Source organism: Equus quagga, chromosome 14 (assembly GCF_021613505.1).
Source record: "Equus quagga isolate Etosha38 chromosome 14, UCLA_HA_Equagga_1.0, whole genome shotgun sequence".
In the NCBI taxonomy this organism is placed as follows: domain Eukaryota; kingdom Metazoa; phylum Chordata; class Mammalia; order Perissodactyla; family Equidae; genus Equus; species Equus quagga.
The window spans coordinates 26,539,845-26,761,089 of record NC_060280.1 but is presented as its reverse complement, the minus strand read 5'-3'; the positions used below and the strand labels follow the sequence as shown (position 1 = coordinate 26,761,089).

General features: G+C 42.0%; 2 protein-coding genes and 1 non-coding gene across 6 annotated transcripts; 2 read left to right on the top strand and 1 right to left on the bottom strand.

Moving 5' to 3' along the window:
• The first annotated feature begins 8,142 nt into the window (after window positions 1-8,142).
• STIM1 (stromal interaction molecule 1) lies at window positions 8,143-180,660 on the top strand. 4 transcript variants are annotated; one of them, XM_046685360.1, is made up of 13 exons: window positions 8,150-9,074; window positions 98,223-98,353; window positions 122,070-122,184; window positions 143,022-143,133; window positions 146,444-146,559; window positions 157,809-157,986; window positions 162,353-162,530; window positions 169,461-169,628; window positions 170,152-170,252; window positions 170,536-170,771; window positions 171,993-172,085; window positions 174,302-174,368; window positions 178,730-180,660. In XM_046685360.1, exons 1-13 carry the CDS (start codon window positions 8,936-8,938, stop codon window positions 179,244-179,246), a joined length of 2,151 nt encoding a protein of 716 aa, XP_046541316.1. In that variant the 5' UTR covers window positions 8,150-8,935; the 3' UTR covers window positions 179,247-180,660. The 4 variants fall into 4 exon arrangements, with proteins under 4 accessions (XP_046541314.1, XP_046541316.1, XP_046541317.1 ...); XM_046685358.1 differs by lacking the exon at window positions 171,993-172,085 and having other exon boundaries at window positions 8,143-9,074; window positions 174,302-174,683; XM_046685361.1 differs by lacking the exon at window positions 171,993-172,085 and having other exon boundaries at window positions 8,222-9,074.
• Window positions 45,824-45,930, bottom strand: LOC124225901 (U6 spliceosomal RNA). Its single transcript, XR_006885124.1, has one exon. It is a non-coding gene; the product is annotated as a U6 spliceosomal RNA (small nuclear RNA).
• A 1,151-nt stretch (window positions 180,661-181,811) lies between the features above and the next one.
• RRM1 (ribonucleotide reductase catalytic subunit M1) lies at window positions 181,812-216,225 on the top strand. Its single transcript, XM_046637551.1, has 19 exons — window positions 181,812-182,067; window positions 188,088-188,176; window positions 190,401-190,578; window positions 192,020-192,120; window positions 194,144-194,203; window positions 195,043-195,082; window positions 195,323-195,485; window positions 199,832-199,973; window positions 201,369-201,452; window positions 202,471-202,632; window positions 203,004-203,083; window positions 204,023-204,224; window positions 206,936-207,085; window positions 207,293-207,514; window positions 209,341-209,417; window positions 212,200-212,335; window positions 213,164-213,259; window positions 214,379-214,567; window positions 215,599-216,225. The coding sequence occupies exons 1-19, from the start codon at window positions 182,049-182,051 to the stop codon at window positions 215,785-215,787; spliced, it is 2,379 nt and encodes a 792-aa protein (XP_046493507.1). The 5' UTR covers window positions 181,812-182,048; the 3' UTR covers window positions 215,788-216,225.
• Window positions 216,226-221,245: the final 5,020 nt, after the last annotated feature.

Genomic DNA, 221,245 nt, shown 5'->3' with positions numbered 1-221,245 from the left:
GGTGGGATATGGGACTGCTGCACGTGGAGCTACCAGAGGAGGAAGCAGCCTTGGGCTGGGCTTCAGAAGACCTGAAGTTTAGTCTTGGCTCAGCCAGACTGGCTAGTGAGACCTCATTCTAGGCCTGCCCTGACTCTGGTCTCAGACTCCTCTACTGGAAAACAAGGAGTTGAACCAGATGATACCTTTGAGCCCTGACCTTCTATGATACCTTCCTCAGAATAATAATTAAGTAATTAAGGTTTATGCATGTAGCATACTGCTCATTCTTTCATACCATTTAGGTCATCTTGATTTGTGTTCTAGTTAATTGTATCTGTGCCTAATGTCTGTCTCCCCCACTGACTGTAAGTCTTTTGAGGTTGTGTCTGATTCATCTTTGTGTCCACCCACTGGCCCTGGCACAGGCAGGCCAGAGCACACAGTTGCCTTCAGTATACATCTGTGGAATTAAATTGCCTTAATAAAGCACTAATATGTGTAGAACCATCAGAGGCCAGGTGACTTGGAGCCACTTCTGTGTCATGTGGGAAGAGCCAATAAGGCCAGAGGAGAAGGAGATAGGAAGATAGGTAGGTCTGTCTGCAAAGGCTTCTTGGAGGAGGAGGATGCTAAGCTGAAGAGGGTAGGAGTGGGGTGGGCACAACCCCAGATGGGCTGTTTCTTCTTCCTATTCTCTTACTTGCTTTCCCTGCATAGGTGAATTCTTTGTATGTGGTATATGTTTGTCCTCACAAGCAACTGAGAGACAAGGACACCGAGCCAGGACATTGAGAAGTGGGACAACATATGAAATCACTTGGTGGGGGTAGAATAGAGAGATCACAGCTTCTGGAACAGTCCAAGATTCAAATTCTGGCTATACCACCTACACTGTGGTCTTTAACAAGTTACATGACTTCTCTCATTCATTCTATGAACACATACTTAGTGTAAGCCTTCTCTGGGCCCGGTATAGTGTCACATGTCAATGATGCAGTAGTGAAAACATAGACAAGTCCCTTTCCTCATGTAACTAGCAAGGAAGATAAATCTTAAACAGGTAATCATACAAAAGTACAGAGTGCTATAAGAGCATATATAGCCATTTAGTTTCATTTTAAAATGGGAATGACAATGATCTGTGCTGTGTGGGATTGTGAGGATTAAATGGGGTAATGCAAGTGGAGCGGCTAGCAGGTTGCCCAGGGTACAGTCTCTCCATACACCCATGATGTCCTCAGGTTTTTCCCCCTGACCAATTCTTCCCTCTTTCTCAAGGTCAAAATGCTAAAGCTGACTCGGTTCCCCTAAAAGATCAGGGTGGAGACAGAGAGGAGGAGGAAAAAGGCCCTGAACTGATCTCATCTCTGCCCCGGTGTCTTCCAAACGGGTCTTCCCAGCCTAGTCCTCACTGAGTTCCAGCTCCTGGAGCTCACCAGCAACCCACAAGGGTCTTTTGCTCAATCCCAGCCCCAACCTCTTCAGAGTTCCCCTACATCTGAGTTCCCCTTTGTCTCTGATGTGGCTCCAAGGACTCAGCCTTCTTGGGGCTCCTCTTGATTCCCTGGTCTTTCTTCTCTTAGCCTGCCTGAAGAGCAGGAGTCTCTCCTTTATTGCTGCCCCCAAAGATGAGCGCTATGTCCCATTTTGTGACATGAGAAGGTGATGGGCAAAACAGGAGATAGCAGAAGGAACAAACAAGGGAAGTGACAAATGAAACAAAGCTCTAGAGTGGTGTCCTCTGATCCATTGTTCCTCATTCACTCTGAGGAACTAACTGGATAGGGTCAGGCAGACCAAGGGCATGCTCTATCCTCCAGGAGGGTCCCTCCACCCAGGCAGGAAGAACAATAGTTGTCCTGTTTGCTTCCAGGACACCTCTGTATCTCTGAGGGTCTCCAAATCGCATGGTACTCAGGTCATCTGGCATCAACCCCCCGGGAAATTTATCCTTCTTCAGCCCTGGTGTGTTTCAGGAGCAACTCGGCTTGTCCAGAGTCATACAGCAGAGCCAGAATGTGAATTTAGGCAGTCTAATTCCAGAACCCCTCCCTCTCACCCCATCTGATCTGTATGCCTCTCCGCAGCCTCTCTGCTTGAGGCACTTACTTGTCCCTCCTCTGTGCTCCCTCACCTGCCCCTGTACCAATTCCTCTCCAGACACTGTCAACAAGTACCAATTACTCTTCATATATATATATATTTCCCCTAAAAACTAAGCTCTTTGAGGATAGGAACTGGGTTGTTAAGAACAGGTGCTCAGTAGATCTTAAATGAATGAACACTGGCAGTAAGATTCTAGAACTGATTCCGGAAGGGGAGATGATTCTCTTTGTGAAACTAGCCTGGGAAGAGTTGTTAGATGCCAAGATCTCTCTCCTCATTCCCTACCTTCTCAGTGATGGCTGTACTTGCCATCTTGGGACACCAGGGAGCGCCACTGATAACACAGCCCAACTCAGGGATTCCTAAATTTTTCTGAGCAGATTTAGGACTCTTCATTACACTTCTACTGAAGATTCTCACACTTTCCAAATGAAAGCCGTTGGTAAACAGAAACCCTGCGGCATAGAGGAAGGACAGCTATGCTGCTGTATGGAACACACATCATTCATTGATTCACTGTTATTGAGTACCAGCTACGTACTAGGTAAAGTCCTAGCCTGGGAGAGTATAAAGATGAATAAAGTGCAGTCCTTGATGAGCAAAAAGGCTAATGGGGAAGATACTTATTAGATAATTATAATCCAGTTATATACGTCCTCTAAGGTACAGCAGAAGACTGTAGAGACAGGGCAAGTCAGGGAAGCTACCAAAGAAAGGAAGGGGCAACTTTTTTTTTTTGAGGTATTTTAATGAGGTCATATTGATTTACAATATTGTGTGAATTTTAGGTGTACATTATTATATCTCAGTTTCTATATAGACTGCATCGTGCTCACCACCACTAGTCAAGTTTTTAATCGTCACAATATATATATGCCCCTTTACCTCTTTCTCCCTCCGCCCACCCTCTTCCCCTCTGGTAACCACCAATCTGTTTTCCTCATCTATGTGCTTTTTTGTCTGTTTATCTTCCACATATGAGTGAAATCATGTGGTACTTGTCTTTCTCTGTCTGACGTATTTCACTTACCTTAATACCCTCAAGGTCCATCCATGTTGTCACAAATGGCAAGATTTTGTGATTTCTTTATATGGCTCAGTAGTATTCCACTATATATATATGTGTGCATATATATATATATACACATGGCGTATATATATATACACCATATCTTCTTTATCCATTGATGGGCACTTGAGTTGCTTCCAAGTCTTGGCTATTGTGAATAATACCGTGATGAACATAGGGGTGCATATACGTTTTTGAATTAGTGTTTTCATGTTCTTTGGATAAATACCAGAGGTGGAATAGCTGGATCATATGGTATTTCTATTTTTAATTTTTTGAGAAGTCTCCATATTGTTTTCCACAGTGGCTGCACCAGTTTGCATTCCCACAAGCAGTGTGTGAGGGTTCAGGAAGGGGCAACTTTTGAGCTGAGTCTCTTTTTTTCTTTTGACTAATCATAACTCTTGCTTTATGGTATGCTGTCATCATTGGTCAAGGCATGGACACTTTTATTTCACCTGCACTGAGATTTGACGGATGGGGAGGAAATCCCAAAGGAGAAAGAGAGCTTGATGTGGTTGCCACTTCATTGCTGCAGCCTCAGTTTCCTCACCTGTAAAATGAGTATACGTTCTGTCTCATCTAGCAGAGCTCTTGTGAGGCAGAGATGAGGTAATAGATGTGAAAGCTCTTGCAAATAGTGGAATAGAACCATAAGAATTGTTAATCCAATTTTATTTAACTGACATCTGCAGAATATCTATTAGGAGGAAGGCCCTAAGAGCGATTCAAGGGAGATACACCTGGCACATGGTAAAGATTGGGTATATAGGTTTAAAAAAAGAGAGATGAAAAAAAAAGCTCTCTGTTTCCTCCTGAGACTGACAAGGTGGTAGGCGGTTCTTGCAAAGGCTACACACACGTAAGGACCCAACATAGGGGCTATTGAAGTGAGAGTCATAGCTTCTGATCCATGAAGTCTCAGGATTTTCCTATCTTTTAGGATATTAAAGCTGAACTAGATTGATAATCTGGTGCCTACACATTCTATAGTTGGGGAGACTGAGATTCGGAGGGCAACTGGCTTTTCTGATGTCACATCATGATCTTGGAGGCAGAGAGGAGACCACAATGTTCCTACCGTTGTCCAGGCCATGGCTTTAGCTCCAAGACATCATTTATTTTTATTTTTAATTGTGGTAAAATACACATATAAAATTTACCATCTTAATCATTTTTAAGGGTACAGTTCAGTCATGTTAGGTACATTTACATTGTTTTACAACCAATCTCCAGAACGCTTTTCATTTTGCAAAATTGAAACTATATCCATTAAACAATTCCCTATCCTTCTCTCTCCCCGGCCCTTGGCAACCATCAGTCTACTTTCTATCTCTATGAATTTAGGTACTCCAGGTTCCTTAGATAAGTGGAATCATATAGTATTTGTCTTTTGCGACGGGCTTATTTCACTTAGCATAAAGTCCTTAAGGTTCAACCATGTTGTAGCATGTAGAATTTCTTCCTTTTAAGACTAAATAATATTCCATGGGTGTATATACCACCTTTTGCTATCCATTCATCCATCCATAGTCACTTGGGTTGCTTCCACCTTTTGGCTATTGTGAATAGTGCTGCTGTGAACATGAGTGTACATGCATTTCTTTGAGACCCTGCTTTCAATTTTATTTTGATGTATACCCAGAAATGAATTGCTGGATCATATGGTAATTCTATTTTTAGTTTCCAAATACCATTTTAGCCTCACAGGAAATGCAGCAGCCTCTGAGAGGTTCAAAGTCTTGGTGTGAATTGTTAACGGACCCTCACTTCCTGCCTCCAAGACCCAGGCTCTTTGTACCAAGTGGGTTATGCAACCATACCCCCAAGAAATCATGTGGCGGCTAAGAGAAATGATGCAGTCAAATTTAAAGGAAGTTGTGTTAAGCATTCTCTACTTTCCTTTTTCCTTGTGCATTCTCTTAGACATATGAGTGAACAGGCAGGTGGGTTGGCTTAGGCAGAAATGACAAACCAGCAGTCTGAGTGATTAATTTAGGCTGCAGATGTGGTTTGTGTGACCTATACAGGGTTTTATACTTTTAAAAATTAGTTGCTAGTACTAAAAAAAAAGGGGGTATGTCAAATAATAGTCCAGTTTTCTATCTTCTCTTAAAAAGGATACAGCAGGGGGCTGGCCCAGTGGCATAGCGGTTAGGTTCTCATGTTCTGCTTTGGTGGTCTGGGGTTTGCCAGTTCCGATCCCAGGCGCAGACCGACACACCACTTATCAAGCCATGCTGTGGCAGGTGTCCCACATATAAAATAGAGGAAGATGGGCACAGATGCTAGCTAAGAGCCAATCTTCCTCAGCAAAAAAAGGAGGATTGGTGGTGGATGTTAGTTCAGGGGTAATCTTCCTCAAAATAATAATACAATATGGGGCCGGCCTGGTGGCTCAGCAGTTAAATTTGCACGTTCCACTTCCGCTGCCCGCGGTTTGCCGCTTCAGATTCCGGGTGTGGACATGGCACCGCTTGGCAAGCCATGCTGTGGCAGGTGTCCCACATATAAAGTAGAGGAAGATGGGCATGAATGTTAGCTCAGGGCCAGTCTTCCCCAGCAAAAAGAAGAGGATTGGTAGATGTTAGCTCAGGGCTGAACTTACTCAAAAATAAATAAATAAATAAATAAAATAAAAATTTAAAAAATGATACAGCAATACTGAATCCACTTTCCTGCCTGCTCTCAAGTGTGCCACAGTCTCCACCATTCCCTGTTACTCCTACTCACTTCTCTTAATTTAATTACCTATCTGCCCAGTTTGTCATTTGAGTTTAAGACCTCTGGCTCAGAGCATAGGTCTAGTAGAACCTAGGCCAGGGGCTCATTTTCTGTTCCGCTGATTTCCCAGCACGTAGTTGTTACTCAATAAATATCTGAGTGATCAAATGAATCAGCTCATGTCAACCAGCTTTTACTCAGTACTTACTATGTACAGGGCCCATCGCTAGATTCTTCTTTCCTGGAGATGAATAAGGCACAGCCCCTGACCTCTGAAACCTTACAATCCTATGGGATGGGGGTTAGCAGACATGTGTATGGTCCAATGCTGGACCAGAGGGGGTGGTCAGAGTAGGAGTTTCTGAGGAGGAGATTTTGAACTGTGTCTGCAAGAGTGAGAGGCCAGCTATATGAGGAGCATGGGAAAGAGTGTTTCAGGCAGAAGCAACAGCACATACAAAGGCTAAGGTCTGATGTGTTTGAGGAACTTAAGGACAGCCAGTGTGACTGAAGCTTAATAAGAGAGTGGGGAGAGTGGTAGCAGATGATGTTATATGCCATCAAGTCGGCTCTGACCCTACAAATGAATGATGTCCAGCGTCCTGTCCTCAACAGCCTTACTCAGATTCTGTAGACTCATGACTATGGCTTCCTTAATGGAGTCAATTCATCTCTTATTTGGTCTTCTTTTCCTGCTGCCGTCTACTTTTCCCAGCATAATTGTCTTTTCCAAAGAATCCTGCCTTCTCATGATGTGCCCAAAGTGGGATAACCTCAGTTGTATCTTTTTTTTTTTTTTTTGAGGAAGATTAGCCCTGAGCTAACTGCTGCCAATCCTCTTTTTCCTAAGGAAGACTGGCCCTGAGCTAACATTTGTGCCTATCTTCCTCTACTTGACATGTGGGACGCCTGCCACAGCATGGCTTGCCAAGCAGTGCCTTGTCCGCACCCAGGATCCAAACTGGCCAGCCCCCGGCCGCTGAAGCGGAACGTGCACACTTAACCGCTGTGCCACCAGGCTGGCCCCTAGTTTTATTACTTTCTGCCTCCAGCAATAGTTCAGGCTTAATTTGGGTCCTAGAGCAAATTAAGATGACGTTAGACGTGTATTTTTATATCAACAGCCTACCCCTTAAGCCAGGCAGCTGTTGGGCAAATCTATGTTCCCTATCTTCAGAGGGCTTGCTTAGAACAGGTAGCTGGCTTAGCACTGTCAGTCAGAGGAGGGACTGGGCCTAATCCCTTCCCCTGCCTCGGGTGCCAAGGACAGGCAGGGTAGGGCATAGAGCAGGTTTCAGTAAAGATTTGCTGACAGCATGCTTGAGAAGAGAACAGGAAGTGCAGGCTCTGTTGAAGGAGGCCCAGGCGTGGCTCTCTCTTCATTAGGGCACTCATTCTCAAGTCGCTAACATCTCCTCCAAGCGACACAGAGCTGGGAGAGCGAGATGCAGGGAGGAACCAGCCACAGGCCCTACCCGCAGAAACCTCAAAGGGGAGGGGAATTGAGGGGCAGTTAGGAAAACGGGCTGTGACAGTTGAGAGGGCATCCGACTTAGCTTGGACGAGGCCGGGAGGAGGGGTCAGGAAGGCAGATGGTGCCCTTTAGCCGAGACTTAAGGGATATGTAGGGCAATTTTCCCTATAGTAGTTTGGATGTTTCATTTTGCTTTCTGGCATCATTTCCTCTGAAAACACTCGCAGGCCCTATTGGGCCTCCCCCAGGGCGGGTCCTCGCTGCGCTCCCCAACCCTCTGCAAAGGGGCAGGGCCTCCCAGGAGCTTGACTGCAGTACCAAGACTTGGCCGCCAGGGGGCGCTGCACACGGGTGACGAAGCACGCGGGTTCCTAAGCTGCAGAGAGGCGGAAGCCGATTGGCTGCGAGACGCGGCGGGAGGGCGGGGCCTGGAAAGCCGGCCCGGAGCTGGGGGCTGGGAGGGCGTCCCCGGCCGAACCGGGCCTGGCAGTTGTCGCCTCAGGCAGCCCGGGGCGGCAGTGGTTGTGCCGGAGGCCTCTGTCCAGCCCAGCTTTAGAGCTGAGGCGAGTGGAGCAGCACCGAAGCCCGGAGAGCCGGGCAGCAGCTCCTGCCGCCGCCGCAGGCCAGGGTTACCTGAACAACTGCGTGTCAGGGGCCCGCCCGCCGGTTCGCGGGCGGTTAGCGCGGGAGAGACTCTCGTGGGGGAAAGGGAGGCCGGAGCCCGACCCTTGGCGCTGGAGCGGGGTCCTGGCGGAGCCCAGCGCGGGCCGGGGACAGGGAGAGCCCGCCGGGGGCTGGGGGCGCCGGGCGGCCGCCTCCCACAGGTTATTCCGGGATAAGCCGGGCGCTGGGGCTGGCCCGGCCTTGGCGGGGGGCCGGGCGGCGCGGGGCGGGCCTGCGGGAGAGCACGCCCCCGCCCGCCCCGGGCCCGCCCCTCGCCGCCCGCCCGCCAGCCGGGGAGCCGCTGTCCCGGGCCTGGCCCGTGCGCGTCCGCCTGCTGAACCTGGGCACCGCCGGCCGTCTGGGCACGGGACCGGGCGGGGGCGCTGACCTCGGCCTAGGAGGCCTGGGATCCCGGAGCCGCCTGCGCCCGCCGGGGCCTGCGAGTCGCACGCCCTCCCCGAGCCTGTGCTGCTCGCCGCTCCTCGGCGGGGCGAGGCCAGGTGCCCCCCTCTTCCCCTGCCTTCTCTCCCTCCCCCACTCCCGTGCCCGCCGGAGATCCCGGCCGCCCGCCCCCTCCCGCAGGGGTGTAGCCGGCTGCGGAGCTGACAGCCGCCCCGCAGCCGCCCTGTCCAAACTCCCCGGAAGCGGCCCGAGCAGACGGGGCGCTCAGGCCGCCAGAGCTCCGGCGGACCCACTGTTGGCCCAGAGGCGACGTCCCTCCTCCCGCGCCCAAACTTGGAGCACTTGACCTTTGGCTGTCGGAGGAGGCAGGCCTGCGGGTGGCTGGACAGCTGCGGCGCCTCGAGGGCATCTTGCCTGCGGTTCCGGGACCGCCGGCTGCGCTCTCGGGCTCCCGACTTTGCCTCTGGGATCCCGAGGTGTCCACATCAGGCGCATGTTGACTGAGACCTGGAGTCATGGATGTGTGCGCCCGTCTTGCCCTGTGGCTCCTCTGGGGGCTCCTCCTGCATCACGGCCAGAGCCTCAGCCCTAGCCACAACGAGAAGGTGCCAGGAGCCGGCTCGGGGGCCACTTCTGAGGAGTCTACTGCAGCAGGTAAGGCCTTGCCACGGGCTGGACCGGGCTGGGGTCTTTGACTCAGAACTGAAGTGCCCGAGTGGGCAAGTTGAACCCCAGGTTTCTACCTGTGCCATTGATGGAGGACCCACACATGGCCCTGCCTGTTCCCAGTAGTCCAATGAGTTCTTTCTGTTCAGGAGCCGTGGCTAACGTCTCTGTCTCTCCTGAACAACTTTCTTCATGCCTCCTCAGGATATCTTTTGTTGGCAGTGGGAAGAGGTCTGCCTTCAGGGCCCCTTGGCTTTTCAGATCAGCAAGCCAAGACCCCTTCTCAGGACTACTTGTCTGAAAGAATGGCCTGGGCGGGTGATAAGTCTGTTCCTCTTGGCCAGTTGCAGCACTTGGCAGCATAGGGAAGCCTACTTGGGTTGGGCAGGGAAAGGCAGGGCTGGGCCAACTCTGTTGCTCTATGGCTTGGTGTTCAGGTGTGCCTTTGTGTTCCAAAAAGTGTGGGAACCCTAGTGCCTCCCTTCCCTTGGGTAGTCTGGTGTCTTTTAGCTGTGCCCATTTGAAATATCAAGGCAGTTCCTTAGATGGAATCCTATTTACCACTAGGGAGTTAAATGGCCTTTTCTTGACATAGGTTTAATATAATTTTGGGGACTACTTGTTGACTTATTCCGTTTCTTCTGACTGATGAGGGTTGGAATTCTATGATATTTTTGATCTGTCCTGGTTTTTCGTATGCACTTATGGAGACTTGACAGACACCAGGAACCCTGGTATTCTGTTGCAGAAGAAAAGAACACTTCTAAAATTCAGTGGTTTTACACAAGGCTCAGAAGGAATTCAGTTTTCTTTCCCCGTTTCTCTCACCCTGTCTCTATGATCTGCCCAAAGCTATGGGCTGCAGAGTGGGAGAGTTTATAGCTGGGTTCTTTCTGAGGGTAGGCAAGCTCAAGTGAGGGGACTGCTCAGTGGATACCCTTTGATACAAGAAGGAGATGGAAACAGGTCATGGTGGCTGGGAAGTTTCATGGATGGATCCAGAGGCTGGCTTTGGTGGTAGACCCTTTCTTGGGAAACTCCCTTTTAACTTCCTTGACTGGGCTGGGTGTGATTCCAGGTACTCCAAGGGGTGGGTTCCACATGAGGCCAGGGTGGCCCTATGCACAATCATGGCACCCAGGCTGTTACTTTGAAGATAGTTCCTTCTTGTATATTAGTCGTGTTTCTCCGTTCGGTGTCTCCTAAGCCCCTGAAGCATAGCTCAAAGCTTGGTTCTTATTGGGCTGTGAAGGGAAAGACTAGTACACAGATGTAGGTCAAATGGGGAAGTACGACCTGAGGAGCATCTCTGCTGTCCCAATGGCGTCCCTGTTTGTCACTGAAAATAGTCCTTTTTTTGCACCCTAAAATATGAGCGTCTGACATAAAATGACTATTTTTTGGGAGGAGGAGCTGTTCTATATTTTAGACACAAGCTAAAGGGATGAAGTTTTGAATTTTAGGCATTAGCTAGCTATCAAGAAGATGTGTGTGTGCACGTGTGCCCGCGCCTCAGGTAAGAGGCATTCCAGCATCCCTCAGCACCACCCCATGACGTGATCTTAGGGAGACAGGCCTCCACACGACGTATTTCAGAGGCCTGGCTGTGCTGATTATACCACTTAGGCCTCTCTTTTGGTCTTTGATTCCTCTCATTTCAGAAATTAGTTTCTGGTGTCACAGTAATATTGAATCCCAACGAGGGAAGTCCCAGACAGAGACCCTAGGTACTGGGAATGGCTATGGTTTTTGGGAAACAGGGGGCCCCAGCACTTTTGTTCTGGTAAGTTGTCCCCTTGGGCCTGTCTGGGACTTTGTCTCTGACTAAGACAGGGACTCATTTTTTGCAAAGAGGTGGCTTGTGGACTGGGCTCTGCTAAACGATTTGGGGAGAAGCTTTCTATGCAGCCAGGAACTCCTATCGCCTTTCCAGTCCCTCTGTAGCCTCAGAATACAGGAGTTTTAATTGCCCTTAAAAGTGCCACTTTTCAGGGCTGGCCCAGTGGTGCAGCGGTTAAGTGGGCATGTTTTGTTTCAGTGGCCTGAGGTTTGCTGGTGCAGACATGGCACTGCTCGGCATGCCCTGCTGTGGTAGGCGTCCCACATATAAAGTAGAGGAAGATGGGCACAATGTTAGCTCAGGGCCAGTCTTCCTCAGCAAAAAGAGGAGGATTGGCAGCAGTTAGCTCAGGGCTAGTCTTCCTCAAAAAAACCCCACAAAAACCTGCCACTTTTCTAAATCAGATTCAACATACCCAGTCAATTTGTATGTTCTCTACAGTTTAAATTTTATAATTACACAGCTTTTTTTTCCTGCAGAAGTCTCACAATAGCCCTATTAGAATGCGGGTCAGGTTGTGTTATCCCCCTTTTTATGGGTGAAGAAACTGGGTCCTGTGCTCAGTCTTACAGGCAGGTCTTCTGATACTTAAGTCAGACTTCCATCTTCTCCGGCTCTGCCCTGGTAAAGGAGCGCTAGGCAGGGCTGAGAGAATGTGACTTTCCTCCTGCTGAGTGAGTTAGGCAGGCCCTGCTGACTCTGTGGCTGACATCCAAGAAAAGGCCTATCTTTTTCTCTTCTGGAGAGTCTTCTGCAGGGGCCAATTGGATTTTTTCTCTTGTTGGATGTATATGCCTATCTTAAAGGGCTGCTTCTGCAGTGAAGGCAGGTGTTCTGCTAGGAGGCCCTCTCGTTGGGCAGTGGAGAGGCTGTTCCTGTCACCTCTGGCTCTTTGAGGCCTGCACACCCATCTGTGCTAGGTCACTTTCTCAGCAGAGGTCTGTACCTGACTCTACTTCCCTGGGGCCTGCATTTCTGAAGCTAGCCTGGAACTGATGCTTGGGACCTCCCATAGACTCTGGGCTCATTGCTTCCAGAAACTCGAAATATTTTCTGCAGAAGGTGTCTAAGGGGTCCCAGGTGAGTCTGGAGTTGTGACTGCTGGTTTTGGAGGTATTGAGGGCCTCTGATCTGGAACTGTAGTTTGACTCAAGATAGCCAGAACAGGGCCGTGGAGGATAGGCATCGAGATTGTTGGTGGGCTGCAGGCTGGCTTCTCAATCAACTCCTGATGGGAGTGGGAGGCCAGAGCCCTGCCTGCCTACCCAGCTAGTTGCTGCTGCCTCCAAGGCTATAAATGGCCTGGCCATCTTGGTGGCTATGCTAATTTTAGCTGAGGGTGGCTCCCGGAACCAGCCTGGGGTTAAGGGCAGGTGGGTGGGGCTTGGCTGAGGCTGATTTTGAGGACTGAGGAGAGGGTCACACTAATCCTGGGGCAGCTAAAGACATCATCTGCGTCTGCACCTCAGCTTTGATGATGACCCTTAACTAGGTTAATTTATTCAGCAAACATGAAACAGTGCCAGTTCATGTGCTATTTATTCAACAAATATTTGAGTGTCTGCTCTGGGCCAGGCACCATGTTTGGTGGTGAGAATTTAAGGATGAACAAAACAGACATGTTCTCTGCCCTCATGGAGTTTACAGTCTAGTGGGGAGATAGGAAATAAATGCATAAATAAATACAGTATCTTGTGGTAAGTGCCATGGAAGAAAACAAAACAGTGTTGTGATGGAGAATGGGAGGAGGACAGAAATCCGGCTAAAATAGGAACCCACTGCCTAGTAAGACATTAACAACATCAGTAACATCAACAATAATAACAACTGACATTTTTTAGTACTTGCTCTGTGACAGGCACTATTCCAAACATTTTCTTCCATTTAATTCTTACATCCTACGTGCTAGGTATTAGCCCCATTTTATAGGTGAGGAAATGGAATCATAGACAGGTTAAGTAACTTGCCAAAGTTTATACAGATAGTAGGGAGCAGAGCCAGAATTTGAACCCACACGGTCTGACTCTTCTCCCTACCTCCACCTCAGCTACTAGGTTATACACTCTTTCAAAACTCTGTGATAAACGCCGTAGTAGATGTATTGTACATACAAACAAAAGGCTGTGGGAAGCCCAGAGGAGCAAGTGACTAACCCTGCCTGGGAGAGCTGGGGGAGGCTTTTCAGTTTCCCCCATAATTTTTCTCAGATCTTAGGGAGATAAAAAGTGGTTGCCTAATTCAAAAGTTAGGAGGTGGAAACATCAGTTAGTTCAACCCATTTATTTTTACATATGAGGAAACGTGTCCAGAGAGGCATCGAATAGAAGTTCCACAGTGGGTTATTGGTAGGACTAGACTGAGACATTTGAGTCAGGGACCCTGACTTAATTGGTTATTCAATCCACAAGTCCATAATGAGTGCTTACTGCTTGCTTTGCGCTATGGAAGGAACACAGGGCTACCAAAGAAGTCTAAGTCTGAGAGTGGGGTGGGGATATATATTTAGAGAATGTTAAATACAGTATACACAGGCTTAATGAAGCACAAAACCAGGCAGTGTCGACAGTATAGGCTAAGGATTAAGAGGGCTCTGTGTGGATTAGGCTAGGCTGAAGTGGCTGGGGAGGGCTTCCTGGAAGGAGGGGTTGGGTGGAGGCAGAAGAGAACTAGAGAGTGGTCTGACTTGGGAAAGGATGGAGTAAAGGGGGTGTTATGGATGTCTGGGTCACCAGTGTGAGCATATGGGGTCTCACTGTTTGGCATGAACAATAACTGGCAGAGTTGCTTCATAGTTGGCCAGCTGCCTCGCATGAGGGCCGACAGATAGGAAGATTGTAGTCACATGTGATCTAGCAGCAGGTCTAATAACCCCTATAATTTCGAAGTGATGTTGAATGTAAATAATATTTTGAGATATCTGCAACAATGTAATGTGACATGAAAATGTCTGTAATTTCTATTGGTGGCAAAATCATAGGTACTGATAATAATATTGTGGTTGGTTGCCTACGGTATATAATTGAAGGAAATGCTAAATTTCAGTAAGAGAATGTTGAAAATAAAGACGTAATTTCTTTGCCATCTAAATTCACGGCCCCTTCTCTCTCCCCTCTGATTTCTACCCCTGGGCCCCTTAGGAATGTGGGGTCTTCATGTTAAGAATTCCTGTTCTCTGGCAAGGAAGGGATGGGGTCTTGTTGTGGGGAGTGGTTTCCTAGGTCTCCACAGGACTTGGGTTTGAACCCCAAGGGGCCCCTCGTTTCCTACTGGGTAGCTTTGAGATACATTGCTGAGTGACTTCACGGGTGTGCTGTGGTACGTTTCCCTTTGTGGGAAACGATTCTCCAGGAAACCCAGCAGCTCTGGCTGTCAGAGTTTTAGGGAGAGAGAAAGATACCAAACTTGGCGTCCAAAAGAGCTTTCTTTTTGTTTGTTACTGCTGATAAAGAAATATGAAATATTTCAGATATACAACAAAGTATAAAAATAATACACAGAATACCCATGTACCCACAGTACGGTTTAAGAAATAAAATAATAACAATACAGAGCTTTCTTTATTACCCTCAGGACACTTTGTATAAATTTGTAATGTAACACGTAGCACGTTGTATATATGTTTGCTAAGCTCTTTGTGGAAGAAAGGAGGAGGAATTGTACTTTATTTATCTCTGTTTTTATTGTGCCCAGCCTAAAACCTCTGTTAAAGTTTGTTGGAAAAGCTGGAATCAGATTCTGTTTGAATGGATTGTGTTTTCTTTCTTCCTTTCAAACCATCTCATATGTCTTGGTACATATTCTGGACTTTTCCTCAATGCTTGGAAATGTTGCTCACCCAGGGTACTTTGTATTTTCATCCAAGCTCAGATCCATTTATCCCCTTTCAATCTATTGTTTTATTTTATCCTCAACTTTGAAAGTAGATAGGGCTGTTTTTATTATTATGACCATTTTAAAGATGAAGAATTTGTACCTGAGAAATTTGTGGGTTTGGTCACATAGCTAAAAAGTGGCAGAATCAGAACTATACTTCTTGGGATCTGTGTACCAAGCCCTTGCTGTTTTTATCAAACATGTTACCTATTGGCGTGTCCTCTCTGCTCCTGCACTCAGAGCCTCAGTGGTGTGGCGATAGCTGTGTTAACAAAGGTTGAATAGTCTGGTCACTCATCACAAAGTGCTGCTCTGGAGGATGGTGGAGTCTATAATCTTACCAACCATGCTCTGCTGTGGGAGTTATCTGTGTATGTGCCTGCCGTCCTTGATATCCCACAAGCTCCTCAAGGGTTAGGATAGCAAGCTCCTAGCTCAAGGCTGGGCAAGGAGGATGCTTTATATACTCTCAAGTTTGTAGAACTGAACTGAAGGAGATTTATTGTCTGGTTCTGATTCTATTGTAGTTTACTAGGCACTTGGTTAGAAGTTGACAAATTTTCCTTGGAAAGGGTTAAGTTGAAGAAATAAGCTTTACTTACTTAGAAAGTTCACTGTTGTAGAATTTTTCATTCTTTGTCTTTATTAAACAAAACATCATCCAGATCAGTTTGGGTCCTGCAGTCTCTCTACATTTGGAAGAAGTTTGTCTTAAGATTTTTTTTTTTGAGGAAGATTAGCCCTGAGCTAACTACTACCAATCCTCCTCTTTTTGCTGAGGAAGACTGGCCCTGAGCTAACATCGTGCCCATCTTCCTCTACTTTATATGTGGGACACCTACCACAGCATGGCTTGCCAAGCGGTGCCATGTCTGCACCCAGGATCCGAACTGGCCAAACCCCAGCCGCCGAAGCGGAACGTGCGCACTTAACCGCTGTGCTACCGGGCCGGCCCCTAAACTAGCTTTTTATCCTAGGTTCTAGTCCTGCCTCCCAACTCCTTCTTTGGTACCTTTAGGTTCTGGAGCCCATTGTGCATCCACTGACCTTGGAGCCTTTACTGTCCCAGCTTGGCTTCTGAGAGTTAGACTTATAGGTGGCATTGAATTGGGACTTACACATTGACAAATGAAAGACTTGCTCTGACCTTTGAGGCCATTGGTGTTAGGTGCCAGGACTTAACGTCCTAGTATGTCAGAGCTGGAAGGGCTTTTAAGGACCATCTCTCCCAAACTCCTCATTTTACATATGAGAGGAACAAACTTGCCCAAGGTCTTAGCCAGGGCTGGAATTTAATTTTGTCTGATTCTCATTCATATGCTGTTCCCATTCTGTTGTGGAGCCTTTCTACTCTAATGCAGCCAGTTTGGGTTGTTAGTGCGTCTGAGACCTAGACAGAGGAGAACGAGAAAGCAGTTCATAGTATTGTATTGTGTTCACAGAAATTGGGCTGGGCAGAATTGGAGGTATACAAAGTCAGTGTCAAACGCTGCTTCTGAGGAGTTTCCCGCCTAGCTAGAGAGCTTTTATATAAGACACAGAAAAAGAAGCCCCGTAATATTTGTGGCATATGGTGACTAATATCTGCGTTTGGAACCACTCCCTTGGCAACCTCAGTTCAGAGCAAGGAGAAATCTCTGTTCGTTAGGATGTACATAGTAGGTTTCCTAAAGGAAGTGGGTCAGAGCCTTGTACTGCATGTCTTATCATAGTTTGGCTCAGCTGATTGCATTACATATGGATTTGGGGCCTCCACAGGCTGGGTAAGTGTATCTAAAGCCTTGTGGGGTTACTTGTGGCCACCTGGAAAGTGCCAAGGGGACGCTTTCTGGGCACTGAGAATTTGACAGAGCCTTGCCTGTGTTGGCACAACTTGCTAGGGCAGGCAAGACTTGAGTAGGGATGGCTATGGCCCTGTCATGTTTATCAGAGTGGAGCAGATTTATTTCATGTGAGAGACTGTGCAAAGAAAAACCTGAAGTGAGCCAACAGCACTGTACTTTTGTTTTCTGCTGAGGAGTTTGGACTGGAGATGGTGCGGGCTCTAAAATCCCTCTATGGGTGATAGTTTCCTTCCTGACCCTAGGGTTCTGGCCCCAGACTACTTTTCCTGCTTCATCTTACCCTGTTCCGCTCTCCACATCTTGGCCCAGCCAGGCTTTGTCCTAATCTGTAAAACACACCTTATACTGCTTCTCTTTTGCCTTTACTCATGTCAGTTTACTCTCCTCCCAGAATGTCCTCCCCTTGCCTCCTTTTTTCCTTCCTAACTTCTCAGTCCTCTGTGAAATGTTCCCTGACATTAATGCTGGCCGTGAGTTCCCTCTCATCTCTGGTCAAACTCTGGTAGCACTTGCTATCTGCAAAACTCTCTGTGCACTTCACACCCTGCTTATGCCTCTTAAAGCAAGAGACAGCCTGATATGCAAGAGCACTGGGCACTGGCTTGGGTCCTTACTGACAGTGTGACCCAAACTACAGTTCCCTCACTTCAAAAATATGGTTAAAAGAGAGTTAATTTATGGGGCTGGCCCCGTGGCCGAGTGGTTAAGTTCGCGCACTCCGCAGCAGGCGGCCCAGTGTTTCGTTAGTTAGAATCCTGGGCGCGGACATGGCACTGCTCATCAGACCACGCTGAGGCAGCGTCCCACATGCCACAACTAGAAGAACCCACAACGAAGAATACACAACTATGTACCGGGGGGCTTTGGGGAGAAAAAGGAAAAAATAAAATCTTTAAAAAAAAAAAAAAAAAAGAGAGTTAATTTATATAGAAGGGTTGCGTAGATTTTAAAGCCTTTTTTTTGTTTTAGTTTTGTTTTGCATATTTTTCTCTCTCTTGAGGGCAAGAGCCATGTCTGTTTTCTTGACCATAGGACCTATCCTTAGTATCGATCACAGTACTGGTCAGAGAGGAGGTGCCCAGTAGATACTTGTTGAATAAACGAATGAATAACAGTGAGTTGATCCTTGCATTGAGTAGGCTTGGAGAGAGAGTACCAAGTAAATTGACATCAGTTCCTATGAAAAGTTTAGACGAGAGTGCTCTGAGATGAGGGGAAGAATTCACATGGTGGGTTTCTGAGGACTTCTGTGGGCACTGTGACTAGTACTTCATCCCTATTTATTGAGCACCTGCTGAACCTGTGCGGGGTGACAGTTATCAGTCACACTGGGGGGTCGTTTGGCCCTTGACCCTGGCTGGCAGTTTTTGTTTGCCACAGCAGTGGCTACGCTGAGCAGGTGGCTGCTGTAGGAGTGGAGCAAGGCTGTGCTCATGAAGGGCCAACAGGAGACCTGTGGGCAAGGCTTCCTCAGGTCCTTCCTGCTGCTCCCTGTCTTTGGTTCCAAGGCCCACATGGGTTTACCTCAGGTCAAACTTGAGGGAGCCAAGTGGACAGAATGAACTTTAACTGCTTTTCTTAGCCTGGCTTCTGGGATGGAGGAAGGAGCCTTCTTTCATGCTGGGCTTGTTGTGCAGGAGGGAGGTAGGATAGTTCAGAGAAGATCACTGGCTTTGTAAGTGTTATCTCTGATGCTGAGAACTCCCTGGGCCTCAGAGAAATCCAGCCTGAGCAGATATCAGACCAGCCTTCCTTCAAGGCATTGGGGAGGGCCTGGAGGGAGACTTAGCAGAGGCGGGGCAGGTGTGAGAGAGTCAGCTGTGCTGTCAGCATGGCTCAGCTAGGACACACCTGTCCCCTTCCTCTGTTAGCCACATTTACAGAGCTCCCGGCTGCCTTGTGTTGCGTTCTAACCTGGGAAATGACCAGAAATCTCACTGGCAGGCAGGCAGGCAGCCTTCCGAATCTCATATACCCCTAATTTTCTCCAGTGTGGTTCAGCAGCTCTGCTCCTGTTTGGCCTCTCTGTGTTATCTCAGGCCTCTCAGGAAGCTCTTAGAACTCTCATCACTACAGTGTATGTTAAAACAAATGTGTCCATGTTTGCCAAGTTCCTAGAGCCAGCATCTGAAATGTAGTGGTGGGGTGGCGGGGAGGGGGGAGATGGGTGCCCTTCAGGTATAGCACATACACAGGTTAGAAAGCAGTTTGTGTCTGTGTGTTTGTGCGTGTGTTGCTGGGTAGTCAAATTTGTGGAGGTTTTGAACTTTTGCCGACAAGAGCAAAGGTCACTGGAACTCACACTTCGTATCTCTGAAAAGGTAAGTATGTAATTAAGACAACTCAAATAACTCCAACGATAAGAATGATGATGGTAGCTACTACTTATTGAGCTCCTGTTATGTTCTAGGCACTGGGCTAGTGCTTTATATCTGTGTAACAGCCCTTAAAGATGGAGATTTTTCTCGTTTTTTAGATGGGGAAACTGTAACTGTCAGAATTTAAGTAATTTTTCCAAGGTGACTAAGCCAGGATTTGAATTTAGGTTTATGTAACACAAAGGCCAATGCTGTTTCTATTTTTGTTTAATAACTTGTAGGGAGGGAAAGAAACAGCTATATGAATTTAGGTAGAGATGTGCGTTTGGATTAAAAAGTGTACAGTTTATCAGATTGTTAGTGGCATTTGTTTGTTCTATCATTTTAAGTGGCCTGGAATTAGGGATTAGGATTTTGGGGAATTGGGGCGGGGATGAGAGGGTGTGTTCACTTATAAATTATGAATAGGAATATCACATTGATGAAGTGTATAGCTACAGAGTGGTGTGTATTCAGTTTGTATCTTCCAAAAATAGCATTATGGTTGAGTTCTTCTGGATATAAGCTTTGGTATAGGGTCTATATCTATGTAGTGTTCTTTGCCTCTTCAGTTAACATTTAACATGTATATTGTGTGTTGTATGACAGTCCCTGCCCAGTAGAAGGACTGAGTATAATAGACATATGCACCTATATTTTTCTTTCTCATAATAAGGGCTCCTGTTTATTGAGCATCTACTCTATACCAGGACTGGGTAGATACTTTCCCATATATGATCTTGTTTAATCCTCATAACAGATCTCCCATTTTAAGGCTTATTGTGCAAGTTAATCTAGATTCAGTGCCCTATGAATGATATCGGTGGTCCTATTGGAAAATGGGATCACCTTTGCCTGGAGAGATCAAGGAAGCTTTGTGGAGGAGGTAGCAGCTTAGTGGGTCTTCAGGTGCTTTAGGCAGAAATATAAAGTAGGTTGAGGGAAGCATTGCAGTCAGGAAATGTCATAAGTAGTGGCATGGAGTGGGAAAAAGTGGAGAGTCTTTAGGGGACGTTAGTTAGTCCAGGTGGCTGGGGAGTGGCATCTATGAAGGAGAGGACTATAAAATAAGGCAAAAAAGATTAATTGAGGAAAGATCATGGAGGGCCTCAAAGTCAGGCTAAAGAGTTTAGACTGTACTTTGTAGGCAATAAGTGGTCCTTACAGGTTTTGAGCAGGGAAGAGACATGACCTGAGGTTTACTTTAGGAAGATTAATCTCACAGCAGGCACAGTGCCTCGGCAGAGGTGAAGTTGGAGGCAGGGAGCCTAGATTGGAGACTACAATTGTTCATGAGCAGAGATCAGGGTCTACATTGTGGAGGCAGAATCAATAGGACTTAGAGTTTAAGTGTAGGGAGAGAAGGAAAGAGAAGAGTCAAAGGTACGCCTATGTTTTGAGTGTGAGTAATGATGAACCTGGTGGTGCCATTAACAGAAAATATATGGCAGTCAGAAGGAGGGTCAGTGTTAGGGGGTGATGAGTGGAGGGGTAGTTGACTTTATCTGAAGTGCTGGGCAGGGGGCTACACTTCACAGTACTCCAGGAACCGAGGAATTCTCTTCTCTCTACACTTGTTTCACATCACTTCATTTTACAGATGAGTTTTCTGGTGCCCAAAGAAGTGAAACTATTCGCCCAAGGTCATACAGTAACTCCCAGGTGGAGTTCACGTCTGAGAATCCAAGTCTCTTGTTTGTTAGCTTTTAAGCTTCCTAACAAAGCTGGACCTTCATTGTACGAAAATCAGTCTTGCAGATAGAAAAACCTGGACTCAGCTCTAGGTTTTGCCATTTTCTATTTGTGAGGTCTTGAACAGGTTGCTTTTTCTGAGACTTAGTTTTCAAATTTGCAAAAACGGGAACATTAATCTCTCCCTTATGGAGGCAATGGAAGATAAGGGACTTTGTAAAACTCCTCAGTGCCATGTGAGGGTATTAGTCCAGGATCATGGCTGGATTGGAGCCAATATGTATAGTGAGTATTTTGGCCAAATAAGAGCAGACTTAAAACTCACAGTTTTTCATGGAAGGTCTTCTTTCACTTTAGGCTGTCCTAGGCTACTCACGCACCTGCAGTTGGGCATTTGTGGTCTGGGAACATGCCAAGTTGTCCATAGTCACACATCTCCGAGTTTCTAGTGGGAAATGGAGTTGCTGAAGGAACACCAAGTGATCATACCCTATGAGCTGTTCTTGGCCTGAGAGAAGACGATTACTATCCCTTTCCCTCAAGGTCTTCTGCCAACTTTCAGCTGGCTCAAAGTCTGGGGGCAGAGTGATAGCTGAATTTAGGTATGCTTTGGAGGGAACCTCCTGCTAGACTAGGGTAAGCCCTGGCTTGGGACAGAGGTACTAGGGTGCAACTGCTGGCCAAAGCTAGTGCATGGAGGCCTCTTGTGGTCATCTCTTTGGTTTAGTACACATGTTCCTGAGTCCTTTTGAGAGGAGAAGTAGGCTGCTTGTATATTGTCAGGCTGCAGGTCTGTGGTTGTGTCAGCTTTCTGTCTTGGGAGTAGGCTTGAAACTGGCCATCTTGTCTGGTGTTTTGTCATACACCTTCTGAGATTGTGGAAGGGCATTGCAAGAATATTTTCTGATTAATAAAATAGCTAGTTACTGTTTTGTAGCTTCTGTCTGAAAACATTTTCTTTCCACTATTTCCCTTGAACCTTTTTTTCTTTTTCTTCCCTCTTCCGAGCTTGGCTGTCTTGAGTCTTCACAGTTTTCTTTCTTAAATATCTAGTTTATTAGTAAAGAACATGAGACTAGGAATTAGCTTGGGTTGTGATACCTCTTGACCTTTCTGGGCCTCACTTTCCCCATGCCACGTATTTTGGAAATAGCAGAACCTATCTCACAAGGTCGATGCCTGTAGATCTTATGAGAGAATATGACAAGTGTTTAATCTTATACAAATGTGTGTAGTTTATTATTATTAGTTTTCCTCCTCTGAATTGTCTGATCATCTATGCAGTTCCCTGGTTCATCCCCTCTCTTTACTACCCTGTGTCTCCTAGGTTCTCATTTTTCCTTATAACCTTGCTTTTTAACTCTTACTGACAACAGGAAAAGTGTGGTTACGCCTGGTATAGTTCCAAGGGAGAGGGACTGAGCTTTTGGGAAATGTAAACTTCGTTGGCTTTTGAGTGTCATATCTTGTCATTACCCCCTTGTGCTTCAATTTTCACATTTGCCTCCTGGTTTACCATGTAGCTCTATTCTTTTGAGTCTTGAGGTTATTTCTACTTTGGAGAATCCTCCTTTAAAGTACAGGCATTACTGGGTTGAGGTTACCCCTGAAGTGAGAATCAAAACTAGCCTTTGCTAGCTTTTCAGTGTGGATAAGGTTAGGGTACAGCCACTGGATATAGCCATTCAGGCCACAGTAGGATACTGGGGTGGGGGATGGAGCCTGGCAAGAGGGCGATTCTTAGTTTACTGATGCAGGAAGGGTATCTGGGCCTCAGGGCATACTTGATGCTGCCTCTCTGTAGCCCACACCCAGCTGCTCTTCCTGACCTGAGTGTGTGCCTCTGCTCTCAGCCAGAAGTTAGAGCTTGGTGAGGCCTGATTCCCCTAAGAATTCCGTGATGAAAATTAGGGCACTTGAGCAGATCTAATTGGCTGAATTGTGTGAAGGGCAGAGGCTTTCCCTGGGGGCTCCTTTTAGTCTCCTGTGGTTATAGACTTTTAAGGTTGGACTAATTAAAATGTCGGTAGCTGGACTCAGTACTTTCCCTGCATTGGGTCCTGTTCTGGCCTCCCAGAGTACCAGAAGTTGGCACAGGGCTATCTTTCCTGAGGAGCTGAGCAGTGGGTTTCCACTTCCTCATCTAAGTAGATGCACGATGATGTGATATTTCTCCAGAATGGGCTGCTGCACATCTCATGATGGAGAGAGATGTAGGCTGAGACCTGGATCCTGATATGCCTAGATTTGCTACTCTTCAGGCTTCTGAGGTTCCCTTTCAGGTCGATTCTCTGTTCTATTAGCCGCCAAAAGGCTTTGCTCTGTTAGCTGGCAAGTAATTTCCATTGCCCCAAGATATCTTCCCTCATGTGTATTCCTGTTCTAACCAGAAAAAGGAGAAGGAAAAGATATTTATTAAGTCCCACCATGTGCCAGATCGGGGCTAGTGTTTTACTAAGCTGTCTTTTGAGGTATGCCCATATCTTTTCATGGGTGCCCATTTTACAGATGAGGAAATACTCATAGAAGGAAAATAATTTGCCTGATTGTCAATACAGCCTGTAAGCAACTGAGCCAGAATTCAAATCCAGGTCTCTCCCAAAGGCTCTGGTTACCTTCCTAAGGTAGCACAAATGATTTCATAGCCTTCCATTATTCTAAGCTGAGCTAATTTCCTATCTCCAGAAAGTCTTCTCCAAGTCCTACAGCCAGAATTATTTTTTGACCTGCCTTTCCAGAGCGCTGTGCCCCTCTCTCTAATCTGGCTGGTATTCGGTGAGGCATGGATCTGCCTCCCTCATTTGGCTACTCCCACTTGAGAGTGTGGTACTCAGGATGTGTTTGAATGAAGTTGTAGTGTTGGAATTTCAGGTGTCATGACAGACCGGTAAAGGGGAGGGTTTGGGACAGAATCTTGGCTAGCTTGGGTAGCCAGGCCCGGGTCTTCTTGATTTGCCCAGAGTGTGCTGTGTTATACTGGAGGCAGTAGGGCCTTCTAGGCAAGATGCTCTTTGGGTTCCCGACGAGCAGACATCTCTTCTTTTGGGTCATTTTCCTTGGCCTCTGGCTTTAGAGTTTGTTTCTGTCTTGTAGTCTCTTTGTGATTGATAGAGTTAGATGAATGCCACCTGGAGTAGAGCGGTGTGACAAAGCCCTCAGCCTGGCCTTGGTTGCTGGAATATACCTGTTGACTGCAGCTGCTTGGGTTATTTTTGCAAAGAGCATACTGAGTTATTAACGCTGCACTTGGGGCTTAAACTTTCTGCAACCTCTGCCTACTTGTGTGTGTCTCTTCACAGGATAAAGGCTTTCCTGAAGAAGGCAAGCATGTAAAAGCATTTTTATAAGTTATTTTTCTCACTGACTTGAGAAAAATTATAAAAATGTTTTCAGGGCCTGGCCCCATGGCTGAGTGGTTAAGTTTGCATGCTCTGCTTTGGCGGCCCAGGGTTTTGCTGGTTCAGACCCTGGGCGCCGACATGGCACCGCTCATCAAGCCATGCTGAGGTGGCATCCCACATGCCACAACTAGAAGGACTCACAACTAAAAATATACATCTGTGTCCTGGGGGGCTTTGAGGAGAAAAAGAAAAAAAAAACATTAAAAAAAAAATTCAGGCCTTTTTCTATGCGTATACTGTGTATGTTTAGTGTTGAACATCAAAAGTTTGTTCCTTTGGGAATAAATCACGGTCCCAAATTAGAACATAGCAGTACAGTTAAAACATATTTAATAGGACAAGTAAAAAAATATTAATAATAATCAAAATAAATTCCACAATAGGATGAAACACAATGGTTTTTGTTTATTCCTTTTTTTTTTAAAGGTTGGCACCTGAGCTAACATCTGTCGCCAATCTTCTTTTTTTTTTTTACCCTTCTTCTTCTCCCCAAAGCCCCCCAGTATATGATTGTATATTCTAGTTGCAGGTCTTTCTGGTTGTGCTATGTGGGATGCCACCTCAGCATGGCCTGATGAGCAGTGCCATGTCCGCACCCAGGATCCGAACCGGCGAAACCCTGGGCCGCCGAAGCGGTGTGCGTGAACTTAACCACTCGGCCACGGGCTGGCCCCTGTTTATTCTGTTTTGAAACAATGGGAAATCTGAAATAGCTTAATGGGACAAAATGAACTAGATAGTGACACAATACCCTTTTGTTTTCTCTAGTATCGAGAATGGGTTATGAGATCTTAGGAGAAGGGGAGAAGAATGTGTCCTGGGACTAGGGAGAAGTGTGCTTTAGCTTGCTTTCACCACTCAATTGTGTCTAAGGATACAAGTAACTAGTAACTAAGGTTTCTGGGTGTCTGTTTCCCTGTTAGATGGGAATAATACCTACCTGGTTTAATTTTATGAGGATTAAATAGGATAATATATGTAAAGTGTTTTTTAAGCTCTGAAGTACTGTCATTGTCACACTCATTGGGTGACTGGAGCTAATTTGCTAGCACTGTAAGGAAGCTTTTGGTTTAAGATATAGCTTGACCTAGGTGGAAAGAAGGATGCAGAAGGATGAATTCACAGTAGAATGCTGTTTCGGCAGCACTGAGAGGAATTCCTCCGAGGTGAGAGAAAGGACCACATTCATTCCTTCAGTACGTGTTTGTTGAGTTCTATGTGGTGGAGGAGAAAGAGATACAGATATCTCCCTATTAAATGTGTGGTGTGTAAGTATGGAGGTGGCTTTGTTTAGGAACGAAGACTCCGTAAAGACGGGGGGTTTTGTCTGTCTTATATACTGCTGTATGTGCACCCAAGAGTAGTGCCTGGCACATAGTAGGCTCTTAAGAAATATTTGTTGAAAGCGAGGTTAAGTTTTGGAATCAGACAGACTAGGTTCCTATTTGGGCTCTGCCCTGTGGCCAGCCCCTTTCTTGAGCAAGTTCTTAATCTTTCTGATGCTCAGTTTCTTCGTTTATGAAATGAGACTAGGAGTAGCTATCATACAGGATTATTGGGAGGATTAAAAAAAATTAAAAGTTTGAAAACCTTTGTACAAGTCCTCAGAAGTGCTCAGTGAAAGATAGTTCCTTTTGTTTTCTCTTTCTGATCTGCTTTGGGGAGCCTAGCCACTGGCTTCACAGGTTTGATCTGACGATGTCTTCCTAATGTGTAAGATTAGAATTATTGGCATTATTTCCTCACAAAACGAACGCCGTGGGATTAAGCCAGGCTGTTGGAATGAATATGCTTTGCTTCTGTGCATTTCCATGGTCTTGGTGGGAACCTGGCTTTTGTCTTTCCAGGCAAGGTAATGTTTGCGCTGCAGGTTTGTCAGAGCTTGTCCCCAGAAAAAGCAGCTTCCACTGGCGAGTCTGGGCTCACCTGATTTGGATTAGGCTTTTATAGCCAGCCATCACCCTCCCCCCACCTCAATAATTGTTAATTATAGCTTTGAAAACGTGTACTCAGCTTGACTTCTGTTCCGGATCAGTTGTAAATTCCCACAGGACATGGAGCCGAGTGTGTTCGCTTGGGTTAATCAGGTATTTATGAGTTGACCTTTGCTAGTGAAAACCTAATTTTTCCCTCATGCCTGAGTGACTCTGGCAGGCTGAGGGCCTTGCTCTGGGAAATTCCCAGAACTGTTGGAAGTCGTGGCAGGTTTGCCTGCCCTTGTCCTGTGTGCAGAATGCCAGTGGGATCTATCTGCCCCTCAGCAAGGGTGCTCAGTGCCTCTCCCTGTTATCCTACAGTTGTAAGACACTGGAAATACCATTCTGCTTTCTTTTTAAAAAAATTTTTTTGGAGAAAGATTAGCCCTGAGCTAACATCTGCTGCCCATCCTCTTTTTGCTGAGAAAGACTGGCCCTGAGCTAACATCGGTGCCCATCTTCCTCTACTTTTTATATGTGGGACGCCTACCACAGCATGGCTTGCCAAGTGATGCCATGTCCTCATCCAGGATCCGAACCGGCGAACGCTGGGCTGCGGAAGCGGAACGTGTGCACTTAACCATTGCGCCACTGGGCTGGTCCTGTTCTCTTTCTTTTGTCAACATTTTAGACTTTGAAGCTTTCTCTTTTGGTTTAGTTTCTTGGGAGGATGAGTAAGCAGGGAGGAATTGTCTGGCTAACAGGTAGAAAGGCCTTCTTGCTTGCAAATTGAAGCTGTTTGGCAAGAAGTGGGTAAAGAACATGTTCCTGGATGGGGGTGGTCAGTCATTGGGTAAGTTCGAGGTAGTTTAGGGGTTAAATGAACCTGGTGCCTTCTGGAAGTAGAGTCAGTAAGTGTCCTGGCGATGTCCTCAGTGGCCTGCTTTGGGAGCTGAGCATTGCCACAAGGGAGATCTCAGAGATGGGCCCAGGAGACAGGAAAGGCAGGAGGGTTAAGGAAAGGAGACAGAGGGAAGAAAAGGGAACTTTGCTGAGCTGTAGCTTTATGTGAGGTGCTTTAGACCAATTATTTCTTTGAAGTTTATAGATGGTGAAGGTGAAGACCAGACAAGTTAAGTGACTTTCCCTAAGTCACAAAGCTAGTGAATGATAATGATAATAGTTATCATTTATTTATTGTATGTCGAGAAGGCACATACCAAGTTTTTTTTTAATGTGCTTAATCTAATTTAGTAATCACCACTATCCTATGAAAGATTATTTCTTCTGCATTGTAAATGAGGAAACTGGGAATTAGAGAGCTTTGGTTACTTGATGAAGGTCACTCATCTAGCAATGGCAGCACAGGGATTTGCATCCAGAATCCTGTGATTATAAAGCTTGTTCCTTGATGTCCATGTCAATGAAGATAGAAGAGCCAGGATTCAAACACAGATTGATGAGAGCAAGGTTCATGTCTTTATCCATCTCTCTACGCCTGCAACCTACGATAGTGCCTTCCACATTATTACTACTTAATAAATGTTTCCTGTGAAAGCCAACTCTGTGCTCCCCCATGGCTCCCTGTTGCCACCTGCATCCTCCCCAGCTCCTTGGTCTGACTGTCTTCTCTTCACACACTGGGCATACCCTACCTCCCCATTGTGGCCTCCCTGACTTCCCGACACCCAGCATCTGATCCAGCACTGTTACTCCCCTGCTTTTTTACCCCTCTTTTCCTGGCTGCATGCTTTTTGCTGCTGCTGTTGCTCTCCATCACCCTTCAATCCTGTCCGTTGTTTTCTGTGCAGTTTCTCTGACTAATTCCAGAGATTTCCCCTTTCCAGACTATAATCTTCTTAGTCTGTACCATATAATTTGGCACCTAATTATCTACTGTTTCACTTTCTAATTGTTTCGCGGACATTAATCTTTTCTCCAGCCAGCTGGTGGTAGTCATATCAAAATGACCCTCAGAGTAGTTTGTGCTTCCCGCTTTACAAGCACTCTCCTATTCAAGACCTATCTTTTTGCTCATCATACCCATAGCAAACCTGTGAGATCTGATGCGAGGGGATTGTTATTTCCATATTATAGCAGAGAAAACAAAGGCAAAGAACGCAGGCGACTTCCCAGGGTCGTATAACTAATTAGGGGTAGAACCGAGACTAGGTCTCAAGTCTGCTGATTTCTGGCTTAGTGTTTTGTCCGCCTTGCCTTCCACATTTGTGTTTCTCCCTGGCATTTCCCTTCCTGCCTTCAAGGGCCATCCAAGGCAGAACATCTACATTTGGGTTTTCAGGAGACTTTGGTGGTGACCCAGGGAATGGTGGAGTGGCCCAGATAGTGATCTCAGGTACTTCTCAGTGGTGTCAAGTGCTCTGGGTTGCTACTGTCTGAGAGAGATTCTGTCCCTGTGGTTACTAGGATTAATGTTAAACTGAGAAGCATTGGTTTATTTTAAGTGGCCAGAGTGTTCTCTCATGGATATCCAGGAAATAGGGCAGAATGTGTGGCGCGGGACAGTTTTGTGTTGTGGCAATGGCATGAACTTTGGAAGCTGGCAGACCAGAGTTTAAAATCTAGCTTTGCCATTGTTTATTAGCTTTATGACCTTGGGTAAATCATTAATCTATAATGAGTCTTAGGGCTATTGTGAATATGTATTTAAGAGCTACATAATTGCCCTTAAAAAAAGGAGTAGTTTTTATTGTCAGTATTACTATAAGGCATGAGGAGCCTGAGGAGGGATGTGCCTTTGATCCTGCAGGTTACTCCTTGTGGCTTGAGTTCCAGGCATCAGTGATGATATGCTATATTGGAGCCTTTTGGCTGATACGGGCTGAGTTTGGATGCTGTGCCCAGTGTCTCTAGTCTCCAGGTCTCCAGTGCCTCCTGAAGGCAAGGAAAAGAGCTTGTAGATAGCTGGGGAATGGCTTCAGTGTCAAACTTTGGGGGTCAAATCCTTGCTTTTCTGAAAGACTTTGGCATTAGTATTTTTCCTTCTGAAAAGTCAAGAACCCAGTTGCTGAGAGATTTCAGTTATTTCTGAAACCAGATATTGCTCCAAAGCTGTTGTTAAATACTTCTCTATTCTTCTTGAACCCCTGCCCTTCCCCAAAAGAATATAGGCCAGATCAGACCATTGCGTGATGACTGTGTCTTTGGTTTCCTTGGTCACCCAGCCTCCAGCTCCCTTCTCAGAGATAGCACCATTGCAAACTGCTGCTTCAAGAGAGGTCATTCAGCTCCCTTCCCCCTATTCTGCATTCATGACCTGGTCTGTGCTGTAGAGGAAACAGAACAAATACACATGGACCCTATTCAAAAGGGAGCTTGCTTTCTCATTTGGGACCTTAGACTGCCTGACACAGGAAATGACTAAAGAATGAGAGCAAGGGAACATAACTCATTGCTAAAATGGCAGGTTTGGATGGCTGTGGGATGGGAGGGCAGGCTTCCTGGAAGGGCAAGAAGGAGCAGTTGGATGGGGAAACATTAGTGGCTTTTGAATTTTTCCTTCTAGAATATGGTGCCATGGGCCATTCATCTTTTTTTTTAATTGAGGTAAAATTCACATAACATAAAATTAACTGTTCACATGAAGAATTGAGTGGCACTTAGTACATTCATAGTGTTGTACAACCACCATCTCTGTCTAGTTCCAAACCATTTTTATTACCTCAAAGGAAATCCATTCCTGTTAAGCAGTTGCTGCCATTTCCCCCTCTCCCTTTCCCCTTGCAGCCACCAATGTGCATTTTGTCTGTGTGGATTTACCTATTCTGGATATTTCATATGAACGGAATAAAAAAAATGTGACCTTTTGTGTCTGACTTCTTTCACTTAGTGTAATATTTTGGAGGTTTGTCCATGTTGTAGCATGTAGCACGTAGAATGAAGCAGTATTTGATTCCTTTTTATGGGTAGCTAATATCCCATTGTATGTATATACCACAGTGTGTTTATCTACTCCTCCGTTGATGGACATTTGGACTATTTTCATCTTTTGGCTATTGTCAGTTGTGCTGCTGTGAACATGTCTGTATATGTACTTGTTTGAGTACCTGTTTTCAATTCTTTTGGGTATATACTAGGAGTAGAATTGCTGGGTCATATGGTAATTCTATGTTTAAGTTTCTGAGGAACTGCAAAACTGTTTTCCATTGTGGCTGAACCATTTTATACTCCCATCAGCAGTGTACAGGGGGTCCAATTTCTCCACATTTTCACCAACATTTGTTATTTTCTGGTTTTTTGATTATAGCCATCCTAGTGGGTATCAAGTAGTATCTCATTATGGTTTTGATTTGCATTTCCCTGATGACTAATGATGTTGAGGATCTTTTCCTGTGCTTGTTGGCCATTTGTATATCATCTGTGGAGAAATGTCTATATAAGTCCTTTGTCCATTTTTAAATTGGGATTTGTCCTTTTGTTGTTGAATTGTGTGATGGTTAATTTTATGTGTCAACTTGACTAGGCTAAGGGATGCCTAGATAGCTCCTAAAACATTATTTCTAGGTGTGTCTGTGAGGGTGTCTTTGGAAGAGATGAGCATTTGAATCAGTAGACTGAGTAGAGAAGACTGCCCTCGCCCATGCTGGCGGGCATCATCCGATCGTCTGAGGGCCTCAAAAGAACAAAAAGGGGAGGAAGGGCAAATCGTTCTTACTACTTGAGCTGAGACATCCATCTTCTCCTGCTCTCTTACTTTGGAGCTCCTGGTTCTTGGGCATTTGGACTCAAACTGGGACTTAACACCATCGCAGCCCCCGCATGCTCAGGCCTTTGGACTTGGTCTGAATTAGACCACCAGCTTTCCTGGTTCTTGAGCTCGCAGATGGCAGATCATGGGACTTTTTTGCCTCTGTAACTACATTAGCCAATTCCTATAATAAATCTCCTCTTGTATATTTACATCTACATTTATATATATATCCTATTGGTTCTGTTTCTCTGGAGAACCCTGACTAATACAAATTGTAAGAGTTCTTTATATGCTGCATTCTGGATACTAGACATTCATCTTTTTTAAAAACATAATTTTGAGACACACTTGCCTTGACTTAAAAATCACTCACTAGTCTTTAAATACACTTACATCTTTCATGTCTTTCAGCCTATCCTCATGTTTTTTCTTTGTCTAGAATATCCTTCTCTTCCTCTCTTATGGCTGAAATTATAATTGTTCTCCTATGTTCAGGTCAAATGTCATTTCCTCTGCGAAGCTCTCTTAATCTCTTTTTCCTCCTTTTTCCACTACTTAAGTGCTCCTTTCTATGAACATCTATAATGGTACACTTTTTTACTGTTTGCCTCAAAACACTAGTTTGTATTTCTAGAGTCAGGGATTATATTTTGATTCATTTCTGTCCTCATCATCTAGCATATTGCCTGGCATATAGTGGATGTTAATAAATGCTGAATGAAATGAACATAGACTGGAATTTTGAACGTAGACTGGAGGCTTACTTGGCAGAAGTGGTGTAGAGGGGATCAGTTGGGAGCTGCATTAGATTTATTTATTCATATAATAAACATTAAGGCCATACTGTGTGCCAGGAACTCTTCCAGGCCCTTGATGTGCAATAAACAGTAAGAATAATAGTCCCTATTGTCTTATATTCAAGTAGCAAGATAGGCAATAAACAAGTAGACGTAATATAATTTCAGGTAATAATAAATTCTAGAAAACAAAATAAAGCAAGACAAAGCCTTAAAGAGTGATGGGAGTATTGTTTTAGGCAGAGTGGTCAGGGAAAGCCTCTCATTGGATGGCTCTTTAAGTCAACTCACAAGGGTCTGGACCAAGAATCAGAAGACATGGGTTCTTGTTCTGTCTCTGTACCTTTGTGACTTAGCAAAATTTCTTAAATTTCAAGGTTAGAGTTTCTTTGTGTATAAAATGTGGGCAGGGATTCCTGCCCTGGGATTATGGGGAGTGTGGTAAAGATTCAGTGAGTTAACAGACATTGAAAGTGATTTGCTTTTTTTTTTTTTGGTGAGGAAGATTGGCCCTGAGCGAACATGCTTGCCAGTCTTCCTCTATTTTGCATGTGGGACACCACCACAGCATGGCATGATGAGTGGTGTGTAGGTCCACGCCTGGGATCTGAACCCATAAACTCCAGGCCACTGAAGTGGAGCCTGTGAACCCAACCACTATGCCCCTGGGCCTGCCCCTGAAAGTGTTTTCTTAAATGATGAGCAGCATGATGCTTGACTCTCTCTTTCCTACGTCAAGAGGATGAGTGAGCAGTGTGGGAGCCAGCCAGATGTTTTCACCACCTTGAAGGCCAAAGGAACTGGCTTATACATACTGGAAACTGTCATGCCACCTTGCCTGGAGCAATGATTGATGCAGCCTGATTCAGGGGTTCAGAGTGAAACCCATGCTCCAAGTGGGCTGCATGTAAACTGGCAAAAGAGAATAGCCTAGGGAACTTGGAGTGTGTTTTGCTCAGCCCTCAGGAGGAAGAATGTGGAGATCATTCTCCTGCACTCTCTCTCACAGTTTGACCTTATTTCTTGCTATATCTGAATCTAATATAAGGGAATAAGAATAATCAGCAGTCCTCTGGAGACATTTAGATTGAACCAGCTTGCTTTGAGTTCTGCTTTTTGCTGCACTGTGGGCCATAGAAAAGACTAAAGCATGGTCTCTGTTCTTGTCTTTTGGGAACTTACAAATCAAATAATTCCTTAACTAGTTAGAGAGCAGCTAAATATAAAATATAAAAGGAGAGAATAGTATGGACTGGAGTAATCCAAGAAGACTTTCTGAAGGAGATGGTGCATAAGTCCGCCCTGAGTACAGAATGAATGGATTTAGATTAGTGGTTCTTTTTCATACTTCCTTTACGAAGTCTTTTCTCTTTTGCAGCATCCTATTGTGACTTCTACTCTTTTGAAATCCCTTAGCTCTTTATCTTGACCTCATTTGTGGCCATTAGCACATTTTGCTTTTGTTACAATCATTTGTGTGTAGGTTAGTGGTTAAGAAGACAAATTTTGGAGTCAGACTTTGTGGGTTTAAATCATCGTTCTATTTTCTAGCTGTGTGACCTTAGGCAAGTTATTTGACTCCTAAAAGCCTTGATTTTCCCATCCGTAAAATGAGAATGGTACTTACATAGAATTGTTATGATAATTAAAAGAGATAATCCCTATAAAGGTCTTGGTGCAGTGTCTGGCCCCTTGTAAAGACCCATTAATGTTAGCTATAATTGTTCTAATCATCTTATCCTTTTACACCAGCACTGCCCTGTAGAACTTTGGGATGATGGGAATTTTCTATCTGTGCTGTCCAATATAGTAGCCACTAGCTAAGATGGTAGCCACTGGGCTTCTGCAGCTGTGTTGGACACTGGGGCTGATCACGGAAGGTCTTGACAGTAAGGAAGGCAGAGGAGTGAGTTAAAGTGTTTTAAAAGGTAATTTGGCCTCAAAAGTTAAATATGGTGTTGCCATATGACCCATCAATTCCACTTATAGGTATACTATAGGCTCATGAGAATTGAAAACATGTTCGCACAAAAACTGGTACACGAAAAATTGTCCATCAACTGATGAATAAATAAACAAAATGTCATATAATCACATAATGGAATATTATTCAGCCATAAAATGGAATGAAGTACTGATACATGCTATAACATGGTACCTTGAGAGCATTATGCTAAGTGAAAAGGCCACATATTATATGATTCCATTTATATGAAATGTCCATGATAGGCAAATCTGTAGAAACAGAAAGTAGATTGGTGGTTGCCAGGGGCTAGAGGGTGGGTCTAATGGGGGGTGACTGCTATGGATATGGAGTTTCTTTTTTGGGGTGATAAAAATGTTCTGAAATTAGAATGTGGTAATAGTTGTACAACTTTGTGAGTGCACTGAAAACCACTGAATTGTGCACTTTAAAATGGTGAAGTGTATGGTATGTGAATTATATCTGAATAAAAACAAAGAGAGTTTGGGTTTGCTGAAAACTATTGATTTTAACACAGTTATAGAAAGTTATAATTTATTTTCTTTTCTGATTGGAAGTCTTCCCCTAGGACTTCAGCTCACAAAGGTGAGGACTTATGGGCCCATTCCCAGTTTTAGATGTGAACCTGAACATGATCTTAGGCGTGGGCCCACCAGTGGGTAGGTGGACGGTGCAGTATTGTCCTGCTTTGGTTCAAGGGGACTTTTCTTCCTTTTGGCTGGGATTAGCATGGATGAGTCACTCTCTGTAGTCTGAAGGATGTGGGATGTGAAGAATGAGCTGTTTTCTCTATTCTGATGACATCTTGAGTATCACACAGTTGTAGGCCAAATATAGGTGCGGAACCATTTGGCCTGAATTCTTTATGGAGAATTACCTGGGAACCAGCTGAGGATGTGGAGAAGGAGAGAATCTAAGCCTGTGGGAACAACCAGGTGAAACTAGGTGAGAGATGCCAATGACAGATATTCTTTTTACCTTTTCACAGATAAGCAATTGAAAGCTCAAGGGGAGTTGATTTTTTTTTTCACTCTGTAAACAGTAATTGGTGGACTACCTTGTGGCTGCACCATGGGCCATGTCCTCACGGAGTTCCCAAACACACCCGGACAGACATGTAGAATGCCAAGGGTCCACGGATTGGTTCAGATAGGATTGTGCACAGTCAGGGGAGGAAGAGATGACTGTGAGCTTGGTGATAAGAGAGGAAGCCTAGGAAACTCAGGCTGAGCCCAGGGCCAGAGGGCAGCATGCGCTGGGTGGAGGACTCCAGGGAGAGTAAGGCAGGATACATTCTTGTCCTTACACTTCCTGCCCTCTTTCTGTACCTGCTCACTTCTACTCTATAACAACAGGCCTTTGAGTACCTGCTCGTAGCCTGCTTCTGCACTGAGCAAAACTGGAGACACAGGCATTCTGAGGCCTGGCCCCTGTCCCTAGAAGTGCTTAATGTGTTTGGAGAGATGGACCTGGAATTGATTCTCATGGCATGGATCAGGGTGTGTAATAGACAGGGATGGACTTGGTGTGTAAGACTGCAGACTGACTGACTCTGACTTGGGATTAGGTAAGGCTACCCTTAAATAGGCATTGAGACAGGGCCTCAATAGAGGAACTTCTTAAGGTCATTGCCAGAAGATGAAGCAGTGGTAGAGAATGCTGCTTTTTTGGGTGTGGGCTGCTTTGGGGCCTTTCATTTTGCCCTCACATTTGATGAGGGAATAGAGGGTCTGTGTCCAGGAATAGCTCTCTTCCTGCCACCCCTTCGAGCAGTGCTGGGCTGACTGCTGAAGGCTCTTCCCTATTCTACACTTGTTCCATTGCTGTTTTGGAAAGATGAAGCCTGAGAGGTGCCAGAGCTATGCCAGTTGCTATGGGACCGGAAACAGGTGAGGCTTCTAGCTCTGCTTGATTTAGGGAGTAAGAGGTTTGTCCTCTTCAGGCAGCTTAAGGCCTGCCTTTGCTGTGAAACTGGATAAGTAGTCCACACAGCTTGTTTTTCATTTGGGGCTATTTTCAGCCTTGGAGCCCAGCAAGGTGGAATGATTGAGATGCTTTTGTGGGGTTCAGGCTTTTGCCAGATCCTTTTTGCCAGGATATGGGCCCAGCCATTTCCCAGGAGATCAGCTTTTCCAAACAAGCCGTGCTAAAAGGAAGGAGCACTTTTCTTCCCTCTCAATGGGGAGTGTAGGAAATGTGAGGATGGGTGTTCGGTTTAATATTACAACCCAGGTCCTAAGTGGAGATGTGGTCTAGTTTCGAACATTGCCATATGGTCTCTAAAGCAGTTTTGAGGAACTCATCTGGATCCTTCTTGTATTTTTCTGCTCATCTCATTGGCCAGGCTCTACTATTTATGGAGCGTAAATGTGTAGACCTGCTGCTGGCCAGGGACTTGATCTCTTCTGTGCCTGCATGTCTCTAGGGCTACCAGAGCAGATGGCTTGGCCTTGCTGTACTGGCAACTGACCCACCAGTGGTCTGTGTCCAGTAGTCTTCTTGGGAGTTCCTATTTAGTGAGTGCTACTGTGTGCCAGGCAGCTATGGTGGGCACCGTACTGGATGCTGAGGTTCTATCGGAAACCTCGATCATCATCTAGGGCTTAACACAGTGCCCAAAAGATAAATAAATACTTGTGGTTTAATAAAGTGTTGATCCAAGGAATAAAATTTTTCTTTTACAAGAACTCAGACAGAGAGGGTGTCACTGAGTGCCTACTATGTTCCAGGTCCTGTGTTAAGTGCTTTCACAGACATTTAATTTTTAATACAGCCTTCTAAGGTGATTATTGCTATCAACATCTTACAGATGAACAAATAAGAGGTTACATGACTTGGCCAAAGCCACTTTCTAATAGCCTTATCTAGACTCTTTCTTGAGTTTCTGGCCTCTTGGCCTGGCAGATGCCTAATAGGGTATATGTGCCGTGTTTTTAGTATTGTGGGAGTGAGTGGAGCTAGTCTGAGTCCTTTCAAAGTCAGCAGGAGATGCAGCTATGCCTAGGCTGGGTGTTGATAACATAGACAAGGATAATAAAATGTGTACAACCTTGAGGAACTACCATCTAATGGGGGAGGTAGGTAAACAGATATTACTGTAGGAATTAAAGGAGCCATAAAAGCAAGGAGGGGCCCTTTGATTTTGTGAGGGGTACGGTGGGCAGCGACTTTTACTCTGAGGCCTTCTGTATCCCAGCTCTTGTTCTTCCTTTCCATACCTGCAGCTCCTCATAGGATTCTCCCTTACCACCTGACTGTATGTTTTGACAGGTTTGTCATCAAGATTGTTACTCCTTGAGACTAGATGCTTTTTTGTTCTTACTGCCTCTTAGATATCTGACCTGGACCATGTCGCTTACCCTCTCTGGACCTCAGTTGCATTATCTGTATAATGAGACTAATAGTAGATAGGTATATTACAATCTGAAAACAGGGGCCAGTCCAGGTGGTGATCTCTGGAGATCCACCTAATTCTCCCACTTCTATGATTTCTGTGATCATATCCTTCTGGTCCTAAAATAGGACTGGGCATCCAGGAAGCTTTGAATTAAGTTTGTCCCAGAGACTGCTGAGGGTATTTTATGGCACTGCAAAAGTCTGAAACTTTTCTCCATCACCCTTGTTAGACCTAGCAGCACTGACGGATACTCTTAGCTTCTCTTGGCCAATCTCTTGGACTGAATCAGCTTTTCTAGTCTGGCAGTAAGGATTTGACTGAGGTTTTAAGCTCAAGAGGATATTGATTTAAATGTGTTTTCTAGTGTGGTTTCCTTCATTATCAACTAGGTCAATTGGAGGTAGTTGTTTCTTGATTTTGCTTCTGGAAGGTATAGTTTAAGCCATGGGATTGGGACTCCCCCCCCTCGCCCTTAGGACTTTTACCTCTCTAGACATTGGGCTAGAAGTCTAAAGCTCCGGGAAACACTCTATTTATGTACAATACTCACTTAAGCTCTAAACTTGTAAAATAGTCAACTTTGGTAGGACTTGGGGTATCCCAAGGGACCTAGAAGGAAGTCATAGGAACTCTGAGCTACAGCTAAAGCTACCACTAATCAGACAGTTAACAATAATAAAAATAACAGTTAGTTGTTATGATAAAAAACAAATGTATATTAATTATGTGTTAGGTACAATTATGTATTTACCTATTTAATCCTCACAACAGCCAATGAGATAGATATTGTTATTCTCATTTTTTAAATGGGGAATCTAAGGTCACATATCTAGTAACTGGTGTAAGTGGGACTCAACCTAATTGAGAAATTTCATGTTCTAATTCCAAAGCCTATGCTTTTAACCATTGCACTATGCTGCCTGCCCAGTGATATGGATATATGCTTATATTTCTATGGACCAGGCTACCTCTTTGGGAGGAAGGAGATGTGGTTACAGGCTGTCTCTTCCTTAGCACCTGAGTCGTTTATTTTTGGAATGCCTTGTCAGGCACTGTTTTATTTATTCAATAAAAAATGGTAGTATAGCATAAAGTTAAGACCATTGAGCTAGATCCAGGATTCTGGCTCCACTTCCTACTAGCTTTGTGACCTTGAACAAGTTATTCAACTTCTTTTAAATCAATTAACATGTTCAAAGCTCTTAGGACAGTGTCTGGCACAGAGTAAGTGCTCAGTAAATGTTGGCTATTATTAATATTAATTCTAAATCGAGGGCTAATAAATGTATCAGGCTGTGGGAATACAGAGGTAAACAAGATAATTTCACCCCTGTCCTTGCAGAATTTATAATCTAGTGAAGAATATAGCCTTTTAAACAAATGATTAGAAATATGATGAGAGCTATGAAGAAGTGCAGAATGCTGTGGGTACCTGCACAGAGGGACCTAACACTGCCTGAGGGCTCAGGATTCTCTGTGTAACTGTCAAAAGTGGGTCCCACGGTGGAATAGGAACAGCACAAACTCTAGGGCTTGACTGCCTGTGTTCAAATGTCGGCTCTGCCATTTATTAGCTGTGCCACTTTGGGCAAGTTACTTAATTGGCCTGTGCCTTTTATCTGAATAATGAGGATATTAATAGTATCTATCTCACAGAGTAGTTATGAGGATTAATAAGTAATATGTGTAAAGTCCTTTGAGCAATGCCTGGCATATAATAAAGATCCTGTGTATATGTTAAATAAAATAATTAGATGAAGTATACTCTTTTTAAGCATAAATCTTGGTATTCCTCATTTTAAAACCTTTTATTAACTTGGCCTGTCTTGTAGGTTAAAGTCCAGTTTCTTTAATATGGCAAATAATAGGATGATCTTATTTTCCTGGGATAGTCCTTATTTACAGCTATTCTTCTGGGTGTATTTTACCATCAGAAGTGATCCTGTTCAGACCATAAATTACATGATCACTCTTGTATGGTGACCTTCCATATGAGGCCTTCCGTGGTTTGACCCCTTCCTATTTCTCCAGTCTCATCTTTTGACATTGCTCCACTAGCACGTTACCTAAGTGTTTCTGTGAACTACTTGTCATTTCCCAAAGCCGTGTCATGTTTTTTTTTTGCATTTCTGAGCCTTTGCATATGCTATTCCCTCTGCCTGGAATGACCTCTCTCTTTCACCTCCATCTTTCTTGCCTACCATTGCCCTCCTGGCATATATCTACTCATTTTTCAAGATATACCTCAAGTATCTTCTCTATGAAGACTTGTCCTTGTATGCCTAGCCAGGTTGTTCATTTTCTCTTTTGTCCCATTACTGTAATTAGTATTGCTTTTTGTTGTGATTCTTATCACCATTGTACTACAATTGTTTATTTTTATGTTCCCCTGCAGGATTTTGAGTTGTTAGAGGGCAAGGACTGAGTACTCTTTATTTCGTTAAAAAAAAGGGTGTTGAGTTATGGCATAAATATAATAAAATGAATGAAATACTTGATGAGTTTTTACATGTGTATATACTCATGTAACCACCACCCAGATCAAGATGCAAATAACATTTCTGCATCTTCAGAGTCTAGCGTAGAGCCTGGCAAACATTTTCTGTAAAGGACCAGATAGTAAATATTTTAGGCGTGATGGGCCATTCAGTTTTTGTTGAAGCGGCAAGTTTTTACAGGAAAGCAGCCATAGACAGTATGTAAATGAACATGCATGGCTGTGTTGCAGTAAAACTTTATTTGTGAAAACAGGTGTTAGGCTGGATTTGGCCTAACACCCTTCTCTAGGAGAGTGCCCAAGGACAAAAGAGAAATTCGGTAAATGTCTGTTGAATTGTAGATAAAGACCTTGATCTCAGAAACCTTTTTCTTGGTTTTCTAGTAGAAGAGCGGCTTGTATCTCCTGAGTAGGGCTGTGCTTTTGAAAGGTACTTCTTGAAGCAGGTTGCCTTTCGCAAGTTGTTTGTGTTCATAAAGGAATAAAAATGTCATCCCTTCCAGCACAATTTTGGTGGCCTGTGGTCTCTGAAAACTTAGGGATACCTGAAAGCAGTCAAGGGGTGTATTTGTGTGAATCCTTTGAGACCACGGACTATGTCATTCATTGTGTCCTTAGTGCCTACCTAGCATAGGGTGTTGGACAGGGGTGCTTAGTAAATGTTTGTTTTTGAAAGAATAAGTGAATTTAATTTGCTTTCAGTATTTCAACAAGCCTAATGGAAATTGTACATTTACCTACACTAAGTGTCTTTGCTTTTGATTTCAGATATGCCAGAGCTGTGTGGTAACACTAGTTTGCTCTTGCTTTAACTGGCAGTTGATGGCATCGTAGGACATAAACTTGTCCAGTGAGTGAATGACCTTGGACACCAGAGTAGAGCCAAAGTAAGCAACTGGTAGCAGGGCCCCGTGCTTGAATGTCTACGTGTTTACTTTCACTTTCTTGCTCATTAGGATCAAAGCCCCGATGGTGAGGTGTGTGATTTCATCATAGTTTGAAGTTTTGATAATTGTATATGATTGATTAAAATCTGGATCAGCATTTTGAAAAGAAAAAGGAGTGATAATTAACATAGCTGAAACTGTTGAATTATTTCTTAATAAGTGCATTTTGTTTACAGACAAAATTGTTCAAAACTTGCGAGGCTATGAAAGGAAAATAATCTAAGTGTTGATAAAAAAGATAGGTCTCATTATTTCTGAGTCAGGAATAGGCAGTTAAACTCTGTCATTAACACTAAACTTTTTTCCCTTAATGGTTGGCCTTCATCACAAGTGCCTTTTACTTATTTTTCTGTCATTTGGGCCTCCTAGTTTAGAGACCTAGATCCTAGGCTGAGGGAAAATTTTCAGTAATCTCTAGGGCACCTTCCCATTATCTACCCACCTTTGCCCCCCACCCCACTGTAGCCGGCCAGGTACACATGGGTTGCCCATTGAGTTCAATCTTAATTCCTGCTACCTCTCGTGTCTTCATAGAATTTATGTGTGTTTCCTGAAGGTTGGAAGGGGTTGGCATGGGGGTCGCGGGGGCGGTGTTGAGTAACTTAACTATCAGGAATAAAAGGCAAATTGTCTCCTGAGTGGTCCTAATAATTATCATACATACTTTAGAATATAAAGGATTTCAATCCTTTATTTAATTCTCATTGCTATCCTGGGAGGTAGCCCTATTTGCAAAAGAGTAACATGCAGCTCAGAGGGTAACTTCTTTAAGGTGTCATACTGCTATTAAGGCAGCAGAGCCAGGATTTGAGTCCAAGTTCTCTTACTCAGGTATCTGTGTTCCTTATAATGTAGCAGTGGTTTTCCAACTGTTTCTAGGTGTCCTAGGGCTTGCCAGAGGTGCCTCAAGAATCCCTGTGGGAGAGGTGAGTTATTGGGAAGAGCTCTAAGCTTTTCTTATGTGTCTCAGCTGCAGCCCCTCCACACTCAGCTTTTTTTTTTTTTAACTTAAAAAAAACCCTTTTTTATTTTGGAATACTTTACACATATTTAAAACTAGAGAGGGCAGTATAATGAACCACCATATGCTCATTACTCCTCATCTACAATTATTTACTCATGGCCAATCTTATTAATCTTGTTTCATCTTTACCTTCCCACCCCCTTGGATTATTTTGAAGCAAATTCTAGATAAATTGTTTCATTCACAAACATTTTAGTATATATTTCTAAAAGAACTATATATGAAAACATAACCAAAATGTCATTATCACACCTAAAAACATAGCAGTAATCTCTTAATATCATCAACTAGTCAGCACTTAAATTTCCCATAATGACTCAGAAAGTTTCTTTAAGTTGATTTGTTCATATCAAAGAAGGTGTGCACAATGGTTGATCTAAATCTTGAGTCTCTTCTAATCCATAGCTTCCCTCCTCCTTTTTTCTTTTCCTTGCAATTTTATATTGAAGAAACTGGGTTGTCTGTCCTGAAGAGTTTCCCAATTTCTGGATTTTGCTGATTATCTCTTTATGGTGGCATTTAACATGTTCCTACGTCCTCTGTATTTTCTATAAATTATAATTGGATCTTGAGGCTTTATGAAATTCAGGTTCATTTATTTTTTCTTTTTCTTTTTTTTTGGAAAGGATGTCCAATCGTATCTGATTTTCTCTCTTTTTGTAATGTTAAGATTGATGAGCAGGTTCAGATGTCATCTTGATCTGTTAAAATATTTCCCATTAGCTTTTTGTCTAATGATTTTAGGAGCCGTTGATGTTTGCTACCTAGATCTATTATTTCATTAGAGACCTAATTAGATATTGAGACTCCTAATTAGATTTAATTTGAACTGCATTTGAAAAAGAAGGTTACATTGTTTAAAAATAAAGTTTGAAAATTGGTGGATTGTAGCTGTTCTCTAAGAGCACCGATTACGACAGGAACCAGGAACTGTGAAGTGGGGACAGTAACTGTAACTAACTTGTAAGACTTTGTAAACCTTCTTTACTTCCTCATGTGTGTTGTTTTTGGCCTACTTTTTTCCCCAGCCCCCAACAGTTAAATCCTTACAACAAAAAGGGCCCATGTGTTTTGACTTTCGAAGGTGAGATGGATGGACTACCATGGAGCCAGGCTTTGGGGAGGGAGCCCTCGGGGGAGGACTGAGAGTTCTACTTTAATGAGCAAAGGAAGTGGTTAAGTCCCTGGGGCATATGCAGTCTGAAGAAGAGTCTAAAAATTGGCCTTGGGAGCGTCCAAGATTAGGCGCTCCCAGCTGAGAATGGAAGGACCAGTCCCTTATGCTTACCCCTTACTCCACAGCATAAGAGGACTCCCTAGTCTGTTTAAAGGGCGTGACTGGTCGGGCTTCAGTTGTGTCACATCTGACGTGTTCCAGGCCCAGAGTCCTGGTAGCTGTGTTTAGGAATTAGGAATTCTAGACTGATAACCTCAGGACAGCCTGAGGGCTCCTTGTTTTTGGCCCTGTTCTAAGGAAGGCCAAGGGCAGGAACCTCTTAGCAATACTTTGGGTGATCCTTGGCCGGCAATACCTTGTTACTCTGGCCAAGAAAAGAGCTGGTGTGGAGCACTTGGTGTTCTCTAGCCTTTGCAGAGGTCACAGGCAGATAGGGCAGGGGAGCAGGGCCTTAATTAGCTAGGGACTGCTGGAGCAAAGCCACTTGGCAGTGTCTTTACCTCAGCTCCTCAGTAGGACTGGCTCCTTCTCCTAGTGACAGTGCAAATACTCCCTCCTTTTATGGCTTCTAGGTCTCTGAGAGATCACTCTTCTGTGAGGTCAAGACACTTCTATGCAGTGTAGTTCAAGGCTGATTTTAAAAGCCAGTTAGGTGGAATGACCAAAATCCTTCTTTCTGTGTAGTACTTTTTAACTACTGAAGCACGTTTTATTTCATTTGTTCTGAACCAACAGTTCTGTGAGTTGTAGATGAAGAAATTAAAGTCCATAAAGGAGAAGTACTTAACTAAGATTATAGCCAATTAGGCTCTGCATTCTCAGACTAGTGCTCTTTCTACCAATATATGTATGGCAAGGGGGAAGGGGAAGGATGGTGAATAAAATTGAGTAACTTTTATGTGCCAGGTGCCATATAGGTGCTTAGCTTAGTTTCCTCATAATGTTACATATAAAATTTTTATCACTCTGCCCCAGAGTGGTTAAGTGACTTAACCAAGATTATATAGCTAAGAAGTGGCTGTGCCTGGATTCAGATCTAAGTCTGTTTGACTTTAAAGGCTGTGTCTTTCTATTATATACGTTCTTTGATAGTTGTTTATTCTAAAAAATCTTTATTGAGCTGCAGATGAAATGCGAGGCATAAGAGATGCAAGGAAGTGTAAGATTTAGTAATCTCTGCCTTCATGGAACCCATTATTTGGTGATGCTCATTGCTATGATAGAAGGAATGGGGACAAAAGGATGGAGAGAGGGATGGGGGCAAAGGGAGCTCAGGGGGCTCCCTAATCTTTGATGATAGGAGGAGTTGTCAGGGGCTGCTTCCTAGAGAAGTTGGTACCTCAGCTAGTCTAGCGATGAAGAATACAGGCCCTGGGGTCAGTCTGCCTGGGTCCCATCACTTGCTAGTAATTCGTTGGGCAAATTAGTTAACCTCTCAGCGCCTGCTTCCTTATCTGTAACGTGGAGATAATCATATCTATCTTATAGGGCTGTTGTGAAGATCAAGATGAGATAATCCATGTTTAACATTTAGCAGATTGCCTGACATATAATAAACTCTCATTAATTGTTAACCATTATAATTATCATTGTCTAACTGTGTTTCTCTCATATACAGCTCAAGTGGGGACAAAGGAAGCCAGGCTGTCTTAGGACCTCTTATCATCAATAAAGTGGGGGTTTATTTAAGTGGTTTCAAAATATTCCTTCCGGCCTAAGATTCTGTCAGAGTAAAAACTGCCAAGTTACTTTTTTTCAGGAGGGCAGCTGTCAAGTAATTTTGTATCTAGTGGCAGCCCACCCTGGCTTATGTTCCCTAAAGCTATCTCTTGTCACCCCTTGGAAATGCTGTTTCTGAGAAAGACTTCTCTTTCTTCTGCTATCTCTTCATTGGATAGGCTGGAAGATGACCTCCTGTAGAAACTGGTCTGTTCTCCCAGGGCCCATATTCTTCATCACTAGTCTAGCTGAGGTACCAACTTCTCTGGGAAGCCTCCCTACAACTTCTCCTACCCCCAAGGATAAGGGAGCCCCCTGAGCTCCCTTTGCCCCCATCCCCCTCTCCATCCTTTTGTCCCCATTCCCTCTATTATAATAGTGAACATCACCAAATTATGAATTCCATGGAATTCATAGGAATTCATTCATTCAAGGAATATAATGTAATGATAGAAAGACACAGGCTTTAAAGGCAACAGACTTAAATCTTAATCCAGGCTAACCTTCACCAAGCTTATTGTGATGGGGAAAGTAATGTAATTTTAGTGGTCCAAGTAGTCCAGGCAGTCTTTCCTACTTTAGAGTCCTGTCCATTTTTTTTTTTTGAGGAAGATTAGCCCTGAGCTAACTACTACCAATCCTCCTCTTTTTTTTTTTTTTATTAATGTTATGATAGATTACAACCTTGTGAGATTTCAGTTGTACATTTTTGTTAGTCATGTTGTGGGTACACCACTTCCCCCTTTATGCCCTCCCCCCACCCCCCCTTTTCCCTGGTAACCACCGATCAGATCTGCTTATCAATATACTAACTTCCACCTATGAGTGGAGTCATATAGAGTTCGCCTTTCTCTGACTGGCTTATTTCGCTTAACATAATACCCTCGAGGTCCATCCACGTTGCTGTGAATGGGCCAATTTTGTCTTTTTTTATGGCTGAGTAGTATTCCATTGTGTATATATACCACATCTTCTTTATCCAATCATCAGTTTCTGGGCATGTAGGTTGGTTCCACATCTTGGCTATTGTAAATAATGCTGCGATGAACATAGGGGTGCAAGGGACTCTTGAGATTTCTGATTTCAGGTTCTTAGGATAGATACCCAGTAATGGGATGGCTGGGTCATAGGGTATTTCTATTTTTAACTTTTTGAGAAATCTCCACACTGTTTTCCATAGTGGCTGTACCAGTTTGCATTCCCACCAACAGTGTATGAGGGTTCCTTTTTCTCCACAACCTCTCCAACATTTGTTGCTCTTGGTTTTGGATGTTTTTGCCAATCTAACGAGTGTAAGGTGATATCTTAGTGTAGTTTTGATTTGCATTTCCCTGATGATTAGCGATGATGAACATCTTTTCATGTGTCTATTGGCCATATTTATATCTTCTTTTGAGAAATGTCTGTTCATGTCCTCTGCCCATTTTTTGATCGGGTTGTTTGTTTTTTTGTTGTTAAGCAGTGTGAGTTCTTTGTATATTATGGAGATTAACCCTTTGTCAGATAAGTGGCTTGTAAATATTTTTTCCCAATTAGTGAGCTGTTTTTTTGTTTCAATCCTAAAAATATGGAACGCTTCACGAATTTGCGTGTCATCCTTGCGCAGGGGCCATGCTAATCTTCTCTGTATCGTTCCAATTTTAGTATATGTGCTGCCGAAGCAAGCACCAATCCTCCTCTTTTTGCTGAGGAAGACTGGCCCTGAGCTAATATCCGTGCCCATCTTCCTCTACTCTGTATATGTGGGATGCCTGCCACAGCATGGCTTGCCAAGCGGTGCCGTGTCTGCACCTGGGATCCGAACTGGCCAACCCCCGGCCACCAAAGCAGAACGTGTGCACTTAACCACTGCGCCACCGGGCCAGCCCCGAGTCCTGTCCATTTTGAGTAACTGTGGAATAACAGTACCTTTATACATTTGTACAGTGCATTCTTTTAAAATGTGTTCTTCAGAACATCACTATCATATGAAAAGACAATAAATATTACTTTTTAAAGGACTTTTCAGGGACTGGCCCAGTGGTGTAGTGGTTAAGTTTGGTATGCTCTGCTTTGGCGGCCCGGGGTTTGCAGGTTTGGATCCAAGGCGCGGACCTACACACCGCTCATCAAGCCATGGTGTGGTGGCGTCCCACATACAAAATGGAGGAAGAGGGGCACAGATAGTAGCTCAGGACAATCTTTCTCACACATACAAAACAAGACCTTTGAGATCAAGTTTGGAAAACCTGGGGGGCCTTTAATATGATAAGGAAAGGTGTTCAAGGTTTCCTACATATTTTTGATCATGGAATCTGCACCCCCCCCCACCCAAACCCCCACCTATTGACATTTCATAAGACTCCAGTGTTCCCTGGAACACAGTTAGGTAAATGAGCATAATGTGGCTCCCTGCTTTTCTATTAGTAGGGCTTGGAGAAGTAGAATGGCCAACTGTCCTTTGGCTGGCAGGGTACCTCCAGGGCTCCCCTTCTTTTCACAGACTGGGATGCTCTTGCAGAAGTCTCTAGATCTTGGTTAATCCACCAGTTCCTGGTTGTGTCTCAGACTCGATGGTGGGAGATATAGCTAATTCAGCCTTTATATTTGGCCTGGTCTTCTGCTTCTGGAGGGAGAGGGAAATGCCCTGCTTTGAGGGAACAACACTGGGGTCAATGAGTGAACTATCTGTCTGCTCTCTTGTTAACTGCAGCTGGCCCAGAAAAGGGATGGGGAATGGGTTGCATTCAATATTTCAGTCTTAAGGAGTTCTGGGTTTCACTCCTCACTCTGCTTTGAGTGAGATACTTCTATTTTATCAACGTTTGTTTTCCCATTTAAAAATGAAGTAGTTGGGTTAGATTGCATTCCATAAATATGTATTAAACATTTACTATGATGCAGTCACTGTTCTAGGGTAATGGTGATGTAGTGATGGAAAACCAGACACTGCCTCATGGAACTTAATCTAGTAGAGATGATTAGATGATATGAGTATGGAAGTGTATGTTACAGATTAAGACTTTAGTAGTTGAGAGAAGGCAGACATTTGTGTGAGTCACTGTAGTCTAGCAGGCTTCCTGGAGATGATGTGACTTAATTAGTCTCTAAAAGTCTGTTTAAGGTTTATATCCTGCAGAAGCTCAGGGAGACATTTGGATTGTGAAAATGACCTGAGTGCAGGTAGGAGTGAATATAGAGAATAGAATGCTCAGGAGAAGGTGAGTATCTTGTACTGCATGCTCTTAGGCATGGCACCACCAATGGACACTCTGCTAAGGGGGCTATTTCTGGGGCAGCTGAAGGTAGCACTGCCAGAGAGAATTTGCAGCCAATGACAGTGGGAGGGGTTAGGCAGATGGGGATTGGTACTGTGGGTAGAGGCAAAGAATCATAAGTGATGAAGTCAGAAGTTAAAAGGATTGGGAACTGGTGAGTTGTAGAATGTGAAATGGGTCAGGGCAACAGTTGATGTTTCAGGCTATAAATGACAGAGGTACTTTAAACCTGAATATGTTTATATATCATTTACTAAGTTCTTACCATATGCCAGGCACTGTTGTTGGCATTTTTAATGCTAAGCTTATTTAATTTTTAAAAATTATTTAATTCTTAGTATTAGTGTATTTAATCTTTAATAACCCTAAGAGGATAGGTGCTATTATTTTCCTATTTTGCAGTTGAGAAAATTGAGGCCCAGAGCTTAAATAACTTGTTCAAATTCACATGGTTAATAATTGGCGAAGTTAGGATTCAGGCCTGGGTGATATGTTTCCAGTGTCCTTGCTGTTAATCACCATGTTATACATTTTTAGGCAGTGAGAAGCCATCATGGATTTCTGGCTAGTGAAGCAACTTGTTGCAAGTGGTGTGGTCCAGGGCAGTTTCCCGGGAGGAGGAACTGAAGGCAGGAAGATTAGCCACAGGTTGTAGTAATCATCCCAGTTACTTTTTTTTTTTTTAAGATTTTATTTTTCCTTTTTCTCCCCAAAGCCCCCTGCTACATAGTTGTGTATTTTTAGTTGTGGGTCCTTCTAGTTGAGGGACACCACCTCAGCATGGCTTGATGGGCAGTGTCATGTGCGCACCTAGGATTCGAACTGGTGAAACCCTGGGCCGCCCAAGCAGAGCACGTGAACTTAACCACTCGGCCACGGGGCCGGCCCCCATCCCAGTTACTTTTGAAGGTGTGTAAAGGTCTTGAAATTATTTTGCAAATTACTTCCTGAGATGGACCTGGCAACTGCCAGTCCTACCTGTAATCTCAGCTCATTTTAGAAATCATTTTGCAAAGGAGTTTAATCTACAGGAAGCTCTTCTTTCTCTGTTGAACAGGCTATGCCAGGCAGAGGGGCCCCAGTAATCAGGTCAGGAAAACCTCCTCTGGGGTCAGAGTCCAAGCAGCATCTGGAGGCATTTGCAAGAGGGGAAGTTGAACCTATTAAGATTTCCTGTAGCCGTTAGAGTTTGCTCTCCTGATATGGGGGGAGTATCCTCTATGACCATTGATACTCATAGTCCACAGATTACTGAGTAGTCCACAGATTACTGAGAAGATAAGCACACAAGCAGGTACACTCAGTGTAGTATCACAGGTGCTACATTAGAAGAACAGAGAAAATGTACAAGGAGAGAAAGGAAGGAGAGTCAAAATGCTTAGCAAGAGAGAGTCGGAGAAGGCTTCAGAGATGTTTAAGCTGGATTTTTAAGGATGACCAGAGTGTGCTAGGCTGGGAAGGTCCCGGAATGCATTCTAGGCAGGGTGAGTGTGAAAGTGCATGGCATCTTCAGGGAGTGGTGAATTCTTCCTGTGCTGGACTGTTGGACTGCTTGGGAGGGATTCTGAATGGTAAAGAGCTTAAATCCTGTTGGAGTTGAGCTTCACTGTAGATATTTAAGATGGAGAGTGGCACGGTCAGAGTGGTGTTTTAGAAAGGTCTCTTTGATGCCTGTGCTTAGGAGGCTTAGAATGGGTAGATTAAACTAGAGGCAGAGAAGCCAGCCTGAAGACTGTAGCAGTAGCAAATGTTGGGGCTGGAACAAGGGCTGTGGTCATGGGGGTTGATTTAAATTGTGTGACTGAGGGTGAGGGAGGAAGTGTTAGGTGACTGGGTATTACTGTGATGCTGTTAATACATGGAATACAGTCTGGAGAGCTGGTTTGGGGAAGTTATTGTTGGTTTTGAGATGCCTGTGGTGACATCCAGGAGAAGCTGTCCGGTACTTGGGGAAGAAGTTTTGGAGCTCCTGAGAGAGGTAGGCACGTAGATATGAGAATGATGAGTTTTAAGTGAGAGTGGAAACATAAAAGTAGATGAAATCACCTGAGTGAAATCCATAAAATGAAGAAAGGAAGGAGGTTGAGGACAGAGCCCAGAGGAACTCTCATGTCTATAGACAGAAAAGTTAGGGAAGGAATCTGTGCAGGAGCAATCAGAGAGGTAGGAGAAAGTACTGTCTGGGAAGCCAGGAATGAGAAAAGTTTCTAAAAGAAGGTAGATGTTTGTTGCAGCAGAGAACAGGTGGGATGAGCCCTGAAGTGAGGCTACTGAGTCATTGGTGACCTGGTGATGACAGTTTCAGTGGAGGGGTGGGGTCGGAAGCTAGACCGCTGTGGCTTAGGGAGTGAGCATGAGGTGAAGACATAGAGGCAATAAGTATAGACTTCTCTTTTGAGAAATATAGTGGTAAGGGAAGGAAGGAAAGAGGGTGACATTTTGAAGAGGAACCAGGGGAGGCAGCTTCAAAGATTTTGTTTTTTCAAAGTTGGGGGAGTAGAGACCTGAGCTGGTATAGATTGAGAGGGGAGGGTTAGAGAAATGTAACCAGTGAAGGTACCATGCCTCTCTGTGTACTCCGTGTTATTGTGGGAGCCCTAAACTGTGGTGCTGTGCTGAAGCTTGTAATCACCAGAGAAAGTGTGGGGCAGACGAGAGAGACCTTGACATTAATAATAAATTAATGATAGCACCGTATATTCATTAACCTCTGCATGCCAGGCATTTATCTAGATACATCTAAACACATTAGACACAATTCTAATACTCACCACAACTCCCGGAAGAAGGTACAGTGACCATTTTCCAGATGCAGAAATAGACAACTTAAGAAGCATACAGCTAGTTAGTGGTGGAGCCAAAGTTTCAGCCGAGGTCTGCGAAACTACAAGCTGTGCTCTTTCTACTCCACAGTGCTGTCTTTTCCATTAGGAACTCAAGGTTGAGACTCGACGGAGGGAAGAGGTAGGGATAGATGACCCCAGAGGGACAAAGGTACATTTCTGGAACTGGTCCTAGCCTGGAGGGAGCATGACTTAATCTCTGGGATAAAGGAGAAAGGTCTTGGTCTGTCTTTGCTCTGCCTTCTCTCTGCTTAGCCAGTGACTTTGCTGACTGCAGTCTTTTACTTTATTTTTCAACATCTTCCTGTAACTTCCTACCAGGGCCTCTGAGGTCCCAGCTGCTGCCTGTTATTGACTGTTTACAGAGAAAAAAGAATCAACCTCTAAGCCCGAAGAGGCGTATACTTTCTGACAAGTTACCTATGAGGAATGCTGAGCTGTAAGATGGCACTCTCTTTGGCATAGGGCACATGGTAGGCTTCTTCCTGATAAGTACTTTTATTTGTATTGAATAATTTTAGATCAGTGGAAAGAACAAAACACTGAAAATTAGAAGACGATTTCCAGTCTTAGTGATCAACTAGGTTACTCCAACAAGTCACCTCCCCTTTTCGTATTTACCTAGCATAAGGTAGGGACTGTGTTTTACTCATCTCTGTATCCCATGTACCTGGCACACAGCCTGGCTGAATAGGTGTCCTGAATAAATTTATTATGGAGTAAGTTAATCTGCTCCTCTGTTAAATGAGGGAATTGGACGTTTTGATTTCCAAAAGCCACTTCAATTCTGAAAGTGTATTGTTCTGTGAGGATTTATATGCTTTAATTATAAAATAAGTACTGTCATTTATTTAGCACCTACTATTTGCCAGGAACTGTGTGAGGCTCTTTACATATTTATTTAGATGATTTTTAAAATTTTTAAAGGTTGTGTGGGTCCTTTAGAAATATTATGGTGCCTTGGGCTATAATAATGCCCACAGGGTAGTACCTGTGCCTACCATCTTAACTATTTTTAAATCTAAAGTTTAGTGGTCTTAAATACATTCATAATGTGAAACCATCACCGCCCTCTATCTCCATAACTGATTTCATCTTGTAAAACTGAAACTGTATACCTATTTAAATAATAACCCCTTATTTCGCCTCCCCCCAGGCCCTAGCAATCACCATTCTACCTTCTGTTTCCATGATTTTGACTACTCTAAAACCCAGATACCACCAACTTTGGCGTGAGAGATCTGGTGAAGCCCTGGGCTTATAAGAGACCCAAACAAAGAGTGGAAGCAGATGTATTCAGGGTAAAGCTGTTCTGAGTAACATGACAGAAGTAGAGGAGGAGGTGGAAAAAGTCATCCTGTGGTATATGATGTGGTCAATGACGTATCTAGAGATTAGTGAATAGTGAAGTGTGGATCAAAGTGGTGCCCAGGGTGAAATGAGACTGGGATCAGAGCTGTTCCCAGGAAATAATGAAAATAGGATGAGAACTTTCCCCAGGGTAATGTAAGTCTGGGGGAAAGTGTATGGAGGCAACAACACCATTCCCAGACTGACAGCAAGAAAATAGCATGTTTGAGTAGCCACAAGTAGCAAGGGAAACATAATGAGAGGAAAGACTTTTAGGGCAACGTGTTCAGGAGATGAGGGACTCTGGGCAGATGTTTGCTCAAAGCACAGGGATCTGGCATATCAGTCGGAGCACAGAGGCCTGAGGAGCGGGTGGAGCCTGACCTCACTGAAATCACAGAGGCTTTCCAGACCTTGTCAAAAACTAAGACCATTGTGGTTGCATAGCATTGTGAATGTACTAAATGCCACTGAATTATTCACTTTGAAATGGTTAATTTTATGTTATGTGAATTTTACCTCAATAAAACAAGCTTAAAAACAAAACCGAACAAAACTGAGAACTGTGTCCTGCCTCAGTCTTTGTAGGACTTGGCTTGGGGTTCTGTTACTGCCTTTCTTCTGCAAGAGCTTGGCTTATCAGTGGTGGCACTGGGGAGTCAAGGATGAGACTAGGCATAGCAGCAGAGATGTGAGCCAAAAGCATCTCCTTTTTTTTTTTTTTAAGATTTTATTTTTCCTTTTTCTCCCAAAGCCCCCCAGTACATAGCTGTGTATCTTTAGTTGTGAGTCCTTCCAGTTGTGGCATGTGGGATGCCGCCTCAGCATGGCCTGACAAGCGGTGCCATGCGCACCCCCAGGATTCCAATTGGCAAAACCCTGGGCAACCAAAGTGGAGCACGCGAACTTAACCAATTGGCCACGGGGCCGGCCCCTTCCTGCATTTTCTATCTGGTAAACTCCTCATCTTTCAATACTCAACTCAAGTGTCATCACTTTTTTGAAGCCTCTCCAGTCTCCCTGCCCATAGGCAAGCAGCCCATTCCATTATTATTCTTCTATTATACTTTGTATGTCTCTCTCTTAATTATCTCACGGTATTGTAATTGCTTTGTGTGATTGGGAGTTTTTTAAAGACAGGGGCCCGGGCCCCACTTTGTTTTTTTTTCACCCCTGGCCCAATATTGACAGAGACAACTCTCACTGTTTTTTTTTTTGAGAAGCTTTCATTTCTACACCATGGATACCCAATCATAAACGGCAAATAAGAGGCTATGTTTGTATTAGTCAGTGTAGTGACGCTAACTCAAGAACACTTGAGTTTTAGCAGGGCACATACCGCCCAGCCTTCTTTGCAACTAAGTGTGGCCACATGTCTAAGACCAAACCAGTGGGATCTGAGTGGAAGTGGTGCGTCTACCACTTCTGGCTCATGAGCTTAAGCAGAATGGAAGAGTGCTTCTTTTGCCCTTTTCTCCTTCCTGCTAGCTGGGAGATGGTGAGAGCTACAGCACTCTTTTTGGTCCCAGAGGTGGAAGCATCACGTTGAATGAGGATGACAGAGTGCCACTCTTGGCCCCAGACTGCTCACTGCTAAACTATTATATGAGAGAGAAACTACTTCTCTTTGGTTTAATCTACTCTGAATGAGGGTCTCTTTGTTACAGCCGCTTGACCTGTACTCTCACCAATGCAGGGAGGCATCGGGTTGCTGCAGCATCAAGTTGTTTCTTCCTGCTGTTCCTGGATGTCTCTTAGTCAGACTATTCACTGGGTTCCTGACTATTTCTTGCCTTGCCTTGCCTCATAGCCCTAATTGCTGCTGCCCAGATGATTCCCTGAATTCTCTCATGTACTTTAAAAAAATTCATTGAGGTGAAAGTCACATAACATAAAATTAACCACTTTAAATGGAAGAATTCAGTGGCATTAGTACATTCGCAATGCTGTCCAACAGCCAGTTCTGTCTAGTTCCAAAACATTTCCATCACTCCAAAGCAAAGTACTTTATCTGTTAAGCAGATTCTCCCCCTTTCCCCCTCCTTCTGGCAGCCATCAATCTCTATGGATTTACCTATTCTGGATATTTTATATAAATGGAACCATACAATATGTGACCTTTGGTATCTGGCTTCTTTAATTTAGCATAATATTTTAGATGTTAATCCACATTGTAGTATGTGTCAGTACATCATTCTTTAAAAAAATTTTTTTTATTGTGGTAAAACATTTAACATAAAATTTGCCACTTTAACCATTTTAAGTGTGCAATTCAGTGGCAATAATTACATTCACAGTGTTGTGCAAACTCACCACTGTCTATTTCCAAAACTTTTTCAACACCCCAAACAGAAACTCTGTACCCATTAAGCAATAACTCCCTATTCTCCTCTGCCGCTAGCTCCTGTTAAACTCTAATCTACTTTCTGTCATCATGAATTTGCCTATTCTAGATATTTCATATAAGTGCAATCACATAATATTTGTCCTTTTCTGTCTGGCTTATTTCACTAAGCATAATATTCATAAAGTTTATACATGTTGTAGTATGTTTCATGCTATATATATATATATCATACTGTGTATGTATAGTGTATATATATATATATATATGAATATGTACATATCACAATTTGTCTGTGCATCTGGTGATGGACACTTGGGCTGTTTCTACCTTTTGACTATTGTGAATAGTGCTACTATGGACAGGCGTATACATGTGGCCAGTTGTCAGTTCCTTTGGCTGTATCCCTAGGAGTGGAATTGTGGGGTTATATGGTAATTCTATGTTTAACTTTTTGAGGAACCTCCAACTGTTTTCCACAGCAGCTGCACTATTTTACATTCCCGCCAGCAATGTATAAGCATTCCGTTTCTCCACATCTTTCCTAAAACTTGTTATTTTTCAGTTTGTTTGTTTGTATTATTTACAGCCATCCTAGTGGGTGTGAAGTGGTATCTTGTCGTGGTTTTGATTTGCATTTCCCTAATGACTAATGATGTTGAACATCTTTTCATGTACTTTTTGGCCATTTGTATATCTTCTTTGGAGAAATGTCTCTTCAGTCCTTAGTCTATTTAAAATTAGATTGTTTGTCTTTTTGTTGTTGAGTTGGTAGAATTCTTATGTATTCTGGATACTAGACCCTTATCAGATATATGATTTGCAAATATTCTCTCCCATTCTGTAGATTGACTTTTCACTTTTTTGATAATGTCTTTTGATGCACGGTAGTTTTTTTTTAATAGAGTCCCATTTATCCATTTTTTTCTTTTGTTGCTCATGCTTTTCACGTCATATCTAAGAATCCATTGCCAAATCCAAGGTAATGATTACCCATATGTTTTCTTCTAATAGTTTTATAATTTTAGCTCTTGTATTTAGGTCATTGATCCATTTTGAGTTAATTTTTGTATATGATGTGAGTCTAATATACTTTTAAATCCTTGATTGCATGCTTTTGGTGTTTTTCCAGTCAGTGATGATTTTTACATCTTCAGATCCCAGTAGGTAGAGAAGTTGTGTTAGCTGCTGTTGGCTGAAGTGCAGCTTCTCCCCATAAGTACATCTTAGGATACGTTTCTTCATTCTCAGAACCTATCCACTGATGTGCATTTCAGAGGTCTAGGACTACTTTGAAAGTAAGGCCACTGACTTTCAGGGCTGCTGGTCAGTTGAGTGACACACTTTTACGTGTGTGCAGTGAGATGTTGTGCCATGGGCTTGTCTGTATCTCAATCTGTGAGGAAAAGGAGCAGGGAGAGGGCTGATTGAAACAAGACAAAGCTGCCTGGGGTCAAGTAGCAATGCTGTCAGGTAGCAAGTCCATACTGAGCCCAGTCAGGTTCCCAACCCTGTGTATGGCTTGCTGAGAACTGTATGAAGCAGTAATGAGTAGTGAAAAGATATAATTTAGAGACAGAAGCCTTGATTTCAAATTGGATGACTTCAGGTTAGTCACTTCTCTCTGAGCCTCAATGTCTTCAAATATACAATGTGAACGTTGACTTCAGAGTTGTTTTGTTTTTGAAGATCAGATGAGATTATCAATGATAAGGTGATCTGGAAACTGTAAAATGCTGTGCACATTTAGGAATAAAATAGGGAGTCAAGGAGAAGACAAAGTCTCCCGGGAGTTTTTTTTTTAGGATTCCCCCCTAACTGTGATTTGTAGTAAAGGTCTGAGGTTTATTGACCAGTTGGGTGTTTTTCAGTTTATTTTTTCAAATAATTTTACGTTTGGGGCTGGCACAGTGGCGCAGCGTTTAAGTTCGCATGTTCCACTTCTTGGCGGCCCGGGGTTCGCCGGTTCGGATCCTGGGTGCAGACATGGCACTGCTTGGCAGGCCATGCTATGGTAGGCATCCCACATATAAAGTAGAGGAAGATGGGTACGGATGTTAGCTCAGGGCCAGTCTTCCTCAGCAAAAAGAGGAGGACTGGCAGTAGTTACCTCAGGGCTAATCTTCCTCAAGAAAAAAAAAAGTTTTACATTTGTTGTGACTCTTTTGCAAGTGAAAGAAATACAACTCAGCGTGACTTAAGCAAGAGAGCGACTTATTGACTGAAGTAACAAAAAAGCCTAGAAGTAGATCTACCTTTAGACACAGCAAGATCTGGGGACTTGAATGATGGATGTTATTTGGACCTAATCTCTCTCCTCTTGGCTCTGCTTTTCTTTGTTTTGGTGTGTTCTTAGGTAGGCTCAACCCATGCAGTGGCAAAGATAGATATCAGCTTTGGGTGTGCATTCTATCAGCTAAGCAACCACTATTGAAAGATAATACCTCTTTTCTGATGGTCCTGGCAGTCCTGGGTATGATTTTGGCTTGGCTCATGTACCCAACTTAAAGTAATCTCTGTGGCCAGAATAATGCTGGACTTTGATTGGCCAACAGAGTTACATTCTGCTTTGGAGTCAGAGTCAACTGCCCTGGTACCATGTGGACTGAAACCAGGGAAGAAGATCAGGGTGCATTACTCAGAGAAGGGTTTGGGAGGTGGGGAGATAATTTAGGTCAGCAAAATTCATAGATATCTGCTACATAATTGAGCCATATTAATTTTTTTTTTAAAAAAGGAAGATCCCGGTGCCGGCCCCTGGCCAAGTGGTTAAGTTTGCGCGCTCCGCTTCGATGGCCCAGGGTTTCACTGGTTTGGATCCTGGGCGCAGACATGATACCGCTCATCAGGCCATGTTGAGGTGATGTCCCACATGCCACAGCCAGAAGGACCCACAACTAAAATATGCAACTATGTACTGGGGGGATTTGGGGAGAAAAAGCAGAAAAAAAAAGATTGGCAACAGTTGTTAGCTCAGGTGCCAGTCTTAAGGGGGGGAAAAAAAAGGAAGATTCGTTATTTCTAATATTTAAAACTCAACAAAAGTAGAACTGCTCTGCTTGAAGAAGTAGATCTTGCCAAAGAAACTGGGTGGGAAGTTGGGGCGAGAAGAGGGGTCTGCAGAGCATAATTTGAAAACTGCTTGACAGTTTACCCAATAGATATTTGTTTGAGGTGTGATAGTCCCTGAATCCTTTCTGCCTATCTTTCTGGCTTTTTGTAGAAGAGATTGTATTTTTCTTCCAATCAGGGAGAGTGAAGTAAGTAGCAGAGCCAGTTATTGCCTGGGGTAGACGATGCCAAGGACCTTGCTTCCTGGACACCGAACTGTGCTGCTGCTTCTTTTTTTTCTTTTTTTAGAAACCATGAGCCTTTCAAATTTAAATAGGGACTCATAGAGAACGGGAAGAAGTCACTTTACAGTGCAATGGTTAATGTGAGTGATGAAATATATTTGTATCCTACGCATTTTGCAAGGGCTCAATATGCTGGAGTGTAGAGAGCCGTGTTCTAGATTCTGTAGTGTAGACTGGGTGTGAGTGAAAGCTGCCCTCACACAGCAGCCAGTTTATCAGGCAGCCAACAGCCATTGTTTTTTGAGATAAAATTCACATAACATAAAATTTGCCATTTTAAAGTGTACAGTTGGGCGTCTTTTTAAAAACAAGTTCGTGCAACCATCCCCACTATCTAATTCCAGAACATTTTCATCATCCCACAAAGAAACCCCATTACCCATTAAGCAGTCAGTCACTCCCCATTCTCTACCTCCTGGCAACCACTAATCTACTTTCTGTCTCTGTGGATTTGCCTGTTCTGAACATTTCGTATAAGTGGAATCATGTCTGGCTTCTTTCACTTAGTGTAATGTTAATATATATTTATCTTATTACTTTCTTAGGATACTTTATAGAAGTAGAATTGTCCCACAGACCTAGCAAGTGGTTATTTCTCCTATCCTCATAGGTATAATTGAGATGGACGTAGTCAACTGTTGGCGTAGCACCCACATCACATAAGAGCTATCATTTGGGGAAGGCCAAGTGGAAGCCTTTGAAACTGCTCTCTGCTCCCCTGGCCAAGATAGTGAATCAAAACCAATATCACATTCTGTGAGGGATGGTGGAGATTAGTGTTGCCCTTAAGTATCTTAAGAATGCAGGGATGGTGGTCCCTATCACTTCTACATTTAATTCATTAGTCTACCCACTGCCCCCTACAAAACTGGATGAATTCTGGAGTATGTGGAATTCAGAAGGTTTACCTTACTAGCCCCAAGTGCAGCTGCTGTGATGGATATGGTGTCTTTGCTAGAGCAGGTTAATATGGTATGTGGCCATTGATTTGGTAAATGCATTCTTTTCTATCTCAATCAGAAAAAAGGAGCAAAAACAGTTTGCATTCTTATGGAACAGGTATAAATATACCTTTATAGTTTTGCCCAGGGCTGTGTAAACAATTCCATTCTTTTACTCTTTGTCATAATATAGTCAGAAGAGTCCTGGACCATCTGGCTGTCTCATAGAACATCACTTTGATCTATTATCTTGATAACATCATGCTAATCAGACAGCATGAGCAAGAGGAGGTTAGCACACGGAGGCCTTGGTAAGATACCTGTGCTCTGCAGTGGGTACTGCCACATTCTTTGCCAAAGTGAATGTGTTTGGTTTTAAAATATGTTCTCAAATTGTTTATATGCCTCCCATCAAGAGGTGGAGCCTAATTCCTCACCCTTTGACTACACTGCACCCTAGTAGTTCGATTCTAACAAATAGAATAAAGTGAAAGCGATGATGTATGACTTCAGAGGCTAGGTCGTAAAAGGTACTACAGTTTCTCTGTCTCTCTGATCACTTACGCTGGGGGAAGCCCACCAATACAGTCGTGTGTCACTAAACGACGGGATACCTTCTGAGAAATGCATTGTTAGGTGATTTTTGTCATTATGTGAATATCACAGAGTGTACTTAGAGAAATCTAGATGGCATAGCCTACTATGTACACAGGCTGTATGGTACTAATCTTATGGGACCACCACCATAGATGTGGTCAGTCATTGACCAAACTGTCCTTATGTGACTCATGATTGTATATTTTGAGGTCACTCTAGCAGCCTATGGCAAAGCCCACGTGGAGAAGAGCTGAGGCTTCTTGACAACACCCCACAGTGACTTGCCAGGAGTGTGAGTGAGCCACTTTGGAAGCATATCCTCCAGCCCCCGTCAAGTCTTCAGTGCCTATAGCCTTTTACAAACCCTTATGAGAGACCTGAGCCAGAGCACACAGTTAAGCCACTCTGATCCCTGACCCTCGGACACTGTGTGAGATAATGAATATTTATTGTTTCAAGCAACTTAGTTTTGGGGTAATTTGTTATGCAACAGTAGATACTAATACACAGTCCCACAGCTGTGTATGAGAATTCCAGTTGTTTGACATCCTCTTCAACACCTAGTATCTCCCTGTTTTTTTCATTTTAGCCACTCTGGTGAGTGTATAGTGTTATCGCATTGTGGTTTTAATTTGTGTTTCCTGGGTGAGTAATGAATCAGAGCATCTTTTCATATATATATATATATAGACACATATACACACACACACATATATACACACATATACATCTTTCAAATATGTATATATAATGCTGTCTGGGTTTATTATTTTGTGAAGTGTTCAAGGTTTTTGCCTATTTTTCTACTGGTTACTTGTCATTTTCTTATTGGTTTGTGGAGTTCTTTATGTATTCTGGATACAAGTCTTTTGTCTTATATATGTATTGTGAATATCTTTTCCCAGTTTATTAACTTTTTCCTTCATGTTTAGTCCTTTTTGTGTCCTGTTCAAGAAAGCTTTGGCTACTCCAAAATCATGAAGGTGTTCTCCTAATTTCTCGTTTAAAAACTTTATTGTTTCACCTTTCACGTTAGATTTGCATTCCCCCCGAAACTGAGTTTTTTGTGTATGGTGTGTGGTAGTGAGTTAAGGTACATTTCCTCCCTGTATGGATATCCAGTTGATCTAACACTGTTTATTGAAAAGATCATTCTTTCTCTTCTGTACTTTAGTGTTGCTTTTGTTATAAGTCAGGTACTGTTACATGTGGGTCTGTTTCTGGACTCTATCCCATTCCACTTATCATTTTTATATCCTTGCACCAATATCACACTATCTTAATTATTATTATAATAGGTCTTGATATTTGGTAGTGTAAGTCTATCAGCTTGTTCTTCAGGACTGCCTTGGCTGTTCTTGGTCCTTTGTATTGCTAATGAATTTTAGAATCAGTTTGTCAATTTCTGCAAAGGAAAAAATCTTTTTGGGATTTTGATTGGGTTTGCATTGAAGCTATAGATTAATTTAGGAGAACTGACATATTAACTATATGTAACTTCCAGTTCATGAGCATGGTATGTCTTTCCATTTATTTAGCTCTTTAAAATTATTTTTTCTATAATAATTTGTAGGTTGCCTTGTAGTGGTCTCATATATTTTCCATTAGTTTTTTACCCCCTAGATATTTGATGTGTGTTTGATGTTATAGTAAATGGTACTACTATATTTTAAAGGTTTTATTTTTAGAAAACCATTTCAATGAAATTTTTCAGCACTCCACACTTCCATCTTCAATTTCTTTGCTATAATAGCTTGCTTATGAATGATTCAGAAAAGAATGTCATGTGTACTGCTGTTTCTTTTTTTTTTGAGGAAGATTAGCCCTGAGCTAACATCTGCTGCCAATCCTCCTCTTTTTGCTGAGGAAGCCTGGCCCTGAGCTAACATCCGTGCCCATCTTCCTCTACTTTATACATGGAACGCCTACCACAGCATGGCTTGCCAAGTGGTGCCATGTCTGCACCTGGGATCCAAACCTGTGAACCCCTGGCCGCTGAAGTGGAACATGTGCACTTAACCACTGTGCCACTGGGCCGACCCTTGTAGTGCTGTTTCTTTAATCTTACCCAGAGTCCTTTTAAAATTCCAGTTAAAGCAGCTGCTTTATCAGTGATTATACTTGAGTAGTTTTCCAAAAAACTTTATTTTTTATTTATTATTTTTAAAATAAAGCTTTATTTTAATAAAGAAGTCTTACACTGTAGAGGATATTTCTTCTCTTGTACGTTTTTCCTTTAGTAACTCTTAAAAGGCAATTCCTTTTGTAGTTCAATATTTAACAGAATGTAACAAATACCTTTAACTGGCACATGAAAGAAAACATATATTCTACTGTATAGCAAATCTCCCATGCTCCATAATTTGTAATATTCGTTTTTTTAAATCTTAAGAAATATTTTGTGTATATTATTCAAACAGTGTTTTCTGAGAAATGAATGCAGTTTAAAAAACATTGCTTTTCATGTACTATTTAATCCCATTTTTTAATTGCAGCAAGAAGGAAATAGTGTTTCATCAATGACGTGTGCCTTTTGTTTCTCACTATTAAGCAGGAAACTTATAAAGAGACTTCTTAACTGGATTGAGTATTTCCAGACTTTAAATATCACAGATAATTTATAGAGGTTTACCTTTAGGTTGAATTTTTAGATTTTTTAAAATCTTGATGGCTTTATTTCATCATTATTTAATACAAGGATCAGCAAACTACTCCTGCTTCTATAAATAAGTTTTGTTGGAACACAGCCACATTCATCTGCATATTATCTATGGCTACTTTTACACTATAATGGCAGATATTTTGTTGTAATAGAGAATGAATGGTCTGTGAGCCTAAAATATTTATTATTTGGCTCTTTACAGAAAATGTTTGCTGACCCCTGATTTAATATATCAAGGCACAGTATACACTAAGGATGCGATTCATTGTTAGTAATAAATGTAAATCCATATTTTAAATAGTCTTTTGATAATTTTTAATTTTTTTGGCCAACTTATTGTTTGGACTAATTAGATTCTTTTTACCCTGTTATGTAGCTGATAGAGAGCCCATACTACGAATAGAAGCATCAGCTCTGTCACTTTCTTATTTATTTTTGTTAGTAATTTTTTTGTGTTTGTGTGAGGAAGATTGGTCCTGAGCTAATATCTTTTGCCAATCTTCCTCTTTTTGCTTGAGGAAGATGGTCCCTGAGCTAACATCTGTACCAATCTTCCTCTACTTTGTATATGAGACACTGCCACAGCATGGCTTGATGAGTGGCGTGTAGGTCCGTGTCCAGGATCTGAACCTGTGAACCCCAGGCTGTTGAAGCAGACTGTGTGAACTTAACCACTATGCCACCCGGCGGCCCTGTAATTTTAATGTTATCTTCAGTCCATGGAGGTTGTTTTTTATTTTTGTTTACTTATTTGCAAGAATCCTTTAAAGTTGTTTATGTATGTGGTGAGGGTTGGTGTAGCTGGGAAAAAAATAGAAAGCATAATTCATAAGTTTTAATCAGACATGTATTAACTTCAGTACGTCATAGTATTCAGAAAGCAAATGAGTGACTGCAGGCACCCGTGTTCTCCCTCCAACCCTGTGGAGCTCCCTGTCCTGTTCTCAGGGTACCTCGAATATGGTAAATAACATGGAAACGTCTGACATATGGACTCAGAGAGGGCATCATTGTTAGTCTGTGCAGTTAACCTTGGTAAAGCATAATTCCTATATTTTAAGATTAAAAACAAGTATAAAATAAGAGTTTTAATTTTTTTAATGTACTTTCATTGGAAAGTCTTTGGAGATGACTATCGTAATATATATTGTTTGTGTAAATTCTTTCTGAGTCTAGGCATAATTCCTGAAGATAAATAAAAGTTTGTAGCATAATAAGAGTTGAGCTCTAAGTCCAGCAAAGACAACCTTGTGTGGATAGAACTTTCAGCTGCTGCAGTTAGAGAATCTGGAAGCCAAGCAAAGCCTCACTTAGATGCTTCATCTGTTCTTGTCCTGTGTGGACAGGCGTCTCTCTTCCAACAAGATTTTGTATCTGCAGCTAATTAGATCAAGAATTTAACCTTAGAATGGAGGATATAGGCCTGTGTCTTCCTGCCAGTCCCTACGCCACCAGAGACACTGCAGTGAGCAAGACCACCACCTAACAGGCCTCATTACATGCAGATTTACTTTGGGGAGTTGACAGAAGTTTAAGTATGGAGTCACACTACCTGGGTTCAAACTCTGGGCTACTCGTTTTATTAGCTGTGTATTCTTAGGCAAGTTTACCTTAACCTCTCTGTGTCTCACTTTCCTCTTATGTTAAATGGGGAGAATGGTACCCAATTTATAAGGTTGTTATGAAAAGTTAGCTAATCCGTGTAAAGTGCTTAGAATAGTATCTGGCACATATGAAGTGCTCAGTGAATGAGAGTATTTCAGTTTTTGACGGTTCAGATTTTATCAGTACACTGAGAATATTTATCTCTTCAAGCAGACTCTCTTAACCAGGTTCACAAGGCTGATGTATAAAACTAGAATGCCAATTTTTAAGTTTACCTCAAGAAATAGAACTGTCACATATACTAGAATGCCTGTGTTGGTATGACCAGTGCATTTTCTACCTTTGGGGTGACACCATAGAACACCAAGTCCTAATCATAAAGATTATGGTGAACATAGAATCTGAATTAGGAGCATTACTTAGATGAATCCAGTGTTTTGAGTATAATGCCAAAGTGGCTAAAATGAATATTTATTACTCTTTCCTGTGTTTAAGAATTTCTTCCCTTAAAATGCGAGACATTCACTTTCACCCTCTTTTGCAGCTTGCTGTGGGTTCTTTTGGTCTGGTCCACTTACCATGGACTTTGACTCTGAAGAGCTGCTGATGTAGAGCAGCAGACTGCAGTGGTGGTGGTGTATGTAGCAAGATGGAGTTGGTGGGGCAGCAGTGGTAGTGGTATTATTGGTAGTGGCTAGGGATAGTGGAGCTTGGCAGTGGAAGCAGAGGTGTCCTGACCAGACTAGTTCTGCTGCCTGATTTTAGGCGTTGTTCTTGGCATCCATCCTTGGCTTTCCACTTCTCCAGGTGAGTCTGAGCTTCTCTTTTAATAAGTTCTTTTTTTGCTTAGACTAGCCAGAATCAGTTTCGTTTGTTGAACTTGCAAACTACGTTGTCTTGCAACTAAGAATGTTGGCTGTCACAGCAGCTCCAATGCCTGATGCATTCATTTCCAGTAGAGATGGAAAGGTCATGGGAAAACAACTGGGATGTTTGAACTTCGTTGGCTGCCTCTGTCTTTCAGGGTGTTAGGATCACTGTATTCCCAGGGCCTAGAATTGTGCTTGGCATATATCAGGTGCTCAGTAAACCCTTGTGGAATGAATGAATGATGGATTTGTTCTGCCAATGAACCCAATTGTGTGTCTGCCAGTATGTGTGTCTGTGACTCTGCTTTTTCTCAGCTTCTGTGGCTGACCAACCTCCCTGATGAGGGACACGTTTTATTTTTTAGATATGTTAATACAGATGTAATCCTGTAAACAGTTCAATTTTACAGGCTTGGGAACTATTCTGTCTTTTAAACTCATTTGGCTTATCTGTGCTCTGTGGATTTTTTAGTTTAGCCCTGGTGTGTGTGATTGTATGTGACTGTGTGTGTGTGTGTGTGTGTGTGTGTGTGTGTGTAGAGGGGCACCACACTTAGCTCCAAAGTGCTGACAAGAACTTGAATCCCTTCCTGGTATCACAGGTTTCCTGGCATTCTGGAAGCCATCACATCTTGAGTCTTCCTCATGAGGCTTGTTGGTGAAATAAAGAAAAGAACATATACCCACAGCCAGGTCCATACACACACAACACACACACACACACATACACACTCACACACACACAAAGAACTGCATTTAAATCTCAGATTGGCCACCTAATAACTTTATGACTCTTCGTGAGTTTCCTGCACATGTCCTGCTTTGCTTTTTCTCTGATGGGGGCACTGAGACTGGGAAAGACTGGAAATAGAGGATTTTTTTTCCTCTTTTCCTTTCTTTTTTATTTTAAAGCAGTCAGATCTCTGCTCCAGGTCTGCCCTTTAAGGAACTCTATGGGAACTGACAGCACCCACATTCTGATCCTCTGAGGTCATTTGCTTATCTTTACTGAACCCCTTCCTGGGTGCTGTAAGATGATGGCCCTCTGAGGCTGGGATTTTGAGAGATTATGATGGTTTGTTCCCAGTTCATTATGTTTCTTGCCTTTCTTCCCGGTAGAGTGGTTGAGGCTGGTGACAGAGGGTAGTATACCTGAGGTCCCCCTCAATCTCTAGAACATAGTGTTTTAGACTTTGGGTTCTTATAAGTCAGGGCTGGGCTTTTGGATGAAGATCTGTGGGCAAGCTCATCAAGACTTAGGGATCATCTGACCTACCCTTCTTGAGTATCAGATGTAGAAACAAGTCTAGAGAGCAGTGTTTTGTCCAAGGTGACACTGTCAGTCAGGGGTAGAGTGAGTATCTGAAGATATTTCCAAGGGCAAACTGAAATCCCTACAAAGGCTAAGCCCCATCTGAGGCCTACTGTAATATAAAGCTAGCAGGGTTGGGGAGGCTGAGGGGTTTATTCTGCAGTTTCCTTCCCTGAGTCTTGTGAAGAGCCACTATCATTATTTAGAGTGGACCCCAGTCTGCAATCTGTGGTCTGAAACACACCCCAGTCCTAAATTGTCTGTCTTGGGCCATAGGTTACCAAGTTTACAGACAACAATCCTGTGTTTCTATAGACACGTGATCAGGCTATTAATAGAGCTGAAGTTCTGGGAGAGCCTCAGCTCTTGCCCCACCTCCCCACTCCCTGCAGCCTGCCTACTGGTAATTTCCTCAGTCCTCAGACAGATAGACAGAGAATGGAAACAGGGCAATCTGCCCATTCCCTTTTAGAAGGCAATGCAGGCCCAAGTCTATATGAGTAGTCTGTAGCCTCATGGGTCTCTGTGCTGAATCAGGTCAGGCGAAAGTGCTTAGCATTTAGGAGGAAATAATACCCCTGTGCCCCGGGTGTGATTTTCTTTTTTAAATAAAGCTGTGTTGGACCCTCACTATATGAAAGGCACTGTCTGAGGCCCTTTGCATGTGTTATCTCAGTCTTTCCTACAACATTGTGAGATAAGTAGTCTTTTTACTTCACGGAGGAGATGACTAAAACTCAGAAAGATTGACTAAGTAACCTACCATCACACAGTTAACAAGACTTGAATCCAGGCCTTCTGATCTTGTTATTCTCAAATGACAGGTTTCGTGTTTGCAATTTCCTTTCATAAAATTGGGCTAGGATAATTTGGACAGACTGTCCTTGGGGGCACATGCGTTATTAAGTGATCCCATGTAGCTCAGAGAAATGGGGGTGAACCTGAAGGGAGAGGAGGAAGGCCTGTCAGTCTGTGGGCAAAAAGAGAACTCAGTGGATGGCTATAGCAGGATGGTACCTACCATAGGCTCATGTGACCTTAGTGACCCCAGGTCAGACACTGGCTGCTCTGTAGGCTGATAAACCATATTCCTTAGCATGGCATTCAAGGCACTCAGAGGTGGGGTAGAGGCTTCACAATCCCTACTTTATGTCTCCTTACTTCCTATCATACAAACTGTTCTTTTTTTTTTTTTTTTGAGGAAGATTAGCCCTGAGGTAACTACTGCCAGTCCTCCTCTTTTTTTGCTGAGGAAGCCTGGCCCTGAGCTAACATCTGTGCCCATCTTCCTCTACTTTCTATGTGGGATGCCTACCACAGCATGGCTTGCCAAGCGGTACCATGTCCGCACCCGGGATTCGAACTGGCGAACCCCGGGCTGCTGAGAAGGGGAACGTGCGAACTTAACCGCTGCGCCACCAGGCCAGCCCCTGTTCTTTGTTCTATTGCTCATCAAATCTGCTGTCATCTTCCATGCATGGGCATTTGTAGGCTCTATTATGATTTTAGTCAAAAAGTAACTATTGACAGCTTAAAGCTGAGCAGACAGTTTTGAATTCCCAGTTACCCCAGAGTCTTTTTGGACTGGAGCTGCCTCATTCATTCATTTCTTCATTCCTGTATTCAATTATTCTAACATATTGGGCATTCTCTCTGTTCCAAGTACTGTACTAAGCCCCAGGAATTAGTATAATAAACAAGATAGCTTGGTTCCTGCTCTCCTGGAGCTCACATTGTAGCAGGGAAGGCAAAAATGAAACAGATAATCACAATGATGTCTGATAAATGTCATGAAGTGGAAATAAGGGGTGTGACCAGAGGGTACATGTTGCAGGGGAGCCTAATATTGTTTAGGGTGTCAGGGAAGATACATTACCTGAGGAGACGACATTTAAGTTGAGACCTGAGAAAAATTAGCTAAGTAAATGGGCTTAAGAAAGGTAATTTTAGAGGGCTGGCCTGGTGGCGTAGTGGTTAAGTTCATGTGCTCTGCTTCCGTGGCCTGGGATTCACAGGTTTGGATCCTGGGCGCGGGCCTAGACATCGCTCATTAAGCCATGCTGTGGCAGCATCCCACATACAAATAGAGGAAGATTGGCACAGATGTTAGCTCAGGGACAATCTTCCTCCGCCCCCCCCCCAAAAAAAAACCGAGAGAGAGAGGTAATTTTAGGTAGCAGGTAGATTATATTGAAAGACCTAGAGGCCGGGTAATAGGGATAAAGCCATGTCCATGTTGGCTCATTTATTAAACAACTATTTCAGCTGATAGATTATATTATGCACTGTGCTAGGGTCTGGGGACATAAAAAACAATCAGACATGGTCCCTACCTGTCCCAGAGAAACTCAGTCAGGTTACCCTTGGTAACCAGGGTGCTAAGGTCACCCTAGATCTTGGACTCAGTCTCCTGGGTCCCATGTGACAGTACTTAACACGTTTAGAGAAACTGCCTGCCCTTGAGTGTTTGGCCCACCTGTCAAGCAGAGAGGACATGGACATCAGCTGGAAACCTGCAGCGTTTACTCTCATCCCTGGTTTCACACTCTCCAGATCCTTGGTTAATGGGGCTCATTTACAGACTTGAGGTTGATGGAGGTCCAGAAATTGGCTTTTACCCTAGTGGGAACATAGAACAGACTTTCTGGCTGGGATGAAGTTGCCTTGGTTTTCAGAGCTCTGTGTCCCTGGTGTCTTGTATTTGTTATTGGATTGGTTGCGTGGTCTCAGACTCATGCATGGTCTTGAATACACCTACATTGATATTTTAGCTCTGTTTTGCTGAGTTCTGGCACTGCTTATAGACAGAAGTCTTAGTGGCTGACTGGCCTGGACTGTGTACTGCATAACTCCAGAGTGCTTTGTTTACATAGACTGTGTTGTGAATGGGGCCATCCCTCCCTAATTGTGCAACAGTACATCATTGTGGCTCTGGTTAAAGGGAAGGGAAGTTATTTAAACACTGACTGTGTGCCTCAGGCTAGGTGGTTTATATTCTTTACTTCATTTCATAATCCCAATAATGCTCTGAGGTAAATACTATTATTGTTCTCATTCGCAGATGAGAAGACTGGAAGGTTCAGTGAAGCTAGTAAGTGAGGTCTTGGAGTTAGAGCTCAGGTCTAACTGCAGTCCATGCTTCTCTTCCACCCCATGTGTGTCATCTTGTTTCCTTGGCTTCCTTGGCCTTGTCTACCTTCATTTATCTGCCTGGCCTCCCTGTGTCGGTAACCTAAGGATTCTCAGCATGGCTGAGTCTCAGGAATGTCTCCTGCTTAGGAGATACTCTAGAGTCATTTTTTTTTTCTATCTAAAATTTATTTTTGTCTTTAGCATGAGGCAGCAATATAACTGTAGCTAAAGTAATTTTTAAAGGGTAAGTCAGCTCTGAATTTGTTGGACTGCCTTTCTTCAGCTCCTACAGCATTCTCAGTAGGATAGAAGCTGGGGATGGCTCACTAGAAATGAGTTTCAGTTAAAAAGGCATTGGATCTGGGCTTGGGCGATGGGATGAGATTCCTTCAGCTTTTCTAAGTTCCATGGCTGCCAGGGTTGGTTGGATCTTTATAAATTAGTACTTAATGTCCCTTTTCCAGGGACCTGTGATTCTCATTTCTCTCTTTTAGTAGAGGACCTGCCTCTGGGATTCTGGAGCTACTTGCTTTAGAGTGGGGAGAGGTTTTTCTTCCCAGAGTTTCCAGGAGTGTTTGTGGTGTGGCAGAGGGATGTGTGTAAGGTAGAGTCTGGGGAAAGGTGAGAGGAAGTGGGATGTATACTGGCTGCCTCACTTGCTTTTCAGCACTCTCTTCTCTTGGAGGCTTTGCAGTCCCATTTGAGAAGTAGGGTCCAAAACAACACAAGGCTGCCGTACTCACCTATCTTGTGTTCCAGCTCCACAAGACTACTTGTAGTTCCTGAAGCATGACAGGCTCTTTCATGTCGCCAGTCTTTGTACCTTCTGTTCCCTCTGTCAGGAATGCCCTTCCCATCTTCTCTACCCGATGTGTACCTGCTCATCCTTCAAGACCTGGTTTAGATGTCACCTGGTCAGCCACACTGCCTTTGGTCTCTTCTCTCGTGGACGCAGGCACACCCACTTTTGTTCCTTCACAGCACTTTGTACAGGGGTCTGTTGTACCATGATTATTCACTTAACTGTCTGCCGCCTTCTCCACATCTTGAGCCTCTTAAGAGCAAGACACTGAGTCAGTTTCATCTCTCTTTTTAGGCACAGGGTCTGAGGGACACTAGAGCATCAATAATTGTTGAATTGAACTACACTAATGTGTGAACTAGAAGTAGATAGTTGTGTACAACTATCTTGTGTACCTCTATAAACTAAAACAGGATTTTAACTCCATAAGTCACTGTGTCTGTGTCTTCTAGGCCCCATAGCCCTTCAACCATGCACTGCAGTAGCTGACTTCCGGAGAGAACAGTGTCATACTCCACAGATGTTATCTTTGCCTGCCTTACCTTACCTTGCCCTTCACCTCACAGTGCTCTTGTCAGTCCCGTAGCCTGACCCAGGAAGGAAATGCCAGAACCATTCTTGGCATCCTGAATCCTTGATTCGCTGGTTTGACCCTGTGGGGCTGTGCAAGGTGAGAAAATGGAAATGAACCGGTTCCCTGTAATAGCAGCTGAATGGGATCTCCTCCAGATTATGACTGCTAGCACTGTTGCTGCAGCAGTGTAGCAATGAGGCACTTCCCTTATTGCATTTGTATCTAAGATAATCAATTCTTCTTTTAAATTAGCTCCCGTAGCTCACCCTGAGGTTTCTCACAGCACTGAGAGCCTGAAAAAAGTCCTGTTACACTTGTTTTTCTACCATTGTCAGGCCACAGACTATGAGATTGTTTATTCTTATCCTTTCATTTTATAGAGGAGGAAACTGAGGTCCATAGTGGGCATGGGACTAGCTCAAGGTCATGTGACTAGTGTCAGCTGAGGCTAGACGCTGATCTTCCAACTCCCTGCAGAGTGCTCTCTTCACTATATCTTGCTGCCTCTGATATCAGTTTCCTCTTTCTATTTGTAATTCCTGTAGATTGTGAACTTGGTGAGGGTGGGGCAGCCAGGAAACTTGATATCTTTTCCGTTGTTACTGCCTAGCTCCTGCACAGGCTGGGCACAGGAGACATTCAGGGAAGACTTGGTGAAGGACTGAATAGAAACCTAAGAGGGCCCAGGAGGACCTCATGGTCTAAGCCAGAAGATGACTAAAGCAAGCAGATCCCTCCCAGTTTCACTGGAATATCTTTGGTTTTGATGATGAGTCCTGTGGTTTGGCTTTCCCAGTGTTAAACACAACTGTGGCTGGAGCATGGAAGAGATGTGGTTTGTAACAGTGGTCTTTTCTCTGGTGAAAGCCAGGACCCTACTGAAGCTTCTGGGCTAGCTGAGGACCCCTTTGGATCTTCAGACTCTTCCCCTGCTACCCAGCAGCAATCACAGGACACAGAGATTGCATGTAGCATTGCAAACTCCAGTATAGACAGATAACATACAGATAGATAACATTTGTTGAGTGCTTATTATGATTTCTCGAACTATTTTAGGTATCTTATAACTCTTTTAATCCTCACAATCCTCCATGAGTGGTTATAATAATTTTTTTTTTTTTTTACTTTTTAAATTGACTTTGTTGAAATATAATTTACGTATAGTAGAATGCACTCATTTTAAGTTTTCAGTTTCAGGTTTGACAAATATATGCACCTGTGTATCCTCTCCCCTGCAGTCAAGGTATAGAACATTTCTATCAATAGGTACTGTTATTATCCTCATTCTACAGAGGGGAAAACTGAGGTACAGAGGAGTTAAGTGATTTGTCCAAGGTCTCATGGCTAGTAAGTGATAGAACCAGGATTTGAACTCAGGCTATCTGACTCCAGAGCCCATATTCTTAACTACTGTGCTATGTTGCCTTCCATCTCTTCATTTGTGGTCCAACCATTGCCCCTTTTGCCCTAGTGGACAAGTGCATTAAGGAGTAGGATGACATAGACTTAAAGTCTAAGCACTAAAGGCATCTTGGAGAGCAAGAGACCCAGAAGCAGGCAGTGGGGAGGGATGAAACAGGCATCTCAGTGCCCATAGAATCCCAGGATCAAAGCAGGCAGAGTTACTTGCTTTTTGCCCAGCCTTTGCCTCTCCAGGCCTGCGAAGAATAGAGTGGATAGGGAGCCTCCTAAGAAGGTATAATTTAGTGTCTGAAAAAGAGACTGGCTTCTAGGCTCACATAACTGAGGTATAGAAATATAGAAGATGAGAAGACACAATAGTCTCGTATTCTCAGAGACTATCTGTGGTAGGCTGCAGCTGGTCTGGGCTAGGCACTATAAGGGCAGCAGGGACAGGCCAGAGCACACGTAAAGGAGGCAAGATGGAGAGGGGTCTTGAGATCTAGACATTGGAGAGGGACCTTGAGATCTAGTCATTGAAGAGGGGTTGAGGAGCCAGGTTTGGAAGCCCTGAAGAGAAAATGTAATCATTGTCTTCATATCTTTGAAAGGCTGTTCTTTAGAAGAGAAAATCAACTTGTTTTTCTGTGTGGCTTCAGAAGGCGTAATTAGAGCTCTAAGGGTGGGACAGTTCAGCGTACTTTGAAAAAATTAAAGTATAATGGTTATGACATACTCCATCAGTTTTTCATCAGTTTGGAGTACAAATAAGGTCAGATCTCTTTTCAATATTAAAATTAATTTCATTGAATAAGTACGAAATTATCTGAAAATTTAGTATGTCTCTCTTGGTGCCTTTCCTCTTCCCTCTTTCTCTTTCTGAAGTATTCAAGAACTCTAAGGGCTTATTTAGTCCAAAGGGGTCAGGCTTAGTGCCAAATAGAGAACTAGAAAATCTTATTGGTCTGTTAGTGGGCCCCATTTTTTAGCTTCTGTTAATGATACACAGTGAGGCTTTTAAAAATGTGTCCCTCACGTTATGCTGTTTCCTTATTTATTGCAGCCATGAGGCCATGGTTTTGCGTAAGTTACAGAGGTTCTTTGAGGGAGGATGATAGCGCTGCTTCCGTGTCACACTTGGCCTAGGCTCCACTATGCTTGAGCTCTCAAAGTGAATGCTCTTAAGCTCATATATATATAAGCTCATCCATTGGAAATGGAAACCCCTACAATCTCCAATTGGCTGGGTCTAGAAGTGTTTCTAGATTTAGCCACCTTCTAGTTCCAGAACCATCCTTCTTCCATGATCATTTTGATTTTAGTATTGAGCTTGGAATATCCATTTAGACTTTCTCTTTCCTCAGTGTGAGCGTTTGCTGTAGGCTCTTAGTGTCCCTTCCTACCTTTAACTTGACTTAGGATCTCAGTCTATCAGATAAATTCTTTTTTTTTTTTCTGTTTTTTCTCCCCAAATCCCTCCAGTACCTAGTTGTATATTTTTTTCAGTTGTGGGTCCTTCTAGTTGTGGCATGTGGGATGTCGCCTCAGCATGGCTTGACAAGTGGTGCCATGCCTGCGCCTAGGATCCGGACCGGTGAAACCCTGGGCTGCCGCAGTGGAGTGTGTGAACTTAACCACTCGGCCACTGGCTGGCCCCATATCAGATAAATTCTAATAGCAGTGAACCTCAAGAGAAAGGGGGTCAAAGTTTCAGTCTCTGATCCTGGAAGGGCTTTGGACCCTGTGCACTTTGTATTCATTTTCCCCGGCTTTGCATACCAAGGGACATTGGGAACAGTCTCTGCCAACTCATAAAAGATCAAGTTGTATCCTCTTCCTCAAGGGTAATGTGTGCCTGCTTTATATTTATATTGTTAAAAGGGAGCCCCTCAAAAACAAGTGTCTTTCCCAAGATTACTTGATGTTTCTAAGACAGAGAGGGACTGACAACTTTAAAATTGCAGTTTCTCTAACTAAAGTAGCTTGAATTGTTGTTTAATCTGGTCCCCTGATAAACAAGGAAGATTTTTCGAACTACTAGAACTCCCTGTCATTGCAGTGGGCCACCCAGAGATATGAGTGCTTTGACATTACAACTGTTAAACAGAGATTAGCTGCTTGGGCCACTGTGAGGAAATGCTGAATTTCTTAATCAGACCACCATCTAGCATGAGTAAGGTTACCATTAGAAGATGTGAGAAGGGACAACTGGACTATGTAGTCTGTACCTAGATCTTGAAACTCTTTCCTCCATGGAGGGACTCTTACTGAATATCTGCACTACCACCATACTAGCTTCAGCAGGATTCTGCTCTCCTTTTATATTTGGGTCCAAGTTGGGCACAGGAACTTTTCTGTATGGCCGTGTAACTGAGCCCTACATAGAATGTATAGATGAGAATTTTCTAAAGACTAAGGGAAAACAAAAGGAAAATAAAGTTATTGAAAGTAGATAATCTGGCTTATAAAATATTGCTTGATCTCTGGAGCTCTCAGAGGATATACACATAGGCAGTGCCATCATGATTATCTGGTGGTGGACTGGAAGAAGGATGAGAGATGGGTGCAGGTGAAGATTAGTTGGCCCCTTAAAGCCCCTCCAACTCTCAGAGTTTATGAATCTTCTAGGCCTTTCCAATCTGAAAATTCTAGAACTGGCTTTGTGTTGTGATTCCTAGAAATCTTACAGGCCCAACACAGAGTCAGGAAAACAGGTGCCTATGACTCAGTTGAGCTTACCAGTGATCTCATTTCCACATTTCTCCCAACCACTGCTCTCCCCTTAGGCCAGAGAAATACAGGTATAAGATACAGCCTCTTATATTATATATGCTTTACCACAATTTAAAAAATACAGCCTTATACTTTGCCCATGATGCTGATCTGTCTTTTTCTCATTTACCCTCTCAACACCTTGTGATATGGACAAGAAATTGCTTATTAAGCTCTTTTTAGAGGTGAAGAAATTGAGGTCCAGAGAAGTTAAGTAATTTACCTGTCTGGATTACGCACTAGATTGACTGGTATCCTTAGTACTCTCAATAAATATTTGTTGAATAAATCAATGAGCCAGAACTGGAGCCCAGATTCTCTGTTTCCTTGTCCAGTGTTTTGCTACCATATTCTTCTGAGCCCTCTGGGGGCTTTCTGTGAGCAACTTTAGGATTGGCTGGTTTTTGCTGACCTTCCCTTTGGGATTCCCTCATTCTTCAGCTAAAGCTGTGTGCACTTTTTGGAGGGCATCGTCCCAATTGTGTTCCCTACAGAGTGGGAAGGAAAAAAACACTCCACCCACTGTAATTCTTTTTTGGTTACTTGTTTTCTGGGATTTTCATATCATTGCTGACAAGAGTGACTCATAGACTTCACTATGTGATTTTCTTTGTTAAGAGAACTTTTTTCTTTAGCTCTAGAAGAAATTAATTAATAGTTATGTATGGTTAGGGCACAGGTGTTTAGCAGCTTTACCCATAACACAACAGTTGTCTCTTGTAGCTGAGCCAGACCTATTACTTTGGTTTGGTAAAACTCTGCAGCCACTGTGTGCCTAACTATGTGTTAGGTGCTGTAGGGGTAGCCCTTAGGGTAAGAGGCTCCAAGTCCAGTTGGAGAGATAAGGCACATACATAAACAGGAAAATAGTTTGAGACAGTTTTTAATAAAATGCAAAATCAAATAGTATACATGTAGGTATTTAAATGTGGAGAATAGGTCATAAGGAGCTTAGAAGGTTGTAGTGGAAAGAGTGTGTGCTTTGGGCAATGTCTGTGGGCTGCTGGCAAGTTAACTCTCTAAACTACTTTTTCCTTACCTGTAAAATGGGCATAGTAATAGCAGCTTCACACGGTTGTGAGGATTAAATGAGGTAACATGTCTACCGCACCAGCATAGTGACTAATGCATGGTAGGCATTAAACCAGTGGTAATTCCCTCCCTCTCCTTTTCCAGGAGCCTTCCTGGAGGAGCTAAGCCTGAAAGGTTGACTAGGATTTGGGAGAGGGTAAGCAGGGAAGGAGGTTGATGGGAAGAGGGGGGATGGGAAGGGGCAGGTTGCATGACTTTGTCAGTCTCATGGGATTGGAGGGTACATGGAAGAAGCAGTGAGAAGTAAAGCTAAAGAGACAGAAGTTTGGAGTTTATTTTGAAAAGATGTTATTATGGGAAGCATTTTTAAGCCCTGTATATAGGTGTGCATGTATGTATATAAAAGCCCTTCTTGTACTCTGCAGTGTAGTGCAGTGCTAAGGGCTTGGACTCTAGAGCCAGACTGCCTGTCTCTAAATGCCATCACTTAGTTTACTTCTCTGTGCCCTAGTTTCTTGATATGAAAAATGGAAATGATAATAATGATACCTTGTAGGGTTGTCGTGATGATGAATAGGATAACAAGTAGAAAGTGCTTAGTGCTGGATACATAGTGCTACATAAATGTTAGCTGCTATTATTATTATTATTATTTTAATGAAACAAAACTTTTATAAAACAGTGTATGCCCTTACTGAACTCTGACAATTAAAAAAAAAAGTTGATCTATTAACTGAGGGATTGACATCTGCACTTTGAAGACCTTTGCTATAGGTAATGAAAAGTCATGAAGGTGATGAGCAAGATGAGGCCTGCATAGAGTAGTGGTAAACATGATCTGGTCCAGAGGTCAGAATGAATTAGAGTGGAGAAATGGCAGTGGGCTCTTGAGATAGGTGTGTCCATGTTAAATCATCTAGTATAATACATTTGTTGCATTTAGAGGTAATTCCTGGTAGGCTTAGGCAGTAAAAGTGTAGGTCTTGGGCAGGCTTATCAAAGAACTTGAGTTCCAGTTAGGGAAATTCAGCAATACCACAGCAAACAGCGCTGCCACAGAAAAAGCATTGCTATATATTTTTTGAATGGATAAATGTTGTTCATATAAAATAGGGTTGTCACTGAGGACTGTAGGAGGTTGGAAGCTCCCCTCAAAGGAGGCAATATGTGGATTGGGCTTGATGGTAGGATAGGATGTGATCACTGAGGGGACTGTGTGGAGGCAAGAACGGGTATATTGTATGATCAAGTTAGTAGCCAAGCTTCAACCCAGTCTCTCTATTCTAGTGAGTTCTGCAGAGTAACGCTCCTTTAAATGGCCGTATAATATCTAGACTACATAAGTAGTCCCCATTTCCTGGGAAGAGTGATCTGTGGTGCTCGGGTGGCACATTGCTGGCTTCTTGGCAGATTTCCAAGTATCACAAGGACCAGGGTGAGCTGGCATTTTGTGGGGTTGGGGTGGGGAATGGGAAGGGTGCCATAGGCAGCTTCTCTCTTCCATTTGGGTAGTGCTCCAGGGAAGGGCCCAAGGACCTGCTTCCCTACCCTTCTTTCTGGTTGCTGCTGTGCTGTGTGCCTAGGCTGGGCCTAGCTGGAACTGGGTTTGGTGATGGGTGAGTAGGGTGGCAGGGACTACTGGATTTTGGGCTTCCACTGACTGGACTGTAGTTTGTTTTGAGCTGTTTGCTTTGCTCTGTTTGTGCAGCCTTGAAGTACTTTTGTCTTCATCTTTGGCCAGCTCCAGGTTAAACCACTAAAGGCTGCGTTTGAACTGGACCATTTCTCATTTTGGTTGGCTTTAAGTTTTAAGTCATAAGACTGTTAATGGTGGTATCCACTAGCAGGCTCTTTGTGAGATAAGGTGGCTCTTGCTGCTGTGGGAGCCAGTTTGCAAGGCAGGAAGCAGAAGTGTGTGAGAGGAAGATAGAGAAGTCTCTTGTAGAGTCTCCAGCTTATGCTCAGAGCTTTGAGTGCAGGGTAGAGCTGGGTTCATTGCAGAGTATGATGGACTTTACCTGGTGCAGACACCCCAGAGGAATAATATCATTTTTGAAGCAACCAGGGCTGTAGCGTGTTTCTTTTATCTCAAGGCAACTCTTCTGCTAGGAACCCAGGACTCTTTAGTCTGCCCTTAGGGACCTCTCCAGCGCTGTCTATGCAGGCTTAGCATTCTAGCATCCAGATGTTCCATATTCCCTCAGGCCAAGCCAATGGCATCTTCTCTGGGAAGCTTTTTCCTGACCCTTAAGGGGCAATTAGTCATTTTGCTTCCACAGAACTTGGTATATCCCTTGATTGTATCTCCTTCCTTGTATCCTGATCACCTGTTTTCTCCAGTAGACAGTAAGGGTTTTTTCCCCCTGGTAAAACTCTTGTGCTTTGATAAAAAAGAGATTGTTTACTGCTAAACATAACTTTTTCCAAAAGAGCCACAGGCCAATTCAGGATTCTAAAAAAAAAAAGAGAAAATCTTCTGGAATAGATGGAAAAATATACCAAAGAACATATACACCTTTCCTTTCATTCCTCCTTTCCATGTATCTCCCACAGTCATGTTACTAAGACTTGAAGAAAACAAATTATCGCTTATATATATAAGGTTCACATAAGTGATAGAAGCAAATAGATTATCAAAAAATAGCTTCACCTATAACAATGAAGTGCAAGCTAAAAGGTAAGCTTTTTGGAAGCAGAGGTGTTTTTTTTTCAAATTGTGTGGCAATAGCACCTAACGTAAGTTGTGTACAGAATAAACATCAGTAATGAAGAATGAGTGAACAAATAAATAAATGAATGAGTTAATGGTGGATCTTCAGTACTTTTCCTTCTTATTAGGACCTCAAGGCCCCCAGCTGAGTTGATTTGGTGGGTGGATCTTAGGCTGGGGCCAAATTCCATGTCTTCCGTGCAGACTTAAGAGCATATGAGATGTTTTCCCCTCCTAGGGTTCCCCCGCCCCCTGCCTTTCCATTTTAAGCATTCCTCCCTATTCTTTAATTGCCATTTGAAGATCTGTGTGTGGAGGATGAGCTGGTAGAGGGGAATGTTTCCCTGAGGACATGATGTCTAATGGCAGCCAAGGCTTTGTGATTGATTGAATCACTGACTTTGAGGCACCAATGGACGGAGCATGGGTATATGTCAGCAGAGTTTGAGAACTCTGTGTGTGTAGGGTGATGGAATAGAGGGGGGAGTGGGGATGGGAGTGGTTGTAAGATGAAAAAAGAATAGTTAGAGAAATCTAGAGTTTTTAACTCTTCCTTAATACTACATTTTGGATTTTCCTTTTTGTGATCTAGAGTTAGAGTGGTCTAGTAGAAAGAGCAGAACTCAAGAGACTTGACTTTCTTCTGCTATCGACTCACTGGGCCACCTCGGACAAACCTTTGCTGCTCTATTGGTCTTGTTTTCCTCACTTGTCAAGTGGGATCACAAATTTCTACCTTGCCTGACTGCCTTGACGGTAGTAAGGATTGGTGAGATGTCAGATGAGAAAGCTATGCAAAACAGAGGTGATGATGCCTTGATCAGAGCAGGAGAAGAGTGTAGTGACTCTGGTCATCATCCCATCTTTTCTCACCAGGGTCTTCCTGTCTCTGGAGGAATTAACTATTGTAGCCCAGTTCTTGATACTCAGGTTCCTCTGACCTTTCTGTTCTTTCCAGCCTCTAGATAGTCATTCTTGATTATATAATGTAGGTGACCCTGTAAGGCCAGCAAGGCCCTCCATTGCCTCTGACTTTCCTCCATCAGAACACTCACCAGGCTGTCTTGCCATTGTCTGTTTGGAGGTTGCCAATAAGAGACTAGACTCCAGAGTCAAACTGTCTGGGTTTGAATCCTTACTTTTACAACTTACTGACTGTGTGCTCTTGAAGAAGTTACTTAATCTCTCTGTGCCTAGTTTCCTATCCGTAAAATGAGGAGAATAATAGTAAGTGCCTCACTGAGTTACTGTGAGAATTAAATGAGGCAGTATATGTGCAGAGGTTAGAACAGTGCCTGGCATATAGTAAGCATTCAATGTTATGTATTATTATAATATTATTATTACTTCACTCTCTCTTCCCTGATTGGAACTCCTCTAGGCCAGGGACCATGTCTGTTTCCTCATTGTATCCCTAGCCCGTAGCACAGGGTTTGAACAGCAGGCATTTGCTAGGAATTTCTTGAATGAGACTTTAAGTTTGAATACTGGATCTGCCATATACAGTACTAATTTTGTGACTGTGACCAAGAGACTTGTCTTCTCTAAGCCCTAGTTTCCATATCTGCTAATTGGGAATCATAATCCTTGTCTTGAAGGGCTGATGTGAGAATTGAATATATGTGAAATGCCAGGCATTGTGTAAATGTAGTTCTGTTCCATACTGGGCAGCTGTGTAGCAGGTGGGGCCCAGTAATCTGCTAATCACTGTAGTACCCCCATAGTGGCCTGCTGAGCCCAGAGTTGCTTCTGACGTGATGCTGTCTGGATATTTGGGCCTAGAACAGAAGAAGCTGTACCTTGGGATGTCCCTTAGCATTTCTGACCTTTTCTAGCTGTCTTTCCTGCTTGTTCTTCCTTGGATTATAAGTTCCTAGAATAGACAGAATATTTTTGTGCCTCTTAGTTTTCCAAAGTGTCTTAAGCAGCCAGGGCACTTTGGTTTTGGCTCCTTAAGCTTGCTCTGTTTGGTCCTTGTCATTCTTTGTTAACTCTTAGTATATCCTGCTTATTTTTGGTTTCCTGACCTGTTGTACTTTTTCCAAGGCCAAAACAGCACCCACATCATCTGAGGTAAATCACTTTGTCTGGTTCAGTCTAACCAGTGGCCTGTGAGGTAGAAGACCTGAGTTCCAGTGCTGCCTCTGCTGTGTGACCTTGGGCAAGGCTCTTTCCCTCTCTAGGTCTCAGTCTTCTCATCATTAAAATGAAGGATTTGGAACAAGTAAGTGGTTTCTAAGGGTCCTTAAATTCTTAGCATGAGTTTGGACAAGTCATTTTTCTTTTTTGGGGGGAGGGGTCTTAGCTTCCTCATTTGTAAAACTAGGTAGATTGGCCTGAATGATTTATAAAGTCATTTCTAGGCCTGAATATTTTCTTCTTTTTTTTTTTTCTGCCTCGTATTGCTGTCTGGAGCAATGCGGTGACAGTTAACAGCTGTGGACAGGAAACCCTTGAACACTTCTAACTTGGCAAAGGTTGCTGCTCCCTCTGAGCCTCATCCCAGCCCATTTCCTGTGTTTACAGCGTTTGGGTTTTTCACTTAGTGACAGGCCTGACAGGTTGTACTTCAGTTTTCTCTCCATGGCCTGGTGCAGGGTAGACCAAAAATTTGGGAGTTGGGAGACAGAGTTTCAGTCTCGATGCAGTTATATGATTGTAGGCAAGTGACCTCCTCTCTCAGGGGTCAATGTCCTCATCTGTAAAACCAGAGAGTTTAACTAGTGAGTCTTTCTGGCTCTGATATTATGAGATATGAATATTTGCCTCCTTTTATTCTCCCTGAAGGGACCTCTGTTTAGCGTATTTCTTCCACATACTCCACCCTGGAAGGGACCAGGGGAGCTCCCTTTGCATTTCCTATATGGGACAAAATAAAAGGAAGAGAAACAGCTATCTCAGGCCCAGATTGGCAGCAGAGAGGAGTTGAGGTGGGGAGCTGGGGTGACCAAATTGCCCAACAGATCAGCTGTATAGTTGGTTAACCAGGCGGACACCAGTGTGCATTTGTTCTTATCAAGACTCTGGAGACAAACGGCATTCCAGTTCCAGCCCTGCTTTCACAGTTTGTGTGACTTGAACAAGTCATTTAGTGATTCAGTTTCCTCGTCTTATATTGGGGGTAATAAAAGTACCAACTTCATGAAGCTGTAAAAGAGAGGACATATGTAGAAGTGCTAACATAGTTGTTGACATGTTCCTTCTCCCTTTCTCCCTTAGACAGTTACAGCGTTCTTAATTCCGTTCTCGTGGAGATAGCAGGAGCATGCACGAGTCCCACTGCAGAGGAGCAAACAGGCCCCCTGGGGATGAAATTAAATTATGGTGAGAAGAAACCTTATGAGGTAGTGCCTGGACCAGACTGGGCTCAGTGCTCTGACCTCAGAGGGGAGACTCATACGGCCTGGAGTCTTAAAGAAGCTTTCCTGGTGGAATTAGGGCTCTCCCTGGGCCTTGAAGGGCCAGCAAGTCTTAAATATGAGGAGCTGGAGGGAGAGTAATTCTAGGTGCCCGTCTACCCTTCGTCAAGCTTTGGTGCTTTGTATAGGTCAGTTTCACATACATCTCCTTCCTGTCTCTTCATCTAGGCAGTTATTATCCAAGGGATTCATCCTTTTTCTTTTAAAATTTTTAAGAGAAAAAAAATTTTGAGGCAAGAGGGAAATATAACATTTATTCACAACAAACTAGTTTTACTTCAATCACTGGGCTAGGTAGTTTGCTTGCGTAATCTTTAATACTTAGAAAATTTACTATCATTCTGCATTTTACAGATGAAGGAACAGTGCCTCCAAATGGTTAAGCAACTTTTTCAGCTCAATATTAACAAGTTATAATGACAAACCAAAGGAGGCCCACATAGTAATTGAGTATGGCCTAAGTCAGTTTAGAAGATAGGTCTAATTTAGCAGTTCCCAGTTGTGTTTATTCACCCAAATTCTCAGTAATCTGTAATAGAATCTTTTTGTGCTTATCTCCCAGAGATGGCTTATTCCTGGCTTTTACCTGTACTTACCTCTTGCTTTTAGCAGTAATACTCAATTCTCTAGATCCCCAGTTCAGCCTTTGATTTAGATTCTGCCTGCCTACCACAACCTTAGATTCCTTAACTTTTCCCAAATATTTACCAAGTGCCTACAATATGCCAGACCAGGGATGGATGCAAATAGCAATTCCTGCTTGGACCTTTCAGTGCAGTGATTAGACAATTACAACAAAAACAACTTGGTAGTAACTGAACACTTACTATGTGCCTTGCTCTATTTGAAGTATTTTATGTGTACTAACTCATTTCATTCTCACAACTTGATGAGGTAGGTACTGTTTTCTCCTTATTTTATGGATAAACAGAGCCGAAGAGAGTTTAAGTAATTGCTCTGAGTTGTGATAGAGAGAAGCACAGGCACTGTGAGAGCACAGAAGAGGGCCTCCTAAGACTTTCTAGAGGAATTAGAAAAAGCCTGAGTAGAATCTTGAAACTTGAGAGGAATTAGTCAGGTGTAGAATGGGGAAAGGATGTTGCAGGCAGAGGGAACATGGTGTACAAAGCCACAAAGTGAGTCTTGCATATTTATGAAACTGAAAGTAGTTTAGTGTGGTGGCAGTGTCAGGTGTATGTGGGGGGAGTGGTGTGAGATAAGGCTAGAGAACTTGGTAGGGGCCACCTCTTGAAAAGCCTTGTATGCTTTGCTACATTGTATTCATTATACAAACCAATGGTTCCCAATCTTTTGAGGATTTGAAGCTCTGAAAGGGATCCTTGAGGGGTATCTCATGAATCCATATTATTTCCTCAATCATTTTTCAATTGGTGAATACTAAAAGTACAACTATTATCATGTGGAGCTTTTTTGAATTCCTCATTGAAAAAAGTTAGGAATTACTGTTGTAGGAGTTTGGGAGCCCTGCAAAGAATTTTTTTCAAATTAAAATTTTTATTGAGATAATTGTAGTTTTTTTTTTTTTTTGAGGAAGATGAGCCCTGAGCTAATGTCTGCTGCCAATCCTCCTCTTTTTGCTGAGGAAGACTGGCCCTGAGCTAACATCTGTGCCCATCTTCCTCTACTTTATATGTGGGACGCCTGCCACAGCATGGCTTGCCAAGCAGTGCGTAGATCCGTACCCGGGATCCAAACCGGCGAACCCCAGGCTGCTGAAGTGGAATATGTGAACTTAACCACTGTGCTACCGGGTCAGGCCCGAGATAATTGTAGTTTTACATGCAGTTTTAAGAACTAATATAGAGAGATCACTAGGAAACTTTGCAGTTTCCCCCACAGTAACATTTTGAAAAGCTGTAGTATAATATTAAAACCAGGGTATTGACATTGACACAATCTGCCTGTCTTGTTCAGATTTCTCTACTTTTACTTGTACTCGTGTGCATGTGTGTGCAAGTTCTGTTCCAGCACCATAAGTATCCTTCATGTTGTCCTTTTATAACCACACCCTTCCTTCCTGCCCCCTTCCCTGTTCCTAATCCCTCTGTCTTCCATTTCTAAAATGTTTTCCTTTCAAAAATGTTATACAAATGGAGTCATAGAGTTTGTAACTTTTTGGAAGTGGCTTTTTTTGCTCAGCATAATTCCCTGGAAATTCATCCAAGTAGTTGTAAGTATAATTACTTCGTTACTTTTTATTGCTGAGTAGTATTCCATTGTATGTAAGTACCAGAGTTTAACCATTCACCTGTTGAAGGACACAGATGTCCTTCAACATGGCCTGATTCCATGTTTTTGGTTATTATGCATAAAGCTTCTATGAACCTTTGTGTACAGGTTTTTTTGTGAATCTGTGAAGGATTTTATTCAGGAGAGTGGTCTAGTCAGATGTGAATTTCAGGAAAATTATACTGACTGTTTTGTTAGAGGATAAGTTTGAGAGAAACTAGAGCAAAGACTGGGAGATCAGTGAGGAAACTGTTGTAGTAACCCAGGCGAGATATATTGAGACCTGAACTAAGTTCTGTGTGAACTGGAATATGCTTTGCCATAGAGTGTTCCTCAGAAAACACATCAGGCTTGTGTGGATGAGGGAGCAGGGTTGGGGAACATGGGCAGTTAGGAGGCTCAGGCACACTTCCTTCTGAATAGTCAGTCCCCATTCAAGGGAGATGCTCTGCTACCATAGCTGAGAACTACATTGAGTGAGGAAGGGCTGCTAACCTACGTCCTAGAATGATCATCCTGACTACAAGGTTTTTCAGTGGATGTTCTTGGTTATCTTCCCTCCAGAAAAGAGGAGGGACCAGTTGTCTTCCTTGTATTGTTTGAGTGGAGGCTTACGTGGGGCAGAAAGATGGTGAGAAGCTCTCTCCTAGTTCGGATCTCTTTTGGAGCCCAGGAATTTATTCTCTGGTAAACCAGCCAACAATGGGCCTGGGAGGCTTGAGGATGACCTCTTGTTGCTATGGAAGCTGGAATCCACATTGTTTTTACCCCATGCAGTGGTGTGCCTGGCTCCTCAGTGTTTATGTGTTCAAGGCATTTATCACTGTGCTCTTGGGGCTGTTGTGATCAGGACTAATTGTTGGGGGCCAGCCCTACTTCTGAACCCGTAATCCTAGAGGGTCCACTAGTGGGTTGGACACCTCCTCTGGGCACTGTGCAAAGTTCCTATCTGGGCAAGTCCTTGGGTGCTCACCCCAACACTTGTAGAAAACTTTTCCTGCAGAAAGCTGTTCTGAGTTGTTTGTCATTATTTTTTTGGCCATCTTAGACCCTGACAAGTGCTGGCCAGGACACAGGAATGTTTGGGTCAGGCACCAGGTCAGAGAATTTGGGGTAGCTTTTGAACAAGTATGTGTTGATTTAATTTCCCTAGGGCTGTCGCACTTTTTGGCACAGACGCCTTTAAAATGTAAAGAACTGTGGTGTGTGGGACTCCAAAGCTGAGAAAGCAAATCTTTAAAATCTATTAGCAGCTTTCACTTGTCCTTAGAGCAGATATTGTGTTGCCCAGCACTGGGCCAGACACAGGGAACCGGAAAAATCAGACTCTTCTGCTGTCGTTGGGAAGATGAGACTCACAGGTAAAGCGAAGAATAGAGAATTGATGAGTGACTACCATTTTTAATAAGGCTTTACTGTTTTCAAAGGACTTTACTGAGTTTTCAGATAAGAAAATTAATCCTTGGGAGCAGTCAGGGTTTGGGAAAGTTGGAATTTAAAGACCCACATCTACCACTTCTCCAATTCAGTATATGTTTTAATAATTGGAGGGTAGAGGTGGAGGAGACACTGGAGGCCAGAGAAGTGTGTCTTACTTCTCTGCATTCTCAGTGACTTTGGCTATTTCAACTAGTTGGTTCAGTGTTTAGCAAATAGCTGTTTGAAAGTCATAAATGAGTGTTGAAATGACAGCATGTGAACACTAAACTAGGGGTCAGACACTTTTAATTCAGTCAGAAAGGTTATAGAAATAAAAGGGCAGGCAAAGAGGCTGTTAAGCACATAGACAAGAGTCCAAAGCCCTGCAGGAGACCCCGGAGCGGGCCCAGGGAGTCAGAACAGCTAGAAGTTCCCTGCACCAGAAGACTGAGTCACTGAGGTCATGGCCCGCTGGGTGGGGACTAACTTTAGGGATTAGCCGTCTTCTGGAAGGAGGCTCCTTGTGAGATCAAAGTTTGAAGAAAAGAATACTGAGAGGAGGAAGAAGTAGAAATGGGACATAAGAGGGGTGGCTGAGTGCCCCTCTGAGGAGAGAGGGCTGAAGATTTCTTCAGTTCTTCTAGCAGATGTTTAGGTTTCATATGCTTAACAGAAGCATATTCCTTTGCTCTTTTCTCTCCTCCCATGGGAGACTCAGTATTTCTTCTCTACTATCTTTTTAACTTTGTTTCTAAGTCCTAATGAGGAAGGGGACTTTGGCTAGTGCTGGACACTGAAGAAGACAAAACCAGGAAGTTCTGTTTTACCCTGTTTGGAGAATAGCATAAGCTTAGTTAGGACTTCTGTGTTTGCCCTTAATAACAGAAAGAACTTGAAGGAAACTGCCCCCCACCACCGCCATCTGTTGGTCTTGGAGAGTAAGAGTTAGTAGTTCTAGGGAGCCACTCTTGGACAGGATCATCTGGATCTCCCAGCCATAGCCTTGCCACAGGACATGGCATAGGAAGTTAGCGAGGCTTTTATTCTGGTTCTGCCACCACTTTGCCCGCCGACATGGGGCAAAACAACCCCATTTTATGGCCTCAGTTTCCTTTTCCACATGTAAAGTGAGCAATGACCCTTGATGTTCTCCAAATCCCCTCCAACTATGCCATTTAGAGTCTGAGTGCAGTGAGGGATCCCAACATTCAGTACCCCCATTCTATGCCAGGAGCTTTTGCAAGATTCGTAAAAAGAACCCTTTGACTTAGGGTCCTTCAATAAATCAAATTGTGTGAGATGCTGTGCTCCTTGCTCTTGGGCTTGCTTTTCTTGGGTTGCCTTTCCTTCTGCCCCCACTGTCTTCTACCTGTTGTTCAGACTGTGGTATCTCCTACAGCTCTGTTCTCTTGCCCCTGACCATATTTTACTTTGTGTCTTTGTAATTCATGTATTCTGCTCATTCTAGTACTTTTTGTGGGCGAGGACTGTATTGTTCATCTCTGTTTGAATTTGGGTCTTCATGAAACAAGTTCTTCTGGGCATTCCTTTGTTCATTCAGCAAATGTTTATTGAAGCCCAACATTGTGCCTAGGGACTTTGCTAGGTGCTAAGTGTTGGCTAGAAGCCAAGATTCAGCCAGAAAGAAGACACACGTGGTTCCTGCCACTATGGAGCTTACAGTTTAGTGGAGAAGACAGACATTAAACAAATGATCACACAAATAATTACAGTTGTGAAAAGTATTATAAATGAAAAATATAGGGTGCTTTGGAAAGTGTATAATGCAGGCCTAAACCAGTTTGGGAGGGAAGATGAGTCGAGGGACATTCTTTGAAGAAGTATTTAAGCTGAGACCAGCAGCGTGAGTCAGAGTTTGCAGGTCAAGAAAGAATGAAGAGCCTTTCATATAAAAGGAATTCTAGGTGGTTCTCAACCCAGGCTGCACATTAACATCACCAAGTATAGGAGAGTATATGAGGCAATTGGACTGGTGCTTCATACTGGTACTTACTGGTGGGAGTATAAAGTGATACAACTACTTTGGAAAACAGTTTGGCAGTTTTCCTGTTGTATAACTGAGCAGTTCTACTCCTAGTGGAACTCAAGGATAAAACACTCACTCAAGAAAAATGAAAACATATGTCCATGCAGAGACTTGTACACAAATGTTTGTAGCACTTTATTTGTAATAACTAAAAACTGGTGAATGGATAAACAAATTGTAGTATATCCATTCAATAGAATAGTATTCAGTGATAAAATGGAGTAAACTACTGACTCATGTGACAATATGGTTGAATCTCAAATCATGCTGACCGAGAGAAGCCAGACACAAAAGAGTACTGATGATTACTTTTATTTGAAGTTCTAGAACAGGAAAAACTAATTTTTAATGATAGAAATCAGATCAGTGGTTGTGTGGGGAGGGTGATGAGGGTTGGCGGTGAAGGGCCAAATGGGAACATTTTGGAGTGATGGAAATGTTCCATATCTTGATTGGGGTGGTAGTTATATAAGTGCATATGTTTGTCAAAAATGTTGAACTGTACACTTAAAATGGGGGTATTTTATTGTGTGCAACTGTACCTTAAATATCCATGCTCCATTTTTTTCTTTTAAAGATTTTATTTTTTTCTTTTTCTCCCCAAAGCCCCCCGGTACATAGGCGTATATTCTTCGTTGTGGGTTCTTCTAGTTGTGGCATGTGGGACGCTGCCTCAGCGTGATTTGATGAGCAGTGTCATGTCCGCGCCCAGGATTCGAACCAATGAAACACTGGGCCACCTGCAGCGGAGCGGGCGAATTTAACCACTCGGCCACGGGGCCAGCCCCCATGCTCCATTTTTATAAATGTCAACAAAAGGCAAAACTTACCTCTGGTGATAAAAATCCGAGTAGTGGTTACCACTACGGGAGAGTGGGGACTGGTCACAGGAGTATTGATTGGAAAGGGGCAGGAGGGAGGGAGCCTTCCTGGAGTGTTGGGAATGTTCTCTATCTTGATTTTGGTAGTAGTTACATGGATATATACATATGTAAAAGTTAATTGATCCATATGTTTACTTATGCATTTGTGTATGTTATATCTCAATTAAAGAAAAAAACAAAAAAACAAAACCCCCAAATACCAAACCCATATCTAGGTCTCACCTATAGAGATATGATTTAACTGGTCTCGGATGGGACCTGGGCTTCAGCAATTTAAGACCTCCCTAGGTGATTCCACTATGCAACCAGATCTGAGAACCACTGTGCTGTGTGGAAAGGAGAGAAGAAAGTTGGCACATCAAAAAAGGATCACATGAAGCAGAAGGAGTTGCTGGACATGAGATCAGAAACATGGCAGATGGCAGATCATTCTGGACCTTGCAGGCCACATTAAGAAATTTGAACTTTATCCTAAGACTAATGAGAAGCTTTTGAAGGGTTTTAAGGAGGGAGATGCCTTGGACAGATATTCAGCTGGTAGGTACTGGCACTGCCCTTAGCTAGCATTCTTGCTGACTGGTCAGTAATATTTGGAATATCTCCCCTTAGAGTGACATACCGTGTGGAAAAGAAGATTTGGAATAGTTGAGGAGTCTTGAACTAGGGTTGGTAATTGATTAGATGTGAAGAGTGAGGGAGAGTGAAATGTCAAGGTTTCTGACATGAGCAACTGGAGAAGTAGGAGCAACTGGGGGAAAGATGATGAGTTTAGATTTAGACGTTATGAGTTGAGGTGCCTGTCAAACATCCATGTGGAGATGTTTAGTAGGTAGTTGGCTTCTGTGGGGTTTTGTAGGTCAGAAGTGAAACTTGAACCAGAAACATTATTTTGTTTTTTGGGATTTGGTAATAGCTAGTAATTTCTTTAAATGGTAATTGAAGCTATGAGAAGATGTAAAATCACCTTAGGAGAGAGTGTAGTATGAGAACAGAAAGAACCTAGGACTGAACTCAAATTCTTTAAAACCCGAAGTTTAAAAGTCAGGTCGAGAGGAGAAATCTGCTTTGCACATTAGGGAAGACAAAGATTTATTCATTCATTCAGCAAGTCTATAGTGAATACCTACTATGTGCTAGGCACTGCATGAGTCCTGGGGATTACTGCAGTGAACAAAATGGTCCCTGCTTTTGTGAACCTTACTTGTTTTAGAGGGAAACAGACAATAAACACATCAATGAATAAATATATCATGTACGAGGTGGTAGTAAGTGCTATGAAAAAAGCAAAAAGACATGAGCTCTGCCCTCAGATATCCTTGAATAACCACAGTTGTGGGCTGACTGAGGGCGGGCCATAGAGGTACGAAGTCAGAAATGCTGTGGAACTCAGAGGTGTATCTCATTATGTTGATACTGGGGCTTTATATGTAGTTGATGCTTGGATTATTTTTTCTTTTTCATTGAGAACTTTCTTTAATTGTATGTCATATAAATTAGAAAAATTGTTACTGGAGTATTCAGATTACAAGTTAGAGTGAGAATATAATTATCTCACATTATAATCAACATAAATAGTACTTTTAAAAGCATGCTTATAAGAATTGAAAAAACCTCTAGTGACCATACACATATTATAGGCTATGATTTTTTTAAAGACTTTATTTAATTAATTTATTTATTTTGAGGAAGATTAGCGCTGAGCTAACATCTGCCACCAATCCTCCTCTTTTTGCTGAGGAAGGCTGGGCCTGAGCTAACATCCATGTCCATCTTCCTCTACTTTATATGTGGGATGCCTGCCACAGCATGGCTGGACAAGAAGTGCATAGGTCTGCACCCTCAATCTGAACCGGTGAACCTCGGGCTGCCGAAGTGGAACGTGTAAACTTAACCGCTGCGCCACTGGGCCGGCCCCAAGACTTTATTTTTTTTACAGCAGTTTTAGGTTTACAACAAAACTGAGAGGGAGGTACAGAGATTCCCATACATCCTCTGCCTCCACTTGTACATAGCCAACCTCGTTATCAACATTACTCACCAGAATGACACTTTTTTTTTTTTTTTTTTACCAAGGATGAACCTATACTGACACATCATAATGACCCAAAGTCCATAGTTTAACTTACGGTTCACTCTTGATGTTGTATGGGTTATTTTTTGAGGTCTTCTCCCTGGGGGAGAAGTGAGCATGGTCAGAAGTCTTTTGTGTCAGTGCTGCTTGGGTTGCTGAAACCAGTGCCAGCTTTGTCTAGAAGGAAAGCTCTTCTGAATTCCTGTCCCCTGGTGAGAAGAGCTGGGCCTCTTCTTGCATGTGAGGACATGATGTTTTACCAGGGCCAGGAACATCCGTCAGGTAGGCTGGGTTTTGCTCAGCCCAGAGATCTGACTCCTCTTTACTCTGTGGCTAGGCCTGCTATATGCTGTATCCCAGGGGGGACCTTTCTTGCTGGTTCCAGGTCCTAAACCAGTTCCCCTTCTCAGCCTTTACATTTTTGTCTAGAGGATCCCTTGCCTACTTCAGCCCCATCCTCATTCTAGGTTCCATGCCACTTTATCTCTGGAACCTCATGGTCCTTAGTTGAATCTGAAAGTCTTCCCAGGGCTAGTGCTCTCAGTCTTACAGTCTTTTGCGCCCTTATCTAAGGGTAAGGATGGATTCTGATCCCATCTAGAGTCACTACAGAGTTTGCTAATGTTACCCTGGGGGTGAGAGGTGAAGCAGGAGAAATTATTCTCATTGATGGGGCCCCTGCTGGTAAAATTTAGCAATTTCCAGATTCCCCTCAGGTTCCAGCCAAGCGCTGAGGAGCAGTCTTATCAGTGCCCTCTCTACTCCTTATCTTTACCTTCTTCCTTGATTGCTGTTTCTCTCATTTCTTTCCCTTTGGGCTTGTGTCTCACATCAGACAATCCATTTTCAGGCTCAATTGTGGTGGCTCTGCTTTGCATGCTTACAGATATGTGTTCTCTGGGGGATGAATTACTGTTCAGTGATAAGAAATGAAAGTGGCTGGGAGAGAAGTGGCATTAGGTAGATGGTGGATATTGGTGGTGGGTTTGGGGTTGTACTCAAGAATTCTCTTGCCTTGTGGGGAGATATAGTTTGTTATGAATCCCTTCATGTATGCATTCGTTCCTTCAGCCAGCGTATACTGATTTCGTACTTCAGGGTACATGTTAGTTGTGGTATCATGTTGGGCCCTAGGGGATAGAGTGAGTCAAGCTTAGTCCTTTCCCTTTTCTGGATGTGGCATGTGAACAACTCAGAGCATGAGAATTAATGCAACAGAATTGTGTACAGAGTGCTTTGGAGCGGAGAATAGTAAATGATTAGTTCTTCCTGGAGACGGGAGAGGAGATCTGAACGTGAGGGAAAGGACTTTGTGGTTTTTTCTGCCAGTGGTTGACAAAGCGTGGTCTGTAGACCATTGAGGATCACCAGGATCTTTTCAGAGGTCAAGAAGCTCAAAGCCATTTTAATAATAATGCTGAGATGTTATTTGTTTTTTTCATTGTGTGTACGTTTGCACTGGTGGTGCAAAAGTGAGTAAAACTCCTGGTACCTTAACAAGAATCAAAGCAGTGGCACAAAGCTGTGCTAGTCATCATTGTATTCATCACTTCCACACATTCTCAGTTTTTTGAAGAAAGCTTTTAATAAAGAAGTTAAAATTTATTAATTTTATTAAATTGTAACCCATGAATGAATATATATCTCTTTAGTATTCTGTGTGATGAAACAGGAAGTATGCATAAAGCACTCCTGCTGCATGTAGAAGTTTGATGTTTATCTCAAGGAAGAGCATTCGTGCGATTGAGTTGCAAGCTGAACTACCTTCTTTTTTGAGGGAACACTATTTTTACTTGAAAAAATAACTAACAGACAAACTGCAGTTACTCAGACTTATGTATTTGGCAGATTTTCTTGAAAATGAATGATGTGAGTCTGCTGCTTTGAGGAAAACAACTGGTAGTATTTGTTGCTAATGATAAAATTCCAGCTTTTAACTGAAAATTAGAATTTTGGAAAACTTATGTGTGCTGCTGTGAGCTTGACAGCTTCCCCAGATTTAAAACTTTTCTGATGAAATTGATGCGGGGTTGGTGAGCCGAGGAGTCGAAAGAAAGATTTCTTAGACTCTTAAGATCTGGCAGTAGTTCTTTTATTTAGAGAATAGAATAGCATGGGGACAGGACCCATGGGCAGTCAGGCTGCTGCGTGGGGACAGGACCCACGGGCAGTCAGAGATGCTGCTGGCATGGGGAGCTGCTGCTGCCACCGCTGGCATGGGGACAGGACCCATGGGCAGGCAGAGCTGCTGCCGGCATGTTGCTGCTGCCGCTTCTGCTGCCTCTGCTGCTGCTGCCCCCGCTGGCATGGGGACAGGACCCACGGGCAGGCAGAGCTGGTGCGTGGGGACAGGACCCACGGGCAGTCAGAGCTCCTGCTGCTGCCCCGAGTTGAGGGTTAGGGCTAAATTTAAGGCATAGGTATGTGAGTCATCTCTTTACGAAGACAAAGGAAAGAACATGAAAAAAAGTTAAAATGGTATCAGTGCAGGTGGGGTCTGGTCGTTGGGTGATCCCATGACTTTTAGACAAGAATCAAATCGGATTAAGTAAAGGTCAGAAGCCACCACGCTAAATCAGTTACATGAGATTGCCAGACAGCAACCAACTTAAGTTCTTGCCTTCCCCATTAAGAGTTTCTAGGGATAAGGTCACCTCTCTTCTTCTTCCTGGTACAGAGAGGGAGGCATCTTTACAGATAGAGGTTTCCCTTAGAAATGTAAATCTTTCCCAACAAAGGGACAAGCAAGCAAATTCCACTCCTTGGAGCCTGCTTCTCATCTGTAGTTTTAAAAGTAACCAGCCTAAAGTCCTCATCATAAACCGTTTTAAAATTAAGCAACCTAAAAATCCTCATCAAAATCAGTGGTGATATTAATAATTGTGATTATTTTAATATCGATAAATGAAATATGGTAAATTTGGAAGCTCTGCCTAGCTCATGGAATCTGTAGTTTCTAAATGACCAGTGCATTATGTTACAAAATCACACGTGGATAAAAGATCCATTCAAAGTGAAAGATAGACCAATGGATTTTAATGTAATAGAGCACAAAAAGTTCATCCATGTAGTTTCAGATTTCACGTTGCAACTAACCTTTAATAAACCTACTAGTTGAGTTTTGGTGTAGTATCAGAGAGGAATGTCCACAGTTATCTGAAAGGCCATTAACATACTCTTGCCTTTTCCATCTGCATATCTATGTTTTGATCTTCAATCAAAATAACACGTTGAATGCAGAAACAGTTATAAGACCACAGCTGTCTTCTGTTAAGCCAGACATTAAAGAGATTTCAAAAATGTAGAACAATCCCACCCTTCTCATGAATTTTTTTTCAGAAAACAATTATTTTTCATAAAACATGTTATTTATATTAACACAGGAGATTTGTTTTAAAATGAATTAATTGCTAAATATTAGGATTTGTCTTTTAATTTCTAATGTGTAACTATCAGTTTTGAGCTTTTCAATTTTTAAGTGTGTAAAGGGGTCCTGAGACAAAAACATTTAAAAACCTGGTCCTGTGCTACTCTCTCTACCTAGAATTCTTCTCTTTTCTGCCTAGAGAAATCCTACATGTAATTGTGGAGTTGGTATTTTGTTATTCATTCAGAAAACATTACTGAGCATCCACCAAGAATCTGGCTTTTGCTTGCTACTGGGGGCATGGTCCCAAGGCCTTATGGAAGTTGTAGTCTGATGGGGAAGACAAATTAAACAACTGCCGCATGGGGTCCTGAGTGTTACTGGTGATGGACACATACATGTGGGAGTCCAGGCTATTGTCACAGTCACCTGCCAGCTCACCTAGAACATATGACTAATCAATTTGATTGGACCATACCTCTTGTATTTTATTCTTCATAATCTGAAAGGGAAAATGGCTGAAGTAGAAGATGGGAACTGTTCACTTGCTGCTCTGACAGGAAAGAAGGAAACTACAAATGTATTGAATGTCAGCTTTATGCAGGCACTATGCAAGGTATTTTAACAAATGCAGTCTTATTTAATTCTCACTAAAGCCCTATGCGCCAGAGACAGTTGTCTTCATTATGCAGGTGAGATACTGGAGGCTCAGAGAGGTTAAACAACTTGTCCAATATCATATGGTTGCAACTGATGAAGCTGGAATTTTGACATATGGGTTCTGACTCAAAGTCCAGGGCTCTCTCATTGCAGTAATAATGTATTGCTAAATGGGTGGATCTTCTAAGGTATTCCAAGATGGTTCTGGGAAACCTTGCCAGATTGGACTCTATAAGAGAAAGTAGAAAAGGTCTCAGGAAGGAGAGAGAGACAACGTAAGAAATGGTTGGTTGAAGGAGTTATTTGTGAATTTTGGCTGATATGGTTTTTCTGGACAGGATTCTATGGCCATATGGAACATTAAGATTTTGTACTCCTTTATCCTCATCCCTTTAATCCTTTTCCATGCCTGATGATGCCAGAAGCAAAGGCCACCTGTCTGATCAGCTTACAAACCAGAGCCTGGTGTTTAAACCCCAAACTTCTTGGATCTGCTTGTAGGCCTTTGGGAAAGGGGCTGGCTGACCTTGGGCCAGTGGTGCCCAGCCTGGAGGCTACCAGTCCCTAGAGCTTGGTAAACTATTTCCATTATTTTTAAAAGCCCATTAGAAGTTGTACTTCAGTTAGGATCAACTGTGTGTGGATACGGGCTTATGAAAAGATTGAATTCTTTGCTTTGGGTCAGAAATCTGTCAGTCCAATGTGGTTCATGTGTGCTACCTGTGGTCTTCTATAACATGAGTCAGCAAACTACGCCCCAGGGGCCAAATCCAACCCATTGCCTATTTTTGTAAATAAAGGTTTTTTTCTTTCTTTCTTTCTTTTTTTTTTTGCTGAGGAAGATTAGCCCTGAGCTAACATCTGTGCCAATCTTCTTCCATTTTATATGTGGGTCGCCACCAGAGCATGGCTGATGAGTGGTGTAGGTCTGTGTCCAGGATCTGAACCTGCAAACCTGGGCCACTAAAGTGTGCTGAACTCAACTACCAGGCCACAGGGCCTGCCCCCTGTAAATAAAGTTTTGTTGGAACACAGCTAAGCTCATTCACTTACGTTTTGTCTATGGCTGCTTTTATACTCAATGACAGAGTTAAGTAGTTGCGACAGAGATTATATGGCCCATAAATCCTAAATTGTTTACTATCTGACCTTTTATGGAAAGTTTGCTGACCTGTAGAGTAATTTTGATTCTTTCTATCATGGCAGTTAGCACATAGTGTTTTAATTGCCTATCTCCCCCACTTTCGTAATTGAATTCCTTGAGAGAAAAGAAGATATGATTCATCTTTTTATGCCCTGTGCTGAATACAATGCCAGACATATGAAGGGAAGGAAAGCCTTATGTTGGTTGTGTTGCAGTGCTGTGTGCTTTTTCTATGAACTAGTCATTACTTACTGTGATTTTATTTTGATAGGTAGTTCATGGATGGGAGTCCATGAATGAAACAATGGTGCCAAGAGCTCTTGTTGTTCAGGAGTTTGAGAAACAATGCCTTAATCTTTGGCTACATTCGACTCTTTCCCTCAGTACCCACCACCCCTCCACCCCACCCTCCACTCCCTAGTCCAACTTGGTAGGACAAATATAGAGGAACATAAGGTTACATGGAGTTATGTCTTTTGTATGTGTACTATTTGTCTTACTTTTTTTCTTTTATAAAGCCACTTCTTCAGTGTGCTTCTTACCAGTATTACCATCTGTGGCTTCCAGAAGATGAAGCCAACCTAAAGCTATCTGATCACCTTGGCATAAGGACAATCAGGTGAAGTGCGGGCTTGGGAATCAGCAGACCTGGACTCTTGCTGTGGCTTTTCAGCTGCTTTTGACTGTTAACATCAAAGTTAACATCTGTGAACTTCAATATTGAACATATTTTTATTGAGACACATCTGAGACACTTAAAAAGTTTAATATATTTATAGCCTTCCCTCATTTTGTAAAGGATTTGAGCAATTAGCAAGTGATAGAGAGGTAACCTGTCTTGTCTTATCACTGTCTGAGTAGCAGACAAGTAAATGATTAAATGGATTAGAGTGTTTCGGGTCTTTGATCAATGCTTTCTAGAAGCCTTCATGACCACAGTCTCTTTACCCTGTCTTTGCTTTCTTTCCTGTGACAGTTTCTTCTGTTATCTGGGAAATAGGGTCTTTCTTGTATCTTCTTTGGGGGTGATCTGAAGAGTATTTTTTTTTTAATTAATGTTATGATAGATTACAACCTTGTGAGATTTCAGTTGTACATTATTGTTAGTCATGTTGTGGGTACACCACTTCCCCCTTTGTGCCCTCTCCCCACCCCCACTTTTCCCAGGTAACCACCGATCAGATCTCCTTGTCAATATGTTAACTTCCACCTATGAGTGGAGTCATATAGAATTCGTCTTTGTCTGACTGGCTTATTTAGCTTAACATAATACCCTCGAGGTCCATCTACATTGCTGTGAATGGGCCAATTTTGTCTTTTTTTATGGCTGAGTAGTATTCCATTGTGTATATATACCATATCTTCTTTATCCAATCATCAGTTTCTTGGCATGTAGGTTGGTTCCACGTCTTGGCTATTGTAAATAATGCTGCGATGAACATAGGGGTGCAAGGGACTCTTGAGATTTCTGATTTCAGGTTCTTAGGATAGATACCCAGTAATGGGATGGCTGGGTCATAGGGTATTTCTACTTTTAACTTTTTGAGAAATCTCCACACTGTTTTCCATAGTGGCTGTACCAGTTTGCATTCCCACCAACAGTGTATGAGGGTTCCTTTTTCTCCACAACCTCTCCAACATTTGTCGCTCTTGGTTTTGGATGTTTTTGCCAATCTAACGGGTGTAAGGTGATATCTTAGTGTAGTTTTGATTTGCATTTCCCTGATGATTAGCGATGATGAACATCTTTTCATGTGTCTATTGGCCATATTTATATCTTCTTTTGAGAAATGTCTGTTCATGTCCTCTGCCCATTTTTTGATCGGGTTGTTTGTTTTTTTGTTGTTAAGCAGTGTGAGTTCTTTGTATATTATGGAGATTAACCCTTTGTCGGATAAATGGCTTGTAAATATTTTTTCCCAATTAGTGAGCTGTTTTTTTGTTTCAATCCTGTTTTCCCTTGCCTTGAAGAAGCTCTTTAGTCTGATTTGTTTATTCTTTCTATTGTTTCCCTCAACTGAGGAGTTATAGTGTCCGAAAAGATTCTTTTGAAACTGATGTCAAAGAGTGTACTGCCTATATTCTCTTCTAGAAGACTTATTGTTTCAGGCCTAATCTTTAGGTCGATCCGAAGAGTATTTTACCTAGAAAGTAGTTATCAAGATCTGGGTCAAAAGGAAAGAGGAATTTTAGAATCTAGGAATTGGAAGAAATACTAGAAACTTTAGTTAAAATGCCTTTTTCAAAATACTAGTGAACTTGAGGCCTGGAGAAGGGAAGTGACCTCCCTAGAGTCACATGGTAGAGATAAGACTAGACTCCAGACTCTTTCTGCTGTGCGCATCAATGGAGCTAGGTGCTTTCCAGGTTTGTAAGAGAGGATTAAGTATCATGAAAGAGCTCGGGTGTGGCCTAGGATCCTGTGCTGGTCTTACTGCCGCATGAGTGACTGTGTGATGGTAGACAGAGGAAGCTGCACGCCAGACCTCCTAAGCTGTTGTATCAGATGAGCTCAGGACCATAGACCTCTAGTAGATATTTGCTGAATGTAACTGTCTTTGGGAGGGCATCAGATGTGAAGAGTTTCCCCAGTTAGCTTGTGGCTGGCATTATTTGTACCAACAGTGACAAAGTGAACAGAAAAGGAAAACTACATATTATTCTGGCATTGGAATGAATGGACTATTTTTCTGTTTCTAGAAAAGATTGTATTAATTTAGATTTGTTTATTGACTGATTAAAAGTTATATTTCATTTGAATATGTATTTCTATGATTACTAGTAAGGCTAAACTTTCTTGTTCACTGGTTATTTGTATTTTCTCTCTTTTGTATTTTTTTCCTTTGAGTTACCAATTCGTGTTCTTTGTCTAGATCTCAGCGTATTCCCAGTCCTATGCTTGACTTCTCCGCCAGGGAACTATATTAGGATGATAAAGCATTGTCCCTAAATGAGGGATCTCAGCACATTGTTGGGGAGACAGTTAAAGACTAGATGAAACACTTTTCTCACTGTACAAATATCCGGTTAAGTGGCTACATGAGGAGTCAGGTGCTAGAAACTAAGGATGCTGAGACAGGTGGGTAATAGAGGCTGGGTGGCAGCTCCTAGTAATATTGTCTCTTGCTTTTCCTGTACAGAGTTTTGCCGGATTGACAAGCCCCTGTGCCACAGTGAGGATGAGAAGCTCAGCTTTGATGCAGTCCGCAGCATCCACAAGCTGATGGATGATGATGCCAATGGTGATGTGGATGTGGAAGAAAGTGATGAGGTGAGCTCTCTCACCTTGCCATGGCTCTCTGCTCTTCCTGTGTGAACCGTTCCTGAAAGCTGTCTAGACAGACTGTTGCCCATGCAGCGACGTTCTTGATGTTGGCTTGTTCTCTAGGAACTCGTCTCTATCAGGAGAGGTGATTCTCAACAGAACAGCCCTCCAGGAGCCAGCCTGTCAGAGTGCAGGCCTTATGTCTATGTCAGTGCCTGGGCTGGCTCCTGTCTGTTTACCAGCTAGAAGCACACCACTGAGAGAGCTGTGCTGTTTGAGAGGGAGAGGGAGCCCTGAGGTTGGTCTCTACAGTTTCCCTGAATCCTCATTGTAATCTTGCAGTAGATGGAGGGCATCAGTCTATGCTTACTCTGTGTTCAGCCCTGTGTCACATGTGGGAGAGAAGGTAAGACAGTCAGATCTTGCCCTCTGGGAGCTTATACTCCATTTGGGAGGAAGAAACAAATGTTCCTAGAAAGATCATTCTGAATTCCTGGCTGCAGTTGCTGGGAGCCAATTGAGTGGTCCAGATAGTAAGAGTGAGAGGAATCTCTAGATGGAAAAAACTCTGTTATTGTTTCACCTTTTGGCATTACTACAGCTCCAGTTCCACAGAGTCCAGCGTACAGAGTCATCCAGTGTGACAAAATTTAAAGGTTTCAGTTGATTTCAAGCTCAACATGAGCCAACAGTTTGGTGAAGCTACCAAGTTATGCCAAATGTATAATAATGATTTAGTGTATATTATGAGGGAGGAGGTAATCCTAATCTCTCCTCCCTGCAGCTTAGCCCACCTTTAAGTTTTGAGTTCAGTTTTGGATCTCACGCTGTCAGAAGCATTTGGAACAGGGAGAGCCTATACAGAGAGGAGTGATGTGAATGATGAAGAGTATGGAAACTATGAAACGGGGAACATTCAATGCAGTTCAATATTTGTAAGTGTCTATTATGTATGTGCCAGACACTATTCTAGACATGGGGATGTGGCAGTAAATAGGACAGATAATTTACAGTTGAGTGAAGAAAGTTTCACCTGGAAAAGAAAAGACTCAGTTAATGTAATTTCTACCTTCGAATACATTAGAACTGAAGAAATCAGACACATAATGATAATGATAACAATGAAAACCGCAGCACTAACTATCATTTATTGAATTCTCACCCTATGCCAGGCATAGTGTTAAGCCCTTTCATAGTTACTCTTTTAACTTTCTTAACAGCTTATGAAGTTGGTATTATTACCAAGGACTAGAGCCTTGGAAAGGTTAAGCATTTTGTTCAAGGGCACACTGGATATGAACACAGATCTGATTGCAAAGCCCATGCTGTTAAGTATAGCTACATTGTTTCTCTTATTCTGAGGGCAGAACCAGGACCAGTATGGGGAGAGTAAAATATAGGCATATTTTTCTAGAATAAAGAATTGCCTAACACGCTATCTCGTCATAGAAGAGGCTTCTTTGGTAGGTGAGTAGTGAACTCCCTATCACTGAAGATAGGCAGGTAGAATACAGCACTCCACCAGTCGGTCAGCGGAGGGGATCCTTGTAGTAGATTGAACTAGATAATGCCTAAGGAATTTATAAGAGGAGAAAAATAGACTTTCTGGAGGAAAAGTAGAATTTGGATAGAGCAGAGGGGGTGAGGGAACCTGAATAACAGGGAACCAGTGTGAGCAAAGACGTGGAAGTAGAAAGAAGCATGGTGGGTAGGTTTGCTTAGACAGAGTGACTGTGGTAGAAAACTGCAGGACAAAAACCTGCAAAGGAAAGTGGGTCCCAGCCAGTCAGGCTGAGATGTGTATACTTGTTGAACCTGGCAATTTTAGGTTCTTTTGCAAGAACAACAAACATGATGAAAGTGTCTGAACTTTTGGTCACATCTAGAAGTGTCACTGACCCTCAAAGGACCAAGTTTTATTTGTCTATGCTGAGAATAAAGCCATGTTCCTAGTGGTGAATGAGGCCTAGGGGTGTCCTGATCTCTCTCCGAGGGCCTGGCCACAGGACTGGGAGACGGACAGACAGCACAACAGTCTAGAAGGTGATATCATCCAAGATCCACAAATTCCTCGATATCTTTGTCATCCGCCCCTCCTCCTTTTTGACTTTCTGCTGAATTGCTTTGTCAATGAGGGGAGGAAGAAAATGTTCTTTTCAGAGGAATGTTACCACAACAAAAAGCTCATCAGCACAAACTGTTCTAAAATAACACAAAAGCTGTCACCCTGCTCTTCTGTGTGCCAGTGGTGAGCTGTTCTTTTTCAGGATAGCTTCTGCCTTGCCTTGGCTTCCGCTGCTCTCTCTGCCATCTCAGGCCTCTGGTGGTTAGAGGGACCTGCTAGTCTGAGTTTTCATGATCAGTCACAAGTTACTGTCCTTGAAAGAGAAAGTAATGGTAGCAAAGTGTGTATGCTTACATCAGTCTAGACATATCCTAGACAACTTTGGAGTTCGGGGTCTAACTAGAAAGTTGGATGGATAGCTCAGAGCTTAGGATATTGGATAATGGACGCTGAGGCAGAGAGATGAAACCTGGTTGTGCTGGCCATCAAGGACTGAGATTTTTATGACCCATTTAAAAGCATTGCTAATTACCCAAGGATCTTAGTAGAAGTTTGAAAGGATGCTCTGTGAAGGCCTCATGTATTCAGCCTCAGATCAGTAAGATTTTCAGATAACTGAGTTAATAACCTCAGTTCTAGATCTTTTAAAATTTTAGCCGTTTTTGAAGTAAGTCTTTCTTCTTACAGATTATTGTGAGCCAAGTGTAAACTTTCTTTGGATAATTCAAAACATGTCTTCAGGGCCTCTTGCACTATTACCCCAGTGCCTAGATTCCTATATGCATTATTGTGTTTTCTTCTTATAGTTTTCCCATCTCTTCTTTGATTCATTCTCATTTCTAATTTCTGTATCTACTCTGCTATGAGCTATGAAATTAGACTTATGGTAAATAGACTCGGTAGTCATCTTACAGAAAATATAATATTATTTGTGTGTGGGGCAGCTACTTTGGCTGCTCAAGTGCCATCTCTGCTTGCTTCTGTCCTAGATAGCAGAGGCTATGGATTGTGGGCCCTTCAGATGAGCAAGATGACACTGTTGGTGATGGTGCTCTTGCAAAGTTGGCAGAGAGTTCTATGAGCCTGGCAGTGCGGGAATTCATGACCTGTGTTCTATTCAGACTCTGATGGGGACACTGCCCATGGACAAAGGATTTGCTGCAGTGGGATGGTGCCATCAGGTTGTCCTGACGGTCTGAGGTAGGCTTCTCTGGAGCCTAGGTGGAAAATTAGGGCATTTATTCAGCCATTAAACAAATTCTTATTGAATACTTAGGATGTACCAGGCACTGTTGTAGGGCTTTAGATTCCATCATTAAAAAACAGATAAGATCTCTGCTTTTATAGAGCTTGTGTTCTAGTGGTCTGTGTCATAGATGACTAAGTGATAAGTAAACTTTGAAATTAGGCATAAATGTGATCAGATTTTTGTAGGTTAGTGACTTCCCCTTTGGTTTTCTCAGGGTAAAATGTTGGTTAATGATTCCTACCCTTGCAGGGTTGTTGTCAAGAGTGAGAAAAGTGCTGTTAAAAGTTCCCAGCACAAATAAAGAACTCTCAAAACTCGACAGTAGAAAACAAGCAACTGAATAAAAAATGGGAAAAGATTTGAACAGACACTTTATCAAAGAAGATATATGAATGGAAAATTAAACAGATGAAACTATGCTCAGTGCCATTAGCCATTAGGGAAGTGCAAATTAAAACCACAATGAGATACCACTACACACCGATTAGAATGGCTAAAATTAAAAAATGGTCAATACCAAGTACCAGACGAGAAAGAAGAGCCACTAGAACTCTTGCTTCTTATAAAGTTTCTTATAAAGTTAAATATAACTTAGTTCATTTCCCAGAAGTTCTGCTTCCAGATGTTTACTGCTATAGATAAATGACAGTTTAGGGGCTGGCCCTGTGGCCAAATGGTTAAGGTTGTGCACTCCGCTTTGGCAGCCCAGGGTTTTGCCGGTTTGGATCCGGGGACCAGGTGCGGACCTAGCACCACTTGTCAAGCCATGCTGAGGTGGCATCCCACGTAGCAGAAGTAGAAGGACCTACAACTAGAATATACAACTGTGTACTGGGGGGCTTTGGAGAGAAGAAGAAGAAAAGAAAAGATTGGCAACAGATGTTAGCTCAGGGCCAGTCTTAAAAAAAAAAAGAAAATTTATATTCATGCTGAAACCTGTACACAGATATTTATAGCAGCTTTATTCATAATCGTCAAAAACTGGACAGAAATCACTTGTCCTTCATTGTGTGAATGGATGAAAAACTATGGAAAACTACTCAGCAATAAAAAGGAATAAACTATTGAGGCACACAACACAGATGAATCTCAAAGGCATTATGCTGAGTGAAAGAAACCAGTCTCCAAAAGTTACATACTGTATGATTCCATTTCTGTGACATTCTGAGAAAGGAGTGTGGGGAGGGTTTGACTACAAAGGGGCAGCATGAGGAAATTTTGGGGAGTAATAGAACTCTCCCATGTCTGGATTGTGGGGGCAGTTATAAGAATCTAAATATATATGAAAACTCATAGAACTATATACCCTCCCCCAAAAAGTTAATTTCATCATATGTTATTTAAAAAAACAAAATTCCCAACATAGTACCTGACACACAGTTCAAGCTCAGTGAGTACTAGTTATTTTCCCCTTTCTCTTTCTTCTGTATTTCTAGGAAGGCTACCTGTATCTGACAGTTGTATTTTAATGTTTGTTCGGCTGATGTGTTTCTCTCACCAAATTGTGAGCCTCTTCAGGGCAGGGACTGACCTTGTCTGGTTTGTTTTTTGTTTCCCCAATGCCCAGCAGGACCGGGTACAGAATATATACTTAATCACTGTGTGAAATGACTGACCGATATCACTGTAGCAGCATGGTGTCAGGCTGAGATGGAAGTCTTGAGCAAGGGTGTGATCACACATTTCGGGGGGTAGGGATGGGTAGGGAGCACTGTGAGTCTAGGGAGCTGCAAAATCTACTCATGCTTCTGTTGGTGTCTGTGGTGTCTGGTGGAGAAGTATGGCACAGGGTTAAGAGTGTGTGCTCTGGAGTCTCACAGACCTGGGTTTCAATCTGGCTCTGCCTTTACCAGCTGTGGAAACTTGGAGATGTTAATTAATCTCTTTCAGCCTCAATCTCTTTGTTAGAAGTGGAGTAATAATAGTAGGCACCTCATGAAATTGTTGTGAAGATTAAATGAAATAATGCGTGTAAAGCGCTCAGTACAATGCCTGGTATATAGAAGAGGCTCAATTTTTTGGGTTATTGCAGCTCAGATCTGCATCAGGCTGATGAAAATGTTCTAAACTTGTGGTGGTTGCACACCTGTGAATATGCTAAAAACCCTTGAGTTGTACACTAAATTGGTACGTGGATTATATATCAATAAAGATGTTAAGAATATTAAAGTGTCACTACATTGGTTGGAGTAGTGGTCACCTCCTACTTGCCTTTCTGTAGCCTAGCCCATAAGAATCCCTAGGGCTGTGTGGAAAACACTTTGAAAACCATGTTGATTTCTCTCTCCATTTCCCCCACTCCTAACTTGGATAGATATGTAGAGGTGCTTCTAAGTCTCAAGGTTTCTGGAGACAGAAGTCCCTGGTTAGCTAACTAAAAGCTTGGTTGCCTCTGTTTCTGGGCAGGTATAGATGGCTTTTGAGGACACCAGACTGAAAAGCCCTGGGGCATTCTCTTTGGGAGAATTCCTTCTTTCCTTCCTCCCTCCCTTCCTTCCTTCCTTGCTTCCTTTTTCTTTTTTGTAGCTGTCACTTCTGGGGAAGCTAAGATGGCAAGAAAGTAATTCCCTTTCACCCACATACCTGGGACCTGAATCAAGTTCTTGGCACTTACCATATGGAGCTCCATGAGGGGAGATGGCAAAGGCACCTGGCTAAGTAGCCCTGGTTTTGTTTTTCCTGGATTCACCTTGTCTCAGGGCCTCCCTCTGATTACCACAGCTGTTACCATGCTGGCCTCTGGGAAGCAAAGCTCTCCCTTTAGTCCCTGGACCCAATCCTAAACATGGATTTTCCTTGCCTTCTCTTTGCACAGCTTTGAGGACCTGAAGCTTTTGATTTTTTTTTTTAAGTTTACTATATGCAATGTAGGGCAGAAAAGAAATAATTGCAAACAATTCTTCAAATAACCTCAGTATAATTTTCTGATGCATGCATTTCTATTGCTGCAGTAATCCTTCTTTGACTTAAAGGACTGTTACAGTTTGGAGGCACATCTCTGGTTTTTTGCCTTCCAGCTCCTTGCCTGTCTCCTGGTGCAATTTACCATCTTCTCTCTTGCCTTGTGGAACATTCTGACCCCCTGCCCTTCATCCAGGCAAAGCACGGATTGAAGTCTACTCAGGCCCTTTGGACAGAACAGAGATAACTGATAGCATGAATGACATTATTCTTTAGGTGAAACCTGCTCCTTAGGCTAAGGAAATGACCTGCTCCCATTTTTTTCTTGTAAATACTTGATCATAGGGTGGCTGTAGCATTCACATACCATCAGTGACTCGTGGACAGTTTACAGGCTGCATTCCCACTGAGTCCAAGTTCTGTGACCTTGCTTATGCATTCGGCCCTAACATTTGTGAATTTCTTAGAATTAAGTGTTTAGACATTGACTTTTTAAATGTCTAGGCATAAGCTTTGGTGTCTGACCTGAGTTCAAATCCAAGCCTTGCAATGTACTAGCTGTAAGGCCAAGTAATTTGGAGCCCCACTTTCCTCATCGGTAAAGTAGGGATGAAAATAAAATACTGTTTGCCACTGACAAGCCCTCAGCCTAGTGAGAGAGGCAGATGTGTAAACAGGCAATGACAGTAGCACATTTTAAGGGCTCTAATGGTGGTGTGCACAGGAGACTGTGGGAGTTTCAACAGGAATAAGGGTGAGGTAATCTAACATGTGCTGGTGTGGCAGAAGACACGTTGTCAGCCAGCACTCAGGGAAGCTAGACAAGCTGAGCTACACATCAGAGGCATAGTTTGCAATCTGTCCCAGGGCCTTAGCCAGATACAGGATGAAGCAGCAGCTCCCCCAGATGGTACCTCTCAGGTTTCCAGGAAAACCCAGATGGTGGTTTGCTTTGACAGACAGGGAAGTTCTTTCTCACTAAGCAGACTGTTGTTTTCCTTCCTCCCCATTTGTTGGTGAGTCTGCTTTGTTTATTCTGGATGGCAATCCTATTGATGACAGGCATTAGTTGTACTTGTAAGGCTTCTGTATGTATATATGTCTACAAGTGCCTTTGTGTTTGTTTCCTTGTATGTGCATATACATCATTTTGTGCCTTTCTGTATTTGTATGTGTCTTTCTGTATTTAGACGTGTCTGTGTATATGAGAAGAAGTGGAGGGAGGAGAGGAACACTGCACTAGGGAAGTAGGAGCTGAGAGAAAGCCCATAAGCCAGATTGAGGATCACGGAGAAGGTTAGGAGCAAAAGGTTAAGCTACAGTATAGTTTGCAGGACCTGGAGGTAAGGGTGGAGCTAGAAGTGTAATTAGGAATCCGAAGATGCTGTTAGTCTAGGCAGGATCTAGGCCTTACAAAGTGGTATGCAGAATGCAAGGGTCATCTCGCAGCCAGAAATGGTCAAGCCAGCAGAGAAAAACCCTGCATCAGGTATCAAGCTTCTGACTCTTCCTAAGGAGGAACCGACGGCTGGCTCCTGAGACTCTGCTTTCCTTCAGACCTAACTGGTGTTAGTGTTTGGTTGTCTGTATGTGTAGTTACACAAGTCTGTTTGTGCACGTCTGTATCTGCAGGTGCACCACATTTAGTGTACTTCGTGGCATAAGAAACAACTGGTTTCCAATGCAATGCCTGATTCACTTGAGGATCAGTGACCCTCCCATTGTGTTCTCCTCCACTTCTTTCTCTCTCTCTTCCTTCTCCAAACATAGTGTCTGTTCTGTGCTGGATGCTGGATATGCAAACACTATTAAGGAAGACAAATTTTCTGCCTACAAAGAATTCACATATTGGTGAGGCAGAAAGACATACATATTCAATCCCAATGAGTATTGTGACGAGAGATGAGCACTACATGCTCTGGAAGTGCAGAAGAGGGAATTTAACCTAGGACATCAGGAAAGACTGCCTAGGTGAGGTGATGCCTGAGATGAATCTTGGGAGATGAATAAGAGGGGGACCAGATGAGAAGAGTATACTGAGTAGAGGAATGAGAGTGATGTCCTTAGAGATCTGTGAGTCACTGGTTCCTGTAACTTGAGCATAGAATGTAATAGTGGGACAGGGAGGGAGATGTTGGAGCTGAGGTTGCAAAGGCAGGCATTAGCCAGATTCTTGCCATACTGAGGAACTTGGATTTTATCCCAAAGATATGAGCTAGAAGGATTGTAAACAGAGATGGCTCTAATTCTGATTGAAGGTATGTCAGGGGCAGGCTTTGCAGAGCAGGTGAAACTGGAACTTGGTTTTTAAAGATGAGCAGGATTTACCAAGGAAGAAAGAAGCAGGAGCATTCCAGGAAAGAGGAACTTTATGAGTAAAGGCAGGAGGCAAAAAATGTGGCAAGTTTGGGAGACATCAAGATGTCTAAAGAACAGTGTCTTCATCTATAAGATAGGGACACTGGTAATACATACCTTCAATGACTGGTGTGAGGCTCAAATAAAATAATGGGTGTGAAGAAGCCTTTGACAACCATAATGCTGTGTCACATTTCAACAGCAGTTGTTGTTATCCAGCTTCTTCTCTTTCCTGTCAGTGCCCAGCAGCATCAGGCCCCCCAAGTGTAGGTCAGGTAGGCGTGCACCTCAGCAGTGTGGCACTGACTGGGTGAGAACCATGCCTCTTTTATCTAGCCACCTGGCATCTTGAGGAGGAGGAGCTAAGATTAGAAGTTGCTGGGCGGTGGCCGGCCTGGTGGTGTAGCGGTTAAGTTTGTGCGCTTGGCTTCAGTGGTCCAGGGTTCCCGGGTTTGGATCCTAGGTGCGGACCTAGCACTGCTTGTCAAGCCATGCTGTGGTGGCATCCCACATAAAATAGAGGAAGACTGGCACAGATGTTAGCTCAGCGGCAATCTTCCTCAAGCAAGAAGAGGAAGATTGGCAACAGATGTTAGCTCAGGGCCAATCTTCCTCACAAAAAACAAAGTTGTTGCTGGGACTCAGAGGCTGAGTGCTGGTTCATTCAGGATACACCATTCTCCACAATGTGAGCCCTCTTGCAAAGGGACCGAGGTTCAGAATAGTCAAACATTTATGAAGCACCTTCTACATATGGGCACTGTGAGGGACTGTGCCTTAAATGATCTCAGTTTCTTCGTGTTGTAACTGAGGTAGTCTGCATTTTACAGGCTCAAGGTGACATAGTGAGTAAGTGGCAGAGATGGGATTCGAGTCCATATCTATGAGATTCTTTTTCTTATATGTCACTTCACAAGCTTTCTATTATCTCTAGTTGATGAGCAACTCCCTGACTAGTTGAGAGTGGGAAACTCTGTGAGGTCTCAGGCAGTGTGGGGTTGGGAGGAGAGAGAGTATCTGGGCTTTCTTTGGGAGTGAGCCACAGCACTTCCTCCACATTGACCTGTGGTTCTTGCTTTCAAAGACTGGCCCTCCTCTATATATCTGTCTCACCTAGATGCTTTTAGTATATCTGGTCGATCTCTGTGTCCCTGGATCCCAGCACAGGACATGTCACATACTAACTGCTCAGTAAATGCTGGTTGGGCAAATGAATGAATAAATACTTCTTAATAAAGAACCCCTAATATCTTCACTACTTCCTTTTGCCTTGTCTTGTGGTACTATCATACTCTGATAGGAGATTTTGTTCTTAAGGACATTTTTTTTGATGTTGCTCATTGACACATAAGCCTAATTCTCCCTCTTAGAGTTGGTTAGAAGCCAGAAGGTTCTTAAAGAGGGGCATGAGTTTGTCTTACTGTCTTACATTCTCTCTTTCCAAGCTTTTTCCCTCACCTCCTCACTGCCCAAAGGTGAGTGGCATTCATAAGGAGCAAATGGTGAGCCCTCAACTCTTTTACCAAGTTGATTGAAGTTAGTATTCTCTTTTGAAAATGGAGTCCAGGTGGTTTTCCTACTGTTGAGTGCTTGGTTGGTTTGTGTTTCCCAGGGTCTTGGAAAGCCATCATAGGGATGGTAGTGTAGGGGAACAACTGGGAGGAAATCAAAGTTGACTCTTATTCGTGGGAATTGTAAGAGAGAGAGATTTCGTAAGTACTTGAAGCCATAATGGAGAGAGGATTAGGTGCATTTAGTCCAGGGGTCAGCAAACTGTGACCCCATTCCTGTTTTTTGAACAGTCTGTAAACTAAGAATGGCTTTTACATTTTTAAATAGTTGGGGAAAAAATCCAAAGAAGAATTTTGTGACATGTGAAATTTATATGAAATTCAAATTTCAGTGTCCATAAATAAAGTTTTATTGGCACAGAGCCACTCTTACTCATTTACATATTGTCTATAGCTGCTTCCACACAAAAACAGCAGAGTTGAGTAGTTGTAACAGGGACGATATGGCCCACCAAGCCTAGAACATTTACTGTCTGGCCCTTTACAGAAAAAATTTGGCTGGTCCCTGGTCTAACCCATCAATTTTTTTAAACAACTTTTTTGAGATATAATTCATGTATCATACAATTTGCCCATTTAAAGTGTACAATTCAGTGGTCATTAGTATATTCACAGATATGTGTAACCATCACCACAGTCAATTTTAGAATATTTTTGTCATCTCAAAGAGAAACCCCATACACATTAGCTATTGTCTCCCTCTCCTATTCCCTTCAGCCCTAAGCAACTACTAATCTACTTTCTGTCTCTATAGATTTGCCTATTCTGGACATTTCACATAAATGGGATCATATGATATGTGGTCCTTTGTGACTGGCTTATTTCACTTAGCGTGTTTTCAAGGTTCATCCATGTTGTAGCATGTATCAGAACTTTGCTGCTTTTTATGGCTGAGTAATATTCTCTTGTATGGATGCACTACATTTTATTTATTCTCTCATCAGCTGATGGACTTTTGGTTGTTTCTCTTCTTTTTGGTGAGGAACATTGGCCCCGAGCTGACATCTGTTGCCGGTCTCGCTTGAGGAAGATTGTCCCTGAGCTACCATCTGTGCCAGTCTTCCTCTATTTTATTTGTCGGATGTCACCACAGCATGGCCTGATGAGCGGCGTGTAAGTCCGCGCCTGGGATCCTAACCTGCAAACCCCAGGCCGCCAAAGCGGAGTGTGTGAACCTATCCACTATGCCACTGGGCCAGCCCTGGATTGTTTCTGTTTTCACCTTTGGGGTGTTATGAATAATGCTGCTATAGACATGTGCAAGTTTTTGTGTGGGCATATGTTTTTATTTCTCTTGGGTATATATACCTAGGAGTGGAATTGTTGAGTCATATGGTAAGTATGTGTTTACCTGTTTGAGGTGCTGCCAGACTGTTTCCAAAGTGGCTGAACCATTTTATATTCATACCAACAGTCTATGAGGGTTTTGATTTCTTCACATCCTCAACTCTTGTTTTTATCTGGTTTTTTGATTACAGCCATCCTTGTGGGTGAGAAGTAATATCTCGTGATGGTTTTGATTTGTATTTCCCTGATGACTGATGATGTCAAACATATTTTCATGTGCTTATTGACCATTTGTATATCTCCTTTGGAGATATGTTTTATTCATATCCTTTGCCCAGTTTTTAATTGGGCTGTTTGTCTTTTTACTTGTTAAAGTTGTTAAAGTTCTTTATATATTCTAGATATAAGTTCCTTATCAGATATATCATTTGAAAATATTTTCTCTCATTCTGTAGGTTGGCTTTTCACTTTCTTATAGTGTCCTTTGAAGCACAAAAGTTTTCAGTTTTGACGAAGTCCAGTTTATTTTTTCTTAGTATGCAGTTTGATGTCATATCTAAGAATCCATTGCCAAACCCAAGATCATGACAGTTTACCCTTGTGTTTTTTCCTAAGAATGTTCAAGGCATCTGAAGCTTAACATGCCCCAAACTGGATTCTAAATGTCACCTCATCCAAAACCTGCTCTACCCTGGTGTCCCTCATCTCAGCTGAAGGCAACTTCATTGTTTTAGTTGCCTGGGCCAAAAAATACTCTGAATCATCCATAATTCCTCTCACATTCCACATCTATTGGTAAATCTGGTGGGTTCTACCTTCAAAATATGTCCACAGTTTAATCATTTCCCACCACTACTCCACTGCAGGCACTGAGGTTCAGTAGCCTCCTAACAAATCACCATGTCTGCAGTCTGTTCTCAGCGTAGCAGCCAGAAGCTTTAAAAAGAAAAAAATAGGATCATTTCACTCGTGTGCTCTAAACCCTGTGATAGCTCCATTTTTCACTTAGGGTGAAAGCCAAAGTCAACACAAGAGTCATCAAGGCCCTATGTAATCTGGCCCCGCTGATCATTATGATCTCCTCTCCTTCATTGTCTCCCTTGGTCACTCACCTCAACTACCCTCCTTGCTGTTCCTCAAACAGTCCTTGTTGTTTCCATCTTAGGGCCTTGTTCTAGCTCTTACCTCTGCCTGGAATATTCTCCCAGATACTCACTTTGATAACTCCCTGATATTCCCAAATACTTTGTCTTTTCTCATACCTTTACCTTATCAGTGAGACTATTCCCAGATTACCTTATTTAATAATGAAATCTGCAACTCTCCTCTACGCCTGGCATCCATAACCTCTTTACACATTACTTCTTTTTATTTGTTTGTTTATTTTTAAGGACTTATCACCTTCTGGATTCTATCATTTGATCATTTATTATTTTCTTGTTTATTGTCTAGAATATAAGGTCCATAAAGGCAAGGGATCTGTTTTGTTCACTGCTAAATCCCTGGCACCTAGAAAAGTGCCTGGCTGAGTATTCAATAAAAACAATATTCAATAAATATTGTTGAGTGAATGAATGAATCTATTTAATAAAAGAACAGATTTAGTTTTTCATGTGACTTCAAATTACTTTCTGGGGTCACAATAGCCTTAAGAACTTCCTTTGGTATTTTTGTTAAGTTGTGTTGGCTGTCAAAGAGTTTTCTTGACGTTTTTTATTTGGAAATGTCTTTATTTTGCCTTTGCTTTAAAAAGATAGTTTTGCTGGATATAAGATTCTTAGTTGACAATTTTTTCTCTCAACACTTTGAACATGTTATCTCACTGCCTTCTCTTTTGATGAGAAGTTAGCTGTGAATTTTATTGGGCTTCCCTTGTATGTGATGAATCATTTTCATCTTGCTGCTTTCAAGATTTTCTCTTTGCCTTTGGCTTTCAGCATTTTACTATGGTGTGTCTATCTGTGGTTCTCTTTGCATTTTTCCTTCTTGCAGTTTGTTGAGCTTTCTGGATGGGTAGTTTAATGTTTTTCTGTAAAGTTGGGAATTTTCCAGTCATTATTTCTTTGAATATTTTTCTCTTTTCTTTATCTTTATCCTCTCCTTGTGATACTCCCATTATGCATATATAGTTGAGCTTAATGGTGTTCCACATTTCTCTGAGACTGTTCTCTTTTTTTTCTTCTGCTTTTTGGATTGTGTAATCTTTATTGATCTCTCTTCAAATTTGCTAATTCTTTCTTTTGCTGGTTCACATCTACTGTTGAGCTCCTCTCCTGAAATTTGCACAACATCCATTTGGTTCTTTTTTTTTATAATTTCTATCTATTGATATTCTTTATTTGATGTGATATTATCATCACATATTCCTTTACTTCTTTAATCATGGTTTCTTTTAGTCTTTTTTTTTTAGATTATTTTATTTTATTTTATTTTTATTTTATTTTTTGAGGAAGATTTGCCCTGAGCTAACATCTGCGGCCAATCCTCTTTTTTGTTGAGGAAGATGGCCCTGAGCTAATATCTGTGCCCGTCTTCCTCTACTTTATATGTGGGACACCTACCACAGCATGGCTTGACAAGCCTTGTGTAGGTCTGCACCTGGGATCTGAACAAGCAAACCTTGGGCCACTGAAGCAGGATGTGTGAACTTAACAGCTGCACCACCGGGCTGGCCCCCTTTAGTTGTTGAACATATTTAAAATGGCTACTTTGAAGTCTTTTTCTGTTAAATCTGAAATTTGGTTGCTCTCATAGATGGTTTCTATTGCCTGCCTTTTTTCTGGCATATGGGCCTTGTTTTTCTGTTAATTTGCGTGTCTCATTTTTTTGTTGGAAACTGGACTTTTTGATAATATATTGTAGCAACTCTGGGTACTGGTCCACTCCCTCTAGGGCTTGTTATGATTTACTTGTTTATTTGGTGACTGGCTAGGTTATTTTAGTGGTCTTTTTCTACCATGTCTACATAGTGTGAAGCCTCTCATATTGCTTCTCAGAGGTGCAGCCTTGGATACGGCCACAGTCACCTTTGGATGACAGTGATTTTGGCAGGGCTCTCTTTGATTGACTCTCTCTTTCCCTGACTACACCCAGCTTTTAAGCTCCATTAGTTGTCATCTGATTATTCTCTGTTTTCAGCAATGCCCTGGGGCATAAATTTGCTCTACAGACCTATCCAATCACATTAGGATTCCTTTGAAAGGATGGTTCCTGGGATCAGTAGTTGAGATTTGTTATTACCCCAGGAGGGCTCCTCCCAGCTATCTCTTTCCCCAGTTCTCACAGCAAATTCTCCAGCCTACAGTTTAGCCTGTATCTCCAATGAATCTACCAATCTTCTCCAAAATCCCTTTTATCACACCTTCCACTGTTTTTGGGAGCACCCTTAATCTTGAACTTCTTCACACTCTATTACAAATAAAATCATTTCCTTTGGGAAGAGATTCAAAGCTCTCTGTTTTACAGCCTGCTTCTCTTCCCAGGCAAAATCCCTGAGCCATAATTCTGGAGCTAGAAGTGGGAACAGTGATGTGGGAGTGACAGTTTAGGAGCTGAGCACTTGGTGGAGAGGTGGCAGTAGCCTCAGGTCTTCTTAGCCTGCTTTTCCCAGAGTATAATCACTGTTTTACTAGCCAAGGCACTGGCAATCAAGGCCCCAGCATCCTCTGTGGTGCTGAGTCCAAGGTGAAGCCCCTGTCCCATGAGTAGGGGCTGGGTGGAAGAAGGGAGGCCCACTTCTTGGCTGGACTCACCCAGAGCTTAGCCTTAGCAACTGGTAACTGGAGGCAGGATGAGAATGCTGATGTCCTTCCCCTTTCAGGCAGATAGCCCTCCAGCTGGGAGCTTGGGGGAGAAGGAGCCTTGTGTTCTTGGCTGTACCAGTCTGGTGTGGAGTTTCTGTCTTACACATTTGGAAGAGGGGAGGGAGAGAGGGAGCAGGTGTTAGTTCAAATACTACAGACTCCCACTGTTCTTACTGAGTTTTAGCAGATGTTTCTTCGTTTGCTGTATGCTCTTAGGACTATTTCCAGAGACTTTAATTGTTGCTTTTAAAAAATAATTTAAATTAAAAAAATTTCACCAAACAGTAGGTCCGTGGAGCTTCTCATACTGTCTAGCCAGAAGTCCCCCTCTAATTCTTCAATTTTTAAATGTTCTTACCCATAATGCATTCTGTCTATAGTGCTGTGTATTCATCCCATGTAAATGTGGCAATATTGACCCCAATTAAGAAGGTAATCCCTTTTCTCTCTGAAAATATTTTTAAATTAGTGATCTATTTCTATCCTCCTTTCGTAAGACAAAGACTCCCCAGCCAGTAGTCCTTGGCTAGCTTGGATACTTTGGTCCTGACAGTTTGCAAGCCTGGAGATTTCAGAGTTTCCCAGTCTTTGCCGTACTGGCCAAGTACCTAGTAAGGCTACAACTTTAGATGCTGTCTCTAGGATTTGACCTGTGTCATGTGTTCAGTGTCATAGTCTGAGGACAGTAAGGATGAATCCATGGCAAGGACTGAGCTTTGTCACTGACCTCAGGGATTCTCTGTACCTGCATATGTGCTGGATGCTTGGATATATAGGAGTAAAAGGAAAGATGAAGTTGCTGCCCTGGAAGAAGTTCTTCTAGTGGTGGAAATAGCCAGGTAAATGGATGAAGATAGTAGAGTAGGATAAGTGAATACTGTGATGGAGTCACAGAAGAGGAAGATATAAGTTAGTTTTACACATATGCAGAGCTGCTGACATGTAATCTGGGTCTGAAGAAATGACTAGGAGTGATCAGAAGGAGGAGAGTGTTTTAGGTGAGGGGATAGCATGTGCAAAGACATTGGACTGGTGAAGAGCCTGGTACTTTCAGGGGATTTCAAGTAATTCATCATCATTGCAGATGAGAGGAAGTGGCAGTTGATATGGCAAAGAAGGCAGGTAGGGGCCAGCCCATACAGGGTCTTGCATAAGGTTGTAAAATTTCAACTTTAAACGGAGTTAAAGCTTTCAAAGTAAGAATCAGAGAGTAGAAAAGAAACACCTTAAAGGTCTGTAGATTACAGTGCCTTATCTTAGTTATCTCTAATGCTGATCTTGTCACATGGCCTTTATATAGCAAGGAAATATCTACCTTCTATCTCCTCTATAGATCTCCTTTACATATGAGAGATCAGTATCACTGTAATAGTGGGCTCCAGGACTGCACATTCTTAGTATCTTTATATTACAATATACTAATATTTAGGAGAGCTTAATTCACACATAGGGGAGCTTATTTTGTGCCAGGCACTATTCTAAGTTCTTTATATGAATTAACTCATTTATAATACTCTCAACATGGAGGGTATTCTGAAGTTTTATGCTACTCTTATCTCCATTTTACAAATGATGTGCATGATACACTGAAAGCAAGTGGTAGAACCAGGATTCAAACCTAGGCAGCCTGGCTCTAGAATTAGCTCTAAATCATCATGCTACACTGAATCCAAGCCAGTGTAACCCTGTGGCCCCTAGGTGAATATCTTTATTTTAGATTGGCTGACAATTTGGGGACTTTTTCTTTCTTCTGTATAGTAGACATAATATGTATTGACTAGCTGTTGTAAAATAACCACTCTGCTGGGTGTTGTAGGGCAAACTCAAGCGAGAGACACTCATTCAGTTATTTAATAACCACATACCCTGCTTTGTGCCAGGCCCTATGGTTGGGGGTGGGCTTAGGGAGCTAAATTAATTATTCATTTAGGTGTTCCAGAGAATTCACAAGATGTTGGGGAAAGAGATAAATGACAAATAAAATACAGTTTCTATATTTGAGTTGCTTAGGGAGAGAAAGAGAGGGGTAATTAAATAGTAATTATGGTATAATGGGCTAAGTTCTGTCATAGATGAATACCCTGAGAACTGAGAGAACAAATAGGATAGGGCAATTAACTTGTCTGAGAGAAGTCTGGAAAACTTCAGAAAGGCAGTGACTTTTTCTTTAGCAGATAAAGAGTGGGAGAAAACATTTTATTTATTTATTTAGTTTATTTTATTTTTAAAGATTGGCACCTGAGCTAACAACTGTTGCCAATCATTTTTTTTTTTTCTGCTTTTCTCCCCAAATCCCCCCAGTACATAGTTGTATATTTTAGTTGTGGATCCTTCTAGTTGTGGCATGTGGGATGCTGCCTCAGCGTGGCCTGATGAGCCATGCCATGTCTGCGCCCAGGATCTGAACCAGTGAAACCCCGGGCTGCTGAAGCAGAGCGTGCAAACGTAACCACTCGGCCACAGGGCCAGCCCCTGGAGAAAACGTTTTAAATGGAGCATCTTGTGTAAAGGCTTAGAGGTATAAAAGAGCATGGTTTGTTCAAGGAGCCTGAAGGAGCTAGAGCAAACATTGGCAAACTTTTTCTATAAAGGGCCAGAGAGTTGATACTTTAGGCTTTACTGGCCATACAGTCTCTGTCACAACAACTCAGCTCTGTTTTTGTAGCATGAAAGCGTCTATAGAGAGTACATAAATGAGTGAGTCTGGCTATGTTCCAATAAAACTTTATTTACAAAAAGAAACAGCAAGCTGGATGTGGCCCATGGCCATTATTTCCTGACTCCTGGTCTGGAGTCTAGGTGCCTAGTAGGGAGGGAGAGTGGCCAGGAAGCTGATTGGGAAGTTAGTCTATGGGCCAGATTGTAAAAGGCCTTGAATGTAAGACCAAGAAGCTAAGGCTTTATCCTGTAGGTAGCGGGGAGCCATGAGAATTTAAGTAGGAGTGTTGGTATAGTTAGGCTTGTACTTTACCAAGGTCATTCTGGTGACTAGTGTGGACTGGCAGGAGTGAGACTAGATGTACAAAGGTGAGTGAGAAATGACTGTTCTCTCCCTGCCCTTGAGAAACAGCTTCTGATCTCAATGGGGACAGATACTTCACCACTGAGACATCCGTGTCCTAGCTCTCTGTATAAATGGCATTCAGAGCTGTTGTAGCTAAAATGCGGGTCCTTGCTAGATGTTCAAGAAGTGAACAAGACTTGGGAAGCTGCTCAGATCTGGGCATGAGTCTTATGGGTTCTAAATATTATGTGTCGGAGGAAGTAGTAGTGGAGGTGGTGTGGTTTGGTTTGGGAGACATGGAAGATGGGCTTATTTTCTTGGGAATTCTAGAGAGATGTCTCTCCTCCTGTCTGCTTTCACCCACATCCCTTCTCTACAGCTTCACTTGGGATGGATTGCATGCTTTGTTCCAATGCCAGGGAGATCACTTTTCTGAGCTCATAGAGCTAAATATACCTAGTGACAGCTGGTCCCTTGGCTCTTCAGAGAGCTGTTGAGCTGCAACTCTAGCTAGTGTTGTATTCTCTGTCATAAGGCAAGACTTTTAGGGAGCCCCCTTAGACCTTCCTAAGAGAAGAGCTGCTTGTTTGGAGTCTGAAATAGTAAATCTTTGTTGTGAGAGCCAACAGTCGCCTCTTTGGTTTTGTTTTGTTTTTGCTTTTTGTTCCTTTTAAACTTTGCCTTAAATCAGATTTTAGCTATTAGCCAGATGTGGGACAGTGTTTAGAGTAATATGGGGTGATGCCTACCTCAAGTATATTGGACATGAGGATTCTCGTTCAGTACAACATTCTTGTATGCTGTGTTTATAGCTGGGTAACTGGGACCTTCCATCAGAGGGTATATGGTTTGGTAGGGAGATAGGCAGATAACAAGACCGATAAAGGTTACACAGGGGCTGTGGGAGCACAGAAGAGTCTCCTTTGATCAAGTAGCTTTTTCTCTCATTTTCATATCCTTACCTCACGCTCATTCTAGTTACAATCTCAGCTAACATTCGATTTGTGCTTTAAAACTTAGAGTGCTTTTGTGTACCTCAAGAATCACAAGCTCTGTGCCTCTGAGGGGCTGGGGGCATCATAACTGAGAAATGTGGGCTGTAGAAATGCATATGTGTAAATTTGTGAGTGGTGGGAGCTGTGGCAAACTAGAGAGCACATGCCTCTTCAGAAGGAGGCAGCTGCTGCTCAGCTCTGGCAGATTGTTGCCAGGTAGACATGAACCCAGGAGTGGTGCCAGGAGGTGGGGGCTTCAGGCCCTCATTATCTCCCCTAGCACCAGCTCCCCTACCTCCAAACTGCCCCAAATATATACACATAGATATATATTTATTATATATATAATATTCTTTGATGTGGACAATTTTTTTCTTAATTTTAAGTAAAATGTGAATAAACACATCTTTGTGAGTGTTGCATTTTAAAATTAATTTGTAATGTACAATCTACATAAAAATAATGTGCTTGCTATGCAAACACAACCTCGTGACAAGTCCCTTAGCCATCACCCTCGCTTCCAATGAAATTGCAACCCGTAAGCCTCTCCTAAATGGAATTCTAAAGTTGTCACTGGGGTTCAGTGTCCTAGATCTTTAGTTTTTTTTTTTTTTTAAGGTAGCCTGAAAAGCTGGGGTTTTTTTGAGATTTGATTTTTAATTATAGGTTCAGTTTATAAAATGCTCTGAGGACTGTTAAAAGACAGGGAAAGGCAGTTTATGACTTCTGCAAACATGTCTCTTTAAATCTTTATCACACTCAAATGGGAGGGATAATTAACCCTCATTTTGAGAGGAAAACAGGCTCAGAGAGGCTAAGTAGCTTGCCCAAAGGTCACACAGGAAGTAAGGGTCTGTTTCTGTGGGTTCTGAACTCTTTGTAGTACACCGCCTCTCCTACTCATAAGGCCTGATTGTTGCAGTCCCACTGCTTTGTTCTCTAGAGAGGTTCCGCTCAGCATCAGGCCCTTCCTTCAGGTAGAGCTTCTGTCAGGCCACGTTCTTCAGTTGGCACCATCTTCTTGCGGGCCTTGCTTTCTGACCCCACTCCTTCTTTGCATGCTTTGTGGCACCAGCAGTGCCTGTATGCAAGCCCCTGTGCAGAGCCTCCTTGCACTTTCTTCCCATGAGCTTCTCTGCTCTCCATATACCTCAGTGATCAGATTTGGCTGTAAAAAGCAGTCTGTGTCTGTTGGTTCCCTATAAGCAGCTGGTATGTCTCATCAGATGGTTTCCTGGAGCTAGCTGGTAATGGCAGAAAATCACCTTCCTTGGAGAATTTGGCGTTTCTGCTCCTAAGGCTTGTGTATGATAACGTGTTTCTCTAGTCGTAGATTAAGAGGGCCTGGATTTTAGCCTAGGAAAGCCAAAGTAGGGTATACCTTAAAGGACCTGATGAATCAAAACTAAAAAATTATGAGAGTTACTGATTTGATGTCTTTAAAGTGTAGCCAAAACCTGACAACTTCTCGTTACCCCCATACTCCTAGCTTGTTTCAAGCCACTGTTAGCTCATGCATAGATTATTGCTATGGCCACCTGACTGGGTTCGCTGCATCTGCCCGTGCCCTCCTGTAGTCTGCTTCTCAACACAGCATGCAGAGAAATCCTTTAAAAGAGGTCAATGTGAGTGTGTCACATCTGTGTTCAAATTCCTCCAGTAGCTTCCATCTCAGAGTAAAAGTCAAAGTCCATATATGGCTTACCAGGGCCCTTATGATCTGAACCCCTGCTGCTTCCCTGAGTTTATCTCCTGCTAGTCACCACCTCACTCATTTCTCTTCAGCCACACTGTCCTCCTTGCTATTCCTTGAACATACCGAGTATGTTCTTGCCTCAGGTCCTTTGCATTTGCTATTCCCTATTCTTAGGATACTCTTCTTTCAGTTATTCTGCTTGCCTTTCTCCAGCATCTCCTTCAGACATTTGTTTAAAAGTCACCTTCTTAATGAGACCTCCCTTGACTCCTGTAATTAAACTGACAAACCACTGATACCACTACCCTTGGCATTCCCTATTCCTCTTCCCTGCTTTAAAGAAATTATTGTCTCTCTCACCCAAATAAGGTGTTAGCTCAATGAGGACAAAGATTAGTATCTGTTTTGTTTACTATTTACTGCATTTCTAATGCCTGGAACTATACCTGGTACATGGAAATCTTATATTTGTTGAATAAATGAAATGAATGAATTTCTGCCCCCAGAAGTTGTGGCCAGAGGGCACAAAGAACTGTTAAACCTATGCCCTTGGGCACTGCTCTCCACTTCTCATCTCGCCTGAGGTCTTCCATATACCATTCTAGCCTCCGTGGAAGTGTGGCTGGGCCATACCTATACTCCACGTAGTAGAATTATTAGAGCTGCACTCCAAATATGTTGCCATTAGCCACATGTGGCCATTTAAATGTAAATGTAAATTAATTTAAAAAGAGTTTTAGTCATACTAGTCACATTATGAGTGCTCAATAGCCACATGTGCCTAGTGGTGACTGCTTGGACCAGACAGATACTGAACATTTCCACCATTGCAGAAAGTTGTATCGGACAGCACTGTGTTATATTTGTGGACATTGTCAAGTTCCTTGTGCTCGGCAGCCTATACTCTCTCTAGGGTGAGAGTCCTCCAGTGTGGACTCTCTTCAGACTTCTCTCCTGAGTCATCCAGCCCAGTGTCTTAATGTCTGCAAAACCCTGGGGAAGAAATCACCCCTTGATAATGGGTGTAGGGAATTTGGGACCATTCTGTCAACTATCTGTTCATTTAGTCACAACATTTACCGACATTACTCTGCGTCAGACCCTTTTCTGGACCCTGGGGATAATGAAAGATGGATAAAAAGTATTTCCTGAAAATCCTACTAAAATGTGTTCTTGTGAGAGTAGTGATCAGAATTCCATACTACTTTGATGTTTGATCTGTGGAAACCAGTGATCAGTGTTCAGTCTTGTACATACTAATGAGGTTAAGGATCAGACTGAATGGGAGTATCTGTGAAGTTAGTCACCAGTTAAATTTCTAAAAGCTTTGATATCTTTTGTTTTTCTTTTTTGTTGTTGTTTTTGTTTTTTTTTGAGGAAGACTGGCCCTGAGCTAACATCTGCCAATCCTCCTCTTTTTGCTGAGGAAGACTGGCCCTGAGCTAACATCCGTGCCCATCTTCCTCTACTTTCTATGTGGGACGCCTACCACAGCATGGCGTGCCAAGCGGTGCCTTGTCTGCACCCGGGATTCAAACTGGTAAACCCTGGGCCGCTGAAGCGGAACGTGCGCACTTAACTTCTGCGCCACCAGGCTGGCCCCATGTTTTTGTTTTTTCTTATAAAATTATAGTATGAAAAAAAATCCATATAACTAAAGGACAGCATATGCAGAGCAGGGGGAAACTTTGGACTATAAAGTCAGATATCTTGGGTTAGAATGCTAACTCCATCACTTATTAGCTGTACATTGAGCAGATGTTTTACCTATCTAATGCTGCATAACCAACTTCCCCAAAACTTGGTGGCTTAAAACAGCAACATTTATTTTGACATGTATCTACAATCTGGGCATGGCTCAGCAGGGACAGCTCATCTGTGTCCACTTGGCATCACATGAAGAACCAAAAGCTGGGGGCTGGAATCACCTGAAGTCTCAGTCACTCACATGTCTGACTTCCGGGCCGGAAGACTTAAACAGCTGGGGCTGCTCAGTCATCTCTCTCGGTCTCCACATAGTCTTTCCATGTGATCTCTCTCGCATGGTAGCTTCAAGGTGGCCAGGCTTCTTGCGTGTTGGCTCAGGGCTCCCAAGGCATGTGTCCCAAAAGGGAGAGAGCCAGGTGGAATCTGTATCGCTTTTTCTAATCTAGCCTTGGAAGTCCTTTGACATCACTGCTGCCACATTGTTTGTTAGAAGATGAGTCACTAATGTCAGTCTATATTCAAAGGGAGGAGAATTCACCTTTTGTGGGAGGATTGTCAAAGAATTGTGGACATATTTTAAAATTATCACAGCAAGTAATTTAACTTCTCTAAACTTAATGTGATTTCGGGGAAATTGCATAATCTTTGTGAGTGTTACTGTTCTCATTTGTAAAATGAGTGTGATAATTCATTGGATTAGATGGGAAAATATTGTGGAAGTTCTTGGAATGTTGCTTACTGTATAGATAAGTGCTCAAAAGTTGTTAGTTCTTCCTCCCTTTCCTTCTTCCCTCTTCCAGCTTACTGAATTCCAGTTAACTGTCATATATTATCTTCCCATAATTAAAAAAAATATGAGGAAGGACTTTCTTATTCATGTTTATATTTTCAAGTGAAACATATAACAAGAAAAAGCAGTCTGCTTGGCAACTAGGATATATGCACATGGAAGGATACGTGAATGATGTGGTATACTCGTGCACTGGGTAGATAGGAAGTGCTGTGGATAGCTACACGATCTGCGTGGAGATCTTGGTGGACTGGCTCCCAGGTATTTCTTGTGACTTGTGTACTTTTCCCTTGCAGTTCCTGAGGGAAGACCTCAATTACCATGACCCAACGGTGAAACACAGCACCTTCCATGGTGAGGATAAACTCATCAGCGTGGAGGACCTGTGGAAGGCATGGAAGTCTTCAGAAGGTAATAGGCAGCCTGGTTGTCAATCCTAGTTGCTGGAAGGTTTAGAGAAGAGAGAAGGGCCGGCCTGGGGTGCAATGGTTAAGTTTGCACATTCCACTTTGGCAGCCCGGGGTTTGTTGGTTTGCATCTGGGGTGTGGACATGGCACCGCTTGGCAAGCCATGCTGTGGCAGGCATCCCATCCCATGTATAAAGTGGAGGAAGATGGGCATGGATGTTAGCTCAGGGCCAGTCTTCCTCAACAAAAAAAAAAAAAGGAGAGGGGGAAGAATTGGCAGCAGATGTTAGCTCAGGGTTAATCTTCCTCAAAAAAAAAAAAAAAAAAAGAAGAGAGAAGATGGGCGGCAACTTGGCCTTAAAAGGACATGAGTATAATAAAATGCTTAATGAAGAGCAAATTATTGAAATGGTTCTACATACAGTCACTGAATAAGACTGATAAAGTCACTGTGCTGGGGATGGGGGGAAGATGCTCTAGACAGAGTTGGAGTTGTTCTTCATTGGAAGTCTTATTGAATTCCATCCTATCCCTACCCCTCTCTTCACCAGCTCTCCCCACCTCCATCCCCATAGGAATCTCCCAGCTTTGGCTGCTTCATCTCCAGAGATAGGGAGCTTGCTGGCCTTTTAAGGCAGCCCCTTTCTTCTGTGGCTCCCCATTTGGTCCTCACTCCTCTGAGTCCTAGATGATTCAAAGATTAGGTAGAAGTACAGATGGACTCTCTTCTGAGTCTTCTCTTTTCCAGGTTCAATAGTGCTAGTTCTTTGAAGAAAACATTCTTTTTCAGCCTCCATCTCATCTTGGTTTCCTACCTGTGGACTCTTTTGTTAACGTCTTTCTTAGATCATGGCTCCTAGAGTTGGATGCAGACCCCTGGGGTGTGGTTTGATCAGCATAGAATTTAGCAGGACCATCAGCTTCTCAGTTCGGGACCTGTGCATCTTTTAATGCAACCTGATTAGATACTGGTGCCTCCAGCAGGCACATAACTCTGCTGACTCATGTTGAACTTATTAAATTAAAACTTTAGATCTTTTTCACTTGTAAAACTGCTAAACCATGACTACAGCTTTTTTCTGGAGCTTTCGCTTCAGAGTTCTGAGTGAAAGAGCATGTCTAATTGTGTGAGACTTGACAGAGAAGGGAAAAACAGTGCTTTAGTCCCCTCTCCTTTTGAATCTGTGGCTAAAACTTCCTTTGATACTAACATGATTGGAAGCAGTCTCTTCCCAGGATCTCTTAGGGTAGGTCTTGATGCTAAGAAGGGTTAAACATAGGTGACCATCAGGGTCCCTGGTTTTGCAGATGAGGAATCTTAGGCCTAGATTTATAAAGATATTTGTTCATTGTCATGCTTTTAGGAAATAGCAGAGCCAGGACTTAGACCTGGGCCTTCTTCTTTCTTCTTTCTGCTTTTCTGTAACATCTTGGTTGAAAGCACTGGTCTGGTGATAGAGAAGACCAGTTTTTGTAGGAATGAGGCATTTTCTATTTTTGTTTAAATTACTACCTAGGATTATAGAATTTTAGATCTGGAAGGGATCACCTATAATGTAGATGGAGAACATTAGATTTGAAACAGAAAGACCTGGATTCTAATCCTGGTTCTAGGATGGACAGGCTGCTACTTCTTGTTAACTCTTATGTTTTATCAATTTAGAGGAAGCATAGGTTAGCTATATGATCAGCTTTCTGGAAATCTTTAGAAGCTGAGTTCCTTGTGGGTGCTTTTGTTTAGCAGCTCCTGAGCAACTCAGGCTGTCTACTAATGAGAGATGAAGCACTGAAACGATCTTTGGAATTATACCAACACTGCCAGGAAAATTTTTTATCTGTACTGTTTAATTTTAGTTTTCTTCTTTTTGTGTAATAACATGAGGACATGGTGCCAGGGTTTTAAGAGTGTGTTTCATAAGTAGGAACTTAGAATGAAAGATGGCAGGGAGAGCATTCCTAGCCTTCTCTGAAAGCTCACATAGAAGTAGCTGGGAAGGGAAAGTGACCATGAGAGGGCAGAACAGAGGGTCTGAATCATAATACTAGAAAACAGCCCAAGACAATTTTCTGGTAAGAACTTTATTTCTGTACTCAGCAGCTATTTGGAACACTTCCAAGTGTGTTCTAAATGACAGGAAGATGGAAGACAAAGGAGTGAGTTTTGAGGAGTTGGTAGCCATTACTGATGAGCAGAGAAAAACATTTCAGTGCCCAGTGATGTATCTTATAGCTAAGCTGAGAAGTGATAAAATGTACCATGTTAGGATTTGTTCATCGTGTGCCAGGCCTGGTGGTTTGACAAACTGAAAGTAAGAATCATCTTATACTATTTCTCCCAACCATTTGCTTCATTATTCAGAACAAGGACCCTAATCTCCCTGGAGTGATGATTTCCAGAGTTACAAAAAGCATGTAATATTCTGGCACTTGCTTAAACTGGCTGGTCTGAGTTTTGCTAGATGATGTAGATATCGGCAGTAGTCATTTGTGTTCAGAACATTAGCTGGCTAACGTCAGTACCATCTATGCGATTAATGTTGTTAACATTTTCTGACTAATGTTGGGAGCCAGTCTTTTCTCTGTGTTTTTTAGATTTTAGTAGAAAAGCCTGATAATTTATACATTAGCCAGCTCTGGACTTTAATAATAGAAACAACAACAACAACTGAGAAACTATTCTAATATTTATATAATGCTTAATATGGTCTAGGCACTGTTTTGAGTGCTTTACATATATCAACTCCTTTATTCTCATAAAACCTTATGAAGTATAAATACTATGAGTGTCTGCATTTACAGATGAGGAAAATGAAGCATAGGGAGTGATTAAGTGAAATAATGCAATACAATTCTGTCACTAACTACCTAGAGTTAGTGCAGACTTTATAAGTTAAGGGCACAGTCCCCAACAAGACTACCTTCACTTTAGACACCAAACTAGCCATAAGCTCTGGATGTTCCCAGAACACTTGTGGTCTGACCAACTGAGCACAAAATCAGAGGCTCCCACTATCTGCTCAGGTTTGGTAATCTGCTAAATGACTCATAGAACTCAGGAAAGTGCTGTAATTATGATTACAATTTTATTTTAAAGGATAAAAATTAGGACCAGCCTAAAGAAAAGACCCATAGGGTGAGCTCTGGTAGGGTCCTGAATGTGGAGCTCCTGTGACCTGTCCCCATGAATCAGGACATAGCACCCTCCCAGCACATCAGTCATCAGTGTGTTTGCCAACCAGAAAGCTCAACATAGCTTTAGTGTCCAGAGTTTTTACTGGGGTCCAACTACACAGGCATGATTGATTGAATCATTGGGCACATGGTTGAACTTAATCACGAGTCCTCTTTTCCTCCGCAAAGGTTGGGCTGATATCACTTGGCTCAAAGCCCCAATCCTCTTGTCACATGGTTGGTTTTTCTGGTGAGCAGCCCCCATCCAGAGTCATCTCATTAGCATGAACTCAAGTGTAATCCAAGGAGCCCACTATGAATAACAAAGATACTTCTATTAACAGGGAAATTGACCTGAAGGCAAAGACCAGCCACTTTTTTGTGTGTGTGTGTGAGGAAGATCAGCCCTGAGCTAACATCTGTGTCCATCTTCCTCTATTTTATGTACGATGCCGCCACAGTGTGGCTTGACTAGCAGTGCTAGGTCTGTGCCCGAGAGCTGAACCTGTGAACCCTGGGCTACCAAAGAGGAGCATGCAAACTTAACCACTACACCACCAGGCCAGCCCGCCTGAGCCAAATTCTTTATTACAGTAATTCCCCCTTATCCGTAAGAGATACGTTCCAAGACCCCCAGTGGATGCCTGAAATTGTAGATAGTAATGAACCCCATATGTACTATGTTTTTTCCTATACATACATTCCTATGATAAAGTTTAATTTGTAAATTAGGCACTGGGGCTGGCCCCGTGGCCGAGTGGTTAAGTTTGCTTGCTCCACTTGTGCAGCCCAGGGTCTCGCCGGTTCGGATCCTGGGCGCGGACATGGCACCTCTCCTGAAGCCATGCTGAGACGGCATGCCACAACTGGAAGGACCCACAACTGAAAAAATATACAGCTATGTACTGGGGGGCTTTGGGGAGAAAAAGGAAAAAAAAATCTTTTTAAATTAGGCGCAGTAACAGATTAACAGCAGTAACTAATAATAAAATGGAAAATGATAACAATATACTATCATCATAGTGATGTGAATGTGGTCTCTCTGTTTCTCAGAATATCTTATTGTACTATACTTACCCTTCTTCTTGTGATAATGTGCGATGATAGAATGCTTACATGGTGAGATGAAGTGAGGTGAATGACTACTAATGGTAGTGTTTGGCTTCTATTGACCTTCGGACAGTATGTCAGAGGGAGGATCATCGAGCCATTATGTTGTTGATGGTTGGTTGTTAGGGGCAGATGATGTCTGCAATTGACCATGGGTAACTGAGACCACAGATAAGGGGGGGCTACTGTATGCAGAATTAAATAAGTAAGGTAGAGCTGAACAAGTAGGGAGAGGAAGAATCAAGATCAAGGGCAACTCCAGAGATCCCAGTGGCAAGGACTAGGGGATTGGTCTTTTCTAATTGGCTAGTCTCAGATGTCTCAGCTTCATTCATTTTTCATCCCTAGGTGTCTTTGCTCAAGAATCAGAAACCGTGGAGGGAGAATTAGATTGGTATAGTTTGGATCACAGACTGCTGTAGGGTAGTGATAGTCAGAGGGTATGTGTGGGGGTTAGGGGTGCTGCAATTTCCCATCCCCCTAAGACCCTGTGAGGTAGAGGAGTGGCAGTTATTTAAAGGAAGAGATGCCAGGTGAACTTTGTAGAATTTTTGAGAAATAGAATTGTTGTTTGTGTATTTGATCCAGCAGTAACAGTAACAGTGCCCTTTGTAGTGAGGGGTGGTGGGAGGCACTGACCCAAGGGGATTCTCTTAAAGAGCACGGCTTCCATTCTTCTAAACAAAGTGCATCATTACTGTTTCCTCTCCCTTTTCCTGGACACAAGATTTTAAAAGATGCTCTTTGCCAAACAAAGCATATTTCTTAAGTAATAATTTCTTTCCCCATTTTTATGGATCAAAGAGATTCCAGCTAAAAGCAAAAGAACCTGGTATTCTAGTGTCGCTCTGAACTTTGTCTTGGGAAAATGTTTATTTTATACTGCGCTTTTGGAAATAATGAAGTAAGCTCACACATCTCCAATTCTGTCTCTATTCTTCGTACGACAGGATTTTTCATAGGAGCAGTGGAGCAGTAACTGGAGAACCAGGAGGCTTTTAGAGAGAGAACCAGTGGGAACTGGCCTCTCTCTGTTGACATAACACTGGGTTGCGTTGGACTTCTGTCTAAACCATTTCAAAAGTCAGATCAATATAAAGGAGTTGGCATTCCCTTTTTGCTTTTATATAAACCCAATGAGAGAAATGTTTATTCTGTTCTTTTAACTATTTACTTTGCCAAGTGAATCTTCAAGTCATTTAGTTAAATACCTCAGCCATTAGTTGTTGCTACGTTTTCTGGGAGAGAGATACAATTGGCTTTTTCTTTCTCTTACATTCTTTCATATATAAATACAGAATGACTGTGCTAAGTGTTAAATCACTGCATCCATGTTAGTTTTTTATCGGAAGAAAATTAATGCTTATCACAGTCATTTTCTATTTGTATTAAATAGCTACTTGAGGGTAAAATGTCTTACTTATATCCCCATTTAATAAAGGAAATTGAGCATCTCTCACCTATATCTGTTACCAAGTCCTGAGAATTCTGCCTCTTAAATAGATTTTATGTGCATCTCCTATGATAACTGCCTTAGCTTAACTTCCTCCTTTGAAAGAAATTTATTGAATTGTAGTTGACAATACAGTAAGGTGTAAATATTTAAAGTGTACAAGTGTTGAAGTTTTTTTTTTTTAAAGATTGGCACCTGGGCTAACAACTGTTGCCAATCTTTTTTTTTTTCCTGCTTTATCTCCCCAAACCCCCCCTGTACATAGTTGTATATCTTAGTTGCAGGTCCTTCTAGTTGTGGGATGTGGGATGCCACCTCAACGTGGCCTGACGAGCGGTGCCATGTCCGTGCCCAGGATCTGAACCCTGGGCCGCCGCAGTGGAGCGCGCGAACTTAACCACTCGGCCACAGAGCCGGCCCCAAGTTTTGAAGTTTTGACACATGTGTACAACTGTGAAACTGTCACTGCAATCAAGATAGTGAATATATTCATCACCCCTAAAAGTTTTGTCACAGCCCTTTGTGATTTCTTCCCCTCTCCCTCCAGACAACTTCTGATCTGCTTTTAGCCACTATAAGTTAGCTTGTATTTTATAGACTTTTATATAAATAGAATCATATAATATGTACTTAAAAGAAGCTGGCTTTGGGGCCTGTGCGGTGGCGTAGTGGTTAAGTTTGCATGCTTCACTTTGGTGGCCCTGGGTTTGTGGGTTCAGATACTGGGCACAGACCTATGCAGTGCTCATCAAGCCATGCTGTGGTGGTGCACCACATACAAAGTAGAGGAAGATTGACACAGATGTTAGCTCAGGGGCAATGTTCCTCAGACACGCACACAAAATATCTGGCTTCTTTCACTCAGCATAATTATTTTGAGATTCATTCATGTTGTTGCATATATACAAATAGTTCATTTATTTTTATTGCTGAGTAATATTCCATTGTATAGATATACCACAATTTATTTATCCATTCATCTGCTTATAGATATTTGAGTTTCCAGGTTTTGGCTATTACAAATAAAGCTTCTATAAACATTCATGTACAAGTCTTTGTATGGGCATATATTTTTTTTCTCTTAGGTAAATGCCTAGGAGTGGAAGGTCTAGATTGTATGGTAGGTGTATATTTTTAAGAAACTGTCAAACTGTTTTGCCAAGTAGTTGTATCATTTTACATTCCCACCAACAGTGTATGAGACTTTCAGTTGCTCCACATCCTCGTCAGCACTTGGTGTGCTCAGTCTTTTTAATTTTAGCCATTCTCATAGTGTAGTGGTATCTCATAGTGGTTTTATTTTGCATTTACGTGATGACTAATGATGTTGGGCATTTTTTTATGTGTTTATGTTGCCATTCATATATCTGCTCTGGTAGATTATCTGTCCAAATCTTTTTAATTGGGTTTGTTTTCTTATTATTGAGTTTTGGGAGTTCTTTATATATTCTGGATATAAATCCTTTATGAGAGATGTGCTTTGCAAAGATTTTCTCCCAGTCTGTGGCTTGTCTTATTCTCTTAGCAGTGTCTTTTGTAGAACAGAAAGTTTTAAATTTTTCTGAAGTCTTTTATCAATTTGTTTTCTTACGGATCATGTTTTTGGTGTCATATGTAAGAAATCTTTGCCTGACCAAGGCTTACACAAACATTTTCTCCTATGTTTCCCTTTAGAAGTTTTACATTTTATACTTTTAGATTTTACATTTAGGCCTATGATCTGTTTTATATTAATTTTTGTATATGGTGTTAAGTATGGATCCCCATTTTTTTGTGTGCTTACAGATATCCCAATTGTTCTAGAATGATTTGTTGAAAGTTTTGTTCTTTCTCCACTGTGTTGCCTTGGACCTTTTCTCAGAAATCAATTGTCTGTATAAATATGCATTTATTTCTGGACATTCTATTCTAATCCACTGATCTGTTTGTCTGCCTTTATGCCAATACCATGCTATTTTGATTACAATAGTCATATACAGTTCTTTCAGTTGGGTAGTGTTAGCCCTCCAACTTTATGGTTTTTTTTCAAAGTTGTTTTGGCTGTCTGTCCTTGAATTAGCTCTTGTGGAAGTCCTTAATTTCTACAAGACAGCCTGCTGGGATTTGATTTGGATTGCATTAAATCTGTATATTAGTTTGAGAGAACTGACATGTTAACAACATCGAGTTTCTGACCCATGAATAAGGTACATCTCTCCATTTGTTTGGGAGATAGGCTTTCTTTCAGTAATACATTTGTTTGGGAGATAGGCTTTCTTTCAGTAATATTTTGTAGTTTTTGTGTAGAGGTCTTTCATATCTTTTGTCAGATTTATCTCTAAGTATTTCATAGGTTTTGATTTACTATTATCTATTTACTATGGTAAATAGTACTTTTTAAAATGGTGGTGAAATATGCATAACATAAAATTTACCATGTAAAAGGTATTTAAAAAATGTAATTCCTGATTTTTGCAATATATAGAAATATAATTGATTTTTATATATTGATCTTGTACTCTGCAACCTTGCTAAACTTACTTATTAGTAGGATGCCATCAGATTTTCAACTTAGACAGTCATGTCTACTAGTAAATAAAGTTTAACTTTTTTCTTCTCCAATTTGAATGCCCTTTAAAAATCTTTTTCTTGTCAGATTGCCCTGGTTAGTTTCTCCAGGACAGTGTTGAAGGGAACTGGAAGAACAGACATCTTTGTCTTATTTCTGATCTTAGAGGGAAAGTGTTCAGTCTTTCACCATTAAATATAACATTAACTGTGGGTTTTTTGTAAAAGCCGTTTATCAGATCGAGGAAACTTCTTTATTTTCCTAGTTTGCTGAGAGCTTTGATGAGGAATGGATGTTGGGTTTTATCAAATGAGTTTTCTGTGTATATTGAGATGATTGCCTGTTTTTCTAGTTTTGTTTGCTAATACAGTGAATTATATTGACTGATTTTTGAATGTTAAACCAACCCTTCATTCTTGGGGTAAACTTTACTTGGTCATGATGGATTCTCCTTTTATTATGTGGTTGAATTCTATTTGAAATTTGGTTTCAATTTTTGAATCTTTGTTAATGAGGGATATTGGTTTGTAGTTTTCTTGTCTTGTAGTATTTTTGTTTTTGTTATCAGGATAATGCTGGCCTCATTGAATGATTGGGAAGTATTCTTTAATTTTTCAGAAGAGTTTATGTAGAATTTTTATTATTTTTTCTTACATATTTGGTAGAATTTGCCAGTAGAGCCATTTGAGCCTGAAGTTTTCTTTGTGGTAAGGTTTTAAACTAAAGTGTCAATTTCTTTAATTGGTATTGCACTATTTATGTTATTTACTTCTTCTTGAGTGAATTTTGTGGTTTGTTTCTTCAAGGAATTCGTTCATTTAATTAAGTTGTCAAATTTACTTGCATACATTTGTTCATAACCTTCCCTTATTATTCTTTTAATATATCTTAAATCCGTAATGATGTTTCATTCCTGGTATTGGTAATTTGTGTCTTCTCTTTCTTTTAACTGATCAGTCTTGTTAGATGTTTATTAATTTTATTGATCTTCTCAAAGAACCAGTGTTTGCTTTCAAGAATTTTCTTTATTTTTGTCTATTTCATTGACTCTTACTTTGGTATTTATTTTTTTTCTTCTGCTTACTTTGAGTTTAATTTCCTCTTCCTTTCTAGTCTGTTAAAGTGGAAGCTAAGGATATTGATTTGAGACCTTTCTTTTTCTTCTAATATAGGCATTTAGTGCTATAAATTTACACTAAAGTACTGCTTTAGCAGGATTTCAGAAATTCTGGTATGCTGTGGTTTTTTGCTTTTTTCCATCTGACTTATTGGTGGCATAGACAGAGTAAAAATACCTAATATGGAAACACAACTGATGGTAAATGCTTATTCTCACTTTTTTTGTCTCATATAGTCTTCACTAACTTAGTATCCTTTAATAATGTGTTCCAGTTTAAGGGATTATTCTTGCACTGGAAATACATACCTCTGACATCTGTCATATATTACATTCATCTAGTATTGGTTATTCACTATGACGTGTTTTGTTTTTACATTCATTCACCTCAGAATGCTTTCTTATTCTTTTCTGATATCTTCTTTGATTCATGAGCTATTGAGAAGCATATTATTTAGTTTCCAGATATTGGGGGATTTTCCAGAAATTTTTGTGTTACTGATTTCCAGTTTAATTCCGTGTGGTCTGAGAACATTCTTTGTATGGCTTGAATCCTTTAAAATATTTTAAGATTTTTTTTTATCCTCAAACATGTTCTATCTTGGTAAATGTTCCATGTACACTTGGCTGTTGTTGGGTGGAATGTTATATAAAATGTCAGTCAGGCCAGGGCAGTTGATGCTGTTGTTCAAGTCTACTATATCTTTGCTGATTTTCTGCCTACTTGTTCTATCAATTATTGAGAGAGGAGTATTTAAATTTCCAACTATAATTGTGGATTTGCCTATTTCTCCTTGCAATTAATTCTGTGAGTTTTTGCTTTGTGTATTTTAAAGGTTTGCTACTAGGTGCATATAGATTTAAGATTGTTATGTTTTCTTAACTGACGTCTTTATTATTATGAAATGACCTTCTTTATCCCTGTTAATATTCTTTGCTCTAAAATCTACTCTGATGTTAATATAGCTTTCTTTTGAGTATTGTTCATTTCTTTTTCCATTGATTTATTTTTAAACTATTTGTGTTATATTTAAAATGCATTTTTCCCCTGCTTTTTCTCCCCAAATCCCCCCAGTACATAGTTGTTTATTTTAGTTGTGGGTCCTTCCAGTTGTGGCATGTGGTACGCTGCCTCAACGTGGCCCAACAAGTGGTGCCATGTCTGCACCCAGGATCCAAACCGGCGAAACCCTGAGCTGCCAAAGTGGAGTGTGGGAACTTAACCACTTGGCCACAGGGCCGGCCCCTAAAATGCGTTTGTTATAGACAGCATATGGTTGAGTCTTATTTATTTACTTTTTTGCAATCTGACAGTCTCTGTCTTTTAATTGGGGGTGTTAAGACCATTTACATGTAATGTGTTTATTAATATGGTTAGATTTGACGCCATTATCTTACTGTTTCTGTTTTTCCCATCTGTTTTTTGTTCCCTTATCCTCTTTTTCTGCCTTCTTTTGGATTAAGAGTATTTTTTATGATTCCATTTTATCTTCTTTATTGGCTTAACTCTTTGTTTTGTTATTTTGGTAGTAGCTTTAGGAGATAAAATATGCATCTTTAACTTATCACAGTCTACTTTCAAGAGATTTTATTATACCTTGTCATATATGGTATAAGAACCTTATAATAGTGTATTTCCGTTTCTGCCATTTCAACCTTAATTCTACTCTCTGCACTGTGGCCTGGAAATTCTCTCAAGCCATAAGCTGGGATGGTTGTATGACTTGCCTCATTTGTTTACCATCTCTCAAAGATCACTGTCCGTTGTAGGGTGATGTACAGTATCTTGAAAACCATTGTTTCATATACTTCGTCTTTTTTTTTCTGTTGTTTCAGGAGGCAGGGTAAATTCTATCCCTGTACCTTCATCTTGGCCTGAAGTAGAAGTCTCAGCTTAATCATCTTTTGCTTGGACGCTTTCATACTGTTCTTCTTGGCCCAGTCTAGCTCTACTGCAGTCTGTCCTTCATTTGGTTCCAGGTAGATCTTTCTAAAATAAACCTCTGACCAGGTCTCTGCTTACATTTTTCAGTGTCTTCCCCACTTTAAAAAAAAAAAAAAATGAATCAGACATGCTAGGACATCAAATTTCTGGATGGAAGAAATATTCTTAAATGGAACCTGGACAAATAAAGATATTGCTAAAAATGTTACAAATAAGTTCCTGTGTAATCATATTTAGTAATCATGTGTTATTTTGAGAAGATAAATATTGGCTTTTCTATTGGTCAGGTAACACTTGAGTTTGTGTAGAACTAGTAGTAAGCTTAAATCACAACTGCTATCTTATTTGGGACTCAACAAAATAAGGTACTGAGGGCTCAGTAGTTGCTGACGAAAGAAATTATTATAGAAAATGGCACTGATTCTTTTTATCTTTATCTGTGAGGTGTTAGTCAGATGGATCAAAATTAAATGTCCATTTGTAATCTCAAATGAGTTACGTCAGTTAAGAAGGAAAGATCAATATGTACATGTAAATAAAAATCTGGTTATTTTCTTTTACATCCTGAGTTTCTTTATATTTTAATGCTGTGCTTCTCTGTCATTCCTTATTTACCTCTGTGGTATTGGCCCGAAAAGGTACTTTTTCTCTTCTACAATCTGTGCAAACATGGCTGCATTAAAAAAATAAATTAACTGAGTACCTTTTCTGTACCACCAGACATTGTGCTTGATTAGTTTAGTATACCAGGCACATGCTTATTTCTGGGATCCACCTATTTTTAAATTTTCTACTGCTCTTCATCACATCTCCTTGTCTGTAGCTCTACTGATTTACCTGAAGTTACTAGAATATGTCACTCTGTTTTATCGATGCTTTCATATATGCTGTTCTGTCTTTCCTTTTTCTTGATCTGGTTAAATCCTACTTGACAATCAAGACTCAACTTAACTATCCTCTGTTTTAGGAAATCTTCCCTGGAAACCACAGGCTAGGTTGGGTGCCTTCTGCTGAGTTCCCACAGCCTCTTAGGCTTATCTCATCACAGCACTTAGCACACTAATTGCAATGATCTGTTCCCCATCTGTTTTCCCACCAGACTGCTTGAGGGCATTATTTTATATGATTCTATATCTTAGCACTTAACACAGGACTTGGCCCAGAGAAGGCATGAGGAAGACAAAAGTGTGCCCTTGGATCTGCCAGTGTATGATCTTATGCAAGTTGTTTGGCTCATTCAACATTCCAATCTAGGTTCTCTTACTACTTTGCAGCCATGTTGCTGGTCTTTCTCTACCGGGCTCTCTGCTAGCCATGTAGTTGCTCTAGAGGTGATCTTCAATAGTAGGTCCTGTTGGGCCCTGGGACACCTGGCTTTTGCCAGGTAGCCTAGTGGGTTTGTCACATGAGGCCTAAGCAAATGGGTCAGATTCTTTTTGCAATGATGGTTTAGGGCTTGATATTAACATCATATTAGAAAACTAAGACCTCTGCCTGGCTCTAGGTGCAGATGAAAAACTGCTAGTGAGAGCAGAAGGAAACCACTCAGAGAGAGGCTACAGGTCTAGGCTACAGATTATCCTTAGAGAAGGCCTCTTTGGTAAGATTCTGTAGCTATATTGGAGTGCTCTCTATCCTGAGTAACTGGATAAGAGGCTAGGCTTTGTGATGCCTTTTCTGACTCACTGGCAATGAGTCACTCCTTTCTCTGTGTCCCCACATCACCCCAAATATTCCTCTGACCTAGCACTGTCACACTATATTTTACTCATTTATTTTCTTGTATGTCTCCCTCTCTACAAGAGAGCCTTTATGATGAATATCATGCAGATTGATCTCTGTATTTAGTACCTCACCCAGGACCTACTAGAGTAGAAGCCAATGAAGGCTTGGCAAATGAATGAATAAATGAATGGTGATAATAATAATAGCTAATATTTGTTTAGCACTTACTGTATACTAGGGGCTTCCCATATCTTCACTACACACTTATGATGTGAGAACTCTGATTCTCACCATTTTACAGGTGAGAAAATGAGGCACAGAAAGGTTAAGTAATTTGCCCATGGTTTTATATCTAGTAAGAGGCACATCCTGGATTAAAACCAAGGCACTTGGTTCCAAAACCTAGATTCCTACCCACTGTGCTACATGTGACTGGCTGACCAAAAGGCTGACTGAAGGCTGACCGAGTGACCAACGAACTGACTAATAGCTGTGTAAAGGAGAGGCAAAGAAGGTACTGGCAACCTTCCTGCCAGACATTATTCTTTTGGGATGTGGGTGGGAAACCACAGAAGTAAGTGAGGGCTTCATCTGGAGGCACCACGGCTCCATTAGAAGAAAGAGATAACTGACTCAAAAGCTCATTTCTTACTATTTATTCTTTGTCTGGCAAGAGAAAAGATTGGCCAAGGCCAAGCATCTGTCTGGGTATATCCCTGGAGGTATTGCTATAGCTCAAGTGCTGGGGAATAATCCTTACTGTTCCATCTGCCTGGAATGACTTTCACCCAAATATTCACTTGGCTCACACCTTCATTTCATTTTCTGCTCAGATGTCACCTCATCACAGAAGCCTTCCCTGCTCTGATCTAACACTACTCTTTATCCTCTTACCCTGCTTTATTTTTCTTCATTGTAGTTATCAGTACCCAACATATCATTATGTGTTTGTAGTCTTTTTCTTTGTCTCTCTCCAGGAGAATGTAAGCATCAGGGATCTGTGACTCTATTTTGTGTACTCTTGTGTCCCTAGCTCCTAGAGCAGTGCCTGGCAAGTAGTAGGTGCTCAATAAATGTTTTTTTCCCCTCTAGTGAATAAATGATTTTGGAGTTTGAGACCACCTTTCAAGGACTTTTATCACTTGGCCTCAGCAATGCCTCACTCTCCTTGTCCCTGTATGTAACCCTTGGACTCCAGACAAACTGGAGTCAGTGTTCTCTGAACAGGCCCCACACTTTCTAGTTCTGTGTCTTTGCTCATATTTCTTTCCTCTGGTGGGCCTGCATCTCTGTCCACCCAGATTCTGGCCAGTCCCCAACACTATTCATTTTTAAATGAATATACATATATATATGAAGAAACAATTACTGTTGTGTTTGTATTAAATCCTAGGCATTTTCAAACATGAACTCATTCAATTCAGCGAGTCTGGGAGACAGGGATCACTAGACTGTGGCTACATGGGTGTAGGGATCTCTGTCTCAGTCACTGCTTTGTTCCCAGTGTCTGGCACAAAGTCGGACAAAAGAAATGTTTTGAATGACTGAGTGAATATTTTATAGAAGGGAAAATGAAGTTCAGAATGGTTAAGTGATTTCCCCAAGTTGGTCCATGGCAGATAGGATAGAAATCAAGGTCTTGCAGCTTCAAATCTAGTGCTTTTTCTAATATATTCTACAATAAAAATCCAGTGTTCTAAAATGCCCAGGGCAATCCTGAGTAACTTAGTTTTTTATGGTTATCTCAGAATAAAACAGGAAGTTTTATTCATTTTAAATAAAAATCTTTCTCAAATGGGAAAGTCCCCTTCTTATCTATGAAACATAGTATGGAGGCCAGGATGTATCTTTACTATCTGAGAAGCTAAATAAACATCAATTTCTGGGATTCTCTGCTGATATGCATAAGATAAGTGCTTTTTTTAAAAAAAAAATTCCCCCCTTTCTCTAAGAAATTGGTGGAGGAGGGGCCGGCCCAGTGGCGCAGTGGTTAAGTGCACATGTTCTGCTTCGGCGGCCCAGGGTTCACCAGTTGGGATCCCAGGTGAGGACATGGCACAGCTTGGCAAGCCATGCTGTGGTAGGTGTCCCACATATAAAAAGTAGAGGAAGATGGGCATGCATGTTAGCTCAGGGCCAGTCTTCCTCAATAAAAAGAGGAGGATTGGCAGCAGTTAGCTCAGGGCTAATCTTCCTCAAAAAAAAAAAAAAAAGAAATTGGTGGAGGAGAGTGATGCTGTTAGTGAGAAAGCATAATGTAAATACTGATGGGATGTACAAGTGATCCAGGAGCTACAGATTGCTATCATTTATTCATTCATTCATTTATATTGATTCTTTTGTGCATTCCAGTAAATTTTATAGAAGACTTAGAATGATCCAGCCCTGTGTTAGACACTGGGCAATAAATAAATGTTCCCTAACACCAAATTGCTTCTAGTATAATGGAGAAGAGAGATATGTGACTAAATAATAACAATATAACATACATGTTAAACAAGAAGTCTGTATAAGGTGCTGAGTAAGCAGAGAAAGGAGAGCTAGTACTTATTTTGAAGGTTTTAGAAGAGGGGATTTTGAAGTGGGCTCCAAAGAGTGTTAGTAAGCAATGAGGTAGAGCTGGGTTTTAAGGATTAGTTGGTGTTTAGCAGGCCAAGAAGAGGGAAAAGAGCTTTTCTGGAAATATCAAATACCTGGAAATCTGATAGCAGTGTTCAAGGATGAATAAATATAGCGTGCGAGATACTGATTCTAAATGAAGACGGCGAAGTTAAGGGCTACAGCAGAGGCAGCCTCCAGGGCAAAGCTGTGAAGCTTAGGTCATCTGTGTTGGGATGTTAGCCTCTTAGTCCAGTGATTTCCAACTGCACAAGACAATCAACTGGATGCCACAAGAAAATGCTAGAGCTTGTATTTATATTGCATTTATTTTTGTCTCATTAATTTTTATGTATGTTTTACAATATATTTGATGCCAGTACATGAATCTAACTTATAAATGGATATTCATGTATTGGCAATACGTGCTTAAAATTTTTTTACAGGTAGGTTATGTCATTAAAAAGGTTGGAGACTACAAAGTTAGTCACCTTGTTCATTTCTTTTATGAAGGACTACTTGTTGAGGAAAACTCCGGGGGTTGGTCTTCTCTGATTCTGTGTAGTATTGTCTGTCATTTTGCCCAGAGATGTCGTCTTTGATTTCTCTAGGGGCTGCAGGGACAGGCTCGGGGGATGAGGCACTCATAAATTTAGAGGACTGTCTCTTGCTTGTATGTCCTCCTGGGATTTGGCCACGTGAGTCATTTGGAGCCTGTGTCTATGCTAAGCTCTCATTGCCACATTTTGTAGCCTTTCACTGACAGCCACAGCCCTCTATACTTGCTGTTACTTTCTTCCTCTCTTTGGCCCAGGGAGTCTTCCCATTTTCTCTTTTGGAATGAGAAAGCAGAACAAAACATTTAACTTTTAGGTACTTGAACCTTAGAGACGAGATGCCCTGATATCTCACCATGGTTGTTGAGTGAGATATTCACCCTGGGACACAGAATTGCTGTCTGACAAGGATGCAGCTCATTCTGGCTTATTCTATTCAGACTGCAGTTCCACTGGGTGGGCAACACGATGCTGCCAAGCCCTACCTACGTAGGGCATCCGTCTAGGTAACAGAATGATATGTAGAGCACAAAAAACAAAAAAAACAGCCTTGAGGTTTGTCCTGACATGCTGAAGCCATTACCCTTTTTCCCACAGCTTAGCTGTGTAGGGAGGGACTGAATGTGTTCAGAGTCCATCCTTACTGGGATGCGGTGGCCCCCTTATAGACCCTCTGCCTCACTTAATGTAGTGTTTAGAGCAGTGGTTCTCAGCCAGGGGCAGTTTTGTCCCCAGGGGACACTTGACAGTATCTGGAGACATTTTTGATTGTCAAGACTGGCAGCATGCTACTGGCATCCAGTGAGTAGATGCCAGGGATATTGTTAAACATTCTACAATGCACAAGACAGCCCCCGACAACAAAAAAATTATCCTGTCCAAAATGTCAATGGTGCAGAAACTGAGAAAGCCTAGTCTAGAGTGACTCCTGCCTGCCTCCACTGCAGTGTAGGGTGCAGATAGAGAAGTTCCTATGTGCCAAGGGTCTATGCTCAGGCTTGTATCAAGGTATCCTCCCAGTAGACAAAAGGCCCTTGTAGCACCACTAGCCTCAGGCCTTTCCAGGATCAAAAAAGTAACCTTCTTTCCACTCCACAGGTGAAACAGAAAGGCCCCTTTGTGCTGGATGAGGCAGAGCTCCCTTGGCAGCAGGGGCAGGAGTGCATTGTTCTCCACTTTACGGGTTAGAACTTGTCTGTCTGCCTCATATCTGTGTGTCACTCTAGAACACCTTCATTACCTGACACTCCAGACCACGGTAAATGATCACATTTGTAATGTATGTGATTACATATTCATTTTCAGGATAAAAGGCCAATGCATTCTACTTTCCTCGACGCTTCTTTAACCCCAGCTCTGTCATCCCCCCTTTCCCAAATCCTAGGATTTGATTATATCTCTTAGAAATTAATTTCTCTCTTCCCTCCAATGTATTCTAGTCTGGGAATTAGAAATTTAGCCAATCAGGACTAAGCGTCCTTCACCCAAGCCGCCAGGATCTCGTCTTCTAGGATAAAGTCTGAGTGCACTAGACCGTTCCCCTCTCACCTGCTGGCGTCTGCAAGTAGTTTAATCTACCTCCAGAGTCTCTTAGCTTCAGAACTTTCCTCCATAGCTTCTTGAGGACATCGAGAGATTGGAGCATTTTTGCCTTCAACTTTGTTTCATTCAGGATGTCTTTCTGAGAGTCTGCTTTGCACCGTGTGCTGGGCTCCACTGTGTGGGCAGTAGGAGAATGAAGGGACAAGGCCCAGCCTTCCAACTTCTCTAGCTTATGTGAGAGTGACAGAAGCAACCTAAGATCTGAGGTGTGCCTACCAGAGGCATGCCTGTTTTTTGAGAAGCATTTCAAAAGTTAACCGTCTGCATAAGTTGTATGTTTGTCTAAGGAGATTGTTGTTGTTTGGAGGACCACAATCAGAACATTTCTGAACTCCTCATTTAGGGTAGTTACTCTTTGAGTAAATTCTTATTGATGCCACTGTATATGAGGCTCTATTCTAGAGACACTGGAGCAAGCAAAAATGAATAGGCCATCGTCCATACCTTCAATGTTTCCTGACTATTAAAGGAAAATTATACAGTATTCTGATGAAAGACAGCTTTTGGGAAGGATATAGATCTTAAAAGATGAGGGTGATAAATCTTACCATTTCATTCTGCTTCAGAACTTTTTTGGCTTCTTGCTGTTTGCAGCAGTAGTTTTCAAACTTGAGGAATGTACAATTTCCTTTTAAGGGAAATAATTTATCTTGGACGTGCAATGCTAACAAATTATTTTTATTATAATATTATTTAAATGTGTACAAACATAAAATGAGCTTTAAGTTACTGTATAAAATTTGTATACAAATATAAATAAAAGCAGATTTATACATTAAATAAAAGCAATCTTTAGATCCAATAAAATGATACAGCAGTCCCTCCTTATCTGCAGTTTCACTTTCCACAGTTTCAGTTACCCGCAGTCAACCACAATCTGAAAATATTAAATGGAAAATTCCAGGAATAAACAATTTATAAGTTTTAAATTGCACTTCTGATGAAATCTTGTGCCTTCTCGCTTAGTCCCACCCAGGACATGAATCATCCCTTTGTCTGGCGTATCCACTCTGTATAAACTACCTGCCTGTTAGTCACTTAGTAGGTATCTTGGTCATCAGATCTTAGTGCTTGTGTTCAAGTAACCCTTATTTTACTTAAAAATGACTCCGAAGCACAGGAATAGTGATGCTGGCAATTTGGATATGCCAAAGAGAAGCTGTAAAGTGCTTCCTTTAAGTGAAAAGGTAAAAGTTCTCATATAAAGTAGAGGAAGATGGGCACGGATGTTAGCTCAGGGCCAATCTTCCTCAGCAAAAAGAGGAGGATTGGCAGCGGATGTTAGCTTAGGGCTAATCTTCCTCAAAAAAAAAACCAGTTTTCAACTTAATAATGAAAGAAAAAAAACATATGCTGATGTTGCTAAGATCTATGGTAACTTTTATTACAACATATTGTTATAATTGTTCTATTTTATTATTATTTTTATTATTATTTTTTTTGAGCAAGATTAGCCCTGAGCTAACTGCTGCCAATCCTCCTCTTTTTGCTGAGGAAGACTGGCCCTGAGCTAACATCGTGCCCATCTTCCTCTACTTTATATGTGGACACCTACCACAGCATGGCTTGCCAAGTGGTGCCATGTCTGCACTGGGATCCGAACCGGCGATCCCTGGGCTGCCGAAGCGGAATGTGCATGCTTAACTACTGCGCCACCGGGCTGGCGCTGTTCTATTTTATTATTAATCATTCTTGTTAATCTCTTACTGTGCCTAATTTATGAATTAAACTTTATCATAGGTATGTATGTATAGAAAAATCATAGTATATATAGGGTTTGGTGCTAACTGTGGTTTCAGGAATCCACTGAGGGTCTTGGAACGTATCCTCTGCAGATGAGGGGGGACTATTGTACCTTTTTGCTGAAAGTCAATTTCTCTCAAGCTCTTTAAGTTCAGCATGCCTGTATTACTGGGTGCCATTTGATGACTCAGTCCTCCTAACATTTTTTCTCTATTCAAGATACTATGAAACTTTGGTTTATATAATACATCAAGATGTCATTTGACCTTCACTTGGCTCAAACATATTCCTTGTGTATTAAGTCCACTCCTATTCCTTTATTGTTGACTCTTGACAAAGTATGGAGATAAATTTATCAAACACCACACAAATATTAAAATTGTTTTAAAAGAATTATTTTTATGATTATTTATTTCAAGAAAAATCACACCACTGTAATATTGAGGAACACATAGCTACACTGGTCCACATATGGTGATGATGTGATTTGCTTTGTTGTGAATGATCACTCAGTAGTCGTTTCCATTAGAATTGGCTCTTGTGACAGAAAACCTTTTCAATCTGATATAAGCAGAAAGGGAAATCTACTTGTTGCACAAAACTGTAAAATCTATGAACAGAGCTGTCTACAGGTGTGATTTGACTCAGGGCTTAATTGGTGTCAGCTGGATCCATCTCTTGGCTCAAATTTGCCTCTGTATGAAAGCTTCTAGCAACTTCAGGTAGCAAATTTAGATCTGTCTCTGTATCTAAAACATAATGGCTTAGAGCAAGGGTTGTGGAGCCAGACTGCTTGAGTCCAAATGTTGGCTTTACCAGTGCCTAGCTGGGTAACTTTGGAAAGTTATATAACCTTGCTGTGCCTCAGTTTCTTCATCTGTAAAATAGGGATAAAATAAGATATATCCTTCACATAGTAGTTGTGAAGATTAGTGATTTAATATATGTCAGGTACTTAAAATTAAAACAATGCCTCTCATATAGTAAGTGCTATGTAAATGATGACTTCTGTTAGTAGTAGTAATGTTATTATTAATGTTATAATTCAGGATTATTTCATTCTGGAATCCAGCATAGTAGAAGAGCAAGTCCATTCCCTATAGGTCAAACAAAAAGTACAATATACACTCCATTCGTACTTAGGATTTTATTGGAGAGAGAGATGCTAAACATACAGACGTGATAAATATTAAGGTCAGTGTGACTGTGACAGTAAGTGCAAGCAGTGCTTGGCATTCTGGAGTCATGGTTTTGCTTGTCTCTTCCCACAGTATACAACTGGACCGTGGATGAGGTGGTGCAGTGGCTGATCACATATGTGGAGCTGCCTCAATATGAGGAGACCTTCCGGAAACTGCAGCTCAGTGGCCATGCTATGCCAAGGTCAGGAGAAGACTGGGTTCTCTCATGTGGAGGTGCAGGGAATAGGCTGGGGTCGGCCTGCCTTCAGGTTGCTCTGGCCAGTTAGGTGAGATTCCACTCTGTCCTGGGCAGAGTCCATAGACCTCTCCTCTTCTTACATCTGTTGTGCACTTGCTATGAAGTATGATGGGCACTTCACATCCATTCTCTTATTTAATAATTCTATCAATCCTGGGAATGGTACAAATAGCTGCCATTTATCGAGTGCTTACTACATGCCAGGCACTCTACTCAACGCTTTATATGCAGTGTCTCATTAATTCTTACATCAATCCTGTAAGGTAGGTATTATTGTATATAGATGATGAAACTGGCTAAGTAACTTATCCAAGGTCACATGGTTAGTTAGAGACAAAACTATAATTTGAACCTAGATCTGGGTAGACTTCAAAGCTTGTGGTGTTTCTCTTTTCTTTTGCTGTCCCTTCAGCAGCTGCCTCTTTTATTGCCCAGGAGCCTCAGGGCTCTTTTAGTCTCCCCTGAATTATCCATATACAGTTTATCTACTTTAAAGAAATGGTGCAGAGGTAGGGGCTGACTGCAGTGGGCCCCAACCTTCTCCCTGGAATGACTCTTCCCAATGCTGTTGTATCCTAACTCTGCCTTCTTTACAGGCACAATATACTAGGGCTTGGGGTGGAAGTGGGGAGGGGATGGAGTAGGCTTGGACTTCTTCTTATGTCAAACTAGTGCCGTATGTCATTCAGTCATTAATCCATTTACTTATTCATTTAACAAATATTTACTGGGTACTCACTCTGTGCCAAGCACTTGTGCTGGGTGCTGAGGATAAAGATGACAACAACCCGCCCTTGCCTTCAAAGGGCTTACTCTCTGGTAAGTGCTGATTATGTATAATCTGTCATCTTATTATGTAGGTGCATCTGGTTATGAGCTTCAGCAAAGGGGAAAGGGGAAGGTGAAGCTGTTGGAATGCTCACACATTGCAGTCTCCAGCCACAAAGCTACCAGGCACTGCTGTCCAGGCCTAGCTGAGCTGGCTGTTCCCTCCTCTGCTGCCTGCAGCCTCCTCTTCACAGCTTCTCCCTACTCTGGAAAGAGTAATAATCTTAATGTTTGTACATCCCTTTGTAGAGTGCTTTCCTATTATTTCAGTTGATTCTCACATTTCTGGGAGGAAGAAATTACTATCCCAACTTTTGAGTGTGCAAACTCAATTTCAAATATTTTATGATTTATCCAAGCTGGGAAGTGGCAGAGCTTGGATTTGAACCCAGGTCTGCCTGGTTCTAAGTGCCCTGCTTTTTTCACTGCCCCTTCCTCTTACCCTACATAGTTAAAGATAGGGTTCCTGGAAATACTCAGTTTAGTTCTATTTAACAAAACTTTACCAAGCACCTACCATGTGCTATGCTCTGTCCTGGGCCCTGAGAACAAAGAGATGCATTAGACCTCACATCTGTTTTGAGGAACTCCATGTTTAATGGAAGAGACAGGCAATTGAAAAGATGGTTGATCATGAAGCTCAAGGATTTAGGTTTCTTTCTCATTACCCATAGAAATAGCAGTATTGCCTTGTGGATCCCTGGACCATTCCATCTTGAGGATGGCCATGGCTTGGATTAAAACTGTAAAGTGATGAATATGAAGTCAGTTCTCAGGTCATGGGCTCACTTAGCCCTCGTGTGGCTAGGATTAGATCCAAGACCAGACCCAGCCAAGCTGGGTTCAGGAATAGAGGAAGCCAACCTGTGGCAGCTTAGTGACAGCAGGAAGCATGAGCCTTCAGTGCATGGGTGTAGGATGGAGTGAAGATGGTTCTAGGCCATCACTAAGCAGCATGGTATAACGAGGAGAATCTAGCAGATTTGGGTTCATTTCCTGGCTTTGCCACTCACTTGCTATGTGACTTTGGGCAAGTTACTCTTAACTATTAGTCTCAGTTTTCTTATCTGTAAAGTGGAGCTAATAACAGAATTGGGTTTGTAAAGTGGTGAGGACTAAATGAGGTATTGTATGTAAAGTGTCAGAACAGTACGAGATCCACAGTAGTTGCTTAGTCAATGTTAGCTCCTCTCTCATTTCTCTCATTGCTTAGAAGTACATAACATTCCAGTTCATAGGTTTCTTTGACAAATAGGCTATAGAAAAGATAACACTTATTTTGATCAGTTAGATGAAGGCTAGTACACCTGGAAGAAGTGTTCTAAAGAGGAGCCCTAAGAACTCCCAGGCTTGTAGGGAGCATTTGGTCATACATAAGTTTATACAGAAGGAAACTGAGGCCCCAGGGGAGGGACCAAGCAACTTATGATGGAACAAGTGAGTCACTGATAGAGCTGGGATCAGAAACTAGATCTCGTGACCCCCCCAACCCCAACACAGTGTCTCACTGCCTCTCTTGTAGGTGGTCTGGATTGCTTTCCAGGGCTAGAGAAGGAAGTACCTGCTCCTGCATGCCCAGGCAGAATATAAATTACACACTGTGATGTCAGACGCTTCTTTTCTACCTAGGGAAACAAAGCTACACATCAGAAAAGAGCACTAACCTTACGGAGTAGTATAGTAGTAAATACTCGCTTGTGGGACCCAGAACGGTGGTTTTTCAACCTTTCATATCTTATACCCCTCTTCTCTTATATCCACTGTGTTCCAGCAGGAGAAACAAAGTCCAATTTTTCCTAGGTCATTTTCTTGTTTACAGGTCCTCTCTTATTAGAGTTATCATTAACAGTATAGTTGAAGGTCATAAAAAATTACAGTAATTTGATCGAGAGTAAACTACAGTGACTCAATACAAGCTAACAAGACTAATGCAATGTTTGTCATCAGCAGGTTTATATTTAATGGATATTAAATTTGTTTATTTGGGATAGGATTAAGAAAATTCAGAGGTTCCCAGTATCGCTGGGTCCTGTGGTGGGACATTTTGACCTGGGCTGGACAGGAGAATGCATTTACAAATAGTGGGACTGTAGGTACAGATGTATAGTGGATAATCCCTTGAAAGAGAAGCACAATAGAAAATTGGGTTGAGTGTGAGAATGGTCACAGATGGATAATCCTTAGAGAGTAGGATGCTCAGGAGATGGTGGACATGGGGAGAAGGGTGAACAAATTCTTGGTAAATACTATGTGTCCCTGTATACTTTGAGATCCACTGGCATAGACTGTGTTCTAGAGTGCAGAGGGGAGCAATCACCAAGAGCTAGAAGTCATGGACGTGTTCCTGGAGGAGGTGGGTAATCCTACCAGGATCCTTCCTGGCTTTGTTGGCAGGGAACTGACCCCTTCTTCTTTGCCTCAACAGGCTTGCAGTAACCAACACCACCATGACAGGGACTGTGTTGAAGATGACAGACCGGAGCCATCGGCAGAAGCTTCAGTTGAAGGCCCTGGACACAGTACTCTTCGGGCCTCCTCTCTGTGAGTCCTGTGGAGAGAAGAGCTGCTGTTGTACCATGGAAGCCAAGGCTGTTGGAGTGGCTAGACTGAGGTCCTAGGTCTTCTAGGCACACCTGCAAGGCAGTGCCTCTAATTTTTCCACTGGTGTTGAGATATGAAATGGTCTTGCATTTTAGTCCAGCTAGATATCAGCATCTTTTCATTAAACACATTAAGGAAATATCTGCTTTGTGCAAGTTGCTATGCTAGATGCTTTAGGAAGACCTGGGTGAATCATATTCTGCCCTAAAGGGATAAAATGAACGTTCTAGAGAGGTACACAGTGCTTGTAAGATCCAGAGGAGAGATAGGGAAGGCAACCGATAGATGAGGTGGCATGTGACCTCTGCCTTTGAGTGTGAGTAGAGCTTTAGTCCATGGAGGTGGCAGGAGAGGGCATTCTAGGTGGAGGAAACAACCTGAGCAGGAATACAAAAGCTAAAATGTAAAAGGTGTGCTCAGGGATAACAGGTAACCCATAAGGGGCTGAAAGCTATTTAGCTGTTCCCTGCTGAAGCTGTGGATATGCAGAGCATATGAACTGATTGCTGAACATCTTGTGTCCTTGGACAACTAAAAAGGACTAAGTGGGCTTTCACTGAAGGCATAGAAAGACACTCAGGCCTGAGGACGGGTGATCTCTCAGCCAGGGGTTAGTTAAGAGAACTAGGTGCTTCAGTTCCTGAAGATCTGCAAGGTGGAGACAGCCAACCCTGACATCCTTTTTCTTATCCTAAGTGAATTTACAAAAGTAGTAAGATTTCTGGGGCTGGCCTGGTGGTATAGTGGTTAAATTCGCACATTCCACTTTGGCGGCCCAAAGTTCGTGGGTTCGGATCCCAGGCTCAGACCTACACCCTGGTCATCAAGGCATGTTGTGGTGGTGTCCCACATACACAAGAGAGGAAGATTGGCAGAGATGTTAGCTCAGGGACAATGTTCCTCAAGCAAAAAGAGGAAGATTGGCAACACATGTTGGCTCTGTGCCAATGTTCCTTACTGTCCTCCCCACCCCCCAATGTAGTAAAATTTCTTGGAAAATTAGCCTTAACCAAATAGCTCTTAGCATCCACTCCTGGCCCTTTGGGAGCTATTGGCATCAGTTGAGGATGCCAGCAGCAGAATGCTATAGAGCCAAGAACCAGTCCAGAGAAGCAGCTGGCAGGCAGGGTCAGAGGCAGTATAACATTTCCCCATCTGTGCATTTGGCTTGACAAGTGCCCAAGCTGATGTCTCAATACAAGTGTGTCTATGACTTTTTAGTTTTTAAAATTTTTAATAGACTTTATATTTTAGAGTAGTTTTAGGTTCACATCAAAATTGAGTGGAAGGTGCAGAGATTTCCCATATACTTCCTGCCCACATACATCCATAGCCTCCCCCATTATTAACATCCCCAACCAGGGTGTCACATTTGTTACAATTGATGAACCTACGTTGGCACATCATCATCACCCAGGGTCCATAGTTTATTAGGGTTTACTTTGGTGTTGTGTAGTGTATGGGTTTGGACAAATGTGCAATGAGATGTATACACCACCATTATAGCACATTATTCATACAGAATAAATAGTTCACTGCCCTAGAGATCTTCTGTGCTCCACCTATTTATCCCTCCCTCTCCCCCAGTCCCTGGCAATCACTGATATTTTTTACTGTCTCTATAGTTTTGCCTTTTCCAGAAGGTCTATGCCTTTTGAAAGTGTAAAACAGAACAACATGGGAGAAGACTGTTCCCACCTCCTTTGCTGCCTTTTTTTTTTTAGTGCTAGGACACACTTTTCTTAGCATTCATTTGTAAATTTTAAATAAAGGACACAATGAATGCCTTACTCTTTGTGTGAGGCCCACTCTCTGTACTAAACAATGGCCTTTTATTCATTCATTAACATTTATTGAGCATCTACTGTGTACCAGTATAAATGACAGGGTCCCTGCTCTCAAGAAGTTCCATCTAAATGGAGATGGGCATGTCAACAAATAGAGTAAATGGGCAACAGTATTATAGCTATCATGCAAGTCTTCCCAGAGTTTAGTTGGGAGCACAGAGAAGGGAGGAGTTTTCATTTGGAGTTCAAGAAGCTGTATGGAGAAGATAATTCTTGAGATAAGTCTTGAAAGATGGAAAGTGGCCTTATTAAATTCTCCTCATTAGCAACTTACATCCCTTTCTTTGTATACACCAGCAAGAACGTTTATACCAGAAGAATAAAACCCAGCAGTAAAAGCTAGGCTACTTTTGTAAAGGCTGTCCTCTGTCATCCCTCCAGGAAGGTGAGGCCTTCAGCAGCCTGAAAGTCTTCCTTAGTCTTCTGAGATGTCTTACCAGACTGTTATGTGTTCTGTATCAAAATAGGACTTATACACATATCTGAAAGGCCACATGAGAAACTGCCAGTTAAAATAGACAAGGATTCTATCTGGAAAAATCAACTAGGACTGGAGAGCCTGTGAACCATAATCCGGGGTATATGATACTGGGTCCAGGAGGTCAGAGCCAGCAGGGGCGTGAAGCAGGTTTTAGTGATACCAGGACATGGGTATTTTCTCCTAGGCTCATTTCATATAGCTTATAGGATGCATGTGACCTAACTTGAGGGAGATCAGAGGTCAGCAGAAAACTCTGTTTCTGAGATGGGCAGAACAGAGGTACTAGAGCTAAGAAGACACTTCATACCCACTAGGATAGCTACAATAAAAACAAACAAAAAAAGGAAAATAACAAGTGTTGGCGAGAGTGTAGAGAAATTAGAACCCTTGTACATTTCTAGTGATAATGTAAAACAGTTCAGCTACTGCGGAAGACAGTCTGGTCGTTCCTCAAAAAATTATACGTAGAATTACCCTATGACCCAGCAATTCCATGCCTAGGAATGTACCCAAAGAATTGAAAACCAGGTACTCAAACAAGTACATGTACACGTGTTCTTTGCAGTGTTATTCACAGTAGCCAAAAGGTGGAAACAACCCAAATGTCCATCAATGTGTGACTGGATAAATAAGTTGTGGTATATAAATATAATGGGATATTATTCAGCCATAAAAAAGAGTGAAGTTCTGATATATGCTGCAACATGGATAAACCTTGAAGATATTATGCTAAGTAGAAAGAAGCCAGACATAAATGGTCACATACTGTATGATCTCATTTATATGAAATATCTAGAATAGATAATCCATAGAGACAGAATGCAGATGCACAGTTGGCAGGGGCTGGAGGGAGTGGGAACTGGGAAGTGATTGCTAATGGATATGGGATTTCTTTTTGGGGTAATGTTCTAAAATTAATTGTGCTAATAGTTGTACAACCTTGTATATGCTAAAACCACTTAACTGTACCTTTAAAAGAGAGAATTTTAGGATATGTGAATTATATCTCAATCATCATCATCATCATCTACAGCTTGATTTTTTGTATCCCTGGATTTCCATTTAGACTGCTTCTTATAAAGTTTAGGAAATCACACCTCAGTCTCTTCTCACAGTGGCCACTCGCCATGTGACTTTGTGTAGGTTACTTTCTCAGGGTGTGTTTTCTGGTTTGTATCATGAAACAGTTGAGCTGAAGGATTCTTATGATTCCTTTCAGCCACAACATTCCATGATTTTTTGGGGAACGTCTCCGGTTGATAAGGGTCCTGTGTTAAAGACAGGAGGTCTGTTCCTTCCTACTACTGTCTGTATCCTGTACTTTTAGGAAAGTAAACTCAGAAGTTTGGCCTTTGCCTTCTCACGTGACCTTTGGCAATTCAATTCTCCTGCCTAGGTTTAGGTTTTCTCATCTGTAAAATGGGCTTTGGTTATTAAGGCTCCTGCTGGCTTTCTCATTCAAAGACTCAGATGGAGCTGGGTGTACTCCTGGGAGCTAAGATTTTGGAATCCAACAGCTGTCCTGATGGTAAATATTGTTTTTATACTTTCCTACTGATGCTTGTTAAAGAAAAATTTTGAAAATTGCCAGCTGGAATCTGAGGAAAATACTAGGAAGCTCTTTGCCAGGAGACTTTTGCAAGAGTGGGGCTGTGCCTGGTGGGTGCCTGCAAGGAATCCCTTAATCTGTGTCCCTCTAGGCTCTATTTCCCCATCTGAGCATGGACTAGTATCTCTAGCTCAGTGCTGTTCCCTGCCCAACATCCAAGCAGGACTTAGAGTGATGGCCTGTGCTGGTTCTGACCCGTGTTCTGCACCCAGAATGAGTTCTTAAGGCTGTCGTTCTCAGGCCTTATAAGCCATGTAGCAGATAAACACCCCAGAGAAGCTGGGCTAGTTACAGCTGCCAGCTGTGGCTACCTTGCCCAGCCTTAATGAAAATCCTGCCATTGGTCTGATGCTTGAGAAACCTCAAATCAAAGGTTTGTTTGCAGTAGCCAGGAGTGTCTGCTGAGTGAGCTGGATCCATCTGCCCACAGCAGCCTCAGAGCTTGGGAAGAGGGAAGAGGGATCAGACTGGCTCAGCGCAGGGCCACCTCAGGGTCCATTTTCTGACAGTCGAAGACTTCTCAGCCCTCCCCATGTGGCCACAGAGTAGCACATGGCCCTTTACAGTCCTTTCCACCTGTAGAGTTGCCTCTAGCCTTGCAGGCCCATCTGGGGCTCTCCTAACAGTGCCAGTAGTCAGGTGTTGGGTATGCTCTGAGAGACGAAGGCCCAAAGGCAGAGTTTAGCTTGAGGCCTAAGCTGATGTCTCACTACAGCAGCAGATCATTCATTGAGGGAGATTTTTCTCCTCTGCACATAATTTCTCAAAGAAATTGAGGCTCCGAGAGATGAGGTGAGTTTTTAGAGGTCATTCAGCTTTTAAGTGGCTGAGCCATGACTCAAACCTGGGTCTGTACCTTCTATCTCAGTGCTTTTTTCTGCTATATTATCCCACCCTCTACTTCTGCTAGAGGAAACAAGATTAAAGAGTTCCAGCGTTGAAATCAAGCAAACAGGTTCTGTCCCTCAGTAGCTTTGTGACCTTGGGCACACTCCTAAGGTTCTCTCTGCCCCAATTTCCCCTAAATAAAAGTGGCTTCTATTCGAGTGTATGCCTGCCGTGGTTAGTCCTGGGCTAGGGCTGGGGTGCCCTTTGTGCTTTCAGCAGAAGTACTGAGAAGGGTGCAGAGAGAGGCCTGCAGAGTAATTGCTGGGGTTGGGGGGAGTTGTGGAGAGGAAAAGACAAGACTACTCCTGTCTTCCTTCTTCAGTGGCTCGGATAATGGAGAAAAATCCCTGGGAAGCAGGAGTGGCTGCCTGTCTGGCAAAGCTTGCTGTGATCTCTGTCAGCTCTATCCTTACCCTCTTTCTCCTTTCTTTTATGTTCCACCTCTCCCCTCACACCTTCTCCAGAATGCCTGTCTAGCCTCTTCCCAGGCATGCTGAACCCTTTCCTCTTACTCTCCTCTGGGAATACACAGCCCTTTGTACCTGCTTTCTTTATAACAGTCTGTTTCCCTGTCTGTTACCCTTTAAACTGGGAACTCTTTAGGGTAGAAACAGCTTTGTTTATCTGTCATCAGCAGTTAGCATAAGGCCCAGTGAGGAGTAGGTGCCAGGAAATGTATGCTAGAAGTTATACAGAAGGAGGGTTGGCTTCTCCAGAGCTACAGGACTGGACTGCGGGGAGATGGGAGAAGAATCTGGCCCAGCTTGGTTGTGGGGAGAACTGCTCCCTGTGGAGTGTCTGTGGAAAGCTGAGGCAGCTAAAGCACTTTCTGGGCTATAACCAGAAGGGAGGAGGGCCCAGGAATGGCTCTTACAGGTTAAACAGACACCTCAGCACAGAAGGCTATGTAAATAACAAAAGAAATTCCTAGCACATATTTTGGCAGTAACGGTTGAATATCTGTATCTGCCAGGGGGAGGGTATTGTGGGCATTAAAGAGGCTGGAGAGAATAGCCTGGGAGAGGGGATTCCAGAAAGTGATAATGATTAGAGGCTCACTTTCTCAGTGCTAACTGGTACCGTGAATTCTCTCCATTATCCCTGACTCTGTTAACATGTCAGCATCTCTTTTGTTTATACCCTCCTCCCTTGCCTCAGGCCTGATTGCATTGACCTCGTTTTGCTAAAATCTGTGTGCAATACTCAGGCTGGGAATTCTGCCACCCTCTGGCTCCCCAGGTCCTAGCCAGCTTCTCTGGGTTATCTCTGTTCACCTAGCCAGCCACATCTGCTCTCATGAAACCTCCATGGTCTCTCTGCCCTAGCTGTGTTCACTGAGTGCAAGGTGGATTCTGAGAGCTGAGCTTGTGCAGGCGCTGTGCAAGATAGCTGGCTGTACTCTTCTTGTCCCCAGAAGCTGGTGTTTGCCTTCCACATGCTCTTTATATCCTTTCTGGCTAAAATCTCCCTTCGTTCTTCCTTTTTTCTCTCCTTTCCACCTTTGCTGAGTACCTGCTCTGGTCAGGCCGTATACTAAGTTTGGGGTTACAGAGATAAATCAGTCTTATGCCCTGGCCCTGAGGAACTCACAGACTACCAGAAAGTGACTGGCATGAAAGCCGAAAAACACACAAGGCAGTCCCTGAGATATAGCAACAGATAACCCATGTTTACCTGTCCAAAGAGTGGATTGACCAGGGAATCCTAGATCAGGGGAGGAGGAATGGAAGGATCTCTATGGACTGTAATGAGCCTGGAAGATGCTAGGAATTGAAGAATGGGAATAGAGAGCACCCCTGACCAGACGCGACTCTGCAACCCCTGGAGCTGGCATGTCTGATCACCCCTGAAGAGTGGTGCCCGCCTTGCTGGGGAGGCAGTGCTGTGTGTCCCTGGGCGCATGTGAGCAGGGGCCATAGGAAGGGCAGCGTGCTCCCCAATGTGGGCACAGCTTCTGTTAGAAACTAGGCACCTTTCTTTTACCAACTTCCCTTCCTTCTCTTCCTCCCCTATCCAGGTATAAAGGTAGATAGGAAAAACCAAAACCAAAACCAAATACAGAGTTCTCCAGCCCCCTCCCCAGTAGGGGCAGTAAGGGGATATGGCCCAGCTTTTCTTTACTGGCTTCCTGGAAAAGTATTTCCCAGTCTCAGAATTTGGGGAGCAGGCAGTTAGGGCAGGCAATAATGGGAGTGGGCAAGGATAAGAAATTTGTTTCGAAGCTGAGTTTACATAACATGACTTGGTTTTTGTTTCCATTGTGTGTTTATTTCGGGTGGGGATGCTCTTGGGGTGCAAGGTCTTGGGTGGTACTGCTTTGGTGGAGCAAACTGACTTGTTTTTCTTAGATTGTATGGCACAAATCAGTAAAATAACGACATGTTCTAAGAAAAAAAAAGAGTGGGAATGGGCTTATGATGGGAAGAAATACATCATTAGTAAGGCATAGAGTAAACTTTTAATTTTTTTTGTGAGAAAGATTGGCCCCGGGCTAACATCTGTTGCCAATCCTCCTCTTTTTTTGCTTGAGGAAGATTGGTGCTGAGCTAACATCTGTGCCAATCTTGCTCTATTTTTTGTATATAGTTCGCCACCATAGCATGGCTTGATGACTAGTGTATGTCTGCACCCAGGACCTGAACCCGTGAACCCTGGGCCGCTGAAGCGGAGTGTGCTAACTTAACCACTGTACCACCGGGCCAGCCCCTAGAGTAGACTCTTGGTTTCCCTGTTTTCCTCTCTTTTTCTGATACAGTGGTTTACAGATTCTGTATTATTCAGGGTTCTCCAGAGAAACAGAACCAAAAGGAGATGTGTGTGTGTGTGTGTGTGTGTGTGTGTGTGTGTGTGTGTGTGTGTATGAGGAGATTTATTATAGGAATTGACTCACATGATGAGGGAGGCCAAGAAGTCCCATGATATGCCATCTGCAAGCCAGAGAACCAGGAAAGCTGGTGGTGTAGTTCATTCTGAGTCCAAAGGCCAGAGAATCAGAGGGTCAATGGTGTAAGTCCCTGTCTGAGTTTGAAGACCCAAGAACAAGGAGCACTGATGTGAGAGAGCAGGAGAAGATGGGTGCCTCAACTTAAGCTTAGAGAGCAAATCCGCCCTTCCTCTGCCTTTTGGTTCTGTTCTGGCCCTCAGTGGCCTGAGGATGTTTGGGTGATGCCCACTCACATTAATGAAGATGATCTTCTTTACTCAGTCTACTGGTTCAAATACCAATCTCTTATGAAGACAACCTCACAGACATACCCAGAAATAATGTTTTACCAACTGTTTGAGCATCCCTTTGCCCAGTCAAGTTAACACATAAAATTAACCATCACGGATTCCCTTAGGACTGTGGGGTTCAGCCAGAGCTCCACTGAAGGGACGTGACAATTCTCACCTCTACTTCTCCAGCTTCTGCCTCTTCCTCCAACTCTACATCTACATGCTTCATTACCTACTGGATATGTCCGTCTGAATATTTCCAAAACACTTCAAAGCACTTTCATCTACAACTACACATTTGATCTCTTTAGTAATTCTGTGATAACGCATTCTACAGCTGAGGATGCTGAGATCCAGATGGGGGAAGACAATTTCTTAACAAACTGGGGCATAGAATCCAAACTTCCTGATACTCAGTGCAGGATACTTCCTTTGATGGAACAAGAATTTCTTTATATGAGGCCTTATGTTTAACCTTAAAGGCCTGGCCTTTTGACCTTTGGGTCTTCACTGTCCTGATGGCAGTGCCACAGTCAGCTCCCAGGATGTTGCCTGGGAGGAAAACTTAGGCCGCTGAATTCTTAGAGTCGCATTCAGGCTAGATCAGGAGACATAGGCATCTCCATGGTGAGAGAAGTTTGCAACAAAGCAGAAACAATGCCTGCTGCATGAATGTGAAAGCTGTAGTAAGAAGGTGGGCTGTAGCAGAAAGACCATGCAGTCAGGCACATCTGGATTTGAATCCCAGCTCTGTCACTTTTTATGAACTCTGGCAAGTCAGTGTCGCTAGGAAGCCTCGGTTTTCTGGTCTATAGAATGGGAATACTAATACCTACCTTATAGAGTAGTTGTGAGAATTAGAGATAATGAATATAAATGCCTGATATATAGTATATTTTCTCTATTTCCCTTCCTTTCTTATGTGGATTAAGGAGAGGGACATATCTTACTTGAGGTTTACCAGTAAAGATTCAACCTCACAAATATTTATTGAGTGCCTCCTGTGTGCTGGTCTGTGCTGTGCTGAGAACTAGCATATAGACAATGATAATCACTAGGGGCCACAGAGTAAATCATCCAGATTAGACTCACTTTCTCCCCACCAAGCTTGGTAGCTCATGGGATGTGGTAGGCAATATATCTGAACTTCAGCTATGCATTTGACAAGGCAGAGGGATGTATGAGGGGATGCTTATATATTTAAGTGGAATCAAAACTGGTTGAAGAGATCCAGAGGGTACTGATAGGTAGGACAGTATTACCTTAGAGGAAGGGGTGACTATTAGATCCTATCCTTGGCCCTGGTCACTCAGTATTTTTATTCATGACTTGGATGAGAATATGAAGTTAGAAAAAAAGTAGAGTCTTGTTACAAATCCATCTGGACAAGGTAGAATAAGGGACTGAATAGAACAGATAGATGCTCTATCTGCATGCCCACCTTAAGAACTTTGAAGTGTTGGAGATAAGGGGGAGAGTGCTGGTTGCATGGAGTCTTGTTTGAACTAGAGTCTTGTTTGACTTTTGGTAGGAATATAAAGGGGATGTTGGAATTGAGAAACCCTGGGAAGCCAAGATTAAAAGTCCTTAACAAACAGGAGAGAGAAAGAGTACCCCAGCCTCTGGTAGAGGCTGTGTTAGAGGCAGGTGTATTCCAGAAAGAAAGGCAGCTCCCTATGCTACAGAGATCTCTCTTCTTGGCACCTGAAGGATAGGAGAGTGAGGACTTGAAGGCGGCTGGAAGTGTAGGCCTACCTGGATGCTGGAGGATGGCCGCTAAAGGACCCTCAGTTTTCTCTATGAGAGTCTGGCATAAATGTGTAAAGGACGTGGCTACCATCCCAGACCTAGTAACTCCTCTCCCTTAGATGGAAAGAGAACTTGCTAATCTGTCTTTGATCCCACACCATCCCCATGTCCTGCTGCTCAGCCTTTCGATAAGAAGCTATGCATATAACCCTTCTTGTCAAACTGGGCCTCAGCTTCTTGTGTCTTTTCCTGCTGTCTAGACTCTGCCTCAACTTGGTGGCTCCACCTGGGTCCTTTTGGATTTCCATCAGCCCCTTGTCCTTATTAGGCACTGGAATCCTATCAGTCTTGCCTCCTGCTCCCCAAGCTGAGGGTAACCTTCTGAGCACAGGCGGTCATTCGCTCTTTTCTTCCTTCCCTGACTCCCACATCTGGGGCTCCTCTGAGAGCCCAAGTTTAATAAAGCCAGGCAGAGGCTACAGTGGCAGCCCTCTTCTCCTCGCTCAGGTCTCCTGTGCTGTGGCTCAGCACCCAGATCTGGTATACTAGGAATAATGTCAGGCTCCAGGAGTGGCCCTCTTCTGGTTGACTCAGTTCTTAGGACATGGCTTTTGCTCATATCTTGTGGTGGTGTTCCTTGTTTAGCTTTTCAGTTTTGCTCTGGAGACTGAGCATTGCTTTGAACCCCAGCTGGCGACTGGGGCACTTCACCAAATTGCTACCAGGCATTCTCTGGAGGTGGATCTGCCCCTCTATTCCTGCATGTGTAATGTCTCATATATACCAATCTCTTGATGCTACTCCTGTTCTACCTGGTCTCTGGATTGAGCCACAGCCTAGAAATGCCCTCCATACATGAGACTTGCAGACCTTTACCTGATCTGGGCTTTGTACCTTGAACCTAGCATAGCCTACCAGTCCAGGAGACCCAGCTCCTGCAGTAACCTCAGTCCCACTGCCAGACCTGAAGCTCTAGCGACACTGCTTTATCCCATTTACAGCCATCCCCTACTACCTACTCTAGCTCCCTAGCTTGGCTTACCCTGGAGGACGGAAGCCACTGCATCTGGGCCCATGGGCTTCTCGCAGTCCAGAGATGGCTGGGATCTCTTGAGAAGGTCCTGGTTCTCCCCACTGCACATTAGGGAAGCATGATTTAATAAGCTCCCTGTATTGCTCTAAGGCCTCTCATCTTTTCCAAACTAGGCCTTGACTTAGCAGAGAAATACGCACAGAACTTACTATAAGTAACACTATAAGTATGTGGCAAGTGTGTGTCTAAGAAGAGAAACTTATTCCTCTGAGTGGGAAGGCTTCATGGTGGAGGGGATGCAGTGGAGTCTGCAAGGCTAAGTGTGCAGTGGGCAACCTGAGTCACCATGCCCTTCCTCTCTGGCAGTGACCCGCCATAATCACCTCAAGGACTTCATGCTGGTGGTGTCTATCGTTATTGGTGTGGGCGGCTGCTGGTTTGCCTATATCCAGAACCGTTACTCCAAGGAGCACATGAAGAAGATGATGAAGGATTTGGAGGGGTTACACCGAGCTGAGCAGAGTCTGCATGACCTTCAGGAAAGGTAAGGCCCTGCCCCTTCCCCACAGCCCTGGTGCAGCCAGCTCTTGGGACCCTCTTGTTTCCACCTGGGATGTGGGCCATTTAGCTTCAGAGACCATGCTGACGTGGCTGACCAGCACGGTCATCCTTCCAAAACTGCATTGGGAACCTAGGTTCCTGCCATTCCAGTTGCATGGGCAAGTATTCCTCCCCAGGACAGAAGCTTATTTCTATCTTTTCTCCCTCTGAGCTTCAAAGGGAGACAAGTGTAGCTTATCTTTTTTTAAAATTTTTAAACTTTTTTTAATTTTAATTTTAATTAATTAATTAATTTATTTAGAAGAAGATTAGCCCTGAGCTAACATCTGCTGCCAATCCTCCTCCTTTTGCTGAGGAAGACTGGCCCTGAGCTAACATCCGTGCCCATCTTCCTCTACTTTATATGTGGGACACCTACCACAGCATGGCTTGACAAGTGGTACCACGTCCGCACCCGGGATCCGAACTGGCAAACCCAGGGCCACCAAAGCGGAATGTGTGCACTTAACTGCTGCACCACTGGGCTGGCCCCCAAGTGTAGCTTATCTTGAGCTTTCCCAGTTGGATGGCTCATTAGCGGTCATCCTACATCCTACATTCTGTCCTTCCTCCTACCTCTGGATAGCTTCCCTTCCTTTAGAAACAGACATAATTAGCTGTTCTTCACTGTTTAAAAGAAAACTCACAAATCTGTCTTCTTAATTCCGTTAGTTCTTTCTTGTATGGAATCTAAATCTCATAAGTACTTACTTGTTATATGACTTTGGGTAAATCCCTTTCCCTTCTAGGACTTATTTCCTCATCAGCAAAATGAAGGGGATGAGCTAAAGGCCTTCCAGCTCTGATAGTCTGGGATTCTGTTTAGATAAAGCATGGCTTAAAAATTATTGTAGAAAATCTAGCAGTGAAAAGAAGGTGCCAGGCAGTCAATCAGTCAGTTGATCTAAGTACTTCCTGACATCTAGGAACCAGGTCTGTGCTGGGAACTGTAAGGGATTCACCGCTCCTGGGGCTGCACAGCTCACACATTAGAAGGAGCAGTGAGCACACACTCAGTTCAGTGCCGCGGTGCCAGCTGATGGGATGAGAACTCTGAGGACTAGAGGGTCACAGAAGCAGGAGATGAGTGGATGTGGACTCTGAGGAGGTGGCCTTGAAAGATGAGTAGCGAGGTCCTGGTAGTTAAGTTTGAATGTATAGAGTGGGGCCAGATTCCTAGTTCCTTAAGACTCACATGGAGAAGTCTAGTAACATGCAGAAGGCCGTAGAGTCAGTACAGGTATTTGGTTTTTTCTTTGTTTCGTTTTTGAGAAGAGGAGAGGCCTACTTCAGGACTGTCTTTTAGAAAATTATTCTGACAGCCCAGGGACTCCAGTTGGGAAGTCTTTTCAGGAATCTATTTAAAAGGAAATGAAGTCTGGCTCTTTTCTGTTATTTTTTAATGATAGATACTACTTTGTTTGGAGGGATGGGGAAAACATTTCTTATGAGCTAGATATTGTTCAGTACTTAAATGCAGTGTTGTTTTTAATCACCACAACCCTATTAGGTAGGTACTATTCTTCCTATGTTAGAGTTGAAGAAATGAAGGCTCAGAGAGAGTGAGTGCTTTGGTTGGGGTCACACATCAGTAAGTGGCGAGCTAGGAATTTTTAAAACCGACAGGGTGCTGCCTCAGGAAAGGCAGCTTTATCAGATTCGTTTCCATGGGCTGGGCTTCTAGTGGGCAAGAGAAGTTTCATCTCTGAGCCGATAGCTGGCTACTTTGCTGGGCCCCTTGTTCCTGGGCCCTTTGCCAACTGGGGGCTAGATGCTGCTGTCTGAGCAGTGCTCATGCTTCATTTGTTTGAAAAACATGTACTGTTTTCGTTCCAAAGGCAAAGAATCTGGGCAGGAGACATTCCAAGTTTGGGGATAAAACTAAGCTCCCAGCTATCCCTGCTTCCCAAGGCGTGCAGAGCTAAATGACCACTGTGGCACTTAGAGAAACAAATGCACGCACATACCCAGAGACAGGCTTACGCAAGTGCACACACACATATCCTCCTCTGACAGTGTTCAGAGCCTGCGTGCCCCCTTGTCCCTCCTTACTTTAACAGGCCTCACTGCCAGCCACCATAGAGCTTTTTTATAGTTCCTAATGTTTTGGGTGAATAAATGTAATGCTTACATGCACATTCCAGTCAGGATTTCTTTGGGTTTCAAGGTAATTCTTTGAGGCAGGCAGGAATTTTGATTCACATTTAAAAATGAATAGGCCTCGTACAGGGAACAGACTTGTCCATAGTCACACAGGACTTAGAGCCAGGGCTTGCAGTCAGGCTGACTAATTTTCTTACTTGTGAGACTAATTGATTGCTGTCTTCAAGATGCTCAGTCTTCTGTAGAGGAGATGGAGTGGGGCCAGGCTTCATTGTACATATATTTGCTCATTTCTGCACCGAACAGTAGTTATTGATCTTCATCTCTACTAGATCCTGTTAGGACTATAAAAGTGGGTGAGTTTTGATTCTACTTTAAAGGAGCTCCCTATATACCGTAGGCTTTTCTAAAGAGGCTGTTTTCAGAGAGGATAATATTTCATTGAAGAATTGAATCCCTAATGGTGTAATTTCATGCTGTTGGGTCATGGAAGAATACTAGAAAGGAGGGTAATCAGCAAGGGACGGAGATGGGGGCAGGAAATGGCGCCTCTGATTTGTTTTTAGCTATGCATGTGGCGCCACCTGGTGTGTACCTTAAGGAGGTTCAACTCCCTTTCCAGGGACAAAGTGGGCAGAAGACTATGATTTGTCAGCAGGGAGCTTACAGCCTAGACATTTTTCCCTCTTCACTCCTTGCTCATCCTGCCACATCTTCTGAGGCTGCAGCCAAGGACAGATCTGGACTTGGGACTTTTCAGAGGTTGCATCCTGTTTCTGCCTCTTCTATTTCAGCTACTTAATTAACTCAGTTGTCAGTGCTTTTCTCTGTGGGCGCTTCTTTTCTGTAGCCTACCCTTTCTCTTCTGTATCTCAAATCTAAGCCATATATTGCTTGTCTTCTTCATCTTCCTTTTCCCTTCCTGGTCCCCTGGTAACTTGGGGGTCCTACTAAGGTAGGAAGACCTGACAGTGGCTAAGTCCTTTCCCTCTTCCAGAGGGATTAGCACACTCTTACTGTTTCTTCTGGATCTAGCCCAGGCCTCACCTTCCCTGACTCCTTTCAGGCAGAGCTGATCACTCCATCCTTAGGTCTCATCCAACACCTTGTATATCTCTCTGTTATGGAACTTATCACACTGTGTGCAGTTATCTGTTTACTTGTCTATGTCAGACTAGACCACGAGCTCCTCAGTGGCAGAGACAGTTTTCTCATTCATCTCCATACATCTAGGACTTAGCACAGGCCTTTGCATTTAGTAGACACCTGAAAGTACCTGGTGAATAAATGGATGAATGAATGAATGAATGGATTAACATAGATATGTGGAGGAAAGAAGGGAGGAAGGAAGGAGGCTTGCTTGGCTAGATGGAAGCTTTTGTCAGTGAACAGAAGGAATGTTTGGGTAGGTACAGGGTATATTTTCATTATAACTGAAGCCCTTGAGATCTTACCTACCATGGAAGATACTTAGGAAAGGGACTCAGGCCCGGAGGCAGCAAGGGACTCTCCCAAGTCTTGCTCAACCCTTTTGGCATGAATTTCATTTTTCTGTGCTTCTGGGAGCAGGTACTCAGGAATCCAAGAAGTACAGCTCAATAGTTCCTTTCTCATCTTCCTTAAATCTCACCCCCACCCATACCCCCTGGCACCCCAGTCATATCTCAGCCATCAGCCTTTCTCTGGATCTTTGGTCTAGCTTGCAGGGTAGTCTACATTTATCAAACCTTCCAGATACCCTGGTATCAGGGAAATAACTATGGCATTTGAAGTCATACAGATTGGAATTCTAGTCTTAGGTGTACCTACTGTTACTTCCCCTCTCTAAACTTTCATAATCACACCTGTCCTATGCTGATATTGATGCAATGTATCATTATCTGCAGAGAGGACAAATGTGACATACCTTGTAAACTAGCAGTTGTGATTTTAGTATGTGAGACACCTTAGAGGAAGGATTCAGATACACAGAAACCTAGCTTCACATCCCTGATTACTGGTAGCAAAATGATGGCCAAAGTAAGAATTATGGTAACAGCTATGGTTTCTGTTGACCCTGAACTAACTCAGAACCACATAGTCAGCAGAGTAGAGAGAATATGTGCTGAGTGCTGGAGCCTTCATTTTCCTCTTTGATGCCATGACTCATGGTGTCTTGGCTGGCCCCCATTGCCTGGCCTCCTCCAGCTCCCTGCATTGCCCCGCAGGTTGCACAAGGCCCAGGAGGAGCACCGCACAGTGGAAGTGGAGAAGGTACATCTGGAGAAGAAGCTGCGTGATGAGATCAACCTTGCCAAGCAGGAAGCCCAGCGGCTGAAGGAGCTGCGGGAGGGTACCGAGAATGAGCGGAGCCGCCAAAAATACGCTGAGGAGGAGTTGGAGCAGGTAGGAGAGTCTGCAAATTCCTTGACACCCTGAAGCAGGAGTGGGTTAAAGGGCAGGGGCCAAAGGTCTGTCTGGAAAGTTTCATGTGTGAGGACTTTGAAATATGGCTCAAAAAATATCTCCAAGAGTCACTTGACTCTTACCAGTAAATAAGAGTAGTGGAAAAATTGCAAAAAATGGTCACTGTGATTTTCAAAGAAGAGCAAATAACAGATGATAATAGTTTTTCCTTTTTTACTGAGGTATTTACATAGAGTAAAGTGTGCAAATCATAAGTATACAGCTGGCAAGCTTTTACACATGCAAGTACTGGGTAACCACCATCCAGATCAAGTAATAGAACCTTTTAAGCACCCAGAAGGCTCAATTTTGCCTCCCCCGCCCCTGTCAATTTTCCATCCAAAAGGTAACTGTAATCATAATCTCTAAACCAGATTAGTTTCACCTGATTTTAACTTTCTGTAAATGGTCTTATACAGTACGTGTTCTTTTTTATTTTGTTTCTTTCACTCAACATTATGTCTGTGAGAGTCATCCATGTTATTGCATGTAGTGAGAGTTGGTTTATCTCCATTGCTGAGTAGTAACCCATTGTATACTATAAATTATTTATCCATTCTCCTGTTGATAGATGTTTGGGTTTGTTTGCAGTTTTTTTTGCCTTTTAGGAATAACACCTGTGAACCTTCTTGCACGTGTCTCTTGATGGGCATAAGCACTTATTTCTGTGGGATAGATAATAAGGCATTTGTATATTTAGCTTTCTTACAAACTTCCAAACAGTTTTCCAAAATGGTTATACCAATCTGTACTACCATCTGCAATGTGTGAGAGTTCTAGTTGAGCTACAACCTTGGTATTTGTAGGCGTTTTAATTTTACACATTCTGGTAGGGATGTAGTTGTATCTCATTCTGATTTTAATTTTCATTTTCCTAATGACTAATAATATTGTACATCTTTTCATAAATTTATTGACCTTTTCATTTGGGAATCTCTTCTCATTTTTAAAATTGGGGTGTCTGTCTTTTTCTTAATTGATTTGTAAGGGTTATTTATATATTCTGGAAGTAAGTCTTTTTCTCAATATATGTGCATACATATTGCAAATATTTTCTCCCAGCCTGTGGCTTGCTTTTTTACTGTCTTAATGTTGTCTTTTAATGAACAGAGTTCTTGATTTTAATCAAGTCCAATTTAATCAATTTTTTATTTTTTTAAAAAAATGGTGTTTTTTGTGTCCAGTTTAAGACATCTTATCCTACCCCCAAGATATTTTCCTAAATTTTCTTCTAGGAGCTTTATTGTTTTACTTTCCACATTTAGGGATATGGTTTATTTCAAGTTAATCTTTGCGTATGATATGAAGTAGAAGGTCAGGGTTCTTTTTTCCCCAGGTAGATACTCTGTTCTGTTCTGTAGTCTGTTGTCTATCCTTACAGCACATTGTCTTATAATTAGTCTTGATATCTGGTAGTGTTAAGTTCTCCAGCTTTATTCTTCTTCAAGATGGCCTTGCCTGTTCTGGGTTCTTTGCCTTTCCATTAGCTTGTCATTCTGCTGCCCCCTCCCTGCAAAAAAGCCTTGCTAGGATTTTTATTGTTTTTCAGTGAATCTATAGATTAATGTGGAGAAAAATTGACATTTTAACCAAATTATTCTTCCAATCCATGAGCATTGTTTATCCTGTCACCTATTTGGGTCTTTTAAATTTCTCTCAGCGATGTTTTGTAGTTTTCAGTGTAGAAGTCCTGCACTTTTTAAAAAAAATTTTAACTTGTACTTATTTTTCTATCTCCTTGAGGTGGAAGATTAAGTTATTGATTTTAAACCTTTAATCCTTTCTAATATATGCCTTTAGAGCTATAAATTTCCATCTTTGTACTGCCTTAGCTATATTTATTAAGTTTTGATATTTCATATTTTCATTATCATTTAGTTCAAAAGATTTTCTAATTCTATTACTGTTTCTTTTTTGGCCCGTGGTTATTTAGAAGTGTTTTGCTTGATTTTCAAACACTTGGGGACTTTTCCAGTTATTTTTCTCATTGATTTCTTCTTCTTCTGTTTTTTTTTTTTTTTTGAGGAAGATTAGCCCTGAGCTAACATCTGCCGCCAATCCTCCTCTTTTTGCTGAGGAAGACTGGCCCTGAGCTAACATCCGTGCCCATCTTCCTCTACTTTCTGTGTGGGATGCCTACCACAGCATGGCTTGCCAAGCAGTGCCATGTCCGCACCCGGGATCCGAACTGGCGAACCCCGGGCTACCAAAGTGGAACGTGCGAACTTAACTGCTGCGCCACAGGGCCGGCATCCCTCTCATTGATTTCTAGTTTAATTTTACTGTGGTCAGAGAACATATACTGTATGGTTTCATTCCTTTCAAATGTGTTGAGACTTGGTTTATGTAGACAGACTAAACAATACAATTGAAAGGCAAAGAGTGTTGGACTGGATAGAAAAACAAAACCCAACTATATGTTGTTTACAAGAAACACACTTTAAATATAAGGATACAAAAAGGTTAAAAGTAAAAGGATGAGAGAAGATGTATGACACAAACCCTAAGCAAAATAAAGCAGGGGTAGCTATATTAATATCAAAGTAGACTTAGAGCAAGTAGAATTATTAGAGACAAAAATGGACATTTCATAATGATAAATGTGTGAATTCAACAGTAATATATAACAACTCTTAATTTTGATATACCTAATGATATAGGTTAAAAATGTATAAAGCATGGGGCTGGCATGGTGGCTAATCTTCCTCAAAAAAAAAAAAAAGGATAAAGCAAAAGTTGAAAAGGCTAAATGGATACTAGATAAATTTATAATGAAAGTTAGAAATTTTAACACAGCTCTCTCAATAATAAGCAGCCAAAAACATCAGTAAGGATATAAAAAATTTAAAAATAATTAATCAATTTGACCTCATTTACACATATAGAGCATTTTGTCTAACGACTGCAGAAGATTCATTCTCTTTAGTGTCACATATTGCTTCTGCTCTATTCTCCCCTCTCTTTCTGGCTATCCAATATTTATGTTAGACCTTTTAACTGTATCCCATGCATCTCTTACGCTTTATTCTGTCCTTTTTTTCTCTCTGTGCTTTGGTTTGGTTATTTTCTATTGATCTGTCTTTGATTTCCCCAATCCTATATTCTGCTGTGATTGTTGCGCTGTTTAACTTGTTCAGTGGAATCCTACTCTCAGATAATGTGTTTTTTCAGTTCTGGAATGCCCGTTTTACTCTTTCATAGGTTCTAATTTTCTGTCTAAAACTTCCATGTTTTCATCTATTGTGTCCATCTTTTCCTGTATTTTCCTTAACATTTCAATCAGAGTTATTTTAAAGTCCTTGTCTAGTAACTCTAACATCTGGATCATTGATGGGACTGCTTATTTTTCCTCTTGATTATCGGTTATATTTTCATGTCTCTTCTCATGTCTAGTAATTTATTTTTGTTTAATGCTAGACAGTGTGTATAAAAAATAATAGAGGCTCCAGATGAGTTTATCTTCCATCAGATATAGGGTTCCCCCTTTCTTCTGTTAGGTATGTAAGGCGAGGAGCTGGTCACCTCAAGCCGAACAGAGACTGAGCTATGTTGGAACTGGGTTGTAGTTTTACAACTACAGAGGTCCCCTTCTTCTTTCAATATCTTATCTCCTAAGCATTATGAAATTATGGGAGATTTTATTCCACTCTTTGGCCTAGCTACCTATTTTCCTGCACAGCCCCAGGGCTCAGTAAATGCCCAAAAAAGAAAACTGGATGTGGGGCTGACCCGGTGGTGCAGCGGTTAAGTGCACACGTTTTGCTTCGGCGGCCTGGGGTTCGCCGGTTTGGATCCCAGGTGCGGACATGGCACTACTTGGCATGCCATGCTGTGGTAGGCATCCCACATATAGAGTAGAGGAAGATGGGCACAGATGTTAGCTTAGGGCTGATCTTCCTCAGAAACAAAAACAAAAACAAAAACAAAAACTGGATGTATGTTGGGGACCCCTCAATTTCCAGTCTGTTATACCAACGAAAGCTAGATTGGTTTCTCTGTGCCCCAGTGGAGTCCTCCTGCCTGGGCCAGGCCCAATTCTCAGCCCTCATCTAGAGTCATCAAATGCCTCCAGGGAAGAAAATGGATGACAATTATCAGCTCACCTTAGAAAAGCTTTTCCCTCTCTGGGTTTTTCATTCATCTAGTCCAGTGGTTCTCAAACTTTTTGGTCTCAAGACCCTTTTACTATTAAAAATTTTTAGGACCTCAAAGAACATTTTTATGGGGGCAATATGTTGCTATTTACCCTATTAGAAATTAAAACTGAGAAAAATTTAGAAATATTTATTAATTTATTTAAAATAAGTATATTAGGGGCCGGCCCCATGGCCGAGTGGTTAAGTTCGCGTGCTCCGCTTCAGCGGCCCAGGGTTTTGCCAGTTCGAATCCTGGACATGGACATGGCCCCGCTCATCAGGCCATGCTGAGGCGGCGTCCCACATGCCACAACTAGAAGGACCCACAACTAAAAATACACAACTCTGTACCAGGGGACTTTGTGAGAAAAAGGAAAAATAAAATCTTAAATAAATAAATAAATAAATAAATAAAATAAGTATATTAAATTCCTTACATGTTAACCCCAAAAATGTGTTTTTATGAAAAATGACTACATTTTCCAAAATAAAAATAATTTAATGAGAAGAGTGGTTTTTTTTTTTAATAATTTTGCACATATTTTTAATGTCCGGCTTAGTACACTGCGAGATTCTTATGTTAGTGACTGTACTCAGTCTGTTGTGATATCACTCATCATGTCACCTCTGGAGAACTCCACAGTTCAGTTGTCAGAGAAAGGGAGTTAAAAAGATAAATAATGTCTTAGTATTATAGTGGAAATAGTTTGACCTCATAGATGCTCTCAAAGGGTTTTGGGGTTGTTGGAGGATCCCCGGATCACATTTTGAGAACTGCAGACCTAGTCTTTATTGTTTCTACAACTCTCTGATGTTTTTGAAAATTTTCACAATTTTTATAACTTATACAGCTTTTTCTGGATGTTGTGTTGGATCAGAATAGTTCTTCTGCCATGACCTACTGTATCTTATGGGGAAGTGGAAGTCAGGCGATAACACTTTCAAGCACACAGATCAGTGGTTATTAACTTTGCTACATATTAGAATCACTTGGAGAGCCTTAAAAACTTTTTGATGCTTTGATGCTTTTTGACCCCAGATCAGTGAAATCAGAATCTCTGGGTGAGGGCCTTGATATTAGTATTTTGGAAGTTTCCAGATGATTCTAGTGTCTGACAAGGTTGAGAACCACACCATAGAATAAAAGAATAGGATCAGTGAACTTTGACTTGTCCCAGCTTCTAGCTATTGTCTTCTTCTCCTTCAGGCATTTATTATTTGTGTGTGACAAGATGTGCCTGTCTCTGTCTTTTTGCGTCCCATCTACCCCGTTCCCCATTTTGTCCTTGTTTCTCTCATTAAACAACCAGTTTTCGAGCCTGTTAGGCCAGCCTCTTCCCACCTCCCCGACTATCACACTTCCCTCTATGTGCTCTTTTTTTTCTTTTCTCTCTCCATTCTCCCCTTCTCAGCTTATCCCATTCCCTTACCTGCTTTTAATATAGCACTTGATCATACATTTTCAGACTTAGTGTATTAGATTCTAAAGTATCTGTTCTTCACTGTAAATCTACAAAACCAGGAGTGGGCCAGTTTATAGTTTCCTTTTTAAGGAACAAAAACCAAATGAAGATTGGTCTTCTCGTTAGCTTTCAAAGGAATAAAGGTGTTCTGTCCTTAGATAAGGCCCTCCCGGTCCACTGTAGGCTGTGGAGAGGACCTCAGGCCTGCTATGAGATGCTTGCCTCACTAGATGAAGTTGGGCATAATGAGACCGCTCTGGGATTCTGACCAGCCAAAGGTCAGATGGGGAAGTTAGGGCATCACTTCTACTGGTAGCCTGGGTGAGATGTACTGGGTCTGATGTACTTTTAGACCTTTCATACTTGAGTGCTTTGTGACTGTCTGCTTCACTGTATGCTCCTTGCTGAGAAGTCAGTGAGGACTTTTCTGCTTACACGTTGGTCCTTTCATGTCTTGATCTCTGTTGGCAGTGCCTGCGTTAGTGTTGGCATGCTTGTTGTCTTCTCACTTTGTAAGGAGTGCCCTTCAAAGCCTCCCTGCCCTGCTCAACAGGAGATAGTGGACCAAGCCTCTGGGCTAGAGGAGACTTCAGAGAGCATTCAGGCCAATCGCCTTCTGGAATAGTAATCATTTTTAAGGTCTCTCTGACATGAGCTCTTCACATACCTCCCTGATGGAGAGCTCACTCTCTCCTGAGATCACCCCTTCACTTATGGTTTGGGTTTGCATGGGGAAAGTCCTTCCTCACACTGATTTGAGATCTGCTATAGGAAGCACAGGGTCACACAGCCAGTTGAGTGACAGACTAGGAACCAGAACCAGATTTTAGATTCCCCAGTCAAGTGCTTTTTCTGCCACATTTTGATGTCTTGAGTTTCAAGCATGGACCCCAACTCTAAGAAAGATGTTTCACTGAGCTTACCTATGCCTTAAGAGAGCAGGGAAGACTGTTGACATTGGCTGCATGACCAGGAGAGGCATCTTGTGTGGATGTGTGGGGAAAGAGTGCTCTAGCCTGGCAACAAAAAAGTCTCAATATGAGTTCTGGTTGATGCTACTGATTATGTGACCTTGAGTAGGTTATTTTCCTTCTCTGAGCTTGCTTCCTACTATATAAAAGAGAATAATCCTTGCCCTTTCTCCCTCTTGGGAGAGTTGTAAAGCTCACATGAGATAGCAGACAAGAACTCTGAATTCTGAAGTATCATACACAGGCATTGGAGAGCCTTATGGTTGTAGTAAATGAACTTATATCCTCTTGGTTGCACAGGTTCGGGAGGCCTTGAGGAAGGCAGAGAAGGAGCTGGAATCACACAGCTCATGGTATGCTCCAGAGGCCCTTCAGAAGTGGCTGCAGCTGACACATGAGGTGGAGGTGCAATACTACAACATCAAGAAGCAAAATGCCGAGAAGCAGCTGCTGGTGGCCAAGGAGGGGGTGAGACCTCCCCTCCTGCTGCAGTCTTCTCTCCTCCTCACCTCCTTCCCTTTCACCTACTCCTCTTCCTCTTTTCTGCCCCACCCTCTCCCTCCTGGTGGACTAAGAGATGTCCTGGTGCTGGGTTCTGTTTCTTTTCCTAGTATACAGCTCCTGATAATGCCCTCAAGCTTCTAGAGGAGGGAATGAGGTATGGGGGTGCTCCCACCTGCCCTCCTGGCAAGATGTAGCAAGTGGAGGCAGGTAGAGGGAAGGCTCTGCCAGCCCCAGGCTGCCATGGGGACAGAATCCTCCCAGGGCTAGGGTACTCCCATGGGATCCCTTTGCTTCTCTTGATGCCTCTATTTTTTTTCCTCTACTCTTTTCTTTCCTTTTGCCTTCCTTTTCTCTTTCCCTTCTCTTCCTTTTTCTTGTGCAGCCAAAGCTGTGCTAGGAGGAGGGGGACCTAGCCACAGAAAGGCATTTCTCATTTTTCCAACCTCTACTCCCTGCTGTTTTTAAGCTGAGGGCCTCATCTTTGCAGGCTGAGAAGATAAAAAAGAAGAGAAACACACTCTTTGGCACCTTCCACGTGGCCCACAGCTCTTCCCTGGATGATGTGGATCACAAAATCCTAACAGCTAAGTAAGTAGCACCTGTTGCCTACGTCTGGCAATGTCCATCCCATCCTCAGGATTTGAGGGTGTACAGGGCCTCCAACCCCAGTTCTACTTCTTCACTGGTAGAGGGACAGTCTGGTCTCCTGACCCAGCCTTTATTGAGCTCCCACCTTGCTCTTAACTTTATGATTAAATTGTGTTTGTTATTTACACATATCCCCCCCAACTTGTTCCTCTGAGAAGAGGTCTTATTCCTATTCAGGCTCACATCCAGCCCATGCCTGCAATTTTCTTTCCTCTGTCTTCAGGCAAGCTCTGAGTGAGGTGACAGCAGCACTGCGGGAGCGCCTGCACCGCTGGCAACAGATTGAGATCCTCTGTGGCTTCCAGATTGTCAATAACCCTGGCATTCACTCACTGGTGGCTGCCCTCAACATAGACCCCAGCTGGATGGGCAGTACGCGCCCCAACCCTGCCCACTTCATCATGACTGACGACGTGGATGACATGGATGAGGAGATTGTGTCACCCTTGTCCATGCAGTGTAGGTGACCTCCTGGGTGAGGATGAAGGAAGGAGCCTTTGATGCACAGGTTAAGAAATCGTCGGCCTCAGCTGTACTTGAACAGCATGTGGGGCAGATACCAAGGAAGATAGTTCAACTCATGACCTTGGTTAATAAAGCGCATTTTGCGTCAGGCTCTTCCTTTCTAGTTGTCCTTTCAGTGGTTTTTCCTTGCTGTTTGCTCTGTCTGCCCCTCTGGGTCTATTGTGTCAAGTGTGTCTCCTTTACTCTTGGTGTTCTTTTAATCCCTTTATTCTTCTTTTTTCCCCCCTTCATCTACCTTTATAAAAATAATCTCTTTGAGTGGTTCGTTATAGAAAAATGGCATTCATTTTGACTATTGCTTTTATTTGTTTTCATTTTTATTCTTTATTCCTGATTGTTAAAGTAGATGAATGGAATGATGTCCCTTTCTGCCTTTTTGTGTGAGGCCCCAGGAAGCAATAGTCCCTTACAATGTTATAGCCCTAAATCCTCCAAGCCAGAAAGACATTCTTGTGCAGGAGGAATCTCCTGCGCGAGGAATTTCCTCCACAAACATGTCTGGCTTTCCATCTGAACTCTTGGACCTCCCTACTTTCTGTCTTGGGTCTTCCTGCACGCACTCCCCCCCGCCCCCACCCCAAGTGATGAGAGCTGAGTAGAGCAAAGTCAAAAGAGACAGCACTCTTTGGGAAGTCTTCAGTGAATGAAGGCACTTATCCCTTATTGGCCCAGTTGAATTTTTCTTTGGATCAGAGACTCTTTTAGATAAATAGAACAGACCTTTATGGAAAAGCTGTTGTCCTGGGCCCATATCCCATGAGTGCAGAAGGGATGGCAGAAAGCTGGGGCTGGGTTAGGGCTCACTTTCAGAAAGCCAGATTCTTTAATCAAGCTGGATTTTAGCTCCAGACAGTATTTATTTGTAAATTTCCTCAATGATATTTTATCTCTGGCCTAGCTGTTTGTCTCCCTGGTCTGATATCTTGTCAGGGCTTTAGTCAAAGGCCCAACAAGGTTAGGATCACTAGCAGGCAGAGCTTGATCCTGACGTACTCATCTAAAGGCTCCTATGTTCTCTGGCTTGGGAGGGACCTTCATTAGCTTTGACCCACCCACCTCTTGCCCCTGGCCCTTCCCTTATCCCATCGATGTGCAGGCTGAAGCCCCCTGTAAATCAGATTCTCTTCTCATTTTGGCCTGGCCGTTGGACCCTAGATGCTGCCTGGTTGATGGGGCGTAGGTTCAGTGACCGCTCTCTCTGCTCAACATCCGCCGGCTCGGATGATCAGTCCCTCTGGAAATACCCGGGTTTGAGGAGCCCCTTTGGGGCTTTTATTTTTCCAACTTTGGGGACTAAACCAACACTCCTGCCCCACCCCACGGGCCCCTTATCCTGCCTGCCTCACTCCCCTGCCTGCTCCCTCTGTTCCCTCAGCACTGTCCCTACTAATTGCAGGGAGGGGTTCGGGGGTGAGAAGGATCAGCCTGCTCAGCTGAGACCTGGAGAGAGAACACCCATGGTGATGGAAGGCTTACGCTTCTCCTTTCAGCCCAGCTAGATAGATGTCCTGGTGGCCCTTCTTTCCAGCTGGGCTGGGATGGAAAGAGGGAAGGAAAGATCCTCCCCCTCTTTTCTCTTTTTCGTGTCTCTCCCTTTTCCTCTCTGTTTTCCCTTTCTTTCTCCCTTTCCCCCGCTCTATTCCATACTTCCTCTTCCGCCTCCTTCTCATGCCTTGCAAGCCACCAGCCATAGAGGCCCTGCCTCCCCAGCTCTCCATCACCGTGGAACTGTGCTCTCTCCCTGGTGGCTCATCCAAGGCTTCTGCCCTGCTTGTAACCTGGCCCTTTCTCCCATCTTTAGGGAGAAGGCAAGGAGGCCCATCTGCCAGGGTAGAAAAGAAAAAACAAAGGTGTAAATTCTGTGTTCAGCTGGAGCTGGGATTGAGCCCAAGGGGGATGCTCTAGCACATTCCTAAATTACTAGGTGCCCCCATAGCCCTGCACTGGGCATGGTGGCCATCGTCTTCGAAGAGCCTGATTTGCAACATTGATCCAAGAGCTGGTTCTTTGTTGTTTACATGCTCATCAGAGGGAATTTGGAAAGTAAGAGAGTAAATATGAACATAATATTTGAGCACATTTTCTTTCAGTCTTTTATCTGTGAAATTTTAAATAATTTTTTATGTCATCAGGGTAACGATAACCACTACCATTTATTGAGTGCCACGAACTGTGTCAGGTACTTTAAATACATTATCTTGAAGCCTCACAACAACTCTGCAGAATTTTATAAATTAGGAATTAAAATAGGGAAGTAAGTTGCTCAAAGTCACAGCTAGAAGTGGAAAGGCCTAGTTTCTGTTTTTTTTTTTTTTATTTTTATTATTTTTTTTTAAAGATTTTTTTTTTCCTTTTTCTCCCCAAAGCCCCCCAGTACATAGTTGTATATTCTTTGTTGTGGGTCCTTCTAGTTGTGGCATGTGGGACGCTGCCTCAGCGTGGTTTGATGAGCAGTGCCATGTCCGCACCCAGGATTCGAACCAACGAAACAGTGGGCTGCCTGCAGCAGAGCGCGCGAACTTAACCACTCGGCCACGGGGCCAGCCCCTTAAATTTTTTTTTAATTTTTTTACTTTTGAGGAAGATTAGTCCTGAGCTAACATCTGCTGCCAATCCTCCTTGTGTTTGCTGAGGAAGACCGGCCCTGAGCTAACATCCACGCCCATCTTCCTCTACTTTATATGTGGGATGCCTACCACAGCATGGCTTGCCAAGCAGTGCATAGGTCCACATCTGGGATCCGAACTGGTGAACCCTGGGCCACCAAAGCGGGATGTGCAAACTTAACTGCTGCTCCACTGGGCCGCCCAAGGTCTAGTTTCAAACTCTAGTCTTTTGTGTTCCATAGCTCAAGGTATTTCTTTTATATATAATTTTATATCCTTTTGTTTTCCCTGAGCATTTTAATAGACATTTTTCTACGTTTTTAAAATCTTTTCATACGCAGAATTTTTAATAGCTGTATAGTCTTCCAGCAATTAGATGTATTATCATTTTCCCATTGTTCCACCTTTATGTTTACTTTCATACAATTATTAATAGTGATGTGATGAACATGTTTGTGTAAAAATCTTTGTCTAAATTGTGACTTATTTCCTGAGGTTTACTTTCTAAAAAGGCTGGTTCTTAGTGCTCTCCCGGACCTTGCCTCCAACTCCTATCCTCCCCTGTCCTGCTTGTGGTCTCCCATTAACGCCTTGCCATCTCCCTTTATAGTAATGTTGGCCCTAGGTCTCCTTCTATTGGAATTGCCACTAAAACTGACCTGGCCACCTTATCTTCCATTTCCGCTTGCTTTTAGGACCCTTGGTGGGAGGTTCTTGGGAGGAGGTGCCCCATTCTCCAGATTGGGCACCAAAGGCCCAGAGTGGTCTCCAGCAAGCATTTATCCATGGGCAAACCTGCTTGCCTGCCAGCCCCAAATAGGCTACCCCTCCCTCACACTTTCTTCACTCTCCTTGCAGCCCCCAGCCTGCAGAGCAGTGTCCGGCAGCGCCTGACGGAGACACAACTTGGCCTAGGATCTCAGAGGTTGGTAGAGGGCGAGGCTGGCCACTTCTTGACAAGCCGGGTATCTCTGCGGCGAATGCGCAGCCTTTCATCTGGACAGTCTTTCAGTTCTGAAGGCCACGAGATCAGCTCTCCATCTGCCTCTGCTGCTTCTTCCTGCTCCTCTACCACCACCACCACCACCACCACCACCTCCACTACCTCCATCACCACCGTTCATGTCCACCCTGTTTATTACCACCACAGCACTTCCTATTTCCTCCAGATGGAGCCCTACCCTGACCCACCCCCTTCTGACAGCACCGCTGTGATGCCAGGGCATTCAGAGAGCTTGGGGTATCAGCTGTATCTCTTCTCTTTCTTTCTTCCCTTCCTTCCCTTTCTGCCACCTTTCCTTGGCCTCTGCCTGCTGGCTGCTATGTGGGCATCTGTCGGGGGGGGGGGTGTGCAATGGGGCCTCTTCTCCTTGTCCTGCCCTTTCCCAGCCCTGAGACTCCTTCTTTAGGTCAGCCTAACTCCCCAGACCTTTCTTCCCTTCTCTGTTTGGGGTATGCTGACTCTAAAAATGAGTAACAACCCCCGTCCCTCACAGTCCTATAGCACTTTTTCCTAAACTGTGCACTTTCACATCCATTATCTCAGTGGAGTCCTCACTTCCTTTACTCCTTCAAAAACATTTATTGATATCTACTCTGTGCCAGGCTCTGCTGGGCATGGGGATTCATAGATGATAAGATACAATCCCGGCCATCAAGAATTACAGTCTGGTCTGGGAGAGGTACATAATAATTGTGGGACAATTTGATAAGTGCTATGGGTGTTGAGGAGGGAGTGACTAACAGTGTGTACCTGGGTGGAATGCTTCACAAAAGAGATGACATTTGTGCTAAAACTCTGTGTGCAGACAAAAGGAGAGTGTATTCTAGGTAGAGGAAACATCATGTGCGGAGGCATGGAGGTTCAAGAGAATATGATATGTTTGTGGTTAGAACATTGGATATGTGTTGCTGGGAAGGGGTAGCAGATGAGGCTAAAATGATAAAGGGCTCTCAAAGGCTAGGGGCTTTGGCCATTACCCTTTAGGAGATGGACAACTGCAAGAGTTTCTAAAAGAAAGTGAATTGGTCAGATCTGCATTTTAGAAATAACATTTTAGTTGCCTGTATGAAGGAAAGAAGGGAGAGACTACAGGAATTTGGAAGTCATTGCAGTAGACCACTAGGGGAGGTAACGAGGTCTTGGGATGGAAAGGAGAGGATTAATTTGGTACCTGGCTATGAGGAGTGAAGGAGAGGGAAGGGTCTAGGATGACAGCCAGGTTTCTAGCTTGAGTGACTGAATAGGTGTGGTACCCTTCATGGAATTAGGGAATAGAAGGGAAACAGGTTTAGCGGTCTTGGACAAGAAAAGTTTATAGGTGGGGCAGGCATTAAAGTACTCTCTGAGTAGGAAGTTAAGGGTAATAATAGTATAAGAATTGGGGAAAGGCTTTCTCCCAGGCCTGGTCTGGCAGCTGCAGGGACTTTCCCTGCTAATACCTCAGGATGGTAGGCTAGGGTCAGAGATAGTAGCCTTGATCTTACCTGGAACAAGCTTAGACCCTCAGAAAGTCCCCCTCCTCTGGAAGGAACTCTCATCTCTGAAGTTGTGACCATGGCCCAGTCCTGGCCTCTGGGCTGCAGCCTGCTTACCCTGTTGCTTTCTTTTGGTCCTGCCTCTCTCTGGATACCAGTCTCTCTAGCTCTGCCCCTTGAACGTCTGGATAGTTATTCTTGAGGGCTGTTCCTTTTTCTCTCACAAAGGGACTGCCTTTACTAGCATTATCACTCAGCAGAGCTGCTCATCTTCATTCTCATCCTCATTTTCATCCAAAAGCCTAGGCAGGGAGACTGCCCCTCTGAATACAGATGGAGAGGACTGAATTGGGCTGGGGGCACAAGGGGATGCTGTGAATCTCATGCTCCAAGGCCCAAGTGAGGGCAGTGGGGAGGGAGGGTCGGGAGGTACCTGCATCCACCTGGCCTGTTCACTACTTAATTTTCTTTTACACCATGCACCAGAGGATCATCTCTAAAGGCAAACAGGCTCTCTAGTAAGGTTAGTAGCTTGGAATGGGAGCCCAAGGCAGCCCAGCCTTTGGGGAGGGACACCCCTGGCCTGAATTGTCTCAGAGATTCAGGGAGGGGAGGTGAGCTCGCCTCAGTGGGCCTTTTCCCTCCTACATCTACTCAGGCTTCCTCCCAGTTTGTTTTCTTGCTTTGGAAGTCTCAGCTTTTAGTTGATAGAGGCATAGAGGGATGGGAATCATGACCAGATGGGACTGTGGGCCAGGAGGAGTGAGCAGCCTCTTGACCTCTCTTCCTTGGTGTTAGAAAGGTCCTAGGAGCCTCACCTCCTCAGCCTAAAGGGCCCCTCTTCCCAGTGTGGTTGCTTCCCAGAACTTCCTTCCACTGAGCACCTTCCTCTGTGATTCATAAATGTGTAGAAAAGGCAGTATATGGAGAGCATCATATTGGAGCTTAGAGAAACAAGGGCACATTTAAATAGAAGCAAGGACAGTGTCAGATATGTTAAACCAAGTATGAGACTGAATAATGGTAAACGCTAGAGTATGTGGCTGAAATAGTATTTTTAGAACGGGAGTTGGAGCTGGAATTGTTCTCTGCTATCGCCTTTCTCCAAGAAGGTATTGGCCCATGAGGTGGCTGCTTAGTTAATTATTTCCTACTGAGAATTAAACTTAGAATAGCTATGAGCCAACCTCCTGCTTTTGCCTGTTTCAGGGGCCTGGTGCCCTCCCTAATTTCTGACCCATAGCCTCCTTCCTTCCAGATCCTGTGGTGCTCTCCTTTCCCACTCATGACTCCTTCCCTTTGGCTTCCTGACTTGGATGTTTAAGCATTTCCCTTAGCCCTCTCTTCTGCCTCTGCCATGGGTTCTCTGGCCTCTGGGAAAGCAGAATGAGGGTTAAAGGATTGGCAGGGAATCCCCATATCTACCCTCTTGTCTGTAGAGGCAGGAGGGGTGGCATCGGGAATTGGTTCATGGCCTTCTTAGGGATAGCCAGCCCCCTAAAGGGTCTTGACTTCCTGGACTAGCCTCTGTGTGTGCATGTCCAGTGTGCAGTGCCACATCCCCATAACTCAGCCTTGCAAAGAAGCCTTTTGTGACTGGCCCACATATGGGTTGTCCAGCTTGACTGGCCTCATCATCTTCATTCCCACAGTACTTTCTCCATTTCTAAGTGCTTTGCCAACATATTTGATCCTCCGAACAGTCTTGCAAGATAATTGAATTGGTATTGTCTTCATTTGGCCAAAATTGAGGACCAGCAAGTTTAGATGACTTGTCCAAGGTCACACAGCAAGCCTCAGGCAGAGATGGAAATTGAGTCAGACTTTATGATTTATAGCGAGTGCACAGCTCTTTTGAACCACTGCTCCTTAAAGGGCAACACCCTGTGTTTCTACACCTCCCTACATTCTCCCTGTCAGCAGAGCTCTATAAGAGAACCCACCCTTCCTGCTGCCAGCTGACTTTGAACTCTGAAACACTTCTCTGTGACCACCTTTGAATTCTGTGAGGGGGTTGGAAGAGGCAGCATCCTGGCCTTTTGGGTTGGGTGAGGGATTGTTTGCAAGGCTGTTCTAACCTTCTCCTCCCCAGCCTGGGTCAGGCCCACTTACTGCATGTACCCTGTTCCTTGGGGCCTGGCCCAGACTGGATGTGTCCCAGGATGTGACAGGAGTAAGTGGGGAGGGAGACATGGAAAATGGTGACTCAGAGAAATATGTGGGTTCTGTGTTAGCTTAGGGCTGAGTCCTAAGAAATCTAGCCAGTATGGGAAGGCAGAGATTTTATTGAGGAGGATGCCTCTGCAATTGAAGCCTATGGTTGCACCAGTTTAGGGCCTGGGCATTCAGTAGGGGTGGGGCCCAGGCATTAGAAAGCACTTTGCCAGACAGATGATGGTATAATGACATTTGTTTTTGCTTCTTGTTGTTTGTCTCTTCTCTTGCCATCACTTTTCCTTTTCTTCCTTTTTTATCTCCTTGGTCTTTCTTATTTCTACTTGCTTCTCCTTTTGCTTTTCTTCCTCCCCAATTTTATTCTGTTCTCCCTGTCTCTTCTCTGATCTATCCCCATTCCTATTCCTCCCTGCTCTCTCATCCTTTACTTATGACATATCAACTTACTTCTGTTTCTCATTCTTCTCTTTCTCACCTGCCTGTTTATTCTGTTTTATCTCTCCTGCCCCTCTTTCCATCTCCACTTTCCTGCCCTGTCCTTGTCTTCTCATGTTGTCCCTTTCTCCTCTTCAACTTCCCCCTGTCCCCCTATCCTGTTTGTGTCCCTTTCTTCTTCTTTGCCCTGTCTTGCAGGGATTTGACCCATTCCGATTCGGAGTCCTCCCTCCACATGAGTGACCGCCAGCGTATGGTCCCCAAGCCTCCTCAGATGGTCCGGGCTGCAGATGAAGCTCTCAATGCCATGACTTCCAACGGCAGCCACCGGCTGATTGAGGGGGTCCACCCAGGGTCTCTGGTGGAGAAACTGCCTGACAGCCCTGCCCTGGCCAAGAAGGCACTACTGGCGCTGAACCACGGGCTGGAGAAGGCCCACAGCCTGATGGAGCTGAGCCCCTCAGCCCCACCTGGTGGTTCTCCACTTTTGGATTCTTCCCGTTCTCACAGCTCCAGTTCCCCAGACCCAGACACACCATCTCCAGCTGGGGACAGCCGAGCCCTGCAGGCCAGCCGAAATACACGCATTCCCCACCTGGCTGGCAAGAAGGCTGTGGCTGAGGAGGATAATGGCTCCATTGGCGAGGAGACAGACTCCAGCCCAGGCCGGAAGAAGTTTCCCCTCAAAATCTTTAAGAAGCCTCTTAAGAAATAGGCAGGATGAGGGTGGCAGTGGCAGGACAGCTTGTCCTTCCCTGGTCTTCTGCCTCCCTTTCTCTCCCTTCCAAGATATCTGGCCCCAAGAGTGGGGCATGGGAAGGGCTGGCCCAGGGGCCTGGGCACTGTACATACCTGCCCCCCTCATCCTTGGGTCCTTCAACATTATTTATTAACTGACCACCATGGCCTGCCTGCCCTGCCTCCCTCCCAACCATGGGCTGCTGCTGTCACTCCCTCTCCACTTCAGTGCATGTCTTAGTTGCTGTCCCCTCAGCTCCCAGCTCCACGTTGGGGTCCAGCTTCCGTCTCTGCTGTCCCAGTTTTGAGGTTTGGTTTCTTGTTTCTGTCTGTCTCCTGCTTTCAGGCTCCTCTCTCCCACCACTCTCCAACTTCCCCTAGTAGCTAGGGCAGATGTTAAGAATAACTTCTGACTCCTGTGCCTCAGATCTGTTCCACCCCACCTCCAATGGTTTTGTTTGCCCCAGACTGGGGCCTAGGGCATAATATTTGAGGTTTATTCTTTGAGAGTGTGGTGGGCCAGAGGGAACCTCAGCCTGGAGCTCACTCAGGCCTCCAGGGGTCCGTGGGGGAATGAAACCAATTCCCAGAGAACAAGCTATTAGAGAGTTTTAAAGAGAGGCCAGGCTGGGGGATAGATTGGAAGAGACTTCTCTCTTAGTTGGAGGATGAGTAGATGCTAGAGTTGTGGGCTACAAGGCAGTCACCTTTTCTCTCTTCTCTCACCCACACCTGCATCTCTTTTATCCCTGCTCCCCCACACTGCAGGAGGGTTTTTGTCTGTAAGAGGTGCTGCCCAAATGCTCCCAAGCATCAGTACTCCTGGGGCTCAGGACAATCAGCTCCCCTGGCCATGGGAACCTCAGCCACCATGCAGGGCTCTAATGGGGCCCTGAAGCTATTGGGCAGGATGTTGTCACATTTGAACCAAAAGACAGTTTAAAATTGAAAAAAGAAATCTCCTGAATTCCCAAGTGCCTGCACCACATACTTCCCTGACCTTGTCAGACCCCATTTTCATGTTACTGCATAGCCTGGGCCAGAGGCTCAAAGGCCACAGCCAGTTTAGGGAAGAGGGTGGCTAAGGAAGATAGTGTAGGTGAAGGTGGCTGTGTGACCACTTCCCCCCACCCTTCCCACCCTCTAGACAACTCTCTCCCTTACCTGTTTTTGCTATGGCTGTCAAGGTATTTTCCCTCTGCCCCACTCCCTGCCATGACTTTACTCTGGGATCCTTTTTGGGCCTGGGGTGGGGACACCTGGGGCTGGTCTTAGGAGGGTGCTAGGCTACAGACTGCCTTGTACCCCCTGGACACCCTCACATGGGTTTTTCTGTGTTATTTCATAAGACTCTTTGAAGTCCAATAAAGCATGTAGGAGATTTTAACCTCTGCTGGCTTTGACTCTCATTGTGTTCCCTGTGCTCTCTTTAGCATAGCAGACAGGGTGAAGAAGAGACTATTTCTCCTCTGACAAGGGAAAATGAAGTTCTAATACACACATCCAAAAGCTCTCTGGGTAGGGTTACAAGATGAAATGCAGGATGCCTGGTTAAATTTAATTTCAGATAAACAATAACTTTTAGTATAATTATGTCCCATGCAATATTTGGGACACGTTATTTTTACTGGCTAAATTTGGCAGCCCTATCTCTAGGCCATCCTGACCCTATCTATCCTATAGCTTCACCTATCACCTATGACTTTTAGAATTACCTCACAGGAAGCGTGGGATGCATCTGGAGGTCAGTGAGGAACCAATGAAAGGTTTTAGGAGGAGATGCAACATGAGATTTCATAAAAATCAGTTTCTGTAGCCCAAATCAGAAGCTTCTACATCGGCCTTGTATCTTATGTCTCTCATCTGTTCTTAACTCCCTACATTCAGTCACCAAACCTAAACTCATTCTATCGCCAGTCTTATTGCTAACCTTGTCTCTATCACCATCCACTGGAGAATTCTAAAAGCTTGGGTCATGGTCCTTCCCTGCTCAAAACTCTCCTAGGACTCCCATTTCTCTCAGGATAAAATCCAAAGCCAGTGCCTTATTAGCAAGGCTCTCTTCCAAGCCGACTGAGTGCCTGACTTGTGGCTGACCTAAGAGCCCTGGGCTCCTGGCTGCCTCTGGCTGTAGATCCGAGGCCACAGCCCACATGGGACGGCAGTCTTGGGTTATCGTAATGCAACAGTCGTCAAGACAAGAAAAAGTATCTTCAATGGTCGGGTTTTTGTTGTTAGTATTTCAAAAATACTTGAACTGTATTGACCTCGGCGGCGGCGCGGGGACGAGAGGGGCGGGGCCAGGCATGGCGGGCTCTGCTCGCTCCATCCGGCCCCGGGGCCTCAGCTTCGGCCTTGCCCATATCCAACATGGCGGCGGGAGAGCGCGTTCCCGCCGGGCGTGCCCACATGTAGCGTGGCCGCAGGAGAGGCGCAGGCTCGGGGGCCCTGCCCATACTCAACATGGCGGCCACTGGGCGAGGCCGACTTTCTGCTACGATAGTTCCGCCCGCCGGCGGGGGCGCTGGCAGCGTCGAGTAACGTCATTCGAACTCCGTCGCGCCGCTTTTGCGTCGCGGGTGGCGGGAGCGGGAAGGGGATTCAGATTGTCGCGCCTCGGCTCTGTGGAGGGAAGTGCTCTCTGGCCTCCACTCCGGTCCCTGCTTCTGAGCATCGTCTGGAGCCCGACCCTTCGCACTCGGCCACCTTCTCGATCCCGCCAGCGCCTCCGAGCTGCAGCCGCGTCTTGGGTCCCTCAGCGCCTCAGCCACTAGCTGCGATGCATGTGATCAAACGAGGTGAGAGGCCGGGGAGGGGGCGGCGGGGTCCTCGGACCGGGGAAAGGGGACGGGGCTGCCGCCGCCGGAGCGCCTGGCCGCGCCCGCCCGCCGCCGCTTCCCGCCCTGCTCGCCGCCGCTTCCCGCCCTGTCAGCCGGCTCGGCCTGCGGCTTCCGTCCGTCGGCCCCCGTGCCCTCTCGGGCCCTCAGTCGGTGCCCTCCCAGCGTTGTGGTCCCGCCGCATTTCAAAAGGATGACACCTCCCTTTCTGAAGGAGTTAGTGTGCGCGCCTCCCCGCGAGTCCCCGAGCCAGGGATCGTTAGCTCCTCTTCACAGATGCAGCAGCAGAAGCGCAGAGAGCGCTTCGGGGACCGACGCAGAGTCACCTGCCGTGAATAGATGCTCTAAGAATGAATGAGAGTAATTATTTAAAAATATATGCCGAGTGCCGTGCGTATGTGTCCAAGTGATTTAACTACAGCTAAGAGATGGAGAGGCGGACAGTGGTGGCCCTTCTTCCTGTTTTAGTTGATGGGGAGGCCAGGGTTCGAACTCATAGCTCACACCGGAGCTTTATTTGAAACGTTTGTTTGAAAACCGTGGGGTTGATGACCTTTCATAGGCACTGGGGAGAACTAGGAAAGAAGGGACTCCGTACCCCACACCGGCACCTATCGGCTTCCTGATCTCTTTCGTGGAGTGAGAGTAGGAATGTGGGGTGACAAACGCCAGATCTCAGCCTCAGACATCTCCCTGGAGTTTGCCCTTTGGAGGAGATATGTTGCCACTTGCCCCAGGGCTAGTCCCAGAGGAGTTTGGGACAGAGACTGAGTCAGTTTGGGAGAGAGTCCTTCCCCGCGGTGGGAAGAGATACTGGATCAGGGTAGGGTGGCCAAGGCATCTGACAGGATGGGAACCAGGAAGAGCAAGGGACTTGTGTTCTTCCTCAGCGGTTATTCCCCATTAGACTTGCTCAGTGCCTCCTTTGTGCCAGCCCTTGGCTTGGCTCTGTGAAATTATCAGAGGAGACAGTCCCCGCCTTGGGAAGAGGTTTAATCAGATTGGAAAAACAAGAGCAAAACATACTTTGAACAGAGAACCATGTGAGACAGGTACGAACAAGTTCTGAGTCGAATCTACTTGCCTCTGTTAAAGCAATAAAGTTATTTCAGATTCTAGGCACTGAGTAAATACTGGTTGACTGACTGACTGGATGTTTGTTTTGTCCACTAGGCTGTGAGTGTTTCAAAGATGGGGACTTTATGGCCACACTTGGCATAGGACCTGCCATGAGTAGATGCTCAAAGAGTGAATGAGAGTAATTATTTTAAAATATATGCTAAGTGCTGTGGGTATGTGTCCAAGTGATTTAACTACAGCTAAGAGATGGAGAGGTGGACAGTGGTGGCCCTTCTTTCTGTTTTTAGTGTCTTGAGAACATCATTCTCTGAATTTCCCTAGTCCCTCATTTTAGCTGATGAGACCAAAGACCAAAATACATAGTGCACTTTTATTGGTCCATTCCTGTGAGAGAGAGATGAGCATCCAGGTTTTTAGACCTTTAGAAAAAGTTATGGAAGAATGAGGATCCTCTTATGATAAATCTGTAACAGAGATGAATTGAAAACTTGTGGATGTAGATTACTGGAGTGGGTGACACCTCTGCGTTGAATTTTTAACCTTTTGGGTCCACTTCCAAATACTGTAGTTTAAAAAGTACCACCTACAACAGGCGGCAAAAGGCAGGGCTTACTTTGTTTCTCGTTCCTTCGGAGAACATAATTTCATCCAGATGGTTCACTGCTAGAGTCTGCCAGTGCAGCATTCAGCAAGGTGTGTTAATGTACAAAATTGTACTTAGATTTGTTTATTTTATTTTATTTTTGATTTTTAATGTGCTTAGGATTTTTCCCCCATTCTCTTATTTTTGTTGTGCCAGTGTAGTAGCAGACTAACTCCCATAGTTTTTGTTAATTTTAATGTAATTGTTTAGGAGGGCAACTGGCAGTCAGCCTTCAAGTACTTCTGAATGTGCTAATATCTTGCTAAGCACCATGAGGGAAATAATGGAGAACGCAGCTCCATCTTCAAAGACCTTAGGATTGTTAGGGATGTAGGAATAATCCATACGAAAATTGTTAGAAAACAGAAGGGAATGTGAATGAGTTTTTCTCATCTGCTATCTTGAGCTATTTTTCTTCGTGGGAGAGAATCATATTGCTCAAGGAGATTAAGATTAAAAAAATAAAAGTTCTGGGGCCGGCCCGTTAGCGCAGCGGTTAGGTGCCCGCGTTCCGCTTCGGCAGCTCAGGGTTTGCTGGCCTGGATCCCGGGTGAGGACATGGCACCACTTGGCAAGTCATGCTGTGGTAGGTGTCCCCACATATAAGGTAGAGGAAGATGGGCATGAATGTTAGCTCAGGGCCAGTCTTCCTCAGCAAAAAGAGGAGGATTGGCAACAGTTAGCTCAGGGCTAATCTTCCTCAAAAATAAAAAAATAAAAGTTGACAACCATTGGAATAAGTGCAGTGTAGCTGACTGAGTTGTAAAGTGTGCTTTGGAATTTACTATAGTGTTTCCAAAATTTTGGATTGTAACCCACAGTAAAAATTACATTTTACATCATGACTGAGTGCACACACTTATATGTATGTATATACATAAAACTGAAACAAAACTTTTCAAAATAATACCTTCCAAAGCATCCATTTGCACTCTGATAATCTCTTATATTTCACATTCTTTCTCTATACTCTCCCTCCTTTCCTCCTTCCCTTCCTCCCTTCCTTTCTAATTCCCTTTACAGCCCATTGTATTATTTTACAAATCTCTGTGGATACTGTGCTGGGCACTGAGTAGGCAGACATGGTTCCTGCTTTCAAAGATCTTACAATCAATTTAGGAAGACAGACAAAACTGTTGATATGATAAAATATGATAAATACTGTGTTAGGTAAAGTACAGGTATAGGAGCCCATTCATTCAATTATTCGGAAAGTATTTATTCAGCACCTCTTTGTGCCAGGACCTGTTTTAAGTGCTGGGGATTCAGCAGCGAACAAAGCAAGCTAAATCTGTGTTCACATGCAATTTACATTCTGGTGTGGGTGAGAGTGGTAAATGTATGCAGGAAGCAAGTAAATCTATAAAAATCAGTTAATTTTAGATAGTGATTAGTGAGATGGTGATAGTAAAACAGGGTAATGTGATAAAAGATGAATGAGAATATAATCTCGGATTGGGGATTCAGCTCAGGGGGGAGCTGACATTTGAGTTGAGCCCTGAGTGATACTAAGAACCAACTGTGTGAAGATCTGTGGGCTGAACATTCCAGGTAGAAGGACTAGAAAGTTCGTGCCTTGTAGACGAGGCACATCCTTGGTCTTACAGTATTAGCAAAGTCTTCCTGAAGTGAGAAGAATTAAAGAAAGCTTGTAACCAAGAGGAAATCAGACAATTAGTGTTCTAGAGGATTTCAGAGGAGGAAGAGGTCAGTGTGAGTTACAGTGGTTGGGGCACGTTTCATGGATGTGAGAATTGGAGAGTGAGTAGGAGTTAGATGTTTGGAAAGGTGGAAGAGGGACTGTTAGTCAGAGTAAGGTATAACCAAGGCTGTGGATGTGGGACTGAGAGGCCCTATTGGGACTTACAGTATTTCATAGGGAATAGTAGAAGAGGTGATGTTGGGCTAAATTAAGGAAGGCCTTGCTTGAGAGAAGAGGATAATAATGCAGGCATGAGAAGCATGGATTAGTGATGTGATAAAATCAGCATCTGGGTTGAAAAAATTGACCAAGTGGAATGATAGGCTAGAGAACCGTGTATCGCTGGCCCTTTAGATCTTTAGTGTGCCTCCCCTTTCCAGTGTGAGTTAAGACAATTGCTATTGTAGTTTTGTCAGTTTCCTGATTAATTTGGCAGCTGCAGAATGCTCAGTTGCTTTGTGGTTACCTGTCTGCCTAGTTAGCCAGTTGGTAGAGTGTTGAGGGCTCAGTCCTAGTGTGGGCCAGTTAATTTACTCTATTCCAGGGTTAAACACTGCATATATGAATCTGGTTAGAAAAGGAGATCACGACAGTGATCAAAAAGAGGACTATCTTAGTGCTAAAGTATCAATGTAGAAGAAAAATGAACTTCTTCTATTGATGATGGGTTAGTAGTGGTGTCTTATTGTTCATCAAACATTTGAGAACTTACCTTGGGCCAGCCACTGAGCTAAGTTTGAGAATACACATGTGAATGAGAAGGCCAAATGTAAAAACATATTTAACATGTTGCCTTTTAGTTACAAGGGACTGAGGAGACAAACTAAATGAGTCAGTATGGGACACTAACATTTATTGAATGACTGTTGTGTATCAGATACTGTGATCAATGTTTTCCCAATAAGAGCAGCTTTATTTTTAATGAGCTATAATAGTTGTAACTATACCAAAGTTCCTATACCAAGAGCACTTTTTACCTTGTCTCATTTTATTGTCACAATAAACTGATGAGGTAAGTGGAAGACATACAATAATTTTTCCTGTTCTACAAATGAAAACCTGTGATGATTAATTATGTTATGTAGCTTACCTAAGGTTAAAACTGTTTAGTGGTTGGATATGTCTACTATTCCTGGTAAGAGTAAATAAATAAAGGTTCAATGAGCTACTATTTGAAGTTAAACTAAGAACAGTAGGACTTTTCTTAGGAAGGACAAAGAGGAATATGAACTAAGTGCAAAATCATAAAAGGACTAACTAGAAAAGGTCTACATGTATTTGCTTTCATATCCCCGAAATATTTAAAACTAAGAGATTGCCTGTGGAAGATTGTGTTAAATTACAAATAGAAGTACTTTTTTACATGATGTGAAGTAAATTCAAAATCATTAATTACCCTGGGAGAAGTTTATAAGCCAAATTTATCATGAAGAATTAGAATAAAGACTGGTTTCTAAATCATTTAGCATTCAATAAATATTTGAGTACCTGCTATGTGCCAGACCTCGGTCCTTGGTCTGGACACTGGGAATACATTGGTAAATAAAACATACAAAAATCTTTTTCTTTTTGGAAGTTATATTCTAGTGAATGAGTGGGGAGAGTAACACAATAAACAAATACATAAATAAAATATGTAGTATGTCAGATGATGATAAGTGCTATGGAGAAAAATAAAGGATAGGAGGAGGAGGGAGATGAGAAGAACAAGGCTGTCTTTGGGGCATTGCAATTTAAAATAGGGCGATGGGGGAAAGCCTCATTGAGAAGATAACATTGAGCAAAGACAGAAAGAGGTGAAGATAGCAAGGATGCCAGGGTAGAGTAAGTGAGGAATTGGGGAGACTAGGAGTTAAAGTTGGGAGGGAAGGAGGCACACAAGTCACGTTGTGTAGGATTCTACGGACTATTGTAATGATTTTGACTTTGATTCTGAAGGAGATGATAAACCACTATTGGAAGTTTTCAGGTGAGTAATGACATGATTTTGACTTAAGTTTTAAAGAAGAATTCTGGGGCCCGCCTGGTGGCGCAGTGGTTAAGTTCACACATTCCGCTTCAGCGGCCTGGGGTTTGCCGGTTCAGATCCTGGGTTTGGACATGGCACCGCTTGTCAAGCCATGAGGTGATAGGCATTCCATATATAAAGTAGAGGAAGATGGGCACGGATGTTAACTCAGGGCCAGTCTTTCTCAGCAAAAAGAGGAGGATTGGTAGCAGATGTTAGCTCAGGGCTAATCTTCCTCAAAAAAAAAAAAAAAGAATAATTCTGGCTGCCATGTGGGACAAGGTAGGGAACAGATCATTTGGGAAGTTATTGCAAGAGTCCATCTGATTTACAATGTAAGGAAAGGGAAAACTTTCAGTATAGAATCCCTGCTTTTTGAAGATACAAAAATAATCTCTTGATGAATGTATTGGGAGTCTGAATCTTTTATCTGTCAAATAGCATTTCACGTTGGTCAATTTAAAAAGTTCACATGTCAATTACATTTGATTCTTTGACGTTGCTGTCTTAGTAAATGCTCGCATGAATTGTATGGTTTGATGTTTCAGATGGCCGCCAAGAGCGGGTTATGTTTGACAAAATTACGTCTCGAATCCAGAAGCTTTGTTATGGACTCAATATGGACTTTGTTGATCCTGTAAGTAAATATGGTTTGTGTCTTGGGTTCCTTGCTTCATGTGATTCTTTTTACTTGTGTTTTATCTCTGTCCCTTCACTCACTTGATATAAATTTTGGTTTGGTATTCTGCTTATGGCTTTGGATATAAAATGTGAATTCATTGCTTCAAACTTTTTTTCTAAATTTTGGTTCTGTGCTGTGACTTCTGACTTTTCAGAGAACTATAAAAGTGAGCAAAGAGGAAAACTTGATATTAACATTTCTTATTAGAGTCTTCCTTGAGTAAATTGTTTTATTCATAAGTGGAAAAGCCTATAGTAAATTTGGAATTGTTGTCATTTGGGTAGAAACTGGTTTGAAATTTGCTTTCTTGTTGTCTATGTAGAAAGAATTCCTATAAGTAATATAAAATAGATTTCATGAACAGCATTTACACTAAGGAGAACAAACTATTCATACACAAGTTGCTCTGCTTTTCTCCTCTTCTGTAACTCCTCTGCTCTAGACCCGCACCGTCCCTTATGTAGACTGCTGTCTCTAGTGGTCTCTAAAGCCTCCTTCCTGGTCTTCCTCTAATCTTGCCCTCTTCAAATGCGTCTTCCACATGGCTTCCAAAATGATCTTCCTAAAATGGAGTTTCTAAGAATCTTTGTTTCCAAACCCACCCATGTTGCCCTGGCCTCTTTTGGGTATTTTATCTGTACTGCTGTAGCACTTATGCTAGCCTCATAGCATTAACCACATAATATAGAAATTAATTATATGTCTCTATCCTTCCCTAGAATTGAGGGTGGGCTGTATCTTCTCCTCGTGATATCCACAATGCTTGGCATTTATGTAATTAGACGCTTGAGAAATATTGAATTGACCAAAATGGTCAAAAGAAAATAATTTTATACAACGTTAAAATATGCTTATTATAAATTCTTTTACCTTTAGGAATTCTAGACAATATTAGAACCGTAGAATGTTAGAGTTGGAACAAACCCGAGAGATCATCCTATTTCATCTTCTTGTTTTATAGATAAGAAAGATCCAAAGGGAGAAGGGGAGTGACTTGTACAAGTTAGAAGGAGTGTAGGAGGAAGAACCTAGGTCTCTCGACTCCTAGCTGTTCTATTGCCTCGTGCATTACTACATTTCAAGTGCGAGGGTGCTGTAGCACTCAAGCTTTCTAGGCTAGATTCAGTTGGAAAAGTCTGTATGCTGTTAGATCTGGCACAGTTAGCGCACAGATGTTATTTTATCCCACGTTCTGATTACTTGCCATGTAGCTCCAGAAACTATTTAGAAGACTTCTCTACTCTTTTACTGAACATAACTTATCTGCTGGATCTGAGAAGAAAGTGATCAGGAGCAACTTGGGCTTAGGTATAAAGTAATTGGAATAGATTATAAACTAGTAATTACACACATGCATATATATACAACTTAGAATTTGTTCTTCTTAAAAATGTATGATGATAACCTGTACATTGTGTGTTTTAAAAAGGGGAACCTCTTAGAATATGGTCTTGAGAACAGTTAAATGCAGTGAAGTTGAATGGGATGTGGAGCCAGAAGACTTAGACAGTAACCTTGGGCAAGTCCCAGTAACCTGAGCCTCCAGTTCCTCATGTAAAGCGGTGATAGTAATAATACCCATCTCACAAGGTGATTGTGAAATATCAGAAAAGATTATGAAAGTTGAGACAATTTAATTGGTGAAGTGCCAAAGAAAGAGCAGTCATTAAATTATTTGATGACTCAGCTCCAACCCTAATTTATGGCTTTATCTCCTTTAATTGGAGTGATTAAAGTTTGATTCATTTGTTTTCCTGTACTTGTTCTTAGGTGGAATTGGGGAAAAATGAGTAAGTATGTAGCTCAAACCCTGACCACATACGGAGGATTTGAAGGAAAGGTGGGGAAATACTTATATAATCATTGGTCTGTTTTTAGCTGTTTCCCTGTGAGACTGCTAATCTTTGTAAAAGCTATACTTAGGTATTAAAATTTATTGATTTATTTATTTCGTGACACCCTTTATTGTAAATATTGTATGCATTTTCTGGCAGCTCAGTTGGTTTATGAGTTCTTGTTACTAAGTTTTCCACAGCCCTCCATTCTGAAAGATAATTTTTCTGGAAAGGAAGTTGTCTGTTTTATTTTGATATAAATTTGATTGTTTTCTTCATTGCTCTCTTAAGGAACCTGTTGGTTCTTGGGAAAGCTCAAGTAATTCTTGGTTTGGTTTTTATAGGCTCAGATCACCATGAAAGTAATCCAAGGCTTATACAGTGGGGTCACTACCGTGGAACTAGATACTTTGGCTGCTGAAACAGCTGCGACCTTGACTACTAAGCACCCTGACTATGCTATCCTGGCAGCAAGGATTGCTGTCTCTAATTTGCACAAAGAAACAAAGAAAGTGTTCAGTGGTGAGTCTAGAGGAAGAAGTTAGAAAGAATTTAGTATTCTCAGAAAATTTATAAGGTACTAGAATGAAACCTTGGATGTCAAAAGAAAAGTTACATCTTGTTTAAAAAAAGCAAAATGTGCAAGTTAATGGCAGAGGGGGGACTAGAACTTCCTATTTCTCCTAGCTGCTGACCTGCTGTATGGAAGGGTCAGTGGATCCTTTTTTTCACCTTTTTGTTCTCTTTTTCTTTTCTTTTCTTTTTTTCCTGAGGAAGATTAGCTCTGAGCTAACATCTGTTGCCAACCTTCCTCTCTTTTTTTGCTTGAGGAAGGTTAGGCCTGTGCTAACATCTGTTGCTAATCTTCCTCTTTTTTTTTTTTTTTCCCCTTGAGGAAGACTGGCCCTGAGCTAACATCTGTGCCACTCTTCCTCTACTTTATATGTGGGTTGCTGCCACAGCATGGCTGATGAGTGGTGTAGGTCCATGCCTGGAATCCAAACCTGTGAACCCAGGCTGCTGAAGCGGAGTGTGAACTTAACTAATAGGCCACAAGGCCAGCCTCTCTCTTTTTTTTGAAGCCTATCTTTAGGCAGTTGGTGGTGGTGGTGCAGTTGGAAAAATGAGTAATATTTATTGACAAGTTCTGGCTTAAACAAAGTGTAACAGTTAATCTTTTGTTGCCATTAGCAAACACTTCATTTCATCACTGCCGTTATACAGCTCAGAGAATCTTGGCGGAGGAAGGTTAAATAATTTGTTTGTTATATAAAATGTGGTATATAAGAAGTCAGCTGGTAGCCTGAGATTAGAAATCCTTTGGCTCTCAATTCCAGATCTATTATGTCGGGCCTCAAATATTGCATTGCCTTCTTCAGTAGATTTATTGTAAAGATCTCGGTTCTCCCAAAATTGATCTATAGATTCAAGTCAATTCCAATCAAAATGCCAGCATTTTGTGTGTGCGTGTGTATGTTATGTGTGTAAGTATTATCTGTAAATGTAGAGGGCCAAATACTGCTGTGACGTCTTGAAGAAGAGCACAGTGAGAGGGCTTACTAAATGTGCATTTATAGAAGTGAAATGTTTGGGATGATAGATTCTGAGCTTTAAGTTGAGTTTCCGTATTCTGTTAGGATAGAAGAAAATTGAGATTGTAATTTCGACTTTACTTTCAGGCCATAATTTTCTGTGGGTTTGGGTATCAGAATCACGTAGGAATCTTTTTCAAACTACAAGAGCCTACACTAACTCTAATTCTGGAAGATTGTTTCCTTAAGTGAGGCATTATTATGTATTTCTTCAACATGTATATGCTTATCGAGCACCTTCTGCGCTCGCCACTTGAGGTGGGTTGGGATGAAAAAAAGGGTTGAGAACCACTGTTTTAAACTATTACCTGAAGACTGAATTAGCTGTTAAGTGATTTTGACATTTTTATTTTCTGTTGTATTTTTTTTAGATGTGATGGAAGATCTCTACAACTACGTAAATCCACATAATGGCAAGCACTCTCCCATGGTGGCCAAGCCAACACTAGATATTGTTTTGGCCAACAAAGATGTATGTATAATGCTTTTCTGGTGAAATTTTTTGGTAGATCTTTTTTTAAAAGCAGCAGACACATTTAAAAAAACTTAAACAGTACCAAGATATAGGTAAAAAGCAATTCTTTCTCCTTCTCTGAATCTTAGTTTTCTTCTAGAAACAACGTTTTATCATTTTAAAATGTATTTTTCCAGAGCTAGTCTATAGTGCGTGTGTGTGTGTGTGTGTGTACTTTTCCTTAGGGTGGTAGCATGTTATGCATTATATTGTCACTGATACTATTTCCACTTACAAGTATATCTTAGAGATGGTTCTGTACATGCATTTATGAATTTGCCCTATTCTAACAGCTGTATAGCATCCCGTTTTATAGATATATTGTCATTGTACATATATGTAAGAATTGCTCCAGTGATTTTTTTTTTTTTTTTTTTTTTTTGAGGAATATTAGTCCTGAGCTAACGTCTGCTGCCAATCCTCCTCTTTTTGCTGAGGAAGACCGGTCCTGAGCTAACATCCGGGCCCATCTTCCTCCACTTTTTTTTCATATATGGGACACCTACCACAGTATAGCTTGCCAAGTAGCGCCATGTCTGCACCTGGGATCCAAACCAGGAAACCCCGGGCCACTGAAGCAGAACGTGCGAATTTAACTGCTGTGCCACCAGGCCGGCCCCTAGTGCTGAATATTTGATTTCCATTTTTCAATGTAGTCAGTATCCTTGTATAGTAGATGATTTGGTCATAAATAAGTATACCGATAAGATAAATCCCTTAAGTGGAATTGCTGAGCCAGAGTATATGCCTTCAAAATTTTGCGAAACTGACTCCCAAAAAGGTTGCTCAGGTAAAATTTTGAAAGATCTTGCTCAGCAGCTTAAAAATTATCTACCTATGTTCCAATCCCTTTCTTAACTAGATGCCAGAAGACAGAAGGGAAAAGATGTGTAGGTTTAGCTAGGCCTGTTGCACACAGGATTTATTTACTATGATATCTAGACAGATTAGAAACCAGTTTTCACTTTAGGTAATAGAAGGATTAGTTGACCACCTCTCTAAATATATATCTGATGTTCGAGAGACTAAGAAAACCAAGTTTGTGTGTTGTTCATATGTATAATCTTGAAGACAGGTTAAAAACAAAAATAAAGCAATAGTAGCAAAAGCCTGTATCTAAAAAACAAATATTGATAATCAGGAACTTCAGTTCTTTATTTTTCATACTAGGCCCCTACTTGCCTTTGGCAACAAAGATGCCCTTAAAAATTTAAGACAAAGGGAAGAGTTTCATATAGATTTTTCTAGTCCTTGGATGTGGATCATTATGCAGAAACACTTAGTATTTTGAAAAACTGGCTCCATTTTTCTCTATCCAAAATGATTATTCGTACCTAATTGCTTTTGTCTTCCTCTGAATGGCTTTATAGCCTACAAAAACTGTATAACAACGGCCAGTTCTGCTGTAAAATCTTACTGTCAACAACAGCAGTTTGTTTAAAACCTCTTAAAGGACCATGGGTTTTGAAGAGGCTAAGAATTAATGTAATCCTACCTTCTGTCGTTGTTTATCATTATATTGTTATGTGCAGTTTAAAATCGGCTAATATTTAAAATAAAAATATCTATTAGTAAATATGTGGTACCAATACTTTTGGATTAACAAGTAGTCTAAAAACATGTTTAAGGATGATAATATAGTCCGTTTTATGCTCATGTTCTTTCTCTCTTTAATTGGAGATGTACTATAAACATAATAGGGAAATTTATAGTTTACTTATGTGTAACTTATATTTACATATTCTTTTCTAGTCTTTTAATATACATGTTTTTAAACCTAATTAGGATAGTCAATTTATATATATATATATATTTTTTCTTAACGTTAGATATGGATTTCTATTCTACAATAATAATACTTAGTGTTATCTCTTTTATATCCTATATCAATTTTAGTTCTGGAGTCAGGGCTGAAAGATGCCAGATTTTGTAAAAATAAGTCTAATTATCTTAATTATGGGTTCTTTCTCACCTCCATCAGCGCCTGAATTCTGCCATTATCTATGACCGAGATTTCTCTTACAATTACTTTGGCTTTAAGGTAAATATAAGATTTCAAATAAGTGGGAATTCCTCCTTAAATTAGGAAATACAGATTTTTGTTATGTTTTAGTGATACAATTATAAAAACAATAAATTGTTGGGAGTTGGGATAGACTTGGGGATTAGTGGGGTTAGGGTGGTAGTGGCTGTTTGAATTAAACAAAGATAGCTTTCCCATTTGCAATTTTTGAATTTTCCAAATATTACTTCTGGATTACCTGAGGAGTTATGCAGATAATTTGCCAGAATTATTCCATATTATTGTACTGTTTATGCAACAACTATTTATTGAATCCCTACCATGTGCCAAATGCTTTTCTAGGTCCTTTTGTACTGATAACCTATATTATGTAGAGATTGGGAACATGAATGTTGGGTTCAAATCTTTGCTCTGTTTCTTATTAGTAAGTTATTTAATCTCTCTGTGCTTCAGTTTTCTCATTTTTCAAAATAATGATAAAATTTCAACAACAGATTCTGTTGAGGATTAAATGAGTGTGTGTGCTGCCTAGATCAGTGCTTAGCATGTTCTCAGCACTGTGTAAATGTTAACCATTATGACGATGGTGGTGAATACCACAACTTCTGCTATTACTGTTACGCACGTTAATAGAGAGCTGGCTTTTTCCAGAAATTTTGATGTATTCTTTTCCAAAACAAACAGCCAATTGATAATGTTCCAAACTGAAGCTAGTAAAATAAACGTGCTATTCTCTTCATTTAAAATCATATAAAAACTGAGGAGATTTAAATAGATAACTTTGTTGTGAATTATATAGCCACTGTGTCTTTAAAAACTGTGCGTTGAAAGTTTTTTGGTTGCTTTGCTTTTTCTAGACGCTGGAGCGGTCCTATTTGTTGAAGATCAATGGAAAAGGTGAGAAATGAACATGTTTGTGTGTTATATTTTCTATTCATTCTATTGAATATAGAGCTTTGAGCTATTAGCCTTGACATTTCTATTTCAACTCTAATCTTTTTAACTTTTGTTTAATGAATAATTGTCCTGCTTATTGATATCAAGTTTTTTATTGTTCCTTTTTTTGATTCAAGTATTTGTCTCAACCTCCTTTTTCTGACATGTCTCATCATGTGCAGAGTTCTCTTTTGTTTTTAGTGGCTGAAAGACCACAACATATGTTGATGAGGGTATCTGTGGGGATTCACAGTGAAGATATTGATGCTGCTATTGAAACATACAACCTTCTTTCTGAGAAGTGGTTTACCCATGCCTCTCCCACTCTCTTCAATGCTGGTACCAACCGCCCACAACTTTCTAGGTATGTGTCATCTATAGTTGCTCTTAATGTTCTGTAAGCGTTCTGACTAGGGAAATAAACCTTGACCTGAAGAAACTAGGCAGTTCATCACATAAAAACTAATTTAGCAAACATTTAATCACTCCTGCTCTGATTAAATGAAATTTGCATTCTGGAAAGATCTCTTACTGCAGTGTAGTAAATGAAGTGGAGAGAGACAAATGCTGATAATGAAATTTTCTAAAACATTGTGGTTGCACAACTCTGTGAATATACTAAAAGCTATTAATTATACACGTTAAATGGGGAATTGTATGGTATGTGAATTATATCTCAATAAAGTGGTTTAAAAAAATTATATACTGACAACTAATTAAGAGACTCTTACAGTAGTCTGTAGAAGAGATTATATGGTAGTTTGGGTCAGGGAGGTGAAAGTAGAGATTGAGAAAAGTAGGCAGATTCAAGAGCTGCTTAGGAGGTAAAATGAACAGAATTTGGTGATCTTTTGGAGATGGGTCAAGGATGGTTCCTGAGTTTATAGGTAGAGTATTAGGATTAATGGCGATGCTGTTTTCTGAAAAAGGCAGCAGTGGAACAGAGGCTGGTAATATATATATAAAAAAATAATAATACACCCTTAGCAAGTTGGTTTATCCCAGGAATTCAGGGATATGTTAACATCAAAAAGTATATTAATGTAATCCATTGCACTAATGTTTTATAACATTTAATACTCTTTTATAATTAAAAAACCCTAGCAGAATAGAGATAGAAAGTAACTTCCTTAGTTCGGTAAAAGATATCCACTAAAAACTTAGCTCCATCACTTCTGTTGTCAGTACTGTAGTGGAGGCCTGAGCCAGCATTGTAAGATAAGAACACAAAAGATTGGAAGTGAGGGAACAAAACTATAATGATTCACAGATAAGATTTTTATATAGGAAACTCAAGAGCGTCTACAGACAAATTATTAGAATTAGAAAGAGATTTCAGCAAAATATCGGGATATAGGTTTAATATAAATTGATAAATTGAGTTTCTGTACTTAGCTGTTATAAAATTAAGTTTTAAAATATATCATTTATAATACTGGAAGGTACCCAGGAATAAATCTAATAAAAGTTGTGTAAGGCTTTTAAGGAGAAAATTCTAAAACATAATTGAAGGACTTTAAAAAATAAATGGAGACTGATTTTATATTCATAAATGGATTTAATATTGTAAAGATGTCAGTTTTTCCCAAGTTAATCTGTAGATTTAGTCACACTTTCAACATGCTGATTCTAGAATTTATATGGAGGAGCAAAAGACCAGGAATAAAGTAGTAGGCTGCTGAAAGATATCAGGTCTGAACCCTTAGAACCTGTAAATGTTTCCTTATAAGGAAAAATGGTCTTAGGGGCTGGCCCAGTGGCACAGAGGTTATAAGTGTGCACATTCCCCTTTGGCGGCCCGGGGTTTGCCGGTTCAGATCTCAGGTGCGGACATGGCACCACTTGGCAAGCCATGCTGTGGTAGGTGTCCTACGTATAAAGTAGGAGAAGATGGGCACAGATGTTAGGTCAGGGCCAGTTTTTCTCAGCAAAAAGAGGAGGATTAGCAGCAGATGTTAGCTCAGGGCTGATCTTCCTAAAAAAAAAAAAAAAGAAAAATGGTCTTTCCAAGTGTGATCAAGAAGAATCTTGACATAGGGAGATTATCCTGAATTATCCAGATGGGTCCTATGTCCAATCAAAAATATAAGAGAGAGGCTGAGGGAGATAGGCTACATGAGAAAGAGAAGAAGGCAGTGTGAAGATAGAGGCAGAAATTGGAGTGATGTGGCTACAAGCGAAGGAGCTACCAGAAGCTGGAAGAAGCAAGGAATATGGTCTCCCCTAGAGCCTCTGGAGGGAGCATTCTTGCTTTTGGCTCAGTGAAACTAATGTGAACTTCTGGCCTCCAGAACTGTGAGAGAATAAATTTCTGTTTTAAGTCATCAAGTTAGTGGTAGTTTGTTAGGGCAGTCACAGGAAACTAATATAAATAGCAAGACAGTTTTGAAGAAAAAGGCCTATCAGATTTCAAGACTCCTATAAAACTATGGTAATCAAGACAATGTGATATAGACAAATAAGCCACTGGAGTATAAAGAAAGCCCAGAGGGGCTGGACTGGTGGTGCAGCGGTTAAGTTTGTACGTTCCTCGTCAGTGGCCTGAGGTTTGCCGATTCGGATCCCGGGTGCGGACATGGCACTGCTTGGCAAGCCATGCTGTGGCAGGTGTCCCACATACAAAGTAGAGGAAGATGGGCACGGATGTTAGCTCAGGGCCAGTCTTCCTCAGCAAAAAGAGGAGGATTGGCAGCAGATGTTAGCTCAAGGCTAATCTTCCTGAAAAAAAAAAAAAAGCCCAGAAACAGATTCAGGCTTATATGGGAACTAGATGAAAAACTGAAGTGTCGTTGCATTTCACTGGGGAAAAGGTCCTAGGGAAATTGGTTATCCTACGGGGAAAATATAATTGAATTTCCTTTCATGCCATAATACAGAAATAAATTCAAGGAAAAAAAAATCTAAATGCGAAAGTAAAACTTTTTAGAAGCGTGTATAGAGAAAATAGCTAAATATCTATTTTCCTCCTCAACTTTTTACTTTTTAAAGAAAAGGACAGTGAACACCCATACACCCACCTCTGCCTAGATCACAAAATTACTAACATTTTGCCATATATGTTTTTAAATTTTTATCTTTAAAATTAAAAAAAAAAAATTTCTTAGCTGAGTCATTTGAAAGTGAGTTGTAGACATTCATGACTGTTAATGCCTCAACCTACATCTTGGTAGGGGAATATGTATGACTGCACAGTGGTGAAGGATTTCTTAAAATAGATAAAACAACATTAAGGAAAAATGAGGAAAATTGACTACATGAAAACTAAAATCTTCTATGAACCAAAAAGGAGTGAAAAAACAAGTTTTAGACTTGGAGAAGGTGTTTGCAATGTATGTTAACTATTGAGGGATTATGAAAAAATGACATAAAACCAAATAGAAATATGGGCAAAGGATATAAACAAATAATTCATAGAAGAGGAAACCTGATTGGCCAATAAACATGTGAGATGATGATGAACTTTGCTAGAAGTTAGGAAAATGTAAGTTTACATCATAATGAGATATTTAATACCCATCAGATTGATAAAAATTAAAAGACTGATAATACCAAGTATTGGTAAGAGGTGGAATATGGGGAACTCTCATACCTTGCTAGGTGGAATATACTTATCCATCCATTTTGGAGGATCTTTAGTAAAGTAGAACATATGCATATCTTTTGACCCAGCAGTTTCCCTCCTAAGTTTACACCCTACAGAAATCCTTAGACATAAACACAAAGATATGTTCAAGAATTTCCACAGCAGCATTGTTAGCAAACAAATGGAAATAATCCAAATGTCCGTTGACAGGCAAATGGACAAATATGTTGGTATATTCATACAGTGGAACACCCTATAGCAGTGAAAGTAAACAAACCAGAGCTACATGTATCATTAGGAATGAATCTCTAATACAATATTGAGGTAAAAGCAAGTTGCAGAAGTATAAATAAATATGCAACCAGAAATTTTAAAAATGTAGAACATATATAAATGCTAAAATAAAGTAGAAATGCATGGAAATGACATGAGATTGTAATTAGGCGCTAATTTATAGTGTCTAATTTCTTGAGGTCAGCGGTAAGAACAAAGTATATGTTATATTATTGTGTATATCTTTATGAATGTCTGAATATTTAATAGACAAGGTCAACAGATAGAATCCACTTGAGTGATTGAATATTCAAGATAGTGAAGGGGTCATTGGTAGGGTAAGGTTCCTGAGGTAGGGGAGCAGGATGAGATCCTAAGCACAATTAGAGGGGGTTACAAATAACTGTAAGGGAGCTAAATTTTGGTGGACGTATCAAAGAACTGGTTGGCCATTGGATAGATATCTCTTTTTTCGTAAATGTTTAATTTTTCTTGGCTTACTAATAAGTTGAAATAACTGTTATGTATTTGTAGGAATTTGCGCGATAAAATGTGATAATTGCACATTTGTAGTCTGGTGAACTAGTAAGCTAATATTTTGGACTTATCTCTAAGACTTTCTTCTAGGCTTAATATCTAGGGTAGGCAGCAAGATGGTTTTAAAACTGTGATATGTTGATATGTCTTATTGTGTCATATCTAGTAAATTTTTTTTTCTTTCTAAAAACAACTAGGAATTTTGTAAACTTCACATCTTTTATTTGCCTAACTTACTGTCTTTGGATTGTATAGTCATTTTTGTGACTTTGCTTTGCCTTATTTCCTTGCTGAGTTTTCACTTTTTTACCCCATAGCTGTTTCCTTCTGAGTATGAAAGATGATAGTATTGAAGGCATTTATGACACTCTAAAGCAGTGTGCATTGATTTCCAAGTCTGCTGGAGGAATTGGTGTTGCTGTGAGTTGTATTCGAGCTACTGGCAGCTACATTGCTGGGGTAAGCTTCTGTTATATGACTAAAAATGTGTAGGTGAGAAGAATTCAAGTCCATATGCAACCGGGCTTATTGTTGAGAGGGTGTATCCTGGGGATGGGAGACCTGGGTCTTTTAATATCTAGCTGGCTGTGTGACTTGGAGTGAGTCATTTCACTACGGACTTCATTTTCATCTGTCGTCCTAGATGTTGATTAGATGATCTTTAGGATCCTTTTTAGCTCAGATTTTGGAATTCTGATTTAGCAATAATAATAGCAGCTGTCATTTATTAATTGCTTACTGTGTGCTAAATCTGTTATAAAAGTTCTACATGGAATTACTTGTTTAATCCTTACTACAACCTTATGAGATAGATGTAATTACAGACACATGGTAGGAACTTTACTCTTTACAGTGACTTTGTGAGTATAGGCACTGTTGTCTTCATTTTGCAAGTGAGGAAACTGAGGCTTAGGAAGTTAAATTACTTCCAGAGATCAGTCACTTAATATGTGCTAGAGCCAGGATTCAAGCTTTAAACATTGGTACTTTATGATGTAAATTCCAGCCCTGCTAGTTCAGTATTCATTGGGAGTCCAGATAATGATTTTGGGTAAGAGCTGGATTTAAGTCGTACCTCCACTATTTGCGGGTAGTGTGGCCTAGTGCAAATTATTTTACATCTCTGAGTTTGTTTCCTCATCTATGATGTAAAGAAAATATCTAGCCCTATAGAATAAAGGTAGAGAGTCCAGAAGGAAACTATATGATTATATGATGTTTTGGAGGTGCTGTGATATATACAGCCCTTTCACACAATAGTAGGGTGAGCCATTACTCACTTATCTTTATAGACTGTTCAAAGGCTTGTCTTGACATTAGAAGGAGTATTTTTAAAATTTGATAAGGTATCTTTAGTCTTAGGAGTCTGTGTTTTCTTATCTTCATTCTAGAATCCATTTATTGCTGAGAATCTCCATTTACTTTATTTATCATCTTGATCTATCCATTGCATATAATTCTTATTGGAAGTTGCCTTGAATTCTTTTAGGAAAAAGACATTGTAGTAGTGTTTTTACTCTACCCAAAGTACATCTTTATATAATGACTTTTAGAGGGTGTGGAGTTTAAATTTAGCTATCCTGATTTTGGATTCTTTTGACTTGTAATTGTTATATCTCATTGTAAATTAGAGATTCCATGAAATAACTTTGTACATAATTTGTAATTTACTCAAGAACATTTTGTTTGTTTTATGTTGAGTATTATGTTTTCAAAGCAGAGGTAGAGATGGAGAGCAGATGAAACTTCTATACACTGGGAGAGAGTAATTTGTTCACTGTTGAGCCATTTTTTTTTTCTTGCTAAGCTCACTCTTTCTCCTCCAGATGCCTTTACTCTCAGTCTCTCTTACAGACTAATGGCAATTCCAATGGCCTTGTACCGATGCTGAGAGTATATAACAACACAGCTCGATATGTGGATCAAGGTGGAAACAAGGTATGCTCTGTTACTTGAAAGCACTGGAAATCAGAACTAAAAATCTTTTAGCCATGTGTGCTTATAATTAGATGGTTCATTGGGTATGTTTCTAACAATGTTGCTTTTTTTCACTTTTAAAATCAATTTAATGAGTGCAATTTACTTAAAGTGCACACACTTGAAGTCTATAGTTTGATGGGTTTTGCCAGGTGTATACACTTATGTAATCACCACACCAGTCCAGACAGAACATTTCCATTACCCCAAAGTGTTTCCTCATGCACCTTTGTATTAATCACTCCCACCCATACATACTTTGCCCCTGGCTCCAGGCAGCCAATGATCTAGTCAACTTTTTTACATGACAGTTTATTTGCAAAGAATTTCTAAACTTGTGACTCATATTAATACCTAACCTTGAAAAGGGGTTGTAATATGTCTTCTAGGCTTTTCTTTAAAAAAATAGAACTCTGCCCATTTTATAGAGGGAAAAGTAAAGTTGGGAGGATTGGGTCATTTATCCAGTGTTATCAGCAGGATAGTTTGCAACTTGGGCCTGTCTCTTATGGATATGTAGGCACACTAATCAGCTCTTAGTTTATGGATTTCTCTCTGATATACTTTAAAAAAAAAACCAAGGTCACTTGATAAGACATATCACCTTTCTGACCTTTAATAAGAGCACAACTTATTATTATCAAAATGATTTTCTTTGGGCTTTACATACATGTCATGCAGGTGAGCTGGGTGACAGCTGAAGAGGAAGCTCCATTTCTAGTTCACTGTGTCACTTTGGACAAGTTATTTAACCTTTCTTGTTCCACATTTTCTTTATGTCAAATGCTCTTTTTTGCTCTTAGAATTGTAAGTAAAATATTACTACTTTATATTTTTGTAGCACTTTCGTTTGTATTATCTCATTTAATCCATCAATTGTAGTAAAATTCAAGGAGCTATTATGAAAGTGCTTTGGAAAATATGAAGTTTCTTTCTTTCATTCCGATTCTGAAAAGAATGATGATTTATTTACTGTTAGCGACCTGGGGCATTTGCTATTTACCTGGAGCCTTGGCATTTAGACATCTTTGAGTTCCTCGATTTAAAGAAGAACACAGGAAAGGAAGAGCAGCGTGCCAGGGACCTTTTCTTTGCCCTTTGGATTCCGGATCTCTTCATGAAACGAGTGGAGTCTAATCAGGTGAGAGAGAGGTACCTGTTAGTAATAATGACTCGATTCGTGTAAACTTTATCATCAGTCATCTTAAATCATGCTTAGGAAGAGTTCACCTATATGTTATGCTATGGAAGACATTCCGAGCAAGTTAAGAGATGCCATGCTGCCTTTTTGGATATTTATTCTCTAAGGTAGATGCTATCTGACGTAAATGCTTAAAAGGTTATGCACAAACAAATAGAACTAGATGTTTGTACCTGAGCCTAAAATGGTTATTTCTACAGCAAATTTCTGAGACAGTCTGGAATCCACCCTATCCCTTGCAGTGTTCCTAATGGACTGTGTGGTTGGTTATTTGAAGTTTCTTAGGGTTTGTACCGTTCTTCCCTTTGTAGGACTGGTCTTTGATGTGTCCAAATGAGTGTCCTGGTCTGGATGAGGTTTGGGGAGAGGAGTTTGAGAAGCTATATGAAAGGTATGGGAAAAATATGGAAGTAATAATGTTTTAACCATGTGTTTCTCTTATTTGGGTAAATCCAAATTTTATAACTATTTCAGTCTTTAGCCAGTTTCTAGGAATCTTCAGAAGCATCTAGAAGAGAATATGATTAATAATTTTATTTTGGTCAGGTTTTCTTCCTTAATCTTCACCAAAATTTTGGTTTTAATTTTTTTCTTTCTTAAAACTTTGGGACATGTAAATAGGTGCTTGGGTTTTTTAACTGATCCTTTTAAAAATTAAGGCAAAGAGTTAGCAGGGTTATTTTTTTGCTTTGTCACATAATCGTTTGATAAAATAAGTTATGCTTTATATTGCATGCAGGAATCGAGCAATTGGGACACACATGTTAATAGTTCATTAAATAATAGCACAGTGGTGGCCCGGTGGCATAGTGGTTAGGTTCGTGCACTCCACTTCGGTAGCCTGGGGTTTGCAGGTTTGGATCCCACATGTGGACCTACACTGCTTATCAAGCCATGCTGTGGCAGGCATCCCACATGCAAAAAAGAGGAAGATTGGCACAGATGTTAGCTCAGCGACAATCTTCCTTCAGCAAAAAGAGGAGGATTGGCAACAGATGTTAGCTCAGGGCCAAGCTTCCTCACCAAAAAAAAAAAATAATAATAATAGCACAATAGCACAATTTGACTACTTTAAGTTTTGTTCCTTTTTACTATGGAAGGTGTTGTTGATTTAGTGGGATTGGGGTATGTTTGGAGGGGTCTAAAACTGCCTGATTTTTGTCTGTGGCTTTGGCTAGAGTAAAATAAATATCATATTCCTTATTTTTTTCTCTTACCAACACTAAAAAAATTTAAGAGTTTTTATAATTTTACATTTTAGTGTCTTATAGTTGTCTGCAATAAAGATTTTCTTAGGGAATATTGAAATAATATTAGCTTTGCCTTTCAGTTATGAGAAACAGGGTCGTGTCCGCAAAGTTGTAAAGGCTCAGCAGCTGTGGTATGCCATCATTGAGTCTCAGACAGAGACAGGTACCCCGTACATGCTCTACAAAGATTCCTGTAATCGGAAGAGTAACCAGCAGAACCTGGGAACGATCAAATGCAGCAATCTATGCACAGAAATAGTAGAATATACCAGCAAAGATGAGGTAAGTAGAAAAACTTCTGCCTAGAGTACTGAGAGAAGAATCTTAAGAAGTTATTGTTTGTGAATCCCTCACTTGATTTCACTTGAGGTGGGTGAAGGGAGTTTTCATAGCTGCTTGTAAGCAGAAGGGCACTAAAATAGAGATTACAAAGGAAGGAAGAGATGTGATCTATGCCTTTAAATATCTTTTAGTCTAAACCATTTAGAAAAAGACTGTCAACTTTTTCTTACACACACATTGTTGTAATAATCTTTACTTGAGAAAAATAGCAATATGCAGTTACGGTGGTTTAGGACAAACATTAAAATGAGTTAGGATGCTGATTCAGTTTAAAGTATGTAAGCACATAGGGGGTCCTTTCAGTGAATAGTGAGGCAAAATTCTAATGTCAGATCTTTAAAGCAGTTTACAGAAGAGGCAAGGCTAGAAATGGGACATAGATTTGTTTTTTAAAAAAAAAAAAGTTTATCAAAAAGCTTTCCATTTGGGAAGAACAGCCAGTATGACAGATCAGAGATAGGGGATAGGTTTTGTGCAATGAATGTCAGGTAAGTTTGTTTTGATGGAGCCAGTACATTAAAGTTTTATATGTGGAGAGATGGCTATGGCTGGGGGAAGGGAGATAGTAGGTGAAAGTTGTCATGTCACAGAGGTAGGAAGCCTTTGTAGGTTTCTGAAAGGAAAATAGCATCAAAATGCTAGGATGAGAAGGATAGTTCTTGCTTCTGGTTATAAAATGGCTTGGTATGAGAAGAAGTTGAAGATTAGCTTAAGGAGATTGTTGCAGTAGATGGATGACAGGCTGCTTAGATACTGGATGTAAACTATGAACATGAAGAGGAAGGAACAGATCCCAAATTCTAGGACCTAAAAAAACGTGACAAATGAAAAGTCTGGAAGAAAATGGTACGTGAGTTAAATGTACTGCTCAGGTTGCAGTTTAATTCAGCAAAATTGTATTGAGCTCCAGCTATGAATAAGACACCGTACTAAGTGCTCTGGGGATATAAATGAATATGGCTCAGCCCGTGCCCTCTGGAAGCTTATTATTTAGTTGGAGGAAATTGACATATACTCAAGTAAGTATTTATAGATTATATTATACAGTCTAGAGTGACCCTTTTCAAAACAAAAATCAGATCATATCATTCCTCTGCACAACACTCCTCTTTGCTTTTCCAACCCAGAGTTTGTTCTTTCCTTTTTTTAATTGAAATATAATTCACATACCATAAAATTCACCCTTCTAAAATGTACAGTTCAATGTTTTTTAGTATATCCACAGTATACTATAACAATCACCAGTATCTAAATCTAGAACATTATCACCCCGGAAGGAAACTTTGTACCTGTTGGCAGCTACTCCCTGTTCCTCTCTTCACCTAGTCCCTGGCAACCACTAATTTATTTTCTGTCTCTGGATTTACCTTTGTGGGCATTCCATAAAAATGGAATCATATAATATTTGGCCTTTTGTGTCAGGCTTCTTCCACTTAGCATGTTTTCAAGGCTTACCCATGTTGTAGCATGTGTCAATACTTCATTTCCACCCAAAATTCTTACAATGCCCAGGTCCTACACACCTGGATATCCCCACCTCATCTGCTGTTACTTTCCCCCTTGCTCACCGTACTCCAGCCCTACTAATTTCTTTGCTGTTCCTCAAACATATCAGGCATGCTCTCGCCTCAGAATTTTTACTGTTTACTTTGAATGTTAAAATGCTCTTCCTCCCAGATAGCCACCTCGCTGGCTTTCTAACCTCTTTACTTCTTTGTTCATATGTCACGTTCTGAGTGAAGTCTTCCTTGACAACTGTTTAAAAATGGCACTCCTTCCATCCTTATACCCAGGACTCTCTATCTTCTTTTCCTGCCTTGTTTTACTCCCTAGGATCTATCAGACTTATGTGATCTGAGCCATGTTTTAAAAATGGGTACTTTGGCAACATGTAGAATTGAGTAGGTATGAAGGGCACGAGGGAGTCTAGGTGAAAAGAGTTGAGAGTTTGGATTGGGATGGTCATAATCAAAATGGAAAAGAAGGTGATTCATTCAACAGTAAGCATTTACTATATGCCAGATGTGGGGTTAGTACTAAAAACATAAGAATAAATAAAAGATGATCCCTACCTGAAAAAGCTCACCAACTAGTGTGGTATATATAGTGAGAGAATCACCTGAAGAACTTTTTCAAAATTCATACATGTGGATCCTCTGATAAGGGCTTGTCAGAATCTCAGTGAGGGTGAGGTAGTCTTGTGTAATTTGGAAGAGCTTTCTGCAGTGATGGAAATGTTCTCTGTCTGGTGGCTGTTGAGTACTAGTGCAACTGAGAAACTGAATTTTAAATTTTATTTGATTTTAATTAAATAGCTACGTGTGGCTAGTGGCGACTATATTGGACAGTGCACATTTACTGACTGATACAGATATATATAAAAAATTATAGCACAATGTGATATGTCTGCTGATAGAGCCATATGCTGTGGAACACAGGGTTCTCTCCATCTTACCTGTTTCACTGGTGCATGTTACAATTCACATATGTGAATAGATACTGGGATTTGGAAGTGAACTGGTGAGTGATGAAGAGGGAAAAGCCAAAGATAAAATTTAAAATTTTGATGTCAGAGAGTATTGGAGGCTTACATGGTGGTATGGGGGAAGAAATAAGAATTGTGATTCTTGACCTTTTTCTTTGCATTCCAGGTTGCAGTTTGTAACTTGGCTTCCCTGGCCTTGAATATGTTTGTCACATCAGAACACACATATGACTTTCAGAAGTTGGCTGAAGTCACCAAAGTCATTGTCCGAAACTTGAATAAAATTATTGATATTAACTACTACCCTATCCCAGAGGTATGAATAGATTTCTCTGCTTATTGGTAATTTATTGAAATCTAAGGTGGAGGGAGTTTATCATGATCTGCCAGTCATTATTTAAATGGTTATCATTGGAATGGTGTGAGAAAACTGAGATAGAGAGTGTGTGTCATTTGGCAAAGAATGTTGCTTTTTCTATTCAGTGATGTTGTCTCTTTCTTCTCTAAATCTGTTGGCACAAAGGCATGCTTATCAAATAAACGCCATCGCCCCATTGGGATTGGGGTACAAGGTCTGGCAGATGCTTTTATTCTGATGAGGTATCCTTTTGAGAGTCCAGAGGCCCAGTTACTGAATAAGCAAATCTTTGAAACCATTTATTATGGAGCCTTGGAAGCCAGCTGTGACCTGTCCAAGGAGGATGGCCCATATGAAACCTATGAGGGCTCTCCAGTCAGCAAAGGAGTAAGTATATACGTGAAATTTCTTTTTGCCTGTGAGTTCCTATAGCAGGCTAAATGGTAACCCTCAAAATGTATGTTCACATTCTAGTCCCTGGAACCTGTGATTGTTACCGTATTTGATTTAAAAAGGGCCTATGCAGATATAATTAAAGATTTTGAGATGAGGAGATTATCCTGGATTATCCAGGTTAGCCCTAAATCTGATGACAGTTCTCCTTACAAGAGGTATAGGCAAGAAGAGGAGGCAACATGAGCATGGAGGCGGAGGTTAGTAATGCAGCCACAACCTGGGAATGCTGGTAGCCACTAGAAGCTTGAAGAGGCAGAGAACACAGTCTCCTCTAGAGCTTCTGGAGGGAGCATGCCCTTCTGAACATGTTGGGCTTCTAGCCGCTAGAATAAATTTTTTGAGAGAGTGAATTTTTGTTATTTTAAGCCACCAAGTTTGTGGTAATTTGGTACACCAGCCATAGGATACTAATACGGTACTTTGTCCCCTAGAAAAAAGGATGCCCAATTTTAATCTCTTATTTAGAACTAGTAATTGCTAAAATGAGTTAAGAAAATGCTAACTGTATTAGTTTTCTGTTGCTAAATTTAGTGGATTAAAACAGTATGCATTTGTTTCTCCGTTTCCATGGGTCAGGAGTCCAGGCTCAGCTTAGCTGGGTCATCTTCTCAGGGTCTCACAAGGCTGTAGTCAAGGTGTTGGTAGAGGCTGTGGTCTCATCTGAGGTTCAGGATCCTCCAAGCTCACCTGGTTGTTGGCAGAATTCATTTCCTTGCAGCTCTAGAACTCATGGCATCTTCTTCAAAGCCAGTAAAAGGGAGAGTTCCTCATTTCAAGAAGAGCCCAGTCCAGTCACTTGACGATTTTCATTTAATAAGTCATGCCCCACCCAGGATAATCTCCCTTTTGTTTAACTCAAAATTGATTTGCAACCTTAATTACATCTGCAGAAACTCTTCACCTTTGACATAATTATGTGAATGGCATCCATCATATTTCCAGATTCTTTACACACTCAAGAGGAGAAGGTTATACGTGGCCTATGCACCAGGGGGTGAGAATCTGGGAGCTGTCTCAGAATTCTGCCTTCTACACTGCCTTTACTATCAGTAGTATGATTCTCTTCAGTGTAAAATAAGATGTTATTTTTAGTTCCGACATTCCTTCTGATATTTAGGAAATCTAACTTGCGATTGTTTGAAAATAGGTGTTTAGGGGCTAGCCTGGTGGCACAGTGGTTAAGTTCACACGTTCCGCTTTGGCGCCCTGGGGTTCGCTGGTTTGGGTCCTGGGTGCGGACCTACGCACTGCTTGTCAAGCCATGCTGTGGCAGGCGTCCCACATATAAAGTAGAGGAAGATGGGCACAGATGTTAGCTCAGGACCAATCTTCCTCAAAAAAAGAAATTAGGTGTTTATTAGTTAAGTACATAGATCAAGGGGCAAATCAAGGCAATCAAGAAAGGTGAGGGTAGAGTAATGCTTTTACTGTACAAAAAGAGAATGCATCTCAGCAACGCACTTCATAAATCTTAGGATTTCCTGGTTTGTAGATTTGATATGAGTCCTCTGAGAGGGCTCAGCAGGGACATGGGGACATAAGCCTTAACCAGTTTTCTTAGCCTGCTTCTAATCAATGTAACTACATGGAAATTTATCCAGGAGAATCTCTGGACCTTGTATTCCTTACACAGCTCTACTAGAAAACAGCATTTGTTGGGATGTGGGGGCCATGGCAGTTAGTCATTTGTTTGGTTTTTGTCAGTTTTAGATTGTCATAAAGTGATTTATCATAAATTTGGGTTGTTTATTCCTTAGATCCTTCAGTATGATATGTGGAATGTTACTCCCACAGACTTATGGGACTGGAAACTTCTAAAGGAGAAGATTGCAAAGTAAGTAAAGATATAAAGTAGCTTTGAAGTGAGGAGGGTTCAGGTTTTTATTCTGGCTCTTCAGAAGTTACATGTTGTTTTAACTTCTGAAACTCATTTTTCTCTTTTAAATGCGGCTAAAATGACCTATCTGCAGAACTATTTTTGTAGAGCTACTTCCTAAAATAATATCTGTATAGTAACCTGCAAATTGCTTGGCACAGTGAAAACATATTAATACGTAGGTGTTGTTATTACTGGTTGATCTTGTTTTGGGGGCTTAACTGCCTAGATTAGGTAGTGCTTTTTCTCATTAAACCTTCATATTTCCAAGTGTGCGTGCTTTTTTTTTTAGTGAGGAACATTGGCCCTGAGCTAACATCTGTTGCTAGTCTTCCTCTTTTTGCTTGAGGAAGATTGTTGCTGAGTTAGCATCTGTGCCGATCTTCCTCCATTTTATATGTGGGACGCCACCACAGTGTGGCTTGATGAGCGGTATCCAAACCCATGAACCCTGGGCCACTGAAGTGGAGCATGCGAACTTAACCATATAACACTGGGTCGGCCCCGTGTGCATGCTTTTTAAATGTTTTTCACTTTGATTTGTTGCTTAACCACATTGGACACATAAATGGCTTTCATTGAATTGATTGTCATAGGAATAAGTTAGAGATTTTGCAAGAGTTTTTTGGAGGGTAATGTGTTAAACTGTGTCAAAGAAAAAATGTAAAACTTGAGTCTTTCCTTGCCTTTCAAATTAATGAATATAAGAGATTTGAGGGCAGGCAGAATGTTTTCCTGAGTGAATAATGAAACAAGTTGTTTTCGATTTCTATCAGGATGAGTCTGTTATCTCTGGGTTAATGCATATGCAAAGTGTTAAATGTTTGCAGAAGGAAGCAATAGCTTTAAAATGTTCTTTAAAAAATATGTATTTGCCTGAAAATTGTTTTATTACTCAAATAATACATGTTAGAAAATTTAGAAACATACATGTGGGAAGGGAGTAAAATGAATATTATCCCACTACCACTTCCCCCAAGAAACCTATTTGCATCTTTTTGTCTGTCATCCTTCAGACTTTCTTCTGAGTGTGTGTGCGTGTGCATATTTACATGCAAATTAAACTTTTCCAAAAATAGACCTGTACTCTATTTTATTTTTTATTTTGCTTTTTCTCAAAATACTGTAGTTTCAATATTTTTATATACAACTTTTAAAAAATTCAAAATTAATACATAAATATATATTCATTGTTCATAAAGTTCAAATAGAGAAATAAAATAGAAAGTAAAAGCCCTTCTTCATACCTTTTTTGCCAACCACTTGTCCCACAAAACAAATGAGAAACCAACTTACTCATTTTCTAAGAGATAATCATTGTTAATGGTTCATATTTTTCTAGACCTTTTTCAGTACATTTGTAAATATACACATAGGGTTTTGTTATATAAATGTGATCAAACTTGACATATTGTGGGACTTTACTTAGTGATATATTTTGGAAATCTTGGTGATATATTTTGGAAATCTTTTTCTTTCAGTATTTACCTAATGTTTTTAATGATTACAGATAATTCCAGTTTGGATATATCATATATGTATGATGTTTCAAAACATTTCCCTGTCTGTGGACAGGAAAGCACTGTCCACTTTACTGAGGAAGTAAAGACGTGGAGATAGTTGGTGGTTTTCTTGATGCTTCACAATTAGAAAGTGACAGAGTCAGATTAGAATCCAGTTTGGAGGCCGGCCCTGTGCCTGAGTGGTTAAGTTTGCATGCTCCACTTCGGCAGCCTGAGGTTTGCCAGTTTGGATCCTGGATGCGGCCCTATGGACTGGTCATCAAGCCATGCCGTGGTGGCATCCCACATAGAAGAACTAAAATTACCTACAACTAGGATATACAGCTATGTACTGGGGCTTTGGGGAGAAAAGAAAAAGAACCCAGTTGTACAGACTCCATTAGGATATGAGGCTCTATACTAAGCACTGTATGAATCCAGAGGTCTGGAATGTAGGAAGGACAAGCTGTTTATGTTGGAGAAACTTAAGACTAAGGTAAGACATGTAACACAAAAAGTATACATAATGGTACGGGTCATATAAAATGTTTGCAGAGCTGAGATTTGAAGGACGAGCTTAAGACAGTTTGAAGATTTCTCCATGTTCGGATAGTATATTCTTGCTTAAGCACTGAATAGAGTCAAAAGATGTTAACATTCTTCTAGGAACTTATAATTGAAGAGGTAATAGAGAAAGTCGTGAATATACTTTGAGCATAATTTTCCCTGTTCATTATCCTATTTAGGATAATGGAGAATTGTGGTGATAGGTGTCTGATTCTGACCACTTTCACATCATTATGATTTTTGAAAGGCTCTAGCACAGTGGTCACATAGGCCCTTAGGAAAAAGTGAGGATTGAACGAGTGTACCCTGGTACAGGTGAGGACTCTGCAACAGCCATTTGAGCGTTTCCTTGGGCAAGACAGTGTATCAAGTGCACTGATTCCTGAGTGCCACTGGGCAAGTGGCATAAATCGTGGCATGGTAAGGATTGTCAGCAGTAAAAACTGTGCTAATCCTGTTTAGGAGTCAGGCACTTAGGAGAGGGGCGAGCTATACCACTCGTACTGTGGCCTTACATCCCTGTAGGAGTTAAATTCAAAAGTCATCACTTGAATCTAATGCATGTATGATGTTACTCACAGAAGCTGCATTTACTACAGTGACTTAAATTAGTTGCCTTCTTGGCAGATTGTAGCCTTAGGAGTAGCACCTAATAATCTCCTTTTCTTTAGGTATGGTGTAAGAAACAGTTTACTTATTGCCCCGATGCCTACTGCTTCAACTGCTCAGATTCTGGGAAATAATGAGTCCATTGAACCTTATACCAGCAACATCTACACTCGCAGAGTCTTGTCAGGAGAATTTCAGGTGAGAAGATCACAACTAGACCTACAGGGAAATCTTTCAAAAGTCTGATATTACGAGTAATGCTTACTCATATTTAGTATGCCCCTTTATCTTAGTATGGGGGCAAAGCTTTGATAAAGTGAATCATCTTCATCGCTAATATTGTTCTATGTTATTTCAGCTTATAATAGACGTTTAATAAATATATGCTGAAAAATTGAAGGATTGAGGGTTAAGTATGAAAGTAACTTGTTGGTATTCGAGTTTATGTGATGTTTAACTATTCTGTAATCATGATGGTGTATGCTATAACCTCAGATGCTTAAGTTGGTGATACTCAAGATGCATATAGAAGTATCATTTTAGAAAGTGATTATAAATTAGAATTTCTGGTGGGTGGGACCACTGTTTTTTTAAGGTTCCCAGGTAGTTCTAATGCACAGCTGGGGTTGAGAGCCACTAATTTAAAATATTTTATTTGTGAATTTGCAGATATCCTGAAATAAATTTCTGTAAGGTTTGGGTGGGTACATTTCTGATTTTTCTTCTTAAGTATTTATTGTATCCTTACTTAGAAAAAAAAAGAACCAATCCATGGATTTACCCAGCTTAGGCAATGTTCATTCTTTTCACTTTTGCAAATACCATATATTCTGTTTCTTGAATAACAAATATCAAGATTTTAAAGGAATATAGCTTTTCTGTTTTATAAAAAATAGAATTTACCAGCAATCTAATGTTAAATAATTCTTCAATCATGTAATTTACTTTAAGCTCCAGTCCTGTGATCCTGTTGAGACTTTGTTATTGTTATTTATTCCTTTACATCTTTTTTGCTTTTCCATTCAGATTGTAAATCCTCACTTACTGAAAGATCTTACTGAGCGGGGCTTGTGGAATGAAGAGATGAAAAATCAGATTATTGCATGCAATGGCTCTATCCAGGTACAGTGTGAAAAAAAAAAATGTGCTCTTTAGGAGCTAAGTTGAACACTGGTGGCTTCTCACTTATCCCAGGCAATGGAGAGAAAGAATGGCTATTCACTGTGATCATATAGGCTTATGTAGCTCTGTTCACCTCTGCATTGTTGTGCTAGGATTATATACATCTTTACATAGCTATATACCCTCTTGTTTGTGCAATAATATAAAGCAGTGGTTTCCAACTTCTCTGCACATTAGAATCAAGTGGGGAATTTTTAAAATCCTGAAGCTTAGGTCGCACTCCATACCAATTAAATAAGAATGTCTAGGAATGGGAGCCGGGCATCGGTATTTTTTAAAGACTCCCTAGGTAATTCCAAAGTGCATTAAAGTTTGGGGACCTCTGATATAAGGTCTGAATTAGAGATTCAAACTTAATTAAAAAGTGTGATGGAGATTGAGGACTGATAGTCCAAAAGACAGAGCCACAAATAGTGTTTAACAGTAAAATATTTGCAACTGAGAATCAAGAAGCATTTAATTGTAGATGGAAGCCTCTGGCTAAACATTGGTTTGCTTCGCAACACAGATAAAGATTCCTAACATTTCTATATTTGCTGATAGAAACTATAGCATTAGCCAGCCTAGGTGATGCAGGTTAAACCTGGACCTAAGAAAACCTTATTTCTGTTAAGTCCAAATGCAGTTTTCAGAGTCTTAGCTTATTTAAAAAGTTTTGTCTCATTGATTCCTTGCATCATATCCCTGTGAGTTATGGCCTTGATTATTTGTGTTTTCTGCAAAAGACAAGGGTCATTTATTGTTTAGCTCTGAGCTTTCCTTCCTTTATTAAGTGCCTCTAGAAGAATGAATGTTTTGGCCATGCCCTAGTTAAAGATGGGTCTTCAATCACTACCACCAGGCTGATATTTTGTTTGTTAGATGTGGTTTTGTTGGGCTTTCTAAGCAAGAGGTGAGCAGTCTTGGGAAACTTGATAAGGATCATATTGTATTGTACTGAATGATAGGGCCAGACCTGGCGGGAAGTAGAACCAGGGCCAGACCCTTGAGTCATTAGTCTGTTAGTCATACTGCTTTCTTCAACCAGAGTACAATAAACATTTGGCTTCCCTTTTTCAGAGCATACAAGAAATTCCTGATGACCTGAAGCAACTTTATAAGACTGTGTGGGAAATTTCTCAGAAAACCATTCTCAAGATGGCAGCCGAGAGAGGCGCTTTTATTGATCAAAGCCAGTCTTTGAACATCCACATTGCTGAGCCTAACTATGGCAAACTCACTAGCATGCACTTCTACGGCTGGAAGCAGGTTGGTGGAGGAAGTCGAGAAGGACTTATTGCCAACTTGGGGTATTTGGGAATTGGAACAGAGTTATATCTACTAGCTACCTATTAAATATTGCCACCCGGAAGTTCCTCTTTCACTTCAAATCTAATATGTTAAGACCAGCCCATGGTTTATATACCAGATCAAGCTCTCACTTCAGATTTTCTTGCTTCTTTTAGGATTATTTCATTCCTAGGTTTGAAACCTTGGAGTTACCTGTGATCCTCCCTTTACTCTCCGTGCGGTTATTCGCCAAGTTGTGTTGGTTGTTCCTTTGTATTATGTCTTAACTATCTTCCTTCCTATTTCACCGCCATCATTCTTAACTTCTTAACTGATCTCTTCTTCTGATATCTCTGGGCTCCAGGACATCTTGTGCACTGCTACCATTCCTAAAATAAAACTTTACATATGTCAACCCACTATTCAAAAACACCCATTGTTTCCCCACTTTATCTATCTAAAGTATAAGAGCCAATTACTTAGGTAGTCACTGCCAACTGTAAAGTCCATTTCTTCTGGATTGTCTTCATATTCCCTGGCAATATGCTGGGTGTTTATATAAAATTAAAAATTAATTTTTTTTAATCTAACAAACATTTATTGAACATATACTGTGTGCCAGGACTAGGGATACTGAATAGAAGATGATGATCCTTATCCTTGAAGTAGTCATGATCTATTCTTATACAGAGATATATTCTAGCCCTTAATCTAAGGCAGACATGTTGTCTTAGGCAAACTTGGAAGTCATACACATAAAAACAAGAAAAAGACTAAAGAACAAAAATATTTGACATTTCCAAAGAGAGAAGCTTGTTTTAGGGGTGCAAAGAACAGAGTATACTATCTGACTCTTTTTCTCTCTTTAAGCATTTTTGAGAGGGCTTCCTCAAAGAAATAGAATTCCAAGTTTAGAAAACAATTTGCATTTATGTAAATGTATTTTAAACATTGGTCTTGAATGTCTAGTGTTCTCACAGTTTCTCCTAATGTGTTTGTTTTCCTCGTAGGGTTTGAAGACTGGGATGTATTATTTAAGGACAAGACCAGCCGCTAATCCGATTCAGTTCACTCTAAATAAAGAGAAGCTGAAAGATAAGGAAAAGGCATCAAAAGAGGAAGAAGAGAAGGAGAGGAACACAGCAGCCATGGTGTGCTCTTTGGAGAATAGAGATGAGTGTCTGATGTGTGGATCCTGAGGAAAGCCTTAGAGAGACCAGCACTTCTTCAATAGCCAAACTACTTCTTGAGCATAGATAGGCATAATAGGATTGCTTAAAGTGGTAAGGCTTTGCTGGACCTTATTGCAGCAGAAGGATCAATCGACTTAAAGTACTGTTTCTATATAGTGTGAAAGTAATGATTTTAAAAACTTGATATATTGGGAATCAAAGTAGAAGTTTTAGGAAAGCAAAAGAAGTCATCTTGCAAATAGGCAGTGATTAAATAAGGTTTCCTTGCCCACCTGGTACCCCTTTTCTGGTGAGCTCAGTTTTGGTGAGGAGACTTAGTTTTGCTACCTGTCTGGTGGATCCGTTAGAAGCAAAACTGAGTCATAACCCGTGAGAAGTGCTGACAGGACGTTTATCTGGATAAGGTCCTACGGGTCATTCTGAAATAAAGATAAATATTTCTAAGTGATTGTGTGAGACTAATTTTGTCATTTATTTTCATACAAAGGTCAAATTTGAAAAAACGTTTCCTGTTCTTTGAGAATTCAGGGAGGAAATTTTAAGATAGTATATACACTTAGACACTATATAGAATTCTGATTTTAATATATGCTTTTTTCCTCTTTTTTTTTATTGTGATAGAATATATATCACATAAGTGTTACCATTTTACCCATTTTAAAGCATACAGTTTGTGGCATTAAGTACATATACAGTGTACAACCATTACTACTATCTACAGGCGTACCTCGGAGATGCTGCAGGTTTGCTTCCAGACCACTGCAATAAAGCGAGTCACACAAATTTTTTGGCTTCCCAGAGCATATAAAAGTTATGCTTACACTATACTATAGTCTCTTAAGTGTATAATAGCATTATGTCTAAAAATACAATGTACAAAGTTTAACTGAAAAATACTTTCTTGCTAAAAAATGCTAACCATCATCTGGGCCTTTAGTGAGTCATAATATTTTTGCTGCTGGAGAGTCTTGCCTTGATGTTGATGGCTGCTGACCGATCAGGGTGGTGGTTGCTGAAGGTTGGGGCGGCTGTGGCAATTTCTTAAGGCAACAGTGAAATTTGCTGCATCAATTGCATCTTCCTTTCACAGATGATTTCTCTGTAGCATGGGATGCTGTATGATAGCGTTTTTCCCACAGTAGAACTTTTTTTTTTTTAAAGATTTTATTTTTTTTTCCTTTTTCTCCCCAAAGCCCCCCAGTACATAGTTGTATATTCTTCATTGTGGGTCCTTCTAGTTGTGGCATGTGGGACGCTGCCTCAGTGTGGTTTGATGAGCAGTGCCATGTCCACGCCCAGGATTCAAACCAACTGGGCACCTGCATTGGAGTGTGCAAACTTAACCACTCGGCCACGGGGCCAGCCCCGCAGTAGAACTTTCAAAATTGGAGTCAATCCTCAAACCCTGCTGCTACTTTATCAACTAGGTTTATGTAATATTCAAACCTTTGTTGTCATTTCAACAGTCTTCACAGTATCTTCAACAGGAAAAAGATTCCATCTCAAGAAACCACTTCTTTGCTCATCCACGAGAAACAACTCCTCATCTGTTAAAGTTTTATCATGAGCTTGGAGCAATTCAGTCACATCTGCAGGTTCTACTTCTAATTTTAGCTCTCTTGCTATTTCTACCACATCTGCAGTTAATTTCTCCATTGAAGTCTTGAATCCTTCAGAGTCATCCAGCAGGGTTGGAATCAACTTCTTCCAAACTCCTGTTAATGTTGATATTTTTACTTCTTCCTGTAAATAATGAAAGTTCTTAATGGTATCTAGAGTGGTGAATCCTTTCTAGAAGGTTTTCCACTTACTCTGCCCTTATCCATCAGAGGAATCACTGTCTGTGGCAGCTGTAGCCTTATGAAATGTATTTCTAAAATAATAAGACTTGAAGCTTGAAATTACTTCTTGATCCATGGGCTGCAGAATGGATAGTGTGTTAGCAGCAGGCATGAAAACAACATTAATCTTGTACATCTCCATCAGAACTCCTGGGTGACAGGGTGCATTGTCAAATAGCAGTTATATTTTGAAAGGAATCTTTTTCTCTGAGCAGTAAGTCTCGATAGTGGGCTTAAAATATTCAGTGAACCATGTTGTAAACAGATGTGCTGGCATCCAGGCTTTGTTGTTCCATTTGTAGAAGACAGGCAGAGTAAATTTAGCATAATTCTTAAGGGCCCTAGGATTTTCAGGATGGTAAATGAACATGGGCTTCAACTTAAAGTCATTGGCTGTATTAGCCCCTAACGAGAAAGGCAGCAGCCTCTCTAATGAGGCAGCCCCAACAAGCTGCCTGTCCTTTGCAGCTTTGACAGCAGGTATTGACTTCTGCTCTCTAGCTGTGAAAGTCCTAGATGGCGTCTTCTTCCGATAGAAGGCGGTTTTGCCTACATTGAAAATCTGTTGTTTAGTGTAGCCGCCTTCATTAATTGTCTTAGCTTGATCTGGATAACGTGGTGCAGCTTCTACATGAGCATTCACTGCTTCACTTGTACTTTTGTGAAATGGAGATGGCATCTTTCTTAAATCTGATGAACCAACCTCTCTTAGCTTCAGACTTTTCTTCGGCAGCTTCCTCACCTCTCTCACTCAGGCTTCATAGGATTGACGAGAGTTAGGGCCTTGCTCCAAAATAATCTTTGGCTTAAGGGAATGTTGTGGGTGGTTTGATCTTCTATCCAGACCACTAAAACTCTCCTATCAGCAATAAGGCCATTTTACTTTATTAATCATTTGTATGTTGACTGGAGTGGCACTTTTAATTTCCTTCAAGAACTTTTCTTTTGCATTCACTGCTTGGCTAATTGGCTGAAGAGGCCTAGCTTTCAGCCCATCTTGGCTTTCAACATGCCTTCCTCACTAAGCTTAATAATTTCTAGCTTTTGATTTAAAGTGAGAAACATGCAGCTCTTCCTTTCACTTGAACACTTAAGAGGCCATTATAGGGTGTTTAATTGGCCTAATTTCAATATTAGTGTGTCAGGGAATAGGGAGGGCTGAAGAGAGGGAAAGAAATGGGGGAAGGGCCAGTTGATGGAGCAGTTAGAACACACACAACATTTATTAAGTTCACTGTCCCATACGGGCACAGTTCATGACACTCCAATTACAGTAGTAACATCAAAGATCACTGATCACAGATCATACAAATATAATGATAATAAAAAATTTCAAATATTGCAAACAGTACCATAATGTGACACACAGACACAAAGCAAGCAAATGCTGTTGGAAAAATGGAGCTGATAGACTTGCTAGACGCAGGGTTGCCACAAACCTTCAATTTGTAAGAAACACTATCTGTGACATGCAATAAAATGAGGTATGCCAGTATTTCCAGAACTTTTTCATTATCCCAAACAGAAACTCTGTATATAAAACAGGAACTCCACATTCTCTTCTCTCCTCAGTCCCTGGTAACCTCCATTCTACTTTCTGTCTCTGAATTTGCCTATTATAGCTACCTCATTTAAATGGAATCATACAATATGTATAATTTTCTGTCTGGCTTACTTCACTTAGTATAATGTTTTCAGATTCATCCATTTAGCATTTATCAGAATTTTATTTCTTTTTAAGGCTGAATAATATTCCATTGCATGTATATATCTCATTTTATTTATCCATTCATCTGTTAATAGCCATTTGAGTTATTTCCACCTTTTGGCTGTTGTGAATAATGCTGCTATGAACAGTGATGCACAAGTATCTGTTTGGATTCCTACTTTCAATTCTTTTGGGTATATACCTGGAATATATACTGCTAGAAAATATAGTAATCTGTGTTCAACCGTTTGAGAAGCTCCCAAACTTTTGTATAGCAGCTGCGCCATTTTACATTTCCACCAGCAGTGCATGACAGTTCCAATTATTCTACATCCTTGCCCGCATTTATTAATTTTTTGTATTTTTGATGGTAACCATCCTAATGGTTATGTGTCTTGGTATGGGTCTCTGAATTTATCCTGCTTAGGGTTTGTTGAGCTGCTTGGATTGGTAGGTTCACATGTTTCATTAAGTTTGGCAAGTTTTCAACCATTATTTCTTCAGATAATCTTTTTGCCCCTTTCTTTTCTTCCTGGGGCTCCTATAATAAATCTATTGGTCAATTTATTAGTGTCCCACAAGTCCCTTATGCTCTGTTCACTCTTCATTCCTTTTCTGCTTCTTAGACTCGATAATTTCAATTGTCCTATCTTCAAGTTCACTGATTCTTTCTTCTTCCTGCTCATATCTGATGTTGAACAGCTCCTTTAGTGAAAGTTTCATTTCAGTTATTCTTTTCAGCTCTAGAATTTCCATTTGTTTCCTTTTAATAATTTCTCTTTGTTGATATTCTGATTTTGTTAATACATCATTTTCCTGATTTCCTTTACTTGTTTGTCCACGTTTTCCTTTAGGTCTTCAAGCATACTTAAGACAGTTGTTTCAATGTATTTGTCTAGTAAATCTGATGGCTGGGCTTCCTTTGGGATGGTTTCTGTCAGTTCATCTTGTTCTTTTGAATGAGCTGTATTTTCCTGGTTCTTTGTATGCCTGTGGTTTTTTTGTTGAAATATTTTGTTTGAGACTTTCTATTTTTGCAGTGAAGTCTCTTCCTTTGGTGTATGTTCAGTTAACGTTTTGACAGGTTTCCTAGAGTTTCAGTTCTCTCAGTCTTTGCAGATTGGCCCTGTGCTAGGGCACTCCTTCAACACTTGGCTAGGCTTGCTCTGAGCCTAGGAATCTGTGATGGTTAGTTTTATGTGTCAACTGGGTACGTCATGGTACCCAGATATTTGGTCAAATGCTAGTCTAGATAGCACTGTGCAGGTATTTTATTAGGTGAAATTAACATTTAAATCAGACTTTGAGCAAATCAGATTACTTTCCATAATGTGGAAGCCTCATCCAATCAACTGAAGTCCTTAAGAGAAAAAAGACTGAGGACCCCCGAGAAGGAAAGACTTCTGCCTCCAGACTGCCTTTGGACTTGAGCTGTTTTCTGAGTCTTCAGTCTGTAGGCCAACTCTGCCAATTTTCGATTTACTAGTTCCACAATTGTGTGAGCCAATTACTTAAAATTTCTCTCTCTCGATATAGATGTAAATAGGGAGAGTCTCTCTCTCTATATGAGTCTATATGTATGTATATATGTGTGTACACACACACACACCTTATTGGTTCTGTTTCTCTGGAGAATGAGAACCTTGACTAACAGATTTTGGTACCAAAAGTGGTTCTAGAGGAATGGAAGCTGAATTGGTTCTGGAGTTTCTGAAATTGGTTCTCTAATCTGATTAGATTTAAAGGCACTAATGACTATTTCCAGTAGTAAACAGAGCACTGGTAGTCCACGGTATAATGTGGCAATAGAAATATGGAAAATACCCTCATTGGATACACCTAATCAAATACTTAAAGACACAAGCTTCTGGGTGACCATGTATATGTTCTGCCTCAGGGCTCTATCAACTCTCCA

Bases quoted from the DNA above. Each gene is read 5' to 3' on its own strand.
- STIM1 (XM_046685358.1), top strand. From the start codon at position 8,936: ATGGATGTGTGCGCCCGTCTTGCCCTGTGGCTCCTCTGGGGGCTCCTC. The intron at 143,134-146,443 runs GTCAGGAGAAGA...TTGCCTCAACAG, and splicing joins AGTGGCCATGCTATGCCAAG to GCTTGCAGTAACCAACACCA. The intron at 146,560-157,808 runs GTGAGTCCTGTG...CCTCTCTGGCAG, and splicing joins ACTCTTCGGGCCTCCTCTCT to TGACCCGCCATAATCACCTC.
- RRM1 (XM_046637551.1), top strand. The intron at 199,974-201,368 runs GTAAGCTTCTGT...TCTCTCTTACAG, and splicing joins CTGGCAGCTACATTGCTGGG to ACTAATGGCAATTCCAATGG. The intron at 207,086-207,292 runs GTATGAATAGAT...GTTGGCACAAAG, and splicing joins ACTACTACCCTATCCCAGAG to GCATGCTTATCAAATAAACG.